Raw genomic sequence first — 288,358 nt, 5'->3', positions numbered from 1 at the left:
ATTTTGTCCGAAACTGTTGCATACACACGGTCTGACAAAGTTGTCGGAAAATCCGATTGTACATAACGTGATGACGTTATTTCGTTATGACGGGACTATGTTCAGGCTAGTAGCCAATAGCTTTGGTCTAGGAATTTCATCTGAGCATGCGTGGCACTTTGTCCGTCGGAGTAGGCTACACATGATCGGAGTATGTCCGATCGGAGCATTTTGTCGAAAAATTTAAACGGACAAGTTGGAAAACTTGGTCCGTCGGATACACTGACGGAAACAGTCCGATGGAGACCACACACAGTCGGATTATCCGACAAAACGGTCCGATAGGACACATTCCGTCGGATTCTCCGACCATGTGTACAAGGGCTAAGGATTGAAAATAGTCCATGTTGACAGACAGTGGAGTTCCGCTTTAAAAAGAGCATATTCATTTTTTGATCAATTAAGGTGCAAGTAACACACATTAACACACCACAACAGGTTGCTAAACATGAATCAATCAACAGCAGCATCAACCTTTGTTCTCCTGAGAAACCCATAAAAAAAATTGTTTCCGGGGATCCTCTTCTAAAACGCATTAAATGCAGGGTCAATGGGAGAAATACAGCTTATGTTGAATATCAGTGGGAAGAATGCTCCCTTACAATTGCAGTCAGAATGCCACCCTTTCAGACAGCTAGAAAAAAAAAATCAATGGTGTCATGCTGCTGGCACTGCCAAGTGGATTTGACCTTTAATGGTAAATCAATTAGCCTAAGCTCAAGGAACTTCTTGCAACCTATGGAGGAACCCTAGTGTTCCACGGTACCTTATGCCGCGTACACACAACCGGACTTTGACGGACTAGGTCCGACGGTCTTTTCGGCGGAGTTCTGACGGACTTTCCGAATGAACGGACTTGGCCACACACAATCACACCAAAGTCTGACAGATTTGAACGTGATGACGTACGACCAGACTAGAATAAGGACGTTCATAGCCAGTAGCCAATAGCTGCCCTAGTGTCGGTTTTCGTTCGTCAGACTAGCATACAGACGAGCGGATTTCTTCATAGGAACTGGGTCTGGCGGAGTTGAAACATGTAATATTTCTAAAGTCCTTCAGATTTTTGGACAACAAAGGTCCGATGGAGCCCCCACACGATCAAATTGTCCGACGCATACACTCCGCCTGACCTTTGCTGTTGAAAAGTCCGGTTGTGTGTACGTAGCATTAGATGAAAATGTCCGATTTCAATTATTTGTTGTTTCCTCGTAGGCGTCTATCTTTCTGAATGGTTTCACACATTTGTGGTTGTCCTCCCCTAGTCCAAACTGCAGGAATTGTGAAGATGTATGCTCCAGGAGTACCTGCAGGCCACAATTGTTTTTAGGACTGTGTGCCCCACTGAAGGGCATACTAAAGGTAAATAGACTACATCAAGAACAATGGCAGCCTGGAAAGTTAATCTAAAAACAAAGAGCACCTAGATTCAAACTCGCCTAGTCTGGTCACTGTACTTTAAATAAGATCCAGTTCTTTGCCATGAGCAGCCTTCCCCAGGGTCCTACTGGAGACACAATTTGCAGAGCGACCAGCTGGTCCTCCTACAACACCATCCTATGCCATTATATCATTGATCCAATTAAAAGTATTCAACTATGGCTCAGAGGCAATTATTATTTATCTGCTTGTACCCCTGGTAAATCATTTTCTGCATTTTATTTGTCATCCCTGTCTAGCTAGGTATATACTATCTGGATGCTGTCATGTAGGCAAAAGGAAAATAGAAAATTTTTCAATACCCTTTGTAGTTTTAATTCCCAGACCCCTGGCTATATACAGAACCCACATAGGTCTTGTTTGCTAATATGAATGAGGCCTCTTGCACATTTTTATACACAAATATAGATCCTTTGGTTGGGCTAGGGGAAGAGCACACGCCATATGTAGGCTGCCATGGGTGCTCCTTGTGCCACCTTCCCACTTTTATAGACATTCATAGGTGCTTTGGGTTGGGCTAAGGGCAAAGCACCTACCATATGTAGGCTGCTAGAGTAGGCTACAGGAATGAAAATTATGTTTGCTATTGAAACGATTTTCTGAATTTACGTTGGCAACCAGGCAACTAGCATTTTCAAAAGAGCAAATCAGCTGCTTTCATACTTCTTTCGGCACAGGTTTTCTTTACCTTCTGGAGTCTTGAGGAGTGAAGTCTTGAATTCTGATCATTACAGGATCCTCTGCAGGCCTTTATTGAGTAAATGACATTGCTCACGGTTCCTTTAAAAGCACTGAGGAGTATGCTAGAACTACAGTGTATGTATGTATGTAAATACAAATGATGAATATGGCCTTGCTGTGTTGCCTGGTGAGCTTGGATTTCAGTAATGCTATCATGGGAACGCTGACATTTTGCTCTGTTGTGTGCATTCACTGCTACTTACTGCTAAGATTTTCTGCTGATACTGTCATACTGGGCAATTTACATGAGCATCTATCACTGTGTGACATTATTTCCCAGGAGGCTGAAGAATCAGCATCCACAGGAGGATCCAACCGCCAACTAAAATTCAGAGGCAGAGTGAGAAAAAATGGTCAATATTTGCATTTGTGCCTCCATGGCTGGATCACTGCATCATACTGTAAGGTGCAGAGTCTACAGAATAATCTTTAAAGGGCCTCTCGCCTCCATCTTAGAGGACAATTCTAGCTCAACACACACACACAAACAATCTTTTACTTTCAGTACCTTGAGAAGTCTGCACAAATAAATTCCTGACATTTGACAATGTATGGCAAAATATATCCACCAACATTGCCCTCCCTCACCATTAACTTTCCTGCCCGCTCCACCATCAGATTCTGTCCCTCATACCCCTTCAGGCCTCTACCCCTTCCCCCAATCAGTTATCATCTTATCACGCCATTACCTTTTGTCCTCCATACCTTCCTTTTAATCAGTTATCATCCTACGTCACCATCAACTTCTGTCCTTCAAAACTTCCCCAATGCCAGATATGATCCTACCCCACCATCAACATCTGACCTCCACACCTTCCCCCACAGTAATGTATTGTCTTATCTCACCGTTTTCTTCTATTCATGACCCATTCTCCACAAATCAGTTACCATTCTATCACCCAACCTTCTTCTGTCCTCCACACCTTCCTCTTAATCATATCTTCCCCCATAGTCAGTTTTCATCCTACCTCACCATCAACTTCTGTCCTCCACACCCTCACTTCATTCAGTTATCATCCTACTCCACACCATCCTTCCAGGTAGTTATCATCCTACCCCACCTTCAACATCTGACCTCCACACCTTCCCCCCAGTAAGGTATTATCCTATCTCACTGTTTTCTTCTACTTATCACCCATTCCCCACAATCAGTTACCATCTTTCCCCACAATGTTCTTCTGTCCTCCACACCTTCCCCTCATCAATCATATTTTCCCCATGGTCAGTTTTCATCCAAGCCTACCATCAACTTCTGTCTTCCACACCATCCCCAAGGTTGTTCTATCCACCATCATCTTCTGTCCCCAATCAGTTATCGTCCTACCACACCATGAACTTCTGTCCTTTACACCGTCTCGTCAGTAGGTTATCATACTACTCCAACATCAACTTCTGTGTTTCACCCCTTTCCTGAAATCAGTTATCATCCTACCTCACAATCAGATTTGGTCCCCAACACCTCCCCCTTAATTCAGTTATTATCCTACACCATCATCATCCCCTGTCCTCTATACCTTCCCCAAAGTTATTTATCATCCTACTCCACCATCAACATCCATCCTCCACACCCTCGCCCCAGTCAGGTATGATCCTACTCCACCATCAACTACTGTCCTCCATCCCCCACACCAGTGGTTCTCAACTTCAGTCTTCAAGTACCTCCAATGGGCCATGTTTTGGGAATTTCCCTTAGATAAAATATCTCTTATTAATACCACGTCATTGATATTGCTGTGCAAAGAAAAGGAGAACCTGAAAACATGGCCTGTTGGGGGTACTTGAGGACTGAGGTTGAGAAGCAATGCTCCACACCCTCCCTTCTGTCAGTTATCATCCTATGCCACCATCAACTTCCGCCCTCCACACCTTTCCCCCGGTCAGTCACCGTTCTACCCCACCAATAACTATTGTCCTCCACACCTTTCCCCCAGTCAGTTATCGTTTTACCTCACCATTGACCTCTGTCCTCCACACCCTCCCTCCATTCAGTTATCATCCTTCTCCACTAACAGCTTCTGTCCTTCACATCCTCCCTCCAGTCAGTTATAATCCTACCCCACACCCTCCTTCCAGTCAATTATCATGCTACCCCCACCATCAGATTCTGTCCTCTTCACCTTCCCCCCAGTCAGCTATCATTCTACCCCACCATTAACTTCCATCCTCCACACCTTTTCCCCAGTCAGTTAACAGCCTACCCCACCATCAATTTCTGTCCTGCACACCTCTCCCCCAATCATTTATCATCCTACCTCACCATCAACTTCCGTCCTCCACACCTTTCCTCAATCAGTTATCATCCCAGCCCACCATCAACTTTCATTTTCCACACCTTTCCCTCAATCATTTTTGATTCTACCCCACCATCAACTTCCGTCCTTCACGCCTTTACCCCCAGTCAGTTATCATCCTATTCCACTATCAACGTCTGTGCTCCACACCTTCCCTTCAGTCAGTTATCATCCTACTCAACCATCAACTTCTGTCCTCCACACCCTCTCTCCAGTCAGTTATCATACTACTCCATCATCAACTTCCATTCTCCACACCCTCCCTCCAGTCAGTTATCATCCTACCCCTCTATCAACTTCCGTCCTCCACACCCTCCCTCCAGTATGTTATCATCCTACTCAACCATCAACTTCTGTCCTCCACACCCTCCCTCCAGTCAGTTATCATCCTACTCAACCATCAACTTTCTGTCCTCCACACCTTTCCCCCAATCATTAATCATCCTACCCCACAATCAACTTCCTTTCTCCACACCTTTCCCCCAATTTTTTATCATCCTGCCCCACCATAAACTTCTGTCCTCCACATCTTACCCCATCCATCAACTTCCATCCTCCACACCTTTCCTCCAATCATCTATCATCCTACCCAACATTCAAATTCTGTCCTCCACACCTTTCCTCCAATCATTTATCATTCTACCCCACCATGAACTTCTGTCCTCCACACCTTTACCCCAATCATTTATCATTCTACCCCACCATGAACTTCTGTCCTCCACACCTTTACCCCAATCATTTATCATCCTGCCCCAGGATCATTTTCTGTCCTCCACACCTTCCCCTCAGTCATTTATCATCCCACTCCATCATCCCTTCCCCCTTTAGGTACCCAACACATAAGAACACACAACATATTTAAGAAACTGCATTTGGGTGAAGGTGGCCACACAAATCAACTCAATGACATCTGCGAACAATGGAACTGCATGTAGGTGTGATTCCGTAACGTTCACCTTCCCCAAGGTCAGACTGAAAGTAGGCTCTAAACATTTTCCATAGTTTTCAAGGAGAGTTGCACCGTATGTACTGTCCCAAGCAATTTTTTTCCATCCAATCCTTAATGTCATACAGGCATAAATTGTACGAAATCGAAAGAAATCAGAAAAACACACAGGTAGTCAAAAGGAAGATTCCCAAATGACATGAAAAACTGAATTAAAAAAATAATTGTTAAGTTGATGCGTGGAGGCAAGTTTACGGTAAGTTTTTATCACGTGAAATAATGAGAGCTGAAGCTCTGAAGCTCTCACGGCCGCTGCTTATTTTTTTAAATCTGATGTTGAGGCTGATAATGAGTTCCTTCAGTAACGATCAGTTGTGCGCATGCTTCATGACAGTAATGTCCCGTACATGCGATCGGATTTTCCGACAACAAGTGTTGGATGTGAGCTTGTTGGCGGAAAGTCCGACCATGTGTATGCTCCATCGAACATTTGTTGGCGGACTTTCCACCAACAAATGTTGGCTAGCAGGTTCTCAAATTTTCTGCCAACAAAACTTTCAGAATTTACGATCATGTGTACACAAGTCTGTCGCACAAAAGTTCATGCATTCTCGGCTCGTCGTACGTCTTGTACCTCACCACATTCCCACGTTCATAATTGTTGGCCAACATTTGTGTGACTGTGTGTGTGAAAGACGAGTGGAAGCCAACAACCTTCGAACAAAAATCCATGGTTTTGTTGTCGGAAAGTCCGATCGTGTGTACGGGGCATTAGAGAAAAATCCTGAAATGCTAAAGAGTTACTAAAAGTTAGCCACAAGGTTTACAGGCTGCAGAGATAGAATGTCAGTAGGGGGGATCTATTAGTGGTGTATTTGAAAATCAATGACAGCAAAAACAAAATCCTAGAGTTATGGATCTGCGCTGGCGAGACAGATGTTTACTGTGTTCCCTGAATTTTCACTTGAAGCTGGAATTGCACTTAAAGAGCCTCTTGCTCTGCAGGAGGTGCGTCATCGCTCCAAACTCAGGCCACATATGTTTGAGGGCCAAATGACTAAATGGCGGCTTAATTGACTGGTGCCAGTAATAACTTTCAGCAAGCACGGACAATGGTATGAATCAATACCAAGCGTGTTAGTACTTTCTACAAATTTTCTGCATTGCTGCAGCGTCAAAGTAGCTGTCAGAGTGGAGAGAGGCTAGATGCTTAGATGGTGATGCACGCTTACAGAAGAATTAAAGGGATAAACAATTTACAAATGGCTTGCATTTGGCTAAGGCTACATTCACATCTGTGTGTTCTGGGAACACACACATTTACGCATGCATTCCCAAATGCATAAAAAATGTGTGTCGCGCTTTTAGTGCCATTTAGGCTCTATTCACATATGCTTGTCACGTAAATGCATGTTATTCCGCATCTTTTTTTTTTTTTTCACTTTTTTGTGTGACACACATTCACTTGAATGCAACAAACACACCAAAAGAAGCTCCCACACCGTTTCGGGCTTGAGCTTTGCTCATTTGCTGGGTGCGTCTGGGGCGCCTCTAACAATTGATTGCACCACAAATGCTATGCATGTTTTTTTTTTGTTTTCTCAAGATAAAGTTTATTAAAGTGGTTGTATAGTAATTTCTTGATCATACATCACGGGACACAGGAGCTTCATTACATAGTGGGTTATATAGGCACCTCTGGTGATTGGACACTGGTTAGCCCCAATTAAGGAGAATTCCTCCCCTATATAACCCCTCCCATATGGGAGGCACCTCAGTTTTTTCGCCAGTGTCTATGGTGGTTGATCTCTTCGGTATCTCTGGGCTACAGGCTAGAGTTTCAGGAGATTCCACCTTCTCGCTTTCTAAGGTCAAGGATCCCCAGGGATCCAGTAAAGCAAAACCGCTATTTCTGGCCTTAGATCACTTACTATCCCAGGGGGTGATAGTAGAAGTGGACCCAAAAGAACAGGGTTCAGGGTTTTACTCAGATCTCTTCACTGTTCCGAAGCCAAATGGAAGTGTCAGACCTATCCTGGATCTGAAGGATCTGAACCGGTTCTTACGCATCCGGTCCTTCCGAATGCAGTCAATTCGCACTGTGGTCTCCTCCCTGCAAGGGGGAGAGTTTATGGCATCAATAGACATCAAGGATGCATATCTCCATGTGCCAATTTTTCCCGCACACCAAAAATTTCTAAGGTTCGCGGTAGAGCGGCTCCATTTTCAATTTGTGGCCTTGCCGTTCGGGCTTGCTACGGCCCCTCAAATCTTCACAAAGATTCTGGACCCTCTCTTGGCAAACCTAAGAGCTCAGGGTATAGCCGTCATGGCTTATCTAGACGATTTGCTTCTCATGGAGAAAACAGTAGCGTTCCTGAACCACAGCGTCACCAGAACGCTAGAACACCTGGAACGCCTAGGTTGGATTATAAACCTAGAAAAGTCGTCCCTACAGCCTGCCACCAGGTTGGAATACCTGGGTATGATCATCGACACCGCTCAGGGCAAGGTGTTTCTTCCAAGGCCAAAGGCCTTGGCCATTGGGGATCTGGTGCGCCTAATTCTGGGCAGGAGATCTTCCCCCATTCGATTGTGCATGAGACTGTTAGGCCGCGTACACACGGGCGGACTGTTCGCCCAACCTTGTCCGCTGAACAGTGTTTGGGCGGACAGTCCGCTCGTGTGTGGGCTTTCAGCGGACAGTTTCAGCGGACAGTTGGACGGACAAAGTCTTTCGGAAATTCCGAAAAACTGTCCGCTGAAACTGTGTTTGAGCGAACAGTCCGCCCGTGTGTGGGCTTGTCCGCTGTACTTTCGAAATGAGCGGACTGTTCCCGCTCGGAAAGTCCGCCCATTTCGAGCGCGTGTACAGGTAGGCGGGGCCCGCGAAGGAGACGTCGCGGGCTCCGCCGCCTGGAATGGGCTTAAAGGGGAACCCCAACGCCGAAAAAAATCGGCGTGGGGGTTCCCCCCAAGTCCACACCAGACCCTTGTCCGAGCACGCTACCCGGCCGGCCAGGAAAGGGGGGCGAGCGAGCGCGCCCCCCCTCCTGAGCCGTACCAGGCCGTGTGCCCTCAACATGGGGGGTGCCTTGGGGAAGGGGGGGCCGCGCGGCCCCCCCACCCCAAAGCACCTTGTCCCCATGTTGATGAGGACAAGGGCCTCTTCCCGACAACCCTGGCCGTTGGTTGTCGGGGTCTGCGGGCGGGGGGCTTATCGGAATCCGGGAGCCCCCTTTAAGAAGGGGGCCCCCGGATACCGGCCCCCCACCCTATGTGAATGAGTATGGGGTACAATGTACCCCTACCCATTCACCTGTGAACTAAAGTACAATAAAAAACACAACACAGAGAAAAAATATTTTATTGCACAGCTCCGGGGGTCTTCTCGCCGGACTCCTCCGCTATGTGTGTGTAGCTCTTTTGCTAGCGGAGGAGTCCGGCTTTCTTCCTCCCCGCCGCCGGCCTCTTCTCCCGACTTCGGGGGTCTTGTCCCCCTCTTCGGTTCTTCTGCCGGGCCACCGCGCCTGGTCCGGTGGCCCGGTCTTCTGTCGCCGTCTTCCGTTCTTCTGTCGCCGCCTTCGGTTCTTCTGCCGGGCCACCGCGCCTTCTTGTAGCTCTTTTACAGGCGGTGGCCCGGTCTTCTGTCGCCGCTGTCGTCGCCGCCGCCGCCTTCCGTTCTTGTTCTTCTTCTTGTTCTTCTTCTTCTTCTCCTGGAGATGTTGACTCGACGATCTCTCCGGCCGGAATGCCAGGGACACGCTCCGCTGCCACTTATATAGTGACAATGGGGCGGTGTCACATGGTACATGTTGAGGGCACGCGGCCTGGTACGGCTCAGGAGGGGGGGCGCGCTCGCTCGCCCCCCTTTCCTGGCCGGCCGGGTAGCGTGCTCGGACAAGGGTCTGGTGTGGACTTGGGGGGAACCCCCACGCCGATTTTTTTCGGCGTTGGGGTTCCCCTTTAAGCCCATTCCAGGCGGCGGAGCCCGCGACGTCTCCTTCGCGGGCCCCGCCTACCTGTACACGCGCTCGAAATGGGCGGATTTGCCTCCGCCTTACGTGGGCGAGTCCGTTCATTTCAAAAGTTGAGCGAACTGTTTGCCCAACCTTGTTCGTCAAACAGTCCGCTCGTGTGTGGGCAAGTCCGCTCATGCAAATTTTGAGCGGACTGTTTGATGAAACTGTTTGCCGAACAAGGTTGGGCGAACAGTCCGCCCGTGTGTACGCGGCCTTAGGGAAAATGGTCGCCTCCTTCGAGGCCGTCCCATTCGCCCAGTTCCACTCAAGGCCTCTGCAAAGATGCATGCTTGCGGCTTGAAACAGGAAGCCCCAATCCTTGGATCTTCCTATGCGTCTATCCCCAGGGACATGCAGGAGTCTCATCTGGTGGTTACAAACAAAGAATTTGCTGAAGGGCAAAACTTTTCTTCCTCTTCCATGGAAGATTATCACAACAGATGTCAGCCTGACAGGCTGGGGAGCAGTGTGGGAGGAGACGTGCTCGCAGGGGAAATGGTCTGCGATCGAGAAGCTATTGCCCATAAATGTCCTGGAGATCCGGGCAGTTTATATGGCTCTCATAAAGTGGTCTTACAGACTACGAAGTCTCCCTGTTCGGGTTCAGTCTGACAATGCCACAGCAGTGGCTTATATCAATCAGCAGGGCGGTACCAGGAGTCTGGTGGCCCAAAAAGAGGTGAATCGCATACTTGTCTGGGCAGAAAAGCATGTTCCGTGTCTTTCTGCAGTCTTCATCCCAGGAGTGGAAAATTGGCAGGCGGATTTTCTGAGCCGCCAGCAGTTGTGCCCAGGAGAATGGACTCTGCACCCCGACGTGTTTCGGAACATATGTCACAGGTGGGGTACTCCAGACGTAGATCTGTTTGCATCCAGGTTCAACAGGAAACTGGACAATTTTGTGTCAAGGACAAGAGATACACTTGCTCAGGGGTCAGATGCTCTGACAATTCCCTGGGATCAGTACAATCTGATCTATGCCTTCTCCCCCGAGCCCGCTACTGTCGCGGTTCCTGGGAAGAGTCAAGAGGGAGACAAAATCGGTCCTTTTGGTGGCCCCGGCTTGGCCCAGGCGACCATGGTATGCAGAGATCATGAAGTTGGCAGTAGGCAGGCCATGGATCCTCCCTCTCCGGCCAGATCTGCTCTCACAGGTTCCAATCTACCATCCTGCTTTACGCAGTCTGAATTTGACGGTTTGGCTGCTGAGACCCACATTCTGAGAGACCGTGGCCTTTCGGGGGCCAGTCCTTTCTACTCTGGTCAATGCCAGAAAGTCGGCCCCCAGGCTTATTTACCGTATTACAAAATCTGGAGGGCATATGTTTCCTGGTGTGAACTCAGGAAATGGCATCCTAGAAAGTATGTCATTAGCAGGATCTTGGCCTTTCTCCAGTCAGACCTAGAAATGAATTTGGCCATAAGCACTATCAAGGTGCAGATTTCGGCCCTGTCAGTGTTTTTTCAGAAGCCACTTGCATTGCATTCCCTGGTGCGGGCTTTCATCCAGGGGGCTATGCGGATAAGGCCACCAGTCAAACCTCCGGTATGCCCATGGGATCTGAATTTGGTTCTCTCAGCTTTGCAGGGGCAACCATTTGAACCTTTGCATCTGGCTTCATTAGTTCTCCTGACTAAAAAATTGGTCTTCTTGGTAGCCATATCTACGGCTAGAAGAGTATCAGAGCTAGCAGCTCTTTCCAGCAAGGAGCCGTATCTAATTAGTCATAAGGACCGGGTGGTCATGCGTCCCAACAGGTCCTTTCTACCTAAGGTGGTTTCGGGATTCCATTTGAATCAAGACGTAATCCTACCATCCTTTTTTCCGGACCCACAGTCCGCAGAAGAAGAATCTTTGCACACTTTGGATGTGGTTAGAGCAATCAGTATATATCTTCAAGCAACTGCTCAGATAAGGAAAACTGATTGCTTATTTATTTTGCCGGAAGGCCCTAGGAAGGGCCAGGCGGCGTCAAAATCCACTCTCTCAAGGTGGATTAGACAGATTATTTCTCAGGCCTATAGTGTTAAAGGGAAGATTCCTCCTTTTCAAGTGAAAGCGCACTCTACTATGGCTGTAAGTGCTTCTTGGGCAGTGCATCACCAGGCCTCCCTGGCTCAGATCTGTAAGGATGCAACTTGGTCATCAGTCCACACATTCACCAGATTCTATCAGGTGGATGTCAGAGGGCAAGAGGATATCGCCTTCGGGCGCAGTGTACTGCAGGCTGCAGTTTAGGTCCTCTGGTCCCTGGCGGTCCATAATTATGATCTGTGTCTCCCTCCCCTCAATCTGAGCATTGCTTTGGGACATCCCACTATGTAATGAAGCTCCTGTGTCCGGTGATGTATGATCAAGAAAATTGGATTTTTATATACAGCTTACCTGTAAAATCCTTTTCTTGAGAGTACATCACGGGACACAGGGCTCCCGTCCCTCTTGGGTTTTACGTGGTTTCTTATTGCTTTGCTACAAAACTGAGGTGCCTCCCATATGGAAGGGGTTATATAGGGGAGGAATTCTCCTTAATTGGGGTTAACCAGTGTCCAATCACCAGAGGTGCCTATATAACCCACTATGTAATGAAGCTCCTGTGTCCCGTGATGTACTCTCAAGAAAAGGATTTTACAGGTAAGCTGTATATAAAAATCCAATTTTTTTTAACTTTTACCCACAGGTAAGCCTATAATAAGGCTTACCTGTAGGTAACAAAAAAATCTCCTAAACCTCTACGGTTTAGGAGATATTCCCCTCGCAATGCGCCGCTGACTGCAGCGGTGCATGCGCACAGGGGATTCTCAGCTGAAAGTCCGGCTGACGCCGGACCCTACCGGAAAGAAATCTCCCGCGTGCTGTGAGTGGCCGGAGCCGCGATACCCGGAAGACACGCAGAGGGAACATGTCAGCTCCCTCGGCGTGGAGATGTTGGGGCCTCGTTCTAAGGTAAGTATTTCATAATGAGCTAATATACAGTGCATATTAGCTCATTATGCCTTTTCCTTTGCAGGTCAAAAAAAAAACTTCAGCGGGTTTACTCCCGCTTTAAGATTATACACATAAAGACAGGTAAATCACCAATATAGGTAAAGTACAGTGTACAATTAGCAAAAATAAGAATTGCTATGCATGTTTTTTAAACATATTCTGGGAATGTGTAGGTGTGAATGCAGCCCAATTGTTAATGGAACCTGAAATATGGCCACCAAGCATGCATTTTCGAAAGAGCGCCAAAATGCATGAAAAATTCACCAACATGTAAAGCAAAAACTCAAACAAATATCAAACCCTGAAAATGTGTGGTAGCTTCTTTTGGTGTGTTTGCCATGCATAGGGCAGTCTATTCAATTGAATGGGCTAGCCTATATGCGTAGTGCAAAAATGCATGTAGCACCTAGTTGTGTGCTACTAGAAGATTAGTGTAGGTAAAAGCATTTTGCTGGATCTAGGATCTGAATCTCGGTCAGGGTTAGAGAGGCCAGGGCTGGGTGACTCATCCCGGCAGCTCTCTAGTGCCTCCCCCTGGACTCTGGAATATTTGAGAATGTTCTAGAACTAGAGGATAGAGGTGAGGAAGAGCTGCCATGCATATTTATGGGACCTCAACCAATCCCCAGAAGTGGGCTGGCAGGGGACTGAGAAAATCCCATAAATAACAGACATGGGCCATGCCAGAAGGGGAAGTCAGTTGGAAGATGGATAGCTGAGGAGAGGCTATCGGTGGCCCTTGAGGGACCCGGGGAGGGGTTTTACCTTCCAGCTGGCCTGGAAGGATCCCACCATAGAAGGCAACTGGAGGGATTAAAAAAGTTTTTGTCACCGGCGCAAAAAATATTTTTGAAATAAAATAATAGTGACATTTTTATAATTTGATCTGCTGCAGTTAAATTGTCCTATACCATAGATTTAGGAAGAGATGTATTCAAAAGGTGTAACTGCGCTAATACAAACAATTACTGGTGTAATATTACCATTAATACGGTGTATACACTCCACAGTTTGTAGAGAGGAAAAATGGTAGCTTAAGAAGCACATATAGGAAGGAGCTTAATAAGGTCCAGGCTTCCATGAGATCAGGAGCAGCAGCAGAAGATGTGTATGTACCTAGTCTGTGGTACTACAACAGGATGCAGTTTCTGGAAGACCAGATTGAATGAAGCCAGGGAATCACTTTCGACACTTCCATCTACCCTTTCCTCAACCCCAGCTAAGGCTTCCGAGGACCAACTGTCAGGGCTGGCTTAGCCCTTCCTTCTCTGAGCTGGCCGCTCAGCTGTCAGCTAATTGCCAGCTCTCTTCTCTCTCCACAGTTACCAGCTGTTCCTGATGATGCTCGTCTGACCTGCCTACTTAAAGCCTTCCAGCTCACTTCACCTCTGCCTTCGCCTTGGTCACATCACTGAAACCATCTCCTGCGGTTTGTTTAAAGACTGGCTTGCTGACTTCCCTCCTGGCTCCTTATCCTGCTTGCTGTGCTCTACTTGAATCCCTGACTTCTGGCCTGGCTGACTACACGATCTGGTTACTGGACTCTGGCTATGCTTGACTACGCTTTGTCTATTTACCTTTTTATTTTTATTAATAAACAAGTGTGATTTATTTGTACTTCTGTCTCAGCCTGATTCATGGTTTCTGACACCATCCTGGGCCTTCCATCCTGAAAGAGGTTGAGGAGCCCAGCTGGAGCCAGGTATAGGATTTTTTAACATATTTATTGTCCGAAAATGATTGTTGTTAACTAGATGTTATTATTGCTAACAAATAAATGATTTAACAAAAAGTATTCGACATATCAATAGACTGTAGGGGCCAAAATGAATGTGACAAGAATGAAAAATGCTGGGGTCAGAATGATAGTCTTTTCTATTTATGAACATTCAATTTGCAACAGTCATGAGCTGAAAATTGTGTGCGATTGATGAAACAAAAATAAAACTATGTCCCTTTTTCATACACAGGAAGACCTCAGCCAGGAGGAGGCTCTGGAATGTGGCAGATAGGAGGAGGCGGGGGTAAGTGGCAGCCAAGAGGTGGAAGGGCCCTGTAGCCTCACCCAATCCCAGGGCCAGGAAGGGGAGTAACGTGGAGCAGGCAGCACTGGGCCTCATTAAGGAGGCTAGTGGGACCCTGAAAAGCCCCCCCCCCCCCGCCGCTGAAGAGGCCTATGGCTGCTATGTAGCTGCTAAATTGCAGCAAATGGAGGAGGGCCAATGTCTCAGGTATGAGAAATTTGTTTTTGAGGCCATTCAGAAGCGGTTGAGTGGTCAACTAAGTGATAACATGCACTTATGTATGCTCACCCATCCTCCTCCTCCTGCCACAAGTCTACCTCCAGAGCCACAGCCTCCAAGGAAGGCTGCAAGGAAGACAAGAAAGTGATGATCTGGGTTCAGTCTGGTCTGACAGAAGACGCAGGCTGTGGTAGTACCACAGCCTGGGGACATAGATGTCATCTGCTGCTGTTCCTGATCTCTGGGAGTCCTAGACCAGATTGTGCTCCCCATTATATGGACTTCTCAAGCTACCAATTTTATTTTCCAAATAGTTGATGTGTGCCCTGGGGTAGAAAGACTTCGTAAACGTTGTTATCAGCCAGAATAAATGGAGTTTTTTTTTTTGGAAAATACTTGCCTATGTGTTTTTCTTCAAATAGGACAGTTTGTGAGTGGGCAGGTACATTTCAAAAATAGTGTCAAATTAACAAGGGACACCATACAACCTCCTTGAGCTTTAAAAATACAAGATACTAATGTTGTTGTATAAACTTGACATACACAAAAAAAAAAAAAAGATGGCGATGACTAGAAAATAATTTCTTGATTAAAAAGAAAAAAAATGACAATAAAAAAAATTCAAAACATTATTATGGAGATCTGGCTTTAAAAACAAAAACGATTATCATGGGATAACAAGAAATAATAAAGAAAGAAGTTTGTGAGAACTCTGTATGAATATGAGCAGCAAAACAACTTCATTCTTCTAGCATTGTAAAGAAGAAGAGAATGCGCTGCATTAAACTATTTCAAAAATGTCAGCGTGACGAATGTGATATGTCCATTACGAACAGTAGTTTTACCAGATCGATCGCTTCCGTCTCATACTTGAATCTGAGCATGTGTGAGTTTTTGCATGTCGAAACTGCATACACACTAACGCATTTTCGTATAGGAATTTTATCCGACCAAAAAAATTGAGAACCTGCTCTCAATCTTTTGTTGGCTGGAATTTGGTATGGAGTATACACACGGTCACATTTTCCGACCAAAAGCTCTCATCGGTCTTTTGCTGGCCGAATTTCTGATTGTGTGTCTACGCGGCATAATACTTTATCTTGGAAGCAACGGACACCACCCTCTCTTTCCTTCTGGAAACAGCAAGTTAAGTATATTACCTCTATACCAGTGATTCTCAACCAGGGTTCCGTGGAACCCTAGGGTTCCTCCAAAGGTTGCTAGGGGTTCCTTCTGCCTCTCAGATAAGTTCCAACTCACACCATTGATCTTTTTAGCTATCTGTAAGGAGGTAATTCTTCCCAATGACCAAGTGTAAGGACCATTCTTTCCACTGACCATCACACTAGTGTATCATGAGTTTCGTATCATAGATTTCTAAAACTTAGCAGGGGTTCCCCGAGACCGGAGAATTATTTCAAGGGTTCCTCTGTGTTGAAAAGGTTGAGAAAGGCTGCTCTAAACAGAGATACTTACTTTCATAGGGGCTGCCCAAAAAAGTATGACACAGTCTGGTCAAAATACTTAGCGGAACCTTCCACGGTCTCCGACCCATGAGTGATTGGGTATGATCACCAGTCACCCTACTTTGGCTGTCCATCAGATATCCTGGGTACCTGGGTTCTTTCTGATCCGATGCTATGATGCCATGCTCAGGCTTTCTTCTCTTTATACACAAACCAATGTTATCATAGCGCTTTGTTGTTGGCTCACAGCAGGCCAAAGGTACCCTGGATCAATTTTTTTACATGCTGCCCCTGTGTGGTCTAAGTGCTTGTGTATGTTAGTATTGTTTTGTTTGTATGTCCTTTTTTTCTAATATTGTATAAAACATCAATAAAAAAAATGTTAAAAAAAAGTATACTTGTTAGGGCTGCACCAATACTAGTATCGGTACTGATACCGAGTATTTGCCCAAGTATCGGTACTTGGCAAATGCACCAATACCTGAAACCGATACATTCAGGCTCAGTTCTTTGAGCTTTCAGTGGGTCTTCCTTGTTGACATATAAAGTGTTAAAGAAGTCCAGTAATTGGAGCTGTGAAAAAAAAAGCAGCTGGCAATGTTTATCAACAACATTGCTCAGCTTCTGATACACTAAAATAAAAAGTAACTTTGTTTCTTTTTGTATCTTTCTGTTTATTCATCTGTAGATCAAAGGGATGAACAAATGTTCCTCTGACCTCTGCTTAACCCCTTATTAACCCTTAATTTACTCTAATCAATACATTTCTTTTTTTTGTTCACGTGTATTTTATAAACAATAAACAATAAACAATTAAAACATTTTTGCACATATATATTAATATATATTTACACATTTCACATTGAAAAAGCACAAAATTAAAAACAAAAATCGACTTCTCTCATTTGTAAATAACTTTTCAATGCTTTGTACCATTGCTGACAGCTGAAGTGAACACAAAACAGTTGCGGTAGATAACGGTAATTGGTATTGGTGAGTACTAAAAAAAAAAAAAAAAAAGTATCGGTACTTGTTGTAAAAAAAAATGGTATCGGTGCATCCCTACTTGTTAGGGTAGAAATAGAAGAACCCACATTACTGAGGGGCACACTATAAACAATATTAAACTATAATAAATAAAATTGCATATAATAAAAGCATCAAAACGAATGTAAATATAAATATGTTGTGATACCAACATGCTATGTAATCAATTATAAGGCACCCATGTGTTATGCCCCATACACACGATTGGAAATTTGGTCAGCAAAAGACCGATGAAAGCTATTGGTCGGAAAATGCAACCGTGTGTACGCTCCATTGGACTTTTGCTGGCGGAATTTCAGCCAGCAAAAGATTGAGAGCAGGTTCTCAATTTTTCGGTCGAAAAAAGTTCCGATCGGAAATTCCGATCGTCTGTACAAATTCCGACACGCAAAATTCCTACGCATGCTCGGAAACAATTCGACGCATGCTCGGAAGCATTGAATTTCATTTTCTCGGCTCATCGTAGTGTTGTACGTCACCGCGGTTCTTGGCGGTTGAAAGTTCAGAAAACTTTTGTGTGACCCGTGTGTATACAAGCCAAGCTAGAGTGGAATTCCGCCTGAAAAACCATTCAAGTTTTTTTCCCGACGGAAAATCTGCTTGTGTGTGCGGGGCATAACAGAACTTCTAAACTACAGGTGTCAACCATAAGGCCCGTGATCCGAATCCATGAGCCGAATCGATGCAGTGGGGAGTGGCTGAGTTTCTGCACCTATTCTCTCTCTCTCTCTCTAAAAAAAAAAAAGCTTTGGATTAATTTATATAGTCTTACATATCGAACCAGTCCTTTGAGGGCCACCATGATGCTGATGTGACCCACAATGAAATTGAGTTTAACAATTAAAAAATAGCAGTTTTTTTAATGATCTTGCCGTTGTTTCTCCTCAACATCTATCTGCAGCCACGTACATTGCTCCGGATTCCGATGAAGGTCATGCTGGTATTGTTCTATCAAGATGAGAGCTCTTTAGGACCTCATGGACCTCGGAACACTAGGCCCGTCTGTCAGTAGCTGTCTTTCCAGGTTATTCTTTTGCAGCACTATCTGTCCACCTTAGATTCTGTCATCACCTTCTCTCTTTCCTCTCCGTCTGTCACAGTATTTGTCTCTTTTTCCATCGCGATGTGTGACCAGAGTGTCTAAAGTTTACTCTATTATTGTTTTTTTTTTTTTTTTTTCTGGTGAGCCGGTCAGGTTTATTTCTTTGAATGCTGAAAAATTTGTTTTTGCAGTCACAGGAATTCTCAACGGTTGAAAGTCTTTTGTATTTTTCTTCTTCTTCTGTGGCGGCTGTGTAATACTGCTGGGAAGAATGCGGCTCTGCGATCGTTTGATTGTACTTACTCAAATACAAGTGTATTTTGTTCATTTTATTTACAATAATGTAATCGTTTTGGATGATTTGGGAGGTGCATTGCGATCCCAGGTTTAAGGGAGAACTGTATTCAAGTGTTAGTGATTGTAAACTCTTACCCACTCTGTGCAATTCCACCGAAATTCCTAAAACTCCTCTTCTGGGGTCCCTCGCTGCCAGTCCTGACCCCTCCCTCTTCTCGGTGCGCCACCATAGGAAGCCTCTTGCTATGGTGGCACACCTGCGGGCTCGATCCTGAGCAGCGTTGCCTGCATCTATGGAAACAGACAGTGTACGCTCCATTGGACTTTTGCTGGCGGAATTTCAGCCAGCAAAAGATTGAGAGCAGGTTCTCAATTTTTCGGTCAAAAAAGTTCCCGATCGGAAATTCCGATCGCCTGTACAAATTCCGACGCGCAAAATTCCTACGCATGCTCGGAAAACAATTTGATGCATGCTTGGAAGCATTGAACTTAATGTTCTCAGCTCGTCATAGTGCTGTACGTCACCGCGTTCTTGGCGGTCGGAAGTTCAGCAAACTTTTGTGTGACCCGTGTGTATGCAAGCCAAGCTTGAGCAGAATTCCGTCTGAAAAAACATCCAAGATTTTTCCAACAGAAATTACGCTTGTGTGTACGGAGCATAACAGAATCCAAGTGCGGATACACTGATATACCGATACAGTTCTCAGATATAGAGTTCATAAAAGTTTAAATAACATGGGTAAAAAAACGAAATATTTTTCCTTCTGTGTGTATCCACTACTACCTCTTAAAACATCAGACCTGCAAGCCACTTTCTTTTGTTGGGGGAGGGAGCTTCTCTAAACCAGGGGTCTCAAACTGGTGGCCCCCCAGCTGTTGGGGAACTACAAGTCCCATCATGCCTCTGCCTGTAGGAGTCATACTTGTAACTGTCAGCCTTGCAATGCCTCATGGGACTTGTAGTTTTGCAACAGCTGGAGAGTCGCCAGTTCTAGACCAGGGGCGGACTGACCATTCGGGTACTCGGGCACTGCCCGAGGGCCCCATGCCACTAAGGGGCCCCATCAGGGTTGCCAGCCTCAATAAAACCAGGGACAGTATGTAAAAATCTGTGTTTTTAAAAAAATCACAAGATTATAGCTGCCCTGCTTTTCCAGTACCTTTTCAGCGTGTGTATGTGTATTCTGTGTTTGTATACTGTGTGTGCATATTGTGTGTCTGTGTGTGTATACTGTGTTTGTGTATACTGTGTGGCCCCATAATCTATTGCCTGGGGGCCCCATAATCTCCTATTTCCTTGGGCCCCCCATAATCTTATATTGCCCAGGGGCCCCATAATCTTCTCCTATTGCCTGGGGACCCCATAATCTCCTATGGCCTGGGGGCCCCATGAGTTGTCAGTCTGCCCCTGTTTAAGACCCCTGCTCTAAACAGAAAGGTACATTTGAATTGCCTGCTATAAGGGGATGCATATCCTTATTCCTTAAACTGCTTTAGTAAATTGCCTTTTGGTTTAGCCCCGCCACATTGAGAGCCATACAGAACCCCTCAGCTGTCAGGATTCACTGCCGCCAGCAGAGCAAATAGCTCCTATATAATGGAGAGTTAATGTGCTTAAATGTCACTCTCTCTTATTTTACAGCCGCGTGAAGGCCGAACAGGTGTTATGAGCAATAAGCAGCAAAGAAAGGCAAAAAAACATGTTTATTCAACATAATATATACGCCGTCCTATTATCCTAAAAGCTTTGTGGAGTTGCCATTTTTGCAATCGAAATACTGAGTACTGAGCCTAATTGGATGAAAAATTAGGCTTCTCCATCTTTAGGGCCAATACTGCAAAAATACAGGCCTCCAGAGCACATCTTCCGCTAAAATAAAGACAAAAATGAGTAACGCATTAAAAGATAAAATAGCGAAATCAGTGGACATATTCAGCTTAATTTCAGAGATTTCCCCTGCAGTGCTGTTTTCCACCACTAGATGTCCTCAGTCTGGTTGCCAGCATCATTCAACCCACTTCTTCTGGACCCAGGATGCCCTTTCTGTCCACAGGCACTACAGTGATGGCTGGATGCCATTTCTCACTGTCGGTTGCCAGATAATTACAACAGTGAACCATGTCTGGTTAATACGTGTTGAAATGAACACTTCTAGTCTCGATCGGATTCCCATGTGACGGGCTGTCAGCACAGAAGCACAATTGAAAGACAGGGTCAGAGCATTGTCACCAGGAAGTGCCTGAAGAAGGACATTTATGGCAGGATCGCCATTAATTCTTTTAATGAAAGCTTCAGATTTAAAAAAAGGAATTGCAAAATGGACTTTACATTAGGCTGAACACATTCACATATATTTTTAAACAGACACTCAATTCTCTACAGCAGGGGCCTTCAAACTTTCTAACGAAGGGACATTGTTTTTTCCTTTAGAGTTTAGGGGGGCCGGACTGTGGAATGAAAAAGGTTCTGGCATCAGTAGGAATAAACATCACATTTGGTATTAGGTAGAGGAATAGTGCCCCATCATTGGTGTCAGTGGGGGGAATAGTGCCCCATCATTGGTATCATTGGGAGGAATAGTGTCCCATCATTGGTATCATTGGGAGGAATAGTGCTCTATCATTGGTATCATTGGGAGGAATAGTGTCCCATCATTGGTATCATTGGGAGGAATAGTGCTCTATCATTGGTATCATTGGGAGGAATAGTGTCCCATCATTGGTATCATTGGGAGGAATAGTGTCCCATCATTGGTATCATTGGGAGGAATAGTGCTCCATCATTGGAGTCAGTGGGAGGAATAGTGCTCCATCATTGGTGTCATTTAGAGGAATAGTGCCCCATCATTGGTGTCACTGGGAAGAATAGTGCCCCATCATTGGTGTCACTGGGAGGAATAATACCCCATAATTTGTGTCACTGGGAGGAATAGTGTCCCATCATTGGTGTCATTGGGAGGAATAGTGCCCCATCATTGGGCAGAATAGTGCCCCATCATTGGTATCATTGGGAGGAATAGTGTCCCCTCATTGGTGTCATTGGGAGGAATGATGTGGCACTATTCCTTCCACTGACATCTCCTATAAGGCACCATTCCTCCCACCTATACCAATAATGGGGCACTATACCTCCCAATGATATGGGGCACTCTTCCTCCTACTGGCACCTACTATGGGGCACTATTCCTTCCACTTACACCAATGATAGGGCACTATTCCTCCTCCTGCTCACCACCAACCCTGAGGCTATGTTTAGTCTCACTGATGTTAGGTGAGGGACATTTCTACTACCACTGGCCACAATCCAGCCCCTCTAAAGTCTGAAGGACAGTAATCTGGCCCTTTGTTTGAACATTTTGGAGACCACTGTATAGTAAAGTAAATGTATTAATAGTAAAACAAAAGACATCCAAACACCAGCAAATAGTAAACCGAGCAAATGCGAAGATACAAGTGAACCACAACTATATAACCAAAATGCCTAACTAGCAACCTAACTAAGTAACAGGAAGCCTAACTAACAAACTAACTATAAAGAAAATCTACAAAAATGGGGAAAAAAGATATACAGGTGGCCCTGTTGCACTTTTCTCTTCTACCACTAGGTGGCCAGGAACTTGGTGGTAATAGATAAGAGAAGGGCAACCCAAGGTCAGGTTATGGGTATATGGGATATCTCAGCCAATGGGCAGGGGTTTTCTTGAATCCCCTGGCCTGCTGCGAGAACCTATATATTCCGGTGAGGTCAGGTGATTGAGGTGAGCTTAGTGTTGAAGAACTACAAGAGGCAGTTGTAGTGGAGCTGAAATAACGGTTATGTTTGAGTTAGGAACTGTTAAAGGAATGTTACCATAGGAGACAGCATTCCTGCATGTGCAGAAGTGGCGCCTTGCTGGGGCCTTTGCCTGCACGGCTGTCTTCCTATTGAAGTCTTGGAGTCTGCCAATTGAATCAATAACTACTTAAGAGTGTCCTGGCCCTATCCTTCTTTCCTCCAAATATCCAAAAAGGACTGCCAAAAGAAATAAAACCTCTTTTATATCCAGGAAGTATCTGGTGCCCAATGACTTTCACTATCTTTGCACCCACTATGCCTCACAACCAACTACATATTGAAGGATATCAGCTATCTTTGGCCTTGGAGGTCCTAATTAGACTGGACAAGGCCAGAGACCTTTCTACACAAGGAAAACTGGACATGCAGGGAACAGATGGTAAGGGAACCAGGACTGGGATCAGGTACAAGGTGAGTAGAAAGGAGGCAGCAGGGTTCTGGATGCAGGGCAGGAGCAAGAGCAGGATCTAGACTCAGGATAAGTGTCAAGCAGTATCTGGCAGCATAGCAAAACACTGAAGCGAGAGGCACCAGTAGAGGAGGAATTAAATACCCTTCCAGCAGCCAGCACTAGATAGAGAATGATTCATGGGATCTGCTGGCTGCTGGGAGACACCTGCTAGTGGACAGTGGAACTATAACCATCTGCTCAGGGAACCACAGAGCCACCAGCAGGTGATCCAAGTCCTGACACCCAGGCTGCCAAGGAAGGAGCTTGAAGATGCTGGGTGTCATGCAGGCCAGAAGTTCTTTGGCAGCCATAGGCTGCAATGGAAATGTAGTGGAGGAAATGACTGGCTACATGAGAGATATAAATACCACACCACATAAAGCATTTCTATGGTGAGGCTGGATTTGGGAATTTAAATAATATTTGTTTCTTGCAGAACTCATCCACGTGTGTCCCAGTGGAAAGCTGACGCATAAGCAGTGAAATGTGATTGGATTCCTTCCGCTCATAATAAGGAGTGTTCTCCACAAAGCATAATGAGCTTCTCGAGCTCCAGATCTGTCGGTGGTGATAAATGGTGTCCACTATGAGTTGGCTGAAAGACCCACATTCCATCCAACTGGGTCACCAGCAAAGTTTACAGACATAATTAGAGTACAGACGGGAGATCAGGAGAGATAATCATGGACCAAAAGTGCTGAGGTCTTATGGGAAACGAGTTTGCATAGTCGGACAAATCCCAACAGCTAAACAAATGGGAGTTGCTAGCTTTGTGTCATTGTAACACTGTAATTGTGCTTTCTGTATGGACAACCATAAGGTAAGAATGGCAGTCCGGGCGTTCTCATTCATGGTTAGTTTTAGATGGAGTAGATAAGAAGTAGAACCCCTGTCAGGTTTTTATTGCTGTGTCCCCTGGAGAAACTCATCTTCTTTATTGGACCTTACTGTCACCAGATTACATAGTGGACAGGCCAGATGCAGGAGATTCTTCTGAAAGCTTATGCCCCGTACACGGAATTTCCGTTGGAAAAATCTTGGATGTTTTTTCCGACGGAATTCTACTTGCTTGGCTTGCATATAAACAGTCACACAAAAGTTATCTGAACTTTCGACTGTCAAGAACGCGGTGACGTACAACACACTACGACGAGCCAAGAAAATGAAGTTAAATGCTTCCGAGCATGCGATAAATTGTTTCCGAGCATGTGTAGGAATTTTGCATGTCGGAATTGCTACAGACGATCGGAATTTCCGATCTGAACTTTTTCCGTCTGAAAAATAGAGACCCTGCTCTCAATCTTTTGCTGCCAGAAATTCCGCCAGCAAAAGTCCGATGGAGCATACACACGACCAAAAGCTCACATCGGACTTTTGTTGGTGGAATTTCCGATCGCGTGTACGGGCAATAATGTGTTTCAAGTGCGCGACATGAGCAGTGGGACAGGAAAGTATTAATGCTTTTCTTTGTGGTCAGAGCTTTATATCTTTTTAACCTTAAAGTGAAGGAGTTCCACTCAAAAGTGGAAGATCTGCTTGTTTGCTTCCTCCCCCCCTCTCCGTTGCCACATTTGGCCTCTTTCGGTGGGGGAGAGGGGAATAGGTACCTGTTTTTGACAGGTACTTGTTCCCACTTCCGGGAGACCTGGCTGCAGTGAGATGCAGTGAGGTCCCCCAGAAGTTAGGTTCCCCCTCCTCCTTCTTCCACCACCGGACCAGTTAGAAAGCCCAACGTACTTCGTGCATGCGCAGTAGGGAACCATCTGTGAAGCCGAAAGGCTTCACTGCTGGTTTCCCTTACCACTAACTGCGGCGACAGCACCCGAGAGCCGATTGGAAAATCAGCTGGGGTACTGCGGGATCCCTGGATAGGTAAGTGTCCTAATATTAAAAGTCAGCAGCTACAGTATTTGTAGCTGCTGACTTTTAATTTTTCATTGGGGGGGGGGAGGGGGGGCTCCTCTTTAATCACACTAAAGTGCAGTGTAAGGATGGTATTCAGAGATTTTTTTTTTCCCATTGAGAAGATTTCTTATCACTTACTACTCCATAGCCAAAACAGGAGGTGAGAGAAAACTCCTCCAAAGTGAGGAAATCCCTGGTTGGTTGTCACCAGACCCAGTGTCCCCATTCGAAGATGTCACCTCTACTCCTGTTCTGGTGACAACCTAAAACTTATTTTCCTTTTATTTTCAGTGATAAAATATAAATGGGTAGAGAGGATGAATCTCCCTAATGGGGACACAAACAACCATAAAGCCCTGGCAGAAGTTCTAATCTCTCTCCACTCCAAAACTAAAAATAAAAAAAGTTTTGCCTTTTGTTATACTATATGTTAAGACTGGACAGCAGGAAAACAGCTAAGTACACAGAAAAACTACCTATATGGGTCCTTGCCCTTCTTCTCCCTTTCCCTCTCTAAGCTCTACTGTAAAAGCAGAGGCGTAGCATCAGGGGTTGCAGGGGTCACAATTGCAACCCCACCCATGCTCCAGGGGAGCCCGTGTGGCCTCCCTCTTATATTAGATGTAAAACCTGTGTTATGTTGGCAGTGGCACACACTGTCACATCGGGGACACTCATGAGGAGCTCAGCTGTCACAGACAAGAGAAGGAGAAGCACATCATGGCAGACAGAGATCCACCCTCCCCCCACCCCCCCAGCAGCCTACCAGGTGCTCTCATTGGGGTTAACTCGCACTGAGCATCCCCAAGCGGTGGGCAGGGCCATCCTAATGAGCAGAGGGGGAGGGGGTGAACTTTCCCCATCCTTTCAGCTTTGCAAATATGTACTGCTTGGCAAAGTCCATTGGGTCCACAGGGGGCCCCGTGGTGTGGGGGAGGCTGCCTATAACACCCCCCCCCTCATCCAATCAGAAGCTGTTGTCTCTCTGGGATCTTCACTATCTCCCAAGGCAACCAGAGTTGGTGAGAAGAGTCGGGGGTGTGGCTGTCTCCACCACTCCTCCCAAAGACCTATTCACAGGATGATCCCACGGGCTGAAGGAGGAGAAAGAGAAGAGAAGACAGCAGCCCCCCCCCCCCCCCCCCGGTGTCCGCATCTCCAGCCACGTAGTAAGTGATTGAGCACACTGTCACTGTATACAGCCCTAACCTGCCACTGACTATACCACCCCAACCTGGCACCATACAACTCTATACCACCCCAACCTGCCACGATACTTCTCAATACAAACCTAACCTGTCCCTATACAACCACAACCTGCCACCATACCACTCTATACCACCCCAACCTGCCACTAGACTGCCCAATATTAACCTAACCTGCCACTATAACACCCAACTTGCCACTATATCACCCCAATTGCTCACTGACTTCCCTGCCACTACATACTGCTCATTGACTGCCCTACCACCACATACTGCTCACTGCCTTCTCTGTCACTACATACTGCTCACTGACTTCTCTGTCACTACATACTGCTCACTGACTTCTCTGTCACTACATACTGCTCACTGACTTCTCTGTCACTACATACTGCTCACTGACTTCCCTGTCACTACATACTGCTCACTGACTTCTCTGTCACTACATACTGCTCACTGACTTCCCTGCCACTACATACTGCTCACTGACTTCCTTGCCACTACATACTGCTCACTGACTTCTCTTTCACTACATACAGCTCACTGACTTCCCTGTCACTACATACTGCTCACTTACTTCCCTGTCACTGCATACTGCTCACTGACTTTCCTGCCACTACATACTGCTCACTGACCTCCCTATCACTACATACTGCTCACTAACTTCCCTGTCACTGCATACTGCTCACTGACTTCCCTGCCACTACATACTGCTCACTGACTTCCCTGCCACTACATACTGCTCACTGACTTCCCTGCCACTACATACTGCTCACTACATACTGCTCACTGACTTCCCTGTCACTACATACTGCTCACTGACCTCCCTATCACTGCATACTGCTCACTGACTTCTCTTGCACTACATACTGCTCACTAAATACTGCTCACTGCCTTCTCTGTCACTACATACTGCTCACTGACTTCTCTGTCACTACATACTGCTCACTGACTTCCCTGCCACTACATACTGCTCACTGACTTCTCTGTCGCTACATACTGCTCACTGACTTCCCTGTCACTACATACTGCTCACTGACTTCCCTGTCACTACATACTGCTCACTGACTTCCCTGCCACTACATACTGCTCACTACATACTGCTCACTGACTTCCCTGTCACTACATACTGCTCACTGACCTCCCTATCACTGCATACTGCTCACTGACTTCTCTTGCACTACATACTGCTCATTAAATACTGCTCACTGCCTTCTCTGTCACTACATACTGCTCACTGACTTCTCTGTCACTACATACTGCTCACTGACTTCCCTGCCGCTACATACTGCTCACTGACTTCTCTGTCGCTACATACTGCTCACTGACTTCTCTGTCGCTACATACTGCTCACTGACTTCCCTGTCACTACATACTGCTCACTGACTTCCCTGTCACTACATACTGCTCACTGACTTCCCTGTCACTACATACTGCTCACTGACTTCCCTGTCACTACATACTACTCACTGACTTCCCTGCCACTACATACTGCTCACTGACTTCCCTGTCACTACATACTGCTCACTGACTTTCCTGTCACTACATACTACTCACTGACTTCCCTGCCACTACATACTGCTCACTGACTTCCCTGCCACTACATACTGCTCACTGACTTCTCTTTCACTACATACAGCTCACTGATTTCCCTGTCACTACATACTGCTCACTTACTTCCCTGTCACTACATACTGCTCACTGACTTTCCTGCCACTACATACTGCTCACTGACCTCCCTATCACTACATACTGCTCACTAACTTCCCTGTCACTACATACTTCTCACTGACTTCCCTGTCACTGCATACTGCTCACTGACTTCCCTGCCACTACATACTGCTCACTGACTTCCCTGCCACTACATACTGCTCACTACATACTGCTCACTGACTTCCCTGTCACTACATACTGCTCACTGACCTCCCTATCACTGCATACTGCTCACTGACTTCTCTTGCACTACATACTGCTCACTAAATACTGCTCACTGACTTCTCTGTCACTACATACTGCTCACTGACCTCTCTCTCACTACATACTGCTCACTGACCTCTGTCACTACATATTGCTCACTGACCTCCCTACCACTACATACTGCTCATTTTCACTACATACTGCTCACTTACTGCCCTATCACTACATACTGCTCACTTACTGTCCTATCACTACATACTGCTCACTTACTGCCCTATCACTACATACTGCTCACTTACTTCCCTGCCAATACATACTGCTCAACATGTAGCAGAATACATATTGGCCTAAATTTACGAAGACATTTTATTTTGTATTTTTTTTTATTGGATATGTTTTATAGCAGAAAGTAAAAAATATTGGGATTTTTTTCAACATTTTCAGTATTTTTTTGGTTATAGCACAAAAAAACAAAACAAAAAAAACTCAGTGGTGGTCAAATACCACCAAAAGAAAGCCCTATTTGTGAGGGAAAAAAGGATATACATTTCATTTATGTACAGTGTTTCATGATCGCGCAATTACCAGTTAAAGTAATGCAGTGCCAAAAAGTTAAAACAATGGCCTGCTCACTGACTTCTCTGTCGCTACATACTGCTCACTGACTTCCCTGCCACTACATACTGCTCACTGACTTCCCTGCCACTACATACTGCTCACTGACTTCCCTGTCACTACATACTGCTCACTGACTTCCCTGCCACTACATACTGCTCACTACATACTGCTCACTGACTTCCCTGTCACTACATACTGCTCACTGACCTCCCTATCACTGCATACTGCTCACTGACTTCTCTTGCACTACATACTGCTCACTAAATACTGCTCACTGCCTTCTCTGTCACTACATACTGCTCACTGACTTCTCTGTCACTACATACTGCTCACTGACTTCTCTGTCGCTACATACTGCTCACTGACTTCCCTGTCACTACATACTGCTCACTGACTTCCCTGTCACTACATACTGCTCACTGACTTCCCTGTCACTACATACTGCTCACTGACCTCCCTATCACTGCATACTGCTCACTGACTTCTCTTGCACTACATACTGCTCACTAAATACTGCTCACTGCCTTCTCTGTCACTACATACTGCTCACTGACTTCTCTGTCACTACATACTGCTCACTGACTTCTCTGTCGCTACATACTGCTCACTGACTTCCCTGTCACTACATACTGCTCACTGACTTCCCTGTCACTACATACTGCTCACTGACTTCCCTGTCACTACATACTGCTCACTGACTTCCCTGTCACTACATACTACTCACTGACTTCCCTGTCACTACATACTACTCACTGACTTCCCTGCCACTACATACTGCTCACTGACTTCCCTGTCACTACATACTGCTCACTGACTTCCCGGTCACTACATACTACTCACTGACTTCCCTGCCACTACATACTGCTCACTGACTTCCCTGCCACTACATACTGCTCACTGACTTCTCTTTCACTACATACAGCTCACTGACTTCCCTGTCACTACATACTGCTCACTGACTTTCCTGCCACTACATACTGCTCACTGACCTCCCTATCACTACATACTGCTCACTAACTTCCCTGTCACTACATAATTCTCACTGACTTCCCTGTCACTGCATACTGCTCACTGACTTCCCTGCCACTACATACTGCTCACTGACTTCCCTGCCACTACATACTGCTCACTGACTTCCCTGCCACTACATACTGCTCACTGACTTCCCTGTCACTACATACTGCTCACTGACTTCCCTGCCACTACATACTGCTCACTACATACTGCTCACTGACTTCCCTGTCACTACATACTGCTCACTGACCTCCCTATCACTGCATACTGCTCACTGACTTCTCTTGCACTACATACTGCTCACTAAATACTGCTCACTGCCTTCTCTGTCACTACATACTGCTCACTGACTTCTCTGTCACTACATACTGCTCACTGACTTCCCTGCCACTACATACTGCTCACTGACTTCTCTGTCGCTACATACTGCTCACTGACTTCTCTGTCGCTACATACTGCTCACTGACTTCTCTGTCGCTACATACTGCTCACTGACTTCCCTGTCACTACATACTGCTCACTGACTTCCCTGTCACTACATACTGCTCACTGACTTCCCTGTCACTACATACTACTCACTGACTTCCCTGTCACTACATACTACTCACTGACTTCCCTGCCACTACATACTGCTCACTGACTTCCCTGTCACTACATACTGCTCACTGACTTCCCTGTCACTACATACTGCTCACTGACTTCCCTGTCACTACATACTACTCACTGACTTCCCTGTCACTACATACTGCTCACTGACTTCCCTGCCACTACATACTGCTCACTGACTTCCCTGCCACTACATACTGCTCACTACATACTGCTCACTGACTTCCCTGCCACTACATACTGCTCACTGACTTCTCTGTCACTACATACTGCTCACTGACTTCCCTGCCACTACATACTGCTCACTGACCTCCCTATCACTACATACTGCTCACTGACTTCCCTGTCACTACATACTGCTCACTGACTTCCCTGTCACTACATACTGCTCACTGACTTCCCTGCCACTACATACTGCTCACCACATACTGCTCACTGACTTCCCTGTCACTACATACTGCTCACTGACCTCCCTATCACTGCATACTGCTCACTACATACTGCTCACTGACTTCTCTGTCACTACATACTGCTCACTGACCTCTCTGTCACTACATACTGCTCACTGACCTCTCTGTCACTACATACTGCTCACTGACCTCTCTGTCACTACATACTGCTCACTGACCTCTGTCACTACATACTGCTCACTGACCTCTCTGTCACTACATACTGCTCACTGACCTCTCTGTCACTACATACTGCTCACTGACTTCTCTGTCACTACATACTGCTCACTGACCTCTCTGTCACTACATACTGCTCACTGACCTCTCTGTCACTACATACTGCTCACTGACTTCCCTGTCACTACATACTACTCACTGACTTCCCTGTCACTACATACTGCTCACTGACTTCCCTGCCACTACATACTGCTCACTGACTTCCCTGCCACTACATACTGCTCACTACATACTGCTCACTGACTTCTCTGTCACTACATACTGCTCACTGACCTCCCTATCACTACATACTGCTCACTGACTTCCCTGTCACTACATACTGCTCACTGACTTCCCTGTCACTACATACTGCTCACTGACTTCCCTGCCACTACATACTGCTCACCACATACTGCTCACTGACTTCCCTGTCACTACATACTGCTCACTGACCTCCCTATCACTGCATACTGCTCACTACATACTGCTCACTGACTTCTCTGTCACTACATACTGCTCACTGACCTCTGTCACTACATACTGCTCACTGACCTCTCTGTCACTACATACTGCTCACTGACCTCTGTCACTACATACTTCTCACTGACCTCTCTGTCACTACATACTGCTCACTGACCTCTCTGTCACTACATACTGCTCACTGACCTCTGTCACTACATACTTCTCACTGACCTCTGTCACTACATACTGCTCACTGACCTCTGTCACTACATACTGCTCACTGACCTCCCTACCACTACATACTGCTCACTGACTTCCCTGTCACTACATACTGCTCACTGACCTCTGTCACTACATACTGCTCACTGACCTCTGTCACTACATACTGCTCACTGACCTCTCTGTCACTACATACTGCTCACTGACCTCTCTGTCACTACATACTGCTCACTGACCTCTGTCACTACATACTTCTCACTGACCTCTGTCACTACATACTGCTCACTGACCTCTGTCACTACATACTGCTCACTGACCTCTGTCACTACATACTGCTCACTGACCTCTGTCACTACATACTGCTCACTGACCTCCCTACCACTACATACTGCTCACTTACTTCCCTGCCAATACATACTGCTCAACATGTAGCAGAATACATATTGGCCTAAATTTACGAAGACATTTTATTTTGTATTCTTTTTTTATTGGATATGTTTTATAGCACAAAGTAAAAAATATTGGGATTTTTTTCAACATTTTCAGTATCTTTTTGCTTATAGCACAAAAAAAAACAAACAAAAAAAAAAAACTCAGTGGTGGTCAAATACCACCAAAAGAAAGCCCTATTTGTGAGGGAAAAAAGGATATACATTTCATTTATGTACAGTGTTTCATGATCGCGCAATTACCAGTTAAAGTAATGCAGTGCCAAAAAGTTAAAACAATGGCCTGGTCATTAAGGGGGGTAAATCTTCCAGCGGGCAAGTGGTTAGACAGTGTGTGTTTACTATCACTTTAAATGCACCTGATGGGCTTTTTCGGCAGTTTTGTAGGATGTCAGCTGTCATAAAGTCCTTCCAATTTTTCTTCAGTCACCAGAGCCAGTTTTAAAAACAAAAGTTTTATGTCTCACTGGAGTGTAAACAAGCACAGTCTGTGTCTATTAAGTGTAGTTAACAGTAATTGCAGAACCCATTAAGGACTGAATTGCTAGGTGTCTGTAACAGATGTCCATGTAATGTTGATCCATCATCGGAAGCAATCCAATGTGTAATGACCGGAGGATGATGAGAAAGGTGCTAATAAAACCACTTTTGTCCATGGTCCTTAAACATTGTCCTTTGGACTTTGTCACAGTGTGTTCTAAAGAGCGGGTAGAGCCTGGGGGCCAAAAAAATTGTGTATCTCTGGGTGTGTGTGTGTTGAAGTAATGAGGTTTGTCAATGCTGATGACAAAGCTTGGCAGAATTATAGTATATCAGCGACAAATCTAGAGGGTTGTGTGTGCATACATAATATGGTCAAGAGTTTTTGGACTCCCAGCCATCATACCCAACTATATGGCCAAACGAATGTGGGCAACACTTGGGTCCAAGTGTTTCCAGTGAAGGGTACTGTTAATGCAACAGCATGCACAGACATTTTAGACCTTTCAACCTTGTGGCATACATAGACATTTTAGACTTTCCAACCTTGTGGCATACATAGCCATTTTAGACCTTCCAACCTTGTGGCCTACATAGACATTTTAGACCTTCCAACCTTTTGTCATACATAGACATTTTAGACCTTCCAACCTTGTGGCATACACAGATATTTTAGACTTTCCAACCATGTGGCATACACAGACATTTTAGACCTTCCAACCTTTTGTCATACATAGACATTTTAGACCTTCCAACCTTGTGGCATACATAGCCATTTTAGACCTTCCAACCTTGTGGCCTACATAGACATTTTAGATCTTCCAACCTTGTGGCATGCATAGACATTTTAGACCTTCAAACCTTGTGGCATGCATAGACATTTTAGACCTTCAAACCTTGTGGCATGCATAGACATTTTAGACCTTCAAACCTTGTGGCATACATAGACATTTTAGACCTTCCAACCTTGTGGCATATATAGACAATTTAGACCTTCCAACCTTGTGGCCTACATAGACATTTTAGACCTTCCAACCTTGTGGCATACACAGACATTTTAGAACTTCCAACCTTGTGGCATACACAGACATTTTAGACTTTCCAACCTTGTGGCATACATAGCCATTTTAGACCTTCCAACCTTGTGGTCTACATAGACATTTTAGACCTTCCAACCTTGTGGCATGCATAGACATTTTAGACCTTCAAACCTTGTGGCATACATAGACATTTTAGACCTTCCAACCTTGTGGCATATATAGACAATTTAGACCTTCCAACCTTGAGGCAACAATTTGGTTAAGGCCTTTTTCTGTTCCAACATGGCTATGCCACTGTGTACAAAAAGCTAGCTCCATATAGACATGATTTGACCAGTTTAGTATGGAGGAACTCAAGTGGCTCTGACCAAAACCTTTCTGAACATAATTGGGATGAGAATTGTGAGTCAGGTCTTCTCATCCAAAATCAGTACCTCATCTAACCTCACAAATGCTCTGCTGGCTGAATGTACACAAATTCCCAAAATCTTGAGAAAAAACCTCACAGAAGAGTGGAGGTTGCAAAAGCCACAAGAAGGGGCCAGTTTTATTTTAATGATCATGGTCTTGGAATGGGATGTCCAACAAGCTCATAAAGGTGTGATGGTCAGATTTTCACAAACTTTTGGTCAAGTGGTATACTGCACAAAACTCTTTGGACATATGGTGTACCACGCAGAACTCTTTGGCTATATTGCGTACTGCGCAGAACTGTTTGAAACAGGATTATACCCAAAATGTAGGGCTCCCTTCTAGCTGTCAGGTCAAAGTCCGAGCAAAACACAGGCCCCATGGGGGTTAAAAAAATGAAACGCCACTGTAATATTTACATATCAGCTCTTTGGCATAAAAAAAAAAAAAAGGTGCAGAAATCTGTGAAAATCAGAACTGTTGTACGTCATGCACAAACACTTAATGCTTCAGCTAACTGCTCCTCCATTACGGGCCTTCCACGCTTTCATCCCTGTGTGTTTTCCGGATACGATCCCTCGCCCGCCAACCCGACCCATTCTCGAAGGATAACAAGCAGAGACAAAAACACTATTTTGCCTTTCAGAGGATTTCCCACTCTACTAAGCGATATTGAGAGGCATAATGGCAGACGGAGCGCGATGATTGCCGTATGAAGTGGCCCTTTACGGCTTAGCACAATCACCGGTGATACGATAGAGAGTGCAAACACTTCCAATAAATCGGTTTCACACAGAGGGATTAAGTGCCATATTTATTTTTATTTTTTTCCAAGGCCAGTTTATTTCCACCACGCCTCAATAAACTTGAGCCAATGGTCTATCCCAAATTTTGCATGATTGGAAATTATCAATTTTCTTTTAAATGCCTCGGCTAAATATTTTTCAATGGGTTAATAAAAAAAAATTCTTGAAGAACCATTTGTGTTTAAGCTCACCACATAAAAAAAAAATATTTATGTGCCAAGAAAAAAGATACACAAAGAATTGCAATTTTAAATGGGTTTTCCCTCCGGTGGATAGCTTTCTGGGAGTCCCTATAAAAAGGTGGGTGGAGTTTGGGCTTAGATTCTTCTAGCCTGGGGTGCTGCAAGAGAAGGGGGGCCTGCAGGAGCCCCCCACTAAGTAGATAACCCCCCTCAGTACAGACCCCCCACTAAGTAGAGAACCCCCCTCAGTACAGACTCCCCACTAAGTAGAGAACCCCCCTCAGTACAGAACCCCCCACTAAGTAGAGAACCCCCCTCAGTACAGATCCTCCCACCAAGTAGAGAACACTCAGTACAGACCCCCACTAAGTAGAGAACAACACTCAGTACAGACCCCCACTAAGTAGAGAACCCCCCTCAGTACAGACCCCCCACTAAGTAGAGAACCCCCCTCAGTACAGACCCCCCACTAAGTAGAGAACACTCAGTACAGACCCCCCACTAAGTAGAGAACCCCCCTCAGTACAGACCCCCCACTAAGTAGAGAACCCCCCTCAGTACAGAACCCCCCACTAAGTAGAGAACCCCCCTCAGTACAGACTCCCCACTAAGTAGAGAACCCCCCTCAGTACAGAACCCCCCACTAAGTAGAGAACCCCCCTCAGTACAGATCCTCCCACCAAGTAGAGAACAACACTCAGTACAGACCCCCACTAAGTAGAGAACACTCAGTACAGACCCCCCACTAAGTAGAGAACCCCCCTCAGTACAGACCCCCCACTAAGTAGAGAACACTCAGTACAGACCCCCACTAAGTAGAGAACAACACTCAGTACAGACCCCCACTAAGTAGAGAACACTCAGTACAGACCCCCCACTAAGTAGAGAACCCCCCTCAGTACAGACCCCCCACTAAGTAGAGAACAACACTCAGTACAGACCCCCCACTAAGTAGAGAACCCCCCTCAGTACAGACCCCCCACTAAGTAGAGAACAACACTCAGTACAGACCCCCCACTAAGTAGAGAACCCCACTCAGTACAGACCCCCCACTAAGTAGAGAACCCCACTCAGTGCAGACCCTCCACTAAGTAGAGAACCCCCCTAAGTACAGACCCCCCCACTAAGTATAGAACAACACTCAGTACAGACCCCCCACTAAGTAGAGAGCCCCCCTCAGTACAGACCCCCCACTAAGTAGAGAACAACACTCAGTACAGACCCCCACTAAGTAGAGAACACTCAGTACAGACCCCCCACTAAGTAGAGAACAACACTCAGTACAGACCCCCCACTAAGTAGAGAACCCCCTCAGTACAGATCCCCCCACTGAGTAGAGAACCCCCCTCAGTACAGATCCCCCCACTAAGTAGAGAACCCCCCTCAGTACAGATCCCCCACTAAGTAGAGAACCCCACTCAGTACAGACCCCCCACTAAGTAGAGAACCCCACTCAGTACAGACTCCCTCACTAAGTAGAGAACCCCCCTAAGTACAGATCCCCCCACTAAGTAGAGAATCCCACTCAGTACAGACCCCCCACTAAGTAGAGAACCCCACTCAGTACAGACCCCCCACTAAGTAGAGAACAACACTCAGTACAGACCCCCCACTAAGTAGAGAACCCCCCTCAGTACAGATCCCCCCACTAAGTAGAGAACCTCCTTCAGTAAAGATCCCCCCACTAAGTAGAGAACCTCCCTCAGTACAGATCCCCCCCACTAAGTAGAGAACCCCACTCAGTACAGACCCCCCACTAAGTAGAGAACCCCCCTAAGAACAGATCCCCCACTAAGTAGAGAACCCCACTCAGTACAGACCCCCCACTAAATAGAGACCCCCACTCAGTACAGACCCCCACTAAGTAGAGAATAACACTTAGTACAGACCCCCCACTAAGTAGAGAACAACACTCAGTACAGACCCCCCACTAAGTAGAGAACCCGCCTAAGTACAGATCCCCCCACTAAGTAGAGAACCCCACTCAGTACAGACCCCCCACTAAGTAGAGAACACTCAGTACAGACCCTCCACTAAGTAGAGAACCCCCCTAAGTACAGATCCCCCCACTAAGTAGAGAACCCCACTCAGTACAGACCCCCCACTAAGTAGAGAACTCCACTAGGTACAGACCCTCCCACTAAGTAGAGAACCCCACTCAGTACAGATCCCCCACTAAGTAGAGAACCCTCCTCAGTACAGGCCCCCCCACTAAGTAGAGAACCCCACTCAGTACAGACCCCCTCACTAAGTAGAGAACCCCCCTCAGTACAGACCCCCCACTAAGTAGAGAACCCCCCTCATTACAGACCCCCCCCACTAATTAGAGAACCCCCCTCAGTACAGACCCCCCACAGTACTGACCCCTTCCCCTTCCACTTGTGCTAGTAGAAAGGTGGGGGTCGGAAATGTGCTGGGGGTGCTTTTTACCTTTTTCCTGATCACCGTCCCTGTCCCCCTCCTCAGCCCATCTACATACATATAATAAGCTAACAGCAGACCTCAGATCAGTGCCAGTGTCCCTCCTCCGACTCCTGTGTACATGTAAACAGCCGAGGAGGGTGAGGCGGCTTCGGCCCGCTCTGTGGTATGAGGCAGGGATACAGCCAGGGGCAGAGCCACGGAGACCCTAACCCAGACAGCAGTGCCAGTGGATTTGTGTCTTTGGGGCTGCCCCTGCTGACAGCCTCATCCGGCAGGGTGGAGAGTGTTAGATGCGGAGGAGAAAGCTAACTTTTCCTCCACTTTGCATGCTGGGCAGAGGTCACTGGTTGCTAGCCGCCAGGCGGATCTAACAACCAGTGGCCAGAGTCTCAGGCCGAGCTGGAGGCAGAGCGAGCGCCAGCACTATGGCGGGTTTGCTCGCTCTGTCAATTTCATTCCGGGACACTGTATTGTCCCAGAATGAAGGTACCCGGGACCAGGGACAGACCTGCTAAATCGCGGGATTGTCCTGGGCAATCCTGGACATGTGGGCACCCTAGTGTGAGAGTTTTATTTCCAGAAGAGAAGAGGATGAGAAGGTTTGGACTACAGCCAGGGCTTTTTTCAGCAGGAACGTGGTGGAACGCAGTTCCGGCACCTCCAGAACTGAATGGCAAGGGATGCCGGGGTGTGCTGGAGAGTCTATTGATGCTGGCTAGTAAAGGAGGGGATGATGGCGCAAAACTCAACTGAGTGTCCAGAATTAATTTAAAAAAGGAAGCACAGAGGAGATAAACAATGCATACAAATATTCAAATAGATCAAATTGTTAAAATAAGTTCAAATGAGTTCACAAAGGGGGGGGGGGGGGGTGTGGCTGACCATGGCGGAGTCCGGACGCTGATCTCTGACAAATTCATAAAAAATACCATAAAGAATATATAATAACAACAAAAATACCTCATGAGATCTAGCAGTAATTAATTATGGATATAAGATCACAGGGATAAGCCATCATAAAAGGGAGCATCATCAGTAAGAATGACATATGAACTGGATAGGCTTAAAATATAGTATGGAGGAACGTGCGTTTATATAAATGCACAAGGCTAAAATACAAGTTACCTATAAGTTAACAATAACTGTGGACTGTGGCATTCGGGCAGCATCAAAAACATGATTCGCCTGAATGTATAGTATACAGGGCTGGACTGGCCTACCGGGAGATTTCCAGCTCCCCACAGCACTCTCCACCCCCCCCCCCCCCACAGTGCTCTCCACCCCTTCACAGTGCTCTCCACCCCTCCACAGTGCTCTCCAGCCCCCCACAGTGCTCTCCAGCCCCCCACAGTGCTCTCCAGCTCTTCACAGTGCTCTCCACCCCCCCTCCCACAGTGCTCTCCAGCCCCCCACAGTGCTCTCCAGCCCCTCATAGTGCTCTCCACCCCCCCCCACAGTGCTCTCCACCCCCCCACATTGCTGTCCACCCCCCACAGTGCTCTCCACGCCCCTCCCCCCCACACCTACAGTGCTAATATAGTAATTTAACTAATAAGTTAAAGCGGAGGTCCACCCTAAAGTGGACCTTCCGCTCATCGGAACCCTCCCCCCCTCCGGCACCACAATTGGCACCTTTCAGGGGGGAGGGGGGTGCAGGTACCTGTACAGTACAGGTATCTGCACCCACTTACGGGATAGCTCTCTGTGGAAAGGGGCGTAGATTACGCCCCTTTCCGAAAGTCCCCCGCTGCCTGCTGGGAAACACACAGATCCCAGAGGCAGCGGGTCCATCCTTATTGCTCAGCGCGACTCGCGCATGCGCAGTAGGGGACCGGGAAATTAAGCCGAAAGGCTCCACTTCCTGATTCCCATACCAAAGATGGCTTCGGCAGCACCCGAGAGACGATCGAGAGATCGGCTTCGGGTGCCGACATCGCGGGCGCGCTGGACAGGTAAGTGTCACTATTTTAAAAGTCAGCAGCTGCAGTATTTGTAGCTGCTGGCTTTTAAAAAAAATAAAAAAACGCGGACTCCCGGTGGACTCCCGGCGGACTCCCGCTTTAAATTTGGTGTTATCGCTCTCATTCTCTCATACTGGTCACTGGAAGTTCAACATGGCACCTCATGGCAAAGAACTCTCTGAGGATCTAAAAAAAAAAAAAATGTTGCTCTACATAAAGATGGCCTAGGCCAGTGATGGTGAACCTTGGCACCCCAGATGTTTTGGAACTACATTTACCATGATGCTCATGCACTCTGCAGTGTAGTTGAACATCATGGGAAATGTAGTTCCAAAACATCTAGGGTGCCAAGGTTCTCCATCACTGGTGTAGGCTATAAGAAGATTGCCAAGACCCTGAATCTGAGCTGCATCATGGTGGCCAAGACCATACAGCAGTTTAACAGGACAGGTTCCACTCAGAACAGGCCTTGCCATGGTCAACCAAAGAAACTGAGTGCCCGTGCTCAGCGTCATATCCAGAGGTTGTCTTTGGGAAATAGACGTATGAGTGCTGCCAGCATTGCTGCAGAGGTTGAAGGGGTGAGGGGGTCAGCCTGTCAGTGCTCAAACCATACGCCGCACACTGCATCAAATTGGTCTGCATGGCTGTTGTCCCAGAAGGAAGCCTCTTCTAAAAATGATGCACAAGAAAGCCTGCAGTTTGCTGAAGACAAGCAGACTAAGGTTATGGATTACTAAACCATGTTCTGTGGTCTGATGAGGCCAAGATAAACTTATTTGGTACAGATGGTGTGAAGCGTGTGTGGCGGCAACCAGGTGAGGAGTACAAAGACAAGTGTGTCTTGCCTACAGCGAAACATGGTGGTGGGAGTGTCATGGTCTGGGGCTGCATAAGTGCTGCTTGTACTAGGGAGCTACAGATCATTGAGGGAACTATGAATGCCAACATGTACTGTGACATATTGAAGCCGAACATGATTCCTTCCCTTCGGAGACTGGGCCACAGGGCAGTATTCCATCATGATAATGACCCCAAACACACCTCCAAGAAGACCACTGCCTTGCTAAAGTAGCTGAGGGTAGACATGGGCGCCGTCAATAAATTAGTTTCGTTCTGTTCCGTTTCGATTCGTAATAAAATTAATTCGTACTTCGTATTTCGTGTCTGAAATTCCGTTCTGTTTCGTACAAAATACGAATTGTCGTTAGGTTCGTGTACGAACGTTCTTTACGATGAATTTAAAGGCAAAAACATTGCTCATTATGCTTGTTATGACTTGCAGAAGCGGCATTTTTTACCGCGATTCGCAGCGTTTTTTACCGCGTTTTTCAGTCATTATGCTTATTATGACTTGCAGAAGACTTCTGTAATAGAAGTCAATGTAAGTTGCCTGAAGACATCAGTGAAGGACTTTCCTCCTCTCTGGGCAGGCTGCCAAGAAAAGATCAAAGTGATACAATGTTTCTTCTTCAATGGGCTGAACTCCCTGTGTAGAAGTTCTCAGTTTAACCATTTAAAGACTAAATCTTTTCTGACACTTGTTGCTTACAAGTAAAAATCCAGTATTTTCTGCTAGAAAATCACTCAGAAGCCCCAAAAATTATATATATATTTTTAGCAGAGACCCTAGGGAATAAAATAGCGGTTGTTGCAATATTTTATGTGACGCGGTATTTGCGCAGAGGTCTTTCAAACGCAAGTTAGCCCTTTTTTTTTTTTTCGGTCGACCTCTAGAGAGCACTGACATTAGCAGCGTGACATACAGCAATGACACCTGCACTGTGATAGAGTGATCTGACACCAGCACCGTGATAGAGAGCACTGACATCAGCAGCGTGACATAAAGCACTGAGACCAGCACCGTGATATACAGCACTGACACCAGCACCGTGATATACAGCACTGACACCTGCACCGTAAGCGGCCCCAGGAGGAAGTCAGCACAGCACAGGGATGGTGGGAGCCCCTCATAATAAGCAGCCCCAGGAGGAAGTCAGCACAGCACAGGGATGGTGAACTTTACAAACCTACAGGTCATATTTGCAGCCACAAAATAATTACTAGCTGTGCACACATAGTCCCACCACATGGCCAATGACATAACAAATGTATGAGGTGAATCTGGGATCGACAACTACAAGCACTCTTTTTTTATATGTGAAATTCTGAAAATTCAGGAATCTTGAGACAATGGAGGCGATGGAAGGTGAGGGTAGGCAAAGAAGAGGGTGCAGGAGATGATCGCCAGAACCAGCACTGTGATATAGAGCACTGACACCTGCACCGTGATAGAGTGATCTGACACCAGCACCGTGACATAACACATGTATGAGGTGAATCTGGGATCGACAACTACAAGCATTCTTTTTTTATATGTGAAATTCTGAAAATTCAGGAATCTTGAGATAATGGAGACGAGGGAAGGTGAGGGTAGGCAAAGAAGAGGGTGCAGGAGATGATCACCAGCACCGTGATATAGAGCACTGACACCTGCACCGTGATAGAGTGATCTGACACCAGCACCGTGATAGAGAGCACTGACATCAGCAGCGTGACATAAAGCACTGACACCAGCACCGTGATATACAGCACTGACACCTGCACCGTAAGCAGCCCCAGGAGGAAGTCAGCATAGCACAGGGATGGTGGGAGCCCCTCATATTAAGCAGTCCCAGGAGGAAGTCAGCACAGCACAGGGATGGTGGGAGCCCCTCATAATGAGCATAGCACAGGGATGGTGGGAGCCCCTCATAATATGCACAGCAGAGGACGGTACAGCCCCAGGAGTAAGTCAGTATAGCACAGGGATGGTGGGAGCCCCTCATAATAAGCAGCCCCAGGAGGAAGTCAGCATAGCACAGGGATGGTGGGAGCCCCTCATATTAAGCAGTCCCAGGAGGAAGTCAGCACAGCACAGGGATGGTGGGAGACCCTCATAATGAGCATAGCACAGGGATGGTGGGAGCCCCTCATAATATGCACAGCAGAGGACGGTACAGCCCCAGGAGTAAGTCAGTATAGCACAGGGATGGTGGGAGCCCCTCATAATAAGCAGCCCCAGGAGGAAGTCAGCATAGCACAGGGATGGTGGGAGCCCCTCATAATAAGCAGCCCCAGGAGGAAGTCAACACAGAACAGGGATGGTGGGAGCCCCTCATAATGCGCATTATCACTGTGCAGGTGTTAGTGCTCTATATCACGGTGTTGGTGCTGGTGATCATCTCCTGCACCCTCTACTTTGCCTACCCTGACCTTCCCTCGCCTCCATTATCTCAAGATTCCTGAATTTTCAGAATTTCACATATAAAAAAAGAATGCTTGTAGTCAGGGGCGTAACTATAGGGGGTGCAGCAGTCGCGACTGCAACTGGGCCCTGTGATGCAGGGGGCCCATGCAGCCCCCTCTACATATGTCCGGCAACAGCATAGGCAGCTAGGGGTACCAGTGCACCATGCACATGGGTGACTGGAGGTGGAGGGTGACTAGCAGAGCTCCATGCTCGACTATCGCACTGGCTGCTCTTTAGTTGTGCATTCCCTGCATGACCTGTGTCCTTCGGCCGGCTCCTCAGAGTACTCATCTCCTGCTCCATGCATTGCCGCTCAGTCAGTTGTCTGTTCTCCCCAGCCAGATTCCCGCCCTCCCCCGAGTCCGGCCCACACTGCACTGCATACTTCTCCCGGGTAAACAAACTTTAAGCACACATATGCAGTGCAGCCCTATCAGAGTCGGCTCCCGGAGGACACTGCAGGCTTGTATGCCAGCCCCCCTCCTCCCCCATCATACACAGATGATGAAAGGTCTTTCTGGGAGATATGCTGATCACCTGTCCAGCACACTGGATGGAGCCCAGGCCAACATTGATGAGAGCGTGGCCTGCAGCTTGGTCATGGTAAGTGAGAGAACCCCATTCCCCATACACCATTACATACCCCCTCGATCTCCCCCTGGGGACAGGGGCCCCTTCTCACGTGGGGACATGGATCCCCATCTCCCCTGGGGACAGGGACCCCTTCTCACCTGGGGGCAGTAAGTTCATTTGCCCTGGAGAAAAGGACCTCATCTCTTCTGGGGACGGGACCCCATCCTGCCTAGGGACAGTCCCCCAATGGGGCACCTAAAAATAAAAAAAAATAAAAAATAAAAAAATACTGATGCCAGAGGTGGAACTACAGGGCTCACAAAGGTCATACCTGTGACCATGCCCTGGAGTTCCATCGCCGGACTCGGAGGGAAGGGCCCTGGCTGGGGTTCAGGGGGGCACTTCATGGTTTCTTGCATCGGGGCCCTGAAGGTTCTAGTTACGCCACTGCTTGTAGTTGTCGATCCCAGATTTACCTCATACATGTGTTATGTCACGGTGCTGGTGTCAGATCACTCTATCACGGTGCAGGTGTCAGTGCTCTATATCACGGTGCTGGTGCTGGTGATCATCTCCTGCACCCTTTTCTTTGCCTACCCTCACCTTCCCTCGCCTCCATTGTCTCAAGATTCCTGAATTTTCAGGATTTCACATATAGAAAAAGAATGCTTGTAGTTGTCGATCCCAGATTCACCTCATACATGTGTTATGTCATTGGCCATGTGGTGGGACTATGTGTGCACAGCTAGTAATTATTTTGTGGCTGCAAATATGACCTGTAGGTTTGTAAAGTTCACCATCCCTGTGCTGTGCTGACTTCCTCCTGGGGCTGCTTACGGTGCAGGTGTCAGTGCTGTATATCACGGTGCAGGTGTCATTGCTGTATGTCACGCTGCTAATGTCAGTGCTCTCTAGAGGTCGACCGAAAAAAAGAAAAAAGTGCTAACTTGCGTTTGAAAGACCTCTGCGCAAATACCGCGTCACATAAAATATTGCAACAACCGCTATTTTATTCCCTAGGGTCTCTGCTAAAAATATATATATAATTTTTGGGGCTTCTGAGTGATTTTCTAGCAGAAAATACTGGATTTTTACTTGTAAGCAACAAGTGTCAGAAAAGATTTAGTCTTTAAATGGTTAAACTGAAAAATTCTACACAGGGAGTTCAGCCCATTGAAGAAGAAACATTGTATCACTTTGATCTTTTCTTGGCAGCCTGCCCAGAGAGGAGGAAAGTCCTTCACTCATGTCTTCAGGCAACTTACATTGACTTCTATCACAGAAGTCTTCTGCAAGTCATAATAAGCATAATGACTAAAAAACGCGGTAAAAAACATTGCGAATCGCGGTAAAAAACGCCGCAAAAAACGCTTGAAGTCGTCGTCGATTCGACGACAACTGATCCAAAATCCGGAATTCGTAAACTGAAGTTTGTATTCCGTACAGAATTCGGACGCACGGCAATTCGTATTTTGGATCCTCCTGAACGTACGAATTTTGGGAGATTCGTACGAAACGAATCGCACATGTCTAGCTGAGGGTAAAGCTGATGGACTGGCCAAGCATGTCTCCAGACCTAAACCCTATTGAGCATCTGTGGGGCATCTTTAAATGAGGAGCGCAAGGTCTCCAACGTCCACCAGCTCCATGATGCCGTGGAAGAGGACTCCAGTGGTGACCTGTGAAGCTCTGGTGAACTCCATGCCCAAGAGGGTTAAGGCAGTGCTGGAAAATAATGGTGGCCACAGAAAATATTGACACTTTGGGTCCAATTTGGACATTTTCACTTAGGGGTGTACTCACTTTTGTTGCCAGCAGTTTAGACATTAATGGATGTGTGTTGAGTTAGTTTGAGGGCACAGAAAATTTACACTGTTATACAAGCTGTACACTCACTACTTTACATTGTAGCAAAGTGTCATTTTTTCAGTGTTGTCACATGAAAAGATAGAATAAAATATTTACAAAAATGTGAGGGGTGTACTCACTTTTGTGAGATACTGTATATACACTCTGCATTTAATGTAGGCTAGATATCCAGTGTAGACTCTATATTCAGTCAGTACAGGCAGTATATATATATATATATATATATATATATATATATATATATATATATATATATATATATATATATAAAAACACAGTGTATTGAAGTGGCCAATTTTTTTTTTTAATTGAGTGGGGGTCCCCCCCAAAATCCATACCAGGCCATTCAGGTCTGGTATGAACTTTAAGGGGAACCCTGCACCAAATTAAAAAAAAAAATGGAGTGGGGCCCCCCCCCAAAATTCATACCAGACACTTATCCGAGCAAGCAGCCTGGCAGGCCAGGATGTGAGGGGGACAAGTGAGCGCCCCCCCTTTTGAACCATACCATGCCGGTATCCCTCAACATGGGGAGGGTGATTTGAGGTCCCCCCCCAAAGCATCTTGTCCCTATGTTCCCCACAACCCTTGCCCAATGGTTGTGGGGGTCTGCAGGCGGGGAGCTTATCAGAATCTGGAAGCCCCCTTTAACAAGGGGACCCCCAGATCCTGGGCCACCCCATATGAATGGGTAGGGGTACATTGTAGTTGGTCTACCAAGCTTCACATCAGGAGATCAAGACGGCAGATCCGCTGTATGGGTGTCGCTACAAAAGTTACCCTCCGGAAGACATCGTAGCGGTCTGGTCATTGGTGAGAGAGCAGTCGCTCAACCTTTACCACAGTTTCACCGGGACACTTTGCACAGACATCTTTACCCTAGGAATACTTTACTGAATCTATTTGAACACAGTGCTTAGACATCTTTAGCCTTCCTCGCTACAAGAAATTGCTTCCCACTACACCTAATTGGATTACAGTTAATGAGCTCCTACGTACTGGTGAAGACCATCAGATCTGCAACAGGGACATTGATGCTAGTGCTGATACAAGGACCATTACATTGTTACTAGACCTCCACTCTCTTCTTAGGGTAGCAGTATAGGCTGGTCAGGTTCCATCCTCTGCAGAGTGTCAGTATAATCTGCTAGCATAAATCATCCTTTAAGGGGGGTAGCATTATTTCTTTAAGGAAGTGTGTATATCATATTGTCATTTGTTAATATTTGCCTTGTGTCTTTCGGAGGAATTCCTTTGCTGAGTCGGCGCTGTTGCCTAGAACTCAGCAGATTTATTACCTCCTTTTCGTGACAACATCTCCTTTAATTGGTAAATATTCTCAGAACATAAATACACAGAGTTACCAGATTTATTACTCCACAATGATACAAGGATGTCTGAACCTAGAGTGTCAGGCGGGTTAGAATGTTCACCAGGTCATGGTCGCGCAGATGAGCAGGTCATTCCAAGTAGTCCCTTGGGGGGCCGTGCTACACACTTTATATGGCAATAACTTGCATATAAGTCTTTAAAATTAGCACTTTTGATTTTTCATGTCCCATAGACTTTAATGGTGTCCGCATGTTCGCACAAAATTTTTGCCTATTCACATTTTCCGGTGCGAACCAAACTGGGGGGGTGGGTTCGGCTCATCCCTAGTCACCAGTACCGTATTTATACATCAATATCATATGCCCTCTCAAGCATCTCCTCTCCAGAGAGAATAATGCCTGTAGACTTTGCCCATAGCTGAGGTCCTCCAGTCCCTTTATTAGTTTTGTTGCCCCTCTCTGGACTCTCTCCAATTTCAGCACATCCCTCCTGAGGACTGGTGCCCAGAACCGGAAGGCATACTCAAGATGCAGCCAAACCACGGTCTTGTAGATTGGGAGAATTATCGTTCTATCCCTGGAGTGAATCCCCCTTTTGATGCATGCCAATATTCTGTTGGCTTTGCTTGCAGCAGCTTGGCATTGCATGGCATTGCTGAGCCTATCATTTGCTAGGACCCCCAGGTCCTTTTCCATCCTAGATTCCCCCAGAGGTTCTCCCCCTAGTGAGTAACTAACATTCATATTTTTGGCACCCAAATGCATTACCTTACATTATTCAACATTAAACCTCATTTGCCATGTAGTTGCCACCCCATTAATTTAGGTCTCCATGCAAGGTTTCCACATCCTGCGTAGAAGCTATTGCCCTGCTTAGCTTAGTATCGTCCGCAAATACAGAGATTAAGAAGTTTATCCCATCTTCCAGATCATTTATGAATAAATTAAACAGGATTTGTAACAGGCATTGCCCACAAATTGTGATGTAGCGAAGGGAACAGGCACATTATTTTTGAAGGTGTCAGGTCCTTGATTGCGCAACTACAAGGTAGGTTATTTCTTTATGAACTGTATATATGTATATCCTATGCTAGGCAAGCTAAAAAAAAACTCAATACAAACTTTAAATGGGTAAAATTATAAATGCGCCGTGCTAACTGAATTCTTCACAATTATGTCTTCTCTTAATTATTTCGTGCCATGCTCATAATCCTGTAATTATCGTGCTCCCCTCCACCGGGTGTGCTCTCACCTGGATTTATGTGACCTTACAGTTAAGTTCAGTCAGAAAGCGCTTATGTCCCTCTGGGACCTAGTGTCCGCAAAGATGGAATCCTCCACCCCTCCTTCTTCCTCTTTACTCCAGTGTATGGTTATCCTCAATTCAGGTGCCACTCAGCCATTTTCATAGACGGAAGGAAAATTGCCAAACATTAGTTCTCATACCGTTTTGTTAAAAAAAAAAGTATACTTTATTCCCACTCCACCAAATGAACACTTAGAATGAAACGGTGCTTGTAGCGCACCACACTATGAAGGCATAAAATTTCCGCTGACATGGATCAGCAGTATAGTGTTGCAATACAATTACAACTTGCGGTGGAGCACATGCAAAACCAGAGTGTCGTCATGTCAGTTGCCCCTCCCCTATGCGTTACGCCACAGGATCACGTGGCTTTCTCAGGGGGGTCGTCATGTTGACGTCACCACTATTCTCCACCCTAATTTGTAGAATTTGTTTAATGCTGGCTCCTAGTTGCAAACAGAGGCTGAGAGCTGTTAGTGAGTGTGCTTTCACCACGGAACCCCAGACCTGCATGAACCCATATGTGCCCTGCCACCCCATATACAGTGGGGGAAATTATTATTTGATCCCCTGCATCTTTTGTAAGTTTTCCCACTTACAAAGAAATGAAGGGTTTATACTTTTTATTATAGATGTATTTTAAATGATAGAGATAGAATATCAAGCAAAAAGCTAGAAAAAACACATGATACAAATGTTATAAATTAAGTTGCAGTTCAGTCAGTAAAATAAGTATTTTGACCCCCAAGCAAAACATGACTTAGTACTTAGGTACCAGGTTTGCACACATCTCAGGAGGGTTTTTGGTCCACTTCTCTTTACTGATCTTCTCTACATCCTTAAGTCTGTTTGGCTGTCGCTTGGCAACATGAAGTTTCAGCTCCCTCCATAAATTTCCTATAGGATTAAAGTCCGGAGGCTGGCTAGGCCACTCCATGACCTTAATGTGCTTTTTCTCAAGCCACGCCTTTGTTGCCTTGGTGGTATGTTTTGGGTTATTGTCATACTGGAAGACCCATCCACAAACTATCTTCAGTGTTGTGGCTGAGGGAAGAAGGTTCTCATTCAAGATTTTACATGTCCCCATCCATTGGCTCCTCAATGCAGCAAAGTTGGTCTGTACCTTTAGCAGAGAAAAAGACCCCAAAAAAATGCTTCCACCCCCTTGCTTGACTGTAGGGATGGTGTTCTTCGGGTCATAGTCATTGTCATACTGGAAAACCCATACACAAACTATCTTCAGTGTTGTGGCTGAGGGAATAAGGTTCTCATTCAAGATTTTACAATACATGTCCCCATCCATTGGCCCCTCAATGCAGCAAAGTCAGCCTGTACCTTTAGCAGAGAAACAGACCCCCAAAAAAAATGGTTCCTCCTCCATGCTTGACTGTAGAGATGGTGTTCTTCGGGTCATAGTCAGCATTTTCCTTCCTCCAAACATGGCGAGTCGGGTTAATGCCAAAGAGCTCAATTTTGGTCTCATCTGACCACAGCACTTTCTCCCAATCCTTCTCCGAATCATTTAGATGTTCATTGGTGAACATCAGATGGGACTAAATACGTGCCTTCTTGAGGAGAGCGACATTGCGGGCGCTGCAGGATTTCAATCCATGGTGGCGCATTGTGTTACCAATGATTTGTTTGGTGAGTGTGGTCCCAACTGCCTTGAGATCATTTACAAGCACCTCCCGTGTATTCTGGGCTGATCTGGGCTGATACCTCACTTTTCTCATGATCCTTACCCCATGAGGCAAAATCTTGCATGGAGCTCCAGACCAAGGGCGATTGATGGTTATTTTGTATTCCTTCCATTTGCGAATAATGGATGCAACAGTTGTCTCCTTCTCACCAAGCTTCTTGCTGATGGTCTTGTAGCCCATTCCAGCCTTGTGCAGGTCTACAATCTTGTCCCTTACATTCTTTAAAGCGGAGGTCCACCCTAAAGTGGACCTTCCGCTCATCGGAACGCTCCCCCCCTCCGGCGCCACAATTGGCACCTTTCAGGGGGGAGGGGGGTGCAAGTACCTGTACAGTACAGGTATCTGCACCCACTTCCGGGATAGCTCTCTGCGGAAATGGGCGTAGATTACGCCCCTTTCCGCAAGTGCCCCGCTGCCTGCTGGGAAACACACAGATCCCAGAGGCAGCGGGGACCGTCCTTATTGCACAGCGCGTCTCGCGCATGCGCAGTAGGGAACCGGGAAATGAAGCAGAAAGGCTCCATTTCCTGATTCCCATACCCAAGATGGCGGCGGCAGCACCCAAGAGATGATCGAGAGATCGGCTTCGGGTGCCAACATCGCGGGCGCGCTGGACAGGTAAGTGTCACTATTTTAAAAGTCAGCAGCTGCAGTATTTGTAGCTGCTGGCTTAAAAAAAAAAAAAACGCAGAGTCCCGGCGGACTCCCGCTTTAACAGCTCTTTGGTCTTGCCCATGATGGTGCGGTTTGAATGGAAGAAAGATTCTGCAGAGATTCTACACATAATGAGATGTCGTTAGGAGCACCTTCTTAAATTGACAGGACTAATCTGCGTACCACATGATCACATACTGTAGCCAGTCTGTGGGAGCCAGAATTTTTCTTGGTTGGTAGGGGATCAAATACTTATTTTACTCACTGACCTGCAACTACAAGAAACGTCTTACCTCTACACTTGCCAATAAGGGTTTCTCTACCAAGTACTAAGTCATATTTTGCTTGGGGATCAAATACAGTGCCTTGAAAAAGTATTCAGACTCCTTGAAATTTTCCACATTTTGTTATGTTACAACCAAAAACATAAATGTATTTTATTGGGATTTTATGTGATGGACCAGCACAAAGTGGCACATAATTAATTGTGAAGTGGAAAGAAAATTATAACTGGTTTTAATTTTTTTTTACAAATAAATATGTGAAAAGTGTGGTGTGCATTTGTATTAACGCCACTTTGTAGAACCACCTTTCGCTGCAAATCTTTTTGAGGATGTCTTTACCAGCTTTGCACATTTAGAGAGGGACATTTTTGCCCATTCTTCTCTGCAAAATAGCTCAACCTCTTTTAGATTGGATGGAGAGTGTTTGTGAACAGCAATTTTCAAGTCTTGCCACAGATTCTCAATTGGATTTAGGTCTGGACTGGGCCATTCTAACACATACATATGCTTTGATCTAAACCATTCCATTGTAGCTCTGGCTATATGTTTAGGGTCATTGTCCTGCTGGAAGGTGAACCTCTGCCCCAGTCTCAAGTCTTTTGCAGACTCCAACAGGTTTTCTTCTATGATTGCCCTGTATTTGGCTCCATCCATCTTCACATCAACTCTGACCCAGCGTCCCTGTACCTACTGCCACCACCATGTTTCACGGTGGGGATGGTGTGTTCAGGTGATGTACAGTGTTAGTTTTCGGCTACACATAGCATTTTGCTATTAGGCTAAAAAGCTAAATTTTGGTCTCACTTGACCAGAGCACCTTCTTCCACCATGTTTGCTGTGTCCTCCACATAGCTTCTCACAAATTGCAAATGGAACTTCTTGTGACTTACATTCAACTTTGGCTTTTTTCTTGCCACTCTTCTATAAAGGCCAGATTTGTGGAGAACACGACTAATAGATTCTCCCACCTGAGCTGTGGATCTCTGCAGCTCCTCCAGAGTTACCATGGGCCTCTTGGCTGCTTCCCTGATTAATGCTCTCCTTGCCCGGCCGGTCAGTTTAGGTGGACGGCCATGTTTTGGTAGATTTGCAGTTGTGCCATACTCTTTGCATTTTCGGATGATGGATTGAACAGAGCTCCGTGAAATGTTCAAAGCTTGGGAAATTTTTTTAAAACCAAACCTTGCTTTAAACTTCTCCACAACTTTTTTCCCTGACCTGTCTGGTGTGTTCCTTGGCCTTCATGATGCTGTTTGTTCACTAAGGTTCTCCAACAAATCTAAGGGATTCACAGAACAGCTGTATTTATACTGAGACACAATTAGACACAGGTAGACTATATTTGCCAATAAAGGCAATTGGCTCTACTAGATTTTAGTTAGGGGTATCAGACCAAAAGGGGCTGAATGCAAATGCCTCGCAGCTTCTGCACCCCCATACTCCACCAGTCTAGGGTGCTGCCATCATCCAGACCAGAACATTGTCCTTAGTGTGAAAGCTGAAGAATAGTCCACCGCTGGACCATGGGGGGGGGGGCACTGCCTGCTGGGGGGAGCACAGGATCAGGTTAGTAAAACTGTTTCACCTCCTCCCTTGACTAAACCAGCAGGGGGAACATCTGCACCCCGACACTCCACCAGCCCAGAGTCCTGACATCATCAAGACCAGAGCAGGGTCCATAGTAAACACACTGAGGAACAGTCCACTACCAGTTTGTGGGGGAGTACTGCCTGCCGGGGGGGGAGTGGAGGATCAGGTAAGTAAAACTGTTCTTCCTATCCTCTAGGCAAAACAACCTATTCACTTTTTCAGTGCCCCACTGCAAGGGATAATTTTTTTATTTGCCCAGATTTGAGTTTTAAGGTGAGTTCCTCTTGAAATTATTTGATATGAGCATGTCTGTTTCACAATAAAAAAAAAATTGAAAACTGAAATGGATATTTTGATGATAGGCAACTCCTATCCTCATATTGATTAGTGGTTCCAAATTAATAACTACTGCAGTAGGGAACAGACACAAAAGATACGCTCAGCATCTTTCCAAATAACCGTTCTCCTTTATTATGACGCATGTGAAGGTTTTTATACACATGATTACGTAGGTATCACATTAATATTACAATTGTACGTTTATGGTAACAAGGGGCGTTACATAGGCAGGCTTATTCTAATCAAGACTTGAAAGAATGCAAAACATGTACTGAAAACATTGTTAGTGCCGTGTGCACAGTGAGGGCATTGTGCAATACATATAAAATAGAATACAATTATATACAGAACCTACAAATTTCCATTACAAAAACCAAGGCAGTCAGGGCAGGGTGTGTCAGTAGTATAATAGACCAGCGATGCTCACGTCTGATCGCGCAGTGTGAGATTGAGCGGCCTCAGGACTGAGCAGAGCTCTCAAATTCTCTTTTATGTCATAAAAGCCCCGCTTACAAATCCCTGTTTGCATATCAGCACATCAAAGATTCGGTTTGAATCGGCTATTCTACGGAAAGGCTGAGGGTGGAATTGCAGAGAGAAAGAGACTAAAAGGTGCAAACGGTTACTTATAGACACGGTTGCCAAACCCCCCGAAGTGAAATTTACTGGCATGATGCCAAAATTTACAAACGGCACCCATTTTTTACTGGCAAAAAAACTGGCGGAGTCACATTTTTTACTGACACGGCATAAAAGTACCTAAAATGACAGTTTTCAGTGCTAAACAGTGAAAATATAATTATTTAAACTATAAACACATAGCCAGTGTTATTAGCAATGTGTTTAAGGTAAACAAAAGTCAAAAAACATGAAAGTCAGGTTACTATAACCCAGCCAGCACAGAGTTCTCCCTTACATCAGAGTCTGCAGGATTCCCCTCTTACAGTGAAAGGGAGCTCTTATGTAAAGGGGAATGCTGCAGATCATGATGTAAGGGGGAACTCTGATGTAAGGGAGGCTCTGGTGATGAGACCACCTTCCACAGAGTGAATACACTAAGGTAAGGGGGGTTACTAATATAGGGGGAATGTTTATATCAATGCCCCTTTACATTACTGTATTCAATCCCCCCTTACATCAGCAAACTTTCCCCCCCCCCCCCAGACTGGCCTGGTGGCACTGTCACTGACCTCCTGTTTGGTGTACCATGCAGGGCTCAGTCAGACGGCTCCAGCTTGGCGGCTCTGGTTCTATTCTATAGTCTCCTCTCCACAGTCCACACACATCTGACTCCTTCTATGACCCCCATCCCGGAGGCACTCCCACTCTTGACTCCTCTCCAGATTCCCCCTCAGAGACTGCAGATATGATAAAAGACAAGAGATGGTCAGAGACTGTGGACATGATACAGGTGGTGGACAGAGTCTGCGGACATGATACAAGAGATGGACAGAGGCTGCGGACATGACACAGGAGGTGGACAGAGGCTATGGACATGACACAGGAGGTGTCATGTCCTCTGCGGACATGAGACAGAGGCTGTGGGCATGATACAGGAGGTGGACAGAGGCTACGGAAATGACACAGGAGGTGTCATGTCCACTGCGGACATGAGACAGAGGCTGCGGACATGATACAAGAGATGGACAGAGGCTGCGGACATGATACAGGAGGTGGACAGAGGCTACGGACATGACACAGGAGGTGTCATGTCCGCTGCGGACATGATACAAGAGATGGACAGAGGCTGCGGACATGATACGGGAGGTGGACAAAGGCTGCGGACATGACAAAGGAGGTGTCATGTCCGCTGCGAACATGAGACAGAGGCTGCGGACATGATACAAGAGATAGACAAAGGCTGCGGACATGATACAGGAGGTGGACAGAGGCTGCGGACAGGATACAGGTGGTGGACAGAGGCTGCGGACAGGATACAGGAGGTGGACAGAGGCTGCGGACAGGATACAGGAGGTAGACAGAGGCTGTGGACATGATACAGGAGGTGGACAGAGGCTGCGGACATGATACAGGAGGTGGACAGAGGCTGCGGACATGATACAGGAGGTGGACAGAGGATGCGGACATGATACAGGAGGTGGACAGAGGCTGCAGACATGATACAGGAGGTGGACAGAGGCTGCAAACATGATACACGAGAGGGACAGAGGCTATGGACATGATACAGGAGATGAACAGAGACTTCGGACATGGTAGTGTCCTCACCCCCTCACAGTAGCTTTCTCCTCTGTCCACCTTCATATTACCTCTTCACATCGCCGTGGCACTGACAGGAATGAGTGGACTGGCTGGCTTCTTTTTACAGGCTGCCCGTAAATTAACGGGCGGTTGGCAATCCTGCTTATAGATTGTTGCATGATCCTGATGATTCTTGGGCTGTCATGTTCCAGCCTGATTGTACACATGATCTGCATGGAGTTTGCATGTTTTTCCTGTGCTTGCGTGGGGATTCCTCTGGGTGCTCGGCTTTCCTCCCACTCTCCAAAGACATACTGGTATGTTAAGTAAAGAGAAAATGGAGGTCATCAACGCACTACATAGTGACCAATACACTGTTATATATGTGTGCATGCAGGTGCAACGGCCCTTAATTTGCAGACTCACCAGTCATGGTGCGGTCTCCGTAACTAAAACTGAATCTAAAGAAAAAGGGCAGAGGGAAAAGAACCCAATGAAAAAGAGCTACGGGTGCACCAAGCTGCTTGAAAAAGGTAATGTTTATTGCACAAAAATGTATTTATAAAGATACATTTTACAAGCACTGGGTACCCATCACCGCCATCCAAACTCACTTTAAATAGAAGACAACGTTGTCTTAATAAAAGCAGCAACGTCACGAACTGTCCATGTATCCATCAATTACCCACCCTAAAGTTTAGAAATAAAGTACAAAACATGACAAGGGGTTGGCTCGCGGATCCCGGCGATCATCGCCATTGATCGGAGTGCTCAGCTCATCAGTTATGCTCAGGGAGCCCCCAGCTGGGGGATACACAGGGGTAATAATGAATTATTGGCTGTACACTTCAAGTTGAGTCCCTGGGATAATGTACCACTAGCGGCTTAGTGGTGTTAGTTGAATACTGATATTGAATCCTGTGTAAAGGGCGGCATATAGCCACTGTTAATTAATAGTCCAGGTAGTCAGTCATTGGTAGCACCATATATTGCAGAATTAGATCAAAGTACAGTCCCGGAGATTGTGCAGCTCAGGAAAGTTAACCTCACGTCAGAACAGGCATATTATAGACAGATTTAAAGCAGAATGAGTTGGACCACTGGTCCGCTCACCCGACCATATTGCACAGGAGTCATAGATACTCAGGCAGATGTCCCAATGTCTCCTTGGAAGGCCATAAGTAGCGTAGGGGGTCACATACTGCGTGGAGCAATTCAGCTATATCTAACGCCACTGTCAGCAGCAGAATAGATGACATGTCTGCTGATATTATTGATCAGGTAATGTATTGATTGCGCCGGTGACACACACAGTACAAAAATGCTTTTATTAATGTCTCTGACTTACCAAAGTCACTCAGGTGTTCCGTCAGAATCAGCAACCCATCCAATGTGTTAACCGGAAGTGACGTTTCGTTGCTGCCATTTTGGTACTCTCATCCGCAGCAAGGCTACAGTTAGAAGTCGGCAAGCGGACATCTTTTTACACTCACCGAAGTATTTTTACACATATTTTTACCAGTAAACTGAGTTTAAATACTATATAAGCCTTATATAGTATAAAAGCTCAGTTTACTGGTAAAAATATGTGTAAAATGCAAGACTTCGGTGGGTGTAAAAAGATGTCCGCTTGCCGATTTCTAACTGTAGCCTTGCTGCGGATGAGAGTACCAAGATGGTGGCGACGGAACGTCACTTCCATGTGGTCTCTCCTTTCCCAGAAGTGACATCTGGCTGGCCAAGATGGACAGACTCTGGCGTAGACACAAGGTAACATCGATTCCATCTTGAGCAGCTTCCCAGATTAGATCAGCATTCACGACCCCCTGGCGAATCGGCAATCGACCCCCCAGGGGGTCCCAACTCCTGGATTGAGAACCACTGGTTTAGATCAAAGCATATTCATGTGCTGGAATGGCCCAGTCAAAGTCCAGACCTAAATCCAATTGGGAATCTGTGGCAAGACTTGAAAATTGCTGTTCACAGACGCTCTCCATCCAATCTGACAGAGCTTGAGATATTTTGAAAAGAAATGTCACTCTCTGGATGGGCAAAGCTGGTAGAGACATCCCCAAAAAAGTCTTGCAGCTGTATTTGTTGGTCTATCACAGTGATGGCGAACCTGGGCACACCAGAAGTTTTGGAACTACATTTCCCATGATGCTCATGCACTCTGCAGTGTAGTTGAGCTTCATGGGAAATGTAGTTCCAAAACATCTGGGGTGCCAATGTTCACCATCACTGGTCTATCACAAAAATAATTATTTTCCCCACTGTAGCTGCTAGCAATAATCACTGTCTTCTCCCGGTGGGGATGGCATCCCCTGACCCCCCCCCCCCCCCCACTTCTCCGCCGGCAGCAGACAATGTCTCGGCAGGAGGGATTTCCCCCGTCAGCACTGACTGTGTTGATGGGGGAATTGTGCGAATTTCTTTCCTGCCACCCAGGAAGGAAATTCACACCATCTAGGGTTGCCACTTTTTCTTCAAGCCAAACCCGAATGCTTTAGCAAAAATATATATTTTGTACACTATAACCGTGGTCTCCAAGCATCTGGCAAAATCATTATTCCTACTATTGACACCAACAATGGGCAGTATTCCTTCCACTGACATCAATGATTGGGCATAATTTCTTCTAACGACAACAAAAATTGGGCACATTTCCTCCCCCTAATACCAAAGATCGGGCATTGTTTACTCCCACTGGGCACAGACCGGCCACCCTAAAGTCTGAAGGACAGTAAACTGGCCCTTTCTTTAGAATGTGTGGAGACCCCTGATCTATAGAATTGTAACAGGCCTGGGACACCTTTGGGCACTCCAAACAGAATAGCAATGTGGCATGCATAGTGCCCCATAGTCCCTCCTATGGGGGCCTGTTTTAAGCCACATTCCTGTCTGAATATTGTGTCCGGGTTTCAGGTGGACTGAAACCCGAACACATGATTCAAAACCCAAACTGTCCGGGTGAATCCCGAACAGGTGGCAACCCTAACACCATCTATGGCCTGCCTAAGGAGATTCGACTTTCAGGGAACACATTACTGACCACACCCACGTATAACGACGTCCATAAAATACTACCATTTGTAACCACACCCACAACATCACTTCCCTATTTTTAACATGCTCTCCAACAATTGGTCACATTTTTGGAACAAGAAGTAGACATTCAAGGTTAAAAAGGCAAAATAAACAGATTTCAAGTTAGAGGCACCAAGGTATGCATGTATAGTTAGAAGGAAAACCTTAACAGTACCAAGAAGAAAGAGTGGTGGACCTACCTGTCACTGGTTGGAGTTAGTCATGTGGCCACAAGGCCAGGGACACCATTACTGACTCAAGGACACATCTGGAGACATTCCCTAGAAATCGGGGGCGCCTGGTCAGCCTAACTTACTGGATCGTTAGTGAGACTACCTGCACTTATGACATTGGATGACATCCAACCAGTCAGCTAGGAAGGTGAGAGCCAACAGGTAAGAACAGATTACTACAAGAGAATATTTCACTTCACAATAAGCCAAACTGATTATGAAAAGTTAAATACTGCCCTAAAAACAATTGAGGAACAGTTGTCTTCCTATTAAAGGATGCACCTAATGTGGTTACATAAATTTACTTTAATTTAACAGGAGTTACTTTTTTTGTTTTTGTTTTTGGCTGGGCTGTAGTTAGCTCAGACTGATGCTGCATACACACAATCAGAATTTCGGCCAGCAAAAGACCGATGAGAGCTTTTCACCGGAAACTTTTACCGTGTGTATGCGCCAACGGAATTTAGCTGGCTGAATTCCTGCCAGCAAAAATTTGAGAGCGTGTTCTCAATTTTTCAGACGGAAAAACCTTCAATCGGAAATGCCGATCGTGTGTATGCAATTCTGACACGCAAAAACTCACGCATGCTCAGACTCAACTACGAGATGGAAGCTATTGGCTACTGGCTATTGAACTTCCTTTTTCTAGTCCAGTCGTAAGCATTGTATGGCACCGCGTTCTTGACGGTCGGAATTTGGTGTGACCGTGTGTATGCAAGACAGCTTAAGTGAAATCCCGTCGGGAAAACCATCAGAGCTTTTTCCGACCAAAATTTCGATCGTGTGTATGCGGCATTAGTGTATCGTTTCTCACCTGATTTTTCCTTAAGCTTAGGTTGGCTTTTGATTTCTCACTGTTGCCAGTAAATGTCACTGGTATTACTGGTCATAGTATGAGGTTTTACAAGCAAAATTAAGTTATGAATATTTATATTTCCTTCAGACAATCCAGTAGGAGGTTTAGGCTAATGGTGCATGCTGGGAAAGGATATAAATACTTGGGATAGCCCATGCACTCTCTCCCTCTTCCGATGGGCCGAGGCTTGAGGAAGCGCTGCTGGATGGAGCTCTGATGTTTGGCCCAATAGGTTGTTTTGGGGCCTAACTTGTGCTGAAGTGGTCCTGAAGCCGTCCTGCCTGGTCTGGAGAAAGCTGGGAGAAGGAGGAGACCCCCTTGCTGGAGAGAGCCAGGAGGAAGTCTGGTTTCTCGGAAGAGCCTGGTGACTCGCTTAGGGGACACAGTTTGGCCGGGTTGGCTTAAAGGTACACTGTGACACTGTGACACTGTGAAGGTGGATATGAGTCTGGAGAGTCTGTAAGTAATCTGCTTACAGTACCTTGGACCACTTGCCCTTACCGCCTTAACTGTTCTACAGTAAAACCTTAAAAAGACAAAAGTGACTGGCACTCAATATTCTTTCTTGGTCCACCCATTTTAGTCATGGAAACAGTCCTGGTGTGAAGTAGGAGAGAGCCAGGAGGGGTGCCGCATTAGTGTAGCATACTGAAGTGACTAGTCTCAGGTGATGCACAGAGATGAAAAATGCAGTCCTCTCTCCTCTACAATTGTTCAAAACACAAAATTTACACAGCACTTCTGAGCAGTGCTGGGACAAGATCATCTAGTGGCCAGAGCAAAGATGCCCAATCGTTCCCCCCCCCCTCATTATGTGGGAGCTTAAGAGGAGGAAGGGGAACACAGCCCGCCTGGCTCTCTCCTATTCTCCTTGCTGCTTCCAGCGCTGGGCTGACAGAAGTAGTGATATCACTACTCCTGTCAGCCTAGTAGAAGAAACTTACAGCGCTCCCATCCCTACAATACATGCTGCAATCCCAGAGCAGCCGCCCCTTCTGCCCAGGGATCTGATGTCACATATTGCTCCCTGTCTAGAGAAGGGAGCATAATCTGAGTGGAGAGAATGGATACACCCCCCCCCCCCCCCCCCACACACAGGGAAACATGCAGAGCTGAGGCTGCCAATCACCTGCTGTGTGCGGGAGGGTGTCCGGACCATCCAGGGAATCCCTTGGTGTCTGCATAAACTATAAGAAGGGACTCATGCAAAAAGCAGAGGAAGGAGACAGCAGAAATCACACTCTGTGCTTTTAATTAGGACAAGTAGACCTTTTAAAAGGCTATGCTTTGTACCCTTTTTTTTTTTTATTTGAGGAGGTTTACAACCCCTTTTACTAATCATGGACCCCCAGGGATTATTTTAGCTTGTTCAGATCCGCGCTTTAGCAGAATGACGGCTACAGCGCGGATCTGCTTTGCCGGGAGTACATCTATTAACGTCCTCCCCTTTCAAAGATGGCCATGCCCCCCTGAAGGGGACGTGCGGCACGTGCTGTGATCAACCGAGTCAATGAGACTCAGGTGATCACAGATCCGAGTAAGGGGCCCATCCCGGCCCTTACCACATGATCAGCTGTCAGCCAATGACAGCTGATCATGTGATGTGAACAGAGGATCGGTAATCGTTTTTTTTCTTCTCATGCTGCTAGCGTGAGAAGAAAAAAGCCGATCTCCGGCTTCTATTTGAAAGGACATCAGTCCCAAAGAAGAGGCGAAAGTAGTGCCAGCAATCACTGCCTACAAGTGCCACCAGTGGTGCCAATCTGTGCCTCATCAGTGCCACTTAGCAGTGCTGCCTATCAGTGGCACTTACCAGTGCCGATCAATGTCCTTCACTGCCACCCATCAGTGCCCATCTCTGCCACCCAGTACCCATCAGTGCCAGCTATCAGTGTCACCTATTAGTGCCCTTCAGTGCCACCTATCAATGCCCTTTAGTGCCACCCATCAGTGCCTACCAATGCCACCTCATCAGTGCCCACCAGTGCTGCCTATTAGTGCCCATCAGTGTCGCCTTATCAGTGCAGCCTATTGGTGCCCATTAGTGCAGCCTATCGGTGCCCATCAGTGTAGCCTCATCAGCCTACATCAATGAAGGAGAAAAATTACCTGTTTGCAAAATTTATTAAAATATAAAACGGTTTTGTATTTTTTTTTTTTTTTTAGATCAGTCTTTTTACATTTTTTTTAACAAAAAATTAAAAACCCAGAGGTGATCAAATACCACCAAAAGCAAAAGAAAGCTCTATTTGTGGGGATAAAAATGATACAATTTTTATTTGGGTACAGTGTTGTATGAACGCGCAATTGTCACTCACAGTGCAACAGCGCTAAAACCTGAAAATTGGTCTGGGCAGGGGAGGGGGGGGGGGGGGGGGGTTAGGTGCCCAGTAAGCAAGTGGTTAATGAAACCTGCAGAATGCTGCATCCAACTTTTTAAAGCCTATAGGGAGATTTTATGGGATTCGATCTGCTTTAATAGTCCACGTGATCCCAAGCAGCAGTCTCCTCTCTCCCGTCACCTGCGCTGAACCGTACATCATGGAAGCAGAAGGGGGCCCCTGTGTAAAATCCATACAAAAATCTACAATATGTTCCTCTGAGCGACTGAATTCCAAGAATCTTCTGTCAAACTGACTAATTGCAGCCGGTAATTAGCTTGTAAACAATCAAACATCGCTATTAACAAATCTTTGCCAGAAAGCACAATCAGCAAATTCATTTTATTACCGTTTTTTTTTTTTTTTTTATTTCCCTCTAAAAGAAACACTGTACCAACAATTCCAGCCAAGTCTATGTATAGAGTTCCTCTAAGCACCATTTACATCTGACCTGGCTGAGCAACATCAGCGCAACGCCTTGTGAAGCTCGTCACCCGACAAAGTTCAGGAGCTACTTTTTGGCGACATGCTTCAGCGCAATTTATCGCGTGACAATCGTGGCAGAGCCGCACCGTGATTTTAGGAGCCATTCAAATGAATGCCATCTCAAATGTGCCCTCCCTGAGCCGGGGAGTACTGGAAGGCTGGGCCGGATGGTGTGCCATCCCTGGAGTGGCGGCTGGTGGGTCCGTTGGTCTTCCCCTTTCTTCTCCCCCAGCCACGCGTCTCCTCCCTCCTCCTCCCCTCCATGGCCAATAGCATCACGACCCGCTTCCTGATTGGCTGGGAGGAGAATCAGTGTGAGAATAGGGAATATCCATTTGCTATTCTCACACAACTGGGTGGACTCAGAGCACAGTGTCCTGCACCCCGAGCCCACACTTTTTTGAAGCCTATTAGAGCCCCTGGCTCTAATCATGTGCTTCAAAAAATAAAAATAAATCACCCGCCGGACGCATGGATAAGGGGGGGGCAGAGCCCGTATGCCCCTAATGGAAGGGCCACCACCAGTGGCGTTGCTAGGAGGGCGCTTTTGGGGCCCTGAATCTGGGGCCCATATCCCTGATTTTCTGCAGGGGTCCCCAAGGGGAGGGGAGGCTCTCTGGGGACCCTGATGTAATGGGGGGCTCTCAGGGGACCCTGGTGTAAGGGGGGGCTCTCAGGGGACCCTGGTGTAAGGGGGGCTCTCTCTGGGGACCCTGGTGTAAGGGGGGGGTTCTCTGGGGCTCTCTGGGGACCCTGGTGTAAGAGAGGGTTCTCTGGGGACCCTGGTGTAAGGGGGGGGGGGTTCTCTGGACTCTGATGTAAGGGGGGCTCTCTGGGGACTCTGATGTAAGGGGGGGCTCTCTGGGGACCCTGGTGTAAGAGAGGGTTCTCTGGGGACCCTGGTGTAAAGGGGGGGGGGTTCTCTGTGGACTCTGATGTAAGGGGGGGTTCTCTGGGGACTCTGATGTAAGGGGGGGCTCTCTGGGGACCCTGGTGTAAGGGGGGGGGATCTCTGGGGACTCTGATGTAAGGGGGGCTCTCTGGGGACCCTGATGTAAGAGGGGGCTCTCTGGGGACCCTGATGTAAGGGGGGGGCTCTCTGGGGACCCTGATGTAAGGGGGGGCTCTCTGGGGACCCTGATGTAAGGGGGGGCTCTCTGGGGACCCCGATGTAAGGGGGGCTCTCTGGGGATATATATACACACACACACGTATATTATATGCATGTGTATGCCTGGCCAAGCGTATGACTTTCTTTACTATGCTGCTATGGGCTCTAACCCCAGATCTTTTGTAGACCTAGCAACGGACCTGGCCACCACTGGTTTTAACGTCCACATGCCACACAGCTCAGTCTCTGTGTTGGGAGCAGAAACATTGGTCATCCAGCGGCGTGTGTGTGTGTGTGTGTGGTGAGTTATTTTGAGGGAACAGCAAATGTACACAGTTATACAAGCTGTACACTCACTACTTTATATTGTAGACAAGTGTCATTTCTTCAGTGTTGTCACATGAAAAGATAGAAGAACATATTTACAAAAATGTGAGGGGTGTACTCACTTTTATGAATATATTAACATTTTTGGGTTCACTCACCTGTAATGAAGACTCTCCCATAACATGCAGACTGCTGGATTCTGTAGAAAGCTTCACTGCAGGGCTGCCCCGTCCTCTTCCTGCTACTGAACTTCTGTCATTGCGGGCGTTAACATGTCTCTCGACTTAGCGGCACTAAAAACGATCTATCTGGGACACGCCCCCTTCCGCCTTCCTCCCCCATTGAGAAAAGTTCTTTCACTGATTAAAGTGTCTGTAATCTGATCTGTGAATGGAGGAGGGAATCATATGACTAATTCGACTTTTCCCCATGTACAGATTGTGTTACAGGCAGTGAAAGAACTTTTCTTAGTGGAGGAGAGGGCAGGAGAACATCTTCAGTGCAGCTAAACCTAGAGCCCCCTCAAAGCTTTTAACTCCACAGTGCTGGATGTTCACTAGCAAGAAGAGGACGGGGCAGCCCTACAGTGAAGATTTCTACACAATCCAGCAGTCTGCACATTGTGGAGTTTTCATTACAGGCAAGTCAGGGGCGTGCATGCAGGGGTCACCACTCTGACCCAGCCCCAAGCTCCAGGGGGCCCATCAGCCCCACGCCCTGTATGTCTGGATAGGAGGGCAGCAGGGGCGGTGGCATGTAGTGGAACCAATCCCCCTCCATGTAGCCTCTAAATGTCTGTTTCTCTTCTTCTCGATTGTTCCTCCACGTGCTGCTCCTGCTCCTATCCTTGCCCTGATGCTCCGAGCTCCTGTGAGCTTCCCTGCCCCCCCCCCCCCCCACCACAACGCTGCAGGGTTTCTCCCTCCCACCTCCAGCCAGGGGATCTGTCAGGGTGGACAGCAGGGAAAGAGCCGGTAAATGTGTCATTTACTGGCTCCTTCCTTGTCTTAATGATTAGAGTAGGTGATTATTAAACTGTGTTCACTATGCCTCAGTTTACGAATGAACAGGAAGCCTCTGTACAGAGCTATTCCTGTTCATTCGTTTGTGCAACTGAGGATGCAGAGAAAGGGACTGATGAATCTGTCCTCCCTGTCCCTTTCTATGTTTCAAAAGTGAGACATCACGGGTCTGTTTAGACCAGGGGTCTTAAACTGGCAGCCCTCCAGCTGTTGCAAAATTACAAGTCCCATGAGGCATTTACAAAGGCAGTTACAAGCATGACACCCTCAGGCAAAGGCATGATGGGACTTGTAGTTCTGCAACAGCTGAAGGACCACCCGTTTGAGACCCCTGGTTTAGATCCTTGATATTTCACCAAAAAGCCCCCCCAATGGGAGTCGTAAAAATAAAAAAAATAACATGGTAAAAAAAAAGTAACAAAAAAAAAAAGCAACAAAAATTAAAAAAAATGACTAACACCAGTGGCGGAACTACCATGGTCGCAAAGGTCGCACTTGCCACTGGGCTCTGGCATTCCGCCACCGTAGGGGGACCCCCTGAAAGCAGGAAAGTGGCCTGCTGCGGGACTGCAATACATGGCCCCGCAATGGGAGTAAAGGGCCTCGGGATCGCTGGGAAGGGCCCCAATCGGGGTCCAGGAGGGCAATTCATGGTTCCCTGCACCGGGGGCCCTAAGGGTTCTAGTTACGCCTCTAAGGTTTAGATTTTAGTATGGATACCGTTACTAGAGACTCTGAGGTGACATCTGCAAAGACCAGGAAAAGGTCGGCTTGAAAGAGGTTTGCTTTTGTGCAAGTGAAAGATGAGCTTAATTTTGTCTGAGTCGGCCAGGCGGAAGGAAATTTCTGAAGCTTATGGAGGGAAGGCCTAGGAGATGATTGTGATGTCAAACAGCTAAATGAACAGCTGAGACACTTCTACCCACCATACAAGGGGTGACTTACCATGAGGACAATCGTAAAAGAGCCATTCCTCATCGAACTGGATTATCAAACACACAAGGGCACTTTTCTTGCTGTTGCTTGATCTTCAACAGCAATCAAAAGTTTGGAGACACTAGGGCCTGGTACACATAATTAGAATATCGGACGACCATGGTCATCCATTTTTTTTTTGTTTTTTTGAATGCTAGTCTCATATGAAAAATGAAGACATCTCTGAGATGGTTGCAGTTCCATCTTTGTTACATTTTTGTATAACTTTTGCTAAAGTATTCTGACCGATAGGTAAAGCATTGCTGACCCTCTTGTAGCCCTCACCTTTCTTGTGTAAAGAAATGATTTTCTTTCTCAGGCCTTGTGACATTTCTCTTCCATGTGGTGCCATTGCTGACAGCATGGAATGGGAGGGGTTTTCTTTGTTAAGTAACGCCCTTTTATACTCAACTCTCTGTCGGACACCTGTTTAACCACTTGACATCTGCGCTATGGCCGAATGACGTCCACAGCGCGGACCTGAATTCCCGAGAGGCCGTCATATGGCGGCCTCCCCTGTACACGCTCCCTGCGCTCGCCCTACAGGGCACGAGCATCAATGAGCCCCTTACCATGTGATCAGCTGTCAGCCAATGACAGCTGATCACATGATCAAAACAAAAGCTCGATGATCGTTTTTTATTTTTTTTCTTCTCGCGCTGACAACGGAGGAGAAAAAAAAAAGCCGATCACCGGCTCATCTTAAAGGGACATCTGTCCCCAATAGGAAGAGGCAATTATGCCTCATTTATGCCATCTAACAGTGCCCAAAAGTGCCACCTATCAATACCCACAAGTGCCACCTATCAATGCCACCTAGAAGTGCTGCCTATCAGTGTAACCGATCAGTGCCCATCACTGCCACCCATCAGTGCTAAGGATGAGCCGAACACCCCCCTGTTTGGTTCGCACCAGAACAAACCTAAACTTCGTGTGAACTTTAGAACACTATTAAAGTCTATGGGACTCGAACGTTCAAAATCTAAAGTGCTAATTTTAAAGGCTAATATGCAAGTTACTGTCCTAAAAAGTGTTTGGGGACCTGAGTCCTGCCACAGGGGAAATGGATTAATGCAAAAAAATGTATAATATTATATTTTAAAAACGGCCGTTTTTTCGGAAGCAGTTATTTTAATAATGATTAAAGTGAAACAATGAAAGTGTAATATTCTTTTAAATTTCGTACCTGTCTATAGTATGCCTGTGAAGGGGCGCATGTTTCTGTTTTTTTTTTTTTATCAATGACTTTCAATGAGTGTTCTCTGTATTACGGGAGCCGACAATTCATTATAGCCGCGAGTGATTTTAAATGAATTTTTTTTCTGCAGAAATGACACTGTACAGGGACAGTTCTAAGCACCAGAAACATGCGCTCCTTCACAGGCATACTATAGACACCCCCCAGGTATGAAATTTAAAGGAATATTACACTTTTATTGTTTCACTTTATTCATTATTAAAATCACTGCTCCCGAAAAAAATTGCGTTTTTAAAACTTTTTTTTTGCATTGATCCATGTCCCCTTTGGCAGGACCCGGGTCCCCAAACACTTTTTAGGACAGTAACTTGCATATTAGGCTTTAAAATGAGCACTTTAGATTTCTCCCATAGACTTGTACAGTGTGTTCCGCGGCTTTTCGAATTTGCTGCGAACACCCCAAATTGTTCGCTGAACAGGCGAACAGGCAATGTTCGAGTCGAACATGAGTTTGACTCGAACTCGAAGCTCATCCCTAATCAGTGCCCATCACTGCCACCTATCGGTGCCCATCAGTGCCGCTTCATCAGCGTACATCAATGACGGACAAAAATTACCCGTTTTAAAATTTTATAACAAAATCAAAAAATATATATTTTTTTTTTTTTTAAATTCGGTCTTTTTACATAAAAAAAAAAAAAAAAAAAGAAAAAAAAAAGGTGATCAAATACCACCAAAAGAAAGCTATATTTAGGGGAAAAAAAATTATAAAAATGTGGGTACAGTGTTGTATCACCGCGCAATTGTCATTCAAAGTGCATCACTGAAAATTGGTCTGCCTGGGGGGGGGGGGGGTGGTTTAAGTTGCCAGCAAGCAAGTGGTTAACGAATAATTACACTCACCTGGAGCTGAATTCTTGTTAATTAGGATTCTGTTGTCTAAAATTTAGCTCGGATCATAAATTCTTGGAGGGTGATGCAAACAAACTGAAGAATTCTGAAAAAGAAAAGCATCAAATGCAGCTTTTTTTGAAGCCTATGGTTCTAATCAGGGGCTTAAAAAAAAACACCCTCGCCACTGTAATTCAGGCGCAAGGCGTCCTAAAAGGGGCTGGATGCATGAATAGGAGTTAGCCGTGGCGGCCGTGGATAGATTCATGCTATGCATGAATCTATACGTGGTAGATATAGGGGGTGGCATGATAGAGGGGGCGGCACCTGTGCGCGCTTGAGCCCAGGTTCACACTAGTGTGATCGCAGAGTTTGTATGGGATTTGCACCCGCAGTGGCAATAACATGCAATGTCTGTGAGATGCAAGTTCAGTCATACAGTTGTGCAGGGAAAAAAATGCAGGGACTTTTTTCCCTGCACTGATATCGGATCGCATGGATGCACTCACCTATGGGATCCGATTCTTGTGCGAGTTCACAGTTCGCACTGCAATCTGTGCACCGATCTGCAGGTGTCATTAACAATGTATTGACACCTGCAGCGGTTCACAGAGGGCAGTGTGAACTGCCTGCGGGATAGATGTGATGCAGGAACCAGTGCTGAAATAGCACTGCTTCCCGCATCACATCAGTGTGAACCTAGGCTAATGGATGGGATGCCACAGCAAGAGATGGTCTGAGAGTGCAGACATTAATGGGCTGAAATTACACTGCACTCGGGTCACATGTGAATTGCACAGTGCGTTTCTGTGCGATTCATGGTGTGAACCTGCCCTGTGTCTTGGAACCACACTATGCCCCACTAACTTGCCTGGTAAGGGGGCACTAGTTTGGGCAGTGGGAGCATTTATCCACATCTCTTGTGGGGTTCCTAGAGCCACCCCCTTTGTGGCAGACAGCATCTGTTTGATTGGGGGGAGGATGTGTGCCAAGAGAACTTCGGGAGGGGAGAAGACATGTGCTGGGGGGGGGGGGGGATTTCATATCCAAGCCCCCTTGTAGCACAAGTCGTGAAGTGCCCCCTAGCACACAGTGGCGTCACTAGGGTTGGTGTCACAATGGATGGAGCAGGGATGGGATTGAGGGGGGATAGAGCTGGAATGGGTTGGGGGAATAGATGGAGCCAGAATGGGATCAGGGGATGGATAGAGCTGGGATGGGATCGAGGAGGTAGATGGAGCTGGGATGGGATCGGGGGGATGGATGGAGCCGGGATGGGATCAGGGGAATGGATGGAGCCGGGATCGGAGGGAATGGATGGAGCCGGGATGGGATCGGGGGAATGGATGGAGCCGGGATGGGATGGAGGATGGATGGAGCCATAATGGGAACAGGGTGGGGTGAATCGAGCCAGGATGGCATGGGGAGTGGATGGACCTGGGATGGGATCAGGAGGGTGGATGAAGCCGGCATGGGACTAGGGGGGCGGATGGTGTCGGATGGGACTGGAGTGGGGTGGAGCCAGGATGGGATCGGGTGGGGTGGATAGACCTGGGATGGGATGAGGAGGATGGATGGAGCCGGGATGGGATCAGGGAATGGATGGAGTTGGATGGGACTGGGGTGGGGTGGATTGGGCCAGGATGGGATTGGGGATGGATGAAGCCAGGTGGTATTGGGGTGGAGTGGATGGAGCCGGGATGGGATCGGGGGATGGATGGCGTCAGGGTGGGATCGGCGGGATGGATGTAGCTGGGATGGGATTGGGGTGGGGTGGATGGAGCCAGGATGGGATTGGGGGGTGGATGGAGCTGGATGGGATTGGGGGGTGGATGGAGCCGGGATGGAATCAGGGGATGGATGGAGCCGGGATGGGATATGGGTGACGTGGATGGAGCTGGGATGGGATGTGGGGGTGGATGGAGGCGGGATGGGATTGGGGAATGGATGGATATCCTCTTCCCCCAAATCACTCCAATTGAACTCTGCTTGTCCCTCCTCCCTCACCCTCTTCTTCATGCCCCCTTCCCCTCCTCTGCAGGATTCACTTTGATACAGACCTCAGACCAGTGATGTGCCTCCTTCCCTCCTCCGCGCACAGGAAAACATCACAGAACAGGAGGAGGAGGGGTGGGTTCAGTTTGCGCCGCTCCGCAGTGCACTGTGTGTGTCAAACAGCTGGGGAGAGATGCTGGCTTGGCTGCAATGCACCGTGGAGCACGCGGCGTGTGGGAAAGGTGACTCTGATTCGCCGGTACTCCGGTCGAGAATGTATCATATTGTAGGACGGTCCCAGCTAATCATTGAGGCTGCGATATGGGCAAATTTGGCGGCCAAGAGGCCCTTGTAGGGGGTAAGGCCTAAGGCGACCGCCTAATTTGCCTAATTAGAGAGTCGTCTCTGAATGTGAACTGAGCATAGATGTCTGCTTTCAGTGCTCGTAATTTAACTAAGAACTGACTTCCGGTGGATCTACAAGTACCACCAACTGAACTGTGTGAATGATGTCTGAAAGCGGTGTCTAACAACAAGATGGGCTATGCCCGCTCACCACTCTGGAACTCAGATACAGTTGGCAATGATGAAGAGAAGACTCTAACAGGAACTCTCTCTGTATCCTGGCTCTGGGAAATGGCGCCCGCCATGCCACGCTGCAGCCCAGTGGCATCTGAAGTGCAGGTGTCTCTGGATGACATGGAACACCCTCTATACAGCTTCCCAAGACTGATCTAGGCCACGCCAGCCTCTTATATATCCTTTCCCAGCAATCTGTTCTGTCCACTCAGCATTCTGTTAATTGTAGTTCAGATCAGCCCTGCTGGCATAGTCACTTCAGCATTCTGAACTACACATCCCATGATGCTTTGCTCTGAATCCTATCTCAGGAAAAAGCAAATTGACACATAGAGTCCAGCAAACACTAGAGGGAGCCAACGCCACATTAATAACACAGAAAATGTCTCTGGATTGCAGGCATAATAGCCAGCTCCTATATATATATATATATATTTCTAGATTGTAAGCTCTAATGAGCAGGGCCCTCTGATCCCTCCTGTATTGATTTGTATTGTAAGTGTACTGTCTGCCCTCATATTGTAAAGCGCTGCGCAAACTGTTGGCGCTATATAAATCCTGAATAATAATAAAATATATATAGAGAGAGAGAGAGAAAGAGAGGGGATTTAAAGGGGTTGTAAACATTTGTGTTTTTTCACCTTAATGCATCCTGTGCATTAAGGTGAAAAAACACCCGGCAGTGAACGGCCCCCCAGCCCCCCCATTTTACTTACCTGAGCCCTGGAGCTTCATCCGGCGGGGATGTGCTCTACCTTTGCCTGGGGTTCGAGGCTCTTGATTGGATAGAATAATAGCAGCGCAGCCATTGGCTCCCTCTGCCTCAATCAAATCCAGTGACGCGAGGGGCGGGGCCGAGTCATACATTCGGCGGCTATGGACGCAAGGTATCCCCCCTGTGAGATCGCTTCTCCTAGGGGGTTATCTGATGTGGGGAGGAGCCACAAGAGCCCCCGAGGGACCCCAGAAAACGAGTTTCGGGGCCACTCTGTGCAAAACGAGCTGCACGGTGGAGGTAAGTATGACATGTTTGTTATTTTTTTTTTTTTTAAATAAACAAAGCTTTACAATCACTTTAAGTGACTGAAGGTGGCACAGTTGTTGGTACCAGATGGGCTGGTCTGAGTATTTCAGAAACTGATGATCTACTGGGATTTTCACTCACAACCATCTCTCAGGTTTACAGAGAATGATGAGAAAAAGAGAAAATATCCAGTGAGCGGCCGTTGTGTGGAGGAAAATGCCTGGTGGTTGGACTGCAAGGTGCAATCCCAACCCTGCACTGCTTCTCTTGATTCTGGATAGGCCCTCAGACAGCTTAGCATCCAGATGTGCCCGGGATAGGCCCAATCCCTGGCCTAGCAGCCAGGGCAATATAACACACGTCCACCCAGACAGCCGTCCAGGTGGCACAGAACACAGATCACCTGACTCCACCCGAATATATAGGCTCCACCAGCAGGCCAAGGGATTTAAGAAAACCACTGCCCATTGGCTGGGATACCCATATATACCCATAACCTGACCTTGCATTGCCCTTCTCGTATCTAATGCCACCAAGTACCCTGCCACCTAGCGGCAAAAGAGAGAAGTGCAGCAATTACAGAATTATGCCGCGTACACGCGATCAGATTTTCCGACAGAAAATGTGCGATCTGAGCTTGTTGTCAGAAATTCCGACCGTGTGTAGGCTCCATCGGGCAGTTTCCATCGGAGTTTCCGTCGCACAAAATTTGAGATCTGGTTTTCAAATTTTCTGACAACAAAATCCGTTGTCGGAAATTCCGATTATGTGTGCACAATTCCGACGCACAAAGTTCCACGCATGCTCGGAATTAAGCAGAAGAGCCGCAGCGGCTATTGAACTTCAATTTTCTCGGCTCGTCATACGTGTTGTACATCACCGCGTTCTTGACGTTCGGAATTTCCGACAACATTGTGTCACCATGTGTATGCAAGACAAGTTTGAGCCAACATCAGTCGGAAAAAAAATCCCATGGACTTTGTTGTTGGAATGTGCGATCGTGTGTACGCGGCATTAGAGTGAAATCAATTGATCCTCAACAATTAGCCAAGGCAGCTATACCTGGCAGGTAAATTTAGGAGCAACCCCACCTAAACACAAGGGTGCTACATATAAATAAAATATTGTTAGAAAAAAGTATAAAACTATATAAAAAAATATATGAGAATAATTATGTAGGACTTTCACGCATTTTCTGACATGTGACCCTACACACTGGCTCATGAGACAATTAAAGTCCCTGCTGCTGTCCTCATTATTGCGATCTCATCTTGCACAGATGTAAAAGTCCTGCGTGCCTCAGCGTGGCTGAGACCGCATTAAAAGGACATAATACCTGCATTATGATACAGTAGGGGGACCGACACCTTGGAAACCGCTTCGGGAAAAACTGCATTATTTTACACTGTAAAAATGTGATAGAGCCCTCAGCTATCGTCTTTCCATTGACATCATATATGTATATATAAACACCAAAACAATTGTCTATATATAGCTCATTGTCCATATACTGTATATGTAATTTATATATATATATATATATATTCATATATATATATATATATATATATATAGACAGATAGATAGATAGATAGATATATATATATATATTAGATAGATAGATAGATAGATATAGTTCATTGTCAATATACTGTATATGTAATTTTTATATAGATAGATAGATAGAGATATATCAGTCCCAACCCTGCACTGCTGAGGAGCGAGAGAGGGCTAGAGTCAAGCCCCACCCTGGGAAACGACAAAGACTTGGCCGGCCAGCTTGGACCCGGCCTCTATATATATAGATAGATAGATACATACAGTGCCTTGCGAAAGTATTCGGCCCCCTTGAACTTTTCAACCTTTTGCCACATTTCAGGCTTCAAACATAAAGATATAAAATTTTAATTTTTTGTGAAAAATCACCAACAAGTGGGACACAATTGTGAAGTGGAACGAAATCTATTGGATTTTTGAAACTTTTTTAACTAATAAAAAAATGAAAAGTGGGGCTTACAAAATTATTCGGCCCCCCTTGCATTAATACTCTGTAGAGCCACCTTTTGCTGCAATTACAGCTGCAAGTCGCTTGGGGTATGTCTCTATCAGTTTTGCACATCGAGAGACTGAAATTCTTGCCCATTCTTCCTTGCAAAACAGCTCGAGCTCAGTGAGGTTGGATGGAGAGCGTTTGTGAACAGCAGTTTTCAGCTCTTTCCACAGCTTCTCGATTGGATTCAGGTCTGGACTTTGACTTGGCCATTCTAACACCTGGATACGTTTATTTGTGAACCATTCCTTTGTAGATTTTGCTGTATGTTTGGGATCATTGTCTTGTTGGAAGATAAATCTCCATCCCAGTTTCAGGTCTTTTGCAGACTCCAACAGGTTTTCATCCAGAATGTTCCTGCATTTGGCTGCATCCATCTTCCCCTCAATTTTAACCATCTTCCCTGTCCCTGCTGAAGAAAAGCAGGCCCAAACCATGATGCTGCTACCACCATGTGTGACAGTGGGGATGGTGTGTTGAGGGTGATGAGCTGCATTGCTTTTACGCCAAACATATCGTTTTGCATTGTGGGCAAAAAGTTGGATTTTGGTTTCATCTGACCAGAGCACCTTCTTCCACATGTTTGGTGTGTCTCCCAGGTGGCTTGTGGCAAACTGTAGACGAGACTTTTTATGGATATCTTTGAGAAATGGCTTTCTTCTTGCCACTCTTCCATAAAGGCCAGATTTGTGCAGTGTACGACTGATTGTTGTCCTATGGACAGACTCTCCCACCTCAGCTGTAGTTCTCTGCAGGTCATCCAGAGTGATCATGGGCCTCTTGGCTGCATCTCTGATCAGTCTTCTCCTTGTCTGAGCTGAAAGTTTAGAGGGACGGCCAGGTCTTGGTAGATTTGCAGTGGTCTGATACTCCTTCCATTTCAAAATGATCGCTTGCACAGTGCTCCTTGGGATTTTTAAAGCTTGTGAAATCTTTTTGTATCCAAATCCGGCTTTAAACTTCTCCACAACAGTATTACGGACCTGCCTGGTGTATTCCTTGGTCTTCATGATGCTCTCTGCGCTTTCAACAGAACCCTGAGACTATCACAGAGCAGGTGCATTTATACAGAGACTTGATTACACACAGGTGGATTCTATTTATCACCATCAGTCATTTAGGACAACATTGGATCATTCAGAGATCCTCGCTGAACTTCTGGAGTGAGTTTGCTGCACTGAAAGTAAAGGGGCCGAATAATTTTGCACGCACCACTTTTCAGTTTTTTATTTGCTAAAAAAGTTTAAATTATCCAATAGATTTCGTTCCACTTCACAATTGTGTCCCACTTGTTGGTGATTCTTCACAAAAAATTAAAATGTTATATCTTTATGTTTGAAGCCTGAAATGTGGCAAAAGGTTGAAAAGTTCAAGGGGGCCGAATACTTTCGCAAGGCACTGTATATAGATACATAGATATATCTATATATATATATATATATATATATATATATATATATATATATATATATATATGTGTGTGTGTGTGTGTGTGTATTAGAGGTCGACCGATATATCGGCCGATATTTGGCGTTTTTTAATTAATTGGCATCGGCCGATTGTGCTGTTAAAAAAGGCCGATGCGCGACTTGCAAATGACTTCAGTAAGGGTCCGTTCACACAGGGGCAACACGACTTTCAACACGACTTTCAACACGACTTTTGGAGGCAACTTGGACACGACCTGAAGCGACTTACAACACGACTTTAAGTCGCCCCAGGCCAGGCGACTTTTGCCGCGGCCAATCAGAGAATGAGCTCTCAAGAGGGAACTCCACGCCAAATTTATGAATAAAAATTTGCCGTGGGTTCCCCCTCTGAGAGCATACCAGGCCCTTAGGTCTGGTATGGATATTAAGGGGAACCCCCTACGCCGCAAAAACGGCGTGGGGGTCCCCCCCAGATCCATACCAGACCCTTATCCGAGCACGCTACCCGGCCGGCCGGGAAAGGGGGTGGGGACGAGCGTGCGCCCCCCCCCCTGAGCCGTACCAGGCCGCGTGCCCTCAACATGGGCACAGGCAAAGGCAAAGCATAATGGACTACTATGCATCGCATAGTAGTCCATTATGTGTCACTTACCTGACACAGGAGCCAGCGAAGTCGCCGCTGTCCCCTGTAGTCCGCCGCATCCATCTTGTTGGTGGGGTCTCGCAGCTCCGCCGCTGTCATTCGGCGAAGCCACGATGACGTCACTCCTGCGCATGTGCACGGGAGTCGACACACGCGGCAGCTCCGACGCTGAGAATGCCGCGCTCAGCGCGCCTGCACGCCGCTGTCTACGGCGCATGCGCCGTAGACAGCGGTGCCCGTTTTCGGGCAAATATCTCCTAAACCATATAGGTTTAGGAGATATTGCTTGGACCTACAGGTAAGCCTTAATCTTGGCTTACCTGTAGGTCAAAGTGGTTTGTAAGGGTTTACAACCACTTTTAGGCTGGGTTCACACTGCTGCGGGGGGAGATCCGGATGTGATTCGCACCGCACTGCAGTGCAAATCACATCCGATCTCCGTAGCGATGCGAGTTCAGCCATACAGATAGTATGGCTGAATTCGCATCGCTCCCGCAGCAAACTCGCACGGCACCCTTTTTTTGGTCCGCAGCAGAATCGGATCGCATGGGTGTTCACACCATGCGATCCGATTCCTGTGCGAGTGTGCAGATCGCACTGCGATATGCGGACGGATCTGGGGGTGTCATTAACATTTCATTGACACTCCCAGCCGTTCGCATAGGGCAGTGTGAACTGCCGGCGGGAGGCATGCGATGCGGGAAAACGCTGCGGATTCGCGGCATTCCCGCATCGTTGTGGTGTGAACCCGGCCTAAAGCTGCTTTCACACTGGAGCGAGCAGGCGTTGACGGTAAAACGCTGCCAGTTTTAGCGGCACTTTACCATCATTTTAGCGGGGCACTTATAATCCAGCTAGCGGCCCAGGAAGGGGTTAAATGTGCCCGTGAAGCGCCACTGCCAAATCGCATTGCAGATGCTTTGGCAGCGGTGCCCATTCATTTCAATGGGCAGGAGTGGTGGAGAAACGGTATACACCACTCGAGAGATGCTGCTTGCAGGACTTTTTTTTAACGTCCTGCCAGCACATCTCCTCAGTGTGAAAGCACTCGGGGCTTCCACACATACTGCAGGGGAGCCGTTTCGCAGGCAATTTAAAGTCGCTATTTTAAAGCACCTGAAAAACGCCCCAGTGTCTGTTAGATTTTATGAGATGAAGGGGGAAAAATAAATAAATAATCGACCTAACATATCGGCCCAAAAAAATCGGCATCATATATCGGCCATCGGTCGTGGCGATTTCGAAATATCGGTATCGGCATCGGCCAGAGAAAAACCCATATCGGTCGACCTCTAATGTGTATGTATATATATATAGACACTTAGACAGATAGATAGAGAGAGAGCTTATTGTGCTTGTATGTATGACTATGCCGTCCCCTCTTCCTAGTACAGGCCACCATAGGTAGCCTATGGCAAGCCACCCTAACAGGACAGGTGCACTTTACACCTGCTATCAAGGATACATGAAACCTGCCATTGCCAGCCTCATTCTGAAAATGCCATATGCCTGAGTTCCTGTAGGTCGGGTCTGGGAGATCGATTCAAAGCACTGAAAGGAGTTTTAAAGTCAGAAGTTTTTTTTTTTTTATCTTAATATATTACATTCTATGCATTAAGATAAAAAAACCTTCTGTGTGCAGCAGCCCCCCCCCCCCCCGATACTTACCTAAGCCCTTATCTATCCAGTGATGTGCACGAGTGTCTCAGCCCTCTGAGATTGCCCTTCCTGATTGGCTGAGAAACAGCAGCGGGCGACATTGGCTCCTGCAGCTGTCCATCAAAGTCAGCTAGCCAATCAGGGGGGAGAGGGGGCCAGGTCGGGGCTCCGTGTCTGAATGGGCACTTGGAGTTGTGGCTCGGCTCGGGTGCCCCCATAGGAAGTTGCTTGCTATGGGGGCACTCACCAGGAGGGGCCAGGATCACTGAAGAGGGACCCGAGAAGAGGAGGACCGGGGCTGCTTTGTGCAAAACCATTACACAGAGCAGGTAAGTATAACATGTTTGTTATTTTTAAAGGGAAAAAAAAACAAGGCTTTACAATCACTGGAAGTCAGGCAACTAGCATTTTCTGATGTGTAAAATGAATCAACCTTTGTGGACTGTTTTTACTGCTTGCTCTTAACACTGCAACAGGGAGGGAGGGGCCAGGAGCAACGAAGAGGGACCCAAGAGGAAGAGGATCTGGGCTGCTCTGTGTCTAATTTTTAACTAAAAAACAGAACAAAGACTTTAATATCATTTTATGGCTAGGGATTTTTATTTATTTATTTATTTATTATTATCTCGTATTCATGTATTCAATTTATTTATTATTATAGGATGCATTTATTTATTATTTATTTATGATTATTTTTATTTCTTTATTTGAGCAGCTATTTTCCATGTATCTTATTATTATTATTATTATTAGTAGTAGTAGTATTACCACCCTAACAAAAAAAATAATAAATAACCCTAAGGCCGCGTACACACGCGGGGACTGTTCGCCCAACTTTGTCCGTCAAACAGTTTCGGCAAACAGTCCGCTCAAAATTAGCATGGACGGACATGGCCACACACGACGGACGAACAGTTTGCTGAAACCGTGCGCGATGACGTGAACGGCACGTACGACGGGACGAAAAATACGTCGTCCTATACACTGCATTATAACTTTCGGCGTGAAAATCCTTTCTGAGCATGCGCGCAACTTTGTTTGACGAACAAGCCTACACACGAGCGGACTGTTCGCTGAAACAAGGTTTCAGCGGACAGTTTTTCGGAAATTCCCGAAAAACCTTGTCCGTCAAACTGTCCGCTGAAACTGTCCGCTGAAAGCCCACACACGAGCGGACTGTCCGCCCAAACACTGTTCAGCGGACAAAGTTGGGCGAACAGTCCGCCCGTGTGTACGCGGCCTGACTCCTACTAATCCTAACCCTAGCCTAACCTTAAATCTAACCCCCCCCCCCCCCCCCCGAATAAAAATAAAAATAACGAATAATAAAAAAAGAAAAATAAATAAAAGTTAATGGTAATGCTAAATAAGCTGAAATACCTACCAACAAATGATGCAACAGAAGAGTTTTCTCTATTGGCTATTGGCTACTAAAAAAACGACAAAGCTCAGAATCGTGCAAAACGTGCACAAAAACACAACAAAATCACGCAATAAAAAAATGCGTAAAAAACACTGGAAAAAATCACTCAGAGACGCTACACTCAGGTGTGAATGCAGCCTAAGTTAATCTTCCTGATTCCTGTGTATCCCAATGGCCCAAGCCCCCTCTTAGTCTTAAAGACACAGGTCCACTTTAATGGTGGCCCCACCAGCTGCACATACTCGCCTTTACTTTGCTTCGCTATCGCTTGATTCTTCCATCAGAGGAGATCAGTGTGAGCCCTGTGTAAGCTCCAGGCTATCTCTTAGGGCTAATTCACACTGAGTTGTAAAATACTGTTCGCCGCAAGGACACACAGCAAAAAAAAAAAATTTCTGTGTGCCCTATTAACACTGCAACGCAACCTGAAGCTGCTCTGCAGCGTACTGCGACCAAAATTGAGAATTTTGTGTACTTAAATTTGTTTGTTTGTACTTACATTTGTTTCCTTTTTATGGCCAGCACAATTAAGCCGTGACACGTTTGGTATCCATATAAACACCTCATCTTTTGTATTTGACCAGGAAATGGGTATAATATTGCATTTTTGTGCACTTAAAAACTACACTTATTGTATTTTTTAACTGAAAATTTGCACTTGATAAACTGTTGAGAGAATATCTTGTGACAAAAATAAAATTGGAACTATCACTATTTTATTATTCAGGGGCTCTGCTTTTAGAAAATATACATTCTGTTTGGGGGTTTTAACCAAACCTCAGTTTTTTAACATATGCAAAAACTGCACTTTGTGAAAGTTGCCTGTCCTCCCTAGGCCAGTGGTCTCCAAACAGTGGCCCGGGGCCACATGTGGCTCTTTGCTTGCCTTCATCCGGCCCTTGGAATATTATTCCTCCCACTGACACCAACAGTGTGGCACTATCTCTCCTAACAATACCAAAGATGGGGCACTATTCCTCCCACTGACACCAATGATGGGGCACTATTCCTCCCACTGACTCCAAAGATAGAGCACTATTCCTCCCACTAAATCCAAAAATAGAGCACTATTCCTCCCACTAACTCCAAAGATAGAGCACTATTCTTCTCACTAAATCCAAAGATGGAGCACTATTCCTCCCACTAATTCCAAAGATAGAGCACTATTCTTCTCACTAAATCCAAAGATGGAGCACTATTCCTCCCACTAAATCCAAAGATGGTGCATTAAAAATGGGGGGGGGGGGGGGGGGGCGCATTAGGCAGCTATATATAGATGATGAGAAAAATAACCATTGAGTAAAGAATAAAAATTCTTTATTGGAAGATAAGGTGGGTTATTACATGAGTGTCAAAATATGAGCTTGAATGGGGATATACCCATGCCAAATACAGGAGGTAGCAAACATAAGGGTTATACACAGCATACAATAATGACTATTGCATATCAATTACTGACGCGTTTCGACCCATGGTGTTTGGGGTCTCTTCAGAGGATGAGTTTGCTAAGAAAAAGAAAATTTATAATCATATATCAAATTTATTTAAAAACAAGATATGCCACAGACACTTAGCATTGCATCATGTCTATGCTCCCAGTGCAAGGAAGTTGGGGCTTGCTTGATGATTTCAGGGGTGCTGTGGGGGAGCTCTAAATATGGCCAGTAATGGAAGTTGCTTTCCTGTGCAGCTGTTGTCTAATGTTGTGTGCTGCTGACACAGGTTCACTTTAGGGCCATAAACACACGGGCAATGTTTAATCCTCGCTTGTAAATTCTAGTCTGGAGAGCATCAGCTTCACTCAGTATTTGCAGAGCATTTAATGAGCTTCGAGTAGCTTTCTTGAAGCCCTTAAGGCAACCATCAGCTCCAGGCTGGGAGTGCTAAAAATACATCTTAAAGTGAACCTAATTTGCCCATAATGGGGGATTTGAAGTGTATCTAAACCCAAAAACAAAACAAATGTAACATTATGCAGCTACCAGTCCCTAGATGTGATGTTTCTTTATTAAAACCTAGTGATCTGGCCATTAACCACCTACAGACCCAAACAAAATTGATGTCCTTATTTTCCTACAAATAGAGATTTCTTTTGGTGGTATTTGATCACCTCTGCGGTTTTTATTTTTTTTGCGCTATAAACAAAAAAAGAGCAACAATTTTGAAAAAACACAATATTTTTTACTTTATGCTATAATAAATACCCCCCCCCCCCCCCCCCCAAAAAAATGTAAAAAAACTAATTTCTTCCTCAGTTTAGGCTGATGTGTATTCTTCTACATATTTTTGGTAAAAAAAAAAATTAAAAAAATCGCAATAAGTGTTTGTTGATTGGTTTGCCCAAAATGTATAGTGTCTACAAAATAGGAGATAGATTTATGGCATTTTTATAAATTTTCTTTTTACTAGTAATGGCGGTGTTCAGCGATTTTTAGCGGGACTGTGACATTGCGGCAGACAGATCAGACACTTTTTTTGGGGACCATTGACATTTATACAGCGATCAGTCCTATAAAATGCACTGATTACTATGTAAATGCCACTGGCAGGGAAGGGGTTAACACTGGGGGGGGGGTGGTTTAAATGTGTGCTCCCTGGGAGGTGTTTCTAACTGTGGGGGGAGGGGACTGACTGAAGGAGGAGGAGACATACCGCTGTTCCTAATAATTAGGAACAGCAGATCTGTCTCTCCTCCTCTATAAGAACAGGGGTTCTGTCTCTCGTTTACACAATTGCGGGTGGACATCGTGGCCACCGGCCACGTGCATCGGGTCCTCCGCCATGCAGCGGGCGCAAGCGCCTACTGTCGCCCTTAAAGGTGCCAATGTTCACCTACGGCGATTTGTGGGAATGTGCCAACCTGCCGCTGTATAATTATGGCTATGTGGTTAACACACTTCCTGTCCTATGGTGACAGCACTCACTCACTGTACTGTATCTATGGAGGAGCAACATTGTCACCCTAGGCTGCTTATGCATTATTTGGACTACAGAACACCCCTTCCTCGTCTCCATAGCATTACGGGGAGGTGCCCTGTAGTTCACAGAGGACAACAATACTTCTGGAGATAACACTGCAGGGAGCACCGGAATTTACAAGCTCACTAGCTTTCTGGCAGGATCAACAGGTCCTTTTTTGCTTTTATCAGACAGATTTATAAAAAAAGCTTAAGCTCAGGTTGGTGGAGGGTGCAGGAGAGGTAAGTTCTTTCTGTAAAATAGAACTTATACTTTGTCCATTATAGAAAAAGTTCCTCATCGTACATTGCAGCTTACAGTACTTAGATGCAGTGGCTGCATTCGCCCCCCCCCCCCCCCAAGCTAAGAACATTTTCAGCAAATACAGAACATACCTGTTGATCCTGCCAGAAATGCAGCGTCCTTGTCACTTCCTGTGAGCCGCAGAGGGGAATTTGTACCTTTCTAGCTATGTATCTTAAACTAAACTGCCCTTTGCCCTTCCCCCTTCCCCCTTCCCCCATGTAATGGAGATGAAGAGATACGGATGTGTTTGTAGTCCATATCAGGAGAACAGCATAGGGTGACAACCACGGCTCCCTACATAGTTATAGTGGAGGAGTGACGTAGCCACCCAGGGACAGGAAGGGTGGTATTTGCAGGATCCCCAGGAGAAAATAACGCAAAAGAAGCTTGAAAAAAGTTTTTTTTTTCTCAGAGAATAGGTGCAGGTACTCCTTTCTGAATCACCCCTTGTCTCTACCCCTTACCCACCTCCAAGCACAGTCCCTTGGTTCAACCCCTTACCCACCTCCGAGCACCGACCCTTGGTTCAACCCCCTACCCACCTCCAAGCACCGTCCCTTGGTTCAACCCCCTACCCACCTCCGATCACCGTCCCTTGGTTCAACCCCCTGCCCACCTCCGAACACCATCCCTTGATTCAACCCCCTACCCAGCACTGTCCCTTGGTTCAACCCCCTACCCACCTCCGAGCACTGTCCCTGGGTTCAACCCCCTACCCACCTCCGAGCACTGTCCCTTGGTTCAACCCCTACCCACCTCCGAGCACTGTCCCTAAGTTCACCCCCCTACCCACCTCCGAGCACTGTCCCTGGGTTCAACCCCCTACCCACCTCCGAGCACTGTCCCTTGGTTCAACCCCTACCCACCCCCGAGCACCGTCCTTGAGTTCAACCCCCTACCCACCTCCGAGCACTGTCCCTTGGTTCAACCACTACCCACCCCCGAGCACCGTCCTTGAGTTCAACCCCCTACCCACCTCCGAGCCTCGTCCCTGGGTTCAACCCCCTACCCACTTCCGAGCACTGTCCCTTGGTTCAACCACCTACCAACCTCCTAGTACTGACCCCTTTAGAGAATACAGAGCCAATTATAATTTTGTGGTGTTAATCATTTGTATGAAATTTGTTAATGAGACAAGAAACAACAAGAAATGCAGTAAAAATAGATCCCCTGCAGCCAGTAATATTAGATCCTCCCTTCCTCAGGAACAATAGACTCTCCCGCAAAAAAAAAAAAAAAAAACAGCACTCGAGGACAGTCACAGTGTTGTCCCATAGCCACTCCTTTGTTATCTTAGCTGTGTGCTTAGGGTGGTTGCCCTGTTGGAAGACGAACCTTCGCCCCAGTCTGAGGTCTACAGCACTCATGAGCAGGTTTTTAGCGAGGCTGTCTCTGTATCTTGCTACATTTATCTTTCCCTCGATCCTGACTAGTCTCCCAGTTCCTGCCGCTGATAAACATCCTCACAGCATGATGCTGCCACCACCATGCTTCACTGTAGGGATGGTATTGGTCAGGTGATGAGTGGTGCCTGGTTTCCTCCAGACATGACATTTGCCATTCAGGCCAAAGACTTTAATCTTTGCTTCATCAGACCAGAGAATTTTGTTTCTCATGGTCTGAGAGACCTTCGGGTGCCTTTTGACAAACTCCAGGTGGGCTGCCATGTGTGTTTTACTGAGGAGTGGTTTCCGTCTGGCCACTTTACCATACAGGCATGATTGGTGGAGTGCTGCAGAGATGGTTTTTCTTTTGGAAGGTTCTCCTCTCTCCACAGAGAAACGCTGGAGCTCTGTCAGAGTGACCATCGGGTTCTGGGTCACCTCCCTGACTAAGGCCCAATATAGATTGTGGATCATGCCAGCTTCTGTGTGTCTGCATCAGGGTCGGGACAAAAGGGTGGGCAGGGGAGGCAGCTGCCCAACATGCACACCTGCTCCAGTGGCAGGCAACCATAAAGCAAATAATTGGTCGCACATGTGCAGTGTGCACTCCATGAAAACTACAGGCAGCCGGAGTAGGGGGAAAAGAAAGGGCGTAGGGGGGTGCATCCATTCTATGGCATGCATTAGTAGCAGGGGAGGGTGGGGGGTGCAATTCCGCATCCTAACCCTGGGCGCTGGATGAACCTCGCCCGGGAATGGTCTACACAACCACTTGCAGGCACCACCAGGGCAGAAGGGATCAGAATAGCAACTCGGAAACAGAATTAGGAGACAGTTATCACCCCATAACGCCAGAAAAAGTCTGATGAGAGCTTTTGGTCGGAAAATGTGATCGTGTGTATGCTCCATTGCTGGCGGAATTTCAGCCAGCAAAAGACTGAGAGCATGTTCTCAATTTTTAGGTCGGAAAAAGTTCCGATCGGAAAGTCCGATCGTCTGTACAAATTCCGACGCGCAAAATTCCTACGCATGCTCAGAAAAAAATTTGACGCATGCTCAGAAGCATTGAATTTCATTTTCTCGGCTTGTAGTGTTGTACGTCACCGCGTTCTTGATGGTCAAAAGTTTCGAGAACTTTTGTGCGACCCGTGTGTATGCAAGCCAAGCTTGAGTGGAATTCCCTCGGGAAAAAAACATCCAAATTTCTTCAGGCGGAAAATCCGCTCGTGTGTACGGGGCATTAGTACCTGAATAAAGACCTTCATGGCAGGATCACTAGGTATCATTTAAAAGAAAAGTACAGCTTTAAAAAAGATTGAAAATGACTTCTGATAAGACATTAACAGGTTAAAGCTTATAAAGGATTTTAGTGACTGGGTTTAGATGAGTGTTTCTCAAACTTTTTTGTCTTGCGGCGCACCAAAAAGATCTAAAAAATTTCACGCCACACGTGAAAAGATTTAACAATTTTTGTGGTGAAGAACTCATTTATTCTTACATATATATATATTTAGTTTTAAATTTAATGTGAAGGATGTGTCTGCTTTCGAGAGCAAATCAGTTTAAAGTGAGGCTCCGAAGTCGACAAACAGAACAAACAAATGGAACGGTCCAGTGGCGCCTGTGTTTTTTTGTTGGAGGGGCGGCAAACAACCACCCCCATGTTACCTTAACCCCCCCCCCACCCACCTCCGCTGTCTGCCAGTCAACCAGCACTTACCCCATCGGATCAGCAGGCACATCCGGATTCGGCAGGCACACAACATCAGGGATCGGCGGGCACACAGCGGAGGGGAATGGCGGGCACATCGGGTAGGCGTTCAGGCTGCGGCGGGAATCTGGCAGCGTCTCCCGTGTCCTCTTCTCTTCTGAGATCATGGCGCATCTGCCATGCGTCTCCTCCCCTCCTCCTAGGCATCCAATAGGACCTTTCAGCCAATTGGGAAACGGGTAACAGACCCGTGCTTCCTGATTGCGGAGAGGCGATTCAGCGTTTGAAAAGCGAATATTCATTTGCTTTTCTAGCACACCTGGGTGGGCTCCCAGCATGATGCTCTGCATTCCGAGTCCACCCTATTTTGAAGCCTATTAAAGCATATGGCTCTAATCAACACCTAAAAAACACCCCCTGCTGTAATTCAGGCACCCGGCAGAATAGGGCGTGGCCGCGGATAGATTCATGCTATGCATAAATCTATCCATTAACCATATAGGGGGGTGGTGAGGATAGAGGGGGCGGTGCCCCTGGAACGGTCTCTATCATTATAATATAATTCGAAGTCTCGGGTTACAAGAGGAACCAATGAATGGCATACCGACGAGATTGCGTTTTTATATGTTTCTTTTTTAACTTTTGCGACATTGATTTACCATTTCATTTTTCGATATGTTCAAGGTTTCAAAACGCTAGCAATTTTTAATATTTTTTTTTTTTTTTACTATGAAATATTAATAATAATATATGCACATGTAGTATGTTTCACTTAATGTAGCATCCCATAAGGCATGCAAGAAAACACTTCTACATCATTGAGGGCCCTTGTAGAAAATGTGGTGCATTAACCCAACACATTATCGAGTGTTAAAATCCACTGCGCTAAGGTGGCACACATTCATCCTTTAATGTGCTGATTGCACACCTAGACGCATTAAAAACACACCTAAACCTTTTTTATTTCTGACACAAGTGTACGTGTTTAACATCTATGCGCTGTGTGCTAAAACGCATTAGCATTGAGGTGCGCTGGAAAGGTGCATTGGGGTGTTCAGCGTGTCATCGTGAATGGGCCCTGACATAGGGTTGCCACCTTTTCTTCAAGCCAAACCAAAAACACTTTAGCAACTTGGGACACCTTCAGGTGCCCCAAGGAGAGTAGTAATGCGGTGCGCATAGCAAAATGTGGGTGTGGCCAAATTTCTTTTGCTGACATCATCGCCTTGCCCCCTCAGTGATGCCGAACCTGCCCTCCAGACAGCCGCCCGCAGATCCCTAACAGCAACAGATTTGTATGTGACTATCTGGTCACTTGGGGAGCCACAGCTTGGTCTGAATAATGTGTCAGGGTTTCCGCCCGCCTTAAACCCGGATGCATGATTCAAAACCCGGACGGTCCGGGTGAAGCCCTGAGGCTGCATTCACACTGTAGTGTTTAGTGAATGCATGCACGAGCACACAGGTTTGTGCGTGTTAATGAAATGCGAAATAAACATGTCACACGGCCAATCAGTTATAGCGCCTCAAACACAACAGAGTTGCATTTTTCCGCACTATAAAATGCGCAACAAATATGGCAAAATGTGCTGTTAAAAAACATGCAAATTACAGCATTCTGTTGCACATAGTGCAGTCCTTTGGAATGAACGGGCTGCCCTATGCGTGTAGCATGGAAACACTCTAAAGAAGCGCAAAAGTATACATGAGTGCCTCATAGTGTGCATGGGGCCTAAAATATTATACATTAATGAGATGTGTCCACACCCGAAACCCAAGCCTCATGTCCACTGGAAACAAATAACCCTGTGTGTATTTTTGCAAAGTGTAAATCCAGAGGGAGAGAGGATTGCATTATCTGATAGTTTGGGCTCATTTTGGGCTCTTTCACACTTTCCACACTCTAAAAGCTATAGGCGCGTTTATAGTGCATTTAAGCTGCGGTTGTGGTGCTTTTCATAGGACTGTACAGCCACCCCGATTCCACCCCACCATCAGCATCTGATCAATCATGATAGTAAAGAAAACCATAAAAACTGAAGGTGTGAAAGTGATTATTATTAATTTAACATTAAACACACAGACCAATATCACCATTAAAACTTTAACCAAACCACCTGCTCAGTCTTTCAAGACTCAAGCACCAAGTAACCGTGCCAACCACCAGGTACCACCATGAACACTGTCCACCAACATCCATGGGTCGACATTACCCCACTCAGTCCTTCAGGACTTGAGCACCAAGTAACTGTACCAACCACCAGGTACCACCATAAACACTGTCCACCGACACCTGTGGGGCACCATTACCCCACTCAGTTCTTCAGGACTCAAGCACCAAGTAACTCTATCAACCACCAGGTACTACCATAAACTGTGTCCGTCCACTTCTGTGGAGCGACATTACCAAGCTCAGTCTTTCACAACTCGAGTACCAAGTAACTGTACCAACTTCCAGGTAACACCATAAACACTGTCCACCCACACCTATGGGTGACATTACCCCACTCAGTTCTTCGGGACTCAAGCACCAAGTAACTGTACCAACCACTAGGTACTGCCATAAACACTGTCCATCCACACCTGTGGGGCGACATTACTCTGCTCAGTCTTTCAGGACTCAAGCACCAAGTTCCTGTACCAACTACCAGGTAAAACCATAAACTGTGTCTTCCCACTCCTGTGGAGCAACATTACCAAGCTCAGACTTTCAGGACTCGAGTACCAAGTAACCGTACCAACCACCTGGTACTGCCATAAACACTGTCCACCCACACCTATGGGGCGACATTACCCCACTCAGTCCTTCAGGACTTGAGCACCAAGTAACTGTACCAAGCACCAGGTGCCACCATAAATACCGTCCACCCACACCTGTGGGACGACATTACCTCGCTCGATCTTTCAGAACTCAAGCACCAAGTAACCGTACCAACCACCAGGTAACACCATTAGTGATGGACGAACTTCCGACGGGACGTTTCGCGAACGCGAAACGCGAACGGACACAAACGTTCGCGAAAACGACCGTTCGCCGCGGGCTCCATTGACTTCAATGGGAGGCGAATTTCGCAAACCTTTAGGTCGAATTTGCGGCCACGGGGTAATTATTAGGGGGTAGCACGTAGTCCCACCACCTGGACAATAGCATAATACATGTATGAGGTGAATTTGGGATCGATAACTACAAGCATTTTTTTTTATTTGGGAAATTGTTCTGACAATTCAGGACTATGGAGCTAATGAAGGCAATGGAGGAGAGGGAAGGTCAGGGACCAGGGTAGGCAAACAAGAGGGTGCAGGAGATACAGAGCACTGACAGCAGCACCGTAATACAGAGCACTGACATCAGCACCGTGACATACAGCGCTGACAGCAGCTCCGTGACATACAGCGCTGACAGCAGCTCCGTGACATACAGCGCTGACAGCAGCTCCGTGACATACAGCGCTGACAGCAGCTCCGTGACATACAGCGCTGACAGCAGCACCGTGACATACAGCGCTGACAGCAGCTCCGTGACATACAGCGCTGACAGCAGCTCCGTGACATACAGCGCTGACAGCAGCTCCGTGACATACAGCGCTGACAGCAGCTCCGTGACATACAGCGCTGACAGCAGCTCCGTGACATACAGCGCTGACAGCAGCACCGTGACATACAGCGCTGACAGCAGCTCCGTGACATACAGCGCTGACAGCAGCTCCGTGACATACAGCGCTGACAGCAGCTCCGTGACATACAGCACTGACAGCAGCTCCGTGACATACAGCGCTGACAGCAGCTCCGTGACATACAGCGCTGACAGCAGCACCGTGACATACAGCGCTGACAGCAGCTCCGTGACATACAGCGCTGACAGCAGCTCCGTGACATACAGCGCTGACAGCAGCTCCGTGACATACAGCACTGACAGCAGCTCCGTGACATACAGCGCTGACAGCAGCTCCGTGACATACAGCGCTGACAGCAGCTCCGTGACATACAGCGCTGACAGCAGCACCGTGACATACAGCGCTGACAGCAGCTCCGTGACATACAGCGCTGACAGCAGCTCCGTGACATACAGCGCTGACAGCAGCTCCGTGACATACAGCGCTGACAGCAGCTCCGTGACATACAGCGCTGACAGCAGCTCCGTGACATACAGCGCTGACAGCAGCTCCGTGACATACAGCGCTGACAGCAGCTCCGTGACATACAGCGCTGACAGCAGCTCCGTGACATACAGCGCTGACAGCAGCACCGTAAGCAGCCCCAGGAGGAAGTCAGCACAGCACAGGGATGGTGTGATCCCCTCATAATAAGAACCCCCAGGAGGAAGTCAGCACAGCACAGGGATGGTGGGAGCCCCTCATAATAAGAACACCCAGGAGGAAGTCAGCACAGCACAGGGATGGTGGGAACCCCTCATAATAAGCAGCCCCAGTAGAAATATGACACCGCTCAACCTCTTCAAAGAGGAGGGTAGGGGCATATAGTACGGTGTGCTTTTTGGGGTCAGGGAAGTGAGCCAAATGAATTAAGAAGGTCTGTGTGCTTGATTCCAAAAATTGTTTATAGACATATACATGGTCTACTGATCACATGTGTTGAATTCCTCCGAGATCCATGCCTCATTCATTTTTAGAAATGTGAGGTAGTTAACACTGTCGTGAGCTAGGCGAGTACGCTTATCGGTCACAATCCCCCTGCTGCGCTGAACGTCCTTTCGGACAGGACACTGGATGAGGGGCAAGCCAACAGTTCGATTGCAAATTGGGCAAGCTCTGGCCAGAGGTCAAGCCTGCCCACCCAGTAGTCTAGGGGTTCATCACTCCTCAGAGCGTCCACATCGGCCGTTAACCCAATGTAGTCGGACACCTGACGGTCTAGGCGTTCCCTGATGCTGGATCCGGATGACACCTGTCGATGGGTCGGCTGAAAGAATGACCTCATATCCGAAGTCACCAACACATCTTCAAACCGGCCTCTTCTTGCAGGCGCTGTTGGATTGGTACCCGCAAATCCTTCTCTGGGAGTGGGAATTGCTCCTCTGCCAGCGCACGCAAAAGCAGAATGCAGCATTTCTCGAAGCAAGGCCTGGAAGTGCTGCATTCTGACAGCCCTCTGCGACGGCGGTAACATTTCCGCCATTTTGTGTTTGTACCGGGGATCTAAGTACGTTGCCACCCAGTACTGGTCCTTGACCCTCATGCTTTTTATACGGGGGTCCCTATTAAAACACTGGAGCATGAAGGCCCCCATTTGCACTCAAGCGGAAGGTATGTGGTGGTGGTGGTGTTGTTGGTGGTAGTGTCTTTGGGGGTGCACATAGCAGAGAGTGAAGAAGAGGGTGCAGATCGAGAGGATGAGGAGGGTGCAGAAGAATAAGGCTGAGTGAGCCACTCAACCAAGTCTGGTGCGTCCTTTAAAGTAATTGAACGCACCTTCTGCAACTTCCCACTTTGGCTCAAGGCTGTTGCTCCTGCCCTACCCCTACCACCCCTGCGGAAGGGCCTGCCTCTTCCTCTGCCTGTCATTTTTTAAATCACCCTGTGACAAAACTCTTAGTCCCTATACCGCTGAAGGACTGCTGCAGTATAGGGCAGCGGTCAGCAGTAGTGCACGTCAACCCTATGTATTGTGGACCGATAGCGGTCCTTACAGAACAGCAGACTGTACTGCACTCAGGCCTATGTACCGTAGCACCCTATACCAAGTTACCAGTCCTTATAAAAACTTTTGTGGACCAAGCAGGTTGTGTGTTAGTGTTTAGCAGACTGTGCGTCAGTCCCTATACCGCTGAAGGACTGCTGCAGTATAGGGCAGCGGTCAGCAGTAGTGCACGGCAACCCTATGTATTGTGGACCGATAGCGGTCCTTACAGAACAGCAGACTGTAACGCACTCAGGCCTATGTACCGTAGCACCCTATACCAAGTTACCAGTCCTTATAAGAACTTTTGTGGACCAAGCAGGTTGTGTGTTAGTGATTAGCAGACTGTACGTCAGTCCCTATACCAATGAAGGACTGCTGCAGTATAGGGCAGCGGTCAGCAGTAGTGCACGGCAACCCTATGTATTGTGGACCGATAGCGGTCCTTACAGAACAGCAGACTGTACTGCACTCAGGCCTATGTACCGTAGCACCCTATACCAAGTTACCAGTCCTTATAAGAACTTTTGTGGACCAAGCAGGTTGTGTATTAGTGTTTAGCAGACTGTGCGTCAGTCCCTATACCGCTGAAGGACTGCTGCAGTATAGGGCAGCGGTCAGCAGTAGTGCACGGCAACCCTATGTATTGTGGACCGATAGCAGTCCTTACAGAACAGCAGACTGTACTGCACTCAGGCCTATGTACCGTAGCACCCTATACCAAGTTACCAGTCCCTTATAAGAACTTTTGTGGACCAAGCAGGTTGTGTGTTAGTGTTTAGCAGACTGTGCGTCAGTCCCTATACCGCTGAAGGACTGCTGCAGTATAGGGCAGCGGTCAGCAGTAGTGCACGTCAACCCTATGTATTGTGGACCGATAGCGGTCCTTACAGGAACAGCAGACTGTAACGCACTCAGGCCTATGTACCGTAGCACCCTATACCAAGTTACCAGTCCTTATAAGAACTTTTGTGGACCAAGCAGGTTGTGTATTAGTGTTTAGCAGACTGTGCGTCAGTCCCTATACCGCTGAAGGACTGCTGCAGTATAGGGCAGCGGTCAGCAGTAGTGCACGGCAACCCTATGTATTGTGGACCGATAGCGGTCCTTACAGAACAGCAGACTGTACCGCACCCAAGCCTATGTACCGTAGCACCCTAGACAGACCAAGTTACCAGTCCTGATAAAGAGCTTTGTGGAACAAGTGAGTTGTGAATGATTAGCAGACTGCAGCAGAAGGGCAGCAGTCAAGTATAATATTCTTTCTATATTTGGAAGAAAGAATATTATACGTGTACAAGCCTATTACCGTACCACTGATACCAGTCCTGAAAAGAACCTTTGTGGAACTAATAGTAACAGCAAGTCTTTAAAATTATCCTCACTGCCTGACACACTGCTTCCTGCCTGTCCCTATACAAATTGGCAAAAAAGAGTAGGCTGGAACGATTAGCTGGAACAGCTCTTTTGTGGACCTGATAGTAACAGCTAATGATGATGATGATGATGATGATGAAGAAAGACTAATCTGGCTGAGCTGTCCCTAAAATAGCAGCATACAGCGCTCTGTCCCTTTATCTAAACTGACAAAAGAAACTCAGGCTGCTGACCTAACACCTATACCAGTCCTGAAAAGAACTTTTGTGTACCAAATAGCTAGCGTTTTTCTCTGTCCCTACTCCACACAGGATCCTTTCCCTACAGTGACAGAAGAAAGAATGTAAAATGGCCACCGGATCGGGTGTATTTATAGGTTAGGGGGAATGTCCAAGTGTCCATGAGCTGTCATGTCTCAATTGGTTGTCCTGTAACACATGATAAACGTGTCACGAAAGGTTAAAGTTCTTGTATACATTAAACACGTAAGTCCGCCGGGGCGAACGACGGAAAAAGGCGTTCGAACCCGCGGACGGCGAAAGTCGGAAATTCGCCGCGAAACGACCGCCGGGCGAAACGTTCGTCCATCACTAAACACCATAAACACTGTGCACTGACACCTGTGGAGTGACATTACCAAGCTCAGTCTTTCAGGACTCGAGCACCAAATAACTGTACCAACTACCAGGTAACACCATAAACACTGTGCACCGACACCTGTGGAGTGACATTACCAAGCTCAGTCTTTCAGGACTCTAGCACCAAATAACTGTACCAACCATCAGGTACCACCAAAAACTGTGTCCACCGACACCGGTGGAGTGACATTACCAAGTTCAGTCTTTCAGGACTCGAGTACCAAGTAACTGTACCAACCACCAGGTACTGCCATAAATACTGTCCATCCACACCTGTGGGGCGATATTACCCCACGCAGTCCTTCAGGACTCAAGCATGAAGTAAAACTGTACCAAACACCAGGTACCACCATAAACACTGTCCACCGACACCTGTGGAGTGACATTACCATGCTCAGTCTTTCAGGACTCGAGCACTAAATAACTGTACCAATGACCAGGTACCACCATAAACACTGTCCACAAACACCTGTGGGGTGACATTACCTCGCTCAGTCTTTCAGGACTCGAGCACCAAGTAGCTGTACCAACCACCAGGTACCACCATAAACATTGTCCACCGACACCTGTGGGGTGACATTACACCGCTCAGTATTTCAGGACTCGAGCACCAAGTAACTGTACCAACCACCAGGTACCACCATAAACTGTGTCCACCCACTTCTGTGGGGCGACATTACAGCGCTCAGTCTTTCAGGACTCAAGCACCAAGTAACCATACCAACCACCAGGTACCACCATAAACTGTGTCCACCCACTTCTGTGGGGCGACCTTACACCGCTCAGTCTTTCAGGACTCAAGCACCAAGTAACCATACCAACCACCAGGTACCACTATAAACTGTGTCTGCCCACTCATGTGTTAGCCCAATAAAGTTAGGGCAGTGACAAAGGGAGAGATGAGAGTTTGATTGAAGATTCAGACTGTTATACCAGACCACAGATGTTGGCACCTATAAAGGTAAACACTTCATCCCCCCAGCTGTGAACCATGGAAGACCATACAGGAAGAAAATGAGGGGTTGGCTGTATGGGGTGACAAGTCCCATGAGGACACTTGGTTAGCCCCATGTCCCTAGCAATAGAAGTGAATGGAGTTGCAAAGCGTCAACGCCTGCCAAACTCTACAGCGTTATTTTTGCAGAGAAGCCATGCTAATGTGTGAACACCTCCATCCACTTCCTATTGAAACAATTCTGTGTGACATTGATAGGTGTTCGGGAAGTGATAAAAACACAACCCAACCGCCTATTTTCAATGCATGTGTGAAAGATCAAACAAATGGCCACTGCCCCCCACCTAAAACTGGCCTTTGCAGCAAGGAGCACGCATGTCAAACAAAACCAAAGATAATTCTCAGCTCACCTTACCGACCAGCCTGCAACCAACCGATTTATCCTGTCTAACAGTATGCGATAAAAACGGGTTTTGGTTGAACAAATGTGCAAATTCATGCATAAGCTGCAGAGCCACTTCACCTCACCCCAACATTATCTACAGTCCTAACTCAAAATCTTGAGAGCCATAGTGGAAGCACATGCATTATAATGGATAGGCAGAGGACAGGTGAGCCTGGAGGGAGCCCACCTCTCCTTAAAGGCACAGGGGCGCACTGGACACCCAGCATATAGCAAAGTTGTCCAGTGTGTCCCCTCACCAGTATGTGTGAAAGAGTCCTTCACATTTGCAAAAAAATTAAAGCGAACATTAAAGCGGAGTTACAATTAAAAAAAAAAAAGTCAGCAGCTACAAATACTACAGCTGCTGACTTTTAATAATCGGACACTTACCTGTCCCAGGGTCCAGTGATGTGGGGAAAGAAGCCCCGTTCCTCTCCCCCTCCTCTCTGTGGCACCGGCATTGTACCTGTGGGCGCCCGGCTGTGGCTTCACAGCTGGGCACGCACTGCGCATGCGCGAGCCGCACTGCGCATGCGCGAGCCGCACTGCGCATGCACGAGCCGCACGGCGTGCTGTGACTGGCCGGGCAATTATCTGGGACCTGTGACGTGTCCCAGATGATTGCCCGAGACGGAGAGGGGAGAGGTGATCTTCTTTCCAATGCCGCGGTGCCCCGGGAGGCAGTGGGAGATGGGACCCTCTAAAAAGAGGGTATCCCCCCCCCCAAAAAAATGACATGCCAAATGTGGCATGTCAGGGGATCACCTTCCCTTAAAGCAGAAGTTCCATTTTTGGGTGGAATTCCACTCTAAGGTACCTAATGCAAAAAGATACGTTAATGATGTGTTTTTGAAGCATTAGCATTATGTTAAAAAATGCTTGCCAGACGCCCCCTCTGTGCCGGTGTTGTGCCATATAGTGTCCGGCCATCATATAGCGCAGTACGGGGCGGACGAAGCTTCGGAAAATCTCTGAAGTTGAACGGCGCCTGCTCCGGCGCCTGCTCCGGCGCCTGCTCCGTGAGTGGCCCCACCATCCAAGCGGACATAGGGTTGTGAATATTAGAGGGCCCCTCGCGGGCGAGCTTTGCTCGCCACGCTTCGGGCTCAGCCTCGTTGCGCTCGGCTCTTTTATATTCCTACTCTATGTCCACTTGGATAGTGGGGATGGAACCTGGACTCACGGAGCAGGCGCCGTTCATCCTCGGCAATTTTCAGAATCTGTGTAGCTGTGTACTGCGCATGCACAGTACACAGCGGACACTATCGGATAGGGGAACTTACATGACAAGACACCGGCTTTGCATGGGTGTTTGTAGGATCATTTCAGCTAGTGATGGTTTCTAAACGCATCTAAATCGTGCTGTACATAGGGGCAAGTGTGACGTGTTTGCAGTGTGTTTTATATCGACATCAACGTAAAGTAGCAAAGCCTGGCAAATGACACATGCTGGGTCAATTTTGATACGAAGGTAACGTTACGTGACGCAACCTAACGCTAACGCAACCATGTGAGCAACACTGGGATCTGCAATTCACACAATTTTTACAGTTATTGGGGAGCTTCAAAATCACAAAGAAGCGAGCGTAAACTTAGCCTAATGCCACGTAAACACGAGCGTAATCCAAGATTTTTCCGACGGAATTCCGCTCAAGCTTGTCTTGCATACACACGGTCACACAAAAGTTCGCTGAACTTTCGACTGTCAAGATCGCGGTGACGTACAACACCACGACGAGCCGAGAAAATGAAGTTCAATGCTTCAGAGCATGCGTCAAATTGTTTCCAAGCATGCGTAGGAATTTTGCATGAATTGGTACAGACGATCGGAATTTCCGATTGGAACTTTTTCCGACCGAAAAATTGAGAGCATGCTCTCAAACGTTTGCTGCCGGGAATTCTGCCAGCAAAAGTCCCATGGAGCGTACACAGGGTCGCATTTTCGGACCAAAAGCTCTCATCGGACTTTTGTTGGTGGAATTTCCACTCGTGTGTACGGGGCATTAGGGCTGATGCACCTTTTTGTATAGTGCAAATTCCAGCATATTTTCCCTCCAGGAGTCGTCAGGTGCCATGCAAAGCTGCTTATAGAAATCTGATTTCTGCATCCATAGCTGTGCGCTCCGTACACATATGTGGGCATAGAATTCTAGATACAATCAGGGGCGGAAACTGACAACTCATGGGGCCCCCCGGGCAATAGGTGCTTATGGGGCCCCCAGGCAATCAGACATTATGGGGCCATACAGTATACACATACACACACGAACAGTATACAATCACACAGTATACACAGACATGTTTCTATTGGTTGAGAAGTTACTGGAGAGGTGGGGCAGCTATAATCTTGGGATTTTTACGTACTTTCCCTGGTTTTACTGAGGCTGACAATCCTGATGGGGCCCCCTAGTGGCACAGGGCCCTCGGGCAGTGCCTGAGTGGCCCAATGGTCAGTCTGCCCCTGAATGCAATATTTCTGTGCTTTGTATGCATAAGCGTGTTTATGCAGCTATTGCGTCGTATGCATGCGTATAGCCTCATACAGCCTTTGACTTCTATAAGTGGCTGTATACAGAACTTGTGGAAATATGCCGGAATGTCCAACGTGTGCATGAGCCCTTATTGTACAATACCAATCCTGAACTTTTTTTTTATCCTAAACTTCAACAGAATGAAGGAATAACGTTACAAAAGTACAGCCCCCTTGTCAGAACACAATAGCTCAGTGGGGAGATCACTGTACTAACATTGGTTTGTTAGTACAGTGGCACCTCTCGAGACCCTCCGTTTTTTTTTCTCATTAAGCCCACTGGGTTGAATGAAAACAAAAACAATAGTGTGTACCAGATTTAGCTAACATTTTTTTTTTGGGGGGGGGGGGGGGGGTTGCTCATGTGTCAGGACCCATTTATACCTGAGCATCGTGTCTCTTGTCACCAGTCGTGTGAAAGTCGAAAAAGTACATGCACTTCTTTGGAGCAGAATTGCGCTGTTTAGGCCCATAGACCTAAAAAAAAAAAATAGCCAAAAATGCGCAATTGTGCTCCTGTACTACTAGTTGCATGTAAAAATCTAATGTGCAATTGTGCTCCTGTACAACAAGTTGCACGTAAAAATGTGCACTTGCGCTTCTGTAATACAAGTTGCAAGTAAAAATGTGCAATTGCGCTCCTGTACTACAAGTTGCACATAAAAATGGGCAATTGTGCTTCTGTACTACAAGTCGCAATTAAAAATGCGCAATTGCGTTCCTGTACAACATACAAGTTGCAAGTAAAAATGTGCAATTGTGCTCCTGTACTACAAGTTGTGAGTAAAAATGCGCAATTGTGCTCCTGTACTACAAGTTGGAAGTAAAAATGCGCAATTGTGCTCCTGTACTACAAGTTGCATGTAAAAATGTAATGTGCAATGGCGCTCCTGTACAACAAGTTGCATGTAAAATTGCACAATTGCACTCCTGTACTACAAGTGGCACGTAAAAATGTGCAATTGCACTCTGGTACTACAAGTTGCACATAAAAATGCGCAATTGTGCTCCTGTACCACAAGTTGCAAGAAAAAATGCTAAATTGCGCTCCTGTACTACAAGTCGCACGTAAAAATGCGCAATTGCGCTCCTGTACTACAAGTTGCATGTAAAAATGAGCAATTGCGCTCCTGTACTACAAGTTGCACGTAAAAATGTAATGTGCAATTGCGCTCCTGTACAACATACAAGTTGCACGTAAAAAATGTAATGTGCAATTGCGCTCCTGTACTACAAGTTGCACATAAAAATGCGCAATTGTGCTCCTGTACAACATACAAGTTGCATGTAAAAATGCGCAATTGCTCTCCTGTACTACAAGTTGCATGTAAAAATGCGCAATTTTGCTCCTGACCATGCGCAAAAGAAGATCATCTGCTGCTAGTTTGTAAACGCATCCCAGACACTGCTTGCAGTGACAGATCTGCATTCGCAAAAAAAACACACCACGGCCGATGTGTACAGCCAGCTGTGATGAGCATAGACGTCAGCGATGCCTCTTGTGCTCCGGCTGGGCCGCTGCATGCAGACTGCTGACTGATGATCGCTGCCTCCTCTCTGTGTGGAAGCTCCTGGGAGGAAAAGCTGTGTTCCCAGGAGACATCCTGCAGGATCGCAAGCAATAAAATAAAAACTCTTCTTCTGACCCTCCTCCCCCCCAATGAAGTTGAAATAATGAACTGCTTGCCTGCTAGTTTGCCAGCCAGCTTTGCCGGCTGCCCTTGAGGGTCCAAACTCATCCGCATTAACCCTTTATCACAATGTACAGACGTCGTGCATGACCGATAAAATATCTGCCGATCTGCATCCAATCTACGCTCTCAGCCAATGGCTTGAAACCGCACCAACCTTTCCTGATGCCCTCATGGAGGGCTTGAATAACCTTATCTAGTAATAGTAACCCTTGGCTGGCCCAGTGATGCTGGTAACGAGACCCTTTTCTGTCCACGTCCGATGGACAAACCCAGCTGGGAATTTGAACTTATCCTGCTACTCTTGGCAGTTTCCCAGCTTTGGGGAACCAAAGGGTTAATGCAAACTTTCATCCCTATACCCCCCCCCAAGGGCAAATTCTCAGATGTTGATTTCTTGGCGGTTCCCCAGCTTTGGGGAACCAAAGGGTTAATGCAAACTTTCACCCCTATACCCCCCAAGGGCAACTTGTGAGATTTTGGTTACTTGGCTGTTCCCCAGCTTTAGGGAATCAAAAGGTTAATGCAAACTTTCCCCCCTACACCCCCCCCCAGCGCAACTTCTCAGATGTTGGTTTGTTGGTGGTTCCCCAGCTTTGGGGAACCAAAGGGTTAATGCAAACTTTCCCCCCTATACCCCCCCAAGGGCAACTTCTCAGATGTTGGTTTCTGGGCGGTTCCCCAGCTTTGGGGAACCAAAGGGTTAATGCAAACTTTCCCCCCTATACCCCCCAAGGGCAACTTCTCAGATGTTGGTTTCTTGGCGGTTCCCCAGCTTTGGGGAAACAAAGGGTTAATGCAAACTTCCCCGCCTATACCCCCCAAGGGCAACTTCTCAGATGTTGGTTTCTGGGCGGTTCCCCAGCTTTCAGGAACCAAAGGGTTAATGCAAACTTTCACCCCTATACCCCCCAAGGGCAACTTGTGAGATGTTGGTTTCTTGGCGGTTCCTCAGCTTTGGGGAACCAAAGGGTTAATGCAAACTTTCACCCCTATACTCCCTAAGGACAACTTCGCAGATGTTGGTTTCTTGCCGGTTCCCCAGCTTTGAGGAACCAAAGGGTTAATGCAAACTTTTACCCCTATACCCTCCCAAGGGCAACTTGTGAGATGTTGGTTTCTTGGCGGTTCCCCAGCTTTGGGGAACCAAAAGGTTAATGCAAACTTTTACCCCTATACCCCCCAAGGGCAACTTGTGAGATGTTGGTTTCTTGGCGGTTCCCCAGCTTTGGGAACCAAAGGGTTAATGCAAACTTTCACCCCTATGCCCCCCAAGGGCAACATGGGAGGTGTTGGTTTCTTGGTGGTTCCAAAGGGTTAATGCAAACTTTCACCCCTGTACCCCCCCAGGGCAGCTTGGGGAACCAAAGGGTTAATGCAAACCTATCCCCTATACCCCCTAAGGGCAACTTCTCAGATTTGGGTTTCTTGGTCGGTTCCCCAGCTTTGGGGAACCAAAGGGTTAATACAAACTTTCATCCTAATACCCCACAAGGGCAACTTCTCAGATGTTGGTTTCTTGACGGTTCCCCAGCTTTGGGGAACCAAACAGATAATGCAAACTTGCACCGCTATACCCCCTTAACAGCATCTTCTCAGATGCCCTTGGGGGGGGTATAGGGGTTCAAGTTTTCATGAACCCTTTGGTTCCCCAAAGCTGGGGAACCGCCAAGAAACCGCCAAGCTGGGTTCTGTAGGTATTGGTTCATCGCTAGCGAAAGAGGCTGAACCAATATTCCCAGCTGCCCTTGGAGGGGAAAATCTCTGCGTCGCAGAGTGTTAACCCCTTCAAGGGCAACTACAGTGTCGCTAACGGTAGCGTCGCTGACCATGCGGGCGACTCTTGGGGGATGGTGGTGGTGGGGGCCCTTGGTCTGCTTGCAATAGCAGACCCCCTTTCACACCTTCGCTTAACAAGTGTGTGTGTGCATGAGATGTGTGTCTCTTCTCCTCCCCTTTCAGCCCAGGTCTGAGGCTGAGCCGGTGCTTTCCTCCCCTCCCATTGTCTGTACAGCACAGTGAGTTAATGCAGAATCCCAGCCCTGCTCTCTGCAGCCAGCTCTCCCTCCCTCCCTGTGTCTCTGCACCCCTCCGGAGTATCGATGTGATTGTCTCCCCCTCTCTCTCTTTCCCTCCCCGGCCAGGGCTCTGCAGCTGTCTCTGTACTGGGGAAAGGTGGAATCAGCATCCAGCATCACTGACAGCAGCATCAGCACCACTCGCAGCATCCTGAGTGTATCAGGGTAAGTCCCATCCTCCTCCCCAATGATAGCTGCGTCACCTCTGAGGTTGTGTTATCCTGGGGTACCCCTCCACCCAACCCCCACCCCCCACCTTTTCCCTCCCAAGGCCTCCGCTAGCCACGGTTGGGGGGGGGATGCTCTGCAGTCGTTCCGCTTACCCTGTTGCTATGAGCTGGTGCAGTGCAATGTCTGGTGACTGCAGTGTGGACAAGATACTCTGCAGCATTGACATTCTATCCCCCCCCCCCCCCCCCCCAATTCAAATCAAGCAACACTAACTGTCTACCAACTTTTGGGAATTGCATAGGAAGCCCCAGTCACTTATAGGGCTTTGCAGTGGTGACCTTAAGTGTGCTTGCTATGGGGGGGTTATATTGCATCCGTAGCCAAGGATGGATATATGATGCCTGCTACAGGTTGCAATGGCCAGGCACATTATTACTGCAGAGGAACCAACCTGTGGCTGAGCGCTAGTTGGGCATGCTGGGATTTGTAGTTCTATGACTGCTAAATAACCCCCCTCACACCCTAGGCTCAAAGCTTGCTTGAATTCACAATGAGAATATTAGTGGCATTCATACCCTATTCCTTTTTATTATTTTTTTTGCTTCCCTAGTCATGCTGAGACTTGTAGTCCTGAAAAGCCATGGGTTGCTTGCAATTTATACCGAAGCCGGGCTCGTTTAATGAGCAGAGCAATGATGACGTGTGTAGTACTGTAGCTGCAAAGGCACCAAAGAGTTGTCACCTTTCTTTAGGTTACAGCGGGCGGAACTAATGAAAGATCATTGCTGATTGGCCGACCTGACTCTCTGCACTTTGTATGTGGCTTTATTTCCTTTTTTTTTTTTTTTGTGCCTTATGACAACCTTTATATCTTGTTTGGCCCCGCAGGGTATGTATAGGAGGTGTGTGCGATTGGTCCAGCGGAGTGTCTGCAGATTGTGTTTCAGGCAGCGTCTTGTCTGCATCATTAGACTCCAGGTCGGTGCATGTTGCCCAGGTGAATGCCTGCGACAGGTTATACTAGGGGAGACGGAGGGGGGAAGGGGGGGGGGTTGTATGATCTTTGTTATCGAAGGCCACCTCCTATTAGGTGACAACTGTCTGTCTGTGAAGCTTGCTGGAGATTTGGGGACATAGATCTGTGTATTTATGACAAATATGACTGCATAGTAAAGGCACCTGCACATAGGGCACCGTATAACTGCTGCAGTTCTGGCATGGTCACACAAGTGATGTCACATTTTCGACACACAGCCGTCACATTTTTTACCCGACTCTTCTCCTCTGTAAAAGGTTAGCACACTGAAGGCAGCGGAGGCATTCTAGGGCTATGTAAACCATGTCTGGCTGGGATCAAACATCACCAACAGTTCTCATGTGGTGGACCTGTTTAGCCGTGGTGTCTGTGGTCCCTTGAAGGCCACTAAAACTGCTTCCTATAAAGCTGACATGTTCTGTGGTGTTGTACTGTAGTAGCTGGCGTGGAATGCCAAGGAATGGTAGAGGTGTCCATAGGTGGTATGGAATACTAAGGAATGTTAGAGGTATCCATAAGTGGCAATGGCATGGAATACTAAGGAATTGTAGAAGTATCCACAGGTGGCATTGAACATTAAGAAATGGTAGAGGTGTCCCTAGGTGGCATGACCTACTAAGGAATGGTAGATGTGTTCATAGGTGGCATAGAATACTAAGGAATGGTAGAGATGTCCACAGGTGGCATTGAATATTTAAAAAAATTATAGGAGGTGTCCATAGGTGGCATGGAATACTAAGGAATTGTAGATGTGTACATAGGTGGCATAGTATACTAAGGAATGGTAGAGTTGTTCATAGGTGGCATGGGATATTAAGAAATGGTAGAGGTGTCCATAGGTGGCATAGAATACTGCCCAGGGTAGCTGCCCCTCCTGCCCACCTCTTGTCCCGGCCCTGGGTGGAATGGAATACTAAGGAATAGTAGAGGTGTCTATAGGTGGAATGGGATGCTAAGGAATGGTAGAGGTGTTTATAAGTGGCATGAAATACAAAGGAATGCTAGAGGTGACCACAAGTGGCATGGAATATTAAGGAATGGTAAAGGGTGTCCATACGTGGCATTGAATACTAAGGAATGGTAGAGATGTCCATAGGTGGCATGGAATACTAAGGAATAGTAGAGATATCCATTGGTGGCATGGAATACTAAGGAATGGTAGAGGTGTCCATAGGTGGCATCAAATACAAAGGAATGGTAGAGGTGTCCACAGGTGTCATGGAATATTAATGAATGGTAGAGGTGTCCATAGGTGGCATTGAATACTAAGGAATTGTAGAGATGTCCATAGGTGGCATGGAATGCTAAGGAATAGTAGAGGTATCCATAGGTGGCATGGAATACTAAATAATGTTAGAGGTGTCCACAGGTGGCATGGAATATTAAGAAATGGTAGAGGTGTTCATAAGTGGCATTGAACACTAAGGAATGGTAGAGGCGACCATAGGTGGCATTAAATAGAAAGGAATGGTAGAGGTATCCACAGGTGTCATGGGAAAATAAGGAATGGTAGTGGTGTCCATAGGTGGCATTAAATACTAAGGAATGGTAGAGATGTCCACAGGTGGCATGGAATATTAAGAAATGATAGAGGTGTCCGAAGGTGGCATGGAATACCAAGGAATAGTAGATGTGTTCATAGGTGGCATAGTATCCTAAGGAATAGTAGAGATATCCATTGGTGGCATGGAATATTGAGGAATAGTAGAGGTGTCTATAGGTGCAATGGGATGCTAAGGAATGGTAGAGGTGTTCAAAGGTGTGTCCATAGGTGACATGGAATATTAAGAAATGGTAGAGGTGTCCATAAGTGGCATGGAATACTGCTCAGGGCAGCTTCCCCTCCTGCCCACTCCTTGTCCCTGCCCTGGGTAGAATGGAATACTAAGGCATGGTAGAGATGTTCATAGGTGGCATGGAATATTAAGGAATGGTAAATGTGTCCATACGTGGCACTGAATACTAAGGAATAGTAGAGATATCCATTGGTGGCAGGGAATATTGAGGAATAGTAGAGGTATCTATAGGTGCAATGGGATGCTAAGGAATGGTAGAGGTGTTCATAGCTGTGTCCATAGGTGGAATAGAAAACTAAGGAATGGTAGAAGTGTTCATAAGTGGCATGGAATACTAAGGAATTATAGAGGTGTCCATAGGTGGCATCAATTGCAAAGGAATGTTAGAGGTGTCCATAGGTGACATGGAATATTAAGGAATGGTAGAGGTGTCCATAGGTGGCATTGTATACTAAGGAATTGTAGAGGTGTCTATAGGTGTTATGGAATACTAAGAAATGGTAGAGGTGCTCATAAGTGGCATTGAATACTAAGGAATGGTAGAGGTGTCCACAGGTGGCATGGAATACTAAGTAATAGTAGAGGTATCCATAGGTGTCATGAAATACTAAAGAATGTTAGAGGTGTTCATAAGTGTGTCCATAGGTGGAATGGGATGTCAAGAAATGGTAGAGGTGGCATGGAATGCTAAGGAATGGTAGAGGTGTAGTTGGCCAAATCTTTCCTTGAAATACACAAGCCATACCTGATTACCTGTGTCTACCTCTGTCTCTGTACTTTTAAGGACACATTTCTTTGGAAGAAAAGCTTGTTTTACATAAAAGTTTGGCATTCACTAAGCGATAAGGTCTGCTTGGGGCATTAGGGTTTCTTGGTATGCTCAGTACCACACTAGCTATTATTGCAGGGTGTGTGATCTGAGCAAGAAGTAAACCTACCAAAATTGTAACTTCTATAGAAGCTGGGTACATATTGGGGTTCTACATTTTAGGCTAGCAAGTGTTAGGAAGGTTCAGTTTTAGGGTCCAAGCTGTAGTTGATACCCCTTCACTACTGATTTTTGGTTTGATAAAAGTTCTGATTGAATTAGTAACACCTGTAATTTGCGGGAGGTTGTGGAGAGCTGACTCATTTAGTCTGTTCCTAATCAGTCTACACATAATGCAGTCATCCAACCATAGATATAGGAGGGAAATTGCCCACTAAATGTAATCTATCTATCTATCTATCTATCTATCTATCTATCTATCTATCTATCTATCTATCTATCTATCTATCTATCTATCTATCTATCTATCTATCTATCTATCTATCTATCTCCTTATAAACTGGCAAAACTTTTATTTATTTATTTGTTTTGAATGGAGTTGGGGTTTTAGGCTCTTGGTCAAGTTTTTCTTGCTATCTATGTTCCTGCTGGTTAGAATAATCCTCTCTATTTTTCTTCTGACCCATGCCACAGAGACAGAAAGTGATGGGAAAACACTAAATTTTACCCAAAGCGTAAATAATTGTCCTTTCCTGGAGCCATTCCATGGCTGCATACATATTGTAGTATGCAGCCATGTTGGTGCCAAGAAAATGGAGAAACTGTACCAAATGCTTACCGTAATTTTCATTTCCTGGAGCCCATCCATGGCAACATACATATAGTATTAGGCCGCCATGTTGGCGTCAGTAAAACACAAAACTGTACCAAATGCTTACCGTAATTTTTATTTCCTGGAGCCCATCCATGGCAACATACATCTGGTAGTAGGCCGCCATGTTGGCATCAGGAAAACGCAAAACTGTATCAAATACTTACCGTAATTTTCATTTCCTGGAGCCAATCCACTGAAGCATACAAATGGTAGTGTGCTGCCATGTTCGCACCACGAAAATGGAAAATTGTAACAACTACTTATCATTTTCCTTTCCTGGAGCCAATCCATCGCAGCATACATATGGTAATGTGCTACCATGTTGGCACCAGGAATACAGAAAATTGTATCAAGTACTTAGCATAATTTTCCTTTCCTGGAGCCAATCCATTGCGGCATACATATAGTAGTGTGCTGCCCTGTTGGCACCAGGAAAATTGTATCAAATACTTATGGTAATTTTGCTTTCCTGGAGCCAATCCATGGCAACATACATATGGTAAGTGTGCTGCCATGTTGGCACCAGAAATACAGAAAATTGTATCAAATACTTATCAAAATTTTTCTTTCCTATTGCCAGTCCATGGCAACTTAGTTCCAGATATTTTACTGCTCCTCCTCTTTGGTTACAATCAGCCAATAACATTCATCATCTTCATTATTGTTTTTATTTTACTTCCCCCACCCAATTCTAGAATCTTTTTTCTCTGTCGAATCTGTTCTCTCTATGTCGAATATTTACTCTCTGTCGAATCTTTTCTCTATATAATCTTGGACTAATAGAGGTAAACTTAGGCACATTCGACCACAGGTTCAATAGACAGATTGTTATTGTCAGAGTCACGTCGAATCTCCTATCTATATCGAACTGCTGTAACAACGAAAACGAAAATAAAACATTTATTTATGTTGGATCTTTCGTTTTTCGGACTCTGCCCATTCGTTATCGTTTGTCAAAACGATAACGAAAATACCTGAAATTCGGACGAAAATGCATTCGGACGAAAACGAATGTATATGTCTACAACATACTAACATATGTACCCTGCCATGTTGGTGCCTGGAAATCCAGTAGTGCCCAGAGCAAGAAGTAATGCGAAATCTTCCAATGGAGTCAAATATTCAGATTACAGCTGCCTGTCCTCATCTTGTGGAGATTTCTGCTCACTTCCTGAGGCTCTTTCGAGACAGGAAGTAAAAGGAAATCTCCCCAGCAGGGCAGTGAAAAAAAAAACAAAAAAAGAAAACTTTCTTCTGTTTTTTCTCAGTGTGGCTCATACAGTGCCATATCTTGTATAGTGAAGGTGGGTAAAAGGGTGGGTGTTCAGGCAGCATACTTAATTTGGGAATGGCTCGGGTGGTATGGTGTGACAGCAATATCTGATTATGTGGTTTGAAAAGGCATCTGTGTATTTATCTCTTATGTGGCTATTGATGAATATATTTAATTACATGCTTACTGGGCACTTTCACCCCCTTCCTCCCCTTGCCAATTTTCATCTTTCAGCGCTGTCACGCTTTGAATGACAATTGCGCGGTCATGCTACCCTGTACCCATAAGAATCCCCTCCCCCCCACACACAAATAGAGCTTTCTTTTGGTGGTATTTAATCATACCAAATATTTTGAAAAATAAATAAATAAATAAAAATGTTTTTCAAAGTTTGTTATAAAGTTTTGCAAACAGGTAGTTTTTCTCCTTCACTATTGTGCACTGATGAGGCTGCACTGATGGGCACTGATAGGCTGCACTGATGGGCACTGATGAGGTAGCATTGATGGGTTCTGATAGGCGGCACTGGTGGGCACTGATTAGGCGGCACTGATGGGTACTGATAGGTGCCATTGATGGGCAGCACTGATGGACACTGGTTGGCAGCACTGATAGGTGACACTAATGAGGAAGCACTGATTAGCATCAGTGGTGGGCACTGACTGGCATCACCGGTGGGCACTGTTGAGACTGCACTGATAATCAGCGTGAGGAAAGGAAAGCCGATAACCGGCTTGTGTTTACATCGTGATCAGCTGTGATTGGACACAGCTGATCACATGGTAAAGAGCCACCCATTGGCTCTTTACCCTGATCTGTGATCAGCTGTGTCCGGGCGCAATCACGGAAAGATGTCATATAATGCCCTCCCAGAACTGACCGGCACACTGTAGCTGTCATTTGGCTATAGCAGTGTTTCTCAACGCCAGTCCTCAAGGCACACCAACAGGTCATGTTTTCAGGCTCTCCATTATTTGCACAGGTGATTTGATTAGTTCCACTGCCTTAGTAATTACCACAGCCGTTTCATCTGAGAGAAATCCTGAAAAAATGACCCGTTGGTGTGCCTTGAGGACTGGAGTTGAGAAAGACTTGGCTATAGCATGGTCGGCAAGTGAATAAAAGTTTTTAACATAAGTACCTAATGTATTTTCTTTAATGCAAGCAGTGTACTCTAAGTACCTGAATCTGTACTGCTATCAGCCTCTTAAGCAGTCCCTTTTACAGCAGGTTTGGAATGTGAGACCACAAGAAGCCAATCAGTTCTTGTGCTGACATAATTGCATGCTGACAGGAGGGAAGAGCAGAATGACAGAGAGATGAACACACCACCGTACTGTTTCTCATTTCACTGTCCAGTCACAGTCTGGGGGCTGGTCCGGGATTACCGAGGTTGGAAGATGCTGATCATTAGACTGTGGACGTCTAGCAGCAGTAAAAAAGTTTTGGAGGGGTAAATCTCTGGATTGGAGCTGAATATTGCAGCAATAACTGGTTTTAATGGACCTTTGGTGGACTAATGGGAGATGCAGACTAGAATCCTGCAATCACTGAGCAGCAAATGATATCACTTGTGATGTATTTCAGTTATCTTGCAAACCTGGCCTGTTGGTGGGTCCTTAGGACAGGAGTTGAGAACCACTGAAAAACCCAAGAGCAAAAAAATGTAATAAATTACAACTTACCAGTCCTTAGATGTAGTGGCTGCATTACTTTTTTTATTTCCAGGGTTTTTATCACCTGGTGATCCTGCCAGGAACAGACTTCCTGTCCTAGGTAACAACACTCAGTGTCCAGCAGCGTTTTGACCCTAGGACAGAACCACAGAATGCCCCTCTCCTCATCCCTAGATCATAGGAGGGGGGTTCTAAAGGTCCAGTGGTGAGACCAAGGAAGCCACTGGAAAGACTGGGTTCAGGTAAGGGGAGCTCTGGGGGGGGGGGGGGGGGGGGCTACTGCACTACAGAAGGTTTTTCACCTTAATGCATAGAATGGAGGTTTACAACCCCTTTAAGGCTTCAGCACTGCAAATGTTCGTTTAGGTCTGGGGCAGCCTTTCCTACCTAATCCCCAATCTCCCAGTAGCTGGCGCTCTGCTATTTTTATCCCTAGACTCCAGCTTGGGGACTGTCCCTCTGTGTCTTTGCATCCAAGCAGGGCTATTCAACCACTGCAGTATAGGGGTGAGGAGGCTGGTAGCCTGGAGGACTGGGTAAGTAAAACTGCTTTTTCTGGCACCCTAGACCTAAATAAGCATTTAAAGGGTCTCAACCCTTTCATGGTCACTTTTGGACAGCTTTGTCTGTTAAAGGTGAAAAATAACAGAACCTACTGGCTGGACCACCAGGTGGAAATAAAAGGAAAATAAGCCTGCAAAAAGAAAACGAATGTAGCCATCACAGCTAAGGACTGTTAAGCTGCAATATAATACATTTCAGTATTTTGGTTTAAAACTGCTTTAACCCTTGCAGTGTAAGGGAGGATCTGTATTTTACACAGAGTTCAGATTTTAGGGGAGGTTCACACCTTGTGTAAGTAGGAAGAGTAGTCCCATCATTGGTGTCAGTGGGAGGAATAGTGCCCCATCATTGGTGTCAGTGGGAGGAATAGTGCCCCATCATTGGTGTCAGTGGAAGGAAGCCAGGTAAATGCAAGCAAAGGGCTGCATCCAGCCCACAGGCCACTGTTTGGAGGCCATTGGTTGGTAGCAAGCATAATTCTATAACGTTTTGGGTGCTAATTAAAAAACAACCAAAAAAAAAATTACACCGTGGCTGTGGCCAGTAGGAGGAGAAATAGTGACCCTTCATTGGTGTCAGTGGAAGGAATATTGCCCCGTTGTTGATGCCATGATAGTACCCTATTATTGGTATTGGTGAGAAGAATAGTGCCCCATCATTGGTATCAGTGGGAAGAATGTCACCCCATTGTTGCTGCCGGTGGGAGGAATAGTGCTCTATCATTGGTGTCAGGGGGAGGAATAGTGGTGTCTCATCATTGGTGTCAGTGAAAATAATAGTGACCCATCATTGTTGTCAGTAGGAGGAATAGTGCCCCATCATTGGTATCAGTGGGAGGAATAGTGCCCCTTCATTGGGAGGAATAGTGCCCCATCATTGGTATAAGTGGAAGGAATAGTGCCCCATCATTGGTGTCAGTGGAAGGAATAGTGCCCCATCATTGGTGTCAGTGGGAGGAATAGTGCCCCATTGTTGGTGTCAGTGAAAGGAATAGTGCAACACATGGTTGGTGTCAGTGGCAGACCACTTTTTGAAGGCTTTTGGTTTATAGTAACCAAAATTATTTTACATTTTGGGCACAAATCTATCATTCACATCATTTGATCTGGCTCACCAATAACCAAGTGACACTCTGCCACTGGTAGACTGTTACTACAGGAAGAACAAAAATGGATCCTCCGGGAAGGACTTTCCCAGATTGTTATTGTTTCCTTACCTGGAACATAAGCATGCACCTTTGGACAAAACCAGCGTGCATATCAATAAAGAGACTTTTCTTCAGTCTTTCTGTGGTTGGAAGACCAAGGGTCGTCCTACCACCATGGATAGCCTTTTGTAAATGAAAAATATCATTACAGTGTTTTAAAATGAGCACAATGTTTTTACCCCCCCCCCCCCCCCCAAGCTCTCATTGGTTCCTCCTTCTGACCTCCATCCATTACAGAATGCGGTAGTGACATGGGAGTTTGGTAACAAAAGTGGCACGGAAGATGAGTACATACTTTATTTGTATAGTGGCAGGTTTGGTGGAATTACCAGCTCGTCTCTCTGGCACTCTGCTAAAATCCAGAAAAAAGCACATGATACAAATGTTATAAATTGAGTTTCAGTTCAATGAGTAAAATAAGTATTTGATCGCCAAGCAAAACATGACTTAGTACTTGGTGGAGAAACCCTTGTTGGCAGTCGCAGAGCTCAGACATTTCTTGTAGTTGGTGACCAGGTTTGCACACATCTCAGGAGGCATTTCTTTACAGATCTTCTCTAAATCCTTAAAAGGTTTCTTGGCTGTCACTTGGCAACTCGAAGTTTGAGCTCCCTCCAATAATTTTCTATAGAATTAAGGTCTGGAGACAGGCTAGGCTAGACTGTGCTTCTTCTTGAGCCACTCCTTTGTTGCCTTGGTGGTAGGTTTTGGGCCATTGTCAAGCTGGAAGACCCATCCAGGACCCATCTGCAGTGTTCTGGCTGAGGGAAAAAGGTTCTCATCCAAGATTTTACAATATATGGCCCCATCCATTGGCCCCTCAATGTGACAAAGTTGGCCTGTACCTTTAGCAGAGAAACCGCCCCAAAGCATCACGTTTCCACTTCTGTGCTTGACTGTAGGGATGGTGTTCTTAGTAAGCATCTGTCTCATCTGACCACAGCACTTTCTCCCAATCCTTCTCTGAATTATTAAGACGTTCATTGGCAAACTTCAGACGGACCTGTAGATGTGCCTTCTTGAGGACCTTGCAGGTGCTGCAGGATTACAATCCATTGCGGCGTATTGTGTTACCAATGGTTTGTTCGGTGACCGTGGTCCCAACTGCCTTTAGATCATTCTCAAGCTCCTCCTGTGTAGTTCTGGGCTGACCCCTCACTTTTCTCATGATCATCCTTACCCCATGAGACGAAATCTTGCATGGAGCTCCAGACTGAGGACAATTGATGGTTATTTTGTAGTTCTTCCATTTGCTAATAATTGTTCCAACAGTTGTCTCCTTCTCACCAAGCTTCTTGCTGATGGTCTTGTAGCCTATTCCAGCCTTGGGCAGGTCTACAATCTTGTCCCTGATGTCCTTGACAGCTCTTTGGTCTTGTTCAAGATGGTGAGGTTTGAATGGAAGAAAGAGATTGGGTGGACAGGTGTCTTTTTTTACACATAAGAAGTTGTCGTTAGGAGCACCTTCTTAAATTGACAAGACTAATCTGCGTACCACATGAGCACCTATTGTAGCCAGTCTGTAGGAGCCAGGAATATTGTTGGTTGGTAGGGGAAGACTTATTTTTCTCACTGAACTTGGTTTATAACATTTGTATTATGTTTTTTTCTGGATTTTTGGTTGATACTCTGTCCCTGTCAATTAAAATACACCTATGATAAAAATTATAGAGCAGTGATGGTGAACCTTGGTACCCCAGATGTTTTGGAACTACATTTCCTATGATGCTCATGCATTCTGCAGTGTAGTCGCGCATTATGGGAAATGTAGTTCCAAAACATCTGGGGTGCCAAGGTTCGCCATCACTGTTATAGACCCTTTATTTCTTTGCAAGTGGGAAAACTTACAAAATCGGTAGGAGATCAAATAATTAATTTTCCCCACTGTAATTTACATATTTAATCCCTGAATGGTGCCTGTGTCAAGCAGGCAACCTCTTGTGTTTACAATGCAGTAGGGTAACTGCTCGGCGCGGGACCCAGAAGCTAGTGGAGATCACTGAAGTAGATGTGATTTCCAGCTTCTGATGGTTCCCACAGGTATGGTATAAGCATAGTTACATTTTCATTCCAATATATATGGCTCCCATGAGTCTTTCAAAGCAATGTGTACATACATTGCCTTGAAAGTCCCATGGGAACCGTATACTGTATATTGGAATACATATTTGATCTAGAGGTGGTGGCGATGTAAAACCAAACCGCGTTCATCCTTTTCGGATTAATGCATAGTTACAGAACATTGGTCCAAACAGGAACAATGTAACTATGTAAAATTATCCTTACCTGGGATTGGTTCCTTTGCTGGGACCTTCCCGTTGGTGATACCATGCACACATTCTGCCCAGCTACTCAGCTGGGATGTACATGACAGGTGCTCTTTGTTACTAATATATGTTTTTTTAATGGAAATGTTTATGAACAGGGTGTCATTTCTTTGTAGCAGGCCTTTAATCCTTCTGGGAATAAAGTAGTTTAGAAAATAGGAGTGGGGAAAATGGATCTCCTGGCTGCTTAGTGACAGTTTATTTTATGGCCCGGCGCTTTCCCAGGTGTGATGGTTTATTGCATCCTTTATGCTAAATGCATTAAACAATCAGCTAGAACGAGAAACACAATGGTAGTGCCTGGCAGAGCGGGACCCGGGTACACCTCATTATTCTCTTGTGTTCTTCCTGAGGCTTAAAGCCCAATGGAACTCTCTGTATTGATTGCTGTAATGCAGTCAGGTTGCATATACTGTACAGTAATAAATATGCTGCTCTTGTTTTTTTTTTTTTTTATTCAATTGCTAAGTGCTGCAGCAAAAAACACCCTGTGAGTGCAGAATGGTGTGAGTCGGACGGCTGCTAGCAAAGTCTCCAGGGGTCTGACACCCCCTCGTGCACACCGCTCAGGGGGTGAGAGCGCTGGTGATTGGAGCACCGCTCAGGGGGTGAGAGCGCTGGTGATTGGAGCACCGCTCAGGGGGTGAGAGCGCTGGTGATCGGAGCAGTGCACACCGCTCAGGGGGTGAGAGCGCTGGTGATTGGAGCACCGCTCAGGGGGTGAGAGCGCTGGTGATTGGAGCACCGCTCAGGGGGTGAGAGCGCTGGTGATCGGAGCAGTGCACACCGCTCAGGGGGTGAGAGCGCTGGTGATCGGAGCAGTGCACACCGCTCAGGGGGTGAGAGCGCTGGTGATTGGAGCAGTGCACACCGCTCAGGGAGTGAGAGCGCTGGTGATCGGAGCAGTGCACACCGCTCAGGGGGTAAGAGCGCTGGTGATTGGAGCACCACTCAGGGGGTGAGAGTACTGGTGATCGGAGCACCACTCGGGGTGAGAGCGCTGGTGATTGAAGCAGTGCACAATGCTCAGGGGGTAAGAGCGCTGGTGATTGGAGCACCACTCAGGGAGTGAGAGCGCTGGTGATTGGAGCACCACTCAGGGGGTGAGAGCGCTGGTGATTGGAGCACCGCTCAGGGGTTGAGAGCACTGGTGTTTGGAGCAGTGCACACCGCTCAGGGAGTGAGAGTGCTGGTGATCGGAGCAGTGCACACTGCTCAGGGGGTGAGAGCGCTGGTGATCGAAGCAGTGCACACCGCTCAGGGGGTGAGAGCGCTGGTGATCGGAGCAGTGCACACCGCTCAGGGTGTGAGAGCGCTGGTGATTGGAGCAGTGTGCACTGCTCATGGAGTGAGAGTGCTGGTGATTGGAGCAGTGCACACCGCTCAGGGAGTGAGAGTGCTGGTGATCAGAGCAGTGCACACTGCTCAGGGGGTGAGAGCGCTGGTGATGGGAGCAGTGCACACCGCTCAGGGGGTGAGAGCGCTGGTGATTGGAGCAGTGCACACCGCTCAGGGTGTGAGAGCGCTGGTGATTGGAGCAGTGTGCACTGCTCATGGAGTGAGAGTGCTGGTGATTGGAGCAGTGCACACCGCTCAGGGAGTGAGAGTGCTGGTGATCGGAGCAGTGCACACTGCTCAGGGGGTGAGAGAGCTGGTGATTGGAGCAGTGCACAACGCTCAGGGGGTGAGAGCGCTGGTGATCGGAGCACCACTCAGGGGGTGAGAGCGCTGGTGATTGGAGCACCACTCAGGGGGTGAGAGCGCTGGTGATTGGAGCACCGCTCAGGAGTTGAGAGCGCTGGTGATTGGAGCAGTGCACAACGCTCAGGGGGTGAGAGCGCTGGTGATTGGAGCACCACTCAGGGGGTGAGAGCTCTGGTGATTGGAGCACCACTCAGGGGGTGAGAGCACTGGTGATCGGAGCAGTGCACACCGCTCAGGGGGTGAGAGCGCTGGTGATTGGAGCAACACTCTGGGGGTGAGAGCGCTGGTGACTGGAGCACCACTCAGGGGTTGAGAGCGCTGGTGATTGGAGCAGTGCACACCGCTCAGAGAGTGAGAGCGCTGGTGATTGGAGCAGTGCACACACCGCTCAGGGAGTGAGAGCGCTGGTGATTGGAGCAGTGCACACCGCTCAGGGAGTGAGAGCGTTGGTGATCGGAGCAGTGCACACCGCTCAGGGGGTAAGAGCGCTGGTGATTGGAGCACCACTCAGGGGGTGAGAGTACTGGTGATCGGAGCACCACTCGGGGTGAGAGCGCTGGTGATTGAAGCAGTACACAATGCTCAGGGGGTAAGAGCGCTGGTGATTGGAGCACCACTCAGGGGGTGAGAGCGCTGGTGATTGGAGCACCACTCAGGGGGTGTGAGCGCTGGTGATTGGAGCACCGCTCAGGGGTTGAGAGCACTGGTGTTTGGAGCAGTGCACACCGCTCAGGGAGTGAGAGTGCTGGTGATCGGAGCAGTGCACACTGCTCAGGGGGTGAGAGCGCTGGTGATCGGAGCAGTGCACACCGCTCAGGGGGTGAGAGCGCTGGTGATTGGAGCAGTGCACACCGCTCAGGGTGTGAGAGCGCTGGTGATTGGAGCAGTGTGCACTGCTCATGGAGTGAGAGTGCTGGGGATTGGAGCAGTGCACACCGCTCAGGGAGTGAGAGTGCTGGTGATAAGAGCACCACTCAGGGGGTGAGAGCTCTGGTGATTGGAGCACCACTCAGGGGGTGAGAGCACTGGTGATCGGAGCAGTGCACACCGCTCAGGGGGTGAGAGCGCTGGTGATTGGAGCAACACTCTGGGGGTGAGAGCGCTGGTGACTGGAGCACCACTCAGGGGTTGAGAGCGCTGGTGATTGGAGCAGTGCACACCGCTCAGAGAGTGAGAGCGCTGGTGATTGGAGCAGTGCACACACCGCTCAGGGAGTGAGAGCGCTGGTGATTGGAGCAGTGCACACCGCTCAGGGAGTGAGAGCGTTGGTGATCGGAGCAGTGCACACCGCTCAGGGGGTAAGAGCGCTGGTGATTGGAGCACCACTCAGGGGGTGAGAGTACTGGTGATCGGAGCACCACTCGGGGTGAGAGCGCTGGTGATTGAAGCAGTACACAATGCTCAGGGGGTAAGAGCGCTGGTGATTGGAGCACCACTCAGGGGGTGAGAGCGCTGGTGATTGGAGCACCACTCAGGGGGTGTGAGCGCTGGTGATTGGAGCACCGCTCAGGGGTTGAGAGCACTGGTGTTTGGAGCAGTGCACACCGCTCAGGGAGTGAGAGTGCTGGTGATCGGAGCAGTGCACACTGCTCAGGGGGTGAGAGCGCTGGTGATCGGAGCAGTGCACACCGCTCAGGGGGTGAGAGCGCTGGTGATTGGAGCAGTGCACACCGCTCAGGGTGTGAGAGCGCTGGTGATTGGAGCAGTGTGCACTGCTCATGGAGTGAGAGTGCTAGGGATTGGAGCAGTGCACACCGCTCAGGGAGTGAGAGTGCTGGTGATAAGAGCAGTGCACACTGCTCAGGGGGTGAGAGCGCTGGTGATTGGAGCAGTGCACACCGCTCAGAGTGTGAGAGCGCTGGTGATTGGAGCAGTGTGCACTGCTCATGGAGTGAGAGTGCTGGTGATTGGAGCAGTGCACACCACTCAGGAAGTAAGAGCGCTGGTGATTGGAGCAGTGCTCACTACTCAGGGAGTGAGAGCGCTGGTGATTGGAGCAGTGCCACCACTAATTAAGTAAGAGTGCTGGTGATTGGAGCAGTGTACACCGCTCAGGAATTAAGAGAGCTGGTGATTGGAGCAGTGCACACTGCTCAGGGAAAGTGCTGGTGATTGGAGCAGTGCACCCCACTCATGAAGTAAGAGCGCTGGTGATTGGAGCAGTGCCACCACTCATTAAGTAAGAGTGCTGGTGATTGGAGCAGTGTGCAGGGGGTGGGGTGTCACACCGCTGCTTTAAAGGCTCATAGGAGCAGTGCACACCGGGCGAACATTTTCGAAAATCCTATAGCAAACATAGGAACATATAGGAAAATCGGGCGAACATTTTCATTCAAAGAATTTTCGTATGATTTTCGTATAGTGTGTACGACACTTTCCCCAACACATTGCTCTAATCAAGAACAGCATTTTTATTTATGAAATGTGGGAGTTCACCGTTCCAGGGTAATTACCTCCCCTAAAAGCAGCTGTCTCCACAATCAGGCAGGGTGCTAGCTCTGTTTGCAACAGAGATAATGGAAACATGAATAGCTAGATAGCCGCACTCCAAGTTGAAGTGCGGCTATCCAGCTATTCATTTTTCCAGCATTTTTATTTCCGTGCATGCAGCCTGAGTGCATTATAGGAATACATAGAAAGGTTCAGTTTGGCTTTAAAGAAGTCTCACTTAGATTTTTTTTTTTTAAATGTGTTCCTATCCCCAAGGGCAAAGTACATCTACACATCCTCTCTTCCTAGGTGTTAAGTGAGTCTTTAGCGCAGCCATGCTGCATGCACAGTAATAAAAAAAAAAATGCTGTTCTTCATTAGAGCAGAGTGCTAAGTGTCACACCTCTGGGGACCTGGGCTGTTGCTAGTGTGTTAGAGCACCAATCCAAAGCATCCCCCTGAACACTGCTCCAATCAACAGCAATCTCACTCCTTGAGCAGTGCTATTGATTGGAGAAAAAGAAAAATCTATTGTTTTATTCTAGATTTGTTCTAGACCTATTCTGTATTGAGCATTCCAGACTTTGTTTACAGCTCGGGTGTGTGCACATTTTCTCATGCATGGTGTGTAGGGAAGCCCATTCATTTCATAGGGCTGCCACACACGTGAGAAACACGGGGAAAGAAGTCCCTGACCTGCAGGGCTTTTTTTCTCAGAGAGAATAGGTGCAGAGAATCCCCCCACATGCACACACGCCGAGCTGCATCAAATAGTATGTGTGGCTAAATTTCACTAATAGTGGGAAGGTCTTAAAGGGGTAATAAATACTAATTGTACATTACATCCAGAGTGCAGAATTCAGGGGTGCATTACACATGAAGTGCAGAATTCAGGAGTGCGCTACGTACATAGTGCAGAGTTCAGGGTGCTCTACACACAGAGTGCAGAGTTCAGGGTGCTCTACACACAGAGTGCAGAGTTCAGGGTGCTCTACACACAGAGTGCAGAGTTCAGGGTGCTCTACACACAGAGTGCAGAGTTCAGGGGTGCACACAGAGTGCAGAGTTCAGGGGTGCACACAGAGTGCAGAGTTCAGGGGTGCACTACATATGGAGTGCAGAGTTCAAGGGTACACTATGTACAGCGTGCAGAGTTCATGGGTGCGCTACACACCGGGTGTAGGGTTCATGGGTGCGCTACATACAGAGTTCAAGGGTACACCATGTACAGAGTGCAAAGTTCAGGAGTACGCTATATACATAGTGCAGAGTTCAGGGATTCTCTACATACAGAAAATAGAGTTCAGGGGTGCACTGCACACAGAGTGCAGAGTTCAGGGGTGCACTGCACACAGAGTGCAGAGTTCAGGGGTGCACTGCACACAGAGTGCAGAGTTCAGGGGTGCGCTACATACGGAGTGCAGAGTTCAAAGGTACACTACGAACAGAGTGCAGAGTTTATGGGTGCGCTACACACAGGGTCTAGGGTTCATGGGTGCGCTACATACAGAGTGCAGAGTTCAAGGGTACACTATTTACAGAATGCAGAGTTCAGGAGTGCGCTACATACATAGCACAGAGTTCAGGGGTTCTCTACATACAGAGTGCAGAGTTCAAGGGTGCGCTACATACAGAGTGCAGAGTTCAAGGGTACACCATGTACAGAGTGCAAAGTTCAGGAGTGCGCTATGTACATAGTGCAGAGTTCAGGGATTCTCTACATACAGAGTTTAGAGTTCAGGGGTGCACTACACACAGAGTTCAAGGGTACACTACATACAGAGTGCAGAGTTCATGGGTGCGCTACACACAGGGTGTAGGGTTCATGGGTGCTCTACATACAGAGTGCAGAGTTCAAGGGTAAACCATGTACAGAGTGCAAAGTTCAGGAGTACGCTATATACATAGTGCAGAGTTCAGGGGTTCTTTACATACAGAGTTTAGAGTTCAGGGGTACACTGCACAAAGAGTGCGGAGTTCAGGGGTGCACTGCACACAGAGTGCAGAGTTCAGGGGTGCGCTACATACGGAGTACAGAGTTCAAGGGTACACTACGTACAGAGTGCAGAGTTCATGGGTGCGCTACACACAGGGTCTAGGGTTCATGGGTGCGCTACATACAGAGTGCAGAGTTCAAGGGTACACTATTTACAGAATGCAGAGTTCAGGAGTGCGCTACATACATAGTACAGAGTTCAGGGGTTCTCTACATACAGAGTGCAGAGTTCATGGGTGCGCTACATACAGAGTGCAGAGTTCAAGGGTACACCATGTACAGAGTGCAAAGTTCAGGAGTGCATTATGTATATAGTGCAGCGTTCAGGGGTTCTCTACATACAGAGTTTAGAGTTCAGGGGTGCACTACACACAGAGTTTAGAGTTCAGGGGTGCACTACACACAGAGTTCAGAGTTCAAGGGTACACTATTTACGGAGTGCAGATTTCATGGGTGCGCTACACACAGGGTGTAGAGTTCATTGATGAGCTACATACAGAATGTAGAGTTCATGGGTGCACTACATTCCACTTTCCTCCCTTTACAGCTCTGACCTCTGCACAACCCCTCAACTCCGCCCTCATCTTCTCCGCCACTCCTTAAAAGCTCCACCATCTTCCACATATACCTTACTTTTATTGCCATATTGGGCTAAAACACCAAGTTGGCTCTAGTACCTCCCCACACACTGTAGGTGGCTTCTCCTCTCACTCTTACAGGGGGATCATCCAGTGGGGCATCGGCATCTGGGCACCAGGGGAAAAAAAAATTAGATTACAGAGCGTGCAGCCTACCATGGGACCACTCCCACCCCTGACTGTACTCCGGGCACCTGCATCTCCCTTGTCCCCATCCTGTACTCAGTGGAGTTGCTCAGGAGATCAGATCTGTGGGAGCTGCTGGGAGACAAAATAATCACTTGTAAGCACAGAAGCCGGACGTCTGTGTTTACAAGTGATTGTGGTGAGCAGGGAGCAGAAGGCATTTGTGCCGGAGGTGGCAAAACTGAATTCCATCAAGTTCCAGCTGAAAAAAAGCCCTGCTGACCTGTAGACTTGCACTCCACCGAACCACGCAGTGTTGCGGCACCATGCTGTTTGGCGTGTGTGGCGATGTGCGTGGATGCCGATGCGTGGGGGTGCTATTCAGAATTATTGGCACCCCCGCACCTTTTTCTGTTGTGTTTCTGTGCGTGTTGGGAAAGCATGCAACTTTGCACAGGTTGTCAACACGCATAGATGTGAGCCAAACCTAAGTCAGAAGTACAGGGACAAAATAAGTCATTGCTTATGTTGGTGGGTATTTCATATGAAAGTATTGGTGTAAGGAGACGCATATGGGGGTAGCCTGCAACAGACGTGTTTTTAAGGACAGATCTGTCTTTTTCATGGTGGTTGGTTTATCCTGTACATGATTTTCTAGGTTTGAGTTTTTCCTAATAATAAATTACATAATTAACACGTTGTTCTTGAAGTCATTAGAACTTTAATGTTTCCGTCTTCTATATTTTTGGAGTATTGATGAATGTATGTCTAATCTGTCACTGACAGCCTGATTCAAAGATGGAGTTACATTTGAGAGAGAAAGCTGAGGGGATGAGTAGAAAGTCATATCCACAGTCTCTGACCATCTCTTGTATCAGGTCTGCATTCTCTGACCATCTTCTGTATCATGTCCACAGTCTCTGACCATCTACTGTTTTATGTCCACAGTCTCAGACCATCTCCTGTACTATGTCCACAGTCTCCCGCCATCTCCTGTATCATGTCTGCAGTCTCTGACCATCTCTTGTATCATGTCTGTATTCTCTAACCATCTTCTGTATCATGTCCACAGTCTCTGACCATCTACTGTTTTATGTCCACAGTCTCCCACCATCTCCTGTAGTATGTCTGCAGTCTCTGACCATCTCTTGTATCAGGTCTGCATTCTCTGACCATCTTCTGTATCATGTCTACAGTCTCTGACCATCTCCTGTACTATGTCCGCAGTCTCCCACCATCTCTTGTATCATGTCTGCAGTCTCTGACCATCTCCTGTAGTATGTCTGCAGTCTCTGACCATCTCTTGTATCATGTCTGCATTCTCTGACCATCTTCTGTATCATGTCTGCAGTCTCTGACCATCTCTTGTATCAGGTCTGCATTTTCTGACCATCTTCTGTATCATGTCCACAGTCTCTGACCATCTACTCTTTTATGTCCACAGTCTCGGACCATCTCCTGTACTATGTCCACAGTCTCCCACCATCTCTTGTATCATGTCTGCAATCTCTGACCCTCTCCTGTAGTATGTCTGCAGTCTCTGACCATCTGCTGTACATGTATGCAGTCTCTGACCATCTCCTGTATCATATCTGCAGTCTCCCACCATCTCTTGTATCATGTCTGCAGTCTCTGATCATCTCCCGTAGTAAGTCTGCAGTCTCTGACCATCTCCTGTAATATGTCTGCAGTCTCTTACCATCTCCTGTAGTATGTCTGCAGTCTCTGACCATCTCATGTATCATATCTGCAGTCTCCCACCATCTCTTGTATCAGCCACCGATAAAAGTGATCTTGCGGCGAATCCCCCGCAGAGACCACTTTTATCTTGTAGCAGACCACCCGCTGAAGACGAGGATACCAGGGTTATGGCTGCTAGCTGCTGCCATAACAACGATATCCTCCTTCAAACAGCCAGCCGCAGTAAAACTGCAGCGGGCGGTCCCTAAGTGGTTAATGAGTGAAATAAGTATTAGACCCCTTTGCAAAACATGACTTGGTACTTGGTGGCAAAACCCTTGTTGGCAATCACAGAGGTCAGACGTTTCTTGTAGTTGGCCAGCAGGTTTGCTCACATCTCAGGAGGGATTTTGTCCAGCTCCTCTTTGCAGATCCTCTCCAAGTCATTAAGGTTTCGAGTGTGACGATTGGAAAATCAAACCTTCAGCTTCCTCCACATATTTTCTATGGGATTAAGGTCTGGAGACTAGGACACTCCAGGATCTAAAATGTGCTTCTTCTTGAGCCACTCCTTTGTTGCCTTGGCCGTGTGTTTTGGGTCATTGTCATGCTGGAAGACTCATCCAATACTAATTTTCAATGCCCTGGTTGAGGGAAGGAGGTTCTCACCCAAGATTTGATGGTACATAGCCCCCGTCCATCGTCCCTTTGATGTTTTGTCTGTGGCACCTTCAAAGTCCCAAAGTAATTTCTCCACTGTAAGGAAGTATTAACCCTTTCCCGCCGAGCGTACGCACATCTGCGTACTCGGCTTCCGGGGGTTATACCGGGATGATGCCCGCACCTGCAGGCATCATCCCGGTACCGTTTTTTACAGCAGGCGATTGGCTATCCAGGCATAACAACCGATGCGGCTAAAAGACGCTCGGCTGTTATGCCGGAGGAGCGGGAGGGGACGTCCCCCCCTCCCGCCGCCTCTCGCCGCTGTTACCGGTGCTCCCGCTCGATCGGGAGCACCGATTAGAGATCCGTCGGCTCTGGCTGCTGGGGAGGAACTGGAACAAAGCCGTAATCGGCTTCGTTCCAGTCTCCTCATCGTAAACACGGAAGCGACGTCATGACGTCACTTCCCGTTTACTCGGCTGCCAATGGCGCCGGTTTTAAAAAAATATCCGGTATTCAGAATCGCCGTTTTCGGCGATCTGAATACATTGAAGTGTAAAGGAGGGGTGGGGGGTCTTTTAGACCCCCGATCCCTCCATAAAGAGTACCTGTCACTACCTATTACTGTCACAAGGGATGTTTACATTCCTTGTGACAGCAATAAAAGTGATCAAATTTTTTTTTTTTTTTTTTTAAACAATTTAGTCATTTAAAAATAAATAAAATAAATAAAAAAAATAAAAAAAAAAATGTTCAAAGCGCCCGCCGTCCCCGCGAGCTCGCGAAGCAAAGAAAACGCATACGGAAGTCGCGCCCGCGTATGTAAACGGTGTTCAAATCACACATGTGAGGTATCGCCGCGATCGTCAGAGCGAGAGCAATAATTCTAGCAGTAGACCTCCTCTGTAACGCTAACCTGGTAACCGTAAAAAAATTTTAAAGTGTCGCCTATTGAGATTTTTAGGTACCGTACTTTGTCGTCAATCTACAAGTGCGCGCAATTATAAAGTGTGACATGTTTGGTATCTATTTACTCGGTGTAACATTATCTTTCAAATTTCGCAAAAAAATTGGGCTAATTTTACTGTTTTGTTTTTTTTTTATTCATGAAAGTGTCCCTTTTCCCAAAAAGTTGCGTTTAAAACACCACTGCGCAAATACCGTGTGACATAAAATATTGCAACAATCGCCGTTTTATTCTCTAGAGCCTCTGCTAAAAAAATATATATAATGTTTGGGGGTTCCAAGTAATTTTCTAGCAAAAAATATGGATTTTAACTTGTAAACACCAAATTCCAAAAATAGGCTTAGTCATGAAAGGGTTAAAGCGGAACTACACTGCATCTGAGCACCACAAACCAAAAACACTATTTAAGACCACAATACATACATACATATATATAGGTTGCGGTTTTCAAGTGGTTTACCAGCCATAACCCCCGGTATTTTTTTCTGTATCCAGTGGATGGATTTCTCATGAAAGCTCTCCGAGCGGCTCATGAGCCACGGCATCACTTTCACATGGGGCAGGAGAGGGACATCCCCTCCTCCCGCCGCACGCCGGTGTTTCGCTGGCTTACTGTTCTTACCAGCGTGCTCTGAGAAACAATCCAACGGTGCGGCCGGTTGGTCACAGAGGCGATAAAAGACTACATCATCTTGGATCGCCTCTATGGCCCTGGAGGACTGGAGTGACCAGGGTGGAAGTAAACACGTTTATTTTTATTTTTTTAAAGCAAAAGATCAAAATTTTTTTTTAAATGTAAACTTTTGCTTTTAAAGGTAAACAAGAGATTCAGGGTCTTTTTGACCCCAGATCTCTTCATAAACAGGACCTGTCGCCCTGATTTCTATTACAAGAGATGTTTACATTCCTTGTAATAGGAATACAAGTGATTAAAAAAATATTAAAAATCAAAAGGACAGTGTAAGAATAAAAAGTCAAAATAAATCAGTAAAAATAAAACAAAAATGAAAAGGACAGTGTAAAAATAAAAAGTAAAATAAATCAGTAACAATAAAAAAATAAAAATAAAAGGACAGTGTAAAAAAAAAAAAAAGTAAAATAAATAAAAATGAAAAGGATAGTGTAAAAAATAAAAAGTAAAATAAATCAGTAAAAATAAAAAAATAAATAAAAGGAAAGTGTAAAAATAAAAAGTAAAATAAATCAGTAAAAATAAATAAATAAATAAAAGGAAAGTGTAAAAATAAAAAGTAAAATAAATCAGTAAGAATAAAAAAAATTAACAGGACAGTGTAAAAATAAAAAATAAAAAGTAAAATAAAAAAATTTAAAGGACAGTTTAACAATAAAAAGTAAAATAAATCAGAATAAAAAAAAATGTAACAGGACAGTGTAAAAATAAAAAGTAAAACAAATCAGTAACAATAAAAAAAATAAAAATAAAAGGACAGTGATAAAATAAAAAAATAAAAAGTAAAATAAATAAAAATTAAAAGGACAGTGTAAAAATAAAAAGTAAAATAAATCAGTAAGAATAAATAAATAAATAAAAGGCCACTGTAAAATTAAAAAGTAAAATAAATAAGTAAGAATTAAAAAAATTAACAGGACAGTGTAAAAATAAAAAATAAAAAGTTAAATAAATCAGTAAAAATAAAAAATTAAAGGACAGTGTAAAAATAATAAGTAAAATAAATCAGTAAAAATAAAAAAATGTGAAAGGCCAGTGTAAAAATAAAAAGTTCAATAAATCAGTAAAAATAACAATAAATAAATGGACAGTGTAAGAATAAAAAGTTAAATAAATCAAAATGAAAAAAATGTAACAGGACAGTGTAAAAATAAAAAGTTAAATAAATAAGTAATAAAAAAAAATATGTAAGTGCCCCCATCTCTCCGTGCTCACACACAGAAGCTAACGCATATGTAAGTCATGCGTGCATATGTAAACGCTGTTCGCACCACCCATGTGAGGTATCTCCGTGAACATTAGCGTGAGAGCAATAATTCTACCACTAGATCTTCTCTGTAACTCTAAACAGGTAACCTGTAAAGGTATTTAAACTTTGCATACAAAGATTTAAGTTGTTTTTTGCCATTCCACGAGCCTGCACAATTTTAAAGTATGACATGTTAGGTATCTATTTACTTGACGTAACACAATCTTTCAAAAGTTGGGTTATATGTTGTTTTTTTTTTTTATTCAATAAAATGTATTTTTTTCCAATACATATTTCCGCAAATACCATGTGACATCAAAAAATCGCTATTTTATTCCCTAGGGTCTCTGCTAAGCAATGTATACTGTTTGGGGGTTATAAGTCATTTTATAGCAAAAAATACTGATTTAAGCAAAAAGTGCCAGAAAAGGCCTGGTCTTCAAGTGGTTAAAGGACACCTGTCATGAGAGAAATATGGGAAGGGGTGCCGTTTTTTGTTCTCCCTCTGAAAATGTATGTTGCTTGGTCGTGTCTGGCTCCGATGCTTCTGGGGTCACAAAGCCAGAACGAGCATGCTGTAAGTGAAAATTAGAATTCCTTCTTCTCGTGCTTGTCCTGTATCAAAGCAATTAGCGTTCTCAGAAGAGAGGTCAACGGCGGCAGCCTCCTTGCTTCTGTCATGGCCGGTTCCCTTTTAATTCTTACTACCGTTGCCTGATGTTGTCTTCTCCTGTCCTCCAGGAAGAAGATGGACCTCCCTTTGTCTGATGCGTTCTTCCAGGTGGACCTCCTCCGAGAGCTCCTGCTCAACGGCAGCTTCAACGACAGCCTGTTCAATAGCACCGGTGACCGCTTCCTCCCGTTCGGTGTCCAGGTCACCATAGTGGTGGTGTACCTCATCGTCTGTGTGGTGGGGCTTGTGGGTAACTGTGCCGTGATGTACGTCATCGTCAGGTAAGGTTCTGGCTTGTATACTTCAAAGCTGGCCATAGTCACACAGCCGTAAAATGGACCTGTACTCAAATGTCAACTTGCATTACCCGTAGAGGTACACCGAATGGAAATTTGAGTTGCCGAAATGCAGGATGCACTTGGCCAAAAAATCAAAACGAAAATTACATTTAAAAAAAAAAAAATGCAGTATATTTGTATTCATATATATATAATTGTATTATATTAAAATTTTTAATTAATATCATGAATTTAAATGAATATGAATTTATTGTCGGCCATTATTGGCATCTTGACCCCACGAAAAGCTCAGGAAAAATGTATCCCTTTAAATTCTATGTATGTCTTCACACTGGTCCATTGGGCATCCGTTGGGGTGTTAAAAATCTTGCTTACCGCATTTTTGGTCAGTTAAAAAAAACAAAACGCACCTCTCCATTGGAAACGCAACAAAAACGCATCAATAACGCACCAGTGTTACATTTTTGATGCGGTCTTTGAGTCACCTCACCTGAGGGCCAGTTCACACCACATGCAGTCCAGTGCCTTTTTTTTTTTTGTGCATCAAAAACTAAAAGGAAGTAGGTTATATGGTTTTCAATGGCATAGTTCACACCAGTGCTTGCAGTCCCAGTGCATTCCAGTTCCATTCCAGGAGGAAAAAATGCACTGGACTGCATCAAAAACGCACCAAAAATATGTAAAAACGTGCATGCGGAAAATCATCTGGAACGCATCTGGACTGCATTTATATGGGATGACCTGGCCTTTAGTAAAACACACCATAAGCACAGTACAATCATGATAAAATAACAGCAAAATCACGGCAAAATTGCATGCGTTTTTTTAGCGTCATTATCTGCACCTTTTTCTCTTATCTGCAAAATGCCTATACCACCATTTTCAGCCGATATGTTTCGGCCACTAGACATGTGCAATTCATTTAGTTGCGAATTCGTTTTTTAACAAATTTTGACAAATTCGTTAATTCTGAAATTTCCAAATTTTTTACTTTTCGGAATTTCCCAATTTTACATTTTCGAATTTCCGAAAATTCTAAATTTCAGAAATTCGGAATTTCGCAAATTCGGAATTCTGAAATTCTATATTTTGGAAATTCGAACATTTTGGAAATTTGAAAATTTGAAAATTTAGCAAATACGAAAATTTTGGAAATTCGAATTCTGAAGTTCGGAAATTCTGAAGTTCGGAAATTTCAGAAATTCGATATTTTGGAAATTCGGAAATTTTTAAATTTTAAAATCTGAAAATAAGAATAAAAATCTGAAAATTCAAAAGAATGAAAATCCGAAAATTCAAAAGCCCGAAAATCTGAAATCATCACAAATTAGTTATTTATTTATTAATAATAACTATTAAATTAAAGGTATTGGAATTTCCTTTCAAATTTGGATGTTAGAGAACGTAACAAGTACGAATTTATCCAAAGTTACGAATTATCTGAAATAACGAATGCTGTATCTGAAAGAATGGAATGTAACAATCTAATAATAATAAATAACAATATTAATAATAAAAACCCTTTTTATTATTATTCTTTATTATTAATTTGTTCCATTCCATTTGTTTAGATGCGACATTTGTTATTTCGGATAATTCGTAACTTCAGATGAATTTGTATTCGTTACGTTCACTAACATCCAAATTTGAAAGGAAATTCCAATACTTATAATTTAATAGTTATTATTAGTTAGAATTTTACTGATTTTATTTCTTTTTTTCAGATTTTTGGATTCTCTAATTTTTGAATTTGGAAATTCGGAATTCGAAAATTCCAAATTTCCGAATTTCCAAATTTTCGAATTTCCAAAAAAAGCAAAAAAATTAATGAAACGAAAACTAACACATTTTTTATCAGTGCACATGTCAATCAGCCAATGAAATTTCAGTGTATCTGTAGTTACCTGTCATGCTGTAAAGGATACCTAAGGAATAACAGAAGGGCTGTAAGGCTCGATTCACACTAATCAGTTTTTTGATACATTTTGCAGAAATGCAGGGACATTTTTTGACATGAAAGACATTCACATTAATGTATTTTTGTGCCTCTGCATTTTGGGATAGAGTCAGGGACTTTTTGCATGTAATAAAATTCAATGGACCCGCATCCAAAACGCAAGTACCGTGTTTTTACCGCGATTTTGCTGCGATTTGCGTTTTCTTTTCTTTTATTTTTTTTACACTGTATATAGCTGGTTGCTAAGGAGGGGACTGGGAAACCGGCCACCGCGTCCTTAACAACCAATGAGTCATCAGCTGTCAGAGGGCTTCCTGCTCAATGTAAAAAAAAGAAAGGCGGCTGGAAAAAAAATAGTGAAAAAAAAAACCAGCATGAGGTTCCCCCGCCCCCACCAGGTCCATACCGGGCTCAGGCATGAGGATTCCGTGATGTCACAAGGGGGAGTGGCCTCCAGATGACATAATCCGATTGCCACGCTCCTATCGTTAGAAATGCAGGACATTGGCGCCATCAGATCAGCGGGACACAGCATCGGAGGAGGGTCGTCGGCGGAGGAAGAAGAACACCAAAAAAAGAAGACAGAAATAGAGCAGAAGAAGAAGCAGGGGGAGAAGGAGGAGACCGGAGGATGAAGATGCAGGAGAAGATGGAGGAAGACTGGAGGAAGAAGAACACTGGACGAAGAAGAGCGAAAGAAGACCAGAGGATGAAGCTGTAGGAGAAGACCGGAAGAAGAAGCGGAGAAGAAGAAGAAGATTTTTAATAAAAGACTTGTCAAAAACTGTCTACTGTATTTTTTTACACTGCACTACGTTTTTTTTTTTTGTGAATGGGTAGGGGTACAATGTACCCCATACTCATTCACATGGGGGGCCAGGATCTGGGGGCCCCCTTGTTAAAGGGGGCTTCCAGATTCTGATAAGCCCCCTGCCCGCAAACCCCGACAACCACCGGGCAAGGGTTGTGGGGAAGAGGCCCTTGTCCCCATCAACATCGGGGCAAGGTGCTTTGGGGTGGGGTGCGCAGAGCCCCCCTGCCCCAAAGCACCCATTACCCCATGTTGCCATGTTGATGGCATGTGGCCTGGTATGATTCAGGAGGGGGGGGGAGCTTGCTCGTCCCCTCTTGTTCCTAACCTGCCGGGCTGCATGCTCAGATAAGGGTCTGGTATGGATTTTGGGGGGACCCCCACGCCATTTTAAACAATTTTTTGGCATGGCGGGTCCCCTCCGAATCTATACTAGATCCAAGGGCCTGGTATGGACCTGGGGGGGGGGAGGCTTACTGTTTTTTCTCTTGATTTTTATTTTTTGAGAGAATTTTTTTTTTTTACATTCAGCGGGAAGCCCGCTGATGACCGATTACTCATTGGTTGTTAAGGACGCAGCGACCGGCTTCTCAGCCCTCTCCTTAGCAACCAGCTATATACAGTGTAAAAAAAATGCAAATCGCGGTAAAAACGTGCATCAAAAAATGCGGCAAGCACCACAAAAAGCACTGCAGGAACGCTCAAAAGCAACATGCATAGATGTGAATCGAGCCTTATGCCCTGTACACACGGTCGGACATTCCAAAGACAAAATCCGTCGGAATGTTGATTTTTTTCCGACGGATTTTGGCCCAAACTTGTCTTGCATACACACGGTCGCACAAAGTTGTCGGAAAATCCGATCGCTCAGAATGAGGTGACGTAAACCACGTACAGCGGGACTATAAACAGGCCAGTAGCCAATGGCTTTCGTCTCATAATTTATTCTGAGCATGCATGGCACTTTGTCCGTTGGAATTGTCTACATGCGATCGGAATTTAAACAATCGGATTTTGTTGTCGAAAATTTTTACATCCAGCTCTCAAACTTTGTGTGTCGGAAATTTCCGACAGAAAAAGTCAGATGGAGCCTACACACGATCGGATTTTCCGACAACACGATCCAATCGCACATTTTCCGTCGGGAAGTCTGACCGTGTGTACAGGGCATAAGAATTACCTTCCCTGGAGAAAATGCTGCTCTGGGCTCCGACCAGTGCTGATCACATGACCAAAAGCCTAGGGCTCATGACCTCTACTGAAGGGGTAGATCAGCCAATTCAAACTTTGACCCTCTACTACAACAGAGAGTGTATGAGCAGCACCGGAGGGATCCCTGGAGCTGCATAATCCCCCAATCAAGGGACCTATTTCAGGACTTCTCCTGCTCTTAAAGCGGTATTAAGGCCTGGGTCACACCTATGCATTTTTTTGTGCGTTTTCAGTTTTGCAGAAACACACTACAGTCCATTTAACATTGTTTCCTATGGGGTCACGTTCACATCCGGTGCATTTTATACAAAGGACCAGGGATTTTTTTCTGCTTTTTGGTTCCATAGACTTCAATGGATCAAAAGTGTGTATTGAAAAATGCAAACTGCAACCTGCATAGGTGTGAACAAGGCCTAAACCCTCAACCAAAATTGCAATATATTGCAGCTTACCAATCATTAGATCATCATTCATTTTTTTTATTTTTATTTTTTTTAGGCTTTTTTCTCTCAGTTTTCACCTGGTGATCTGGCCAGTAGCACACCCCCTGTAATAGAGTGCCCCCACTCTGGATGAAGGAGCAACAGAGACCCCTTAAGACAGCAGCATTGTCAGTCTGGGGGGGGGGGGGGGTGTTAGATGTGCTAGCAGATTTAAACAGTTGGTCTGGTTGAAAAAAAGACACATCTAGTCCATCTAGTTCTATGGAAGAGCCCTGGGGCCATCATAAAAAAATTATAATAATTTGTTTACAGAATTCTGAGTTGAAAAACAAATAATAATAATAATATAAATATATGTGTATATATATATATATATGTGTGTGTGTGTATATATATATATATATATATATATTATTCTTTTTTGTTTTTACTGAATTCAGATTATTTATTTTTTTTTTACAGACTTTCCATCTCAGATTTCTGAGTTAAAAAAATTACAGAATTCTGAGAATAAAAGTCAGAATTCTGAGATTAGTTCAACCAATAAAAGGGAAAAAATAAATGAATAAACTGAAAAAAAAATTAAATTAAAAAAATGATACAATTCTATATACACAGTTGATCCAGAGGAAGGCAACCCCTCCCCCAGCAAAGCACATCAGATTTAGATACACTAACAAACTGAAACCAAACTCCAGCTCACACTTTGTTTAAATACAAACTTTTTTTTATTGAAAAAAAGTTTTTCTTACAATAATATGAAGCAGCAATAATGCAACATAAATATGAGAAGTTGTCAATTATGGATACAGTACACTGAAAATGCGTGTTCTTATAAACAAATGGTGATCTTATGTGGCATATAACAAAGTGTCACTTCAAATAACCAGCTCACACATTAAAAGCAGGTACAGCAGTTTTTTTTTTTCCTTTTGGGATAAAGGTTTTGCATAAAGTAATAAAAGCTGATCACTGTAAGCACCCCTGTCAGTGGTAAATGATTTGTCTCATCCATGCAACTGATACATTCGGCAAGAGAGCTTGTGCTTTTGAAAAACGGGCTTACTGGCTGGATCACCAGAGAAAAATAAAGGAAAGCTTAAAAAAGAAAAACAAAGGCAACCATCACATCTAAGAATCAGTAAATGTTTGGTTTTGGGTTTAATACTGCTTTAACCTTCTCAGATTCGAATATCATTAAAGCAGAACTACACTGTATCTGAGCACCACAAACTGAAAATGCTATTTAAATTGTTTTTAAGATTCAAAGCAAACTTCCCCATCCATCCATTTCTCCATACTTTATTTTGCTGAGAAATCTCCTGAAAAACACCCCTGGCATTTCTTGCTGTGGCCATCTTGAGTAAGGGCAAATGATTCATTGTAGAACTTACTTCCTGCTCAGAAAACCCCTCCCCCTCTCATCCACTATGACCTCATTTGCCGAGGCAGGAAACCAGGAAGTAACTGAAGAAATGTAAAAAAAAAACAACAGCTTTAAAATCAGTACATATGATATACCTTCCTATCTACTTACTAATTCTAGCAGCGTAAGGATAAAAAATAATAATCATTGTTGATTGGGAGAGTGAAGTTCCACTTTAATATATAGCTTGATGTTAAATGTTGAGTTAGGAACGCTGCTAATTCGATTATCTGACGAAATAAAAGAATGCAGCTGGTTGGCATGTTAAGCTCCTGTTTTTGGGGCTTTGCAAGTACTCTTTAAGTTAAAGGACAGCTACAGTGGGGAAAATAATTTTTGATTTTGTAAGTTTGCCCATTAGAGACAGAATAGCAACCAAAAACCAAGAAAAAAATACAAATATTATAAATTATAAAATGTTATAAATTCAGTTGAGGTTCAGAGAGTAAAATAAGTATTTGATCCCCAAGCAAAACGTGACTTGGTACTTGGTGGAGAATCCCTTGTTGGGAAGCACAGAGGTGAGATGTTTCTTGTAGTTGGTGATCAGGTCTGCACACATCTCAGGAGGGATTTTGGTCCACTCTTCTTTACAGATCTTCTCTAAATCCTTAAGGTTTCTTGGCTGTTGCTTGAGAACACCAAGTTTCAGCTCCCTCCATACATTTTTTATAGGATTAAGGTCTGGAGACTGGCTGGGCCACTCCATTACCCTAATTTGCTTCTTCTTGAGCCACTCCTTGTTGCCATGGCCGTATGTTTTGGGTCATTGTTGTGCTGGACCCATCCATGATGCATCTTCAGTGTTCTGGATGAGGGAAGAAGGTTCTCATCCAAGATTTTACAATACATGGCCCCGTCCATTGGCGCCTCAATGCGGCAAAGTTGGCCTGTACCTTTAGCAGAGAAACAGCCCCAAAGCATCACATTTCTACTTCTGTGATTGACTGTAGGGATGGTGTTTTTAGGGTCATAGTCAGCTTTTTTCTACCTCCAAACATGGTGAGTCGAGTTAATGCCATAAAAGCCATTGTTGAAAGAAAGCCATAAGAAGTCCCATTTGCAGTTTGCAAGAAGCCATATGGAGGACACAGCAAACATGTGGAAGAAGGTGCTCTGCTCAGATGAGAACAAAATATAACTATTTGGCCTAAAAGCAAAACACTATGTGTGGTGGAAAACTAATACTGCACATCACCTTGAACACACCATCCCCACTGTGAAACATGGTGGTGGCAGCATCATGTTGTGGGGATGTATTTTTTCAGCAGGGACAGGGAAGTTGGTCAAGATGGATGGAGCCAGATATAGGGTAATCTTAGAAGAAAACCTGTTATGCTGCGTACACGCGATTGGAATTTTGGTCGGAAAAGGCTCTGATGGTTTTCCCAATGGAATTCCGATGGGATTTCGCTCAAGCTGTCTTGCATACACACGGTCACACCAAATTCCGACCGCCAAGAATGCGGTGACGTACCACGCATACGACGGGACTAGAAAAAGGAAGTTCAATACCCAGTAGCCAATAGCTTCCATCTCGTAGTTGAGTCTGAGCATGCGTGAGTTTTTGCGTGATGGAATTGCATACACACGATCTGAATTTCCGATAGAAAGTTTTTCCGTCTGAAAAATTGAGAACCTGCTCTCAAATTTTTGCTGGCGGGAATTCGGCCAGCTAAAATCCAATGGAGCATACACACGGTCGCATTACCCGATGAAAAGCTCTCATCGGTCTTTTGCAAATTTTGAAATTCCGATCGTGTGTACGCGGCATTAGAGTCTGCAAAAGACTTGAGACTGGGGCGGAGGTTCACCTTCCAGCAGGACAACGACCCTAAACATACAGCCAGAGCTACAATGGAATGGTTTAGATCAAAACATATTCATGTGTTAGAATGGCCCAGTCAAAGTCCAGACCTAAAGCCAATTGAGAATCTGTGGAAAGACTTGAAAATTGCTTTTCACAGACGCTCTCCATCCAATCTGTCAGAGCTTGAGATATTTTGCAAAGAAAAATGGCCAAAAATGTCCCTCTCTAGATGTGCAAAGCTGGTAGAGACATCCCCAAAAAGACTTTCAGCTGAAAGGGGGTTCTACAAAGTATTGATTTGGGGGGGCTGAATACAAATGCATGCCGCACTGTATATTCTCCCAGTATTTCACAGGCTTGTCTAAATGTTGTGTAGCAAACTTTATCAAGCTTCAACATGCTTTTTTTTTCAGCAATGGAGTCTTGCATAGTGAGCGTGCATAATCGCCATGGCGGGGGAGTGCATTACCTATGGTTTTCTTTGAAACAATTGTACCTGCTAATTCCAGGTCTTTCTGAAGCTCTTGGACAGCTCTTCTAATAATTCTTTTCACTCCTCTGTCAGAAATCTTGCAGGGAGCACCTGGCCGTTGCTGGTTTATGGTGAAACGATGGCCTTTCCGCTTCCGGATTATGGCCCCAACAGTGCTCACTGGAACATTCAGAAGTTTAGAAATCCTTCTGTAAGCAATGCCATCAGCATGTTTTGCAACAGTAAGGTTGCAAAGGTTTTGAGAGAGCTCTTTGCTTTTACCCATCATGAGATGTTTCTTGTGTGACACCTTGGTAATGAGACACCTTTTTATAGGCCATCAGTTGAGACTGAACCAGCTGATATTAATTTGCACTGACAAGGGGCAGTATTGCTTTCTTGTTACTGATAGATTGTCATTCCATTTTATTACACATCACTTCTGGACTTATTTGTTTTGTCGTCTTTGTATTTATGGATTGCATGATGGGTTATTACCGACATGTGGTGACAATTTCATGTCAATAGCACCTTTATAAATATATTTACCTACAATAATGGTGACGTGTTCAATACTTATTTTGCTCGCTGTATATATACACTACTGCTATAGAATATCTGGTCTATAGTATTCCTCTTCACCCTCCCCCCAGGAGCTACATACAAGGTTATGAAAGGACTATGAGGTGAGCAGGGGGGGTGGAGGAACATGTTCACAGGCACATTGCAAGTCAATGAAAAATATTTATGGAAAGGAAAAAATACTGCAAGACAGTTAAAATACTTGATTTACCGTATCTGTGCTTCACTTGCAATTTTTTTAATTCTGTCTATTGCAGGCTTTTTCAACCTTTCAACCCTAGAGGAACCCCAAACATTATTTTCATGTCTCGAGGAACCCTTACTAAAACCAAATCATCGGGGCTCAATAGGAACAATGCTCCTTATATTAGTGGTCAAAAGGAAGAGTGTACCCCTTAAAGTGGTGTTTAGAATGCCACCCTTAAAGACAGCTAAAAAGATATTTGGTGTCATGCTGTTGGCTTTCCTAAGTGGTGCTGAACCTTGAACTCTGTAGGCATCATCCAATAGGTGGTTCATCAGCCACAGCTCAAGGAACCCCTAGCAACCTCTGGAGGAACCCCAGGGTTTATTATCAACTTCCACTGGAATACACTATGGAAGATGGGCCCGATCATCAAACAGCAATGGCCTTGAACAGCATTTCCAGTAGGAATATTCCAGTGTAGAGTGGCTGGTAGGAACATTCCTGTGTAGGGTGGCTGATAGGAACATTCCAGTGTAGAGTGGCTGGTAGGAACATTCCAGTGTAGGGTGGCTGGTAGGACCATTCTAGTGTAGGGTGGCTGGTAGGAATATTCCAGTGTAGGGTGGCTGGTAGGCATATTCCAGTGTAGGGTGGCTGGTAGGAACATTCCAGTGTAGGGTGGCTGGTAGGAATATTCCATTGTAGGGTGGCTGGTAGGAATATTCCATTGTAGGGTGGCTGGTAGGAATATTCCAGTGTAGAGTGGCTGGTAGGCATATTCCAGTGTAGGGTGGCTGGTAGGAATATTCCAGTGTAGGGTGGCTGGTAGGAATATTCCAGTGTAGGGTGGCTGGTAGGAATATTCCAGTATAGGGTGGCTGGTAGGAACATTCCAGTGTAGAGTGGCTGGTAGGAATATTCCAGTGTAGAGTGGCTGGTAGGAATATTCCAGTGTAGAGTGGCTGGTAGGAACATTCCAGTGTAGGATGGCTGGTAGGAACATTCCAGTGTAGGGTGGCTGGTAGGAATATTCCATTGTAGGGTGGCTGGTAGAAATATTCCATTGTAGAGTGGCTGGTAGGAATATTCCAGTGTAGTGTGGCTGGTAAGAACATTCCAGTGTAGTGTGGCTGGTAGGAACATTCCAGTGTAGAGTGGCTGGTAGGAACATTCCAGTGTAGAGTGGCTGGTAGGAATATTCCAGTGTATGGTGGCTGGTAGGAATATTCCAGTGTAGAGTGGCTGGTAGGAATATTCCAGTGTAGGTTGGCTGGTAGGAACATTCCAGTGTAGGGTGGCTGGTAGGAACATTCCAGTGTAGAGTGGCTGGTAGGAACATTCCAGTGTAGGGTGGCTGGTAGGAACATTCCAGTGTAGGGTGTCTGGTAGGAACATTCCAGTGTAGAGTGGCTGGTAGGAACATTCCAGTGTAGGGTGGCTGGTAGGAATATTCCAGTGTAGAGTGGCTGGTAGGAACATTCCAGTGTAGGTTGGCTGGTAGGAACATTCCAGTGTAGGGTGGCTGGTAGGAATATTCCAGTGTAGAGTGGCTGGTAGGAACATTCCAGTGTAGGGTGGCTGGTAGGAACATTCCAGTGTAGAGTGGCTGGTAGGAATATTCCAGTGTAGAGTGGCTGGTAGGAACATTCCAGTGTAGGGTGGCTGGTAGGAATATTCCAGTGTAGAGTGGCTGGTAGGAACATTCCAGTGTAGGGTGGCTGGTAGGAATTCTCTAGTGTAGGGTGGCTGGTAGGACCATTCTAGTGTAGGGTGGCTGGTAGGAATATTCTAGTGTAGGGTGGCTGGTAGGAATATTCCAGTGTAGGGTGGCTGGTAGGAATATTCCAGTGTAGGGTGGCTGGTAGGAATATTCTAGTGTAGGGTGGCTGGTAGGAATATTCTAGTGTAGGGTGGCTGGTAGGAACATTCTAGTGTAGAGTGGCTGGTAGGAATATTCTTGGATCCCCCCGCATCACTGGACCCTGGGAAAGGCAATTGTGTGATTATTAAAAGTCATCAGCTGCAGTATTTTTTTTTTTTTAAATGGGCACCCCGCTTTAAGGTCATAACATAGGCGCTTAACACTCACGAAAAATTCGTCCCCCGATGTCCAGTTTAATATAAAAAAAACAACTTAGAAAATTGCTTCCAGGCCATTCCCATATATGAAGCCCACAAGCATAATGTTCCGGGATACGGTGCAGCTGAGTGACCAGCATTCACCGCCCGTTCTCGCGCATGCGCATTTTCACAGTATTGCAGCACCGTCAACTTCTCAGGTTGCGACCACAATGGGCGGCGGCGGCGGAAGTGATGGCAACGAAGCTCTCGGCGCTGCCTACTGACTCCTGGGAAACTATGACACACATCTCCCATCTAACGAGCAGAGGCGCCAAGGGAAGTGATGTAAGGAGCCGCGGTGAGGAAGGGGAAGATTTGAAGGGACCACATAGCAACAGGCATGAAAAGGTAAGTTAAAGTGGTAGTAAAGTAATCTTTTTTGACTTTGACCTACAGGTAAGCCTATAATAAGTCTTACCTGTAGGTAAAAAAGAATATCTCCTAAACCTGTATGGTTTAGGATATATTCCCCTTGCATGCAGCCGCTGACTTCAGCGGCGCATGCGGTCTGAATTTCCCGGCTGAAAGGTCCGGCAGATGCCGGACCTTGCCGGAAAGAAGTCTCCTGCGCGCATTTTATTATTATTTTATTTCAGCAATATGTGTATTGAGAATTCGACTGAAGTTCAATGTAAAATTTGATTCGAATTTCAGTCCGAATTTCCGAAATTCGGATGAATTTCATTACATTATTCGGAGCATTCGGTAAAATTCGTTTTATATTGTAATTCGGGTATCCGGAGATATCCGAATCTCGAAAAACTTGTCCGAGTATTTCTTTGGAACGAAACGAACCGCACAGGTCTCATGCACCAGTGATGAGGGCAGTCTTGCTCCAGTCTGGTAACCTGCAAATTTGAAAGTCGGTGATGGGGTCTCTTTAACGAGGCTGGGAATATTATTTTTATTATACTTTGACCTCAACCCGACCGGAGTCTTTTTTTGGGCTTAAGCACTTTGAAGAGGAGGTAAGTTGTGCCCATCAATCATTGATCTTTTCTTAGCTGTCCTTGGTGCCCGCATGAAGTAGATTACCTGTGCTTCGTTCAGATTCCAGTTTTCTGTGTAGCTTGTATGTATGGATCCAGGTAATATATTAATGCAGGAAATATAACTTGTCAGAGTGGCCAGTTACTATAGTAACAAAAAAAAAAAAAAGGGAGAATAGGAGTGCATGAAATTGCTTGCTAGCTATAAAATATATATTATTATGTAGATGTGGTAGGACCGGCGTCCCGCGGCGGGGAACTGGGTGGGATAATACATATATATGCTGGGCCCAATCTTCTAACACAACATGCCATACAAGTGATCGGAATGTATAATATGCCATTAAGGTGCTCATGGGCTATAGCTATAATCATAGCGTTGGGGAGGAAGAGGGAGGAGAGGTTGCCAGGTTTGGATGTTTTTAGCAGATTTTGGACAGGTCTCCTCCATTATTGAAAAATGCTGGAGAGTAAAATTAAAACTCAATTACTAAAATCTCAGAGAAGATTTAACATTTTAATGTCCTTTCAAAAGTCATGTTTAACCTTTAAAAAAATAAAAATAAATTAGCAGCTTATATTAAGATAACGTAGCAAGAGAAAAACTCACCCCAAGCTCTACCGCTATATGGTATAGTTGGTGTATAGAGTAGCCGGTGCTGTGGCCAATTAAGCTCACAAAAGATCCATAGAAAGTACAGGCCGGCAACTCAACAGCTTCTCCATAGAAAATATTTATTTGAGCATTACAGCAATAACATTATCCAAAACTGACACGTTTCGACCTTAGGCCTGTATCAAAAGCCTTGATGAAGGTCTAAGGCTGAAACGTGTCAGTTTTTTGGATGGTGTCATTGCTGTAATGCTCAAATAAATATTTTCTGCGGAGAAACTGTTGAGTTGCTGGCCTGTACTTTCTGTATATTAAGATAACCCCTGGCAGGGCCAGGGCAAGGGGTGGGCAGGGGGGACTGTTACCTTGGACGCAGTGAAGCAAAGGGGCAAGAAATGGATGAAGGGTAGTACCCCATTCTACAGCATGTATTAATAGGGAGGGAGGGGGTGAAATTCTGGATCCTTGCCTTGGGCGCTGGACAAACCTTTCCTATACTGAAGCCTGGCGATCCTGCCAAGATGGTTCTTGTTAAGGCACTTCCTGTTATAGGGTGACAACATTCTTTCTCTGTATCCCAGTTGCGTCCTGTGTTGTCACCCTGTCTCAAGTGCCTCTGCTGGAGACTACAAGTGGTCATTTCAACACACATTACACAGGCATGGACCCCCATTGTCACCATCAGTGATCCCACCCTGAGAAATGCTCTGCAGCTATCACTGCAATGCCTGTGGACAGGAAGGGGATGGAATGAGGCTGCAGGAGATTAACAGTGGATGAGATGCAGCAAAGGAATAAAAGCAGAAACCACGTACAGTGGCACCTTGCATTAAGAGCATAATTTTTTCCAGAAGAATGCTTGTAATCCAAAGCACTTGTATATCAAAGCGAGTTTCCCCATAGAAGTTAATGGAAACTCTGATAATTTGTTCCAGAGTGACTGCTATTGTATGCAGTACCGCATGTGGCCAGAGGTGGGGGGGCGCCAAAAACAGCTGGAAACACTCTGAGACCGATTGGAGCCCCTCGGATGCACACGGAGACACTCGGAGAGGCTCTGAGACACCCAGGAACAGAGCATTATCACCGGCGCCTCCACACCTCTGGCCAAATGCGTTACTGTACACCCCATTGGCTTGAATCCTGCTCGTCTTGCGAGACAATGCTTGCAAACTGAGTCAGGATTTAAAACAAAAAATTGCTTGTATTGTGAAACGCTCATAAGCCGCGTTAATCGCAATCTGAGGTATTGCTGTATTTGTTGTTTCTAAAAAAAAAGTACTTTAGCAAACTAATGTTTACACCCAAGCTTTGCACATTTTCACTTGAGATTCAGTTGGAAAAATGTGTGAATGTTGGGTGAAAGTTGTGTAAATCTTGGGGTAAAAACATTGATAAGTAGACCACCAAATGTAATTCAGAGGGGTCATTATGAGGAGTTCCCACCATCCCGTGCTGAATTCCTGTGTCTGTACACCTGCTGTGCCCATTATGAGAAATTCCCACCATCCCTGTGCTGAGTTCCCAGGTCTGTACACCTGCTGTGCCCATTATGAGGGGTTCCCAACAACCCTGTGCTGAGTTCCCAGGTGTGTACACCTGCTGTGCCCATTATGAGGGGTTCCCACCATCCCTGTGCTGAGTTCCCGGGTCTGTACACCTGTTGTGCCCATTATGAGGAGTTCCCACCATCCCTGTGCTGAGTTCCCGGGTCTGTACACCTGCTGTGCCCATTATGAGGAGTTCCCACCATCCCTGTGCTGAGTTCCTGGGTCTGTACACCTGCTGTGCCCATTATGAGGAGTTCCCACCATCCCTGTGCTGAGTTCCTGGATCTGTACACCTGTTGTACCCATTATGAGGGGTTCCCACCATCCCTGTGCTGAGTTCCTGGATCTGTACACCTGTTGTACCCATTATGAGGGGTTCCCACCATCCCTGTGCTGAGTTCCCGGGTCTGTACACCTGCTGTGCCCATTATGAGGAGTTCCCACCATCCCTGTGCTGAGTTCCCGGATCTGTACACCTGTTGTACCCATTATGAGGGGTTCTCACCATCCTTGGGCTGAGTTCCCAGGTCTGTACATCTGATGTGCCCATTATTAGGGATTCCCACCATCGCTGTACTGGGTTTCCGGGTCTGTACACCTGCTTTGCTCATTATGGGGGGTTCCCACTATACCTGCTGGATTTTTAAATGTTATATTATGGAGAATGTAACAGGAGGAGATGGGACACATAAAGGTTGGCAGGAATGCTCAGACTTCCAGATGGACAGGAACAAAGTCTTCAATTACAGCAAGAAGTATAGGAAGTTACTTTTGGAATATCCAAGATCCATAAGAAGCCAGGGACGGACTCAGCCCACCAGGCTCCTCCTATATCTAAAATATGTCTTTTGAGTGGACTGGCCCTTTAATGTTTCTGCATAAGCCTCATCATTGCTGGTTCTCCTTTAGCAGGTCTTCCACACTTGATAATACACCTTCTTCTTTTTCCAGATAACTGTAAAGAAAGATGTCATTAATTATTCATCTGTAAGGGGTTTATGATATGCTTCTGGCTTGTGATGTATGTATAAATAGCAGCACAGATGTCAATCAGCGTTGTTTTCTTGAAATGGAGCCATGCCGAATGATATGTTTTAGTGACATAGCGATAGAACGGGATGACGAGCACTGCAATTATTTCCACAACGGCGACATCTGCAGCCAGGTGTACTAATTTTCCTTCAGACGGAATACAGAATTAAAAGGCGATTGCCGCCAAATGGGTGAATACAGAGCAGAGAGCCATAGGTGAGCGTAGTTTGGGCAGCTTAGAGATTTGTAAGGTATTACGTTGTAGGCATTTGGTCCTCCAAATCCTACTATGCTTGTAGGACAAAAGATGATTGGAACTTGGAGACTGGGGAGGAGTGACCTGCCTAGGCTCGGTTCTTGCTTGACATTTGCCAACTTTGAAGGAAACCCAATCAAAGTCTATTGGGGGGATATTTTTACTGAATTCCAGCCAAAATTTTACCAAAATTTTCACATTTACCAATCCAAGGGTTCTACTGCTAACCCATGGTAGCAGCAAACCCAAACCTAATCCTGATCCTAATCCTAATTCATGGGGGTTTTTTCCTAACCCCCACTGTGCTCCGGTGCCCTCCACCGCTTACCGGAGCCATCGGCAGCGATGGAGGCGATCGCGTCCTTTCCCTAGCCTGACATGGAGACGAGTGAGAGGAAGATGGCCCCCACCCGTCTCCATATAATTCTAGCCCTAGATCTCCTCTATAACTCAAAACATGCAACCTGTAGAATTTTTTAAACGTCGCCTACGGAGATTTTTAAGGGTAAACTTTTGTCGCCATTCCACGAGCAGGCGCAATTTTGAAGGGTGACATGTTGGGTTTAAATTTATTTATTTATTTTGTAACATTATCTTTGACAATATAAAAAAAATGGGCTAACTTTACTGTTGTCTTATTTTTTAATTAAAAACAGTGTATTTCTTTTCAAAAAAAGTGCGCTTGTAAGACCGCTGCGCAAATACGGTGTGACAGAAGGTATTGCAACAACCGCCGTTTTATTCTCTAGGGTGTTAGAAAAAAAAATTATAATGTTTGAGGTTTCTAAGTAATTTTCTAGCAAAAAAAAACTGTTTTTAACTTGTAAACAACAAATCTCAGAAAGAGGCTCGGTCCTTAAGTGGTTAAAGTAACGTGGTGCCCTATCGCAAAAAATGGCCAGGTCATGAAGGGAGGGGTAAATCTTCCAGAAGTCAATGGCTGCTTTCTAGACTCGATCTAGGGCCAAAATTTCACTCTGGGCACCTTTTGCCAATGACGAAAATTGACGGCAAAATAAATTTCTTCACAAAGTATTCTGCTCTTCTCTACTTGATACTTGTAGTGCCCTGGTGGTCAGAGCGCCACTATTTTCACATGATCAGCCGATGGCTTAATCCAGGCTATTCTTGTCAGTGTAGTTCAGCAGCAGCCATGCCAGCCCAGGTCGCCTCAGCCTTGTAAGCCGGGGTGATTCATCAACACGCTGTTTGGAAAAAAAATTGCCTGTAATTACAGCTAGATTCATTATAATTTTTTTTTCCTCCCCGCGCCCGGCGCGATGGCAGCAGGACAGCCTAGAAAATAGCAGAACGCAATGTGACGGTTTTACTTACTGCAGGTGACTAATTTCCACCGGGTTTTTTTTTTTGTGTTACATTGGATGGTGGGTGCAGAGCATGCAAAAACTTAAAGGGACATTCCATTTCAGAAAGAAGATACAATTATATTCCACCAATTCTGATGGCCACTGCCTTTTCTTCTTTCTGTGCATATTGGCTTTGCATTGTCACCTGCTCAGCTTGTATCTCGTCTCTGGGGAGGCTCAGCTCAGCCCCACCATGCCTAAACTCTATCTGACCTTTGCCGGCTGTCCAAACCAAGAGGTAGTGGTGGGGGGGGCGCAGCACACAGATTTTTCATAGGTTACTATCCCTTTTGACGCCCATCACCTCCCGGCCCTTTAAGAGTTCTAGGCGGGCGTTAGGCTCATGTGACCGCTGTGATTGGCTCTCTTGTTTATGTTCGTTTTTAGGGTGGACTTATACTTTAAAGACTTTGGACTTGTAAGGATTCGTAATTTGGCCCTCTCTTGGCCCTTTCCACCCAAAAGTGGAACTTCCCCTTATCCGTCTCCTCCCCCCCTCCGGTGCCACATTTGACACCTTCCGGGGGGGGGGGGGGGTACTTGTTTTTTGACAGGCACCCTTCCTCACTTCCGGAGACGGTGCCGTGGCGCCCTCCCTCGGCAGTTCGGCCCCCCTCCTCCCCCCCCCCCCCCGTTCCGGGCCCTTTCAGAAAGCGCAGCATACTTTGTGCTGCGCAGTAGGAAGCTGAAAGGCTGCCCTGCTGGTTTCCCCTACCAGGAATGGTGGCGGCAGCACCCAACAAACGATCTGAAAATCGGCTGGGGTGCCAACATCGTGGGCTCCCTGGACAGTGTCTTAATATTAAAAGTCAGTAGCTAAGCTACAGTATTTGTAGCTTCTAACTTTTAATTTTTTTTCATGGGGGAGCAGAACTCCTCTTTAATTGGGTAATTCATTCATGACAGATACCTATATAGCGTTGTCAGTTTACACATACATATTGACTGGTATGTGAAACTGTTCATAATTCCCTCTACCTTGACTAAGGCCCCTGTTCCAGCTGAACAAAAACAGCCCCAAAGCATGTTGCTACCACCACCATGCTTCACGGTGGGTATGGTGTTGTTTTTGCACCAAACATATCTGTTGGAATTATGGCCAAAAAGTTCAACTTTGGTTTCGTCAGACCATAACACATTTTCCCACATGATTTTGGAAGTGTTTTTTTTTGCTAAATTTAGCCGGGCTTGGATGATTTTCTTAAGAAAAGGCTTCCATCTTGCCACTCTACCCCATAGCCCAGACATATGAAGAACACGGGAGATTGTTATCACATGTAGCACACAGCCAGTACTTGCTAGATATTCCTGCAGCTCCTTTAATTTTGCTGTAGGCCTCTTGGACTCTCCCTGACCAGTTCTCTTCTGGTCTTTTCATCAATTTTGGAGGGACGTCCAGTTCTTGGTGATGTCACTGTTGTGCCATATTATCTCCACTTGATGATGACTGTCTTCACTGTGTTCCATGGTATATCTAACGCCTTGGAAATTATTTTGTACCATTCTCCTGACTGATACCTTTTAACAATGAGATCCCTCTGATGCTCTGAAAGCTCTCTGTGGACCATGGCTTTTGCTGTAGGATTTGACTAAGAAAATGTCAGGAAAGACCTACTAGAACAGCTGAACTTTATTTGGGGTTAATTAGAGGCACTTTAAATGATGGCAGGTGTGTACTGACTCCTAATTAACATGAGTTTAATTGTGATTGCTTAATTCTGAACACAGCTACATCCCCAGTTATAAGAGGGTGTGTACATTTATGCAACCCCATTATTTAATTTTTTTATTTTTACTTCCCTCCCCTAAAAGATTTTAGTTTATTTTTCAATTGAGTTGTACAGTTTATAGGTCACAGGTGGGAAAAGTTCTGAAAATGATTTATCTTTGTCTCCTTTTTTTTACACCACAGAAACCTGACATTTTAATAGGGGTATGTCGACTTTTTATATCCACTGTATATATATTTATAAATTTATATATATGGCCCCTGGAAGATGTCACAAGACAAAACATGTTGGGCGGAGTAACACGCTGACGTCATCACGCCCCATGTGATCCCTGAAGGACAGGTGTATGTTTTTTTTTTAATGCGCATAACGAATTTTCATCTTGTAAGTAGCCATTTGGCTTTCCTTTTAATAAAACTTGGTTGTATGGTATCACACTATTGGAGCCCTTTTCTTCCTATGTAAACTTCATGGATGATCCGGAGATATCAATGTGACTGGAGTGGTGGCTACAATATGATAGATCTGCGATCTGGCTTCCCTCAAGGGTTTTACCCCCATACCTTGCAGAGGTTTTTCTGCTTGCTCACGTGACCATCCTAGCGATAGGTAGTCCCGATTATCCGGTAAGAGTCTCCAAATACCACTCTTTAAGCACTAGGTAACATATTGATTAGTGCGATTGTTATTTTTGAATTGTTTTACAATGTTGATATGTGCAGTCATGTTGTAACAGGAAGAGGTCATCCCCAAACTGTTCCCACAAAGTTGGGAGCATGAAATTGTCCAAAATGTCTTTGTATGCTGATCCCTTTAGAGTTCCCATTACTGGAACTAAGGGGCCAAACCCAACCCCTGAAAAACAACCCCCACACCATAATCCCCCCTCCACCAAATGATTTGGAGCAGTGCACAAAACAAGGTCCATAAAGACATGGATGAGCGTGTTTGGGGTGGAGGAACTTGACTGGCCTCTGCAAAATCTTGACCTCAACCCGCTAGAACACCTTTGGGATGATACTGTGAGCCAAGCCCTCTCGTCCAACACGTCCATGGTCAAACATTCTCATAGACACACTCCTAAACCTTGTGGACGGCCTTCCCAGAAGAGTTGAAGTTGTTATAGCTGCAAAGGGTGGGCCAACTCCAATATTGAACCCTACAGACTAATGCCGCGTACACACGGTCGGATTTTCCGACGGAAAATGTTCGATGGGAGCTTTTTGTCGGAAATTCTGACCGTGTGTAGGCTCCATCGGACATTTTCCATCAGAATTTTCCGACACAAAATTTGGGATCTGGATCTCAAATCTTCCGACAACAAAATCTGTTGTCGGAAATTCCAATCGTGTGTACACAATTCCAACGCACAAAGTTCCAAGCATGCTCAGAAATCAAGCAGAAGAGCCGCACTGGCTATTGAACTTCCATTTTTTCAGCTCGTCCTACGTCACCGCTTTCTTGACGTTCGGAATTTCCAACAACATTGTGTGACCGTCTGCATGCAAGACAAGTTTGAGCCAACATCCATCAGAAAAAAAAACCATGGATTTTGTTGTCGGAATGTGCGATCGTGTGTATGCAGTATAAGACTGGAATGCCATTAAAGTTCATGTGCGTGTGAAGGCAGGTGTCCCAATACTTTTGGTAATATAGTGTATTTCAAGGGAACGCTTCATTGGCTGGAGTGTTCCTTTAATTAACACCCTCGTCTTCATGTGCCAAAACGTAAAGCACTCCCACTTCCAAGAGACAGTCTGTTGGCTCTTTTCCTCAGCAGCCGGAATAAAGATCATATGGACGGGATGACTCAGGAATCACCCCCACTGCGATAAATCACTTCTCCAGTCAAAGTGCCAAAAAAAACATTGTTTGATAGCAAAACAAATCTTACCCAGTGACCTACAAAAATCTTACCAACCGATTTACCGCTTCACTGCTAACTGTCTGCCAGTCTATCTCCGCAACGCTCTGGGCTCCGCGTTTTCTACAGAAATTGTGTTCTTGCCATTTCCAGAACCCGTGCAGAAAATGTTATGTGCCAGTCAAACGCGTCAGACTGGGGACATTAACCATTTGCATCTCCATCACACGATCCGGCCTCCAGATTGTTGTTGGTTTTCTGATCAGGTGGGGTTGCTGACCTTTAGAGGTGGGGTGGGGGGATCACTTTAGATTTGAGTATTTCCACAAAAATAAAAATCGGTCAGCTATCCTACTTGTGGAAGGATTGGTCCTTCTGCTAAGCCAGACTGGTGACCTCATGTTTCTCCACTGGAATGAAGGACTTGGTCACCCAACCAAGAAGGTTAACAGGTAAGCTCTCCTACTCAAAAGATGGGCAGGGGATACATAGCGGAACGAGGAACAGCAGTTGCATTGCAGCAGTTAGCTCAATCTCCTCCAGAGAAGTTAACTCTTCCTGGCCCATCCTCCAGAGAATCCTCTCACCACGCCGCAAGTATCCCTCTTAGCCCTTGTACATACGGTCGGACATTCCGACAACCAAATCCGTCGGATTTTGTCCGATGGATTTTGTCCGACAGATTTTGTTTGACGGATTTTGCTCGAAACTGTTGCATACACACAGTCAGACAAAGTTGTCAGAAAATCCGATCGTACTTAACGTGATGACGTTATTTTGTTAGGCCAGGACTACGTTCAGGCTAGTAGCCAATAGCTTTGGTCTAGGAATTTGATCTGAGCATGCATGGCACTTTGTCCGATTGGAATTCTCTACACATGATCGGACAAAGTCCGATCGGATCATGTTGTCGGAAAATGTTATAGCCCAGCTGGAAAACTTGGTCCGTCGGATACTCCGACAGGAACAGGCCGATGGAGCCCACACACTGTCGGATTATCCGACAACACGGTCCTATTGGACATTGTCCATCGGAATGTCCGACCGTGTGTACAAGGGCTTAGACATCTGGATAATGGTGGGCCATCTGAGGTTACTTCAGAAGAGCTCGGCCCTCGAACTTCAACTTTTTCCTACTTCAGCCCTATGTCCAGTAGGCTGTAAAGCCAGCTATTGGCTGGGAGAAAGTAGACACTAGTAGTCCAAAGATGTACTTCCCATTTCTGAAGAAGCAGGTTTCCTTCTTTCAGCTTGGTTTCCACTAATGCGACTTGGGACTGAAAAGTACTGTTTATCTGTGCGATTTCAAGTGGCAGTGACTTCAGAGTAGACCCTGCAGTACTTTGGTCCCACTTTGATGCGACTTGAGGTCCAGAGACCTCAAGAATACACAGGCATTGTTTGAAGTCGCTTTAAAATCATGGCAAAATTGTGCGAATTTCAGGTCGCAGCAGTGGAAACATAGGCTTACTCAGATGGATAATATCGGAGACATTGTTGAAGAGAAAAGGAAAAAATAAAAAAATTGTCTAGGAAACTTTGTCCACGGTCAGAACAAGATTCTGAAATGCCAGACGGTCCGCCGGAGGTAGACGCGGCAGTGGTTCGTATAAAAAAGAATTTCATCTCACCAATAGATAATTCAGCCTCAATTAAGGATCCTTTAAACAGATAAATAGACCTCAACTTAAAGGAGCTTACCAAATGGCGGGTAAACGCCTGAAAGTCAGCAATTGCCTTATCTGTATCCAACGCCCTGTGGGCATGGAACCGAAAACATGGAAACAGTGATTTATCAAAATGTTTCTAGGCAAAATATAGTCAAGACTTTGGACAAATTATGGCTCTCAGCCAACTTCACCGGTGAGACGGCGATGGATACAATTCGTTACTTCGCAAGGTCAACGTCACTACTTGTGATAGCCATATGGGTATTGTGGTCAGAACTACGGGCAGCTACTACTGTATACTACTGTATAAATCAGTATAAATACCCTTTTTTTGATGGTAAATCACTCTTTGCAGAAAGGTTACAGAAAGCCATTTCCCACGTCACAGGAGGAAAGTCAGACTTTATTCCCCAGAACTGCAGAATTAGATGTACCTGGGGGATTCAGGGATGCTTACTTGCACCCACCCATACTACAACTTTTACAGAAGTATTAGAGATTTTCGGTCGACCAGGCCCATCTAGAAGTCTCCTCTTTGGACCCTGCACTTCCCTCAGAGCCCTAACGAGGACTCGGATCACTATTCAAGCTTCTTTATGAGAACTGGTTCTCAGTTCTTATCACTAACCAGACAATATCCTCCCTTTATCAAAAGATCCAGCCCAGCTAGTGGAACACAGGTGGATGCTGTGGCCCACACTATCAAGATACGGTTGGGTGGGAAATCATCAAACGAGTCATCTTTTCTCCAGTGTAGGTGCATTTTTCAACATCGGTAAAGGGACGGTGTCCCTGCCATCTCAGAAAGTGTGGTCAATCATTGAGAAAGTAAGGAGAGTAAGGACATGGTCCTACATAACAGCTTCCAGCTAACTCAACATAATGGGGATTTTTCTTTTTGTATCCAAATGGTCCCATGGACACATGGATACCTCAGGCGCCTTTTTCCTGAAGCAATGGAGCAAACCGTCTATCCCAGTCCATATATCAAACAAGTTTAATGCACAGGGGTCTGCAGTAGTGGACAAAGAGGGAGATGCCTGTAAAGCCACGTCTATTAAGACACCAATGCAATAGGCTAGGAGGCACATTGTAACCAGATGTTGGTTCGAGAGAGATGAGCATTCAATGCAGCAGACATCATCGCAAATATCCTGGAAATCCAGGCAGGTTATCTTGCATCAACAGCATTTGCTCTCCCAGATCAAGGACAAATCAGTTCTGATTCGGATAGACAATAGAGCTGCAATATCATACATACATCACCAAGGCGCAACCAACAACAGTTCCTTACTAAGGGAAGTGGAACCCAGTCTTCATTTGGGCAGTGGTAAATATGAAGGACCTAAGAGTAGTCTATCTTCCAGCCCACTTAAACACAGACGCCGATCACCTATCCCAAGGATTCCTGGATCCCAACAAAAGGTCCCTACAACCGAAGTTATTCAGTTGGATTGTGGGCCAGTGGACCTTTCCTGAACGCCATCCTTTTGCTACAGCAAGCAATACCAAGCTGCCGAGGTTTACTTTTGCCCCATCTGATTCAGCATCCTTGTGGAATCTCAATTGGAAACAATTTTTCTTTGTGGCAATGGCATTTGGGCTGTGAAGTAGTGATGGACGAACTTCCGACGGGACGTTTCGCGAACGCGAAATGCGAACGGACCCAAACGTTCGCGAAACCGACCGTTCGCCGCGGGCCCCATTGACTTCAATGGGAGGCGAACTTTGCAAACCTTCATGTCGAATTTGCGGCCACGTGGTAATTATTAGGGGGTAAAACGTAGTCCCACCATCTGGACAATGACATAATACATGTATGAGGTGAATTTGGGATCGATAACTACAAGCATTTTTATTTTATTTGGGAAATTGTTCTAACAATTCAGGACTATGGAGCTAATGAAGGCAATGGAGGAGAGGGAAGGTCAGGGACCAGGGTAGGCAAAGAAGAGGGTGCAGGAGATGATCACCAGCAGCGTGACATACCGGAATGACACATGCACCGTGATAGAGGCATCTGACAGCAGCACCGTAATACAGAGCACTGACAGCAGCACCGTGACATACAGCGCTGACAGCAGCACCGTGACATACAGCGCTGACAGCAGCACCGTGACATACAGCGCTGACAGCAGCACCGTGACATACAGCGCTGACAGCAGCACCGTGACATACAGCGCTGACAGCAGCACCGTGACATACAGCGCTGACAGCAGCACCGTGACATACAGCGCTGACAGCAGCACCGTGACATACAGCGCTGACAGCAGCACCGTGACATACAGCGCTGACAGCAGCACCGTGACATACAGCGCTGACAGCAGCACCGTGACATACAGCGCTGACAGCAGCACCGTGACATACAGCACTGACAGCAGCACCGTAAGCAGCCCCAGGAGGAAGTCAGCACAGCACAGGGATGGTGTGATCCCCTCATAATAAGAACCCCCAGGAGGAAGTCAGCACAGCACAGGGATAGTGTGATCCCTTCATAATAAGAACCCCCAGGAGGAAGTCAGCACAGCACAGGGATATCATAAGCAGCCCCAGTAGAAATATGACACCGCTCAACCTCTTCAAAGAGGAGGGTAGGGGCATATAGTACGGTGTGCTTTTTTGGGTCAAGGAAGTGAGCCAAATGAATTAAGAAGGTCTGTGTGCTTGATTAAAAAAATAGTTTATAGACATATACATGGTCTACTGGTCACATGTGTTGAATTCCTCCGAGATCCATGCCTCATTCATTTTTAGAAATGTGAGGTAGTTAACACTGTGGTGAGCTAGGCGAGTACGCTTATCGGTCACAATCCCCCCTGCTGCGCTGAACGTCCTTTCGGACAGGACACTGGATGAGGGGCAAGCCAACAGTTCGATTGCAAATTGGGCAAGCTCTGGCCAGAGGTCAAGCCTGCCCACCCAGTAGTCTAGGGGTTCATCACTCCTCAGAGCGTCCACATCGGCCGTTAACCCAATGTAGTCGGACACCTGACGGTCTAGGCGTTCCCTGATGCTGGATCCGGATGACACCTGTCGATGGGTCGGCTGAAAGAATGACCTCATATCCGAAGTCACCAACACATCTTCAAACCGGCCTCTTCTTGCAGGCGCTGTTGGATTGGTACCCGCAAATCCTTCTCTGGGAGTGGGAATTGCTCCTCTGCCAGCGCACGCAAAAGCAGAATGCAGCATTTCTCGAAGCAAGGCCTGGAAGTGCTGCATTCTGACAGCCCTCTGCGACGGCGGTAACATTTCCGCCATTTTGTGTTTGTACCGGGGGTCTAAGTACGTTGCCACCCAGTACTGGTCCTTGACCCTCATGCTTTTTATACGGGGGTCCCTATTAAAACACTGGAGCATGAAGGCCCCCATTTGCACTAAAGTGGAAGCGGTGTGGTGGCCTGGCTCCTGCTCATCATCCAGGATAATGTCGTCCTCTTCATTCTCCTCTCCCCATCCTCGCACAACAGGGATCCCAGAAAGGTTTAAAGCATGCTCTTCTTGCTCCTGCTCATCCGCCCCGGCACCATCCTCCTCTGACTCCTCATCAGACTCCTGTTGTTGACTTGTCTCAGATAGAGTAGCCCCCCCTGGGAATTCATCCAGCATTGCGACTTCCTCATCTTCCCGCTCCTGCTCCTCCACAGCCTGATCAATGACACGACGCAATGCACGCTCCAGAAAGAAGGCATAAGGTACCATGTCACTGATGGCGCCATGGCTGCGACTGACCAGTTTGGTGATCTCCTCAAATGGCCGCAGAAGTCTGCATGTGTCGCGCATGAGCAGCCACTGGCGCGGTGAAAAAAAACCCAGCTCCCCAGAACCGTTTCTTTCGCAGAGTTCATACAGGTAGACGTTAACTGCACGTTTCTGCTGGAGCAGCCTATCAAGCATATAGAAGGTTGAGTTCCATCGCGTCGGGCAATCGCAAATAAGACGTCTGACCGGCAGATGGTGTCGCCGCTGAATGTCAGCAAGGCGAGCCATGGCCGTGTAAGATCTTCTGAAATGGGCCGAGATTTTCCTTGCCTGCCGCAAGATGTCCTGGACCCCAGGGTATTTGACAAGGAATCGCTGCACGACCAAGTTTAAGACGTGTGCCATGCACGGCACGTGCGTGATTTTGCCCTGTTTCAATGCGCTAAGCAGATTGGCACCGTTGTCACACACCACTTTACCAACTGTCAAATTGAGCGGTGTTAGCCACTCATCTGCCTGTGAACGCAAAGCTGAAAGGAGTGCCGGGCCAGTGTGGCTCTTTGCTTCCAGGCACAACAGACGCAGCACGGCATGGCAACGTCTCACCTGGCATGTGGAATAGGTTCTGGGGAGCTTGGGCGGTGCAGTGGAAGAGACGCTAGCAGCGGAAAAGGAGGAGGCAGCTGAGGAGGAGAGGGAGGAGGATGGAGTAGGAGGAGGAGAAGAAGAGTCAGGCCTGCATGCAATCCGTGGCGGTAAAACCAAATCTACACGGGTGCCACGGGTTACATGCTTGACGGCCGTCAGAAGGTTCACCCAGTGGGCAGTAAAACTGATATACCTTCCCTGCCCGTGTTTGCTAGACCACGTGTCTGTGGTCAGATGTATCTTGGCACCGACACTGTGTGCCAGAGATACATTCACTTGCCGCTGAACATGGCCATATAGCTCTGGGATGCCCTTCTCTGAGAAATACTTCCTTCCTGGGACCTTCCATTGTGGTGTTCCAATGGCCACAAATTTGCGAAAGGCCTCCGAGTCTACCAGTTTATATGGCAGTAGTTGGCGGGCTATGAGTTCTGACAAGCCAGCCGCCAACCGTTGGGCAAGAGGGTTATCCGGCATCATCATTTTTTTACGCTCAAACATTAGGCCCACGGAAGCCTGCCTTTTTGCAGAAAAATGTGAGCTTGGCGTGATGGAAGGTGGAGTGGAGGACAATTGTGAGGAGAGAGGAGAAGGAGAAGTAGAAGACGAGGCTGGACGGTGAGAGCCTGCAGTGTGGCTTTGTGTGTTCCGTTGCTCCCACTGGGCTCGGTGATGGCTGCTCATGTGCCTTCTTAAGGCGGTCGTCCCTAGGTGAGTATTGGGCTTACCGCGACTAACGCGTTGACTGCAAAGATTGCAGATGGCAACGCTATTGTCAGCAGCGGACACGTTAAAAAAAGCCCACACTGCGGAGCCATGTGCCGGTGTCCTGGGAGCGCCAGATGTGACCGTACATGGTCGATGACTCGCTCCTGATACATTTGCAGTCTGCTTTGTCCCTGCTGTGCAATGTAAGTCATTGCTGCTTCTCCTCCCTATCTGCTGGTCCATATCTCCCTCTGAACTCCCCTCCTCTTCCTCTCTTGTGGGCACCCACGTGACATCACTAGACACGTCATCATCAACGTCACCTTCCCCACCGCTATAAGTAGAGATCTCGGAGTAGGCAGCAACACCGGGGACCAACCTCCTCCTTGGGCTGATCTGGGTACTGGCGTCAGACTGCTGAGTAGCGCTTGTTGCTACCTCCTCTTCCTGATCCAATACCAAGAGTGGCTGCGCATCAGAAATGTCCTCTTGATATGGATCGGAAAATAATTCCAGTGACTCAAGCGGAAGGTATGTGGTGGTGGTGGTGGTGGTCGTGTTGTTGGTGGTAGTGTCTTTGGGGGTGCACATAGCAGAGAGTGAAGAAGAGGGTGCAGATCGAGAGGATGAGGAGGGTGCAGAAGAGTAAGGCTGAGCGAGCCACTCAACCAAGTCTGGTGCATCCTTTAAAGTAATTGAACGCACCTTCTGCAACTTCCCACTTTGGCTCAAGCCTGTTGCTCCTGCCCTACCCCTACCACCCCTGCGGAAGGGCCTGCCTCTTCCTCTGCATGTCATTTTTTAAATGACCCTGTGACAAAACTCTTAGTCCCTATACCGCTGAAGGACTGCTGCAGTATAGGTGAGCGGTCAGCAGTGGTGCACGTCAACCCTATCTATTGTGGACCTATAGCGGTCCTTACAGAACAGCAGACTGTACCGCACTCAAGCCTATGTACCGTAGCACCCTATACCAAGTTACCAGTCCTTATAAGAACTTTTGTGGACCAAGCAGGTTGTGTATTAGTGTTTAGCAGACTGTACGTCAGTCCCTATACCGCTGAAGGACTGCTGCAGTATAGGGCAGCGGTCAGCAGTGGTGCACGTCAACCCTATCTATTGTGGACCTATAGCGGTCCTTACAGAACAGCAGACTGTACCGCACTCAAGCCTATGTACCGTAGCACCCTATACCAAGTTACCAGTCCTTATAAGAACTTTTGTGGACCAAGCAGGTTGTGTATTAGTGTTTAGCAGACTGTACGTCAGTCCCTATACCGCTGAAGGACTGCTGCAGTATAGGGCAGCGGTCAGCAGTGGTGCACGTCAACCCTATCTATTGTGGACCGATAGCGGTCCTTACAGAACAGCAGACTGTATCGCACTCAAGCCTATGTACCGTAGCACCCTATACCAAGTTACCAGTCCTTATAAGAACTTTTGTGGACCAAGCAGGTTGTGTATTAGTGTTTAGCAGACTGTACGTCAGTCCCTATACCGCTGAAGGACTGCTGCAGTATAGGGCAGCGGTCAGCAGTGGTGCACGTCAACCCTATCTATTGTGGACCGATAGCGGTCCTTACAGAACAGCAGACTGTACCGCACTCAAGCCTATGTACCGTAGCACCCTATACCAAGTTACCAGTCCTTATAAGAACTTTTGTGGAACAAGCAGGTTGTGTGTTAGTGATTAGCAGACTGTACGTCAGTCCCTATACCGCTGAAGGACTGCTGCAGTATAGGTGAGCGGTCAGCAGTGGTGCACGTCAACCCTATCTATTGTGGACCGATAGCGGTCCTTACAGAACAGCAGACTGTACCGCACTCAAGCCTATGTACCGTAGCACCCTATACCAAGTTACCAGTCCTTATAAGAACTTTTGTGGACCAAGCAGGTTGTGTATTAGTGTTTAGCAGACTGTACGTCAGTCCCTATACCGCTGAAGGACTGCTGCAGTATAGGGCAGCGGTCAGCAGTGGTGCACGTCAACCCTATCTATTGTGGACCGATAGCGGTCCTTACAGAACAGCAGACTGTACCGCACTCAAGCCTATGTACCGTAGCACCCTATACCAAGTTACCAGTCCTTATAAGAACTTTTGTGGAACAAGCAGGTTGTGTGTTAGTGATTAGCAGACTGTACGTCAGTCCCTATACCGCTGAAGGACTGCTGCAGTATAGGTGAGCGGTCAGCAGTGGTGCACGTCAACCCTATCTATTGTGGACCGATAGCGGTCCTTACAGAACAGCAGACTGTACCGCACTCAAGCCTATGTACCGTAGCACCCTATACCAAGTTACCAGTCCTTATAAGAACTTTTGTGGACCAAGCAGGTTGTGTATTAGTGTTTAGCAGACTGTACGTCAGTCCCTATACCGCTGAAGGACTGCTGCAGTATAGGGCAGCGGTCAGCAGTGGTGCACGTCAACCCTATCTATTGTGGACCGATAGCGGTCCTTACAGAACAGCAGACTGTACCGCACTCAAGCCTATGTACCGTAGCACCCTATACCAAGTTACCAGTCCTTATAAGAACTTTTGTGGAACAAGCAGGTTGTGTGTTAGTGATTAGCAGACTGTACGTCAGTCCCTATACCGCTGAAGGACTGCTGCAGTATAGGTGAGCGGTCAGCAGTGGTGCACGTCAACCCTATCTATTGTGGACCGATAGCGGTCCTTACAGAACAGCAGACTGTACCGCACTCAAGCCTATGTACCGTAGCACCCTATACCAAGTTACCAGTCCTTATAAGAACTTTTGTGGACCAAGCAGGTTGTGTATTAGTGTTTAGCAGACTGTACGTCAGTCCCTATACCGCTGAAGGACTGCTGCAGTATAGGGCAGCGGTCAGCAGTGGTGCACGTCAACCCTATCTATTGTGGACCGATAGCGGTCCTTACAGAACAGCAGACTGTATCGCACTCAAGCCTATGTACCGTAGCACCCTATACCAAGTTACCAGTCCTTATAAGAACTTTTGTGGACCAAGCAGGTTGTGTATTAGTGTTTAGCAGACTGTACGTCAGTCCCTATACCGCTGAAGGACTGCTGCAGTATAGGGCAGCGGTCAGCAGTGGTGCACGTCAACCCTATCTATTGTGGACCGATAGCGGTCCTTACAGAACAGCAGACTGTACCGCACTCAAGCCTATGTACCGTAGCACCCTATACCAAGTTACCAGTCCTTATAAGAACTTTTGTGGAACAAGCAGGTTGTGTGTTAGTGATTAGCAGACTGTACGTCAGTCCCTATACCGCTGAAGGACTGCTGCAGTATAGGTGAGCGGTCAGCAGTGGTGCACGTCAACCCTATCTATTGTGGACCGATAGCGGTCCTTACAGAACAGCAGACTGTACCGCACTCAAGCCTATGTACCGTAGCACCCTATACCAAGTTACCAGTCCTTATAAGAACTTTTGTGGACCAAGCAGGTTGTGTATTAGTGTTTAGCAGACTGTACGTCAGTCCCTATACCGCTGAAGGACTGCTGCAGTATAGGGCAGCGGTCAGCAGTGGTGCACGTCAACCCTATCTATTGTGGACCGATAGCGGTCCTTACAGAACAGCAGACTGTACCGCACTCAAGCCTATGTACCGTAGCACCCTATACCAAGTTACCAGTCCTTATAAGAACTTTTGTGGAACAAGCAGGTTGTGTGTTAGTGATTAGCAGACTGTACGTCAGTCCCTATACCGCTGAAGGACTGCTGCAGTATAGGTGAGCGGTCAGCAGTGGTGCACGTCAACCCTATCTATTGTGGACCGATAGCGGTCCTTACAGAACAGCAGACTGTACCGCACTCAAGCCTATGTACCGTAGCACCCTATACCAAGTTACCAGTCCTTATAAGAACTTTTGTGGACCAAGCAGGTTGTGTATTAGTGTTTAGCAGACTGTACGTCAGTCCCTATACCGCTGAAGGACTGCTGCAGTATAGGGCAGCGGTCAGCAGTGGTGCACGTCAACCCTATCTATTGTGGACCGATAGCGGTCCTTACAGAACAGCAGACTGTACCGCACTCAAGCCTATGTACCGTAGCACCCTATACCAAGTTACCAGTCCTTATAAGAACTTTTGTGGACCAAGCAGGTTGTGTATTAGTGTTTAGCAGACTGTACGTCAGTCCCTATACCGCTGAAGGACTGCTGCAGTATAGGGCAGCGGTCAGCAGTGGTGCACGTCAACCCTATCTATTGTGGACCGATAGCGGTCCTTACAGAACAGCAGACTGTACCGCACTCAAGCCTATGTACCGTAGCACCCTATACCAAGTTACCAGTCCTTATAAGAACTTTTGTGGAACAAGTGAGTTGTGAATGTTTAGCAGACTGCAGCAGAAGGGCAGCAGTCAAGTATAATATCCTTTCTATATTTGGAAGAAAGAATATTATACATGTACAAGCCTATTACTGTACCACTGATACCAGTCCTGAAAAGAACCTTTGTGGAACTAATAATAACAGCAAGTCTTTAAAATTACCCTCACTGCCTGACAACACTGCTTCCTTCCTGTCCCTATACAAATTGGCAAAAAAAGAGAACGATTAGTGGTTACTGGAACAGCTCTTTTGTGGACCTTGATAGTAACAGCTAATGATGATGATGATGATGATGATGATGAAAGACTAATCTGGCTGTCCCTGTAGCATACACCGTCCTTTCCCTTTCTCTAAACTAACAAAAGACACTCAGGCTGCTGCAAGAATCAGCAGCACAGCAAACCTATCAACACCTAACACCTATACCAGTCCTGAAAAGAACTTTTGTGTACCAAATAGCTAGTGGTTTATCTCTCCCTACTCCACACAGGAACCTGTCCCTATCTTAACAGAAGAAAGAATGTAAAATGGCCACCGGATCGGGTGTATTTATAGGTTAGGGGGAATGTACAAGTGTCCATGTGCTGTCATGTCTCAATTGGCTGTCCTGTATCACATGATAAACATGTCACCAAAGGTTAAAGTTCTTGTATACATTAAACACGTAAGTCCGCCGCGGCGAACGACGGAAAAAGGCGTTCGAACGTGCGGACCGCGAATGTCGGAAATTCGCCGCGAAACGACCGCCGGGCGAACCGTTCGGCCATCACTACCTGTGAAGTATCAGAACTTCAGGCTCTGGGATCAGAAGACAATAATATTATATTTTGTACTCGGATAGAGTGGAACTTGGAATGGTACATGGATTCATCCTTAATCACTTCAATACAGGGCACTTAAACACCTTCCTGCCCAGACCAATTTTGAGCTTTCAGCGCTGTCGCACTTTGAATGACAATTGCGCGGTCATGCTACACTGTACCCAAATGAAATTTTTATCATTTTTTTCCCACAAATAGAGCTTTCTTTTGGTATTTGATCACCTCTACGGTTTTTATTTTTTGCGCTACAAATAAAAAAATACCGAAAATTTTGAAAAAAAAAATGTTTTTTTGTTTCAGTTTCAAAACTTTGTAAATAAGTACGTTTTCTCCTTCACTGATGGGCACTGATGGGGCTACACTGATGGGCACTGATAAGGCGGCACTGATGGGCACCAATGAAGTGGCACTGATGAGGTGGCATTGATGGACACTGATAGGCGGCACGGATGGGCGGCACGGATGGGCGACACGGATGGACACTGATAGGTGGCACAAATTGGCACTGATAGCTGGCACGGATTGGCATGGATGGGCAGCAGAGATGGGCATGGATAGGCGGCACAGATGGGCATGGATAGGCGGCACAGATGGGCATGGGTGGGCACTGATAGGCGACACAGGTGGGCACTCATAGGCAGCACAGGTGGGCACTCATAACAGGTGGGCACTCATAGGCGGCACAGGTGGGCACTCATAGGCGGCATTGGTGTTATACTGTACTAATGGATGCCAATCAGTGCCAAACAATAATGCATGCCAATCAGTGATGCCCATTGTGGGCACTGATTGGCATCCATTATGGGCACTGATTGGCATCCATTGTGCTGACCATTGGCATCCCTGGTGGTCTAGGGAGGATTACCTTTTCCCTGGTGGTCTGGTGGTGTCCCTGGTGGTCCAGTGTGGGCATCCTCGGGGGGGGGGCTGTGCTGATAATCGATCAGCACAGACCCCCCCTGTCAGAGGAGCAGCCGATCGGCTCTCCTCTACTCGCGTCTGACAGACGCGAGTGAGGAAAAGCCGATCACCGGCTCTTCCCATTTACACTGTGATCAGCCGTGATTGGACAAGGCTGATCACGTGGTAAAGAGTCTCCGTCGGAGACTCTTTACCGAGATCGTAGTTGCCGGGTGTCAGACTGACACCCCGCAACAACGATCGCCGCGATGCGCGCCCCCGGGGGCGCGCAGCGGCTCATAATCCTGAGGACGTCATATGACGTCCGGTCAGGATTATCAAACCACTTTGCCGCCGTCTTTTTGTAATAGGGCGGGCGGCAAGTGGTTAAGTTCTCCTCTTCCTTTACTATCTCCGAGCCTTGGGCCCTGCCAATCTTTTCAGATCCGATTTTGATTCGGTACTAAGGCACTATCTTCAAGCCACAACTCCATTCAGACTTTCACCTAACCTATTTGTAATACTCAAAAAAAAAAGAAGTCAGGGGCAAAAAAGCATCATCTGGGGCCCTCTGGCCATTCTAGAACTGCAGTATCCATCATGCCTAGTCATGTCTGTGAATATCAGAGCTTTACAATACATCATGGAACATGTGGTTCTGCAGCAGATGGGGAGCCATAGCTCGCAGATCCCTGCTCTAGTACAATACTTTCATGGGCAGGGGCGGACTGACCATTGGGCCACTCGGGCACTGCCCGAGGGCCCCGAGCCACTAGGGGGCCCCTTCAGGGTTGCCAGCCTCAGTAAAACCAGACACAAAATCTGTGTTTTTTTTACATCTGTCTCTGAAATGTCTCTTACCGACATCCTTTTGGTCTAAAAATCCCAAGATTATAGCTGCCCCACCTCTCCAGTACCTTCTCAGCCAATAGAAACATGTCTGTGTATACTGTGTGATTGTATACTGTGTGTGTGTAAACTGTGTGTCCCCATAATCTCCTATTGCCCGGGGGCCCCATGAGTTGTCAGTCCACCCCTGTTCATGGGTAATCAAGTTGGTTAAGGTGTAGGGTACTGGAATCCCCTCTTCAGTTGGGCTGTATGCCACCCGGTAATTTTCTGCTTCTTGGACGGCCAGAGCAGGCGTATCCATCAAAATCATCGAAAGGGTAGCATCATGGTCATCCCATTCCCAACATGTGTTTGCGTGATGTTACAGAGTAGACCCGGCAACTTTCTCATATGTAGATACTGTCAGACAGGCTATCAGGCAGGCATTTGCCTATTTTAAATTCTTTTTCAAATAAATCTTTTACTATGCATCATCAGTTAGTTATTTGTCACCGGTATGCTGCCATGGAGACACCAGGAAAACAGAAAATTGTTTCATACTAACCATAATTTTCTTTTACTGGTGCTTATCCATGGCAGTATACAATCCCACCCTCGGTATACTATATTACGTAGAACGCTGGGAGTGTACTAATCCTTTTCTTTTATAATATTCACTGGTACTGAGGGAGGGGCCAAGGCGGAGCTTGTCACAGGTATACTGCCATGGATAAGCACCATTTTTTTCTGACAGTAAATACCTTATACAGCCCACTTCCTGTTTCTTGTCTGGTCATTAGCCTAGGCTTATGACATCATAACCCTTGTGAGAGTTTAGCAGGAAGGGAGGGGGGACGAGTCATAAGAGGGCCAATGAAAGCTGCAGAGCTGGAGGTGTGCCTCTCTAAATCCAGGAAGTGAACAGACAGCAGCTTTAGCTACCCTCAGTTGAAATGGTTGCAGCCAGACTTTAGTAGATTTCTGCAGCATATTAGGCAAGTACAGAATCACAGTATATATAAAATAATATGCAAAGTGGTTGGAGGGAAGCTTCAGAATGGCAAAGATGTTTTTATTACACATGTGAGCAGACTGGAGTTCCTCTTTAAGCTATTTGCAGGTATCTGGGACAAGCAGTGAGCCAATTAAAGGTGCAGGAAGGTGGGAATTCTGGGAGGTTTTTTTTTTTGTATACAGAGTGCCATTGTCTTGGCTGTAAAGAGGGGAAGTATCAATTTTTTTCATTAGTTTCTGAAACGCTTTTTTTAATGACGCTGAATTGCAAAATGGCCCTTGTGACCATTTTATAGCAGCTGCATAGTGTTTGTATTTTTTTTTTTTTTTCTTTACATGCAAAATTTTGTATTGCACCATAGATTTGAGTGAGGCTTTAGATTACAGTGCCACCTTATGGTGAGGATACAGCATTGCACCCTTTGAAAGCGGCCCCACAATGGTTTTATTCTCTGAATAGCGTCTATACATATATTTATTTTCCTAACTTATATAGCAATGACATGTTTTCCTTGGCACTGTACAGAAAACAATGAACCTTTAACAATAAACTCTGTCCCTCGAAGGAGCTTACGCTCTAATATCCACGGAGAGCACAGAGCAAATACCAATCACATTCCCTGCACTGAATGTTTATAAGTCAAATATAATTACAGGTTAATCTGGCCCCAAGAGCTTACACTCTGATTAACTGGGATGTGGGGGTTGACACAACCATCAGGACTTGTCAAGGCTAATGCAGTTATTGATTAAACTTTATGTTCCTGGTGTATTTGCATTAAAAATGTGCTTCAAATTCAGAAAGTAATTGGATTTATCCTGGCCGGGGAACACAGGTCAGAAATAATATGATGGCGTGTTAAGGCAAACCTGTCCTCCGAAGGCACTCTGCGCTTGTATTTAGGCATTTCTCAGTGGCTCAGTGGACAAAACCGCTCAATCTCATTTTTTATCTTGGCCTTTGTGCATTGCATCTGCTCCGGACTGCGGATTACATCCTCCCGATCTCCTGGAGCAACTACAATGACTGTTGTCTCTTTGTCATTGTTCATCATTTGGAATAAAAAAAAAAAAAGAAGACAGAACACATATATTGTATTTTTGTTGCTATAAAACAGTCAATATCAGAGTAAAAAAAAGTACAGTACAAAAGCACAAATAGAAAATTCACTGGTTCTAATTCTAAAGGAATAAATGTGCAGCCAGTAGCTGTAATCTTTCAAATGACTATAGTGCTGCCTGCCAAACTAGGGCGCCAACACTTACAGAGTGAAAAAAAAGTTTAGTTATTTATACCCCCCCTCACCAAGACAGAGATACTGCTGGAATACTCACCTTTTATTGGCTTTATTCTTCCTCCAGGGCAGGACTGAGGATGGTGGGCGAGGCAGAGGCAGCCAATTACTTCCTTTGCATTCACAAAGATTATGAATTACTAAACTTCCATTCTCGGTTATAGAACCTTTAGTTATTTGCACCCTCTCCCTTCCCCAAGATAGAAAGACTGCTGGAATTTTCACCATTTTTATTGGCTTTAGGCTTCCTCCAGGGCAGGACTGAGGATGGTGGGCGAGGCAGAGGCAGCCAATGACTTCCTTTGCATTCACAAAGATAATACATAACTAAACTTTCTTTCTTGCTTATAGAAGGTTTAACTATTTGCACCCTCTCACCTCCCCAAGGTAGAAAGACTGCTGGAATGTTCACCCTTTTATTGGCTTTAGGCTTCCTCCAGGGCAGGACTGAGGATGTGTTTTCTGAGGTAGAGGCAGCCAATCACTTCCTCTACATTCACATAGATTAGAAATAACAAAACTTTTTTTTCTTGCTTATAGAACATTTAGTTATTTGCACCCTCTCATCTCCCCAATATAGAAAGACTGCTGGAATTTTCACCCTTTTATTGATGTTAGGCTTCCTCCAAGGCAGGACTGAGGATGGTGGGTGTGGCAGAGGCAGCCAATCCCCTCCTCTGCATTCACATAAATTGTAAATAACGAAACTTTCATTCTTGCTTATATAAGGTTTAGTTATTTGCACCCCATCCACTCCCCAAGATAGAAAGACTGCTGGAATGTTCACCCTTTTATTGGCTTTATGCTTCCTCCAGGGCAGGACTGATGATGGTGGGTGAGGCAGAGGCAGCCAATCACTTCTTCTGCATGTACATAGATTATAAATAACACAACTTTCATTCTTGCTTATAGAACATTTAGTTATGTGCACCCTCTCCCTTTCCCAAGATAGAGAGACTGCTGGAATTTTCACCCTTGTATTGGCTTTAGGCCTCCTCCTGGGCAGGACTGAGAATGTGTTTTCTGAGGCAGCCAATCACTTCCTCTGCATTCACATAGATTAGAAATAACTAAACTTTAATTCTTGCTTATAGAAGGTTTAGTTATTTGCACCCTCTTACCTCCCCAAGATAGAAAGACTGCTGGAATTTTCACCCTTTTATTGGCATTAGGCTTCCTCCAAGGCAGGACTGAGGATGGTGGGTGTGGCAGAGGCAGCCAATCACGTCCTCTGCATTCACATAGACTATAAATAACTAAAATGTCATTCTTGCTTATAGAAGGTTTTCGTTATTTGCAGCCCCCCCCCCCCCCCCCAAGATAGAAAGACTGCTGGAATGTTCATCCTTTTATTGGCTTTATGCTTCCTCCAGGGCAGGACTGAGGATGGTGGGTGTGGCAGAGGCAGCCAATCACTTCCTCTGCATTCACATAGATTAGAAATAACTAAACTTTCATTCTTGCTTATAGAACGTTTAGTTATTTGCACCCCCCCCCCCCCCCCAAGATAGAAAGACTGCTGGAATTTTCACCCTTTTATTGACATTAAGCTTCCTCCAAGGCAGGACTAAGAATGTGTTTTCTGAGGCAGCCAATCCCTTCCTCTGCATTCACATAGATTAGAAATAACTAAACTTCCGTTCTTGCTTATAGAAGGTTTAGTTATTTTCACCCTCTTACCTCCCCAAGTTAAAAAGATTGCTGGAATTTTCACCCTTTTTATTGGCTTTAGGCCTCCTCCAGGGCAGGGCTGAGAATGTGTGTGAGGCAGAGGCAGCCAATCACTGCCTCTGCATTCACATAGATCCCACCCCTGCTGTGTGCATCTGCACTTACTAGCGCAAGAGAGAGCTTAAAGAAAGATTGAACCTGCTAAAAGGTAAGTATTCTATTTGTGCACCAGCTAGGTTTGCTCATAGAGAAGTGGGGGGGTAGAGCTGCATGATTAATCGTCAAGAATCATTATCGTGATTTTTTTTCCCGTTGCGATCTTGACAAAGGGTTTGCCAATCTTCACGATCTTTGGTATGCAGAGAATTTTCTCTCTGCTCTCAGACAAAAGTCAAAGTCTGGGTAGTCTGCCAAGTTTTAAAACATTCTATCAGTGCAAACATTGTATCAATTTGTCATTTACATCAAAGGAATAGACTTCTGTATGTAAATTAGGAATGTTTAACCACTTAGTGGGGCACCCCCTAAAAAAAAAAAATTAAAAGTCAGCAGCTACAAATACTGCAGCTGCTGACTTTTAATAATCGGACACTTACCTGTCCCAGGATCCAGCGATGCGGGGGCACGAAGCCCCTCCTCGTTCCCCACTCCGCAGGGCGCCGTGATACGGCGTGTAGTCACCTGGGACATGACTACCGTGATGTCACCAGCCCGGGCAAGGAAGAAGGCAGACTACGAGGGACCCCCTAGCAACAGGTATTTAGAGGTGAGTAAAAAAAAAAAAATTTCCAATTATTATTTTTTTTTTTTTTTTTTTAAGAATTAAAAAAATATATATTTTTTGGTGGCAACACCACTTTAAACACTAAACCTTTTTCTGACAGTTGTTGTTTTCAAGTTAAAATAATTTTTTATTTTTTTTGCTAGAAATTGCTAGAAATTACTTAGAACACCCAAACATTATATATATTTTAGTAGAGACCCTAGAGAATAAAATGGTGGTTGTTGCAATATTTTATGTCACACTGTAGTTGCGCAGCAGTCTTTCAAATGCAATTTTTTTGGAAAAAATTACTTTAATGAATAAAAAAAAAAAAAAAAAAAAAATAACCAGTAAAGTTACAGCAAATTTTTTTTTGTATAATGTGAAAGACTTTACGCCGCAAGAATCGTGAGAGAATCGTGATCTTTTATCCTTAAAGCGAGAGCCCGCCGTTTTTTTTTTTTAAAAGCCCGCAGCTACAAATACTGCAGCTGCTGACTTTTAAAATAATGACACTTACCCGCCCAGCACGCCCGCGATGTCGGCACCCGAAGCCGATCTCTCGATCGTCTCTCGGGTGCTGCGGCCGCCATCTTGGGTATGGGAATCAGGAAGTGGAGGCCTCCTCTGACCACCGTCCTTGCGGCTTCATTTCCCGGTTCCCTACTGCGCATGTGCGAGTAGCGCTGCGCAATAAGGATGGTCCTCGCTGTCTCTGGGATCCGTGTGTTTCCCAGCAGACAGCGGGGGACCTTCGGAAAGGGGCGTAGATTCTGCGGAAAGGGGCGTACCTTCTGCAGATATCTATGCCGGAAGTGGGTGCAGATACCTGTACTCTACAGGTACCTGCACCCCCCTCCCCCCTGAAAGGTGCCAATTGTGGCGCCGGAGGGGGGGAGGGTTCCAATGAGCGGAAGCTCCACTTTAGGGTGGAGCTCCGCTTTAAGCAAAAATCATGATTCTCATTTTGGCCAGAATCGTGCAATTGGGGGGATTGTATATAGCCTAAACATTTTGTTGTTGGAGTTTAGCTCCACTCGAAGATAGATGCAAACACTTTTCACGTTTAAAAGTACATTTATTCATACAGCTCTAAATACCAGGCTTGAAAGAGAGACACTTATGATCTATGGGAACACTTGGTCCCCTGACCTCATCAGCTGTAACACAGTTGCCCCCCCCCGTTGCTCCTGTTGCCCTAGGCCAATTGGTCGGGTCCTATAAAACAGAATACTTAGGAATTGGAAACACATCTTCAGGCCCCCTGATACTCTCTAATGTAATCCAGATATCGATTGAGCGCAGTGTAGATCGATAATGGTTTGTACGGATTAATTAGCAGAGCCGAACTCCCGGCATGCCCTGCTGCTTAATCGCTGCAGCCCGCAGAGGGGCAGAGGAAAGTTAATGAAAGGCCCACTTCACATCACTCCTAACAGAAGACTTTCTGTTCCTCTGCTATTCACTCAGCCCTCATATTTTTTATTTATTTTTTATCTGGTTCTGAATAATGTCAATGACCGCACAAATATTTGATTGCTTCCACCCCAAGCCCCTCCGAGCCGCTGCGCTCTCTTCTCATCTCTGTTTGTTCTCGTACTCTCTTCCTCTGTTCTTTGCTGCTGTCGGACTCTGTTCTTTGACTCGTGTGAAGTTTCTGTTTGTTCTGATGGTTGTCGTCCTCATGGAGTATGTAAACAGCATGGTGCGGGGATCAATAGATCTCCGTGGCATGGTGTTTATTGTTCTGGTAGCAGAACTGTTGGTGGATGAATCCTTGAAGAACGAATAAGACGGAATAATAAAAAAAACGGCTTACATAAAAGAGCTTAAAAGGGGTAAGTTGGAAGGCACTCTGTTAAAGAGGAGTCATCTTTGTTGGGGTCACAATGATGTGGTTACAATAAATTATGTTATTTGCAATAGGAAGGAATAAGGTATCAGTTTCCAAGATTCGTCAATGGGCCTACTAATTGGGCAACAGCTTTGAAAACAGAAGTGATTCTATATTTTTTGGTAACAAGAGATTGAAACGCCATACCACTGCCAAGAAGAGGAGCAAATAGAACTTTAATCCAATAAAAGTCTGCAGCGGGACAAGCCAAAAAGTGTCTAACGCGTTTCGGGGGGGGGGGGGTCCAAGAGCATGCTTCTCCATCAGGGCTTGATTGTCAACAAATTTGAATAGACTAGATGTGAATTGGACCTTTAATGTCATTTGTTTCCAGTGTGATTTCAAGCACACGCCTTGTCAGCATTCGGTTTGGTAGCAGAGTTTATTTTTCGTCAATGACAAAACGAAAATGTGAGGCAGGGACTTTTACCCTCATGAACTAACTTCTGGTTTCCATGGAGCATCCGCCTTAGGGTTACCACCTGTACGGGTTTCACCCGGACAGTTCGGGTTTTGAATCATGTGTCCAGGTTTCAGGCGGACTGAAACACGGACACATTATTGAATTCAGACCGGGCTATAGTTCACCAAGTAACTAAAATCATCACATACAAATCTGTTGCCATCCAAGGGCTGCAGCAGCCACCTGGTGGCAGGTTTGGCATCACTGGAGGGCAGGGTGATGAAGTTAAGAAGAGTAATCTGGCCACACCCACCATTCGCTGCGGCACGCATTACTACTCTCCTTGGGGTACCCAAAGGTGTCCCAGGCCACTAAAGTGTTCGGGTTTGGCTTGAAGAAAATGTGGCAACCCTAATCCGTCTGCTTCCGCTCCCAGCAAGCAAGCGACTGTGTGCAGCCAGAATTACAGGCCTCCGAGTCCTCAGACGACTGTCCAGAGACCAGAGCAGCACTGTGCATTACAGGCCTCCCAAGCCCCGACGAGAGTCCCATTTCCAACTCACGATGACGACCACCCATGTCCAGAGCAGGGAGCACCCACTGTGAGTGTGTACATTATAATTACAGGCCTCAGGGCCTACTCTCAGGCCACCGTCCACCCAGAGCACTGTATAGCATTACAGCTACCATCCAGAGTACTGTGTGAAATGCAATACAGGCCTCCTCTTCAGACTGTCCATATCCAGAGCACTGTGCAGCATTGCAGCCCTCCTGAGACCACCATCCAGTGCACTGTGCAGCATTACAGGCCTCCTCTGACCACCGTCCAGAGCAATGTGCAGCATTGCAGCACTCCTGAGACCACCATCCAGAGCACTGTGCAGCATTACAGGCCTCCTCAGACCACCGTCCAGAGCAATGTGCAGCATTGCAGCACTCCTGAGACCACCATCCAGAGCACTGTGCAGCATTACAGGCCTCCTCAGACCACCGTCCAGAGCACTGTGTAGCATTACAGCTACCATCCAGAGCACTGTGTGCAATGCATTACAGTCCTCCTCTTCAGACTGTCCATATCCAGAGCACTGTGCAGCATTACAGGCCTCCTCAGACCACCGTCCAGAGCACTGTGTTGCATTACAGCCACCGTCCAGAGCACTGTGTGCATTACAGGCCTCCTCAGACCACCGTCCAGAGCACTGTATAGCATTACAGCTACCGTCCAGAGCACTGTGTGCAATGCATTACAGGCCTCCTCCTCAGACTGTCCATATCCAGAGCACTGTGCAGCACCCTGGAAATGTTTTTGGATTGCTCCTCTGACTTTTTTTGGAATAAAGCTGTATCTGGACCTCTTAGCAGCGGTGTGACACATCAATTGAAATTTTTATTGCATTGCCCAATAAGCTATCTGCCCAGGAACCAGATCATTTACATAAACATCCATAGTTTAACCACTTCCATACTGTAGGACATCACATGATGTCTTGGACTTGTCGTGGAGATATCTGAATGACGGGTGCAACTGCAGGCATCATTCAGATATCTTTTTTTCTGCTGGCTTTTTTTTTTCAGCCTAGAGGAGAGATGTGGAGACTTAAAGACCCCAGATCTTGCTGTGAAGAGGACCTGTCATGACCTATTCCTATCATAAGGGATGTTTACATTCCTTGAAATAGGAATAAAAGTGCTAAAAAAAAAAAAAAAAGAATGTAAACGGGAAAGTGTAAAAAAAAATAAAAATAAAATAAAAATAAAATAAGCAATACAATTTTTTTTTAAAGCTCCCCATTCCCTCATGCTCGCACGCAGTAGTGAACGCATATGTAAGTCGCGTCTGCATATGTAAACGATGTTCAAATCACACATTTGAGGTATCACCGCAATGTTAGATCGAGAGCAATAATTCTAGCACTAGACCTTCTCTGTAGTTCTAAACTAGTAACCTGTAAAAAAAAAATGTAAAGCGTAGCCTATGGAGATTTTTAAGTACCGAAGGCGCCATTCCACGAGTGTGTACAATTTTAAAGTGTGACATGTTAGGTATCTATTTACTTGGCGTAACATCATCTTTTACATTATACAAAAAAAATTGGGCTAACGTTCGTTTTTTTTGTTTTTTTTAATTCATGAAAGTGTTTTTTTTCCCCAAAAAAAGTGTTTAAAAAATTGCTGCGGAAATGCCGTGTGACATACAAAATACTGTGTGACATAAAAAATTGCCTACCTAGGGAAAAATTGCTATGACCACCATTTTATTCCATAGGGTCTCTACCTAGGGAATAACCCTAGGGTCTCTACCTAGGGAAAAATTGCTACAACCACCATTTTATTCCAAAGGGTCTCTACCTAGGGAATAACCCTAGGGTCTCTACCTAGGGAATAACCCTAGGGTCTCTACCTAGGGAGAAATTGCTACGACCACCATTTTATTCCCTAGGGTCTCTACCTAGAGAATAACCCTAGGGTCTCTACCTAGGGCCTCTGCTAAAAAATATATATAACGTTTGGGGGTTTTGAGTAAATATTATATATATTTACGTTATATATAACGTTTGGGGGTGGGTTTTTATAGCCCAAAAAATGATGATTTTTACATGGAGGAGATGAATACCAGAATTGGCCCGGTATGGAAGCAGTTAAGACATTAATACCGGTGAGATAACTCTACGGGTCAAGTGATATTTTTCCACTTTCCTCATTTATATTTTTATGGACGTGCAAGCCTTTGTTTTGATGGTATTGTCTTTCTAATACTATATACTGCACATTTGTATATATTTTTAAGGTAAAAAGTAAAAAATAAATAAATAACCAAAAAAGAGACAAAAAAAAAACGTAAAAATGTAAAAATAAAAAGTTTACTTCCTTCTTTTTAAGTTCTTTTTTAGTCTAGTAAATATAAAAGAAGACCGTCTCAAATGTACAAACCTATAACTCCCCCATCGGGCTCTCTCTGAGATACGGCAGTAGAAAATTTCAATCACAGCAAAACAATCTGAAGGCTAAAGATTATGTTGCGTCCCTTCTTTTTGGAAAGCCCATAATGTTCTGTAACACCAGTGTTACGGTTGCACCCTGTAAGATAAATATTTCATGTAAGTAGTTCGCATAAAAGACGTACTTATGCAACTTTTATACATTTAGAAAATGGGCAAAAGCCATTAGAATTTCCCTTGAAAATAACTAATGTTTCTGTAAGTACAACGTATTTATTTATTTTTTTTTCTGCGACAAAACTAAACCAATAAAAAAACAGAATTCAGGCCTTTGCAACGAGCCTGCATGGGGCGGCGTTGCAATTGCTGATTTAACTTTGTTTTTCTGTATGTTGATATGTCATTTTTGACATTTTGAGGTCCTTTGTTGCCATGGCCAGAGGTAGACTGATAACTCATGGGGCCCTCGGTCAATAGGAGATTATGGGGCCCCCGGGCAATAGGAGATTATGGGGCCCCGGGGCAATAAGAGATTATGGAGCCCCCAGGCAATAGGAGATTATGGGGACCCCAGGCAGTAGGAGAAGATTATGGGGCCCCCGGGCAATAGGAGAATATGGGGACCCCAGGCAATAAGAGAAGATTATGGGGCCCCCGGGTAATAGGAGAATATGGGGACCCCAGGCAATAAGAGAAGATTATGGGGCCCCCGGGCAATAGGAGAATATGGGGACCCCAGGCAATAGGAGAAGATTATGGGGCCACCGGGCAATAAGAGATTATGGGGCCCCCGGGCAATAGGAGAAGATTATGGGGCCCCGGGCAATAGGAGAAGATTATGGGGCCCCAGGCAATAAGAGATTATGGGGCCCCCGGGCAATAGGAGAAGATTATGGGGCCCCCGGGCAATAGGAGAAGATTATGGGGCCCCTGGGCAATAAGAGATTATGGGGCCTCCGGCAATAGGAGAAGATTATGGGGCCCCCGGGCAATAAGAAATTATGGGGCCACCAGGCAATAGGAGATTATGGGGACCCCAGGCAATAGATTATGGGGCCACACAGTATATACACACATACAGTATACACACACACAGACACACAATAAACACACACAGTATACACATACAGAATACACATACACACACTGAAAAGGTACTGGAGAGGCGGGGCAGCTATAATCTTGGGATTTAAAAAAAAAACACAGATTTTGACATACTGTCTCTGGTTTTATTGAGGCTGGCAACCCTGATGGGGCCCCTTAGTGGCATGGGGCCCTCGGGCAGTGCCAGAGTGCCCGAATGGTCAGTCCGCCCCTGGTCATGGCTGTTTTATGTGATTATGTTATTATACCATCCTCATGTCATAGTATTCCACAGTCTACACGTATTTGTGTAATTTCATACTGTTCTTTTAAACTAATAAATAAATAAATAAATAAAGTTAAGCAGTGGGTCACTCGCGCTCGCGTCCCGATCCTGAGCTCCATGACTGCGGCCGCAGGACCCGGTCGCCGCTGGTGTCCCGCGATCGGGTCACAGAGCTGAATAACGAGGAGAGGTCTGTGTAAACAAATCTCTCCCCGTGCTTCCTAGTGAGGCTGTCATCGATCGTCTGTTCCCTGTTATAGGGAAAGATGATCAGTGACGTCACATGCCAAGCCACGCCCCCCAACAGTAAAAAAAAAACACACACGTCATACTTAACCCCTCCCCGCCCCCTAGTGGTTAACTCCTTCACTGCCAGAGTCATTTACACAGGAATCAGTGCATTTAAATAGCAGTGATTGCTGTATAAATGACAATGGTCCCAAAAATGTGTCAAAAATGTCCGATATGTGCGTCATAATGTCGCAGTCACAATAAAAATTGCTGATCGCTGCCATTACTAGTAAAAAAAAATATTAATAAAAATGCTATAAGACTATCCCCTATTTTGTAAACGCTATAACTTTTCCGCAAACCAATCAATAATCGCCAATTGCGATTTTTTTAACAAAAAATATGTAGAAGAATACGTATCGGCCTAAACTGAGGGAAAAAAAATATATATTTTTTGGGGGTATTTATTATAGCAAAAAGTAAAAAATATTGAATTTTTTTCAAAATTTTTGCTCGATTTTTGTTTATAGCGCAAAAAAATAAAAACCGCAAGGGTGATCAAATACCACCAAAATAAAGCTCTATTTGTGGGGGGAAAAAAAGACGCCAATTTTATTTGGGAGCCACGTCGCACAACCGCGCAATTGTCAGTTAAATGCGACGCAGCGCCGAATCGCAAAAAGGGGCTTGGTCCTTTTGGCTGCAAATTGGTCCGGGGCTTAAGTGGTTAAAGCTTTTTCTAATTTTTTAAATACTGATATTTTTTTTTTTCCTAATTTGTTGCTGCCTAGAAAACCTCACTTTGGGGGACGGTTCCCTTTTTCCCCATTACTACTCAGGGGGTGTGCAGCATTCTTTTCTTTTCTCTAAAGTGTCTCTTGTTCTACAACTGAACATCATGGCATTGGGCAATTCTCCCTCCTGTAAGGCCACCTAAAAATCCAACTGCCACTGACTGTCCTTTTACCAGGAAAGTATTCTCATTGCAAGCTACTTGGTATAAAGAAGATTTCAGATGAAATAATGATATACTTAAAATAATGATTTCCTGACTTGTGAAGGGAGATGTTTTTTTTATTTTTATTATTATTTTCTTGCCTAACGTTCGGCAATTCCGGTAATTGCTGCTTGATACACTGCGGATACAAGGAGCCGGGCAAGCAGCCGGTGCCTTGCGCTCTTCGTCAATCGCCTGACAAGCCGATGCTTAACACCCCCCCTCCCCCTCCCGGAATAACCGTGTCACCGACAATACAGCACCCTCAGCCCCAGGACAACATGTCTGACAGCCCTGTACACGGCGTCCCCGCGCCGACTCAGCCATTCGCAACTGATGACTACACGTGTCAGTCACGGTAGCTGGCCACGCAGACGTCTCTAATGAATGGTAATGTCAAGGTTTCCTCATAGTCCCTGGAGCGGATCTTCTACACTAAATGTGGAGGTGTAGGTGAACGGAGCCGTGCAGTATAACCCTTTCATGGCTAAGCCTATTTCTGACATTCGTGTTTACAAGTTAAAATCTGTATTTTTTGCTAGAAAATTACTTAGAACCCCCCAAACATTATGTGTATTTTTTTTTAGCAGAGACTCTAGAGAATAAAATGGCGATTGTTGCAATATTTTATGTCACATGGTATTTGTGCAGCGGTCTTTTAAAGAGGAAGTAAACCCTGATGGGTGTTACTTCCTCTTTGTCTCCCTGCAAAGGTAAAGCATAATGGGCTACTATGCATCACATCGCATCGCATAGTAGCCCATTATGTGTCACTTACCTGACACAGGAGCCAGCGATGTCACCGCTGTCCCCTGTAGCACGGAGCGTCCATCTTTTTCCAGGTATCGCTGCTCCGGCCACTCACAGCGCCGGAGCAGCGATGACGTCGCTCCCGCGCATGCGCACGGGAGCCGCCACTAACGGCGTATCGCCGTAAGCAGCGGCATGCCCTGTGCGCCGCTGTCTACGTGCCTGTCTTTTTGTAAATATCTCCTAAACCGTGTAGGTTTAAGGCTGGGTTCACACTGCTGCGGGGGGAGATCCGGATGTGATTCGCAGTGCAAATCACATCCGATCTCCGTAGCGATGCGAGTTCAGCCATACAGATAGTATGGCTGAATTCGCATCGCTCCCGCAGCAAACTCGCACGGGACCCTTTTTTTGGTCCGCAACAGAATCGGATCGCATGGGGGTTCACACCATGCGATCCGATTCCTGTGCGAGTCGGCAGATCGCACTGCGATATGCGGATGGATCTGGGGGTGTCATTAACATATCATTGACACTCCCAGCCGTCCGCATAGGTGTGAACTGCCGGCGGGAGTAATGCGATGCAGGAAAACGCCGCGGATTCGCGGCATTCCCGCATTGCAGCGGTGTGAACCCGGCCTAAGAGATATTTCTTGGACCTACAGGTAAGCCTTAATCTAGGCTCACCTGTAGGTCAAAGTGGTTTGTAAGGGTTTACAACCACTTTAAACGCAACTTTTTGGGGAAAAATACACTTTCATTAATTAAAAGAACAAAACAATAAAATAAGCTAATTTTTTTTTTGTATAATCTGAAAGATGACGTTGCGCCGAGTAAATAGATACCAAACATGTCACACTTTAAAATTGCGCGCACTCGTGGAATGGCGACAAACTACGGTACCTAAAAATGGCGACATTTAAAAATTTTTTAAAAAATAACAGTTACCAGGTTAGAGGTACAGAGGAGGTCTAGTGCTAGAATTATTGCTCTCGCTCTGACATTCGTGGCGATACCTCACATGTGTGATTTGCGTTTAAATATGCGGGAGCACTTCCGTATGCGTTTTCTTTGCTAGGCGAGCTCGCGGGGACGGCGGGCGATTGAAAAAAAAAATATTTCATTTATTTTTATTTTTTACGTTGTGTTTTTTAAAAAAAATCACTTTTATTGCTGTCACAAGGAATGTATACATCCCTTGTGACAGTAATAGGTGGTGACAGGTACTCTTTATGGAGAGATCGGGGGTGTCTAAAAGACTCCGCCCCCCCCAATCCCTCCTTTGCACTTCAAAGTATTCAGATCGCCAAAAACGGCGATTCTGAATTCTGTATATTTTTTTAAAAGCCGGCGCCATTGGCAGCCGAGTAAACAGGAAGTGACGTCGTGACGTTGAGAAGACTGGAACAAAGCCGTTTCTGGCTACGTGCCAGTCTGCCTACCAATCAGTGCCCACCAATGCCCACCAGTGGCAGCAATCAGTGCCCACCACTGCCCACAAGTGCCACCAATCAGTGCCAACCAATGTTTGAATTTTTAATAGACTACATTTGAATTTGAATTGAATAGAAAAGAGTAGAATAGAAAATAAAATAATAGCATAGAATATAATATGTGAAATTTTTTTAAATAATTTTCTTCATTGTAATATTTTTTACTAAGCGCAGATTTTATATTTTGATAGAATATAATAAACATGAGAAAAGAATAGAACAGAAAGATTATAATAATATAACCATTTTCCCATATTTACTTTTGAATAGAATACATTTGAATTCAAATTGAATAGAAAAGAAAAGAATAGAAAATAATGCCCACCAGTGGCAGCAATCAGTGCCCACCAATGCCCACAAGTCCCACCAATCAGTGCCCATTAGCAATGCCAGTCAGTGCTGGCTATTAGTGCTGCCCATCAATGCCCATCACTTCTGTCGATCAATGCTCATCAGTGTCGCCCATCAGTGCCCCCATCAATGCCCATCAGTGCCCATTAGTACTGCCTATATGTGCCACCTATCAGTGTTCACCAGTGCCGCCTATTAGTGCCTATCAGTGCCCATAAGTGTGGTATATTAGTGCCACCTAACCAGTGCCCATAAGCGGTGCCTCATCAGTGCCCATATGTGCCACCTCTTCAATGCCCACCAGTTCAGCCTATCAGTGCCCATCAGCGAAGGAGAAAAATTACTTAGTTACAAAATTTACTGACAGAAACCAAGTAGAAAAAAAAATTCTAAATTTTTGGTCTTTTTTTTGTAAAAAATAAAAAACCCAGCAGTGATTAAATGCCACCAAAAGAAAGCTCTGTTCGTGTAAAGAAAATTATAAAAAAATGTGTTTGTGTACAATATAGCACGACCGCGCAATTGTCATTCAAAGTGCGACAGCGCTGAAATCTGAAAAATGGCCTGGGCAGGAAGAGGGTATAAGTGCCCGGTAGGCAAGTGGTTAAAACACACCTATGATAAAAATGATAGACTCTTCATTTCTTTTTGGGAAAACTTAGAAAATCTGCAGGGGATCAAATAGTTATTCCCCCTCACACTGTACAATTAATCCAAGTGGGTCAAATGTAAAAATTGCCATACCTTGGATTCTTCTTTAAGTCTAAGCCCTGATAAAGTGGGGCTTTGTGGGCTCCCCGAAACGCGTTGTTGTCATATTGCTATCAACAATACAGAATTACAGATCTTTTGGCGCTCAATGAGAAGAAGGATGCTTGCTCTGTGCCCCCCATTCAGGAGTATCCCTTTAACCACTTGGGATCCGCGCTATTGCCAAATGACGGCATTAGCGCGGACCTACATTTCCGGGACTACGTCTATTGACGTCGTCCCGTGTACGAGCGGCCTGCGCACCCCCTGAGGGGCGCCCGCGGCGCGCTCTGTGATCGGCGAGTCCATGAGACTCGCCTGATCACCGATCCGTGCAAGGGGTCGATCCCGACCCCTTATCACGTGATCAGCTGTCAGCCAATGACAGCTGATCATGTGATAGAACGGAGCCGGTAATCGGCGATTATTCCTCCTCGCGCTGACAGCGCGAGGAGAAAAAAAAAAAGCCGATCACCGGCGGCCGTGATCGGGACATCAGTCCCGATCACGGCCAGCAATACAAGCAACCACCTGCCCCCTGCCAGTGCCCACCTGCCCCCCGCAGTGCCATCCTGAATAAAAGTAAGTGCCCCCCGTCAGTGCCCATAGTGCCCACAGTGCCACCCACAGTGCCACCCACAGTGCCACCCACAGTGCCACCCACAGTGCCCACAATCTGTCTCAAAGGTGCTGCACCCCAGTGCCGCCCATCAGTGCCCAGCAGTGCCGCCCATCAGTGCCCAGCAGTGCCTCCTATCAGAGCCACCTATCAGTGCCACCTATCAGTGCCCATCAGTCCCATCTATCTGTGGTACCTATCAGTGCCCATCCGTGCCACTTATCCGTGCCACCCATCCGTGCCATCTTATCTGTGCCCATCTTTGCCCATCAGTGCCGCCTTATCTGTGCCCATCGGTGCCGCCTTATCTGTGCCTATTAGTGCCGCCTTAACTATGCCTATCAGTGCCCACCAGTGCAGCCTATCAGTGCCCACCAATGCAGCCTATCAGTGCCCACCAATGCAGCCCATCAGTGCCCACCAATGCAGCCCATCAGTGCCCACCAATGCAGCCTATCAGTGCCGCCTAATCAGCGCACTTCAATGAAGGAGAAAAATGACCCGTTTGCAAAATTTTATAACAAACTATTAAAACATGATTTTTTTATTTTTATTTTTTGCATCTTTTTTTGTTTGTTTAGCAAAAAATAAAACTCCCAGCTGTAACTAAATACCACCAAAAGAAAGCTCTATTTGTGGGAAAAAAATGGTAAAAATTTCATTTGGGTACAGTGTTGTATGACCGCGTAATTGTCACTCAAAGTGCATCAGCGCTGAAAGCTGAAAATTGGTCTGGGACTGAGGGGGGTTTAAGTGCCCAGTAAGCAAGTGGTTAAGTCAGTGCCGTATGTACTATTACTGAAGAGGATGCGGCTCCTTGCATCATCCTTTGGAACTCGGAGTACAAAGATTGGAGCGCGATGGCGGAGAAATGACTCTCGGTGATCAATGAGCTTTCCTAACCCCGGCTTCCTGGCATGTCCCTTTGTCATTGTTTCACGGAGGATTTAGGTGGCTCTCTCCGCTTCGCTCGGTGACAAAGCATGCTGGGAAATTTAATTTAATGCCGCCTGCAAAAGTCAAAGGTTTCTTATTAGAGTTATTACCTGTCTGCTCGTCTGTTTTTTTTTAATAACAGAACTTAAAGTGGTTAAAAAACCCTTCCATATACCCAGTGAGGTGACTTTCCTCAGGTGATACACAGAGAGGAAACTAATCCGTCTCCGTAAGTTGTACCCGTTTATCTGCAGTCCTCCCTTCTCTACATCCATTCAAAGTTCAGAATTTATAAAGCTTGTCTGAGCTGTAGAAAATAAAAGGACAGAATTAAAAAGAATAGAAACGAAAGGAATAGAATAAAAAAAAAAATAGAAACTAAAGGAATAGAATTTAAAAAAAAAATATAGAAACGAAAGGAATAGAATAAAAAAAATAGAAACTAAAGGAATAGAATTTAAAAAAAAAAAATAGAAACTAAAGGAATAGAATTAAAAAAAAAATAGAACTAAAGGAATAGAATTTTTAAAAAAAATCTAGAAACTAAAGGAATAGAATAAAAAAAAAATAGAAACTAAAGGAATAGAATAAAAAAAAAATAGAAACTAAAGGAATAGAATAATAAAAAATAGAAACTAAAGGAATAGAATTAAAAAAAAATAGAACTAAAGGAATAGAATTTTTAAAAAAATATAGAAACTAAAGGAATAGAATAAAAAAAATAGAAACTAAAGGACTAGAATTAAAAAAAATAGAAACTAAAGGAATAGAATAATAAAAAATAGAAACTAAAGGAATAGAATTAAAAAAAAAATAGAAACTAAAGGAATAGAATAAAAAAAAAAAAGAACTAAAGGAATAGAATTTTTAAAAAAATATAGAAACTAAAGGAATAGAATAAAAAAAATAGAAACTAAAGGAATAGAATACTAAAAAATAGAAATTAAAGGAATAGAATTTAAAAAAATAGAACTAAAGGAATAGAATTAAAAAAAAATAGAACTAAAGGAATAGAATTTTAAAAAAAACTATAGAAACTAAAGGAATAGAATTAAAAAAATAGAATCTAAAGGAATAGAAAAAAATAGAAACTAAAGGAATAGAATAATAAAAAATAGAAACTAAAGCAATAGAATTTAAAAAAAATAGAAACTAAAGGAATAGAATAAAAAAAAATAGAAACGAAAGGAATAGAATTAAAAAAAAAATAGAAACTAAAGGAATAGAATAAAAAAAAAAAAAGAACTAAAGGAATAGAATTTTTAAAAAAATATAGAAACTAAAGGAATAGAATAAAAAAAATAGAAACTAAAGGAATAGAATACTAAAAAATAGAAATTAAAGGAATAGAATTTAAAAAAATAGAACTAAAGGAATAGAATAAAAAAAAAAATAGAACTAAAGGAATAGAATTTTAAAAAAAACTATAGAAACTAAAGGAATAGAATTAAAAAAATAGAAACTAAAGGAATAGAAAAAAAAATAGAAACTAAAGGAATAGAATAATAAAAAATAGAAACTAAAGCAATAGAATTGAAAAAAAATAGAAACTAAAGGAATAGAATAAAAAAAAATAGAAACTAAAGGAATGGAATAAAACATTAAATAGAATAGAATACAACTGAAAGATTATAACCATCTTCTGACATTTTGAATTTTGAATAGAATAAATTTGAATTAGAATTGAATAGAAAAGAAAAGAATAGAAAATAAAATAACATAATAGAATAGAAAAGAATAGAATAGAAAGAATATAATAACCATTTTCCAATGTTTGAATTTTTAATAGACTACATTTGAATTTGGATTGAATAGAAAAGAGTAGAATAGAAAATAAAATAATAGCATAGAATATAATATACATGAGAAAAGAATAGAACAGAAAGAATATAATAATATAACCATTTTCCGATATTTACTTTTGAATAGAATACATTTGAATTCAAATTGAATAGAAAAGAAAAGAATAGAAAATAAAATAACATAATAGAATAGAAAAGAATAGAATAGAAAGAATCGAATAACCATTTTTCTATATTTGAATTTTTAATAGAATACATTTGAATTTGAATTGAATAGAAAAGAGTAGAATAGAAAATAAAATAATAGCATAGAATATAATAAACATGAGAAAAGAATAAAACAGAAAGAATATAATAATATAACCATTTTCCAATATTTACTTTTGAATAGAATACATTTGAATTCGAATTGAATAGAAAAGAGTAGAAAATAAAATAACATAGAATAAACAATAGAATAGAATAGAAAGAATATAATAACCATTTTCTGATGTTTGAATTTCAAATAAAATACATTTGAATTTTGAATTGAATAGAAAAGAAAATAATAAAATAATGGCATAGATTTAAATAAACATGATAAAAGAATAGAACAGAAAGAATATACTAATATATAACCTTTTTCCGATATTCGAATTTTGAATAGAATACATTTGAATTCTAATTGAATAGAAAAGAATACAATATAAAATAACATAATAGAATAGAAAATAATAGAATAACATAGAATAAACAATAGAATAGAATAGAAAGAATATAATAATGCAACCGTTTTCCGATATTTGAATTTTGAATAGAATACATTTGAATTCGAATTGAATAGAAAAGTAAAGAACAGCAAATAAAATAACATAATAGAATAGAAAAGAATAGAATAGAAAGAATATAATAATGATTTTCCGATGGTTGAATTTCGAATAGAATACATTTGAATTTGAATTTAATAGAAAAGAATAGAATAGAAAATAAAATAATAGCATCGATTTAAACAAACATGATAAAAGAATAGAACAGAAAGAATATTATTATATATATCCATTTTCCAATGTTCAAATTTTGAATAGAATAAATTTGAATACGAATTGAATAGAAAAGAAAAGAATTGAAATTAAAAAAACATAATAGAAGAGAAAAGAATAGAATAACATAGAATAAACAATAGAAAAAAATAGAATAGAAAGAATATAATAACCATTTTCCGATGTTTGAATTTTGAATAGAATACATTTGAATTTGAATTGAATAGAAAAGAATAGACTAGAAAATAAAATAATAGCATAGAATATAATAAAAATGAGAAAAGAATAGAACAGAAAGAATATAATAATATATAACCATTTTCTGATATTTGAATTTCGAATAGAATAAATTTGAATTCGAATTGAATAGAAAACTATAGAAAATAAAATAACATACTAGAATAGAAAAGAATAGAATAACATAGAACAAACAATAGAATAGAAAGAATATAATAATACAACCGTTTTCTGATATTTTAATTTCGAATAGAATACATTTGCATTGAATAGAAAAGAATAGAAAATAAAATAACATAATAGAATAGAAAAGAATAGAATAACATAGAATAAACAATACAATAGAATAGAAATAATATAATAACCATTTTCCGATGTTTGAATTTCGAATAAAATACATTTGAATTGAATAGAAAAGAAAATAATTGAAAATAAAAAAACATAATAGTATAGAAAAGAATAGAATAACATAGAATAAACAATAGAATAGAATAGAAAGAATATAACAATACAACTTTAAATGAGGCCAGCATCAAAGGGACGCCAGCCTCCATCCCTGTCAGTAGTTTATAAGGAGAGGAGAGAGATGGGACTTTGAGTGAAGCACACAGCAGTAAATGGATTGGTCAAGTGACTAAGAAAATTTAATTTATTTATATTTCACAAATCATACATTGTTTGCAAGTATTTTGGGCAACAGGCCTCAAAAATAAAACTTGGGGCAACATGCCTCGTACAGTATAAATCACAGTTCAATAAATAAATAAACATGTATTGAGTAGTTTTGAGACCTTAGCTAGTAAGTAAATTAACCAAAAATTCAGATTATATAAAAACTTGATATTCCATGATTGCAATAAAAAGAAGGTAATAATTCAAGGCTCTACGCGTTTCACGGCACTATAGCCGCTCATCAGGAGCAGGTACCATGGAATAGATCTAAAAAAGAAAAATAGCAAAAAATAATAACAGGAGAAATAATGAAAAAAAGAGCTAAAAATGGGTGTTGGCCCATATTGAAAGAAAAAAAATGGATGCACAGTTTTTAAATTTCGAATAGAATACATTTGAATTTAAATTAAATAGAATAGAAAAGACTAGAATAACATAAAATAAACAATAAAATAGAATATAAAGAATATAATAACCATTTTTTGATGTTTAAATTTCAAATAAAATACATTTGAATTGAATACAAAAGAAAATAATTGAAAAGAAAATAACATAATAGAATAGAAAATAATAGAATAACATAGAATAAACAATAGAATAGAATAGAAAGAATATAATAACCATTTTCCGATGTTTGAATTTCAAATAAAATACATTTGAAATGAATAGAAAAGAAAAGAATTGAAAATAAAATAACATAATAGAATAACATAGAATAAACAATAGAATAGAAAGAATATAATAATACAACTGTTTTCCGATATTTTAATTTCGAATAGAATACATTTGAATTTGAATTAAATAGAATAGAAAAGACTAGAATAACATAGAATAAACAATAAAATAGAATAGAAAGAATATAATAACCATTTTTCGATGTTTAAATTTCAAATAAAATACATTTGAATTGAATACAAAAGAAAATAATTGAAAAGAAAATAACATAATAGAATAGAAAATAATAGAATAACATAGAATAAACAATAGAATAGAATAGAAAGAGTATAATAACCATTTTCCGATGTTTGAATTTCAAATAAAATACATTTGAAATGAATAGAAAAGAAAATAATTTAAAGTAATAATAATAAATAATTTAAATAGAAAATAGAATAACATAATAGAATAGAATAACATAGAATAAACAATAGAATAGAAAGAATATAATAATACAACTGTTTTCCGATATTTTAATTTCGAATAGAATACATTTGAATTTGAATTGAATAGAAAAGAATAGAAAAGAAAATAACATAAACAATAGAATAGAATAGAAAGAATATAATAACCATTTTCCAATGTTTGAATTTCAAATAAAATACATTTGAAATGAATAGAAAAGAAAATAATTGAAAATAAAATAACATAATAGAATAGAATAACATAGAATAAACAATAGAATAGAAAGAATATAATACAACTGTTTTCCGATATTTTAATTTCGAATAGAATACATTTGAATTTGAATTAAATAGAATAGAAAAGACTAGAATAACATAGAATAAACAATAAAATAGAATAGAAAGAATATAATAACCATTTTTCGATGTTTAAATTTGAAATAAAATACATTTGAATTGAATACAAAAGAAAATAATTGAAAAGAAAATAACATAATAGAATAGAAAAGAATAGAATAACATAGAATAAACAATAGAATAGAATAGAAAGAATATAATAACCATTTTCTGATGTTTGAATTTCAAATAAAATACATTTGAAATGAATAGAAAAGAAAATAATTGAAAATAAAATAACATAATAGAATAGAATAACATAGAATAAACAATAGAATAGAAAGAATATAATAATACAACTGTTTTCCGATATTTTAATTTCGAATAGAATACATTTGAATTTGAATTGAATAGAAAAGAAAAGAAAATAACATAAACAATAGAATAGAAAGAATATAATAACCATTTTCTGATCATGAAATTTTGATTAAAATACATTTGAAATTGAATTGAATGTAAAAAAAGTAGAATAGAAAATACTAGCATAGAATATAATAAAAATGAGAAAAGAACAGGTAGAATATAATAATATATAACCGTTTTCTGATATTCCAATTTCAAATAGAATAAATTTGCATTCGAATTGAATAGAATAGAATAGAAAATGAAACAATATCATAGAGTATAATAAACATGAGAAAAGAACAGAACAGTTGGTAGACTATATAATAATAAAATAACCGTTTTCCTAAATTTCGAATTTCTAATAGAATAAATTCAACTTCGAATGGAAATTGATTTGAATACAATCCAAATGAACTTAAAAAATTTGAATCAATTTGCATTTGAATAAATGAAACGAATTCTGAAAACGAATTAAACGAATTTATGTGAATAACGAAGCAAAACAATTTTTTTTTGTTCTGAATATGTCTGTAACCCACCCAGAGAAAAGTGCCTTGTTCAGACTCTTCCTGTTGTAGGGTGACAACGCTCCGTCCCTGTCTCCCAGGTGTTTCCCAGGTGTCACCCCGTGTTGTCACCCCGTGTTGTCACCCTGTTACATAGTCTTCCAATGGTTGATTCAGCACACATCAGGCAGGCAGGGCCCACTTAGACAGGAAGTGGCTGCAAAGAGGCTGCCGGAGGCCAGCAGCACTGAGCTGTAACAAAGGATGAAAAGAAAGGTGAAGACGTGTATTTTGTTTTGCTAACCAAATGTCAGGGAGGTGTTCATCAGGGATCTGCAATTAGCGGACCTCCAGCTGTTGAAGAACTACAAGTCCCATGAGGCATAGGAAGACTCTGACATCCACAAGCATTGTACCCAGAGGCATGATGGGACTTGTAGTTTTGCAACAGCTGGAGGTCCGCTAATTGCATATCCCCGCTCTACATCAAAGGACATTCACAGAGCCCCGCACAGGACTCCTTCTCCCTCTCTTGAGGCTCAGATTGGCCAGACGGACTCCATGTTGTTTTGCGGGGAGCCTCAGCTGCACATTCCCGGGATGAGATCCCCGCGATCCGCGTCCGATGCCAACACCGCAGCGCGGAATATCGGTTTATTTGTGACATTTTCTAGGCTGCCGTGTTCAGTGACGCTCGTCAGAGATTCCTCTGAACCAGTCCTGACTCTGCAGCCAATGGATGGATGAATCAGCCGGCGAGTTACCCGGCCGGGCGATGAATCACTCGCTGCAGAGATGTTCCCTTCCCCCGGAGCTTTATACAGAATATCACAAAAGTCAGTACACCCCTCACATTTTTGTACCGTATATACTCGAGTATAAGCCGAGATTTTCAGCCTCTTTTTTGAGGCTGAAAGTGCCCCCCTCGGCTTATACTCGAGTCATCGCTGTCTGCCCGCTCGATCAGCGTGTCGAGCAGACAGACAGCGGCCATTCTATTCAAAAGCCGCGCCTCCGGCTCCGCCTTCGCCTGTGATAGGCGGAACACTGAATTTCCCAGCAGCCTGTGTTCCGCCTATCACGGACGTCGTATCATCCTCGTACTACGGACGAGGATGATACGACGTCTGTGATAGGCGGAACACAGGCTGCTGGGAAATTCAGTGTTCCGCCTATCACAGGCGAAGGCGGCGGCGCAGCTTTTGAATTTTACAATGGCCGCCGACGAAGAGGGCACGGGACGGAGGCAAGGCAAGGCACGGCACGGCACGGGACGGGCCGGGACGGGGGCAAGGCAAGGCACGACACGGGACGGATGCAAGGCAAGGCACGGCACGGGACGGAGGCAAGGAGGCAAGGCACGGGACGGAGGCTCGGGACAAAGGTAGGCTGGACACACACACACACACACACACACACACACACACACACACACGGATGGATGGAGACACACACAGGGATGGATGGATGGATGGATGGAGACACACACACACAGGGATGGATGGATGGATGGATGGAGACACACACACACAGGGATGGATGGATGGATGGATGGAGACACACACACACAGGGATGGATGGATGGATGGACACACACACACACAGGGATGGACGGACACACAGGGATGGACGGACACACAGGGATGGACGGACACACAGGGATGGACGGACACACAGGGATGGACGGACACACACACAGGGATGGACGGACACACACACAGGGATGGACGGACACACACACAGGGATGGACAGGCATGTCTCACCCTCGGCTTATACACGAGTCAATAAGTTTGCCAGTTTTTTTGGGGGTAAATTGGGGGCCTCGGCTTATATTCGGGTCGGCCTATACTCGAGTATATACGGTAAATATTTTATTCTATCTTTTCATGTGACAACACTGAAGAAATGACACTTTTCTACAATGTAAAGTAGTGAGTGTACAGCTTGTATAACAATGTAAATTTCCTGTCCCCTCAAAATAACTCAACACACAGCCATTAATGTCTAAACCACTGGCAACAAAAGTGAGTACACCCCTAAGTGAAAATGTCCAAATTGGGCCCAAAGTGTCAATATTTTGTGTGGTCACCATTATTTTCCAGCACTGGCTTAACCCTCTTGGTATGGAGGTCACCAGAGCTTCACAGGTTGCTACTGGAGTCCTCTTCCCCTCCTCCATGATGACATCACGGAGCTGGTGTGTATTAGAGACCTTGCGCTCCTCCACCTTCCATTTGAGAATGCCCCACAGATGATCAATAGGGTTTAGGTCTGGAGACATGCTTGGCCAGTCCATCACCTTTACCCTCAGCTTCTTTAGCAAGGCAGTGGTGGTCTTGGAGGTGTGTTTGGTTATCATATTGGAATACTACCCTGCGGCCCAGTCTCCGAAGGGAGGGGATATAATGAGTGCTGCCAGCATTGCTGCAGAGGTTGAGGGGGTGGGGGGGTCAGCCTGTCAGTGCCCGGCAGTTGCAGTAGAGGCCTAGCAGAGCATTACCAGGGATGAAACCCAGCGTCTGGTGATGTCCATACGTTCCAGACTTCAGGCTGTAATTGACTGGAAAGGATTTGCAACCAAGTATTAACCCGCTTGCCGACCGCCTCACGCCGATATACATTGGCAGAAGGTGCTCACACAGGCAGAATCACGTACCTGTACGTTGCCCTTTAGGAGGCGGCCATCGCGCACGCACGCCCGCGGCAAGCTCCGTGAGTCGGGTCCACGGGGACTCGATCGCCACAGGGATAACCCGGGATCGCCTCACGGGGAGGCATCACAACATCTCCCTGTTCTGCCTAGTGACAGTGAACCCTGTGATCGGGAGCAGAGATCAGTGACGTATCACAGGTAGCCACGCCCCCCCACAGTTAGAAACACTCCCCAGGGCACACTTAACCCCTACACTGCCACCTAGTGGTTAACTCCTTCACTGCCAGTGTTATTTACACAGGAATCAGTGCATTTGTATAGCACTGATTGCTGTATAAATGACAATGGTCCCAAAAATGTGTCAAAAATGTCCGATGTGTCCACCATAATGTCGTAGTCACAATAAAAATCGCTGATCGCCGACCATTTAAAAGAAAAAGAAAAATATTAATAAAAATGCCATAAAACTATTCCCTATTTTGTAGACGCTATAACTTTTGCACAAACCTATCAATAAACGCTTATTGCGATTTTTTTTTTTTTTTTACCAGAAATATGTAGAAGAATACGTATCTGCCTAAACTGAGGAAAAAAATAGTTTTTTTATATATATTTTTGGGGATATTTATGATAGAAAAAAGTAAAGTTTTTTTCAAAATTGTCGCTATTTTTTTTGTTTATAGCGCTAGCCCCTCCCCCGCTAGCGGCCAGAATACCGCTGCTAAAACAGCCGCTAGCTCCGTTTTACTGCTGCTCCCGCCCCAAAAGGGGCCTCATTCCTGGAGTGAAGGCTAGGTGAGTATGTGCAGAGGGCTGAGCGCCTGTTGCTTTTCCCTGTACAGAGCACAGGTATTTCTTTAACCACTTTCAGACCGGACCATTTTGCTGGCTTAAGACCAGACCACTTTTTGCGATTTAGCACTGTGTCGCTTTTACTGACAATTGTGCGGTCGTGCGACGTAGCTCCCAAACAAAATTGACGTCCTTTTTTTCCCCACAAATAGAGCTTTCTTTTGGTGTTTTTTGATCACCTCTGCGGTTTTTATTTTTTGCGCTATAAACAAAAATAGAGCGACAATTTTGAAAAAAACACATTATTTTTTACTTTTTGCTATAATAAATATCCCCCAAAAATATATAAAAAAAAACATTTTTTTTCCCTCAGTTTAGACCGATACGTATTCTTCTACATATTTTTGGTTAAAAAAATCGCAATAAGCGATTATTGATTGGTTTGCGCAAAAGTTATAGCGTTTACAAAATAGGGGATAGTTTTATGGCATTTTTATTAATAATTTTTTTTTTTTACTAGCGATTTTTATTGTGACTGCGACATTATGGCGGACACATCAGACATTTTTTTACACATTTTTGGGACCACTGTCATTTATACAGCAATCAGTGCTATACAAATGCAGTGATTCATGTGTAAATGACACTGACAGTGAAGTTAACCACTAGGTGGCAGTGTAGGGGTTAAGTGTGTCCTAGGGGGCGTGTTACTAACTGTGGGGGGCTGGGCTTTGTGTTAGTGAACACTGATCCCTGCTCCAATCACATGGAGCAGAGATCAGCGTCACTTGTTGCTAGGCAGAATGGGGAGATGCTGTTTACAATGGCAACTCCCCGTACAGCCTCCCCGTGAGACGATCGCGGGTATCCCTGCGACCGGACTCACGGGGATCCCGACCGGCGGCACGCACTCGATGGCAGTGCGGCATATAGAAATGGACGTACCTGTGCGCCAATATGCCTTGCCCGTGCCATTCTGCCGACGTACATCGGCGTGCGCCGGTCGGGAACTGGTTAAGATCCAGCTTGCCGTCAGAACCGCCGCAAAGTTTCTGGACACAAATTAGTATGTAAAAGGCGGCAGACAATACAAGCTATTGGCATGATTAGGTCTGGTCGCTGCGTATCGATCGCAGAAACAAGTATTGACGAATAGCGCGCTCCGTTCCGCCTTGTCGCCTCTCCTGTTTAGGACCCGCTGACAGACCAGCTGCGTCCCCGGCTGGATCGTCCGCAGACTCCCGAGAGCTCATTACAAGCCTTTGTCTTATTGTTTGTGCTTTATAGGATTTTTTCCTTCCTTTCACCATAAAATCTCGAAATCTTTTCTTTTTTTTTTTTTTTTAAGACTTAACGCCGACTTTCCGAGAAGAAGAATCCCTTTTTTTTTTTTTTCATGTACGGATATACAACCGCTTTTAACCCCTTCCCACCGAGCGTACATAGATATGCAGCCTCGGCTTTTGGGGGTTTATACCGGGATGATGCCCGCAGCTGCAGGCATCGTCCCAGTACCGTTTTTTTTTTTTATAGCGGGCGATCGGCTATCCAGGGATAACAATCGATGCGGCTAAAAGCCGCTTAATTATTATCCCGGCGGAGCGGGAGGAGGACATCCCGCCGGGTCCTGCCGCCCTGACCGGGCCTCCCGTCCCACCGGGAGACCCGATCCTCCTTCCGCCACTTCCGGCGGCTAGAGACAGACTGGCACGGAGCAGGAAACGGCTCCGTGCCGGTCTCCTGAATGTACAAACAACGTCACTTCCTGTTTACTCGGCATCGGATATAAAAAAAAAATATACAGTATTCAGAATCGCCGTTTTTGTCAATCTGAATGCTTTGAAGTGCAAAGGAGGGATTGGAGGTCTTTAATCCCTCCATAAAGAGCACCCGTCACCACCTATTACTGTCACAAGGGATGTTTACATTCCTTCTGACAGCAATAAAAGTGGTCAATTTATTTTTTATTTTTTTAAACACAATTCAATAATCTAAAAAGAAATAAAATAAATAAGAAATGATTTTTTTTAAAGTGCTCTCGTCCCCGCGAGCTCGCGCAGCAAAGAAAACGCATACGGAAGTTGCGCCCGTATATGTAAACGGTGTTCAAATCACACATGTGAGGTATCGCCGCGATCGCCAGAGCGAGAACAACAATTCTAGTACTAGACCTCCTCCCTAACTCCAACCTGGTAAAAAAAAAATGTAAAGCGTCGCCTGTGGAGATTTTTACTTACCGTATTTTGTCGCCATTCCACGAGTGCGTGCAATTCTAAAGCATGACATGTTTGGTATCTGTTTACTCGGCGTAACATCATCTTTCGCATTATACAAAAAAATAATATATATATATATATATATATATATATATATATATATATATTATTATTATTATTATTATTATTATTATTATTATATATATATATTTATGGCTGGAGCCCTATGGCCGATACGTATCTGAACAAAACAAGCTTATCATGAGACACCTTTTATGAAATGGACCTGAAAGTGTGCCCTGGTCTAATGGACGGTATACCAAAATAAGGGGGCATACCCAGTAATCAGAATGAATATGATTGAAGAGAAATGTTTTTTGATAAATGCCCTAAAAAGGGGATGGGAGGGAGGGTATTGCGCACCGGAAACCGACAACCACCACAGGCGAACGGGCTGGTTAAATACCCCCCGGGCTCCTCCCATAAATTCAGGCCACCATACTGGCCTTCCTACTTATGGCTGGAGCCCTATGGCCGATACGTATCTGAACAAAACAAGCTTATCATGAGACACCTTTTATGAAATGGACCTGAAAGTGTGCCCTGGTCTAATGGACGGTATACCAAAATAAGGGGGCAAAACAGTCAGGTAGGGATAAGAGAGTTTTATTGTTTCCTGGTTAATTTTATTGAGCCAGTTGAGTGAATGCTCGAGACATCTCCACCTGTGGGTTAGGGATGTACCGAGTGAAGCAGGCCGACTTCCACCTGCCCAACCTTTTGATGACGTGGTCCGGGACCCCATGCCGGGATGCGGATGAAGCTGCTCCAATGCGAAAGGAGTGGCCGGAATACTCACTAGGATTGAGGAGCAGGTTGCGGAGGAGAATCCTGATATGCTTAATAAATTGTTGGTTAGTTAGTGGTTTCACCGGGAAGGGCAAAAGTGGGCTAGAGTCCGGGAGCTCGGGCAGCCGAGCGAGAAACTGTGTAAGCATCGTGACCGGGCACCAGGCATTGTTGGTTTTGTAGAGGTGGATGTCTATGCCGGTGCCTGTCTGCTGGGTCTTGGTTACCGGGAGGTGGAGGATGAAATGGTCCTGGTGACGGAGCAGATGACATCTGCGGAGGACTGGGCCGTGTAGGCCGTTGTGAGTGAACTCACCGGGCCGAAGGAAGCCATAGAAGGCTAGGTAAATGGCTGCCTGTATGACCAGACTGGGGAGAACACCAAAGGGGTAGCTGTTGAGTATGGTGGACATGTCCCTGAAGATGGCACTGGTGATGGGGAGCCGCTTGACTTTTACTGGCGGCTGTTGCTTTTGGATGCCGCGTAATATGGCTCGGACAGCGTGGGACGAGAAAACAGAGGGTTTGGTAGGATCCTGGATTGAAAGGAAGTGCTGAACACCAGCTAAGTATAAGCGAATGGTGTTAAAAGACAAGGCCAGTTGGTTGTGGCAGTACGAGATGAAGGCTAGAATGTGTCTAGTATCTGTGGGGGTGCCTACTGAGGAGGTGACCAGAAATGCGTTGAAGGTTCTCCAGGCTACCTGGTAGGCTTTGAGAGTATTGTCCGATAACGAACGGTTGATGAGCTGCGTGGCTCCTAGTAAATGCGGCTCTAGTCCAGGGTCAACTGCGACCAATGCGGGATAGGCGCTGATGCGGCATCTGCACTGGGAACCTGTAGAAAGAAGGACCGGAAATTAAAGCGGGAGAGGGCGTCAGCTGCCCGGTTATATTTCCCTGGGATAAACATGCAGATGACGTTAAATTGGTGCTGTAGTGACAGCTGCACCAGCCTGCGTAGGAAGGACATCACGGAGGGGGATTTAGACCTGCCTTTATTGACAATTTCGGCTGTGGCCTGATTGTCGGTGGTGAAGCCTACCGTTTGTCCGGACCAGGTAGGGCCCCAGAGCTGGGCGGCTGCAACCATGGGGTAGAGCTCGAAGAGTGAAGAGGATTGACTAAAGCCCGGAATGCTAAGTATCTGAGAAGGCCAGGGTCCGGCGAACCAATGGTGGCCAAAAATTGCTGCAAACCCTGTAGAGGCCGCGGCATCTGTGACTACCTGTGGTGAGAGAGGTGAAATGCACGGGATGAAAAGGGAGATGCCATTCCAGTTGGACAGGAACTCGTCCCACATTGCCAGGTCTGCTAAAGCTGCGGTGTCTAGGCAAAGGATATGATCCGGGTCTTGAGCCTGAGACAGGTAGACCAACAGTCGTGAGATAAAGGAACGGCCTTGTGGGATAATGCGCATGGCATAATTGAGCATGCCCAACAGTGACTGCAGCTGTCTCCTAGTACATCCCCTGGTCCGAGTGAACTCGTGAAGTGCCGCCCTGATGCGGGTTAGTTTGTCAAGGGGCAGGCTGGCTTTCATGGAGCCGGCATCTAAAATAACACCCAGGAAGGTGATTGAATGTGCGGGTCCGTCCACCTTATGTTCAGCGATGGGAACATTGAGGTTCCCGAAAACGGTCCTTAACTTGTCAAGATCTCTGGGAGGTGCGCCTGGCCGTTCTATCAATAAAAAATCATCTAAGTAGTGGATAACTTGCTGACAGCCGACCTTATGTAAGAGAATCCACTCGAGAGATTGGGCAAATATGTCGAACAGCCACGGGCTGCTTTTGGAGCCGAACGTCAACTTCGTGGCGAAGTAGTATTGATCCTTCCACTTAATCCCGTGCCAGCACCAGAGGGACGGGTGGATAGGTAACAGTTTAAAGGCGTCGGATATGTCCGCTTTCGCCAGCCATGCGCCTGTGCCTACTTTAAGGATGGCCTGGATTGCCATGTCCACTGAGGAATATTTTAAGGAGAATTCTTCAGAAGGGATCAATGAGTTTAAGCTAGGGATGTGAGAAAAATGAGGCGCAGACAGGTCATACACTAAACGATTTTTATTGGAAAACTTGCCCTTGACAAGCCCAATAGGGCTAACTCTCCACATATTGAAGGGGGGCTGAGTGAAGGGGCCTATAACGAAGCCTCGATCCACCTCGTTCTGCAGCAGCAGGTCGATGGCCTGTTCGTCAGAGGCTGCTGAGCGGAGGTTTCTGCACTCGTGGGTTTGGTGAGGTAGGGAGATGAGGCCGGTGTGAAAACCTGCGGTGAAGCCGCCTATGAGGAAGGTGGTTAGTGAAGGAGTGGGGTGCGTGTTGAGGTAGAAGCCCAGGCAAAGTATGTCTATACGGCTCAGTCATGAACCTTTGTGCGCTTTGACCTCGCACAAATTCCTGGGGTGCGCCCTGTGGCATATAACGCAGATATGTAGTAGACGGCACTGGCTGTAATTACAAGAACCGTAGTTGAAGTTATTGCAGATGGCCGCGCCCCCAATGGTTTGGACCGTGCGTCCAAACTTGTCCACCTGGTTTTTTGGTGCCGAGCCTGAAGGGCCTGGGGCTGCGGCAGAGGTGGAGGGAAATTCTACCGGGCGAGTAGCCGGTATGTTGGCGCACCAGGGAGCGGTATGGGTGGAGGACTGGCAGACGGCACACAGGGGTGAACGAAGGCCGGCAAAATGCCGGCAGAATAGTTCCGTGTCCATCAGGCTCCAGTCTGTGAGAGACTGGAACTGTGCCAGTTTGGCGGCTGCTTTCGCTGAGAAGGAACGATGGTAGTCGTAGAATGCAAAGCCACCATATTTGTACCCCAGGTCCACCACCGTGTGGAGATACAAATCTAATTCAACCCTCCTGGCAGGAGAGGCTGAGCAAAGGACATCTCTGAACATGCCGAAGGCTAGGGTAAACTCGGGGATGGATAGCTTCCGGTTTAGCCTGGGGTCCTTAGCTTTGAGAACTACGGATACATCCCCCCAGGTGTAAGCCTTGTTCTCTGCCAGGTCATGCACCGAAATGAGCAAGGAGGCAAGGTTAACATCCTTGCCGTCCAAGATGTCCTTCCTAATGCTGGCCGGCACAAGATGTGCTGGACAGACCACGGGACATGTGCCTTCGGTACCTGTTGGTAGAGGAGACGGGACTGCATCCGGAACAGTGGTGGCTGTAGCTGGAGGTGTTTCTAAGAGGGTCACCCTGGTTTGAACATCCGTGACCGAGCTAGCCAGAGACGACACCATGGTATGCAGTTGACCTATGGCCGAAGAGATGGACTGCAGCGTAGCCTGAGGCGGGGTACTAGGCCCGGCGGTAGCTGGGGGGGCAGAGAGGAGCCTGAACAGCTCTGCCTTCCTAGCTGTGGCTGGGAAGGGAATGCCCCTGCGTCTGAGCTCCGCTGACAGCCTAGGGATAGTCCAGCCCCTGAAAGACTGAATGCTGTCGCCCACTGAAGGCGGGCGAGGTGACAGGGGGGCAGTAAGGTCTTCACTGCTGGTCTGGGACATGGTTCCTGATGGATCGAGCCCCGGGAGTGATGTCCTATCTCTTTTGGGGAAGATAGATGGACGACCGGAACCTATAGAGGATGACAAAGTCAAGACTGTTTCTCTATTTTCCAAGTGAGCCCACCTGTTGCTTGGGTACTAAGGCGGAAGCGAACGCGAATACACATATATACTGACGTTCCTTCGCCTACATACATATGTGTACCGGTCCGTCTTGCTGTCGCCTTTTCCACTCCTAGCCCTTCTTTTTTTTTTTTTTTTTTTTTTTTTTTTTACCTGGGAGACGACGTCCAAGCTGGTGCAGGGTGGACCTACTAAGCTTTGACTGACCTGGAGAGAGAAACAACAGATGACATTTGTTTGAAGGAGCCTAACAAGGAAAACTGGCATGTGACGTAAGTAGTTGGCTAACACAACTGAAGTGCACCGGTGAGTAGATATTTCTGCGCCATGATCCCTAACCATCACGCCGTTATTCCCTCATTGTTTCTGTTATCCTTTTGAGATTCCGTTTTTTTTTTTTTTTTTTTGGCCCAGCGCCAGACAACCTGTGGAAAAAATAAATGAAATGTGGCTGTTCCCTCTGGGGCACGCCGAACCGTATCGATGCATCATAGATGCTACTGGATTCGGATCGGAGCGCTATAAGTGACCATGAAATGAAGCACGATTTGCCGTGACAGAGGCACAAACTGGTCGTGTCGTTAGTACAACTGACAGCAGAACGGACTCTGGAGCACGTACTGAAATGAGGGCAACAACCTGGGGGCGAACCGGAACGAATCGGTGCATCCGATCGTGCGACTGGATTCGAACCGGAGCGCGGAATGTGACAGTGAAATGAATGAAGGACTACTGTCATGACAGAGGCCTGGAATGGCCGGCCCCAAACTGAGGCTGGAACCAACCCGGATTTCTGGAGCATGCACTGAAATGAGGCCGAAAAAGCTACAAAAAATGTGGGACCGTCCGGGCGAATCGATGCAAACGAAATGCGACCGGATTCGACCCGGGCGAACTAGATGAGGATGAAATGTTTTCCCATGGTAGAGCTGCGACTCGGAGAGGGCGCGACTCGCGACCGTCAACGAACGGGCTCTAGCGCATGTACTGAAATGAGGCCAACGACAACTGGGACACGTCGACCAAACCTGTGCGTTTTTTTTTTTCTTTTTTTTTTTTTTTTTTAAACGACTGGTATTGGTTCGAACGTAATGGTGACGTGAAATGAATCCCATGACAGGGCCCGGGTTGAAATGGTAACGCACGGGCTCTGGAGCATGTACCGAAATGAGGCCAAGCTATTTGGGACACGTTTAATCGAACCTGTGCGTTTTTTTTTTTTTTTTTTTTGGCAAACGACTGGTATCGATTCGAACGTAGTAGGTGACGTGAAATGAACCCATGACAGAGACCCGGACGGTTGGAACGAGCGGACTCTGGAGCATGTACCGAAATGAGGCCGAATACCTAGGGGCACCCCGGGACGAATCGGCGCATTTCGGTGATGCAACTGGATTCGAATCGGAGCGTAGTAAGTGACAGGTGAAATGAAGAAATGGCCTACGTGAGCCAGTTTGTGGCAGAGGCATGGGTCGTTGTGCCGCAAGATACGACTGACAACGATATGACTGCGGAACATGACGAACAAGATTATGCAACCGGTAGCTAACAAAGTATCACAGACAACCTACCGAACGACGCCCGTGAAATGAAGGGCGTGTGCGGGCAAGTGCGACATGAGTGATAACAACCCGGTATCAACCCGAACGATGTGACATTTTTTAGGGTTTACGACACTCAAATAAAGTAGAAATGAATAGAAATGAAGGTCAATCGAGACCCCTACCTGCGGCAGTCGAGCCGGCGAGATTTGTACAAAACCGGACGGAACACGAAAACTACGAGACTTCCAAGAAGGGAGACGTTTGTCTGAATGGTAATCAAATGGTGATCAACACGAGCTGTCGGCCTAGTGACGTGGTATTGCGCACCGGAAACCGACAACCACCACAGGCGAACGGGCTGGTTAAATACCCCCCGGGCTCCTCCCATAAATTCAGGCCACCATACTGGCCTTCCTACATATATATATATATATATATATATATATATATATATATATATATTATTTTATATATATATATATATATATATATATATTTATATATATATATATATATATATATATATATTATATATTATTATATATATATATTATATAATGTATATATATTTAACTATACTGTTGTTTTTTTTTTTTCATTCATGAAAGTGTCCCTTTTCCCAAAAAGTTGCATTTAAAACACTTCTGCACGAATACCGCATGACATAAAATATTGCAGCAATCGCCATTTTATTCTCTAGGGTCTCTGCTAAAACAAAAAAAAAAAACATATAATGTTTGAGGGGTTCTAAGTAATTTTCTAGCAAAAAATAAGGATTTTAACTTGTAAACACCAAATGTCAGAAATAGGCTTAGGCGTGAAAGGGTTAAGTGATACGAAAGCAACAGTTTTGTTTTCCTTTTTGGGATAAAGGTTTTTACATAAAAAAAAAAAAAAGTGATCATTGTAAGCACCCCTATCAGAAGTAAATGGTTTGTCTCAACTCTGCAAATGCGACATATGCAGGAGAGCTTGTTCTTTTGAAAAAAAAAAAAACAACAGACTTACTGGCCCGGATCCCCAGGTGAAAATAAAAGAAAGAAAAGCTTAAATCTAAGAATTGGTAAGCTGCAATAAAATAAATGTTTGCTTTTGGGTTTAATAATGCTTTAAATACAGAGCAGGCACAGTGGGCGGCGTATCCCATTGGGTCTGATGCGTTTCGGAAAGTCTCTGTCATTCTTTTATGTGAGTCACGCTGCTTGTTAGTATTTGCCGTTCTTTCACAGAACGATCCATTTATATTCTCCCGTCTGCAGCTTTGCTGGGCGCCGTGCCGCCGCTCTGCGGCCATAATCACTGTATTCTCCTTGTTCGCGTTCCGACATGTCAGTGCAGCGCTTCGCTCGGCGGGGAAGATCATCGCACGGCGGTGTGATCCGCCTGCCTCCCATCTTCCCCATTCCGCAGCCCTCCTCATGTCAATAATTCACAGCCCCCCGGGCGCGAAAACTGCTCCAGAGAAAATCACAGAAGGACCGCTGAAATCGCCAGTCTCGGATAATCGCAGGGTGGTCATGTGGTCTGTGTTTCTTGGAGAGGTGATGAAGGGTTCAGATTTACACATCTCATCAATAACCACTTGTCCACTGGGGCAATAAAATAAATCTTTTGCATGCATGTTAACATTTGACGTTTTTGCTAGAAATTACAGTAACCCCCCCAAACCCCTCAGAAAAATAAATAAATAATAATTCTATGAAAGCAGAGACTCTGGAGAATAAAATGCTGGTACAGTGTAACCTTGGATTACGAGCATAATCCCGTTCCAAGAGAATGCTTGTAATCCAAAGCACTCGCATATCAAAGCGAGTTTCCCCATAGAAGTCAATGGAAACTAAAATAATTTGTTCCGCATTGACTTCTATTACATGCAATACCATATGTGGCCAGAGGTGGGGGGGGGGGGCGCCGGAGAACCTCGGAAAAGGGACAGCTCGGCGGAACTCTGAAAGCCTCGGAAAGGCTCGGAAACACTTGGAGACGCAGTATTTCTGAGTGTTTCCAAGTATTTACGAACGGCTCCGAACCATTCCGAGTGTCAACGGCGCCCCCGCACCTCTGGCCAAATGCGGTACTGTGCACCCCATTAGCTTGAATTCTGCTAGTTTTGCAAGACAACACTCGCAAACCGAGTCAGAATGAAAAAAAAAAGAAAAAAAGTTGCTCGTCTTTCAAAACGCTTGTTAACCGCGTTACTCGTAAACCAAGGTTCCACTGTAGTTGCGATATTTTATGTTGCATAATAAAAAAGGTTTATATACAGCCGTAGCCAAAAGATTTGAGAATGACACAAATATAAATTTTGGCAAAGTCTGCCGCTTCAGTGTTTTTAGATCCTTTTGTCAGATATTACTATGGTATACTGCAATATAATTACATAAGTGTCAAAGGCTTTTATTGACAATGACATTAAAGCAGAACTTCGTCATTTTTTCATCTTTCCATCTATTAAATCTTCTGCCCTTGTTGTCGTTTTAACTTTGGATAGTAAAACATTTATTTTTATGCCAGTAAATCCCTTATACAGCCCACTTCCTGTTTCCTGTCTGATCATTATCCTAGGCTTATGACATCATGCACAGCTCTCTCTCTCTCACTCTCTGTCTTGTGAGAGTTTGCCAGGAAGGGGGGGGGGGATTCATAAGAGGGTCAATGAGAGCTGCAGGTGTGCCTCTGTGTGTCTGTGTAAATCCAGGAAGTGAACAGGCAGCAGCTTCAGCTGCCCACAGTTAAAATGGCTGCAGCCAGACTCAATGGAGGGAGATTTGGCAAGTACAGAATCGCAATATATATAAAATAATATGCAAAGGGAAGCTTCAGAATGGCAAAGATGTTTTTATTACAAATTATGTGAGCAGTTCCTCTTTAAGTTTATACAGAGTCCCCGAAGGGAGATGATCATGCTCTGCTTCAGTATGTCACACTACATGTCGGCATTCATGGTTCCCTCAATGAACTGTCACATCACAGAGCTGGTGGATGTTAGGGACCTTGCTCTCCTCCACCTTCCTTTGAGGATGCCCCACAGATGCTCAATAGGGTTTAGGTCTGGAGAAATGTTTGGCCAGTCCATCACCTTTACCCTCAGCTTCTTTAGCAAGGCAGTGGTAGTCTTGGAGGTGTGTTTGGGGTCATTATCATGTTGGAATACTACCCTGGGGCCCAGTCTCTGAAGGGAGGGGATCATGCTCGGCTTCAGTATGTCACAGTACATGTTGGTATTCATGGTTCCCTCAATGATCTGTAGCTCCCCAGTGCTGGCAGCACTCATGCAGCCCCAGACCATGACACTCCCACCACCGTGCTTGACTGTAGGCAAGACACACTTGTCTTTGTACTCCTCACCTGGTTGCCCCCACACACGCTTCACACCATCTGAACCTAATAAGTTTATCTTGGTCTCATCAGACCACAGTACATGGTTCCAGTAATCCATGTCCTTAGTCTGCTTGTCTTCAGCAAACTGTTGGCTTTCTTGTGCATCATCTTTAGAAGAGGCTTCCTTCTGGGATGACAGCCATGCAGACCAATTTGATGCAATGTGCGGCGTATGGTCTGAGCACTGACAGGCTGACACCCCCACCCCTTCACCCTCTGCAGCAATGCTGGCAGCACTCATATGTCTATTTCCCAAAGACAACCTCTGGATATGATGCTGAGCACGTGCACTCAACTTCTTTGGTGGACCATGGTGAGGCCTGTTCTGTGTGGAATCTGTCCTGTTAAACCGCTGTATGGTCTTGGCCACCGTGCTGCAGCTCAGTTTCAGGGTCTTGGCAATCTTGGCAATAGCCTAGGCCAGTGATGGCGAACCTTGGCACCCCAGATGTTTTGGAACTACATTTCCCATTATACTCTACTACACTTCAGAGTGCATGAGCATCATGGGAAATGTAGTTCCAAAACATCTGGGGTGCCAAGGTTCGCCATCACTGGCCTAGGCCATCTTTATGTAGAGCAACAATTCTTTTTTTTCAGATCCTCAGAGAGTTCTTTGCCATGAGGTGCCATGTTGAACTTCCAGTGACCAGTATGAGAGTATGAGAGAGTGAGAGCGATAACACCAAATTTAACACACCTGCTCTCCATTCACACCTGAGACCGTGTAACACTAACCAGTAACATGACACCGGGGAGGGAAAATGGCTAATTGGGCCCAATTTGGACATTTTCACTTAGGGGTGTACTCAGTGGCGTAACTAGAACCTTCAGGGCCCCGGTGCAAGAAACCATGAAGGGCCCCCCTGAACCCCAGCCAGGGCCCTTCCCTCCGGGTCCGGCAGTGGAACTCCAGGGTGTGGTCACAGGTATGACCTTTGTGAGCCCTGTAGTTCCACCACTGGCATCAGTAGTTTTTTTTAAATTATTTTCTTTTTAATTTTTAGGTACCCCTAGCTGCCTATGCTGCTGCCGGCCATATGTAGAGGGGGCTGCATGGGCCCCCTGCATCACAGGGCCCGGTTGCGGTCGCGACTGCTGCACCCCCTATAGTTACGCCCCTGGGTGTACTCACTTTTGTTGCCAGGGGTTTAGACATTAATGGCTGTGTGTTGAGTTATTTTGAGGGGACATCAAATTTACACTGTTATACAAGCTGTACACTCACTACTTTACATTGTAGACAAGTGTCATTTCTTCAGTGTTGTCACATGAAAAGATAGAATAAAATATTTACAAAAATGTGAGGGGTGTACTCACTTTTGTCAGATACTGTCTGTATATATATATATATATATATATATATATATATATATATATATATATATATTCCAACCCCCAACTAATGCCCAATTGTACCCCAGAATTACCACACATCGTACATGTATAAAGGCATAGGAGGAAGAAAAAGACCCAGCAGCGAAACCCTCTTACCTCAATATTGAAAATAAACCTCAAAAAACTTCAATAAGCAAGCATATAGCCAGAGCATAGCCATCAGGAATCGCATAGCTATTCCTCCAGCAAAACTGCTGGTACATTCGTACTGTGGGGCAAGATCAAATGTTCTTTCTATTTCCCCTACAGGTTGAATGTTATTCATTAATAAAAAAAAATAGAGGGGTTGGGAAACATACTGCATTATGGCCACTAGATGGAGATGAGGGTCTTACTTATTTTCAATGATCCTCAGCTCTACCTAGTGCCCATAATACTGTATTTCCACAAAGCACTTATTTTATAATGAATAAATAACATTCAACCCGTAGAGGAAATAGAAGGTGATTTTTCCCCACAGAATGAATGCACTACCAGTTTTGCTGCATGAATAGTCCAATTTAAAAAAAAAAATTTAGATTGACAGGCTGAATTAAAGAGAAGTTGCCATTCTAAAAAAAATAAAAAATAAAAGTCAGCAGCTACAAATATTCAGCTGCTAACTTTTAATAATCGGACACTTACCTGTCCCAGGGTCCAGCGATGCGGGGGAACGAAGCCCCCGCTCATCTCCCCCTCCATTCAGCGGCGCCGGCATCATGACTGTGGGCACCCGGCAGGGGCGGACTGACAACTCATAGGGCCCTCGGGCAATAGGAGATTATGGGGCCCCCAGGCAATCAGAGATTATGGGGCCACACAGTTTACACACACACAGTATACAATCACACAGTATACACATACATGTACACACAGTATACACAGACATGTACACACAGTATACACAGACATGTCTCTATTGGCTGAGAAGACACTGGAGAGGTGGGGCAGCTATAGTCTTGGGATTGTTAGACCAAAAGGATGTCGGTAAGGGACATTTCAGAGACAGATGTAAAAAAAACACAGATTTTTACATACTCTCCCTGGTTTTAGTAGGCTGGCAACCCTGATGGGGCCCCCTAGTGGCCTGGGGCCCCTCGGGCAGTGCCCGAGTGGCCGAATGGTCAGTCCGCCCCTGGCACCCAGCTGTGTCTTCACAGCTGGGCACCCACTGCGCATGCGCGAGCGGCTCCGCGCGCCGTGATTGGCCGCTCAGTCATCTGGGACCTGTCACATGTCCGAGATGATTGACAGGAGGGAGGGGCGGTGCTGAGCCCTTCCTGCCCCGAGGGGAAGTGACGTCACCAGCCCAGGCACTGAAGGAGGCAGACTATGAGGGACCCCCCTAGCAACAGCCATTTAGAGGTGAGTAAAAAAATATATATTTTCCAAATGTTTTTATTTTTTTTTAGGAACATTTATGCATTCTTTTTTTTTGTGTGCAGCACCACTTTAAGTTGGCTGCTCTTGGATGGCACCGGTTAATAATTTCAGACACCTTTGATATCTAAGGTTCTTTATCTCTCCGTCCTAAAATGAAAAATAATCCCAGCCCTGATTCCAAGGACATGTGCCCGCAGAGTTGCCAGCCTTCGCTCTCTAAACGTAGTAGCTCTGCGCTACGCTAAGCTCATCAAATGCAAAGCTGCGCGGCAGAATCCTGCCCACGTTCTATCTAGAGGAGGCAGACTTCACTGCCAAGGCAGATCAACCTAATCCCGCCAGCGAAAGCAAAGGATCTGGCAGCGCCGTTAATGTTTTGGCTCATACTTTAAATATTCTGATAACTATTCCTGCGTGTCTTCCGCTCACTATTGTATTACCTTGTATCACCTTTTACGAGAAAGCGATCTGCGTATGAAACATCCTGTGCCGGTCATTTATGAATTTAATATATCCTATTAAGGAGAGGGGTAAATAAGCGGTCTTGCGGTTAAGGTTGACATTGAAAGGCTTTTATAGGTGGCTGGTTCTGACCTTGATCGAGTTGTTGTTCTTGCCTGTGCTCCCGGCGCTGCATAATATCGTACGCTCAGCCTACCAGGATCTCCGTTCTGTGCTATTTCTGACCATGGAGGAAGAAAATTATACGCACCCCTCTGCAATGTCTTCAGATGTGCATATGTATAGGGAGTATGTTGTGGTTTTTATATTCAAGGCTAAAGAAAACATAAAAAACATATTTTTTCTCTTTTTCTTCCCATCGGGTAAATAATGGACAATAACAAAGAAATATTGCATATTAATATTATGCAGTCTTTTATCCAGCCAGAAAATGGAGCTGTAGTCTGTGTTTCATTTACAGTAACCTGTTTTGTTTTTTTTCTACAGAGATCAGTAGCTCAAGCTGAATGAATAAACAATAAGTTATAGGAGTGATGTACTCCTTATCAGACAGATATCAATCCCATGTTTCAGGGAAGGGAAGATTTTTACTGCTGTGCTGTCTTTTTAGTTACTCCATAGTGATCTGGGAATCCTTTGTTGCGTAATAAATGTTTGCTTCTAAAGGAATGTATACATATACTAAAATTAAGGCTGTATTCTCAGTGATGTCATCGGTCTCTAGTGAATGGATAGGCTGCATTCTCAGTGATGTCACTGGTCTCTAGTCAATGGATAGGCTGCATTCTCAGTGATGTCACCGGTCTCTAGTGAATGGATAGGCTGTATTCTCAGTGATGTCACTGGTCTCCAGTGAATGGATAGGCTGTATTCTCAGTTATGTCACTGGTCTCTAACGAATGGATAGGCTGCATTCTCAGTGATGTCACCGGTCTCTAGTGAATGGATAGGCTGCATTCTCAGTGATGTCACCGGTCTCTAGTGAATGGATAGGCTGCATTCTCAGTGATGTCACCGGTCTCTAGTGAATGGATAGGCTGCATTCTCAGTGATGTCACCGGTCTCTAGTGAATGAATAGGCTGCATTCTCAGTGATGTCACTGGTCTCTAGTGAATGGATAGGCTGTATTCTCAGTGATGTCACTGGTCTCTAGTGAATGGATAGGATGCATTCTCTGTGATGTCACCGGTCTCTAGTGAATGGATAGGATGCATTCTCTGTGATGTCACCTGTGTTTGTAGTGATGGATACATTTTCTGCAGAACCTAGGGGAGCAATGGGTTGACTGTCTTTTATTTAGTAATGTGCTGTTTTCTACTTATTGATGCCTTTTTTTCCTCAGATACACCAAGATGAAAACCGCCACCAACATCTACATCTTCAACCTTGCCCTGGCTGACGCGCTAGTCCTGATGACCCTTCCATTCCAGGGTACTGACATCATCATGGGGATCTGGCCCTTCGGAAATGCCTTGTGTAAGATCGCCATCGCCATCGATTACTATAATATGTTCACCAGCACCTTCACCCTGACCATGATGAGTGTCGACCGCTACATCGCCATCTGCCACCCGGTGAAGGCGCTGGACATCCGCACCCCGCACAAGGCCAAAGTGGTCAACGTCTGTATCTGGATCCTGGCCTCCTTCATCGGTATTCCCGTTATGGTCATGGGCTCAGCTGAGATGGACAGTGAGGGTCAGTAGCTAATTTCCTACATTTAACTTATTCCATACATACGCTTGCGCTTTTTATATATGTTTTGAGATATTTTTTTTCTTCCAAGAATAGCATCCAATTATGGATAGGCATAGACATGGGGCGCATATCTACCAAATTCAGGAGTTCAGGATGAAAGCCTTCTCTCTCTCTCTCTTTTTTTTTTTTTTTTGCTAGTTACAGGTCTGTGATCTGCTACAGACCTGTGGTAAAGGATTGTATAGTGACTTTAACTGGCTTTCTAATGCCGCAAAGATACGATCGGAATTCCGGCCAGAAAAAGACCGATGAGAGCCTTTCATCGGAAAATGCGACCGTGTGTATGCTCCATCGGAATTTAGCTGTCCGAATTTCCGCCAGCCAAAAATTGATAGCATGTTCTCAATTTTCCAGACGGAAAAACTTTCTATCGGTAATTCCGATCGTGTGTATGCAATTCCGACACACCAAAAATCACGCATGCTCAGATTCAACTACGAGACAGAAGCTATTGGCTACTGGCTATTGAACTTTCCTTTTCTAGTCCCGTCGTACATGTACGTCACTGTGTTATAAAAGATCAGAATTTGATGTGACCGTGTGTAGGCAAGACAGCTTGAGCCGAATTGCGTTGGAATTCCGTCGGGAAAACCATCAGAGCTTTTTCCGACGAGAATTCCGATCATGTGTACGCGGCATCATACCAATGTTAACAGGATGGATAAAAAAAGTCAATTTAAATCCAAAGGCCTCAGATGGCGGTTCCCCTTTTACTTCTCAAATCCCCTTTTTTAAAATGTATATCCAGTTCTAGTAAACATCCCTTGTAAAAGAAATAAGGATGACAGGTCCTCTTTATGGAGAGATCTGGGGTCAAAAAAAATCCTCAAATCTCTTCTTTACATTTTAAAGCAAAAGCTAAAGCAAAAAACTAAAATAAATAAATTTTAACCAATTTCATACCGGGCCTCTCCTATATTCCTCTCCTACATGTAAAAATCATAATTTTTTGTGTATATATATATATATATATATATATATATATATATATATATATATATATATATATATATATATATATATGTATGTATATATATATATATATATATATATATATATATATATATATATATATCTATATATAGATAGATATATAGATATATAGATATATTTATAAATATTATATATATATATTATAGTCATTGAAATTTGTCACATGGTATTTGCGCAGAAAATTTTCAAACGCAATTTTTGTGGCAAAAAACACACTTTAAAAATAAAAAATTAAGCAAAACACTAAAGTTAGCCCGATTTTGTTCTATAATGTAAAAGATGATGTTACGTTGAGTAAATAGATACTTAACATGCCGCAATTTTAAATTGCGCACACTCGTGGAATGGTGCCAAACTTCAGTACTTAAAAATCTCCATAGGCAACACTTTAAACATTTTAATAGGTTTGGAGTTACAGAGGAGATCTTGGGTTAGAGTTTTTGCCCTCGCTCTAATGTTCACGAGACCTCACATGTGTGGTTTGAACGCCGTTCACATATGCAGGGGCGCGACCTATGTATTTTTTCGCTTCTGCGTGCGAGAGGGCGGGGGCGTTTTAAATTTTTTTTTTCATTTTTTATTATTCTTTTATTTATTTATTTATTTTACACTTTCCCTTTTTACATTTTTTTTTTTTTATCACTTTTATTCCTATTACAAGGAATGTAAACATTCGAAGCAAAATTAATTGCACATGTCTACTTTTCAGATTTACACAAACTTCTATGGGCTGCAGCCACAGGGAGTGCGTGTAAGGACCCCCCACTGTCACGTCATACGACAAACTTACTGACCTGGCAGCGAAAGTGTTTTAAAAGACCAAATCCACTTTTCTTTCCAAAACAATAATAAATGCACATATATTTGCAGGAAAAAAAAGACAGTTATTATTATTATTCTTTTTTTTTTCTTTGCAAATCAGCCTGAACAGTGAGTGGATGATGGGTGCAATGCCCGGCTTCTGCAGGCTCCTCCTCCAGCTCTCTGTCCGTACCAAGGTACGGGCTTTCAGTTGGAGATCTGGAGGAAGTGTCAATGGACTACAAGTGCGATCATCACTGCGATCGCCTTCCATTGAGAACTATCGATCCATCTGCTCATTTCCTCGCAGACCTCTGTGAATGAATGGCGCAGCTGGGTGGAGTTAGCCTTTAAGTCTTACCAGAGACAGTAAAGCTCAAAATACACACAGTAAAAACAGAACAAAACAAAAACAGTAAAAACAGAAAAAGCTGCTCTGCAGATGACAGGGGTGCTTACATTGATCAGCTTTTATTAATTCATGGAAAACCTTTATCTCAAAAAACCTTTATTTTAAAAGGAAAAAAAATAATCTGTAACTGCTTTATAAAGTGTGAGCTGGAGTTTAGATTCAATTTGTTAGTGTATTTAAATCTGCTAGTACATCTCCCCTCCTCCCAGACTGACAATGCTGCTGTGCCCCCTGTTCTCTTTCATCCAGAGTGCGGGAGCTCTAATACAGGAGCTGTGTTACTGGCCAGATCACAGAGGGTAAAAAAAGTCTAAAATAGAAAACGAATGCAGTCATCACATTCAATGATTGGTAAGCTGCAATATATAACATTTTTGAGTTTGGGTTCAAAATACTGCGATCTCTGTGAAGTGTTACACTAATTAGCATTCTGCCCTTAACATAAAATCATAGAGTATATGTGATATTCATTCCTATTTAATACCAGTTCTCCGGTGCCCTCCAGCCGAGGGCGGTATGTTCCTCACACAGTAGAGCGCGCTCTGACCTCCGCTGATGCCGATTATTGATATAATGAAGCTTAGGATGGATGGAGCACTTGTGATCTCCTGACCTGGTTTTGCTGGTTGGCCAGGAAAATAATCCAATTTTTTTTATTTTTACAAATGACACAATTTGATTCTGTATTGAGATGCTAATTAAAGCAGTTACTGTGTATTTAATGTGTACACTCCCCAGACTACAGACCGGCCATTAGGGCTGAGGATGGAGGAAAACAACAGCTTCTGGATGGAGCAAAAAGGAAGGAATATCTTCTGGCCCCATTCAGTATCAGGGAAGGATCAATGTACAGTATGTTAGTAGTAACAATACAATGACCTACAGTGACACTAAACCATATCCTTATTCTTCTAAAATAATCTATACACATCCACTACTTAATGGCCCTGTAAGCTGTTTGTCATGAAATTGTTTCTTACTATGTTTTTCTGTCTCCGTGTAATGTCCTCTGTAAACTTCCAAACCTTTACTTTTCCTCCTCGTCTCCCCCTCCTTCCCTTTCCTTTTCCTCCTCGCTTCCCTCTCCTTTTCCTCCTCGCTTCCCCTCCTTCCCTCTCCTTTTCCCCCCTCACTTCCCCCGCCTTCCCTCTCCCTTTTCCCCCTCACTACCCATGCCTTTCCTCCCCCCCCCTCGTTTCCCACTCCTTCTCTCTCCTTTTCCCCCTCACTTCCCCCGCCATCCCTCTCCTTTTCCTCCTTGCTTCCCCCTCCTTCCCTCCCCTTTTCCGCATCACTTCCCCTGCCTTCCCTCTCCTCCCCCCCCCTCGCTTCCCTGCCTTCCCTCTCCTTTTTCCCCCTCTTTTCTCCCTCCTTTTCCCCCCTTGCTTCCCCCTCTTTCCCTCTCCTTTTCCTCCTTGCTTCCCCCACCTTTACTCTTCTTTTCCTCCTCACTTCCCTCACCTTTCTTCTCCTTTTCCTCTTTGCTTCCCCTACCTTCACTCTTCTTTTCCTCCTCGCTCCCCCCTCCTTCCCTCTCCTTTTTCCCTCTCGCTTCCCTCTCCTTCCCTCTCTTTTTCCTCCCTTGCTTTCCCCTCATTCCCTCTCCTTTTCCCCCCACACTTCCCCTTCCTTCCCTCTCCTTTGCCCCCTCACTTGCCCCTTCCTTCTCTCTGCTTTTCCTCCTCACCTCCCCCTCCTTCTCTTTCCTTTTCCTCCTTGCCTCCCCCTCCTTCCCCCTCTTTCCCTCTCCCCCCCCCTTGCTTCCCTGCCTTCCCCCTCCTTTTCCCCCCTTGCTTCCCCTCCTTCCCTCTCCTTTTCCTCTTCACTTCCCCCACCTTCACTCTTCTTTTCCTCCTCGCTTACCCCTCCTTCCCTCTCCTTTTCCCCCCGCCTTCCCTCTCTTTTTCCTCCCTCGCTTCCCCCTCATTCCCTCTCCTTTTCCCCCCACACTTCCCCTTCTTTCCCTCTCCTTTCGCCCCTCACTTGCCCCTTTCTTCTCTCTCCTTTTCCTCCTTGCCTCCCTCTCCCTTTCTTCCCCTCCTTCCCTCTACATTTCCTCCTTGCTTCCCCCTCCTTCCCTCTCCTTTTCCTCCTCACTTCCCCCTCCTTACTTCTTCTTTTCCCCCCTCGCTTCCCCCTTCTTCTTCCTTCTCCTTTTCTCCCCTTGCTCTCCCCTCCTTCCCTCCTCCCTTTCCTCCTCCCTTCCCCCTCTTTTCCTCTCCTTTTGCCCCTCACTTCCCCCTCCTTCCCTCCTCCCTTTCCCCTCCTTTCCACTCCTTTTCCCCCCTCGCTTCCCCCTCCTTCCCTCTCCCTTCCCCCCCTTCTCCAACTCACTTCCCCCTCCTTTTCCCCCTTGTTTCCCCCTCCTGCCCTCTCACTTCCCCCTCCTTCCCTCTCCTTTTCCTCCTTGCTTCCCCCTCCTTCCCACTCCTTTTCCTCCTCGCTTCCCCCCTCCTTCCCTCTGCTTTCCCCCTCCTCGCTTCCCCCTCCTTCCCCCTCCTTTTCCCCCTTGTTTCCCCCTCCTGCCCTCTCACTTCCCCCTCACTTCCCCCTCCTTCCCTCTCCTTTTCCTCCTTGCTTCCCCCTCCTTCCCACTCCTTTTCCTCCTCGCTTCCCCCCTCCTTTCCTCTGCTTTCCCCCTCCTCGCTTCCCCCTCCTTCCCTCTTCTTTTCTCCCTTGCTTCCCCCTTCTTCTTCCTTCTCCTTTTCTCCCCTTGCTTTCCCCTCCTTCCCTCCTCCCTTTCCTCCTCCCTTTCCCCTCTTTTCCTCTCCTTTTGCCCCTCACTTCCCCCTCCTTCCCTCCTCCCTTTCCCCTCCTTTCCACTCCTTTTCCCCCTCGCTTCCCCCTCCTTCGCTCTCACTTCCCCCCCTTCTCCAACTCACTTCCCCCTCCTTTTCCCCCTTGTTTCCCCCTCCTGCCCTCTCACTTCCCCCTCCTTCTCCCCCCTCACTTCCCCCTCCTTTTCCCCCTTGTTTCCCCCTTCTGCCCTCTCTTCCCCCCTCACTTCCCCCTTCTTCCCTCTCCTTTTACTCCTCGCCCCCCTCCTTTTCCCCCTCATTTCCCCCTCCTGCCCTCTCTTTTTCACCCCTCAATTCTCCCTCCCTATAATTGGGCTTTAGGGGAACCCAGATTAGTGCCTGCAGGGGCCCCCGAGAGCCATACAAAAAGTGCCAAAGGGCCACAGGTTGGGCACCATGGGTCTATGCAGTTGAAATAAAAAAATGCACCCAGCTGCCTGTGGTAGGTAAAAGCCCCTATGTAATGAAGATGTGGACAGGAGGAGATGTTTGTAGTTCAGACCAGGTAAGCAGCCCGGGGTGACAACGCTGCTCCTCCATAGACGTAGTGAGTGAGCGTTGTCACTGTGGGAAAGGAAGTGTGTTACTGACATGATCCCTGAGTGTCTAAAAGAAAACGAATGCAACCGCCATGTCTAAGGTCTGGTGAAGCTGATATACAGTATATTCAGTCTTGGCTTTTGCTGTGATCCTGTCTCTGCAGACAACACAATCCCTTTCTTTTCCTAGTTGTATAAATGACATCCCCGGTCGGTACTAGCTGCAGCTCCTATCATTAGTATTCCTCCATTACTGCCTACAAGCTATCACCCCGCGGGGTGTGCAGAAGACATGAATTATAGATCACTCTGGAAGCTGTGTGATATTACAATGACAGGGACAGATGTGGCATTATAAAGTTACCAGATCACTTTCACAGTTACTGGAGAGGCGCTGGAAGAAAAAAAAATAAAGATCAAACGTCCGAGCATAAAAACGACCAGCGGCCACCTGCCCTTTATATCTGTATCCTGTGGGGCTCGTTTTGGGCAGTGCCCTCATTGCTGTGCACCCAGGGCCACCGACTTCAGATGCCAGACCCGGCCCATAGCGACTATTGTCAGATGACATCTGATTGCGCACTGTCATCGCACTTTTGCACCACCTTTGTTTTTTTTTGTTTACTTTTTTGTTACTTTTTTGTTACAAAATCATTTTTTCCTGAGCTCTTGTTAACGGAAGGATTTTGCGTATTTATTAAACATTTAAATGTGCCCAAAGACGCAATCATTTTCATTCTTCAATGGGAAATTCATAGCAGTGTCTGTGTCCCCATTGGACGATTTCATCTCACCGCCTGTTCTAAAGATTTCTTCTCACCTGATATCTGGCTGCCTTTGGGCAAAAAAAAAATTGAAACCCAGACAACGTGAAAATACCAAACTTCTAAACCTTCACCGTTTAAAATCAAAACTAGACAGATTTTTCACACGCAGACAGTTTAAAGAGGCACTCAACTTTTGTTGAGAAAAAAACACTCCCCTCTAGCAGTGGCGGTCAGTCCATTAGGGGTGCACGGGCCCCTCCCCCCCCCCCAATCCATACGTCTGCCACCTAATCTACGTGCAGGGCGCCAGATACATGGATTCCAATGTGGTTTTTTTTCTTAGAAGCCCGATTAGAGCCCAAGGCTCTAATAAGCTTCAAAAAAGGGTGGGCTCGGGGCACAGAGCACTGTGCCCCAAGCCCACCCAGTTGTGTGACAATAGCGAATTAATATCAGTGCCCATCAGTGCAGCTTTATCAGAACCTATCAGTGCCCATCAGTGCAGCCTCATCAGTGCCCCACAGTGTAGCCTCATCAGTGAACCACAGTGTAGCCTCATCAGCACCACACAGTGCAGCCTCATCAGTGCCCATCAGCACACCCTCATCAGTGCCCATCAGCACACCCTCATCAGTGCCCATCAGCGCAGCCTCATCAGTTTCCATCAGTGCAGCCTCATCAGTACCAACCAGTGCAGCCTCATCAGTGCCCTACAGTGCAGCCTCATCAGTGCCCATCAGTGCAGCCTCTTTAGTGCCCATTAATGCAGCCTTACTAGTGCCCCACATTGCAGCCTCATTAGTGCCCCACAGTGCAGCCTCATCAGTACCCATCAGTGCAGCCGCATCAGTGCCCATCAGTGCCCATCAATGCAACCTCTTCAGTTCCCATCAGTGCAGTCTCAATAGTACCCATCAGTGCAGCCTCATCAGTGCCCCACAGTGCAGCCTCATCAGTGCCCCACAGTGCAGCCTCATCACTGCCCATCAGCACAGCCTCATCAGTGCCCATCAGCACAGCCTCATCAATGTCCCTCATCAGTGCCCATCAATGCACTCTCATCACTGCAGCCTCATCAGCACCTATCAGTGCCCATCAATGCAACCTCTTCAGTTCCCATCAGTGCAGTCTCAATAGTACCCATCAGTGCAGTCTCATCAGTGCCCATCAGTGCAGCCTCATCAGTGCCCCACAGTGCAGCTTCATCAGTGCCCCACAGTGCAGCCTCATCACTGCCCATCAGCACAGCCTCATCAGTGCCCATCAGCACAGCCTCATCAATGTCCCTCATCGGTGCCCATCAATGCACTCTCATCAGTGCAGCCTCATCAGCACCTATCAGTGCCCATCAATGCAACCTCTTCAGTTCCCATCAGTCCAGCCTCAATAGTACCCATCAGTGCAGTCTCATCAGTTCCCATCAGTGCAGCCTCATCAGCGCACATCAGTAAAGAAGAAAAATTACTTATTTTCAAAATGTTATAAAAGAAACAAAGAAAAGCATCACCCACTTATAATTGTATACCTCCAGATTGCCCTTCAGAAAGAATGGCTCCACAGTGCTGCAACACACGATGCTGCACGTTGCTGTAACCTGTGCAGTGCTGCAACAGAATAATGCAAATCTGACCATAAAGTAAGTATTGCTCTCTATTAGGACCCCCCTCCCCAAGACTAATCAAGCATTATATCCTATATATGGTAGGAAATGGGGCATCACTCACAATTATTTGCCTCCAAATTGCCTTTAAGAAAGAATGTTGCTGCAGCGTGCCAACGCAAATAATATGCAGTGCAGCACGTTGCAGTATCCTGTGTGTTGCTACAACACAACAATGTAAAACAATTTAAATATGACCTTAAAGTAAGTATTTCTGTCTATTAGGACCTCCCCAAGACTAATCAAGTATCCTGGGTGGGGGGGGGGGGGGGTGAGGTTTCAGCCACTGGTCATTGTTTGTTGGCCAGTAGACATGTGCACACTGAAATATTTTGTTTCAGAATTTCGTTTCCGTCCGAAAAATATAATTATTTAATTACTGTCGAAATTCGTTTTTATTTATTTTGTTTTGTTAAAAAAATACATTTATCCGAAAATCCGAAATAATTATGGTCGAATCTGTCATTGAAGGCTTATGGTGTCTGTCGAATGTTCTAAGAAGATTCGACAGAGCAGCTAAACTGTACAACACGCCACAATCGTACATTTCCGGTCAAATGTTCCGCCTACAAGATATAGTAGAATTCTAATGTTGTATGACACTAGTAATAATTATATTTATTAATTATGACTACTAGTCAACCAACATTAGAATTCTTCTATAGCCTATGGGCGGAGCATTTGACCATACATTTCCACTCGCGGCGATTGCTTCGTTGAATCTTCATGTTGAATCTTTTCTCTCTATGTCCAATAATCTTGGACTAATAGAGTTAGGTTAGGTACATGCGACCTTTTTTGCTATTGTCGCTATAATGTCAAATCTTTTCTCTCTATGTCAAATCTTTCTCTCTACATCGAATCTTTTCTCTCTACGTCGAATCTTTTCTCTCTACGGCAAATCTTTTCTCTCTATGTCAAATCTTTTCTCTCTACGTCAAATCTTTTCTCTCTACGGCAAATCTTTTCTCTCTATGTCAAATCTTTTCTCTCTACGTAGAATAATCTTGGACTAATAGAGTTAGGTTAGGCACATTCAACCTTTTTTGCTATTGTCTCTATAATGTCAAATCTTTTCTCTCTATGTCAAATCTTTTCTCTCTACGTCAAATCTTTTCTCTCTATAGCAAATCTTTTCTCTCTACGGCAAATCTTTTCTCTCTACGGCAAATCTTTTCTCTCTACGGCAAATCTTTTCTCTCTATGTCAAATCTTTTCTCTCTATGTAGAATAATCTTGGACTAATAGAGTTAGGATAGGCACATTCAACCTTTTTTGCTATTGTCTCTATAATTTCGAATCCTTTCTCTCTACGTCAAATCTTTTCTCTCTATGTCAAATCTTTTCTCTCTACGTCAAATCTTTTCTCTCTACGTCAAATCTTTTCTCTCTACGTCAAATCTTTTCTCTCTACGTCAAATCTTTTCTCTCTATGTCAAATCTTTTCTCTCTACGGCAAATCTTTTCTCTCTATGTAGAATAATCTTGGACTAATAGAGTTAGGTTAGGCACATTCAACCTTTTTTGCTATTGTCTCTATAATGTCGAATCTTTTCTCTCTATGGCAAATCTTTTCTCTCTACGTCAAATCTTTTCTCTCTACGTCAAATCTTTTCTCTCTACGGCAAATCTTTTCTCTCTATGTCGAATCTTTTCTCTCTACGTCAAATCTTTTCTCTCTATGTAGAATAATCTTGGACTAATTTGAAGCATGTTCCATTTTCTAAAGTCCGTCAGACTTTTGCGAATCAAAAGTCCGTTGCAGCCCACACACGATCGAATAGTCTGACGGAATCATTCAGTCGGACTTTGGATGTTGAAAAGTCCACTCGTGTGTACGCGGCATTAGTCAAATCTTTTCTCTCTAAGTCAAATCTTTTCTCTCTACGGCAAATCTTTTCTCTCTACGTCAAATCTTTTCTCTCTATGTAGAATAATCTTGGACTAATAGAGCTAAGGTTAGGCACATTCGACCACAGGTTCGATGGACACAGATCATTATTGTCAGCGTCATGTCGAATCTCCTATCTATATCGAACTGTTGTCGCAACGAAAACGAAAATAAAGCATTTGTTTATGTCGGATCTTTCAGTTTTCGGATTCTACCTAACGTTCGTATGAAAATACATTCGGACTAAAACGAATGCATATGTCTATTGGCCAGCTTGGCATTCTGCTTTAATTCCTTACACGATTTTACCTGCATGGTTGCAATAAAGACAGCAAAGCGTTGAGTGTTTTTTTTTTTTAGATGACTTTCCGCTACACAAATAATGTTGCAGCAGGTTGGAGTGGCCATAAATCATGGGAACTTGTCTTTAGTTACAGCAGCCTTTGGTGGGCAAGAAATGGGGAGGCGGAGGGTCTCTCTGGAGAAATAAGATCTGATTAAGTCGTGGTTGTTGTAAAGCTGTATCCTGCTGCGATCAACATAACACAAAGGAGGTGGGGGGGCTCCAATAAAAAGCCACCTCTTGCCGCTCTTCCGCCATGATTGAGCTGTCCTTTTTGTACCGGTAATTGCCCAGACGGATCATGCCGGCCAGGCCTGGTAACCTAGCTCAGCTCTTTTCTCCTGATTACCCTTCTGCCTCGGCAAGCTCTTTTCCATATCCTCAGTCTTGTCTTCTCTGGGGGGGGAGGTTTACCTGCTGCTACTGGGGAACGTTATTAAAGTTATATATCTCCGCTGATCGCCAGCGGCTTTGCCTTTTAGAGGGGAATAAGTAGCGCTGGGCTTAATTACTTTAGAATTAATGTCTAGCTCTTTCTGCCTTGGAGTCCTGATAGGGACGAAAGGCTCGGCGAGCGCATATTCTGAGTTATTATTCTAACGTTTAGCTCGTTTTTTTTTTTAGCGCTGCCTTCACATTTCTACATTTATATTAAAAATGTATTTTCCGAATGTTCTAAAACACAGGCTGGCAGACACTTCGTCTAATGACTACGTGTATTTTGGTGGAATCCCCGATCGATGCCCGCTGAGATAAAATGTCATTCACATAGCGAGTGGATTGTTTTCAATCGGTCGGCCTCCACTGGTAGAGGAAAAAGCAGTAAAGCACAGTCACTACGCTCTACAGGCAGAACCTGGATATTTTTTTGAGTCAAATATGTTTTTTATTATGTTTAACAAAATAGAAGAACATAGAAAATAGAAGATAATTACCAAATGTTCATTACAGAAAATTGTGCACTATAATTCACCTATCCAATGCATGTCGAAAAACATAAGTCTAGGTGAAGTATGGTTATATAGGTAGCTTGTAATATTGAAAAGCTAAAACCCTTACGTCTTGAATATATTTGGGGTTAGGGAATAGAACATTGGGATGTGGGGGAAGGAAGTGTGATAATGGAAACAAGAAAAAGGGGGGGGGAAAAGAGACAGGAGAAAGAAGAAAGAGAGGAAAGTTCAGACATAGAGCAAGAGGAGAAAGAATCAGAAATGAGCAAACCTGTGTGGTGGAATCAGGAAGTGTTTCCATGTTGGCCAGGGGATGCCAGCATATTTTTCAGGGAGAACCTGGATATTTGAGAACACCGGACAAGCAGCTAAGCACACAGTTGAATTACATACATAGGAGCTTTATCCGTGTGCTGAGTTCCCAGGTCTGTACACCTGCTTTGCCCATTATGAGGGGTTCCCACCATCCCTGTGCTGAGTTCCCGGGTCTGGACACCTGCTGTGCCCATTAGGAGAGGTTCCCACATTCCTGTGCTGAGTTCCCAGGTCTGTACACCTGCTGTGCCCATTATGAGGGGTCCCCACCATCCCTGTACTGAGTTCCCAGGTCTGTACACCTGCTGTGCCCATTATGAGGGGTCCCCACCATCCCCGTGCTGAGTTCCCAGGTCTGTACACCTGCTGTGCCCATTATGAGGGGTTCCCACCATCCCCGTGCTGAGTTCCCAGGTCTGTACACCTGCTTTGCCCATTATGAGGGGTTCCCACCATCCCCGTGCTGAGTTCCCAGGTCTGTACACCTGCTGTGCCCATTATGAGAGTTTCCCACATTCCTGTGCTGAGTTCCCGGTTATGTACACCTGCTGTGCCCAGGTCTGTACACCTGCTGTGCCCATTATGAGGGGTCCCCACCATCCCTGTGCTGAGTTCCCAGGTCTGTACACCTGCTGTGCCCATTATGAGGGGTCCCCACCATCCCTGTACTGAGTTCCCAGGTCTGTACACCTGCTGTGCCCATTATGAGGGGTCCCCACCATCCCCGTGCTGAGTTCCCAGGTCTGTACACCTGCTGTGCCCATTATGAGGGGTTACCACCATCCCCGTGCTGAGTTCCCAGGTCTGTACACCTGCTTTGCCCATTATGAGGGGTTCCCACCATCCCCGTGCTGAGTTCCCAGGTCTGTACACCTGCTGTGCCCATTATGAGAGTTTCCCACATTCCTGTGCTGAGTTCCCGGGTATGTACACCTGCTGTGCCCATTATGAGAGGTTCCCACATTCCTGTGCTGAGTTCCCGGGTCTATACACCTGCTGTGCCCATTATGAGGGGTTCCTACCATCCATTTGCTGAGGTCAGGAGCAGTGCGGGAAACCTATGTGATTCGGACAGGAATCACACAGCAATTCTTTGCAGTGCGATTTGCGCCCATTTAATCTGTATGGATGCAAATTGCACCATAAAGTAACAGTACTTGGTATCGGCAATAAATAAAGGGTATCGTGCAACCCTATTGATTATGATTGAGTTGAAAAGATGTGTGGGAAGCGTTGGAGAGAAGGAGAGTTGGATGATGAGGCCATGCCTTTATGGTGGCCAATCACACTTTTTATACAGAAAGAGATGCGTTTTATCAGTACGCACTCCTTGCTACTTGTGCATTTTCCACGTTGCCTTCTTGCTTTCCGCAGCGTGTTTTATCTCCAGTATATATCAGGCTGTCACAAGGCAGGCCGATAAATAAAAGGGTGATTTGGAATGCGCAAAGGTTCTGGTAGAATTGCAAAGGATATTGCGTTCCTTTGAGCGTATAAATCAAGCAAGCTCTGGGACTTTCTACAGAAACACTATTTCTAAAGAAGCAAATTATAGTGACATGTTAGATACATTGTGTTTGTGTGGCGGTGTAGGAATGAACCTATAATTTTCCTGCTCCTGATGTGATTGGATTATTTGCAAGTTCTGTGTAGCTAGGCAGTTTCCTGTAACGGAACATTGCCTGATGTGTAGTTGAAGGGGAATTCTCATTTATACCATGTTGTTATCCAACAATACAAAAGGGTCAAGACTATCTCGGAATGTGTATGGTAAAAAAAGGGTCAATTCACTCAAAAGTCATGTTTAAGCTTTGGGTGGATATTGGTGTGCCGAATCACCCACAATAATATTATATCTCATAGGAACTCCAGCAACTAAAGGATTTTGGGTGGATGTTGGTGTGCTGAATCGCCCACAAGAATATTATATCTCATAGGAACTCCAGCAATGAAAGAAGGAGAAGTGGGACACCATAGTGACTGAAGTCGGGAACTTTGAAATCCTCGCAGCGGGCAATTTAGTCCACCCAAAACCAACTTTACCTAAACATGTTATGCAGCACACCTCCTAAAGTAGAGTGAGAACCGGGGAAGAAAAATGGCCGAAGAGTCTACATGACTAGGGGAAGAACTAGGTCAGGGAAGGGTCAGCTAGGTCAGTCGGGCAAGGGGGGGCATGTAGAATTTACCTGATTGAAGGCAGCAGGTCAGAGGGGCGGGGTGCTTCTGTAGGGGGTAGGTGGCAGACAGGCAGTCCAGGCATTCTGGGATTTTCAGGCAGAGAAGAAACTTCCCTCCCACCCGCCCTTATGTTGAAGTTTTTTTCTGAGGTGTCAAGTTTGGGGTGTATATGTCTTGTTTTGTGTATATGTTTTGTGTTTTTCTGTATCTGTCTTGTAAAACCCAGTGAGCACTTATGTTGGTAGGGATTTTGTCATGGCATCTTGGTGGGTCAGGGGATCTTTGGGGGGTCAGTGATTATTGACATTGTTGCTAAACTGTGGGGTCCATCTAAGGCAGTGGTTCTCAACCTTGGGGGCTGTTCCTGAAGCCCACACTGCTCTCCCAGCCTATTCATGGCTGCCCAGCAGGGCTGTCCCTGGAGCCCATGGCCACCCCCTCAGCCTCTTCGCAGACACCCATTCAGTTCACAGCATGGCTGGGGGGGAGAGACTAGAGGTCAGCTGACTGGTGAGGAATAAAGTGGGAGGGGCTGGAGGAGACCCTATCTCCTGATTTCGGTGTAGGTGTCGCTGCTGCGAGACACCACAAAGTCGGAGACACAGTGAAGCTGGAGACACAGTGAGTAACACTACCTGTGATTATAATTGCCAATAAAAGTCAACACTACAGTTCTCAGATCAGCAGATGACCTTGATCAAGAGCACTTAAGTTGGCTGATCAGAACACCCCCGGCACTGCCACTCATCCCAACCCCCACCAGCACTGCCACTCATCCCATTCTCCCCACCAGCACTTCCACTCATCCCACTCCCCCCCACCAGCACTGCCACTCATCCCAACTCCCTGCCAGCACTGTCACTCATCCCAACCTGCCAGCACTGCCACTCACTGTCACCTTTACCGTGAAGGTGTGCCCAGAAGGTGGAGGAAGAGTCCATAAATAGTCTGGGGCCTGAGACAGGAGCAGCAAAGTTCCTGGATCCAGTCCTACTGGAGAAGACCCCTGTGCAGGGACTCTGCCCCTGAGGCAGGATCTTTGGAGGTCCCAGCTGAAGTTAAAACCCTAAAATAACACCCTTAGACTGTTCCTTCAAGCAAGTGGAAGAGTAAAGAAAATGCTGAGTGCCTGGCTGTGTGAGTTATAAATAAGAGGAGAGGAAACAAGTTCAACTTTGGTTCTTTCTTTCAGAGGTGCACTACATTTATTTTTATATGGGTTGGCCCTATGACTAAACACAGCTGTATAGATTAAAGTTCAAATTAAAATAACAGAAACAGCATTCAGATAGAAACTGTACTAAAATAGGCATTTGTGCATCAGTCTAAACATGATTGCGCAGTCTAAGCCCTTGTACACACGGTCGGAGATTCCGACAACCAAATCCGTCTGAGTAATTTCCGACGGATTAATTCCAGAAGAGGTCCGGAAGTGATGTTGCATACACACGGTCGGACTAAGTTGTCGGAAAATCCGATTGTACATAACGTGATGACGTTATTTCATTACGACGGGACTACATTCAGGCTAGTAGCCAATAGCTTCGGTCTAGGAATTTGATCTGAGCATGCGTGGCACTTTGTCCGTCGGAGTAGGCTACACATGATCGGAGTATGTCGGATAGGAGCATTTTGTCGGAAAATTTTACCGGCAAGTTGGAAAAGTTGGTCCGTCGGATATTCTGATGGAAACAGTCCGATGGAGACCACACACAGTCGGAATATCCGACAAAATGGTCCGATAGGACACATTCTCCGACCGTGTGTACAAGGGCTTATAGGCACCAGACCTAGACCTGCTCTCAGTTATCAGCACTCAATGAGGGCTCTTTAAGTGGGAGGAAGAAGACTGAATATATTTGGGACTCTGGCCAATCCCTGAGGAGGTGGGCCCAGAAGGTGGAGGAAAAGCCCATGAATAGTCTGGGGCCAGAGGCAGGATCAGCAAAGTTCCTGGCTCCAGTTCTGCTATAGGAGACCCCTGCACTTACCGTGCTCTGAAAAGCAATGCACAGTGGCCTGATTTTCTGAGGGGTGCTACTGCCACCGCTTGACAATTGTTTTTTCATTTGTTTGTTTTTATTTTTTTATTTTTTTTCTGGGTGGCAATTTTACATTGCAGGACAATGCTGCAACAGTCACACAGTCGTGGCCACAACATGTGTACAGCTCTGTCAGGCTGTAATGTTAGAATTTTAGTGGGAATCTGGGGGCAAGGCGTTAAAACGCAGCTCAGTTGACCTCTTTTTACTCCCCCCCCCCCCCCCCCCAGCCACCAGTGTAAAAGAGCCCCATTAATCCTGGTCAGAGAAGCCCCCTTTTTGGTTAGAAATGCCCCCCTCTCTTTCTCTGCAGTACAAGTCTGTGTAAAGACATTCGGACTAAAGGGTGTGACTGGTACTCAACTATACCAGCAGAGACCACTGTAGTGTGAGGGCAGGAAGCAGCATTTGCACTTAGAAAAAATAGTATTTTAAGGCATCGTTAGCAAAAATCAGGCACAAGCCATCATATGCAGGGTAAAAGGGACAATGGTTCCTTTCACACGGGCTTGTCCACTTGGCAGGGGATCGATCCGCTGATTCCTGCTGAGCAGGCGGATGACAGGTCCATTTCTACTCACTATGCAGAGACGGACCTGTCAGAGCCCCGCTCTCCTCTATGGGCAGATCACATGAAAACGGTCCGTTTTCATCTGATCCCATCCAATCTGCCAGACAGATGGAAAACAGGGTTTCTATCCATCTGGATTTCATGGACAGGATCGGATAGCAGTGGGTGCCAGCGGACATCCGCCTCTCCATTATGGTTGCCATCTCATCCCTTTAAACCTGAACACATATTAATTACACAGGTTCTGAGGCTAATTTAATGCAGATATGGCACCAAGTGAGTTTAATTATCACCTTAATCAGTCACAGAACCTGTGTAATTAATATGTGGGTTTAAAGGGGTGAGGTGGCAACCCTACTTTCCATAGGAGTGAATGGAGCATCCGATCAGGTCCACCTGTCAGTGAAAGGGGCAGGGCCTATAAAAGTGCGAGAGTCACTTGCATCCAGGCACCTGCCTGAGTTTTCTGGAAGCTGGGAGAAGCAGGTCTCTTGAATTGCATCACCACTTTTTGTTTTTGGACAGAATAGGGACGGGTTCACACCTATGTTGTTTTTTTGAGGACCCATTGGGGACATTTTCTTTTACTTCCTGGCTTAGACAGTGTGTTACTAGTACAGGAAGTGGTGGAAAATCTGCAATAGGGACATGGATAGATATAAAAAAAAACACATGGTTTTCAGTAGAGTGGGAGAAGGATAGAGCTCCTATCGGCTTTTCTTGACTGTATGTGTCCCCACTGGAGCTTTTCATTCACTTCCTGTTTGGTGAAAAGCGCATCACTGGGACAGGAAGTAAGGGAGACACATTGTAACTGGGCAAGAGGTAGCTTTAGAAAGTGACAGAGGTTCAAAATCTTTCCTACTAAAATCTGTTTTGTCTAGGGTTACTATTTAATAGCCAAAAGCCATTATGTACCCGGCTAAATCTGTCTGCCAATCAAGGAAATACATGAAAGGGGGTGCATTAAGGGTGGCTGTATCAGACAACCAGTTCATGGTTGGTTAGTTTAAGAAAATGTGCAACTTTATATTTTAGTTAACAGATTGGATGACTGTATGGTTAAAAAAATAAAACGTTTTAATATTTTTTTCTTCGTTCTTGCAGGTATTGAGTGTATGGTTCAGTTGCCCGATCCTGAACATTATTGGGAACCAGTCTTCGGCTCCTGCGTGTTCATGTTTTCCTTTGTCATTCCTGTCTTGATTATTACCATCTGCTACAGCCTGATGATTAGACGCCTGAAGAAAGTCCGTGTTTTGTCCGGGTCAAGGGAGAAGGACCGGAACCTGAGAAGGATCACCCGTCTGGTGTTGGTGGTCGTTGCTGTGTTCATTATCTGCTGGACCCCCGTCCAGATCTTCGTGTTAGTGCAGAACCTTGGAGCCAAGCCCGACAGCGATGTCAAGGTAGCCATCCTTCTCTTCTGCATTGCCTTGGGCTACATCAACAGCAGCCTTAATCCAGTGCTCTATGCCTTCTTAGATGAGAACTTCAAGGCCTGCTTCAAAAAGTTCTGCTTCCCCTCTGCCTTCCGTCCTGAGCTGCAGATGTCCAACCGCATGTGCAGCATTGCCAAAGATGTTGCCTATGCCTGCAAAAACTCAGACGGTCCGAACAATCCAGCATGACTAGGCATGGAGCTGCCCATGATGGGTGGGGAAATAGAGCAAGAAGGGACTAACCCACAAGCAGAACTGACGCAAATAACTGCTTTGTGACCAAGATGACAGGGGTGTCGGAACAGACACCTCCTTATAATGCAGGAATTTATGCGCGTAATGGAAATTACTACTGAATTCCATTGGTTGTTTCAAATGGAACCCACCAATTCCTTTAGAGCTAGAGAAATTAAAAGGTTTCTTGCCATCTCAGCTCAAGTTACAAAAGACCCAACAAGAGGCCCGCATCTTCTTTGAAAGCTTCTTAAGCTCCTTGGCAAAGTGAAGATTTCCTTCATTCCCTACAAGTATACTGATTTTGTACAGGAATAATACCATTTTTATACAGTCTAAACCTATTTGCCCCAGAGGAGCAAAACTCATAGTGGCTAAACTCTACATACTGTCCCACCAAGAAAGAACATGACTTGAGCATATCCGAGACACATGTATCTATGTGTGCATTTATATTTTTTTCAACTAGTACACATGGAGAGATTATTTAAGACAGGAAAACAATTATTCAGGATTTATGACCAAAACCATATTAATTACTTGCCAGTCTAGGGGCCTTTCTACGCAGATGGTCATTGCCGGCAAGTCTTTTCTGCTGCGGCCACATGCACACAAGGGGCCCGTGACAGGTGGAACTTGTGAACCTTAACAAAAAGTTGAATGTGAAATTGATTAGTCATGGCTAGTATTAAAAGCCTCAATCACGAACTCTGGTGCCACCCAAAACAGCCTTTTTTTAGAGATGGAGCTCCCTCCTGCCGATTTCACTTCAGCTACATTGTGGTGATGCCGTTCCAGTAAAGTGTTGACCCAAAAGGTCAGAAGTATGGGTAGTTCTTGTTTTAGTCCTCATATTTTATTCTTGGCTTCTGTCTCACAAATTGAACTCACCTAAAAAGATCCAAAAACTGTTCAATATTATGAACCTCAAACTTTTTTTTTTGTTGGCTACTGTTCAACAAATATTTGAAGAAAACACAAAGGACCACAGAAAGCCAATCTGTATTCCCAAGAAGACTATTTTTCTGTAGTAATGAGTCCAAAAAGCATCAAACAGCTCTGTTCTGTCCATTTTCTTGATGAATGGCCCACAATAGGTCCTTCCCATGTTCTACTCGGCCGTTACTGATAAGAAAATACTTAGGCAGCCTTATTTCTTTTCTCCCTGGCATCACTCCTTCTTTAAAGCCTTCTGACCTTTACAAAAAGAGATACAGTCATGTATATACAGTGTATATAGACATATATATTATATATTTATATATATATATTCACACGCACATGTTATTGAAGCCTCAAAAAGAGAAAAAAATAAATAAAGCCTTTCTTCACTGGGGATATGCTAAGCTTTGCTCCAGAAAGTGAGGAATCAAACACATTCAGCAGCCAAAGGCAAATTGTTGGGGGGGGGGGGGGTGTTTATAAGAGTCAAACTCACGCCTGAACCTGGAGGTAACCCAGGGTTAGAGAATCTTGTTTCGGCCAGCATTTTGGCCAACATGAACAAAATGGAATCCGTTGAAGAGGATATGATTCAGCCTGAAAGACAGCAAATTGTTCTAAGGAGCTCTGGTGATTTTCAATGTATCCCTACCCTATGAATTGCTGTATGGACCACAATACAGCACTAGAAGTGAATGCCATAATGGTGTCCCAGGGGGCATATGTAGCGTTGACTTTTCTACAGTGCTACTGGTCTTTAGTAGGTGTTCAAATGCTGAAAGGGACACCATTAGGGATGGCCACCAGCTATTTGTTGAAGGAATAGGGGTTTAGTGACTGGGAATGTAAAAGATGCATTTGATGTGAGAGCACACTTGGGCATATCGTATACAGAGAATCACATTTGGTGTCGAATGGAGGTTAGTAGATGCTTGTGGTCTCTTTTTTTATTAGAACTACAAATGATAAATTACTCAATCAGAGCTATGCCAGCCAACCATTTAGATCTTACTCTGGGACTGGAAATTGGTGGGCACTGCCCTTTAAGGCTTGTATAAGTACAAATGGCAATACACACAAAAGCACTTCTGGATGGTAACTGAAAAGGAGGCAGTGGGCAAAGTTCCATGTAGCTTGCTTAAAATTGGAGGAAGTGGGCAAAGTTCCATGTAGCTTGCTTAAAATTGGAGGAAGTGGGCAAAGTTCCATGTAGCTTGCTTAAAATTGGAGGAAGTGGGCAAAGTTCCATGTAACTTGCTTAAAATTGGAGGAAGTGGGCAAAGTTCCATGCAGCTTGCTTAAAATTGGAGGAAGTGGGCAAAGTTCCATGCAGCTTGCTTAAAATTGGAGGAAGAGGGCAAAGTTCCATGTAGCTTGCTTAAAATTGGAGGAAGTGGGCAAAGTTCCATGTAGCTTGCTTAAAAGTCTAGAGAAGTGGGCAAAGTTCCATCTAGCTTGCTTAAAATTGGAGGAAGTGGGCAAAGTTCCATGTAGCTTGCTTAAAATTGGAGGAAGTGGGCAAAGTTCCATGCAGCTTGCTTAAAATTGGAGGAAGTGGGCAAAGTTCCATGCAGCTTGCTTAAAATTGAAGGAAGTGGGCAAAGTTCCATGTAGCTTGCTTAAAAGTGGGGGGAAGTGGGCAAAGTTCCATGTAGCTTTCTTAAAATTGGAGGAAGTGGGCAAAGTTCCATGTAGCTTGCTTAAAATTGGAGGAAGTGGGCAAAGTTCCATGTAGCTTGCTTAAAATTGGAGGAAGTGGGCAAAGTTCCATGTAGCTTGCTTAAAAGTGGGGGGAAGTGGGCAAAGTTCCATGTAGCTTTCTTAAAATTGGAGGAAGTGGGCAAAGTTCCATGTAGCTTTCTTAAAATTGGAGGAAGTGGACAAAGTTCCATGTAGCTTGCTTACAATTGGAGGAAGTGGACAAAGTTCCATGTAGCTTGCTTAAAATTGGAGGAAGTGGACAAAGTTCCATGTAGCTTGCTTAAAATAGATGTATCCCCCATTTTGACTTTCAAAATATAAAAGTCCCGCTGAAGAACAGACAATGCAAGATAACAACTGATACCTTCTGTGCTCTTTCTGATTTAGTTTATCAGTGTTACCGGGTTGGAGTTTTCCCCGATTTGAAGGCAAAGCTTCCTCAATTGCCATTCTGTTGTCCAGTGAGATGGCTTGAGTTGCCACTAAGGCTATCCTTTTTGACTGGGGGTGGGCAACAGTACAGTAGCATAGCTAAAGGCAAAGCCTTTTTTGTTTAGATTAGGCTGTGGTGGTAATGGGTTATATATATTGCTGTCTTTATCTGAGTTAGCGAGATGAATGATAGTGAGCACAAGTTAAAACATTTGAAAAGATATCTAAGAGGTGATTTTCCTAATTTTGGAAAGATATCCTCTTCATCCTGTTGAGTCTACTGGGCAGGAAGTGAATGGAAATCTACTTAATGAGATACAGATGGGTTTAACCCCTTCCTTCTCTATCCATAATGAAAAAAAAAAAGTTAGGCCTTTGGGTAATTAAACCTCAGGTTCTGTGTAAACCTCCGGGGAATAACGGAAAACCAATCACAGCAGGAAATTAGATTTACGTGTAGCAGTTATGTACATTATGCCCGCTTTGCAGCCAAAGTGGTGTTTTCTTCAACCCGAAGTAATTTGGATAAATCTTATTGGTAGGGTAAAAAACCCTTTCAAGCCTTACCGAGAGCTCTTGAGTGTATTGCCTTGTGTGTGATACAAGGAACTCATTGCAACTGTGATATGGATGCCTGCCAATCACAACACATCCGAATCATACCTCAGATCCAGTGATTCAATCCATTGGGACAAACCTTTTAACTGCAAATGTGTAGTTAGTTGGTTTTGCCACGATCTGTACATACAGAGTACATTGGTCACTTATTAGCTCTGATTAAGTGTTTCAAAGGTCCACCCCTTTCCCTTGTCCACTGTCATGTAAAAAGCTGAAACCTCCTTCAAGGCTGGACTAATGCTCAATTTATTCCCCTTGGACTTTTGCTGGCTGGATGAGAAGGGGGTATTGTTGCCACCACACTGCTTGAAAAGGGATGAGAAAGGGTATTAGTGTCATCACACTGCTTGAAGTAGGTCTTAGGGCAAACAATGTCTCCATTCTGTTTTTATTTCAAGTAGAGGAAGCTTTCTGTGAATTAAAATGTATAGTATGAACATACTCCCACGGTTTTCATTTACACCACCTCCCACACGAGAGAATAAACATAACCGGTTATGTTTATTCTCATGTGTGGGAAGTGATCTAATTGGAGATCGTGGGCGTATGTTCTTAATCTGTACAGTATATGCATAATGAGAGAAATATTTATTTAGACATTTGTAGTACCCAAATCCACAGAGATCTCCTTTTGAGGTTTACATGAAATGTTAGGCATATAAAACTGCCCTTACCACAGAAGAGTCTGTGCTATTGCAAGAGCTAAATGGACGTTCAGTTGTTTACATCTTCTAAACAAGCAGTACAAATGCTTTACAGCAAGGCTTTATTGGCCTATGTAGCTGCAGGACAATGGAGTAATTCATCCTTAATTTCTGAGAAAAGAATACTTTTACTGACCTATGTAGCTACAAGAACCATGGGGTAACTCATCCCCAAAGTTCTGAGACACAAAAACATTTGTTAGTTGTTAGACAACTTCAGTGTTCCTCTTGCGATCTTTGAGGATAAATTGCTCCACACTGCCTGCGGCTACTGAGATCAGAATGGACTTGTTTATTTGCTGCTTGTAAAGAAAAAGTAAGGTGTTGAACGCCCATAGGCTAGTCATAGTTCAATTTCAAAGTCTTGAACCCTACAGCATGACTTATTCCGGTAGATACAAAATACTCTACTTTTGTTCATCTTCCATCCATTCTAATACTCACCTGACATTAAAACTGGCCATACACATTAAAGTCTGACTGTTGAATTTCTGTACATCCATTTCAATAATGTCCAATGAGGAAGGCCCGTGCACAGATTTTGGTGGGTCTAATAGTCAGATTGTACTGTGTATGATGAGCTTTATGGAAAACCCCATGCAAGAGTTTGTTGACTAATACATGTCAGTGTAATCAGAAAGGCACGGAGCTGATCCCAAGGGTTGCATTTTAAACTCATCGGGGTTGGCCATGTGGAAATGTCTGCATGCCAGTCTTAGAGGGGAAGCTTGGCATGTGATTAGATGGAAACTGGTCAAGTGGCACAGTCCACATTTAGTCATGCGGTTTCCCCTGCCCATGATGACATTGAAGAAAGCTTAGAAGAGAAATACGTAGGTTGACGCTTCTGAAACAACTAGTTGCCTGGTTGTCATGCTTATCCTGGTGATTGAGTGCCTTCTGAATGACTAGCCTTGGTGTAGATCAGGACAACTGAATTGACTTGTTGCATACAGGTCAGTGACTCACAAAGTCTTAGGCCTTGTACACACGGTCGGACATTCCGACAACAAAATCCGTAGGATTTTGTCCGACGGATTTTGTCTGAAACTGGTGTTGCATACACACGGTCGGACAAAATTGACGGAAAATCTGATTGTTCGTAACACGGTGACGTTATTTAGTTACGACGGGACTACGTTCAGGCTAGTAGCCAATAGCTTTGGTCTAGGAATTTGATCTGAGCATGCGTGGCACTTTGTCCGATCGGAATTCTCTACAAACGATCGGACAAAGTCCGATCGGATCATATTGTCGGAAAATTTTTATATCCAGCTCTCAAATTTTGTTGGTCGGACATTCCGACGGAAAAAGTCAGATGAAGCCCACACACGGTCAGATTATCCGACAACACGGTCCAAACTGACATTTTCCGTCGGAATGTCCGACCGTGTGTACAAGGGCTTACAGCTAGAGGATCAGCATGATAGTAAAGCAACTAACATGTAGATGTAGACAAAACAATTATTTACTTTATGACAGGTATCATCTAAAACAAAGTTTCTCAACTCCAGTTCTCAAGTACCCCCAACAGGTCATGTTTTCCAGCTTTCCATTATTTTGTACAGGTGATTTGATCAGTTTCACTGCCTTAGTAATTACCACAGCCATTTCATCTGAGGGAAATCCTGAATAGTGATGGCCGAACGGTTCGCCCGGCGGTCGTTTCGCGGCGAATTTCCGACTTTCGCCGTCCGCGGGTTCGAACGCCTTTTTCCGTCGTTCGCCCCGGCGGACTTACGTGTTTAATGTATACAAGAACTTTAACCTTTCGTGACACGTTTATCATGTGTTACAGGACAACCAATTGAGACATGACAGCTCATGGACACTTGGACATTCCCCCTAACCTATAAATACACCCGATCCGGTGGCCATTTTACATTCTTTCTTCTGTCACTGTAGGGAAAGGATCCTGTGTGGAGTAGGGACAGAGAAAACGCTAGCTATTTGGTACACAAAAGTTCTTTTCAGGACTGGTATAGGTGTTAGGTCAGCAGCCTGAGTTTCTTTTGTCAGTTTAGATAAAGGGACAGAGCGCTGTATGCTGCTATTTTAGGGACAGCTCAGCCAGATTAGTCTTTCTTCATCATCATCATCATCATCATCATTAGCTGTTACTATCAGGTCCACAAAAGAGCTGTTCCAGCTAATCGTTCCAGCCTACTCTTTTTTGCCAATTTGTATAGGGACAGGCAGGAAGCAGTGTGTCAGGCAGTGAGGATAATTTTAAAGACTTGCTGTTACTATTAGTTCCACAAAGGTTCTTTTCAGGACTGGTATCAGTGGTACGGTAATAGGCTTGTACACGTATAATATTCTTTCTTCCAAATATAGAAAGAATATTATACTTGACTGCTGCCCTTCTGCTGCAGTCTGCTAATCATTCACAACTCACTTGTTCCACAAAGCTCTTTATCAGGACTGGTAACTTGGTCTGTCTAGGGTGCTACGGTACATAGGCTTGGGTGCGGTACAGTCTGCTGTTCTGTAAGGACCGCTATCGGTCCACAATACATAGGGTTGCCGTGCACTACTGCTGACCGCTGCCCTATACTGCAGCAGTCCTTCATTGGTATAGGGACTGACGTACAGTCTGCTAATCACTAACACACAACCTGCTTGGTCCACAAAAGTTCTTATAAGGACTGGTAACTTGGTATAGGGTGCTACGGTACATAGGCCTGAGTGCGTTACAGTCTGCTGTTCTGTAAGGACCGCTATCGGTCCACAATACATAGGGTTGCCGTGCACTACTGCTGACCGCTGCCCTATACTGCAGCAGTCCTTCAGCGGTATAGGGACTGACGCACAGTCTGCTAAACACTAACACACAACCTGCTTGGTCCACAAAAGTTTTTATAAGGACTGGTAACTTGGTATAGGGTGCTACGGTACATAGGCCTGAGTGCAGTACAGTCTGCTGTTCTGTAAGGACCGCTATCGGTCCACAATACATAGGGTTGCCGTGCACTACTGCTGACCGCTGCCCTATACTGCAGCAGTCCTTCATTGGTATAGGGACTGACGTACAGTCTGCTAATCACTAACACACAACCTGCTTGGTCCACAAAAGTTCTTATAAGGACTGGTAACTTGGTATAGGGTGCTACGGTACATAGGCCTGAGTGCGTTACAGTCTGCTGTTCTGTAAGGACCGCTATCGGTCCACAATACATAGGGTTGACGTGCACCACTGCTGACCGCTGCCCTATACTGCAGCAGTCCTTCAGCGGTATAGGGACTGACGTACAGTCTGCTAAACACTAATACACAACCTGCTTGGTCCACAAAAGTTCTTATAAGGACTGGTAACTTGGTATAGGGTGCTACGGTACATAGGCTTGAGTGCGGTACAGTCTGCTGTTCTGTAAGGACCGCTATCGGTCCACAATAGATAGGGTTGACGTGCACCACTGCTGACCGCTGCCCTATACTGCAGCAGTCCTTCAGCGGTATAGGGACTGACGCACAGTCTGCTAAACACTAACACACAACCTGCTTGGTCCACAAAAGTTTTTATAAGGACTGGTAACTTGGTATAGGGTGCTACGGTACATAGGCCTGAGTGCGTTACAGTCTGCTGTTCTGTAAGGACCGCTATCGGTCCACAATACATAGGGTTGCCGTGCACTACTGCTGACCGCTGCCCTATACTGCAGCAGTCCTTCATTGGTATAGGGACTGACGTACAGTCTGCTAATCACTAACACACAACCTGCTTGGTCCACAAAAGTTCTTATAAGGACTGGTAACTTGGTATAGGGTGCTACGGTACATAGGCCTGAGTGCGTTACAGTCTGCTGTTCTGTAAGGACCGCTATCGGTCCACAATACATAGGGTTGACGTGCACCACTGCTGACCGCTGCCCTATACTGCAGCAGTCCTTCAGCGGTATAGGGACTGACGTACAGTCTGCTAAACACTAATACACAACCTGCTTGGTCCACAAAAGTTCTTATAAGGACTGGTAACTTGGTATAGGGTGCTACGGTACATAGGCTTGAGTGCGGTACAGTCTGCTGTTCTGTAAGGACCGCTATCGGTCCACAATACATAGGGTTGCCGTGCACTACTGCTGACCGCTGCCCTATACTGCAGCAGTCCTTCATTGGTATAGGGACTGACGTACAGTCTGCTAATCACTAACACACAACCTGCTTGTTCCACAAAAGTTCTTATAAGGACTGGTAACTTGGTATAGGGTGCTACGGTACATAGGCTTGAGTGCGGTACAGTCTGCTGTTCTGTAAGGACCGCTATCGGTCCACAATAGATAGGGTTGACGTGCACCACTGCTGACCGCTGCCCTATACTGCAGCAGTCCTTCAGCGGTATAGGGACTGACGTACAGTCTGCTAAACACTAATACACAACCTGCTTGGTCCACAAAAGTTCTTATAAGGACTGGTAACTTGGTATAGGGTGCTACGGTACATAGGCTTGAGTGCGGTACAGTCTGCTGTTCTGTAAGGACCGCTATCGGTCCACAATAGATAGGGTTGACGTGCACCACTGCTGACCGCTGCCCTATACTGCAGCAGTCCTTCAGCGGTATAGGGACTGACGTACAGTCTGCTAAACACTAATACACAACCTGCTTGGTCCACAAAAGTTCTTATAAGGACTGGTAACTTGGTATAGGGTGCTACGGTACATAGGCTTGAGTGCGGTACAGTCTGCTGTTCTGTAAGGACCGCTATAGGTCCACAATAGATAGGGTTGACGTGCACCACTGCTGACCGCTCACCTATACTGCAGCAGTCCTTCAGCGGTATAGGGACTAAGAGTTTTGTCACAGGGTCATTTAAAAAATGACATGCAGAGGAAGAGGCAGGCCCTTCCGCAGGGGTGGTAGGGGTAGGGCAGGAGCAACAGGCTTGAGCCAAAGTGGGAAGTTGCAGAAGGTGCGTTCAATTACTTTAAAGGATGCACCAGACTTGGTTGAGTGGCTCGCTCAGCCTTACTCTTCTGCACCCTCCTCATCCTCTCGATCTGCACCCTCTTCTTCACTCTCTGCTATGTGCACCCCCAAAGACACTACCACCAACAACACGACCACCACCACCACCACCACATACCTTCCGCTTGAGTCACTGGAATTATTTTCCGATCCATATCAAGAGGACATTTCTGATGCGCAGCCACTCTTGGTATTGGATCAGGAAGAGGAGGTAGCAACAAGCGCTACTCAGCAGTCTGACGCCAGTACCCAGATCAGCCCAAGGAGGAGGTTGGTCCCCGGTGTTGCTGCCTACTCTACTTATAGCGGTGGGGAAGGTGACGTTGATGATGACGTGTCTAGTGATGTCACGTGGGTGCCCACAAGAGAGGAAGAGGAGGGGAGTTCAGAGGGAGATATGGACCAGCAGATAGGGAGGAGAAGCAGCAATGACTTACATTGCACAGCAGGGACAAAGCAGACTGCAAATGTATCAGGAGCGAGTCATCGACCATGTACGGTCACATCTGGCGCTCCCAGGACACCGGCACATGGCTCCGCAGTGTGGGCTTTTTTTAACGTGTCCGCTGCTGACAATAGCGTTGCCATCTGCAATCTTTGCAGTCAACGCGTTAGTCGCGGTAAGCCCAATACTCACCTAGGGACGACCGCCTTAAGAAGGCACATGAGCAGCCATCACCGAGCCCAGTGGGAGCAACGGAACACACAAAGCCACACTGCAGGCTCTCACCGTCCAGCCTCGTCTTCTACTTCTCCTTCTCCTCTCTCCTCACAATTGTCCTCCACTCCACCTTCCATCACGCCAAGCTCACATTTTTCTGCAAAAAGGCAGGCTTCCGTGGGCCTAATGTTTGAGCGTAAAAAAATGATGACGCCGGATAACCCTCTTGCCCAACGGTTGGCGGCTGGCTTGTCAGAACTCATAGCCCGCCAACTACTGCCATATAAACTGGTGGACTCGGAGGCCTTTCGCAAATTTGTGGCCATTGGAACACCACAATGGAAGGTCCCAGGAAGGAAGTATTTCTCAGAGAAGGGCATCCCAGAGCTATATGGCCATGTTCAGCGGCAAGTGAATGTATCTCTGGCACACAGTGTCGGTGCCAAGATACATCTGACCACAGACACGTGGTCTAGCAAACACGGGCAGGGAAGGTATATCAGTTTTACTGCCCACTGGGTGAACCTTCTGACGGCCGTCAAGCATGTAACCCGTGGCACCCGTGTAGATTTGGTTTTACCGCCACGGATTGCATGCAGGCCTGACTCTTCTTCTCCTCCTCCTACTCCATCCTCCTCCCTCTCCTCCTCAGCTGCCTCCTCCTTTTCCGCTGCTAGCGTCTCTTCCACTGCACCGCCCAAGCTCCCCAGAACCTATTCCACATGCCAGGTGAGACGTTGCCATGCCGTGCTGCGTCTGTTGTGCCTGGAAGCAAAGAGCCACACTGGCCCGGCACTCCTTTCAGCTTTGCGTTCACAGGCAGATGAGTGGCTAACACCGCTCAATTTGACAGTTGGTAAAGTGGTGTGTGACAACGGTGCCAATCTGCTTAGCGCATTGAAACAGGGCAAAATCACGCACGTGCCGTGCATGGCACACGTCTTAAACTTGGTCGTGCAGCGATTCCTTGTCAAATACCCTGGGGTCCAGGACATCTTGCGGCAGGCAAGGAAAATCTCGGCCCATTTCAGAAGATCTTACACGGCCATGGCTCGCCTTGCTGACATTCAGCGGCGACACCATCTGCCGGTCAGACGTCTTATTTGCGATTGCCCGACGCGATGGAACTCAACCTTCTATATGCTTGATAGGCTGCTCCAGCAGAAACGTGCAGTTAACGTCTACCTGTATGAACTCTGCGAAAGAAACGGTTCTGGGGAGCTGGGTTTTTTTTCACCGCGCCAGTGGCTGCTCATGCGCGACACATGCAGACTTCTGCGGCCATTTGAGGAGATCACCAAACTGGTCAGTCGCAGCCATGGCGCCATCAGTGACATGGTACCTTATGCCTTCTTTCTGGAGCGTGCATTGCGTCGTGTCATTGATCAGGCTGTGGAGGAGCAGGAGCGGGAAGATGAGGAAGTCGCAATGCTGGATGAATTCCCAGGGGGGGCTACTCTATCTGAGACAAGTCAACAACAGGAGTCTGATGAGGAGTCAGAGGAGGATGGTGCCGGGGCGGATGAGCAGGAGCAAGAAGAGCATGCTTTAAACCTTTCTGGGATCCCTGTTGTGCGAGGATGGGGAGAGGAGAATGAAGAGGACGACATTATCCTGGATGATGAGCAGGAGCCAGGCCACCACACCGCTTCCACTTTAGTGCAAATGGGGGCCTTCATGCTCCAGTGTTTTAATAGGGACCCCCGTATAAAAAGCATGAGGGTCAAGGACCAGTACTGGGTGGCAACGTACTTAGACCCCCGGTACAAACACAAAATGGCGGAAATGTTACCGCCGTCGCAGAGGGCTGTCAGAATGCAGCACTTCCAGGCCTTGCTTCGAGAAATGCTGCATTCTGCTTTTGCGTGCGCTGGCAGAGGAGCAATTCCCACTCCCAGAGAAGGATTTGCGGGTACCAATCCAACAGCGCCTGCAAGAAGAGGCCGGTTTGAAGATGTGTTGGTGACTTCGGATATGAGGTCATTCTTTCAGCCGACCCATCGACAGGTGTCATCCGGATCCAGCATCAGGGAACGCCTAGACCGTCAGGTGTCCGACTACATTGGGTTAACGGCCGATGTGGACGCTCTGAGGAGTGATGAACCCCTAGACTACTGGGTGGGCAGGCTTGACCTCTGGCCAGAGCTTGCCCAATTTGCAATCGAACTGTTGGCTTGCCCCTCATCCAGTGTCCTGTCCGAAAGGACGTTCAGCGCAGCAGGGGGGATTGTGACCGATAAGCGTACTCGCCTAGCTCACCACAGTGTTAACTACCTCACATTTCTAAAAATGAATGAGGCATGGATCTCGGAGGAATTCAACACATGTGATCAGTAGACCATGTATATGTCTATAAACAATTTTTGGAATCAAGCACACAGACCTTCTTAATTCATTTGGCTCACTTCCCTGACCCAAAAAAGCACACCGTACTATATGCCCCTACCCTCCTCTTTGAAGAGGTTGAGCGGTGTCATATTTCTACTGGGGCTGCTTATTATGAGGGGTTCCCACCATCCCTGTGCTGTGCTGACTTCCTCCTGGGTGTTCTTATTATGAGGGGCTCCCACCATCCCTGTGCTGTGCTGACTTCCTCCTGGGGGTTCTTATTATGAGGGGATCACACCATCCCTGTGCTGTGCTGACTTCCTCCTGGGGCTGCTTACGGTGCTGCTGTCAGCGCTGTATGTCACGGAGCTGCTGTCAGCGCTGTATGTCACGGAGCTGCTGTCAGCGCTGTATGTCACGGAGCTGCTGTCAGCGCTGTATGTCACGGAGCTGCTGTCAGCGCTGTATGTCACGGAGCTGCTGTCAGCGCTGTATGTCACGGAGCTGCTGTCAGCGCTGTATGTCACGGAGCTGCTGTCAGCGCTGTATGTCACGGAGCTGCTGTCAGCGCTGTATGTCACGGAGCTGCTGTCAGCGCTGTATGTCACGGAGCTGCTGTCAGCGCTGTATGTCACGGAGCTGCTGTCAGCGCTGTATGTCACGGAGCTGCTGTCAGCGCTGTATGTCACGGTGCTGCTGTCAGCGCTGTATGTCACGGAGCTGCTGTCAGCGCTGTATGTCACGGAGCTGCTGTCAGTGCTGTATGTCACGGAGCTGCTGTCAGCGCTGTATGTCACGGAGCTGCTGTCAGCGCTGTATGTCACGGAGCTGCTGTCAGCGCTGTATGTCACGGTGCTGCTGTCAGCGCTGTATGTCACGGAGCTGCTGTCAGCGCTGTATGTCACGGAGCTGCTGTCAGCGCTGTATGTCACGGAGCTGCTGTCAGCGCTGTATGTCACGGAGCTGCTGTCAGCGCTGTATGTCACGGAGCTGCTGTCAGCGCTGTATGTCACGGTGCTGCTGTCAGCGCTGTATGTCACGGAGCTGCTGTCAGCGCTGTATGTCACGGAGCTGCTGTCAGTGCTGTATGTCACGGAGCTGCTGTCAGCGCTGTATGTCACGGAGCTGCTGTCAGCGCTGTATGTCACGGAGCTGCTGTCAGCGCTGTATGTCACGGTGCTGCTGTCAGCGCTGTATGTCACGGAGCTGCTGTCAGCGCTGTATGTCACGGAGCTGCTGTCAGCGCTGTATGTCACGGAGCTGCTGTCAGCGCTGTATGTCACGGAGCTGCTGTCAGCGCTGTATGTCACGGAGCTGCTGTCAGCGCTGTATGTCACGGTGCTGATGTCAGTGCTCTGTATTACGGTGCTGCTGTCAGTGCTCTGTATCTCCTGCACCCTCTTGTTTGCCTACCCTGGTCCCTGACCTTCCCTCTCCTCCATTGCCTTCATTAGCTCCATAGTCCTGAATTGTCAGAACAATTTCCCAAATAAAAAAAAAATGCTTGTAGTTATCGATCCCAAATTCACCTCATACATGTATTATGCTATTGTCCAGGTGGTGGGACTACGTGCTACCCCCTAATAATTACCCCGTGGCCGCAAATTCGACCTAAAGGTTTGCGAAATTCGCCTCCCATTGAAGTCAATGGAGCCCGCGGCGAACGGTCGTTTTCGCGAACGTTTGTGTCCGTTCGCGTTTCGCGTTCGCGAAACGTCCCGTCGGAAGTTCGTCCATCACTAATCCTGAAAACATGACCTGTTAGGGGTACTTTAGGACTGGAGTTGAGAAACATTGCTCTAAAATAACAAGCAGGATTTTAATACTGATGTGTCCATTACCTTTTAGTTAGAACAACAATATGGTGGAGCTGAACTCTACACCATCTAAATTTAATGGTGTTATCAACAGCCATCCCATGATGGAATTGACCCATCTAAACTCTGCCCACTAGCAGCCAAACCCCACCTAGAAATGTACAAACCCCACCCATGAGCAACCCAATTCTACCTAGAAATGTTCTAAATGTCCATTTTCAGTTGTTTTCCTTAGTTTCTGGCTCTGGGGAATATCAAAATAAAATCAAGAAGTGATGGCAATTATTTGTTTTCGCTGGAAATAACCTTACATTTTTTTTTTTGGAGAAACATATTGTCTTTATCTTAAGGGGAACAGTGCAATCTGCGTGCAGTAGTGCCTTACTGCAAACTACACGTGTTTTCTAATTAGTTGGACTAGTATGGACATTTTTGTGGACTCTCGTATGAAGAAGGAGCTGGACGGAAGGATCCTACTGCGGAGATACCTCTTTGGTCAGCTTTGGATGTCAGCGGCTCCTACTGGAAGTTTTGTGACCTTCCAACTTCTGTACAGACCTTTTCTGCTTGCTCCAGTGTTCTGTGACTGTAACATGCTGCTTTGCGGGACGCAGGCTCTTGTCTCATGTGTTTCCTGTAATCACGACTCGCTGAATGTCTGCCCTGCACTGGGAGGTTCTGGGTGTTGTCGCTCACCTGTGCCGGTCTGCTTGGGTCTACACTGTCGTGGTGCTTGTCAATGCAGCAAGGGCTATGTTCCTAGTGTGCTTTGTTGGCTCTGGAAACAGGTGGAAGATTCCTTAAACTTTAAAGGCCAACTCCACCCACCACTCTCACTACATGGACTCCTTTTTATAAAGCTGAATGTTGGTTGGCTGATGTACGTTGGTGAACTTTACATGGTCAGTTGACCTGTGCTAAGTGAACTGACCTATATTAACCAATCTACTTTCTTATTTTTCCCATATGACTACAGCAAATGGCGGTCTACCAGCTGTGGTTTACTGCGATTTGCACACAGATCATGCCAGTAGAGTCATACGCCATTTCCTCTTAAATCCATCATAGCGAAGGTGAACCCTTGGTAGGACCCAAGATGAAGGAATGTCTCCCTTTGAGATGTAATGAGTTGGAGGGTAATGCAGACATCTTTTGTGGGGAAGTACGGTGGCTTAGGGGTTAGCACTCATGCCTTGCAGTAGTAGGGTCCATCGTTTGATTCCCGACCAGGACATTACCCGCAAGGAGTTTGCATGTGCTCATCTGGGTACTCTGGTTTTCTCCCACATCCCAAAGACATGTTAATAGGGTAATTCAATTACCCTATTTTTTTTTTTTACCCCCAAAAAATGTCAGGGCTTTTACATATTATACCTTTAAGGAGCTAACAATTCAAGGTCACTATCTCAAATACTTTGGCCAATTCAAGGTCATGATCTCAAATACTTTGGCCAATTACCTTCAAGGAGCTAACAATTCAAGGTCACTATCTCAAATATTTTGGCCAATTACCTTCAAGGAGCTAACAATTCAAGGTCACTATCTCAAATACTTTGGCCAATTACCATAATTGGCCAAAGTATTTGAGATAGTGACCTTGAATTGTTAGCTCCTTGAATGTACAATATGAAAATAAATACTTGTATTTATCCACCCCAAACGTAAGATATTCGTTTTATATAGATTGGCCCTTTAAATTGGACCCATCTTGTAATATTGGTGGAAGCTGATTTTGTGAAGTGCATTTACTGTGTTGGTACAGTTACAAATATTTTTTTTTTCGAGGTGGATAAACGCTCTTTCTTTCTCCTTCTCTTTTGTTGATGAAATGCAGCGGCAAGAGCTGCTACACTAAAATACTTGATTGAAAACCAGTCTGCGTTTCCCTCAAAGCAGCCAATCAGAGTCTGCATTTCGTGTTGTAACCTGCCCCAGCAGCAGGAATAAGAGAAGCTGATTTGTTGAGGGAAACTCAGAATGTTTCACTGTCAGACATGAAGCCACAAACTTGTGCCAGTTCACAGGAGCACAGTGAGCCTGTTCTATGCCAGGAACCAGCTGTTAAGCCCTCGTTTACATTGGAGGGACTTGTCATGCGATTTGACTGGTCAAGTTGCACTTTATTGTCGGCAATATCCATGTTCAAATCAATGCAATGCCGACTTTGTGGTGCCGCATCGATTTGAAAAAGTAGTACATGCACTACTTTTGGGTGCGACTTGAATAGACAGCTGTGCGTCAAGCCACACAGATGTCTTCAAAGTAGCACATGAAGTCGCATTGGCATGTGTTTTTACCCCCTTAATGACCAGGCTATTTTTTGAGTTACGGCACTATGTCGCTTTAACTGACAATTACATGGTTGTGCAACGTTGTACCTAAACAAAATTGGTGCTAAATTTTGAAAAAAATGTTTTTTGTTTTTTTTTACCTTCTGCTATAATACATATCCAAGAAAAACAAAACAAACAAAAAAACAAATTCATTCATCTGTTTAGGTCAATATGTATTCTGCTACAAATTTTTGGTAAAAAAAAACAATAAAAGTATATTGAAGATTTAAGGACTTTTACTTATTTTTATTTGTATTGGAGGCAATCTGCGATTTTTTTTTAGCGAGACTGTAACATTGCGGCGGACAAATCTGACCCTAAGTGACACTTTTTGGTGACTAGTGACACCAACACAGCGATCAGTGCTATAAAAATGCACTGCTTACTGTATAAATGGCACTGGCAGGGAAGGGGTTAACACTAGGGGGAGATCAAGGGGTTAAATGTGTTCCCTGGGAGGAGTCTTACTGTGGGGGAAGTATTACACTTGAGGAAAAGAGAGATGTGATTCAGCTTAGCTGAAATACGAACTCTCACTTCTCCTCCCTGACAGATCAGCTTTGTTTACATCGGCACACCGCTGATCCGTCTCTCCCGTGAACGATCGGTGGGTCGCGTCAGGCCACCGGACCCGCCGATTGGCTCCCTCTGTGTCCAATCACAGCGGGAGCTAGGGTTGCCACCTGTCTGGGATTCAACTGGACAGTCTGGGTTTTGAATTCTGTGTCCGGGTTTCAGACAGACCGGAAACCTGGACACATTATTCAGACCAGACTGTGGCTCCCCAAGTAACCAAAATAGTCACACACAAATCTGTTGCCATCCAGAAGCTGCGGGCGGCTTTTCTGGGGGCAGGTTCGACATCACTGAAAGGGGGGGGCCAGGGAGATTATGTGAGCAAGAGCAATTTGGCCAGACCCACTGTTCAATGCGGCACGCTACGCATTACTACTCTCCTTGGAGCACCCAAAGGTGTCCCAGGCCACTAAAGTCTTTGGCTTGAATAAAAGGTAGCAACCCTAGCGGAAGCAGCGGGCTCCCTAAACCGTGTGCACAAAATCACATAGAGGTACGTGATTTTGCGCACCCGGGCCTCCCTGCCACAGTAAATGTACGTGTGGCGGTCCGGAAGCGGTTGAACTCTTGGTTTTAGTAAATCAACCCCTAAGAGCCGGTTCACACAGCGGGCGATGCGAGGCGACACGACTCGCCTCGCCTCGCCTCGCTCTCGCAAGTCGCCCCCGTTCTGTACAATGGAACCGTTCTGAGAGGAGCGACTCGAGTCGCTCCGACTCAGAAAAAAGGTTCCTGTACTACTTTTGGGCGACCTCGGGGCGACTTGCATTGACTTCTATACAGAAGTCATCTGCAAGTTGCCGCTGAGGTCGCGGCAGGTCGCGGCGAGGCAAGTCGGAGTCGCCTCGCCTCGCCTGCAGTGTGAACCGGCCCTTAGTGTCTACGTTGTAGCAATGAATAAAGTGGTTGAATAGATTAGCAAAGAAAGTTGGGCAGGGCTGACACCTTTCTGTCCACAAAAAGGTTGTGTGTTTGAGGTTTTTTTTCTGTACTTGCAGGATCTTTAACCACTTGCCTATGGGCACTTTCACCCCCTTCCTGCCCAGGCCAATTTTCAGCTTTCAGCGCTGTCACATTTTGAATGACAATTTCGCGGTCATGCAATGCTGTACTCAAATAATATTTTGATTTTGCACACAAATAGAGCCTTCTTTTGGTGGTATTTAATCACCGCCGTTTTTAAAAAATTTTTGCTAAAAAAGGACAAATTTAGAAAAGAAACTTTTTTCTGTCAGAAAATTTTGTAAAAAAAGTAATTTTTCTCCCTCACTGATGGGCATTGAGGAGGAGGCATTGAAAGGCACTAACATGCAGCACTGATGGGAGGCACTGATATGCGCCACTGAAGGGCACTGATTGGCAGCACTGAAGGGCACTGATTGGCAGCACTGAAGGGCACTGATTGGCAGCACTGAAGGGCACTGATTGGCAGCACTGATGGGCACTAATAGGCAGAACTGAAGGGCACTGATGTGAGGCACTGATATGCAGCACTGATGGACACTAATAGGCAGCACTGAAGGGCACTGATGGGAGGCACTGATAGGCAGCACTGATGGGCACTAATAGGCAGCACTGAAGGGCACTGATGGGAGGCACTGATATGCAGCACTGATGGGCACTGATATGCAGCACTGATAGGCAGCACTGATATGCAAGACTGATGGGCACTGATGGGCACTGATAGGTGGGACTGATACCAGCACTGATGGGCGTTGATAGGTGGAACAGATAGGTGGCACTGAGGAGCACCAAAAGGCAGCACTGACTTGCATCCCTGATGGGCACAGAATGGCCTTACTAATGGGCACAAATGGACATCACTGATGGGCACAGATTGGTGTTACCGATGGGGCTGCATTGATAATCAGGGCACTGATGATCACTACCTTGATTATCTCCATGTTTACATGTGACCGGCTGTGATTGGACACAGCTGATCACATGGGTAAAGAGCCTCGTCATCAGCTCTTTATCTAGATCGGGGTCGCGCAGTGCCCTAGGGACACAGTGTGCCCGTGATTGCCGCACTGCAATCGCGGTGAGACTGGGCGACATCATATGAGACTTAAAACACGGGAAAATGCACATATTTCTAAGATGAACTGCATTTGCTTTTGTCCTGACATGCATTATAAATCAGAAACATAAATAGAATTCCTGGTACTGAGTATTGGGCCATGTTGGAAGCTCGCTGCCGTAGAAAGCTGATTTAAAGCCTTGCAGTTGTCATAAATGTGTCTCCTGTGTGGACAGCATTCCCGTGTATGTTTTCCCCAATTCCCGTGTATGTTTTCTCCCATTCCCGTGTATGTTTTCCCCCATTCCCGTGTATGTTTTCCCCCATTCCCGTGTATGTTTTCTCCCATTCCCGTGTATGTTTTCTCCCATTCCCGTGTATGTTTTCCCCCATTCCCGTGTATGTTTTCCCCCATTCCCGTGTATGTTTTCCCCCATTCCCGTGTATGTTTTCCCCCATTCCCGTGTATGTTTTCCCCCATTACCGTGTATGTTTTCCCCCATTCCCGTGTATGTTTTCCCCCATTCCCGTGTATGTTTTCCCCATTGCCAGGTAGAGGCACAGCTGCATTAATTAGACTGAGAAGCACATTTGATTTCTCACCTGTAGAACACGCAGTGGGGTAGCCTGGAGGAAGCTGGGCTGGAATGGATGAAGGTAACTTCATGCAGAGTTCAGAACCCTACAGAGCAGGATTCCTCAACTAGGGTTCCTCCAGAGGTTGCTAGAGGTTGAGCAATGAGCAATTTCTGCCTCTCAAATAGGTCCCCTATTGATCGTTTTAGCTATCTGCAAGAGGGAGATTCTTCCAAATGACCACAAGTGTAAGGAACCTTCTTCCCCCTGACCATCACACTAAGGCAGGGTTTCTCAACCAGAGTTCCTCCAGAGGTCTCTAAGGGTGCCTTGAGCAATGAGCAATTTTTTCCTCTCAGATAAGTTCCCACTGACACCATTGGCATTTTTAGCTATCTGTAAGGGAAAAAAATTCTTCTCAATGACCACAAGTGTAAGGAACCTTCTTCCCACTGACCCACTGACCATCACACCAATCCAGGGCTTCTCAATCAGGGTTCCTCCAGAGGTTGTAGGGGTTGTTTGAGCAATGAGCAATTTCTGCCTCTCAGAAAAGTTCCCAGTGACACCATTGGCATTTTTCAATATCTGTAATGGGGTAATTCTTCCCAGTGACCACAAGTGTAAGGGGCATTCTTCCCACTGACCATCACACTAATGTATCATGAGTTGTAGACATAGTCATTTTTAGAGGGTTCCCTGAGACCGGAAAGTTATTTTTATCACTTGCCGACCAGCCGCCGTCATTATACAGCGGTAGGTAGGCACGATCACGTGAGCCGTCCTAGCTGTACCTCGGCTCCTTTAAGTGGGATAGCAGGCCAGGCATGCACTCTGCACTGCGGGGGTGCCGATGCTCGTGGCCGGCAGTCACGATGACCGCCGGCCAAGCTCAATCGCAGGCACGAGAGGCAGGACAGAGACGTGTGTGTAAACAAACAAATCCCTGTTCTGTGAGAGGCAGATCATGAGTTCCTAATAGCTAGGAACCACGATCTATCATCTCCTATAGTCAGTCCTCTCCCCCCCACAGTTAAAACACTCACTAGGGAACACACTTAACCCCTTGCTCAACCCCTAGTGTTAACCCCTTTCCTACCAGTGACATTTATACAGTAATCAGTGCATTTTTTATAGGACTGATCACTGTATAATTGTCAATTGTTCCAAAAATGTGTCAAAAGTGTTCAATGTGTCCTCCATAATTACTAGTAAGAAAGTAATAATAATAAAAAGGCCATAAATCTATCCCATATTTTGTAGACACTATAACTTTTGCGCAAACCAATCAATATACGCCTATTGCGGTTTTCATTACCAAAAATATGTATGTAGAAGAATACATATCGGCCTAAAATTTGCTTTTTTTTTAAAAAAAATTGGGGATATTTATTATAGCAAAAATAAAAAATGATTGTGTTTTTTCAAAGTTGTCGCTCTTTTCTTGTTTATATTGCAAAAAAATAAAGCAGAGATGATCAAATACCATGAAAAGAAATCTCTATTTGTGGGAAAAAAAAGGACGTCAATTTTGTTTGGGTACAGTGTCGCACGACCGCCCAATTGTCAGTCAAAGCGACGCAGTGCCGTGTCGCAAAAAAAATTACCCGGTCATTAAGCCGCCAAATCCTTCCGGGGCTGATGGTGGTTAAGGGTTCCTCTGTGTTGAAAACATTGAGAAAGGCTGCTATAGGGTGTGTGTAGGTGATTGCAGTCTACGGAATCAATATATCTTATATTACATAAGCCTTTTGTATAGATAAAATTCCATTTTTTTTTTGTACCCATCCTCCGCCTTCGCTAAGAACTTCCACTCCATTCACCCACCAAGGTCACCCTTCCCACAATAACGCTTTAAAGCGCTGGGCTCTCGCCGGAATAATTTCCCTCCAATTATCAAGCACATGTATCAAGCTAATGTTATGCAGAACAAATGAATGCAATTATGCTGTTTTCTTGTTAATAGAATTACTGATACTTCATGTGTAAAATTCACAGAAGCCATTAATCTTTTCAACACGTCTTGTTCCCCGTCGCCGTCTCCTCTCACCCCCCCCCCCCCCACCCCCATTACTCCCTCCTCCGCCACCTTTCCCGCAGCCGTTCAACGGATTATGCATAGTGGTAAAATCCTGCGTCTAGACTTCAGCACGGTTTACGGACGGGAAGTTAAGGGCGCTCACCTTCAAGGCAGAGGCTGGGTTCTGGATTGTAAGTCCTTAGTAGATGCGGGTAAAAATCGAATTTTACATTACTGTATTATTACAGAGAGGGCGACTTACTGATTGGCTCCCATGCACAGCTGCACCAGATTCTGAGTGCTCCAGTTTGAGCAACCATTGCATGCTTGTAGTTTCCATTGGCAGCCTGAGTGACAACACGGTTGATGTGGTTCCCAACATGTTTCGCCCTTAATCTGGGCTTCCTCAGGAGTACCGTCACTCTAGGCCCTTGTACACACGGTCGGATATTCCGACAACAAAATCCGTCTGATTTTGTCCGACGGATTTTGTCCAAAACTTGTGTTGCATACACATGGTCAGACAAAGTTGTCGGAAAATCCGATCGTACGTAACGTGACGACGTTCGTTCGTTACGGCAGGACTACGTTCAGGCTAGTAGCCAATAGCTTTGGTCTAGGAATTTGATCTGAGCATGCGTGGCACTTTGTCCGATAGGAATTCTATACACACGATCGGATCATGTTGTCGGAAAGATTTATAGCCCAGCTCTAAAACTTTGTCCATCGGATATTCCGACGGAAACAGTCCGATGGAGCCCACACACAGTCGGATTATCCGACAACATAGTCCGATCGGACATTTTCCGTCGGAATGTCCGACCGTGTGTACAAGGGCTATAACAGCAAGTGTTTGATGGGTACCTTCATGGCAGGATCACCAGGGATTATTCCATTAAATGTAGCAGGTTTATTAATATTGCAAATAACTTTGGAAACTAATTTAAAGGGGTTGTAAAGGTAAATTTTGGCCCCGAACCTGGTCTTCTGCTGTCCCTCAGCCGCTGCCTTGACTCCCCCCCCCCGCAAGGACTTCTCACGTTTCATGAGAGCTCCCTCGCATGGTGAGGAGTGCTTGCGGGCGCGCTCCCATGATACGGCCATAGCCGCTCACTGTATCACTCGGCCCCGCCCCTGGCGCGCCACGTCATTGGATGTGATTGACAGCAGCACGAGCCAATGGCTGCGCTGCTTTTAATCCATCCTCTGTAACCAATTAACGGCCAGGCTGAGCGGCGAAGAGGATGTCGGAGGCGAGCGCGGGACTTTCGAGGGGTCAGGTAAATAAAACGGTGGGGCTGGGGGGGCCGGCACTGTCAGATGTTTTTTCACCTTAATGCATAGAATGCATTAAGGTGAATTTTTTTTTACCTTTACAACCCGTTTACGCTTTTCTGAGATTTTAGCGGGTTACTTCTCGCAGCACACAGTTCAGGTATGGGGTGAGTTGAAGAGAACGAAGTGCTGGCTCGGTGATTGTGGTCAGGGTAAGAGAGACATAGAGCGCAGGGAAGAGTTTTAAAGTATTTATTGGATTTTTGAGGCGCAATATAATAGTTGATAGAACTAAAGAGATACATATAAAAGAATTTTTTTTTATTTAAATATTGATTAAAAAAAAATGGTTTAACCACTTCAGCCCCGGAAGATTTGGCTGCTCAATGACTAGGCCGTTTTTTGAGATTCGGCTTTAACTGACGATTGCGCGGTTGTGCGACTTTGTACCCAAACAAAATTGATGTTGTAATAAATACCCCCCTTTTTTTAAAAAAAAAAGCTAATTTTTTTCTCGGATCAGGCCGATATGTATTCTTCTACATATTTTTGGTAAAAAAAAAACGCAATAAGCGTATAGTGATTGTTTTGCGCAAAAGTTATAGCGTCTACAGAATAGGGGATAGATTTACAGCATTTTTATTATTATTATTTTTTTTTTTACTAGTAATGGCAGCGATCTGCGTTTTTTATCGTGACTGCGACATTACAGCAGACACATCGGCCAATTTTTACACATTTTTGGGACCACTGGCATTTATACAGCGATTAGTGCTATAAAAATGCACTGATTACTGTAAAAATGTCACTGGCAGTGAAGGGGTTAACACTAGGGGACGATCAAGGGGTTATCTGTGTTCCCTGGGAGGTGATTCTAACTGAAGGGGGAGGGGGACTGACTAGAGGAAGTGACGGGTTGTGGTTCCTAGCTAATAGGAACACACGATCTGTCATTCCTCTCAGAACAAAACATGGATTTTTGAGTTTACACACACACTTCTGTGTTCTGTTCCTCGTGCTCACGATCGCTCGTGGCCGGAGGTCATCACAACCGTCGGCCATGAGCATCGGCACCCCTGCTGTACAGCGTGCTGTGCGCCTGCTATCCCGATCCCACAAGCCGACGTATAGCCGCAACGGTTTGCAGGATCGTGCCGACCTGCCGCAGTATAATGATGGTGGCTGGTCGGCAAGAGGTTAAAAACTATTTTACAGCAAATACATGTAGTACAGCAAAGTTGATGTGGTTCCCAACATGTTTCGCTCTTAATCTAGGCTTCCTCAGGGGTTGCCGTCCACTTAGAAGCAAAAGCTTTCTAATAGAAAAAAACATACAATATCTGTATTTAACATATTAATAGAGCAAAAACAGTAGGTTGTATAAATAATAGTTATACATGGGCATGTTCAGCTCAAGTATCCCTCCTCACTCCAACATCTGAAATAAATGTATCAAAATACAATCAATGGAGATTCAGAGATTTTATACACACTACAGCAAGCCAAGGACTGTAGGTGACCATAAGGAGGCATTTAAGGACCAACTAAATAAATAGTAAAAAAGAATAGAGCGCAGGGAACACCAACAGGCATGTAGGAGACACGATAATAATCCCTTCCCTTTTTTTGTATTTCCACCGTCGCTCTTCATAAACCGCCCCAGCAGGTCTCCCTAATCCCATTAGCTGACAATATCTGCTGAAGAATTCAATCGGAGGACTTTCAGTGAAATCGGATAGTCTTCTGGAGGAAAGCTGCCCTGCATTTGGAAGGGCTTCTCTTCCCCTGCCACCGCTAAGTGCATTCTCCACAGCTCGGGGACTTCGACTTCCTCCTGATTGACGGCAGTTTGAAGTTCAGAGCTTGCAGAGACTTCTCCGCCACTATGGCAAGAGCCGTAGGAGCCCCCCAAGCACATTTTGTAGCCAAAGACATTTTTTTTTTTTTTTTTTTTAAAGGATCAGCCTGACCACATTTATCTCAGTCTTTGATAGATCTTGGAGTATGAAAGTGTATCTAATGCCAAAACTTTTTTTTTTAACCACTTGCCCTCTGGAAGATTTACCCTCCTTCATGACCAGGCCATTTTTTTTGCGATACGGCACTTCGGTATTTTAACTGAAAATTGCGCAGTCGTGTGATGCTGTACACAAATAAAATGTACGTCCTTTTTTTTTTCCCCACAAATAGAGTTTTTTTTGGCAGTATTTGATCCCCTCTACGTTTTTTTTATTTTTTGCGCTATTAAAAAAAAAAGCCGCCAATTTTGGAAAAAAATACCAAAATGTTTTACTTTCTGCTATAAAACAATCCAATCAATATCCAATAAATAATCAAATCCAATAACAAAATATCCAATAAAAATATATATAAATAATAAAAAGTTATAGTGTCTTTATATTATGTGATATTTCTAATTATTTTTTATTACTCATAATGGAGCCAATCAGCGACTTTTAGGGGGACTGTGATATTGCGGCGGACAAATCTGACACTAACTGACGCTTTTTGAGGACCAGTGACACTAATACAGTGATCAGGCCACGACCAATGCACCTGTTTTATGTGTTGCATTGCCATTCATTGTGACTGAGACCCCAAGGCACTGTACAGTATTGTGAAGTGCACTTGTTATGTTTTAGTAAAGGGTCATGCACTTTGTTATCCATTTTGGTCCCTTGGCAGCCCATTCCCCTTTATATCAATGGCCCATTATATCGGCAGCCCATTCATATCAGCAGCTCATTCATATTGGCAGCCCATTCATATCAACAGCCCATTCATGTCAACAGCCCATTTATATTGGCAGCCCAATCATATTGGCAGCCCCTTCATATCAACGGCCCATTGTATCGGCATCCCATTCATATGGGCAGCCCATTCAAATTGGCAGCCTATTCAAATCGACAGCTCATTCATGTCGGCAGCACATTTATATCGACAGCCCATTCATATTGACGGCCCATTCATGTCGGCAGCCCATTCTTATATTGACAGCCCATTCAAATTGGCAGCCCATTCATGTCGGCAGCCCATTCATATTGACAGCCTATTCATGTCGGCAGCCCATTCGTAATGGCAGCCCACTCATGTCGACAGCCCATTCATAATGGCAGCCCATTCATGTCGATAGCCCATTCATTTCAACAGCCCATTCATGTCAGCAGCCCATTTATGTTGACAGCCGCTTCATATTGGCAGCCCCTTCATATCAACAACCCATTATATCGATATCCCATTCAAATTGGCAGCCCATTCAAATCGTCAGGCCATTTATGTTGGCAGCCAATTTATACCGGCAGCCCATTTATATGGACAGCCCATTCAAATTGGCAGCCCATTCATATTGGCAGCTCATTTATATTGACAGCCCATTCATGTCGGCTGCCGATTCATAATGGCAGCCCACTCATGTCGACATCCCATTCATAATGGCAGCCCATTCATGTCGACAGCCCATTCATGTTAGCAGCCCATTCATGTCAGCAGCCCATTCATGTCGGCAGTCTATTTATGTTGACAGCCGCTTCATATTGGCAGCCCCTTCATATCAACAGCCCATTATATCGGCATCCCATTCATATAGGCATCCCATTCATGTTGACAGCCCATTCATGTTGACAGCCCATTCATTTCAACAGCTCATTCATATCGGCAGCCCATTTAAGTAGGCAGCCAATTTATGTCGACAACCGCTTCATATTGGCAGCCCCTTCATATCAACAGCCCATTGTATCGGCATCCCATTCATATAGGCATCCCATCCATATTGGCAGCCCATTCATAATCGGCATCTCATTCATAACGGCATCCAATTTATAATGACTGGGCTGCCTTCATACAAAGCACATTATCACATGTAAGAACCCATGCTTACATGCACAGCAATGGACCCCCGTTGTGTGAATGGGCCCTTGTTATGGTGGCAATGTTTTGCTAGATAGCATTAGCGTTACACCGAATCATTTTTACTTGCGGCCAGGAATAGCTCTAAAGGTTGACGGCTGTTAATTAAGTCGCAGCAGCCGTAGTCATGGAAAGCCCCTGAGTAGGTGCTGACCCCCCGAACATCTGGGTAGATGCTAATTTCATCTTGAGCTCTGGTTTTAGGAGAGGGATGTCACATTTGTCAGCTGTACAGCGTGGCAGATGAGGCAGATAATGTTGTTCTTGCTAATTAAGGCCGGAAACGGAGCGCTGACTGTGAGATCGAACCCAGTCGCTGCTCCCTAGCCCCCTCGACCCTTATTACCTTGTGCTGATTAGTCTGCCGCAGTCCTCCTCGCTCCGGCCTACTCACCTTGTCATGTAGTCACTTCCTCTCCACCGTCAAGAGGTACATCTGTAGACGTTCGGCGGTAGCAGGTCTACGCACCGCGATAATCATACATTATTAATCCCAATTAGGCCAAGGGCTTAATTAAAAGTTATTTTCGTTAAATTGATTGACCATGTTTCCTTGGACTGTGCGGTGCCAGTTCCCGCGGGTCCTAGAATTACTCGCACGTCAGTGGCCAATTAGTCCTACCGCGGAGACAGCGGGCGCGGGTTTTGGGTTGGACAGTTTGCGTAAGGCAATTGTTTTGCCTCTTGTTTACTCAATAAAAAGCGGCAACAAAATAAATAAATAAACGAGGTTCAGCCAAGGGAAGAGGCAGAAACGGCTTGGTACTTCCTAGCCATGAGAGCCAGACCTTCCAATCACTTAGGTATCAAGCTGAGCTCCAGGCAAAACTCTAATACAGGGATGAAATACGCACTATATTACCAAAAGTATTGGGACGCCTGCCTTTACACACACATGGACTGCAATGGCGTCCCAGTCTTAGTCCGTAGGGTTCAATATTAAGTTGGCCCACCCTTTACAGCTACAACAGCTTCACCTCTTCTAGGAAGGCCGTCCACAAGGTTTAGGAGTGTGTCTATGGGAATGTTTGACCATTCTTCCAGAAGCGGATTGGTGAGGTCAGGCACTGATGTTGGATGAGAAGGCCTTGTTTGCCATCTCCGCTCTAATTCATCCCAAAGGTGTTCTATCGGGTTGAGGTCAGGACTCTGTGCAGGCCAGTCCAGTTCCTCCACCCCAAACTCACTCATCCATGTCTTTATGGACCTTGCTTTGTGCACTGGTCCAAATCATTTGGTGGAGGGGGGATTATGGTGTGGGGTTGTTTTTCAGGGGTTGGGTTTGGCCCCTTTGTTCCAGTGAAGGGAACTCTTAAGGCGTCAGCATACCAAGACATTTTGGACAAATTGATGCTCCCAACATGACTGTGCACCAGTGCACAAACATACCTCCCAACATTTTGAGATAGGAATGAGGGACACCTACTAACAAACGTATGTAGGCATAGGACACGCCCCCTGTCACACCCCCTTAAAGGAGAATTAACCAAAAAAAGGTTCATTAAATCCAGTCGGGCTTTTTTTTACCACCACCGGCCACGTGCGATCATGGGCATGAGAGCCAGAACAAGGATTTGTGTATGTAAACACACAAATCCCCATTCTGTCAGAAGAGGAGAGACAGATCTGCTATTCCTAGTAATTAGGAACAGCGATATGTCTCCTCCCCCAGTCAGTACACTGCTCCCACAGTTAGAAACACACACGAGGGAACACATTTAACCCCTTGATCGCGCCCCCCCCCCCGTGTTAACCCCTTCCCTGCCAGTGACATTTACACAGTAATCAGTGCATTTTTATAAATATTAATGGTCCCAAAAAAGTGTATGATCTGTCCGCCGATCTTTTGCGCAGGCCAATCAATATATGCTTATTGTGATTTTTTTTTTACTACAAATATGTTGAAGAATATATATTGGCATAAATTGATGAAAACAAAATGTTTTTTCTAAATTTTTGGGGGATATAAAAAGTAAAAAATATTGTTTTTTTTTTTCAAAATGTTCATTCTTTTTTTTTTTGTTTATAGCGCAAAAAATAAAAACCGCTGAGGTGATCAAATACCACCAAAAGAAAGCTCTATTTGTGGGAGAAAAAGAACATCTATTTTGTTTAGGTACAAAGTCGCACAACCGCACAATTTTCAGTTAAAGTGACGCAGTGCTGTATCGCAAAAAATGTCCTGGTCATTAAGAGGGCAAATCCTTCCGGGGGTGAAGTGGTTAAAGGACATGATAGATTTTTTGGATGGGGTTTGGGGGTGCAGTTTCAGTAGATAACTCACATTTCCAATCACATTTTGAACTCTCCATCTAAAGCTGAAGAAGGATATCCTGGTCCAGTGATGGCGAACCTTGGCACCCCAGATGTTTTGGAACTATATTTCCCATGATGCTCTAACTACTCTGCAGAGTGCATGAGCATCATGGGAAATGTAGTTCCAAAACATCTGGGATGCCAAGGTTCGCCATCGCTGCCCTAGTCCATTCTGTGAAACTGGTACATTGGTGGTTACGCCTTTCTACATTTACTATATTATAGTTGGCACAAATGACTTTGTTCAGTTCAGGTTTCAAAAAGTTCCATAACCAAAACCAGCCATGAAATTAGTAATATTGTAAACCCGTCATTCCACATTGAACCGGACCTCCGCACATCCCTAAACGCCCAGCTGCATCACCACAAGCGCATCCGACAGTCAAGATCCAAGCAAGTCCTGGTTGGTGAATGTGGCGGCACAGAGCCAATCTCTACACTATTATTGTGAACTTTGAAAAAAAAAATTGAAACTTGTACATCTTAACATTGCACTTTTTTTCTACTTGCTTCAGGTGGGGAAGATTGTAAGATTGTGGGTCCGACGACAAGTCTTGGTGCTGTGGTTGCACTCCCCACGCATGCTGGGTCTGTGGGGGGTGGAGGTGTATGCTGCACGCGTGCCCTGCTGCCATAAATGCACTTTAGTAGAGGCTGGAAAACTTCCAGAGACCCCCCCCTCTGCCCTCACCCCAACCTGAAAAATGGTGTGAGGTATAGTCACACATAACCAAATCAATCTAATAATTGCAGATTCATGCATTTAAAAATATGTATCTGTTTGCATTGATAAATGGACAATCCAGGCCATTGAGATTCAATCTACAGATAATTGGACAATCCAAGCCATTGAAATTCACTGTACAGATAATTGGACAATCCAGGCCATTAAGATTCACTGTACAGATAATTGGACAATCCAGGCCATTGAGATTCACTGTACAGATAATTGGACAATCCAGGCCATTGAGATTCCTAAACCATTTATCTGCAGGCTGCACAAATCTGCTCCCATATAGGCAAGTTAATAGAATCAATTTGAAGTTGCTAATTCAGCTGCTTTTTAAATCAATTTTCTTATCACAAGATTCATTATACAATCTCGTACTACAAAATTCAATTAACCATGCTGATAATCTGAATGGGGACTGTCGTTATAGTACTACACAGGTGTGAATCTTCTAAGTCTGGTCAATGAGCTGACTATGACTGTGACTATAGTTATAGGACTGTGTGACTGTAGTTATAGGACTGTGTGGCTGTAGTTATAGGACTGTGTGGCTGTAGTTCTGTGACTGTAGTTCTAGGACTGTGTGACTGTAGTTCTAGGACTGTGTGGCTGTAGTTCTGTGACTGTAGTTCTAGGACTGTGTGACTGTAGTTCTAGGACTGTGTGGCTGTAGTTCTAGGACTGTGTATCTGTAGTTTTAGGACTGTGCGGCTGTAGTTCTAAGACTGTGTGACTGTAGTTCTAGGACTGTGTGACTTTAGTTCTAGGACTGTGAGACTGTAGTTCTAGGACTGTGTGACTGTAGTTATAGGACTGTGCAGCTGTAGTTATAGGACTGTATGGCTCTAGTTCTAGGACTGTGTGACTGTAGTTATAGGACTGTGCGGCTGTAGTTATAGGACTGTGCGGCTGTAGTTATAGGACTGTGTGACTGTAGTTATAGGACTGTGTGGCTGTAGTTATAGGACTGTGCAACTGTAGTTACTTTGGCTGAAGTTTTAGGACTGTGGGGCTTTACTGACCCTTTACTGAGCCTGTTTGTAGTTTTAGGTCTGTGTGATTACACTCGTCCTGTGCTGAGTACGACTGTAGTTTCAGGACTATCCAGACTTTTGTTTAATGCTATATGACTGTATTAATGCTGACTGTAATTTGTGGACTGTGCTGAGCCTTAATGCAGATAAGGGGTTCTGTGACTTTAATAATCCTAACTGTGGTCACAGAAGTGTGTGATTGTTCTATACCTGGCTGTAGTTGTTGGGCTGTGCGGTGTGAGCTCAAATGCTGCTATCATGCTTGTCAAAGGGCTGTGTGATTGAGCCTGCTATGGCTGAAGTTCTAGGACTGTGCGGCTTTACTGACCTTTTACTGAGCCTGATTGTAGTTTTAGGTCTGTGTGGTCACACTCGTCCTGTACTGAGTATGACTGTAGTTTCAGGACTATCCAGACTTATGTTTTAATGCTATGTGTCTGTAATAATGCTGACTGTAATTTGTGGACTGTGCTGAGCCTTAATGCAGATAAGGGGCTCTGTGACTGTAATAGTCCTGTGATTACAGGACTTTGTGATTTTACTTGGCCTGTACTGAGTACGAGTGTAGTTTAAGGAATATCCAGACTGTCATTTTAATGCTATGTGACTGTACTGACGCTGACTGTAATTGATGAACTGTGCTGAGCCTGACTGCCGATGACTGGCTCTATGACTGTACTAATCCTAACTGTGGTCACAGGACTGTGTGATTGTTCTATAGCTGACTGATGTTGTTTGTTGAGCTGTGCGGTTTGTGCTCAAATGTGGCTATCATACTTGTCAAAGGGCTGTGTGACTGTAGTTATGGGACTGTGTGACTAAGCCATACACTTGATAAAGTCTAGGACTGTGTGGCTTTACTGACCTTTTTACTGAGCCCGATTGTACTTTTAAGTCTGTGTGGTCATCCTGTACTGAGTACGACTGTAGTTTCAGGACTATCTAGAATGTCGTTTTAATGCTATGTGACTGTACTGACTGTAATTTGTGGACTGTGCTGAGCCTTACTGCAAATAAAGGGCTCTGTGACAGTAATAATCCTAGCAGTGGTCACAGGACTGAGAAATTGTTCTATATACCTGGCTGTAGTTGTTGGACTGTGCGGTGTGAGTTCAAATGCTGATATCATACTTGTCAAAGGGCTGTGTGACTGAACCTAACCCGACTGATGCTTTGAGACTGCAGGGCTTCACTGGGCTTGACTGTAGCTGTAGGACTGCGTGACTCTACTTCTCCTATCTTAAGACTGTAGTTTCAGGACATTGCGACTGTAGTTGACTTCACTGACCCTGACTGAAATTTATGGGCCCTATTGAGCCCATATAAAGGGCTCTAAAACAGTACTAATTCTTATTGTAATCACAGGACTCACATGATTTCATTCAACTTGTCTGTGGTTTTAGGACTGTGTTGCTTCACAGACCTTGTGCCAAGTCTGGTTGCAGTTGTAGTGTGTGATTGTGCTCATTCTGTACTAAGTGAGACTGTAGTGACGGGACTTTACGCCTGTACATATTCTGATTATAGTTATAATAATATGCAGATATATTTACCCTGACTACATTTTCAGGACTGTACTGAGCATGACTACAAATAAAAGGGCTTTGTGACAGTAATAATCTGAACTGTAGTCACTGTAATTTTACTGAGTCTGACTGTAGTTTTAGGCCTATGTGACATTATGGACCTTGTACTGAGCCTAACTGTAGGTTCGGATGTATGTTGTAGGATTGCTGGACTCCACGTAGACCAGGATTCAGTGAGGCAAAGGGCAAAACCTTTTTTGGGGCTGCTCTTCATTAACATGGGGTATTGCTCAAGGTCCACATGAAAGGTATAGGAAAGATCAGATTGCCACAACAACTAAATATGACCAGTAGAAGGCTCTATATAACCACATGGATATCCAACATGTTTCAGGGAGCTCAAACTCCATCTCCCTCAGGGCCACCTGAGGTAGTAAAGGACAGAGGTTTACATATTATGGGTCAGGCACAATGCACTGTTGAGAGGAGTCCCTGAGGAAGGGGAGCGTTGAGCCCCCCAAAACATGTTGGCTGCCCACCTTTGTATTTTGTTTAATAAACCTTCTACTGAACACATTCAGTTGCTGTGGCAATCTCATCTGTCGGCTTAGGATTGCGTGTAATTGTTGGCCTTGTTCTAAGCCTGACTGTTGTTGTATGACTGTGTGGTTATCCTGTTGATGTAGTGCAGTGTTTCTCAAATCCAGTCCTCAGGCCCCCCCAACAGGTCATGTTTTCAGGTTTTCCATTATTTTTCACAGGTGATTTGATCAGTTTCAATGCCTTAGCAATTACCACAGCCGTTTCATCTGAGGGAAATCCTGAAAACATGACCTGTTGGGGGGGCCTGAGGACTGGATTTGAGAAACACTGATGTAGTGTAATGAAGTCTTGATTACAAAATGTTATTGCGATTGCTATTGTTACTGTAGTTTCTGTGTGATTGTATTGACTATTGGCGTTGACTGTAATTTGTGGACCATACTGAGCCTGACTGTAACTTACCTGGTGGTGGAGCCAGAAGAGTTGAGGAAAGCTTTTTTCACAGCCCTGGCTCTGGAGCCCCAGGTAAGGTGACCAGGAATGCCGGAGCATAGAGTTGCACGAGTGCCTGGTAAGTCTCTCACTGGCAGGTGCTGGTGTGCGTCTGGAATGCAGGGACAGCAGAACCGGAAATGCTAGTTGAAAAACTGGAGCCAGTGAAGAGCACAGATAGGCTTGTGCAGGTGCAGGATAGGCACAAGAGTCAGACAGTCTGGGTCAGCAACTGGCAAGCAGATCAGGTTCAGGCGGGAGGCAGGCAGGGTAGTCAGGAGTCAGGCCAAGGTCAGTAACAGCAGGATGGGTGAGCAGAAGGAGCAGGAAGAAGCATAATCCAGGGACAAGCCAGGGGTTTGTACAGGCATAGTTTAGGCAGACCAGGTCTGCAACAGAAGATCAACAGGCACTGGTAACAAGAACATGGAAACGTAGTAGACCAAATGGCACGGACACACTACACTAGTGCAGTTTAAATAACACTTCTGGTGCCAATGTGTGCTTTCACATGTGCACGCGCTTGCTCTCGCACATCTCTATTCCAGCCACAGGCAGGGTTCCTCAGTTCAGTGTGTCTGCATACATGAATGTTCCTTTCCTGACACTGACTACAGGTAAAGTGCTCTATGACTGTACTAATCCTTACTGTAATCGCAGGACTGTGTGATTGGCTGTAGTCAGGGTGCCTGACTTGTAGGACTGTACTGACTCAATCACTGTACTATATACATGTATTGGTTTTTACTACAATTACAGGACTCCGGGTCCAACAGTTGACAAAGGGCTTTGCGACTGTGTACTTTATAGTACTTTGGTATTTTATTGGACTTTTTTTCAGATTCCGACGCAGTTACTGGAACATGTAAGTGTACTTTGTGTGACTGCAGTTATGGGGCTGTGTGACTGTACTGTGCCTGGCTACAATTGTAGAATTTTACGACTGTTAGAGGCCTGTCTGTAATAATCATATAGTGTAACTATACAGAGACTGGTTATAGTTGCAGGGCTGAATGACTGTTCTGACTGGTGTCAAAGGGCTGTGTGACTGTACTTGCCATGACTGTATGTGAAGACTATTGTCCGTATAATGATCTTGACTGAGTGACTGTAATTTGCCTGACTGTACTTAAAGGACTGGATACATACCATTATAGGACTGAAGACCACTATTTCGACATGGTAGAGAAGACAATAATACAGCCATTTTCAAATGGGGTACTTTGGAACCCTAGAGTTCTCGAGGGATTCGTTGTGCTGTGGTTGATTGACTTCCCATTTGATGGTGCCTTCATAGTTTTGGCAGATCCAACTGCATGAGACCAATGATCCTTTTAGCTGTCTGTAGCGGTTGCATTCTGGCCACCACTGTAAGGGAGGTATTCTACCCATTAAACACCAATGCAAGGGGCATGTTGCTCACAGACCAACAAGTATACAAATTAGTATTAACAGGGATCCTTAAGGTCTGAAAATTATTTCAAGGGTTCTTCTGGGGTAAAAAAAAGTTGAGAAAAGCTGCAATTGTGCATGACTGGGGCTAGGTTAGTTGAGATCCGTTGACCTCCAAAATTTTCTTTGATGGATGATTGCAGGTTAAACCATCCACCATCTTGTGGGAACCCTGGAAGTGGCATCTCTGCATTTCAGTCCCATGCTCCCCCCATTTAAACATCAACTGTCCTTTGGATTTTCCATTTACTCTACAATCTGGTAGGGAAAAAAAAAAAACTAGGAGGGGCAAGGTTCCCCAAGAAATATAAGGATCAGGTGGTGATTTATGATACACCATCCCTGCATCCATTCCTAATTGCATTATTCGTTTTGAAAGGGATGACCTTTTAAAGATCCATGCCCTCTCTTCACCTTTGCATCCAAAGGGTCCTTATGACCACTCCAATCTGGAAGCAGATCCCATCTCTAGCTCATCCTACATCTACTAAACTGCACTTATGTGATTCTAAGGGCTGTCTTATTTTCTCCTTGCTATGCAGGTGCATTGTTCTGTACGTGGATGAATATGGGGGTGCCGCTGGCTGCGCCAGTCGGGGCACCCTCCTGTATCGTTCTGTTAAATATGTAATAAACATGTAATGGTTCTGGACGAATTGTACAGCTGTGCAATTTTCTCTGACCTTTTCTGTCTCCCGTCTCTCGCAGCCATGTGACTGAATAACGCAATTAACGGGGGGCCCTAATGCAGGGGCAAATAGGCGCGATGACATTTCGCGTGTTTCCAGAGTGAGGAGGAAACAAGCACGTGGCTTCAAAAGAAATGTCACTCCGAAACCCTCTTCTGGTTGTGATGATTTATTTATAAAGTGTCTTAGCATGCTGCATAATAGTCACACAATATTACACAGATACAAACAGCCTGGGATGGTTAGAAATCAAGGAGGAAAAATGAAACTGTTATAGGACTGCCAGTCTTCTGCTTTGGACCATTGCTGGACAACTATTTTCCAAGATGTTGTGTTTAGTAATTATGAGATTCTGAGAACCAGAGCTACCTGTTGGTTTCTGAAATCCTTAAGGTCCACATTCATCTGCTTAGAGCTTGGAGGAACTTGTAAAGGTCCGGTGAAGAAGGAGGCCTCTCACTATTTGAAAGGACTAAAGGCCAACTGCATCTTAAAATTGGTATGTCGGTTTTGCATGGTTGCTGGTGGATTGAACTGTATTTCATATATTTCAGGAGAACCAGTGGTGAAAAGTCCTGCATTAGTTCCATTTAATTTTCATGGCTGTTACAAAGCCGAGTGCTGCTATCATGTTTCCCTAATGAGAGGGGAAGGAGACACAAACATCTAGTGCTGACTATCTGAAACGTATACAAAGCTGAATATTACAGCAGCAAAAGCCCCTCAAGATATTTTTTGGTGGAGCTGACTTTTAATGAACCACAATTTTGCAACCTACAACAGGGCCTGATTACACCAGCGCTCTGGTGATTTGGGGTAACGTGCGGTAACGGGCATGTTACTGCAACTCCTTTCCCCTTGCATTTGTTAGTGCATTGGAGTGCCATTTACTTTCTCTGGTAACCCAATGCATTATGGCAGTAGTCTCCAAACTGCAGCCTTTTTCTTGCCTTTTCTTATCCTTGCCCTTTGGGGCACTCCCACTGATACAAGACACTATTTGCCAATGACACCAACAATGAAGTACTATTTCTTCCACTGACGCCAAAGATCGAGCACTACTCTTCCAACTTAAGCAAGCAATGTGGTACTCCACTTCTTCCACTGACACCAACAATTGGGGACTATTCCTTGTACTGACAATAATGATGGGGCACTATTCCTTCCACAGACACCAACAATTCAGCATTATTCCTTCTACTGACATCAATAATGGGGCACTATTACTTCCACTGACACCAATGATGGGGCACTCTTGCTTCCACTGACACTAATGATGGGGCGTTATTCCTTCCACTGACAACAATGATTGGTCACTATTCCTCCCACTGACACCAATGATGGGGCACTATTCCTTCCACTGACACTAATAATGGGGCACTATTGCAGGGATCAAAAAAGTGTCCATGAGCAGTCCTTGCAGGGTCCGTGGCCACCCATTCCCCCTGTTTTGCATTGGGCCGTGGGGAGTTGGCCAGAGGAGCAGGACAGATGACAATTCTGTCTGACAGTCACAGCATCCACTGATCCAACTCCCCCGCCACTGCTCACTGGTTTTTAGGACCGCTGGCATCCTATAAACCAATCAGGTGCTTGCTCTACCCCCAGGCCCGACCTTCAGAGGAGGAGACCGGAACTTCCTCCTCTAAATCTGCCTGTGCCTGGTCTCAGTGCCCTGGTCCCCAGCTTCCTCATAAGTCTTGTATGTGTCCTATTCCTATAGCTCCACTAGAAGAATGAGACCATAATGTAAGAGGGATCTATGGGGGACCCTGCTGTAAAGGGGATCTATGGGGACCCTGGCCTGCTCTAAAGGGGGATCTATGGGGATCCTGGCCTGCTCTAAAGAGGGATCTAGGCGGACCCTAATCTAAAGGAGATCTATGGGGACCCAAGTCTGCTCTAAAGGGGGATCTATGGGGACCCTGGCCTGCTCTAAAGAGGGATCTATGTGGACCCTAATCTAAAGGGAGATCTGTGGGGAACCTGGCCTGTTCTGAAGGGGGATCTATGGGGACCCTGGCCTGCTCTAAAGGGGGACCATGACCTGCTCTAAAGGGCAATATATGTACTATACCACAAGCAGTCTTTATATAAATGTTATTTTAAATGTATTTGTACTTGTAGAACCCGACCAGAGAGTAGACAGAGTGTTTTTTGATGGTTTTAATTTGAAATGTACCTTGGTGTCTTTCACTAAGGTCTGTACTTTGGAAAATGTCCGCCACAGCCTTGGTCCATGCCTATCCCTGCAGTATTGCTTCCACTGACACCAGTAATGGGGCACTATTTCTCCCACTGACACCAATGACGGGACACTATTCCTCCCATTGACACCAACGATGGGGTACTATTCCATTCATCCTGACGGTGGGGCACTGTTCCTTCCACTGACACGAATGATGGGCCACTATTCTTCCCCCTAATACTAAAGATGGGGAATTGCTTTCTCCCACTGATACCAGGAAATGTTCTACTCCCAATGGCCACAGTCCAGCCCCTCTAAAGTTTGAAACACAGTAAACTGGCCCTTTATTTACAAAATTTGGAGACCCCTGAACTGTGGTAACACATCTTTCATTCACATGCATTGCAGCTTACCACAATGCACAGGAATGCACTATTGTGCGTCTGTTCTGTTGCTTTGACAGTCAACTCCTTTAAATGGGCTGCTGCCATGAAATGCACAGTAACAGGCAACATAGCAATGTTAACCAGAATGGTAAATTGTGAATGGGCCCTGTAAAAGTCACAGCAGTAATTTTGTACTTGGAGGTTCACTCCTATCATACATAAAGATTAGCATTTTAACAAGTGAGCACTTTGCCTGTAGGTGCTCCTTTACAACCCGTAATTACCTTTATGCACTGGCCACCCTGTAGGATCACTCCATGTTGTTTCCAACATCTGAATCATATGAAAATGCAGACCAATGTGTTTTGTGTTCTCGCCATGTCCTCTCTGAATAACCTGCATGCTCACCTACACCCTAGAGCACAGGTGTCAAAGTAGCGCCCTCCAGCTTTTGCAAAACTACAAGTTCCATGAGGCATTGCAAAGCTGACAGGTACAAGCATGACTACCATAGGCAGAGGCATGATGGGACCTGTAGTTTTGCAACAGCTGGAGGGCCGCCAGTTTGACACCCCTGCCCTAGAGCATGAGAGGAAGGTTGCACAGCACAGAATCATGTCAAAAAGGTCATCTTAAAAGCATATTCAGGCTGCAGTAGATTATATAAATTTCAGGTCAAGGGTCATTAGTAGGGATGGGCAAACAGTTCGGCCCGAGCATGAGTTCATATGTCCGTCTGTTTGTTCGGCCCGCTGAACGACCACAATGTACTGCGCCAACGCACAGTGCATTAAAAACCCTGATTGGCTGAAGCAATGAAAGCTTTGCCCAGTCAGGGCACAGAGCACTGTCAGAGCCATGATTGGATGCTGTCATGATGACTGTATCCAATCATGGCTCATTGCTCTTAATCCCGTCCCACACTATAAAAGTATTTCCATAGCGGCCATTTGTAGTGTGATAGTGGCGTGGAGAGAGATAGAACAGGGCTCTGTTCAGTGCTATTAGGCAGTTAGTGTGCTATATAGTGTGCTATTCTGATTCTATTGTCAGTATAGAATATCAGTTTAGTGTGCATCTAGGGATAGCTCAGTGTGAGTGTAGTGCGACCATTCATCTTTACATTAGTGTGAATGTAGGTATAGTTCAGTCGTTTTGATTGTTGTGCGATCATTCATTTACATTAGTGTGAATGTAGAGATAGTTCAGTCAGTGTGAGTGCAAAGACCATTTAACACAGTATATTTTATTGCATTACTGCAAGTTTAATGCTATGTAGTTCAGTGCAGAAAATATACACCAACAATATTGCGCAAAAGAAAATGAAAAAATAATAAGAAGTGTGTAAGGCTAGCAGCCAGCACGCTAAAACTAGGGATTTTTTAGCTGTGAAATCGGTGAAAGGTATAGTGCAAGCGCTCAACCTGTATACACTTCTTATAGTGCTACAAAGTGATATAAATTCCAATGTATATATAAGATAACCCGAAGAACAAAAGTGAATATAATATTATACAAATACAAAATATAAACATATATATAGTGACTTATACATGTGTATATATAAAAAATAGTGATTAATAGAGTATTGTATCCCAAGAAAGAAAACAGTGACTGTGGGTATCTATAAACCCTAATCACAGTGATAAAGTCTATAAATGGATGTATAGTCCAAAGCAATCGTGTAGAGTGCCAATAACAGCCAGGGTTCTGTGATGTTGTGACCAAAGGAAGCAATATTTCACCATGTGAAGATCCCGCCACCATATAGAGTGCAGGCTTACCGGATCTATATGACCCTAGCAGGCATACGCCCCAGGGGTCAATCACAGCTTGCGATCCCAAAACAGGTCTCAAGAGTTGGATGTATCAGTCATATCATATACGATCCCAACAGATCCCAGCGGATGGCTAGATGTAGTCAATATTCCTCATGTGCATGTACAAATCCAACAACGACTTATAGGTAGGCATAGAGGATGAGAAGACGGAGCCAACATAGCATAATAACGTTTTTTAAAAAAACTTTAATAAAAATTTTTTTGCTAAAACTCACATTTCAAGAAGAACAATCAAGCGTGTCAGAGAGATGAAAATGGCAGTAGCGGAGTCCTCCCGACGCGTTTCGACCCACCGGTCATCATCTGGGGTGGATTTGTACATGCACATGAGGAATATTGACTACATCTAGCCATCCGCTGGGATCTGTTGGGATCGTATATGATATGACTGATACATCCAACATCACAGAACCCTGGCTGTTATTGGCACTCTACACGATTGCTTTGGACTATACATCCATTTATAGACTTTATCACTGTGATTAGGGTTTATAGATACCCACAGTCACTGTTTTCTTTCTTGGGATACAATACTCTATTAATCACTATTTTTTATATATACACATGTATAAGTCACTATATATATGTTTATATTTTGTATTTGTATAATATTATATTCACTTTTGTTCTTCGGGTTATCTTATATATACATTGGAATTTATATCACTTTGTAGCACTATAAGAAGTGTATACAGGTTGAGCGCTTGCACTATACCTTTCACCGATGTAGTTCAGTGCGTTACTACAAGTTTAACGCTGTATATTTCATTGCATTACTGCAAGTTTAAGGCCATATATTTCATTGCGTTACTGCAAGTTTAACGCCATATAGTTCTGTGCTTTACTGCACGTTTGATGCAGTATATTATAGTGTATCCGTAAAGTGTATCTGTGTAGTAAATACTCAAATTTAGGTGCACCAAACACCACTTTCAATTGATTAACCACTTGCTTACTGGGCACTTAAACCCCCCTCAGTCCCAGACCAATTTTCAGCTTTCAGCGCTGATGCACTTTGAATGACAATTGCGCGGTCATACAACACTGTACCCAAATGAAATTTTTATCATTTTTTTCCCACAAATAGAGCTTTCTTTTGGTGGTATTTAGTTACAGCTCGGAGTTTTATTTTTTGCTAAACAAACAAAAAAATATGCAAAAAAAAAAAATCATGTTTTAATAGTTTGTTATAAAATTTTGCAAACGGGTCATTTTTCTCCTTCATTGAAGTGCGCTGATAAGGCGGCACTGATAGGCTGCATTGGTGGGCACTGATGGGCTGCATTGGTGGGCACTGATAGGCTGCATTGGTGGGCACTGATAGGCTGCACTGGTGGGCACTGATAGGCATAGTTAAGGCGGCACTAATAGGCACAGATAAGGCGGCACCGATGGGCACAGATAAGGCGGCACTGATGGGCAAAGATGGGCACAGATAAGATGGCACGGATGGGTGGCACGGATAAGTGGCATGGATGGGTGGCACGGATGGGCACTGATAGGTACCACAGATAGATGGGACTGATGGGCACTGATAGGTGGCTCTGATAGGTGGCACTGCTGGGCACTGATGGGCGGCACTGCTGGGCACTGATGGGCGGCACTGCTGGGCACTGATGGGCGGCACTGGGGTGCAGCACCTTTGAGGCAGATTGGGTGGCACTGTGGGTGGCACTGTGGGGTGGCACTGTGGGGTGGCACTGTGGGTGGCACTGTGGGCACTATGGGCACAGACGGGGGGCACTTACTTTTACTTTTAGTTATTCTTCAGGATGGCACTGCGGGAGGCAGGTGGGCACTGGCAGGTGGCATGTGGTGCCTTGCATTGCTGGCCGTGATCGGGACTGATGTCCCGATCACGGCCGCCGGTGATCGGCTTTTTTTTTTTCTCCTCGCGCTGTCAGCGCGAGGAGGAACAATAGCCGATTACCGGCTCCGTTCTATCACATGATCAGCTGTCATTGGCTGACAGCTGATCACGTGATAAGGGGTCGGGATCGACCCCTTACACGGATCGGTGATCAGGCGAGTCTCACGGACTCGCCGATCACAGAGCGCGCCGCGCGCGCCCCTCAGGGGGCGCGCAGGCCGCTCGTAACCGGGACGACGTCAATAGACGTAGTCCCGGCAATCTAGGTCCCAATCTAGGTACCCAAGTGGTTAAAGTGCATCCACGTACACATTTACACATCTTTATTCTATTTTGTTAATAAGCACCCCCCATCATGTCTGGAAGGACAGCAAGGAGAGGCAGACATTCCCATGGCACTGTAAAGGGGACCAGCAGCGTATGTGTCCATAGGCAAAGGTGTATGTGGTCAGTCTTCAGGCAGGGTACAATTTCCTCTGTTTAGTGATGTTGCTTGGGCTATCCAGCCACAGCATGCAGAGGAGGTGATGGATTGGCTTACTAAACCATCCTCATCCTCTGTTACCCAAGCAGAGACTAGTGCACAGTCCTCTGCTGCTTACACAATGGCAAAACCTGCCTCCTTGTCCACAGCTATTCCTACCATAGCCCCAGCATCAGACATGAAGGAGTCAGCCACTTGCTCCTTGACGATGCACAGCCATTACTCGATTCAGATCTTGGTTCTGAGGTTGAGGAAGGCAGGATCTTGAGCCTACAGAGAGGGGAGAACACTGGTACACCAATTGCCATTCATGGTCCCCCAGCTGCAGCGTATTGCCATCATGGAAGAGTAGAGCGTAGCCACCCTATTCCATCACATTGTGAAGCTGTTATCTCCCGGCCCACTTCCCACAGATCAGCTGTCTGGGCCTTTTTTAATACATGTGCAGCCTATTGCACTGTTGCTATTTGCAAACTTTGTCTCAAGCAAAACAAGCGTGACAAAAACACCAACTATTTGGGTACCACATGCTTGACAAGGCATTTAACCTCCCACCACTCAGCCCGTTGGCAAAAGCACCTAAAAGCCACACAAAAAGGGCACAAATCTGTTTACTCCTTACTCACCTCAGTCTGTCCCTGCTATACATCATGAGCTCGCAGCACCCTCCATTGACAGGGATGATGGTATAGTGCATGGAGTCCCAGGTCCTTGCAGCACATCTGCCAGTAGCTCACCACCATCTGTAGACTATAGCTGTCAAATTTATTTGCCCCATCTGCTGCAGCAGAAAAAAAAATACAGTCCCTGCCACCCACATGCCCAGCGTCTAAATGCAAGTTTGTCAAAGCTGCTGGCTCTACAAGTTCTGCCTTTCCATCTGGTGGATTCTGCCCCTTCCGTGAATTTGCAGAATGTGCTGTACCACAATGGCAGGTTCCCGGTCGCTATTTCTTTTCACGTAAAGGCCATTCTAGCTCTCTACCATCACGTGGAAGGCAATCTTGTAGCATTGTTGGGCAAGGCAGTCATCGGCAAAGTCCATGTTACAAAAAGAAAAAACAATAATTGTCGCACTAGGTACTCCAAAGGCAGAAGCGAAAGCAAAAAAAACACCTCTATTGGAGCGTTTACACAATGGCAAGAATTATATTCAGAATTTGTAAATTTATATGTAAGAAAAGGGGCAATGGATGGTGAACTCGGAGGGACAATAAGGAACACTATTAGTTGAGGTTCCAGGTAAGGAGGCAGCGAGAAGATATAAATGATTTAAAATAAAATAAATTAAAATAGTCCAAAAAAAAAGTCCATGTGCCCTGGGTGGTAACCACAGGAAATGGGATGATGGTCTTTGAGCTTACACTGGAGAGGCAGCATGCTGAAGGCCAGAAGAGACTCTGGGATGAAGACATGGGGGCACCAGCTGTATGGAGACGTGGGGGCACAACAAGCTACAGCACTGAGCACTAACCTGCATCCTTCTGAGTTGCAAGCAGAGTTACCCAGTGTGCTGTGAACTAAATATATCATCCCTGCCCATGCTTGCTGGATCACGTGTCAGCAGTAATGTGGACTTTAAGAACAGAAAAGCAGCGCCAATCTGAGCATAGCAATTTGGAAGACAAATTTATTCCAAAAGTAATGCACTCACTGAGAGGTGGATAAAAACAGGCACATTTTATGAGAACAGCAGATGAGGAGCACGCGTGGTCCAAACGCGTGCACGTATCAGCCTACTTCCCCTAGAGACTAGGGATTTCCTGTATGATGGCTAACTCCTGTGCCCTCTCCATCCAAAGGGGAAAGCCAAAACCACTGGCGCCACTGGGTACGATGACACTGCACTTCATGCATTCCACTCTGGACCCCTGGAACTCATCTACTGTTCTCATAACATGTGTTTTTAACCACCTCTCAGTGAGTGCATTACTTTTAGAATAAATTTGTCTTCCAAATTGCTACACTCACATTGGTGCTGCTTTTCTGTTCTTAAAGTTCACATTACTGCTGGCACGTGATCCAGCAAGCATGGGCAGGAATGATATATTTAGTTCACAGCACACTGGGTAACTCTGCTTGCAACTCAGAAGGATGCAGGTTAGTGCTCAGTGCTGTAGCTTGTTGTGCCCCCACGTCTCCATACAGCTGGTGATAATGCCAGATTTGTCGTCTCTAACCCCTCTTCCCCCATGCCCTCCTCTGTTGAATTGTCCTAAAGTACCCCCTAAGCCACGGGTCAGCAACCTTTTTCCAGGGCCGGATTCACGCCACGGGTTCACGCCACGCCAGCTGGAGCCAGGGATGGTGGTGTGTGATAATGGCACAAACCTCCTGTCCGCCCTTAGACAGAGAAAGTTGACACATGTGCCATGCCTGGTACATGTCCTCAATTTGGTGGTGCAGCATTTCCTAAATAGGTACCCAGGGTTAAAAAATCTGCTAAAGCAGGCCAGAAGAGTCTGTAACCATTTTAGGCGGTAATACACAGCCAGTGTGTGGTTGGCTGAAATTCAGCAAGGATTTCCCCTGCCCGTAAACTGCTTGATTTGTGACATGCCCACCAGGTGAAACTCGACTTTGGCAGTGCTGCAGTGGCTGCACATGCAGCAGAGGGCTGTCAACGAGTACCTGTGTGAGTATGGTACAACAAAAGGCTGAAACCGACTCTGCTTTTTTTCCCCATGCCAATAAAGGATGTGTAGCGGTGCCCCCGTGGGTTCGCTGCGTGTTTCAGCTCCACACATCACCCTGCTTGGTCATCCATTGCAGACACACTTTTCCAGTCAATGAACAGTCTTTTACTTGTTTTTTTATTAAGGACTTAAAATTGGATGGGGAAAAGGGACATAGAATGCCCAAATTATGAATCTTGTTTAATGGAAATAAAGTTGGTTGAAATTTAAATTGACAGTTTCTTCTGCTTCACATCCCCTCCAGCACACTACTTGAGCTCACTTGCTTTCCTCCACTGTCCAATTCTAGATTCCTCTCACCATTAGCACATAGCTAGGCCTCACTCTGAATAAGTCCTAACATTTTCCTAGTAACATTTTGCAGGTGGGGGTCTGCAGTCCCCTTAGTTGTAGCAACCATTTTAGATGAAAAGGATAATTGTGCTAACTGATACTTGGTGGACTACTGCTTCCAGAAAGTCCATTGCAAATCCTGCCAACCTTCCTGGCTGTAGCGACCTGACTTCAACAACACCAGAGCCTCTTCCTTTGGCTCCACATCCAATCCTGGCATGGCTCTCCCAGAGCTTCTTACTGTGCTTCTCACTCACTGACCCCGGAATGGATCCCTCCTGAATCACTTGCCCAGCAGTGCTCCCAACTGTCCTTCTCCTGTTGCAGAACACCTCTCAATGACCATGTAGAGAGGGGCTCCCTCCCAGCTCCCAAGCTCCAGACCTGAGTTAACCCCCCCAGAAAGGGGGTTCCCTCAAGGGCCATGACAGTGTAACACTCCATCATTCAGTTCTTCGACCCGACAACAACCTTCCCCAGCAGGCTGACCATGAGTATATATAGAAGGCCTGCCCCCGGGCAATCCTAGTTGGGGATTGGTCAGGGTTCCCAGACATATTCCATGTCACTCTCACTCTCTGCCCTGCCTATTTTCAAGAACCCTCTGGAAACAAAGGAGACACCAGAGAGATAGAGTACATGTCAGTCACCTGCTGCTACACTAAACCACTCCCCAGCCCCCAGATAAAAACAAACAGGCCAAGCTCACAGCTAGGCCTGCCTAAATTTACCTGCACTGTCTCTAACAAAAATACACACTACACTAGCACCTACCCACATGAGGTAGAGGGTGCTACAGATGCGTGCACTGTACTGTCCCCATTTGAGGAGGCCACAAGGATGGTGAGCCGTGACAATGCATGCATCAGTGACACAATCCCTGTTGTGTTCCTGCTGGAGCAGGCATTATGTACAGGGCACCTGAGGCAGAGCAGCGGGATGAAGAGGAGGCCCGCTTTATGCAGACACCATTGTTCCTATGCCACAGAACACACAATAGGAGAAAGAAGAGGAGGAGGATTCTGGCAGTTTTGGAGGCATTGAAGCAGAGGGAGACATACGTCAAACAGTAAGAGATGGTTTTCCATCCGCAGAACCCTTGGGAGTAGTACGTGGATGGGAGGAGGCAGTTCCGGATACTATAATCCTCAGTGACCCTGAGGAGTCTGCTTCTCATGCCTCCGCAAATTTGCGGTGCACGGGCTCCCTCATGCTTCAAAGCCTGCTAAAGGACCCAAGAATGCGTGGCATAAAGGGAAAGGATCATTGGATGGCAACCCTCCTTGACCACCGTTATAAGGAGAAAGTCTCAGAACTCATCCCGTCCCCACAGAGAGTGCAGAAAATGAAATCTCTTGTAGAGACCTTAAAGAGGAGTTTATCGAATGCTTTTCCAACTCTGGTCGTGTCATGAAAAACATAGTTTTGAGGCTTCTGTTGGTCAAGAGAGGAGCAGTGGAGAAGGCAGCCACCTAAGTGATGCATTTCTCAATTTTTTTGATTCTCGCCGCCCAAGGCTGTCAGATCCCACATCCCATCGGCAGCATCTGCATCACACGGTGAACGATTATCTAGGGGCGAAAACAGAGATGGATAGCTTTGCAGTCGATGATCCTCTAGCTTACTGGGCCATGAGAATAGACAACTGGCTGCCCTGCATCCAGCGTGCTTTCCGAACGAGCATTCAGTGCTGCTGGAGGTTTTATTACTGATCATAGAACGCGTATGTCCACAGACTTTGTGCGCTGTCTGACTTTGATCAAAATGAATCAGTCCTGGATTACCAGCAGCTATGAAGCCCCTGATGCCGTTGTCGCAGATTAAGTGTTTTTGGGATGTGGAATCTCTGCAGGACTTCTAGGCTGCCTAGTGTTGTGGGTGTTGATTTCATCTGGAAGAATGTTTTTGGTGTAGGTTTCATGGGCACAATTAACACCCAAAGACCAATTTTTCCGCACCTGTTTGACAGGTGCATATCATTAAAATCTGTGACAGCAAGGCCAATTCTTCATCAAGAGTAACTCTATAGGGTTACGGTGTGAAGGCACCACCCAAAGACCAATTTTTCCACACCCGTTACAGAAATAGAAATCCAAAGTTTTTGGTAGAGACACCAGAATTTATCCAAAAACCTTTAATCTTGTTCACAGTGCACTACATTGTGGCCTCATCATATAGACTGGCTACGTAAGCCATTGTCTACAAAATAAAGAAGGGAAAATTAAATTTTTTGGGCTTTATAAATGCAATTATTGCTGCAGCAGCTTCTTTACATAGTACAGATGTGCAACTTTACAGGTAGACTAAGGGGACCCCCCCAGGCACTATATTCAAAGGAATTTTTCATTTTTATGCTTTCACTTTAAGCATCAATAAAATCACTGCTCATTTAAAAGTTTTTTACAAACTTAGTTTTCATTGATACATGTCCCCCAGGGCAGTACCCGGACCTCCATAATCATTGTATGTCCAATTACTTGCATATAAGCCTTCAAAATGGGCACTTTTGATTTTTGACGTTTGGGTTCCCATAGACTTCAATGTGGTTCTTTATTCGATTCCGAACTTTCGCGATGTTCAAAAGTTCCAGTGCGAACCGAACAGGTGGTCAGCCCATTCCTAGTCATTAGTTAGCAATATGAATTTTCTGATTCTTCTTTAAGTTCTAGTGATCTTTTATTGACTTAGACCCCTTTCACACTGGGTCACTTTGCAGGCACTACAGCGCTAAAAATAGCCCCTGCAAAGCGCCCTGAAAGAGCCGCTGCTGTGTCTCCAGTGTGAAACCCCCGAGGACTTTCACACTGGAGCGGTGCGCTGGCAGGACAGTAAAAAGAGTCCTGCTAGCAGCATCTTTGGAGCGGCGTATACACCGCTCCTTTACTGCTCCTGCCCATTGAAATCAACAGGGCAGCGCGGCTATATCGCCGGCAAATCGCTGATGCAGCAGCGCTTTGCGGGGGTATTAACCCTTTCTCGGCCGCTAGAAGGGGGTAAAACTGCCCTGCTACCGGTCGAATACCACCGCTAGAAACAACAGTAAAGCGACACTAAAAATAGCGCCATTTTACTGCCAACGCTGCTCCCACCCTAGTGTGAAAGGGGCCGGACTTTTCGACAGCAAAGGTCCGACGAAACGAATCCCGTGGACAATTCAGTCATGTGTGGGCTTCATCGGACCTTTGCTGTCGAAAAATCAGACGGACTTTATATTTAGAACATTTTTACGTTTTAAATTTTTACGACGGACTCGAATCCGGTCAAAAAATCTGTTCCTCTGTATGCTAGCCCGACGGACGAAAACCGACGCTAGGGAGCTATTGGCTACTGGCTCCTGGCTATGAACTTCCTCATTCTAGTCCGGTCGTACGTCATCATGGTCTAATCCGTCGGACTTCTGTGTGATTGTGTGTGGCCAGATCCGTTCGTTCGGAAAGTCTGTCGGAAGTCTGCCAAAAGTCAGTCGTGTAGACCGTTGGACCTAGTCTGCCGGAAAGTCCGGTTGTATGTACGTCGCATATCAGTGCCTTGCAGCTATAATTGCAGCAAAAGGTGGTTCTACAAAGTATTCAGTCAGGGGGGCTGAATACAAATGTACGCCACACTTTTCACATATTTATTTGTAAAAAATGTTGAAAACCATTTATCATTTCCTTCCACTTCACAATTAAGTGCCACTTTGTGTTGGTCTATCACATAAAATCCCAATAAAATACATTTACGTTTTTGGTTGTAACATGACAAAATGTGTAAAATGTCAAGGGGTATGAATACTTTTTCAAGGCACTGTAAAAGTTCAATGATTGGCACCACGTTGCCTGAAGTTGCTCTTGAACTGTTAATAGAAATGGACTCACAAATGAACTTAATTTGCCTTTTTTCCTGACATCCTGGGGTTTAGAGCGCTGGGCGAGCTAATGAGATTTACTCTAAGGAAATAAATATTCCTTATGATCAGATGCACCAGTTTATTTTTAATATAGCTATATAAGAGGGCTCCATTCTAACTGCAGAAAAGCCAAAACCCTCTCTGTGAAAGAAATACTAGTGGTGCATCTAACTGCCAGGTACATGTGCACAATGTTACTGTACATTCTGTGTGCTCACTCCCACTTCTCCGCATATTCTAAGCTACATTATATTGTCAAAAGTATTGAGACACCTGCCTTTACACACACATGAACTTTAATAGCATCCCAGTCTTCGTCCGTAGGGTTCAATATTGAGTTAGCCCACCCTTTGCAGCTATAAGAGTTTTTATTCCTGGATGAGCTCTCGAGTTTGGGTGCTGCAGCAACACCCAACTGGATACTGGTTCAAATCATAGTGATGATATTTGCTAGCGCACCATGGAACGACATAAATAGCGTCCAAACGGGTAATTTATTGCATGATCACAACACAAGGGGAGTGCAACGTTTCGGAGTCACGCAGGACCCCTTCGTCAGGCACGTGTCTGACGAAGGGGCCCAGTGTGACTCCAAAACCTTGCACTCTACCTGTGTTGTGATCATGCAATATATTACCCATTTGGACGCTATTTATAGTGTCCAAACGGGTAATTTATTGCATGATCACAACACAAGGAGAGTGCAACCTTTCGGAGTCACGCAGGACCCCTTCGTCAGGCATGTGCCTGACGAAGGGGTCCTGTGTGACTTCAAAACGTTGCACTCTTCCTGTGTTATGATCGTGCAATAAATTTCCCATTTGGACGCTATTTATGTCGTTCCATGGTGTGCTGGCAAAAATCTTCACTGCTGGTACTTGTAGTGCGGCAAACGCAGGAGACAACCGAGCTGTCTGATCTGAGGGAATGAAGCCTCATAAACAAGCTTGTGCATCAATCTAATTTGCCTTTGGAGAATATAAATCATCCGGCTTCTGTTTATTTATTTTCCCGTCAAGCCCAGGGGGACGTTAAATAATAGGAACATGGATTAAATATGTGTAGAGACAGCAAGTGGCAGGTTTTAATTTATACTGTAATTATGCCGTATTAAAGTCGTGTTGTTGTTTTTTTTTTTCCAGTCATTGTGAATTGCACTCAAAATATGCGGAAAAAATACACTGAACTTTTATTATTTTATTTTTTGCATAAACCGTCTTTTATTTTATCGCTGTCACTTTGCTCCAAACAATACACTGCAAAAAAAGAAAAAGGTATTTAGAGAACTGCTTGGCAAAGGATTCTGGGAAGTGTATCCTGGTTCCCTGCGCTCCTGATGATTGCAGCAAGCTACCTGAATTGTAGGCACATGGATCATTTTCATCTAAACAGTCAAGTGTGTTTAGGATAAGTATACATGGGCGATGTTTAATCCTAGTTTGTAAAGACTATTTTGGTGACAATCATCTTCTGCAAAAACCTTACTTACAGAACTCTAGTTGAAAAAAAAAATCCATTAAAGCATTAAATAAAAAGTTGAGCAGTACTTATTTTGCATCACTAGATGTCCACAGTCCTCTGGGCTGAATGTGCGCAGCATCATTCAACCCACTTTTTCTGAGTCAAGGCTGTCATGGACCTGCCCCCGCCCCAGCCTTGACTGGACAATGAAAGGAGAAGCAGCACAGTGATGAGCTCATTTCTCATTTCATTACGTCACTGCATTCTGACGGTCGAAAGTTCCGAGAACTTTTGTGTGACCATGTGTATGCAAGCCAAGCTTGAGCGGAATTCCGTCAGAAAAACCATCCAAGATTTTTCCAACAGAAATTACACTTGTGTGTACGGGGCTTTAGGCCTGGTTCACACTGGTGCAACTGTGATTTCATCTGATTTCCAATACGATTATGTAGTGCAACTGCAGTGCAACGTGCATTTTTTGTTACGGTTTTCATACTGGTGCAGTGGGGAGGAGAACAGTTGGGCGGAAAAAGCACCCAAATCACATGAAAAACACAATAATAAAGGGGGGACATGCGATTTTGATTAATATCCATTGAAGTCTATAGTCGCATCAAATTAGCAGAGGTACCTTCCCTAAAGTTGCATCAGAGCTGTGTTGCACTGATGTCAACAGGCACCTGTAACGTGTCCCAGAAGATTGCAGAGAGGGAGGGGCCATCTAGGTGGAGAGGAGGAGTCGCCTGGGGGCGAGACGACAGCAGGAAAAAGTGGGACAGGAAGTACCTGTCAAAACTAGGTACCCACTCCCCCCAAAAAAATATTACATGCCAAATATGGCATGTAAGGGGGCGAGGAGTGCTTAAAGCAAAAGTTACACTTTTGGGTGGAACTCCGCTTTAAGTAAAATGAAAATGTTTTATTTGTACAGAAAGATAAAAACAGGATATCCAAATATAGATGGGAACATAATTCACAATTTTCATACCACAACAATGCTTAAAATACAAGAGTGTCTACACATATGTGTTACAAATACTTAATGTACTCCAAGAAATTGAGACAAGAGGTATAGTAGGTCCTGATGGGACATGTGTTACTCTACATGTTTTGTGGGGTTCTACCACTTCATCAGGGGGATCATATCAAGAGACCAACACACATGGCTAGAGCCAAGGCACCGCCAGCATTCTCCCACAGCAAGTAAGTAGTTCAGATCCACTATGGAGGATAAACTCGTCCACTTCTACACATCCCCCATACTCATTGTGGGGGAACACTGGCAGTGCCTTGTCTCTAGCCCTGTGTGTTGGTCTATGTATATGATCCCCCTGATGAAGTGGTAGAACCCAGAGAAACATGTAGAGGAACACATGTCCCATGAGGGTGTAGTTTCCATCACAAATTCCTTATTTTAGGATAGTGGGTGGGTCTATTTATTTTTTTTCCCTGGTGCATCCAGAACGACTGGCTTCCAGCACCGAAGCTGGTTGGCCATCATCAGTGCAGTGCCTGAAAACCACGGCACCCTGGGTTTGGGGAGCAATTAGAAAGTATAAAGAATTTAAAATTCAATGTCCACAGAAATGGTTGGCAGTTAGGCATGTTCAGCAGCAGGCAACGTGTCCAGCTTGGGCACAGGAAAGGCCTTCTAGGGCGATGTAGCTTCTAAGCAGCTGAGGTTGGGATTTTTAGGATCATCCTTTTAAACATGAAACTCATATTCTTCATGCTGTGCGCTAAAGCCTCCAGCCTGACCTCGACAAAGATACCAGAGAATATTGCGGCTATGAAGCTGACACCGAACACACCATAAGCTCCAACCTCCTGTTGGTCCTCTGGAGTCTCCTCAAGTTTCAGGATGTGTCTCGAACAGCCGGTAAAACTGGAGAGCAGGGGGGCAGCAGTGACAATTGTCTGCAGCTGCAGATGATGCGTATTGGAGACTTTGCGTTCCTATTATTACTCCAGCTGCATCTTCTGTAACTTGAACTTAGAACAATCTCTATATATCAGTGAATAAATTCAAGGATAAAGATGGCTGGTTACTATGGGCAACCCCCCCCCAATGAATTTTCTCTCAATGTAAGCCCCATTGAAGTCACAGAAATAGATATTCATTCAGGCAAGTGGTATTTTTTCAATTCTTACCTCCATTTCCTCAGCTACACTGACTGTAAATATGACTGCAATCCAACAGACATCAGACTGCGCTGCCCATTGTATATAGACAGTAATTGTCCGAGATACCGAGATATCCAGCAGCAGAGATGACCAGGCCTGTGTATCTGTGCTCAAGAAACTGAAACCAGACTATGTATAACTAAAATAAGTTCATCAAGAGTAAAATAAAATACATACAAACATCAGCAAACAGAATATACAGCCAACATGAAGAACCATAAACCAGAGGGAATCATAGAGGAAGTGAACCATAAACCAGAGGGAATCGTAGAGGAGGGACTAAATACCCTCCCAGCAGCCAGCATCAGGTGGAGACTGATTACTGGGATCTGCTGGAAGACACCCGCTCGTGGACACCAAAACTACAACCTTCTGCTCTGTGAACCATAGTGCCACCAGCAGATGATCGAGGTCCTGACATGACCCCTTTTAGCTGATGAATGGGCTATTTCTTCTTTTTGGGGGTGGGCTACACAGCGTAATAAAAGCACAGTTCCATGACTCTTCCTCTTCTTGTCCATCTCTGACTGGTTGTCACGTACCTAGTAGATGAGCCCGAACTGCAGAGGAAGGCCTCTCTTACGCCTCCGACTCGAGGCACCTGGTAGAGTGAACAGGAGGCACAGGAGTTTGGAGTAGCATGAGTGCCTGTCAGGATCAACATAAAGAGGATAGCCTGCAAGTCCAGGTGGCACTGGGCAGGGAGGTCAGCAGATTTGAACTGGAACAGCAGACTGGAACAGAAACAGCAGGCTGGAACTGGAACAGCAGATTGTGGTGAGCTTCCCACTGGACGGGAACACATATATTGCACACTCACATCGTTCCCTACCCTCAAGGAGCCCACAATCCAAGGTCCCCAACTCACATACTAGGGCCAATTTTGGACAGAAGCCAATTGACCTATCAGCTTGTCTTTGAAGTGTGGGAGGAAACCGGAGTACCCGGGGGAAACCCACATGGACACAGGGAGAACATGCAAACTCCAGGCAGGTAGTGTCATGGTTGGGATTCAAACCAGCGACCCTTTTAACTGCTAGGTGAGAGTGCCACCCACTACACCAGTGTGCTGCCGTTTATTCGAAACTATGCAAAATTAAAAATATATATTGAAAATTGAATCTTTAGAGAAAAATCTACAAGGAGGTTATTGATTCAGGAGAAAAATTATAAATTGTATAATACTCAATAAATCAATATTTAAGAGGACACAAATGAATATAAGATAAAATCAACACAACATAATTACCCATTCCAAAACGGCTACTGGTCTGAATTGCTGGTTACTAGAGTTTTTAGAAGGGCTGCCGTGGCTTTCAAGAGGGATACTCTTAAAGAGGAATTACTTCTTGTGACCTCCGAGTTCAAAAACATAAGGTGTTCAGGAATCTTCATGAATGTAAAAGTGTGAGTAGATGAATGGTGTATGGGTCTGTGTGTATGATCTGAATGTTCTTGAGTGTCTTCATGACATCTTTCTTGCTTCTAAATACCATCTCAGACAATGAGATCATAAAAATTATAATAGGCTCAGCCCAAATAGGTATGGCTTCTTTTCTATTGGTTAAGAAAAATCTAATGAACCTTCCCTAGTGGGGTGAGCTCTAATTCTAATTCTAAATCTTCTGAGAAGAACCACTATCACCCACTATCAGATTTTTTTTAAACAAAATTCAGTTCCCATTGGGACTAAGTACATTTAGTACTTTGTCTAATCTTCCCTTGGGTCCTGTAATGGTAACTGCCATGTTGGACAGGGGGTCCCGTCCTTGGGAGTAGGGTCTCCCAACACCGCAGCTAACAAGGAGATGGCTGTTTTGCTAGCATTCTCCTGTCTGCAGCTTTCAGCAAACATCGGCGAGAGGAATGCAGAGGCAAGCATCGGCGAGAGGAATGCAAAGGCAAGCATTGGCAAGAGGAATGCAGAGGCAAGCATCGGCAAGAGGAATGTAGGGGCAAGCATCGGCATGAGGAATGCAGAGGCAAGCATTGGCAAGAGGAAAGAAGGGGCAAGCATCGGCAAGAGGAATGCAGAGGCAAGCATTGGCAAGAGGAATGCAGGGGCAAGCATCGGCAAGAGGAATGCAGAGGCAAGCATCGGCAAGAGGAATGTAAGGGCAAGCATCGGCACGAGGAATGTAGAGGCAAGCATTGGCAAGAGGAAAGAAGGGGCAAGCATTGGCAAGAGGAAAGAAGGGGCAAGCATCAGAAAGAGGAATGCAGGGGCAAGCATCAGCAAGAGGAATGCAGAGGCAAGCATCGGCAAGAGGAATGTAGGGGCAAGCATCGTCAAGAGGAATGCAGAGGCAAGCATCAGCAAGAGATATGCAGAAGGTGGGGAGTCGTGTCAGCTGGGAGCTGGAGCCAGGTGCTTGCTAGCAAAGCAGCAGTCTCCCCGTACTACTTATATTTTGCCCCAATGGGAACTGAATACTGTAAAAAGAAAAAGAAAAAAAAGAAGTGAACTTCTTTAATAACCATGCAAACCTTCAAGCACATAGCTTTATTGACAGGGATCAAGGTGAACGAGGGAAACAAATGTTGCTACGTTGCTTTTGGTTACAGACCTATGCACTTTGCTGGAAACAATACCTTCCTCTGTGCCCTCGTCTTCAATCAGAATCCTCCTCCCCCTCCCTAGCCATTACCATCACAGATACATTACCCTATTGTGTTTCATTACTGCAATGCGTCCAAGTTACCCGCATTCCCCAGCGGGTGGAGCGCCATTGACTGTCAGAGCACGGCTTGAAGAAATTGATCATAAAAGGACAATGTTCCAGCCTTAGTTGATTAATCACATGCTGATGGTATTGACTTAGCCCACGCTGCACGTAAAGGCTTTGTATGAAGTAAAAGTTCCCCTTTATATCCTTTCCTGCCTGTAAAATCTCTGCTTTATTTCCCATTTACTGTACTCTATTAGAGCCCCTGCAGATTAGAAGAACACTGAATTGTTTGCATTAATCATTGCCCTTAAAGGAGTTTACAGTTGAAAGCCGTATTAAACCCCAAAACAAACATTTATTACACTGCCACTTACCAATTCCTGGATGTGGTGTTTGCATTAGTCTTCATTTTTAGGCTTTTTCCCTTTATTTTTGCTAGGTAATCTTGCCGGTAAATCTGTAATTTTTTGCAACTTCCTGTAACAGACCAAGCTGTCCAGCAAAAGTGGCAGCTGGAGGGTTGAGACAAACCATTTACCACTGACAGGGGTGCCTAGAATGATCATTTTTAATTTATTCATGTCAAACCTTTATCTCAAAAGGAACAAAACTGTTTTTGTAAAATGTGATAGCTGGATAGCTAGGCTTTAATTTGTTATTCACTTATGTAAAGTTGATTTAAATCTAACAGTCCATCTCACAGTACTCTATACAGACAATGCTGCTGTCCAAGAGTGTCTCTGTTGCTCCTCCGTAGATTGAGGAGCCACCCTAGAGCAGATAGGTGAAAATAAAGGGGAAAAAAAAGACTAAAAAAGAAGAAAAAAATAAATAAAATGTTGGCTGGAGTTGGGCTTCATGCAGAAATAAACATTTTAGAAACATTCAACAGGGCTAAAAAAATAAAAAAAAAAAATAAAAAAAAGCTGCAGTAAAGCTGAGTCTCTCCATGACTAACTACTGATTTATGTCAGATTTCGAGAAACGAGTGGGATTTTGCCTCTGATGGGAAAACGCAAACTGGTCATGTGACCACATCCAAAATTTTAGATTTTTAAGTAGAGATTATTCAAAAGCTTTTGCGAGTCAGAATTCTTGGTGGACTGGGCCAGTTTGTGCCAAACGTAGGTCCGGATGAATTTGTGCTTTGGTCACCCCATGGGATCCCATGGTTTATCACTGGGGCAGGAGGGCAGGTTTCTAAAAGGGTAAGCAAGAATCTACACCTCCCATGATGCCTTTGAACCAATAAGGTGGTAGACTTCCTTTTTTAGGCTCTATCCTAATAAGGAAGTATTGTACTTCCATATTTGGTCGGTGGCGTTATAAAGGGGATACTCTCTGTGTGACATCACTGCCCCAATAAGAACCATACTGGAGATCACCAAGGGGGGGGGGGGGGGTGCTCTCTCCAAGCATGGGCTTCCTCTATGGGAAGAGGGGGCAGTAAGTTTTTCTTTAGAAGACTTTTTAGTTAATAAGTATTGTAGCTCTTTATTAGGCCAGTGATGTTATAAGGTGGAAACCTCTGTGTGACATGACTGCCCCAATAAGAACCATGCTGGAGATCACCAAGGGTGTGCTCTCTTTGAGCATAGGCTTCCTCTATGGGAAGATGGAGAGGAAGGTGGTAAGTTGTCCTTTGCAAGACTTTTAACCTAATAAAGAATTATAGTTTCTTATTAGGTCAATGATGTCACACGGGGGATACTCTCTGTGTGATATCACTGCCCCAATAAGAACTATACTGGAAACCACCAAGGGATTGTTCTCTTTGAGCACAGGCTTCCTCTATGGGAAGATGGAGAGGAGGGTGGTAAGTGGTCCTTTGCAATACTTTTTAACCTAATAAGTTTTGTAGTTCCTTATTAGGTCAGTGATTTCATACGGGGGATACCCTATGTGTGATATCACTGCCCCAATAAGAACTATACTGAAGATCACCAAAGGGGGGTGTTCTATTTGAGTGTGGGCTTCCCTCTATGTTTTTTGTAAGACTTTTCATCTAAAAAGTATTTTAGTTCCTTAGTAGTTCAGTGATGTCACACAGGGGATACCCTCTGTGTGATCACTTCCCCATTAGGAACTATACTGGAGATCCCCAAAGAGGATTGTTTGAGTGTGGGCTTCCTCTTTGTCTTTTGCAAGACTTTTTACCTAAAAAGTATTTTAGTTCCTTAGTAGTTAGGTGATGTCACACGGGGGATACCCTCTGTGTGATCACTTCCCCATTAGGAAATATACAGGAGATTACCAAAGGGGATTGTTCTATTTGAACGTGGGCTTCCTCTATGTCTTTTGCAAGACTTTTTACCTAAAAAGTATTGTAGTTCCTTATTCGGTCAGTGATGTCATAAGGGGGTAACTCCCTGTGTGGCATCACTTCCACAATAAGAACTATACTGGAGATTACCAAAGGGGATTGTTCTATTTGAATGTGGACTTCCTCTATGTCTTTTGCAAGACTTTTTACCTAAAAAGTATTGTAGTTCCTTATTTGGTCAGTGATGTCATAAGAGGGTAACCTTCTATGTGACATAATTGCCCCAATAAGAACTATACTGGAGCCCACCAAGGGAGTGTTCTTTGAGCATAAGCTTCCTCTATGGGAAGATGGAGGGGAGAGTGGTAAGTGGTCATTTGCAAGTCTTTTTACCTAATAAGTATCTTAGTCAGTGATGTCATATGGGGCAAACCCTCTGTGTGATATCACTGCCCCAATAAGAACTAAAGACCTATACTGGTGATCACTAATGGGGAGTGTTCTATCTGAACGTGGGTTTCCTCTGTGTCTTTTGCAAGACTTTTTACCTAATAAGAATTGTAGTTCCTTATTAGATCGGTGATGTCATAACTGGATAACCCTCTGTGTGACATCACTGCACCATAAAGAACTATACTGAAGATCACTAAGGGGGGTTATTCTCTTTGAGCATGGACGTCATCTATGTGAAGAGAGAGGGAAGGGTGGTAAGAGGTCCTTTGCTAGACTTTTTACCTTATAAGAATTATACTGTAGTTCTTTATTATGTAAGTGATGTCATAAGGGGTGTAACCTTCCATGTGACATCACTACCCTAAATGGAACTATACAGGAGGCCAAAGCATGGGCTTCCTCTATGGGAATGGGAATGGGAATGGGCATGGGCTTCCTCTATGGGAATGGGCATGGGAATGGGAATGGGCATGGGCTTCCTCTATGGGAATGGGCATGGGTTTCCTCTATTGGAAAGGGAATGGGCATGGGCTTCCTCTATGGGAATGGACATGGGCTTCCTCTATGGGAATGGACATGGGCTTCCTCTATGGGAATGGGCATGGGCTTCCTCTATGGGAAGATGGGGGGGGGGGGGGGGACTAAGTGGTCCAGTACAAGCCTAGTTACCAATTCAGTAAAACATTGGGCAAATCTACTAATCTAGGGTAATAAGGAATGGGCTCCACTCTGCCAAATCACCGGATTTTAATTGCTTCTTTTATCATGTCGTCCGCATGAAAAATGGTATTCTCTGATCTAGTGCAGCCACTTATCGCTTAAAATGTATTCAGAGGTGGAATTATACATCAAACAATATCCATATCTCCCCTCGTCCACAGCTATTAAGAGCCTGGCAGCCATTACAAAGGCATTAACAACACATAAAGTACCTTGTGGTCTTAGAGGATACCGAGCGGCCACGCCAAGCTCTTAGCTTCATGCCAAGGGCAGCCTGGCAGTTGGTAAGGTGCATCAATGCGATAAAGAGCCTGATTTCAGCACCACGGACAGCTCTTGGCTGCTTCTCAATGCAAGGCTGGGGGCTGTCCTTCCTCCTCCGCCTCTATGTGAGGGCTCTGCTAATACCTATGTGGTTTCTCGCAGTCCTCCCCTCCTGCCCGCGCCACATAATATAAATCCCCAGGCACAGCATCTATCCCTGAGGCTCATCTAATGATAAAGGTCCAGGCGGTTGGCATTGGCGGCTTAATTATCCCCTCGCTTGGAACCACTGGAGAGCTGACACAGTTTTGCTACTTTTTACAAAGTTTGGCAACTTTTTAACACATTCCACTATTTTTTAATTCCTCTTCATTTAACTGGCAAGAAAATCTCTTTCTCGTTCTTCCTTCCACAGGGAACCCGGGATCCAAAGGGGAATCTCCGGCAATGCAGAACTTTCCAAAGTGTAATCCAAGCTAAAGGTTTGCTGCACTAGGCATCTCCGAGCAGATGAAGGACCACGGAAACCATTGTCGGGGATGTAAACTTTGCTTTAGTTTTTTTATTTTTATAAATTCTTCTATCTTTATAAATTTCCTTAATAAACAACAAACAGAACAAGACAAAACATCATACACAGTGAAGCAAAAAATATTAATGCAAATTCAAGATCCAGTCTCAGCAGTCAGCACATATAAAATTTGTATTTTTACCAAGCAAGGATCTAAACCATCACATTTAACATATTAAAGTGGGGCTCCCACATAAAAAAAAAAAAATTAAATTAAAAGTCAGCAGCTACAAATACTGCAGCTGCTGACGTTTAATAATTGGGCACTTACCTGTCCCGGGGTCCAGCGATGCGGGGGAACGAAGCCCCGCTCGTCTCCCCCTCCGCTCGGCGGCGCCGGCATTGTAACTGTGGGCGCCCAGCTGTGGCTTCACAGCCGGGCACCCACTGCGCATGTGCGGCGCCGTGTGCCGTGATTGCCCATGCAATCATCTGGGACCTGTCACGTGTCCCAGATGATTAATAAGAGGGAGGGGCAGAGCTGAGCCCTTCCTGCGCCGAGAGGAAGTGATGTCAAGAGCCCAGGCACCGAAGGAGGCAGACCACGAGGGACCCCCTAGCAACAGGCATTTAGAGGTGAGTAAAAAAAAAATCCAATTTTTTATTTGTTTTTAGGCACATTTTTTTTGGGTGGAACACCAATATCAATCCATATCCAATATACAAAAACAGGAAAAAAATTGCCTACTAACCACTATGGCCCCAGAAATCCTATAACTATAAATGTCTACTTTTGTTAATTTAAAATAAAAAAAATGTAAAATAAAAGAACCCCGCTCTATTATTAGTGCGAAAAGAAAAACAATTTTTCAGAGCAGCTACCAAAAAAAAAAAAAAAGGATAGAAATAATTAAAATGCAATGCGGAAATGAATGTGTGTAGCACTTACCCCCGAAGGAGCTGCCGATTACCTCCTCCAGCTCGTACTCTTTGTCCTTGTCTAGGGGTTCCCAGGGTTGATGACCCAGTAACTGTAGAGACCGACACCTGAATTCCTTGTTAGGATTTTTATTTTGCATAAAACAGTTGAACAAACTCAGTCTCTAAGTTGGGAATAGAGGGTATCAGGGTAAAGTTTAGCTCAGGTGCTTGGAACTGCTGACTTCAATAAAAGTCTCTCTCCTTACATAATCCAGGGAACAGCCACTCGCAACTGGATTCTTTACCTGTTGGATAAATCCTTGACCTTGGATCTAACAGCCAACAGGTAATTCTAGCTTTGCAAAGTCTCTCACACAGACTTGGTTGAAAACTTAGTTGTAACCGGAAGGATAGAGGTAGGAAATTTTCTTACTGTACCAGAATCTTGCAGCCGGTCCGGCCATACCGTAAGAATTGTGGATTCAATCAATGTCCATGGCAGCTCAGCTTCCAGGCTCTTATTGAGCAGCCAGCCTTGTGCGTGGCCCTCTTACTGAAGAGTCCTCCCCTGGTTGCATGTAGAGTTGCTGGGCCTCTCCAAACCCAAGACGGCACCGGAACACCTTTGATCCTCCTTCCAGTTACTGCGCCTCAAACTAGCCAGTTCCGAGGCTCGGAAACGGATGGATCCCCATCCCAGGCCATGAGGGCCCCGGGGGGCTGCTCAGGAGGACCAGGACCACGGAGTCAGCAACAACTTCTGGACCAGAACCCAGAACCATGTGACTTCAGCACCTTAAGTACCCTCTCCCGGAATACGCAGCGAGGCAAACGCCCACTGATTGGCTCAGAGAGAGAGATTGGTACCCAATGCGTCCAACCAGACTGCGTTCTGATGCCTCTCACAGGTGTGAACCCCACCTATGACCAGGCAGAACCTTAATACAGCCCAGCCAAACGAATGCCAAAGCATAATTTAGAACAATTAACTCCAAAACTTAACTATAGTTTTGGGCAAAAACTGAATTTACAAACATAGCGCGTATTCATTAGGAGTACCGGTTTTACATTTTGACCACAGATAAGCTTTAAAATGGTCTCCCGGGTGTTGTAAAAAAAATGTATAAATAAAGGACCACAGCCAGCTGCAATACTCAACTGTATATTTGAAGCTTTCACTCGTAGTGCCTCCTCTTTACCACAAGATGCCCTCAGTTTCCAAGTTGAATAATGCCCAGCACCACTCAACTCAGAAGACTAAGGGCATACTGTGAGTGCAGGGTGAAATGGCTCCACCGCTTAAGGGGGGATCATCACTGCATCCCGCACTCAGAGTGCAGAGAGAGGGGTGCTGATGTTCATCCCATCAATGCTGCTTTCAGCATCAATAAGGACCACCCAGACTGGAGAATAGACAAAGAGGAAGAAGACCGAGCGACCAGTCTGAAGGCTTCAGAGAAGGTAAATATTTAAAAAAATAAAATAAAATGACTGCAGTAAGCATTACATTGATAGCAACATACTTCATGGATGCTTAAGCTGTGTTTCTGCTATGATGACAGCAGGCAGACCCTTCCTTTTAGCACTCAATGGGAGGAAGTTGCCGGCACAGCCTGTCTCCATATCTTCATAATAGAAGCGGGTAACGTTCTGCAATGTAATTTGAAAAAAATCCTTGCTAGCTATACTGCTGTCCAGGAAAGGATTCTTTTTTTCCTGGCAACCAAAGTGGATTAACATATTAATATGAAGTTTGGAACTGATAAAACCTGGGGGGGACACGTTCTTGATAAAAAATGGATGTGACCTTCATTTATGAACTGGTGCTGTAGCACATTGCTCAGACCTGGGGTGTAAACACTCTGCAGAACGCTGCGCAGCAACAGAGAAACCAATTTACTTTTTCTTTTAATTGATGCTGAAATTGCCCATTAATCAGCAGTGGAAAATGAGCCTACAGTTTATCCCTCGCCTGCCTGTAATCAGGAGCGACCTGCGCTCTGCCGACAGTTACTCAAAGAGTGAATTCCATACTCCTTTGTAATATTAATCTGAATATTGCCTGGCTTAATCTAAGTCGCAGACAGCGGTGAGCTTAAACACTGGTGACAGATTCACTTTAAGTGCTTTAATAAAAAATGCCTCCGGGAAGGACTTAGACCCAAAGGAGAGAGATGGGGGAGGGAAGAGTTAATGGACGTGGGGGGGGGTGCCACCCGATCGCCAGCGTGGAAGAGGGGCCGGTTACACAACACTGACTAGCAGCGAAGCATTGCAAATAGCCTGGTACTAGTACTGATCCATTATTCATGATGACAGACACCGGCCCTGGCGATCCATTATTCATGTGCTCTGCTATAGAGTGTCATTAATTCATGAGCACTAACTAGCTGCAATGTGTGAGCAGTCATGTCCTGACAACCTGCAAATGACAGCGCGAACACCAGCCAGCAACTGACACCATACTACCTGACACCGGAGTATTAATACAGGGAAGGGAAAAAGTATTTGATCCCCATGCTGATTTTGTACGTTTGCCCACTAACAAAAAAAAAAAAAAACGATCAGTCTATAATTTTAGCGGTAGGTTTATTTTAACAGTGAGAGACAGAATAACCACAGAAATATCCAGAAAAACGCATTTCAAAAAAGTTATAAGTTGATTTGCATTTCAACCACTTGTGGACCGCGGCACGCCGATATACGCTCTAACTTTGAAGAGGGATATCTTTGTTATGGCAGCAGCTAGCTGCCATAACCCCGGTATCCTCTTCTTCTCCAGTTTCCGATAATAGTGGTCTCTGCAGCGGATTCGCCACGGGATCACTTTTAGGCTCCATGCACACCGGAGCTCATAAACTGCAGTTTATTGGAGTTTGGGCGTTTTTTTTTAAAAGCCCATAAACTCCACTCTATGTTAGCCTATGTGTCCATGCACACATGGACGTTTTTTAGCTTTAGGCCAGGTTCACACCGCTGCGATGCAGGAACGCCACAAATCCGCGGCGTTTTCCCGCATCGCATTACTCCCGCCGGCAGTTCACACTGCCCTATGCGGACGGCTGGGAGTGTCAATGATATGTTAATGACACCCCCAGATCCGTCCGCATATCGCAGTGCGATCTGCGGACTCGCACAGGAATCGGATCGCATGGTGTGAACACCCATGCGATCCGATTCTGTTGCGGACCAAAAAAAGGGTCCCGTGCGAGTTTGCTGCGGGAGCGATGCAAATTCAGCCATACTATCTGTATGGCTGAACTCGCATCGCTACGTAGATCGGATGTGATTTGCGGTGCGAATCACATCCGGATCTCCCCCCGCAGCAGTGTGAACCCAGCCTTAAAGTGGTTGTATGCTCAATTTTTTAACTTTTACCTACAGGAAAGCCTATAATAAGGCTTACCTGTAGGTAAAAAAAATATCTCCTAAACCGTACAGGTACATATTCCCCTGACTGCAGCGGCGCATGCGCACAAGAGGGTTCTCGCCGTGAAAATCCGGCAGCGGCCGACCGGCCGGACTGAAATCTCCCGCATGCGCGGGAGTGACGATATCGCGGCTCCAGCCAATCACTGCGCCGGAGCCGCGATACCCGGAAGAAACGCCGAGGGAGCATGTCAGCTCCCTCGGCGTGGATCGGGCCAGATGTCGGGGCCTCGTTCTAAGGTAAGTATTTCATAATGAGCTAGTATGCGGTGCATACTAGCTCATTATGCCTTTTGCTTTGCAGGTTTAAAAAAAAATATATAATAATTTGCGGGTTTACTACCGCTTTAATGAGCAGTGGAGTTTATGGGCTTTTTTCTGAACGGCAGAAATTCGCGCTCAAAGTGCCATTTTTCACCGCCGACAAGCGCCAATAAATGCTCATAAATGCTTATAAATGCTCATAAACACGCATTAATTAGTGTTCGGCATTCTATTTTTTCAATGCATTGTGGGAGTTTGGAATGCACTGTGGGATTTTTGGAGTGTCCTCTGTGTATTTTTATTGAGAACGCCCATAAACGCTCACGCTAATAAACGCTCATAAACGCTAGTACAAAACGCTGTTAAAAGCATGTTTTTCAACCAGCGTTTTCTGCCAGCAATCTGGCGTCCAGAAAAAGCTTTTTTGAGCTTCAGTGTGCAATGGAGCTTTATCAGTGGCGGGAGAGGGGCCCAACCACTCCCGCTGCGCTCTGGTGCCCCCCGCCGCTTACCAGAGCTGTCGATATCAGCGGAGGTGATCGGATGCTTGTCCTTCCTGGGTATGGAGACGAGTGAGGGGAAGATGGCCCCCACCCGTCTCCGTAACATTCTAGGGTGGAAGTGACGTCAAAACGTCACGTCCGCTTATAGCGCTTAGGGCTCTTTCACACTACCGCTCCGTTCAGGCGGACCTGAGCGGATGCTCCATTGAGGTCTATGGAGAGTCGAATGTCAGCGGTGACATGTCCGCTGACATCCGACCCGCTCCGATCTGAAAAAGTGTGACGGAGGAAAAATCTACTTTTCCATCCGTCATCGGATCGGATGACGACGGACACTGCGGTCCGTCGTCATCCGATCTCCCATAGGGAAGAGCGGCGCTCTGACAGGTCCGTCTCCCTGCGAAGTGTGCAGAGATGGACCTGTCATCTTCCTGCTCAGCAGAGATCGACGGAGCGATCCCTGTTGAGCAAGCGGATGTCCACGGGGCGGCTCATCACTGATCCGTCCCATGTGAAAGGACCCTAAAAGGGCCATTTAAAAAAAAAAAAAAAAAATTCAAATGACACATTTTTTTATTTTTTATTTTTTTATTTATTGCATTTTAGTGTAAATATGAGATGTGAAGTCTTTTTGTCCCCAGATCTCATATTGAAGAGGACCTGTCATGCTTTTTTTCTATTACAAGGGATGTTTACATTCCTTGTAATAGGAATAAAAGTGACACAATTTTTTTTTTTTTTAAAAGAACAGTGTAAAAAAAAAAAAAAGGTAAAATAAATTAAAAAAATGTTAATGCTCCCCGTCCCGCCGAGCTCACATGCAGAAGCAAACGCATGCGTGAATAGCGCCCACATATGAAAACAGTGTTCAAACCACCCGAGAGCAATAATTCTAGCCCTAAACCTCCTCTGAAACTCAAAACATGCAACCTGCAGAATTTTTTTAAACGTCGCCTATGGATATTTTTAAGGGTAAAAGTTTGTCGCCATTCCACGAGCGGACGCAATTTTGAAGCGTGACATGTTGGGTGTCAATTTACTGGGCGTAACATTATCTTTCAAAATATAAAAAAAAATTGGGCTAACTTTACTGCGCTTATAAGACCGCTGCGCAAATATATTGTTACCAGAATTATTGCAACGACCGCAATTTTATTCTCTAGGGTGTTAGAAAAAAAAACGTATAATGTTTTGGGGTTCTAAATAATTTTCTAGCTAAAAAAACTGTTTTTAACTTGTAAACAACAAATCTCAGAAAGAAGCTTGGTCCTTAAGTGCTTAATAAGTGAAACAAGTATTTGATTCCCTATCAATCAGCAAGATTTCTGGCTCTCAGGTGTTTTCTATACAGGTAACAAGCTGAGCTTAGGAACACTCTCTTAAAAGGGAGTGCTCCTAATCTCAGCTTGTTATCTATATAAGGTAGTGCCTCAATCTAAAAGGTAAACAAAAATAGGGGTGGGTACCAACATCCTTGAACTTGGAATGATGAAAAATGGGTGTGTCAGGGGCTACTCCAAAAATTGCCCCACGGCAACAAAAATAGTTGTGAACTATCTCGGTACCCAAGGATTTAGATAGTAAGTATAAAAGTATAAATTTATTGAAAAAGGACAAAAATGAAGGGCATTGGATATAACAATATATCAAATGGTTATTGCATACTGTTACAAGTGATACAAACAAGAAACAGGTAAACCCCACAAGGGTATGGGGAGAAAAGATGCAGGTCCAAATGTGATCCTCTACATGTTTCGCGACAGTGGTTGTTTCTTCAGGAGGAGTTGACCATAAACATCTATAGAATTATACAATCTTATAGTATTCTATAGGGGGAGAGAGAGTCACTGTGCATCGACGTCACGCACTGCTCGCCGGGTGTGCAGCGTCCCTGTGGCGCTGCCTTCCCGGCGGGCATTTTCCACCTCCACGAGGGCTGAGCGTGGTTGTGAGGGTGCCGGGTCTTGGCGCCTTCTCCCGTTCATGGCACTCGTGCTTGTGACATTAGGGGCAGTCCGGTGGCGGTGCACGTTTATTTATGGACGGTTGCCCTGGTCGGACCTGGTCACACGGGGCTCCTGCACACACTAGTTCTCATGTCCCTCCTGCACCAGGGCTCTTCTCTCCCCCTTCTCCAGCACCAGGTCATTTTTGTACAGTTTGCAGTCACTTTGTTTGATTGTCGTTCATACACACTCCTGTCCTCAGGTATCTTGGTGGCAACCTTTCACCATGGCTGTCCACCCTCACTCCCGTTCACCCATTTTTAACCATGTTATTACCAGTTACCACTGTTTTAGGAATTGGCGTTTAATGTGTATTTCTATTTGTATGTATATGGAAATTATGTGTGTAATGTTGTTATTTACGGAATAAATATCTTACTTTCCACCATTGTATTAATTTCAACCATGTGATTCATTCAAAGTTTCACCCTCTTGCTCCTAATTTTAACAATATCATTGTCAGGGATGGAGGCACATGACCTTACCAGGCCATGGCCTCATTTGAAGTCCCAATGTTTCCCCTCCCCCTTTTCCCCAATTTTTGATTCCTGATGTTGACCCAGAAAGCGACATTTGATATCACTTCCGGGCCAGCCTCTCAGTGTCCCCAGGCACAATGTCCGGAAAAGAATGTACTGCAATGCGATGTGCATTGCATTACATCCGGTGGAGCCCATCATTAAAGAGAACCCATCACCAAAAAAAAAAGTTTTAATACAAAAAAATGAAAGTTACACCCAAGCACATAAAACCCTGTTTTTTGAGCCCCCCACCTATAAAAACGTATGAATGTAAACACACACTTCGGGGCGCCTTCACAAGAAATTGTTGATTGCAATACACAGGTAGGTTACATATCGCTGCATGTGCCGCAGTGAGAGCAATATTTTTAAAACCAGACCTCCTCCGTAACACTAAACTGATGACCTATAGGGGGCTTTTGAAATGTCATCTAATTAAAATATAGGGTAATGAAATTTGTCACCATTTCACGGACGCATGCAAATTTAAGGTTTGACATGTTAGCTATTAATTTACTCATTGCAACCTCATCTTTTAGATTTTACCAAAAAATCTGGTAATTTATTATGTTCTTGTGCTCTAAAATTAACGTTAATATATTTTTTATTGAAATTTTGTAAAATACCTTTATTCTCTAGAGTGTCTGCTTTCAGAAAATATATAATGTTTTGGGGGTTTTATGTAATCTTCAGGCCTAAAAGGATTTTTTAAGTATGTGTGCAAAAAAACAAAAAAGGCTCTGGCAGCGAACGGGTTCATACACTCTTAGACCCCTTTCACACCACACCGCCCATTGCGTCGGCGGTAAAACGCCGCTATTTTTAGCGGCGTTTTACCGCTGGATTTGCGGAGCATTTCGGCCGCTAGCGGGGTGCTTTTACCCCCACTAGCAGCGGCGAAAGGTTTAAAACTGCCGGCAATACTCCGCAATAGCGGCATTTTGCCGGCGGTGATACAGCGCTGCCCCATTGATTTCAATGGGGAGCAGCGGTGGAGGAGCGGTAAACACACTGCTC

The 288,358-nt window shown here is 45.4% G+C and overlaps 1 protein-coding gene across 1 annotated transcript; it reads left to right on the top strand.

Annotated features, from left to right (window-relative positions):
• The first annotated feature begins 99,373 nt into the window (after positions 1-99,373).
• On the top strand, positions 99,374-225,809 carry OPRL1 (opioid related nociceptin receptor 1). Its single transcript, XM_077460379.1, is given in 5 exon segments — positions 99,374-99,464; positions 99,467-99,590; positions 124,004-124,216; positions 201,473-201,828; positions 219,262-225,809. Coding segments are annotated over 5 exon segments (1,308 nt in total). The 3' UTR covers positions 219,786-225,809.
• The last annotated feature ends 62,549 nt before the right edge of the window (positions 225,810-288,358 follow it).

Source organism: Lithobates pipiens, unplaced genomic scaffold, assembly GCF_037356315.1.
Source record: "Lithobates pipiens isolate NorthernLeopardFrog02 unplaced genomic scaffold, aLitPip1_a1.2 Scaffold_28, whole genome shotgun sequence".
Taxonomy (NCBI): domain Eukaryota; kingdom Metazoa; phylum Chordata; class Amphibia; order Anura; family Ranidae; genus Lithobates; species Lithobates pipiens.
Note: the sequence above shows the minus strand (reverse complement) of the source record. Positions and strands in the feature narration are given on the sequence as shown.